The sequence below is a fragment of the Sphaerodactylus townsendi genome, linkage group LG01, assembly GCF_021028975.2.
Source record: "Sphaerodactylus townsendi isolate TG3544 linkage group LG01, MPM_Stown_v2.3, whole genome shotgun sequence".
Lineage (NCBI taxonomy): Eukaryota > Metazoa > Chordata > Lepidosauria > Squamata > Sphaerodactylidae > Sphaerodactylus > Sphaerodactylus townsendi.
In genome coordinates this window covers 38,148,671-38,400,203 of record NC_059425.1, presented here as the reverse complement: position 1 = coordinate 38,400,203, position 251,533 = coordinate 38,148,671, and the positions used below count along the sequence as shown (strand labels likewise).

The window sequence follows — 251,533 nt, the reverse complement described above, 5'->3', positions numbered from 1 at the left end:
TCAAAAAGGGCCATGACACTTTAAATCACGCGGCCCTACTCTGTGCCTGGTTGCTCAGAAAGAAGTGTAGTAGTGGGGCTTACTTCTTAGTATAAATAGGATCGAAGCTGTACCTTCATTTTAAAGAGATGACAGACAATCTGAGCGTAGCCTGCTCGTGTGTCTTGCACACAGCAATCAGACATGCGGAGCTTTTCATAGTATAGAAATAATAATAAACATTGGACCTTTGGGAGGTCATTGATGCATAAGGTGGACATGGGTCAGAAGAGACTTGACAGCACTCACTACTCACTTCATGCGAGGTGGGCAGGAGCATTGGTGTGGCATTTAGGAAAGCTGACTAAAGGTCTATATGGCTTCTTAAATACATATCTATATCTGAAGCAGGTCTGATCCGATTAATCTTGGGCAGTGGAATTCGGAGCACTGGAGAAATTTCAAGGCGACTGTAATGATTCAAAGTGTTAAGTGTGTGTTCCTTTAACTGAGAGGGAAGTCACAGAAGAAAGGGTGGTGAAAGGGGGGGATGAGAGAGTGATGTATCTTGCAAGGAATTTTTGTAAAGAGGAAGAAGATTGGCCGTTGGGGAAAAAAAGGACTGAAAGAAATAGACAGCAGTATGATATTAACAACTTAGACAAAACAGATTTCTGACTAGAGTCCTTCCTAGGGTTGTAAACAGTCCAAAGTTATAAACAGTCCGAAGAAATAAGTAGAATGCACTTAGAAAACATTGGAAGACCAAAAAGGTCATCAAATTCCAATATGACCACACAGTTATAAGAGTTAAATGAGTGAAAGAGACCAGTACCTTAGAAATTAGACACAGTAGCTACCTGAAGGGAAAATGAAGTAGAGAGTTATGTGATGTGAAAGTGTGGGTCATCTCAGCCAGAAGTTATTGTAACCATTATTGTAACCGTTAAGCAGAAAGAAAATTATAAAGTTTTAATTTGTTTAACTTAACCAGGACTCCTACTCTAGTAATGTATGAGGATTTCTTCCTCAGACCCACATAGACCTTTGAAATGGCTTTAGAGCTAGGACACAATATGTTTGGGAGAAATAAAAAAGGGCTTTGAAATTAAATTCTTGGTAGCAGCAATATATACCTTGGAAAGAAAGGAAGAAAGAAATTTGCACATATGTTTATCCTCAAAACAAGAAGAGAGTGGATGGCACAGGGACTTTTACTAATAGCCTTATAATGAGGACAGGGAATTGTGGGAATGTTTGTGCTGCACATGGGGAACTGCTATGGCTCTGTGAGGGGGTTACGGTAGCAGACTTCTCAGTATTTTGTCCGTAGTCAGACAGTGGTGGCTATGATTCTTTGTGGAACGGCATAATGGACTGTGTTGTGACCTCATAGCAAACCTCTGAGATGGGCTTAGTCGTTGTGTTGTTTGCTGTGCTTCTTCCTTTCAAAGCTTCCAGTCCTGCAAGTCTTCAGTTGAATTACAAGTTGTTGACATGTTGAGGTGTCTGTATTTCAGCTAGTCTCCTTCCCGCAAAATACTCTTTTATGGTAAAGAAATAAATTCTAGTTTGCCCTAGAATAGATAGATGCTTCTTAAACTAGGAAGCTTTCCTTCACATTCCGCAAGTAAAGGGAAGGTGTGGACAGGAGGGAATATGTGTGCACAGCAAAGAAGTTGTGTTTGTGTCCATCAAATCACCAGGGTTATTGTGATATCTGAATACAGCCTTAGTTGAAGTGATATAAAAACTATATACTATATAGATATGCCCATTGCTCTTTTTCAGTGGCCTGTCAAAAACAAGGATGGACATCAGCTGCATCCCTCTCAAAGAATGCAATTTCCCACACCTTCAGGCAGGAATTATAAATGATCTTTTGTGTGTATGTGTGTGTTTGTCCCTAGAGACCCTCCACAATACCATAATTTCTGACTGTACAGCTTCAGGGTGCAGTAGAATCAATAAACTACATTCTGAGATCATATTCTGGGGCAGTACTTTCGAATCCAAGCCTGTGAGTATCTACCACACCCTGTGTAAGAAACATTTGATGATCAATAACTCACATTTTGTTGATAGAGAAGCGGCTTTAATTGCTCACTGGTTTATGGAAGATCAATGAGGGTACATCAGTCTCATCTATGGTATGTGTGTGTTTAATTAGATTTAACCTATAGGGCAAATCCCTATACCAGTGGTTGCGAACCTATGGCACGGGAGCTAGAGGTGGCACTCAGAGCCCTCTCTGTGGGCAAGCGCAAACAGAGTCGCGCCCCCCCCCCATCCCCCACACATCTAGGCTGGCCTGGGCCTCTGGGATCAATTATTAGCATTAAACCTAAGACCTAGTTTTGGGGAAGCAGTGTAGGTAACCCTGTTAAGCGCTGTTAAACACCACTGATTTTCATGTGAAGAACTAAAGCACGATCCTTTACCTGGGAGTAAGCTCTGTTGCTGTCAATGGGGCTTGCTTCTGAGTAAACCCTCCTAGGGTCGTGATTCACCCATTGGAAGAGTTGCCACCGACTACCACCAAGCTTACTCCTGAGTAATACACGCTTCGGAGCCAACCGTTTTTTCTAAACTAAAACCTCAGTATTCAGGTTAAATTGCCGTGTTGGCACTTTGCAATAAATAAGTGGGTTTTTGGTTGCAATTTGGGCACTCGGTCTCGAAAAGGTTTGCCATCACTGTCCTATACATAGCTAATATGTCTGTTTATAACATTCATTCTAACATCTTAATTGCTAGTTGTGATTTCAGAAAGATTGTCTCACCATGGTAGGGCCAGGTTAGCTGATTAAAGTTAATTCCAGACAAAACCAAGGTTTAGTAGCTTGCAGATCTTGTAACTTGTGAAGGTTAGTGTTAGAGCCCTTTGGGGGTGGGCGGTTCCTAAATCCAATTAATAATAATAATAATAATAATAATAATAATAATAATAATAATAATAATAATAATAATAATAATAATAATAATAATAATAATAATGTATTCACTATGTAAATATTTTGTTTATGTTTTATTTCAAGATTTGAATACGGAGTTTCATGTGGAGTTTCAAACACATGTTGATGAGATATAAAATGCAGGCCTGTAGAGTAAGAAAGAGGGGAGCTAGATGGGTGATTGAAGTGCAAAACAGGAAGCTGTACCCTGTGGGGCTGAATTAACCAGTTTGTTTTGAGAGGCTTCGTATGAGGGACATTTTAGAAGAGTGTGTGTGGATTCAAGAAATTGAGTGGGGTGCTGTAGAGTGTAAGAGAAATCTGTGTTCTGTCTGGAAGTTATGAACCTAAATGGCCAGTGAGAAAATAAGTCTTTGTGGCTAGGTTTATTTAAGGAACTTTAGGGAAAGAAAGGGAACTGTACATACATGAAACCATTATGCTTATGTACCTATCTGAAACCATTAAACTTATTAACTGTTCTGTTCCCCAAGTAAAACAGTCTTAGGTGCCCTGTACTCGGCCAGAGTGGGAGACTCACAAGCAAGGTGTAACAGTTAAAAAAAAGATTTATTGCTAGAAGAATTGAGACCCTAACTCCTCCCAGGGTGTGACTAAAATAAAGTACTTGCTTAACTGGAACAACTTGAAGCTTGAGACTTTTATCCTTTCCAGACTCCTTCCAGGAAAGTTCACTTTGTCTGGGCTTCCTCTTGGTTCCTTCAGTGTCCTTTATCTGGATTCTCCTTTCTGTTAACACCTTAACTTTTTTCATACTCCTTAGACTATACACCATAGATGTAAGAGATATTGCAGCTTTCCAACTCCACTGGCACCTTAGACTAAATTAAACAAACAGAAATACTGCTGGGTAATGAAAAGAAGACTGCCTCTAGGGGATTCTTAAAGGGGCAGGGTCTAACTATAGTTCCCTCCCTTAGAACACCATACAAAGGAACTAAATCCATACTAGCTATAGGGAGAACTGAAACTTAATAAATAGTAAGAGCTTCTCTGGGGGCATGACATTAACCACACAGAAACCATTATGCTGGTATATATATATATATATAAACTCTATTTATGTTCAAGTGAAACCACTGTTTTATTTAGAGTAAAGGATCCCCTTTTACTTCACAGCTACCTTCCACCTTCAATTCACTGACCATTCTGTCATTCTGCCAGTCATAACTAAGCCATCCTCTTCATTAGGTCCAACTAAGAATTCTAAGGTGAGAACCTTTGGGGGCACTGAAAATAAGTAGGTACCACTGAAGAAGGCAAGGAAGTAGCACAACAGGCATCACCTCAGAACACTACAGAGAGGTGCCATTACAGAGGTTACATATAAGAGGTCTCACAGAAAAGTAAATTTTTGCAAGTAAGAATACCTCTAACAGATATAGCTGTCAGCTTCCCCAAAATGTGAACTTTCACCAAGTCTAGTTCAGGGAATGAGGAATGTCAGATGGAGAATTTAGCCTCCATGCAACCACCCAGCTCTAGGGAAGCCATGTTTTTGGTGCATCAATAGGCCGAGTGCAGGCCATTAGCTAAGGTGGTTCAAAAGGGGTCTGAGCCACATCCATCATTTGTCATGCCACTCCAGTCAGTGCTAGGGTTGGTGTGAAACATCAAAACTCTTTCAAATGTAAATTCTCTATGGAAGGAATTGAGGTTAAAAGGTGTGACTCCTCTCATAAATCTTCGAAATGTGAATTCTCTATGCAATTGGCTAACACAAAATTAGTAGTTTGACAACTCTGCCCCTTGAGTGTCAGTCACAAGACCACGCGATCCAGTTGCAAAAAGGCAAATGGTTAAAAAATCAGTGAAAGTTTATTACCAGAGCTCTTACAACTAGATCTAGTTGGGTCCAGGACGAATTTTGCTAGCAATACATTCATTTTTATAATGATACGTCAACAAGCAGCATTGAATTAATGATTGGCTAATTAGTATTTCACCTCCTCTTTCTTCCTGTCTATGTCTTGTCTAAATTTGGATGCGTTCCGGTATACGTGGTTGGCGACCAGTTTGTTGTCTCTAGCTATAGTGAGAGTTACATGTCACAGATAACCCATGAAGCAAAGTTCTCTGGGGAGGGGGTCAGGAGGAGAAGAGAGCAGGTGGCTTTTCTGAGAATCACAAGAACACAACATCAAAGAGTATTTCTAAGAGAAACTTCGGTGGTTTTAACACCTCTAATACAGGATATAGATAAGCTTGGTCTCTGCAAGGCAAGAAGTTTGCGGTCAGGGCATCTTAGCATGTTTGCAAAAAGAATGCTTTTCAGAAAATAAAATGCTTTTCAAAGTTTTTCTCTGTAGGTGTTTAAGCTTCAGCAGAGAGGCCTCTAAAATTATCTTTTGGGGTTCACCTTACAAGTTGGCCAGGTTGAAATGTCCTAATTTAAAAAAACCTGGATGGAATGATATAGGATGTCTGAGGCATTTTCCCCATGGCCAATATATCCTGGGATAAGGAGGTGAAACATCCCAGTTTGGTCATGATTTCCGCATGGCTTCCGGGTCTAACTCGGGCCCACCTGGAAGATTTCCCTTATTCTGCACCTTTCAAAAAATGATAAAATTGGAGGTTCTTTTACAAAAACTGCACTGATCCTGTTCCCTTCAAACACCATGGGAGACGAACCGGTTTATTTTTCCCACCAGAACGGCAGAAAAATGGGACCGTTCGCACATGCACAGTAGCGTCGGCAAGGAAAATGAAACTAAACCGGAACCGTGCATAATCACCTGGAGTTCTTCCTCCCTGCCTGAGCGTGCTGACGGGTTGCCGTGCAGAAGGAGAAACCACGATAGAAACATCCCGTTATATATGATCCCAGTTTTCCCCTGGAATATTTTGGCCATGGGGAAAACGCCTAAAACTATTTTTTGCACTTTTCCAATTTTTGTAATCCTAGATAGATTACATTGCTTATTAGACCCCCATGCTATTCGATTACATTGCTTGATACTATGTATGCACCTTGAATCTCAAGTACAAAATAAATAACAAAGCACAAATAAATAAATAGTAAAGAAAATAAATAATGATGGGCTGACCACCACTGAACTCATTGCCTCCCTCATGAAAGTTTTCCGGCTACTGGCCTGGTCAAGTGGTACTCCCAAATAAAGAACTAAGGATCAGGCTTGTGTGAGTGAGCGGTAAAGAGACCTTTCTACCTTTGGCATGTCTTTTCCGTGACCTTCACTTCATGGGAACCAAGTCAGGCTTGGGCTGCTTCTAAATTTACAGGTGTGCCTTTCATAACATGGGGCATTTGTAGCCCTTTGTATTTATTTAGATATTTTTACCCTGTGTTTCTTGCTAAAAGCAGCTTATAATATGGTTCTCTCTTCTTCCATTTTTATCTTCACAGAAGCTGGGCTATGTTCTGCTGCTCAGACCTTCTCTTAGGTACATTCCGAAGTACCACACCAGCAATGCCAGTCAGTATCAGAGGTTTACAGTTGCCTTTTTCTGCCAGCAGGAGGTGTGAGTTAGCCAGTTAAACTGTGTGCTTACCAATTATTTTCCTTTTAATGCCAATGATGCTATTTGTTTTCATGAAAATAGTACTGCTGGGAGGGACATAACTTGAGATTGCTGATCTGACATTTCTGGAGATTAGTGAAAATTTGCAAAACATTCTTATTTAGCAGGCATAGCTTTAATGTAAGAGGCATACTTCAAAACCAATATGATGTGCTTATGTCCCATTGAAATCACTGTATCGCTTTGCATAGTGGACAGAGTATTGGACTAGGATCCTGAGATATCTATTTTGAGATCCTAATTTTTGCCAGGGCGCACAACAAGCTGTCATCCTGCCATACCTTGCAGGGTGGTTGTTGCAAGAACAGAGGAAGGGAGAATAAAGTTCTAAGCTGCTTAGAGTGCCAACTGGGGATAAAAAACAAAATACAAATAAATACAAATTGCATGCTGAATAACTCAAGGCTTATTGAACTCTGGTTTTGAACTGAATTTTATTTTCTGATGACCAATGCCTAGTGAGCAGGACTTGCAGCACAGAAATGTAGGAATAAAATACACCCTCTTATCTGTGCCCTAACCTTAACTGGGCCTGCCTGTCATGGCATAGACCAGGGGTAGGGAACCTGCAGCTCGAGAGCCGCCCTGCAGGCAGCAGGGCGGGCGCATCCATGCGCTTCTCAGAATGAGCGGAGTAAAAGGTAAAAAAACCCCCAATATATATATAGTGTTATCTTTATTTTAAATGTCAAACATTATTTGCAGCTCCAAGTGTTTTCTTTTCCCGTGGAAAACCGGTCCAAATGGCTCTTTGAGTGTTAAAGGTTCCCTACCCCAGGCATAGACCATGGTACCAACTCAGAACTCTGTCACCTCATTGTACCACCTCAGTATGAGAAGTCAGGCAGAGGGTAGAACTGTGCCATGTCAGCTTGCTTTCTAATATTTTGCATTTTAACCCCCCCTGAAGGACTACTTTGCAAACCCCACACTCCAAATACAGATAGGTAATATCAATACCAGTATATTATTATTTATAACCAGAACAGCAAAAACAAAACAAGGCCAGCTGTTAACAATTCATGAATACCTGGGGGTGGGGGGGAAACAGGACATTTTTGCTTGGCATATAAATCTTAACAAGCTGGGAGCTGGACAAAATGCAGGAATGGAGATCTGGAGGAAATCACCACAGCAGGGAAGATACCATCTGATAGTTGCCCATTTTACTGCTGGAAGTTGGGTGAAACAGAATCAGGCCTTTGCGGATGATCTTAACTGATGGGCAGGGTGCCCGTCCTTTGCATACTGGTGCAAACAAAAGTTCGAGAATCTACAGCTCGTTGCTGAAGGTAGGTCTGATTTGAGGCTCTTTAAATGGAGGCTCTTTATATGCAAAGCATGTGCTGTTATGGGACAAAATGTTATGAAATTGAAACTAGATTATGAGATCCAGAAGGTATACTGAAGGTGTCCCTAATTTAAGAGTACAATTACATTTGTACACTATGTGTACGAATTGTTCACAATTCATTGGCTACTTTAAACAAATTCAAATTTCCATCTGTTAGGGGTGCTTTGATTATGTGTTCCTTCATTGCAGGGGGTTGGACTTGATGGTCCTTGGGGTCTCCTCCAACTCTATGATTCTATGATTCTACATCAGAAATTTCACACAAGACAAATTTCATACTTGGTATTCATAATTCTGTGGGAAAATTACAAGTATTCCTATCCTGCTGGGTGTGTTTTTGTTTGGAAGTTATTGCATTGTATGACACAGAATATTCAAGCAAAGAACTCAGCTGTACAATCATTTAGGTTAAATAATTGTAAGTGAATGTGTCCCTCTTCTAGAATTCACAAATAAGGGATCTTCCAGGACTTGTGATGAACACCTCAGTTTCCCAAGTACCCCTTTCTCTATTCTATTTCCTCTTTTTTCATACCCCCTATATCCTCATTTCCCCCTATTTTTCTTCCTGCTCACCAACCAAACTACATTTTATCTGCTCTGCTTCTTCAGTTCTATTTAATAATTATTTACAAGTTTATAACTCACATTTCTCCACAATGTGGACCCAATGCTACTTTCATTAGTCTCTTCTGTTTTATCTTCCCAACAACCCTATGAGGAAGGTTATGCTGAGAGTGTGTGACTGGCTAAGAGTCACACAGTTAGATTTGATGGCAAAGCTTGGATTTAAACCTGGGTCTCCAGATTCTTTTTTTTTTTAATTGCTTTATTATATTTACAGTTTACAGTTCTAAGTGTATATAATATTCACAGTTTGCAATTTACAAGTTATAAGCGTGCATAGTTACACTCAAGATAATCTTATAAACTATTTACAACCTATTAAATACATTATATCATAACTACATTATACATTTCAACATTACATGCAATTTTTGAGTTTCCGCAATTACATACCAAACTAAACCGAAATACTTACTGTTTATATCTATTCATTATTTTCATTATATTACCTATTATAATTATTAAAGTATATCTAAGATTACATATTTTTGATTTAACTTCTCTTCAATATATTTAATCCACAATGTCCATAAGTTTTTAAATTTTCCATTCGTTTCCAACGTTTCATATCCTACTAGTCTTGCTGTTTTTACTAGGTCCATTACTTTGTGTCGCCATTCTGATATCAATGGGATTATCTGTTGACGCCAATATTTGGCGAGCAAAATCCTAGCCGCCGTTGACAAGTATTGGAATAATGTTCTGTTTTCAGTTATTTGCCTATTATCGCACATTCCTAATAAATACAATTCAGGAGTACATTTCATATTTACTTTTAAGATTTTTTGAATTTCCTTGTGTATACTACACCAAAACTCCTTAACTTTCTTACATTCCCATAACATATGGTACAGACTTCCTATTTCCGACTTGCACTTCCAACATTTATCAGACGAACCAGAGAATTTAGCCAATTGTTTTGGCGCAATATACCACCTAAACCAAATCTTATATTGATTTTCTTTAAGATCATTGCTAATAATATTTTTAAGTCCTGAATTCCATACTTTTTCCCATCTCTCCAGTGGGATTGTGTGACCGATATCTCTAGCCCAATTTATCATGTATTCCTTTACCACCTCGTCTTCCACATCAAGGTCTAAACATAACTTATACATCCGTTTGATCAGATGGTCATTTTTAGTCAATAAATTCAAATAAAGTATGTCCTCAAAACCTTGAGTCCACAGTGGGGTCGGTTCTTTCTTTATGATACTGTGCAATTGTTGATATAGCCACCAGTTCACTTTCCATCCGGCCAATTCTAATTCTTCCATCGTTCTAACTTCTACTTGTGGTCCTTTTTCCGTCTGCACCAATTTTAGTAAATCATAACATTTTAACCAGCCTTTCTCCATCACATTCTTATTTAGAAGGGCTTCATGGGGAGATATCCACCATGGCACATTCCTGTACAGTCTATTTTTATATTTATCCCAAATCTTATACAGAGCAAACCTAAAGGGATGTTGAAAAAATTGTTTATTCACCTTTTCTTTGTGGAACCACAAATAGGCATGTATTCCATATCGGAGGTCTGCCCCTTCCAATGCTAATAGTTTCTTGTTCTTAATTAAAAACCAATCTTTCAGCCAGACCAGGCAGCATGCTTCATAATATAGTTTTAAATTTGGGGCCGCCAAGCCTCCTCTCTCCTTGTTGTCTGTCAGAACTTTGAATTTAACCTGGGGTTCCCCCCCCCCCCAGGAGGAATTTTAAAATGTCTGTTTGCCAGAAACTGAAAAATTTTTCAGATTTTAATATTGGTAAATTATTAAACAAAAAAAGCATTCTTGGCAACGTATTCATTTTTAATACCCCTATTTTACCTAATATAGATAAGTTTAATTTTTCCCAGATTTTGAGATCTTTTTTCATCCTGTTCCACATTACTGAATAATTATTTTCAAATAATCTTAAATTTGATGCAGTTAAATTGATGCCTAAATACTTCACTTTTTTCGTAATTTGTCCCTCCCATAAGGCTTCTAGGAGTATTTTATCACTGTTCCTCATATTTTTAACCAAAATTTGTGTCTTATCCCTATTTACTTTTAAACCGGATATTATCTCAAATTCTTCTAATATTTTTTTCAGTTCTACAATAGATCCTAGTGGGTCTTCCTAAAATGTGATTACTAAATGCGCCTGCATATAAGCTTGGACCTTGAATTGTTCACCTCCCTTTAATTTTTTTTGTCCCTTTTTATACTCATCTGTCTCTTTTTGATTTTATCTATCAAAAAATTTCTAACACTAAAAATAAACAATAACGGGGACAAGGGACAGCCTTGACGACTTCCACATCCTATTCCTCAATTTTCTTTTTTCCCCCATTTATTATTATAATTCTGGCATTGTTGCACCAAATACATTTGTTTTAATCCACTTGTCTGAATTTATCTCCAAAGAGTTTTTCTCTATGTAAAACTTCAAGTTTATCAGATTCCAGCTAAGGCTGTCAAAAGCTTTTATGCATGTCTAAAAAAAAAATAAAAGCCATTTGTTTATCTGGGTGATTTTCATAAGTATCTATAATATTTACTACTGTTCGAATATTGTCTTTCATGTATCTTGTTGGAAGAAAACCAGTTTGATCCGGGGAGATTATTTTTAAAAGAACTTCTTTTAATCTATTTGTCAAGATTGAGGTGAAAATCTTATAATCGGAATTTAAAAGAGATATTGGCCTGTAATTAATTGTTTCTGATCTATCTTTTCCTTCCTTTGGTATCAGTGTGATGTTCGCCATTCTCCACGATTCGGGTACCCCGTTTTGCATAATGTTGTTATATACTATTACTAATATTTCTATGATGTCATCTATGAATTTTTTATAAAATAAATGGAATCATTCCGTCATTGTGGGGCCTGGCAGGTTTTATTTACTTTTAATTTCTTAATTGCTATCATAATTTCTTCTTTAGTGATATCTTTGTTTAATAAGTTTGTTGACTCTTCATCTATTTTTTTTCCCATTCATAATTTTTTTAATTTCAACATTGTTTCATTATATCTGATTTCCACTAATACTTTCTTTTCCTTTTCTTATATAACTCTTTGTGTAAAAGTTTAAGAATTCCCTTTGTTTTATCCCTTTCTTTTTATCATTTGTTTTTTTTTGATCCATTAATTTTTTATTTCCATGAATGAAATTTTCCGCTTTTTTCTTTGTTTTAATTTCCAGGCTAACCACTCTATTTGTGGTTTTGTTCGAGTGTTTAAAACCAGAACCTTTTAGTTCTTGAAGATACCTTTATTTACTTTCTTCTTGACAGTGCTACTTCATATTGATGTCTAATAAAATGTATTTCTTTCCTTGTAATTTTTTTTTTATTTTTACTGTTTTTCAAGAATTCCTTCTCTTTATCATTTAGCACTTTCTCCAATTCCTCTAATCCTATTTTCCTTTTTCTTATTTTTTTTCTTTCTCGTTTTTATTTCCAACAAAAGGTACCCCTCACATGGGCTTCTTCTAAAGGTAATCCCATATCACATTCCATTTCTCATAGTTTTTCTTGTTAATTTCAAAAAATTCTTTCCATTTTTTTCTACAATCTCGAATTACACCATCGTCTAGTAATAGATAATTATCTAATCTCCAATTTCTTTCTTTCGTTTTATGTCTCTGATCCAATTCTAAAAATCATTGGATTATGATCAGATATTGTATTAATTTTAGGATTTCTTGAATTGTTGCTCACACCACATTAATACATTAGTCGAGCAAGCCCACATCATGTCTATTATTCTCACTCAGGTTTTATATATTTTGGGGAGTAATAGAGTGAACTCCTTTTCTTTCTGATTTTTTTTAAAACACCATACAATCCACCAAATTATAGTATTTTTGCCTCCTTCAAAAAAAACTTTCCGGGTAGTTTCCCCTTATCCTTACTTCAATCTTCTTTTCTCCGTTATTTTTTTGTCTAAGTCCTGATTAACAAAACCATTCAGGGATCTCCCATGATCATTACATCTTCATGCGATTGTCTGTGAAATCTGTAATTTTTTCCTAAATACTTTTGTCAAGTAAAAAACTTATTTTACCGGTATTGGGCGATAAATCCCAACTAAAAAATAATTTTTTCCCATTTTAAAGTTACCTCTATTATAATAAAGAAGCCCTTCTGTATCTTTTTATAACATAAGAATTAGGTCCCAAATTTCTATCTATATACAAAACTATTCCCCGATTTTTTTTTTCTCTTTTTCTCCTAGCGGCCACAAAATTTATACCTAGTCTGTTATTCTTTAACAGGTTGCTATCTTTCTCAATTACATGTGTCTCTTGCACACATACCAATCTGTGCTTTTTTTGCCTTTCTAAAAAAAATTGTACACTTTTCTTCTTTTAATGGGATTATTCATCCCATTAACATCTCCATCGATTATACACTTCTGTATCTTATTCATTTTTTTTTAATAATTAAAATAGAGTTGATATTTATAATAATACGTCACAATAAGATACACAGTATTATATCGGGTGGGATGCAACTGTTTCACAAAACAAGGATGTTCACGCTTCACATCTCAACAAGCCAAAGTTGGAAAATCTTTATACCGGGCTTCAGGGAACAACAAAAAATTAGAATATTAATTATCTTTATATCTCTTAATTACCTTTACTAATTTGCTTGTTCTGTATACCAAACCTCCTTTTTTTGAATCTCCAGGACCAACTTATGAAAGGAGAAAAGAAAAAACCTCTAATTGTCATCTCACTTACACACATTTAAATTACTTCAAATCTCTTTTCTGAATTTTTTTTTCAAAGAATTACAAATGCTTCTATCTTATTATTCAGATAGTTCTCCTGGCACCTTTAAATTGAAAGGAGACTCCTATTGGGATCTCCCATTTGTAATATATATATATTTTTATTTCTTAAACTTGAAGTTAAGTCTACAAAAGTCTTTCCTCATAATCAAAAAATTTTACTTTGGTACCTCCTTCCATGATAATAATTTCTTTCCCTTCTATCTTTAGAGCTTTTTTTTCATGAGTGTCTACATGTAGGATTTCATTTCTGAATGATTTTCCTGGTGAAACCTACCTAGTATGTCCCTAGGTAAGTTTCTTTTCCCTACGCAATTCTTAGGAATTAATTCTAAATGCCTCTATCCAGTTCAAATTCTACATCTTGGGATGATTTTCCTACAAAAATCTTGCCAATATTTCTGTCATTTTGTTCATCAAGTTTTCATCTTTCTTGTTCCTTTGTAGGAATTTTCCTGAACTTCAAAAACCTTTCTTTGATTTTGCATTCCCATTTCAGATTGTCCATTTCCGATATTTCTCTTTCAGCATCTATAGTCCCCATTTTCCCCTCTACTTGCTCCAATCTTTTATCTACTTGCTTCAAATCTTCTTTAATCTGAATCATCCCTTGTTCAAGCAAGCCAATCTTTTTCATTTCTTGCTTTATATTCATCAGCTCTTCTTCCAGCCTTTTCACATGATTATTTGTCTCTGAAGTTGTTTCTGCTATTTGTTCCAGTTTTGACCAGACATCATTCATGTTAACTTTGTCCAGTGTGTTTGATTGGCTACCTTGGCTTGCATGGTGCATTACTTGTGCACGATTTTGTTTCCTTGGTGTCATCTTTGTTGATAGTTCCACTTAGTTTCCCAAGCCTCAAACGCACGCACAAAGAAAAAAAAAACAAGACCACAAGCAAGATTCAGAAGCCTGTTGTTAAAGATTTTAAAGGGCACTGCAGGATTTATATTTGTTTCTTTACCACTGTGGTTTTATATTCTCAATAATTCCTTGGTATGTGTTGGCTTGTAAATGTCAAAAAACATCCATTTAGACTACATTGTGTAGTTACAAAATGCGCTCCGGAAAAGAGCTCTGCCTACTGGTTCTGTAGCTCAGCTGGGCTGTCTCCGCCTTCCCGCCTCCGCTGAGAATGCTGCCCCGCGCCCTGCTCCGCTGCCTCTGCACTCGGACCTGGCTCCCGTCGAACTGCCTCAACGACCACAGCCCTCGTCACGGTCCTCCCGCGCTGGCACTCGGTGACCCCCTGTTACCTTCCACCTCTTGGGGGCCCGTTTCGCCGCGTTTCGCCGCGGGGGTCTGTTTCGCCACTTTGGCCGAGAAGCCGGCGAGGCGTCTCGTTGTTCGCCCGACCGGGCTGCTCCCAGGCCGCTTGCGTCCGCCGCTTTGCCTGACGCTCCTGCCGTTTTCACGGAGCGTGAAATCTGCCGGAGGTCCTCTGCCGGGGTTCTTTTTTACTCTGAACCCCGTGAACAGTAGATGCAAAAAAAACCTTTCTGTTTTTTGCTGTTAACAGCTGAGCTCCCTCGAGACGCCGCTCGTAGCTAGGCGCCCTGCCCTCCTGGAAGTCGCACCGGAACGGGTCTCCAGATTCTAACCACTACATCTCACTGCCTTTCGTGGGGCAGCTGCAGTTGAACAGTAGCCAGCAGGTGCGCCTGGCTAAGTCATGAAAGTTGCATAGTAGAAAATTACAAGGTGGTTGCTGCCAGGCCTTGGTCCAATGAATTCTCCCTCAAAGGTCAAAACAGCCCTTGAAAGGGCCCTGCCTTTTTACTGACATCAATCAAGATTTCAACTGGCAACACTGTTGCCATTGAGTCACAGAGGGCATTTTTTTCTTAAAGCTACAGATGTTGCTTCTATAATAGGTGGGAGGGGGGAAGGGTTAATCTCTGAATTATTTTTTAAAAAGAATTGAGATTTTTCTGCAAATTGCAGAAATATCTGTCTTGTCTGCTCATGGCTCTAGAGTACAGATTTAAGTATCCACAGATTTGGCCAAAATTAGCTATATTGATTCTAAGAGCAGAATTTTGATTTTCTGGTAACAGTATTTTGGACTGTACTGTTAGTGAATAGAACTCTGACTTGACTTATGTAAACCAAATGATAACAAATGAAAACATTAAGAATGCTCTCATGATCTTATTTTGTTTCATCAGATCTGGAACAGATACATGGGAAAAGGGTGAGCTTTTCGGTTCCAATATAAACTGATCAAAAGGCCCCACTTTCAGTAACTTGCCAAATGCCAATGCCATTAGTCGACCTGCATGGAGTCCATAAATCCTACCTGCCATGCAAAAATCCACATATTCTGTTCCTCTCCCCTGTATTAAATCAAATGGAAAATATTTTTCTTTTTGAAGCAAAAGTAGTCAAAAGAAAGTTTTGAAGTTGAAAAGTAGTTGAAAGAAAAGTAGTGAGTGCTGCCTACACCTTTTTAGGTGGGTTCACAGTGCAGATGTAGTTTTAACTACTATGTATTGAGGAGTATGATTTGAGTAATATCTTATGAAACTGTGAAAAGTGATTTGTTTCTTGTGCACGTGGAGGAAGATATGCACTGGTGGAAAGTAGGTTGGAGCATCTTCACTGGGAGGAACGATTAAAGCGTTTGGGTTGGGATTTTTAGACAAAAGATGACTAAGGGGGTTAGAGTGCAATCCAGTTGGGCAGCTTCACCGCAACCAACCAGGCTTTGGGCAGTGCAGAAGGGAGGAAAACTCAAATTCCTTTCCAACACCTGAATTGTGCCATTGGCACCAATTGGCCAAAGGGCCGGGGGTCAGCGTTCCCAGGGTGGAATGCCAGTGGAAGCCAACTGATGCTGACTCCACTCCTGGGAATGCCCTGGATTGCCCCACCCCTCATGCCAACATCTGAGTGGACACTGGCGTTGCTCCACCACAGCCCAGGCCTCTGGATTTTGCTGCTGTGGAGCTGAGGGGTGGCGGCTTGTTGCTGGCTCCTCTGTCCCCTCTGCCAGCAGGGGTGCCCTTTGCACCAGTGGAGGGGGCAAACGCATTGGTTTATCCCCTATGGCTATTCCCCTCAATCTGGTTTGGGCTGTGAAGAGTAGGGAAAGGGCTGTGACTCAGTGGCAGAGCATGTGTTTGCCATTGAGAAGGTCCCATAGTCAATATCTGCCCTGTCCAGTTAAAAGGATCAGGTAATAAGTGATGTGAAAGACGTAAGCCTGAGGCCCTGGACAGTTATTGTCAGTCTGCACAGACAGTGTGGACCTTGATGGATTTGTTTGGTATAAGGCAGCTTTACGGGTCAGTTTTTTTGGGAAGAAACAGCATGAGTGGAGTCTCTGTACTATTTATTTACAAATGTATAAACACAGCATTGTGGAAGCAAGTAGGTTCCTGAAAACAGGCAGCATATTCCTAATGGGTATAGTTGTCACTTCCAAGGCTGAACTTGGGAACACAATTCCCCAGAGAGAAGGGATAACTGTTAAACTAAATTAAATTAGTAGTGCAGATATGCCCCAATTTTTGTGATCAAGTGGTATTGGGGTCAGTGGCTGTTCTTGATGGACCCAGTGCTGCTTTAAAGGCAATTGATGTTTATTGAGATTTCTACAATACTACTGATGTCTGCACAAGTTGTATATTAGTAAGTAAACAGATAATACAAGCACTTCACAAGTCTCAGAAGAAAACCTGCCCTTTAAAAGACTGCCTCCCCACAGAACTTCCTGACTGATGACTCTGGCCTTAGCTCTTTCCAATCATCTATTGCTGGGGGTGGTTAATTCTGTTATACCTCTAGATCTGATATGATTGAAGCATTCAATTGATCCTAAAGCAGAGACTCAGCAGAATTGTCTGCCCCGAAGAGGTTGCATGTTGCATCTCTCCTTGAGTTACTATACTAAGTGTGCCTTGTCATGGCTAGCCATTTTTGTTCTTTAAAATCTTAAATGGTTGAAGGACCACTTCTGGAATACTTGAAGGACTACTTCCAATCACACAAGCCTGCTATAATGTAAGACCACTTCTCTGCTCTGTGTACCTACATTAAGGAAGGCTTTTTTCAACCATGACCCCTAGTCTATCTTTTATTTCAGCACTGGACAACAAGAGTTCTAATATCTGGTGTCTTGAATACTGTAACTTCCGCTTCTGTGGTGCTGACATTTTGAAAGGGAACTTGAGCTATGGATTATTTTCTAAAATGCTACTAAATGAAGGCAATTCAAAGAGTGATATCCTGTTACAGCCAAAGTTGCTGTATGAGTGTTTTTACCATATGTACGCATTACATCATGTGAGTCTACAACAGGCACCTCTGTGTAAGCTGATGGAAAAATCAGAAAGTCATTTTATATCACATAATATCCAAAGGCTGGGTGGTCCTTTGGAGGCTGAAAATTTGTCACTATCAAGAGCATTTAGGAGAAGCTTACACTTTGTAAATCTGAGCTGCTATCTGAAAAATCTTTTTGGTGTGTGTATGTGTATGTGTGTGTGTGTGTGTGTGTGGGGGGGAGTTATTCCTGTTGCGGGTACATAATTGGGCTACTTGAGACAGCAACATTAACCAGGCCTGAAAATCTGCCCAATTTTGGTTTTAGATTGAGCTTCACATTATTTCCTTGCAAGTATAAATTCAAATGTTTTTCTAAATCCTAAAAAGGAATACAAATAAATTTGAATTAATGGAGGGGGAAGACAGCCACCATTTTAAGTGCTCTGTTTTCCAGTTAGAAGGTAGTTCTATGCAGAATTTCTAATGGAAACTTTTATCACTGCTGTCAAAACAGCTAGAGTAATAACTGTGCTGGAAACTCGCACAGTGTAGATGCTACATATCAAATGTATCTATTTGTGGTGTTAATGGCCTTAATTATTGCTATCATGCATGTTTGTTGTGAGTTGGAACAGATTATTGGGGTGAGTTCTGAATAAACTTGCAAAGGATGAGGCTGAGTCAGATGGAGCAAGGCAGGCCCAGTATTCCCGCTGCCCTGAACTCATTAGGTGATCTTGAGAAATATAGTCCCTCAGCCATACCTTTTCTTCTCCAACATAGGGACCACAAGACTTAACTACTGCTCAGAATCATTATAAGAATCATTGTTCAATTAAGAATCACATTAATGTCTCTATCTCTAACAGAGGCGTCTCTATTCTTCAACGGATACCCATTTCCAGAACTCTTTGGGAGAAGCTTTAAGGAGTAATCTGGCATAAAACCATTACAAGTTTGTAGTTCAGATACGGGCTTTTGATATATATGTGCGTGTGCTTTCCTGTTGCTTTTTTTGTTCCCACCAGATAATCCAAGAGGCCTATTCATTTGAGCACCTCTTACTAAGTTTTTCTGTTCAACCCTGACTGCCCCTTTTTAGAAGATACTTGACCTTCACAAAAGATGCTTGTTTCTGTGCCTTGAGATATGATTTTAGCTATGTGCCTGGAGACCAATGTATATAAAATCAATATTGGTGAAATGCAATTCTGCATTCTAAGGCCACATGTAATTTAAACAGCTGCCAGTCAAATGTATTTAAATCATATTGGTGCCAATGTGTACAGGCAAAAAGTCTCTTCTAAGAATCGTTGGTCAGGCAGTTTTACTTCTCTTTCTTCCATACCAAGTCCCTCTTTAACTATCTCTCAGTTAAATGGTATGATTATATAAGAATCAAACTTCTGAACATGTATAGAGAACGTTCCCCTCATTCCTGAGCAATTCTAGCCTTTCTTTGCACATTTAGAATGAATCTGTGGGGCTACCTTTCTGATGGCAGCCATAATCCATACACCTTGCTTTTAGAAAGTTAGCAGCTCCTCAGCCCTCATTGCTCTGTGTGTAGGCATTTGCCATGGCTGTTCCATGGTGAAGAAGAGGCATGTCGCCCATTTTATTGTTGTTTGGAAGGCTTATATCCCACTCTCTTCACCAAATTTGGTACCTGAGGCAGCCTACAGTTTAAAAACTGTTAAAATGTATCAATGGGAATGTGTTTTGGCTCAGTGGTAGGGTATTTGCTTTGCACGCAAAAAAATCCCAGGTGAAATCTCCAGTATCTGAAGTTACAAGGATCAAGTAGTTGGTGATATGAGAAACTTCCATGCAAAACCCCAGAGAGCCCTTGCTGGTCAGAATAGACATTCAGATCTTATCGGAGGTGAGTCATTTCCTTACAGGTTATTTGCCCCGCCGTTCAGTGTTGTTGGGAAGCAGTTTTCTTTCATGCTTTCACAGTGTCATGGTGTATTTGTATACCTCCCAGGGTTTCCCTGGTTTTTCTCCAATCTTTCTGCATAATTTGCATTTTATGACTTAATATAAATTGCATTTTATCTATATTGTTAGCTGTTCTGAGCCTTCTTCAGCAGGAAGAGCAGGATATTACATTGAATAATCTCTACCACCAGCACCAGCACCACCTGGTTTTCTCTGAAGATTTTGGAAAGCATGCAGTAAAACCTGAATGGCTGCTATATGAAACTGAAATTTGGTATTTTTCCTGGTTCTCATCAACAAGGCAACCATTACCCCTCACCCCTATCTTCTTCATGCCATTTCCTCTCCTTGTCAGTGTGGAAGCTTTAGAAAAACATTATAACAACGTGGTTCTGGTGGGTTTTCCGGGCTGTGTGGCCGTGGTCTGGTGGATCTTGTTCCTAACATTTCGCCTGCATCTGTGGTTGGCATCTTCAGAGGTGTATCACAGAGGGAAGTCTGTTACATACTGTGTCCAGTCCCTTCTCACTGAACACAGTGTGTAAGGTCTCTTCTTATCTTAAATGGAAAGGCATATCTCTGCCAGGAAAGGTGCTAGTGACTTACTTTTTAAAAAGGAAAAATCAAGGAAACTGATTCATAGATTGTATTTTTTTTTATTTAAAAAGGAGATATGTAGGTGCTGTACTAATCATTCTTGTACCACTTGGTGCTGCCATGATAAGGGTTATATTTTAGTGCCACCACCCCAAGTGGATGCAGCATAAGTAACAAAAAGAATCCTAGGATACTTTTAAATGGTGTAGGAGAAGTAATTGGCGAAATGTCAGAGAAACATCTTAACCTGATGCTGGGAACTCAAAAAGCTAGGCACCAGAGGAGTCAGTGTGGAAAAGGAACTCCAGAATCAAAGTGCTATGACAAAGAAAGCCCTGTGTCAGTTCAAAATATTGGAGCAAGTGGAGGAGGACTTCTAACAGTGACCTCTGGCAGTTGCAAGGCTTATATGCTCAAAGATAGTCTCTTCTTTATTAGGCGTTCATATGTCCAGGCTGCAGGCTCAACATAACCCCTTCCCAAATTAGCACAGGGCTTAATGACAGGCAATTCAGATCTAATCCTGAAACAAGAAAAGGGTGCACTGCACATCAGTTTAACTTAATGGGAAATTTCTCATTGACCTTTAATGGGTTGTGGACAGCATCACTATTGTTAGGGTTGAATTCCAATGTTGTTGCTAGCAACAAGTGCAGAATACCCAGGCAGGGTTGGCTGAAGTTTTTATTCTGCATGCACCAATCCCCTCGCCTACAGCTGATTGTACTTTAAGTAGCATCACCATAGCAGCTGGAAGGATCCAGAATGGTCTGGGATGTTTATTTGCTCATTTTCCTGTTTAATGGCCTTTCCCACACAAGTTATTTACTACACATCTTGCCTCAAAATGCCATTTTTCTTCTTTTTTTTCTTCGTTTGATTCCAGAAATGTTTTTCTTCATTTTTCCTCCATAGTTTTTATGGAGCATTTTTACTGTGACTCTTTTTCTATGGGCTTCTGAGTCAGCTTCCCTTAAGTGTGCTATCATGTTGAAATGGTCTTTATTTCCATCCCACCAAACACCTGGCCTCCATGTAGTTGCCCAACCCCACATTTACCCATGTTCTCCTCCCGCACGCCTCCATTTTTGAAAGTATTTTTTTGTATAGAACTAGAGATGTAACATTCAGACAGAGACACACACAAGCAAGGTCAATTGGATCAGCTTTGTCAATTTCATATAAAATTTGCAGAGGAACATTGAGGCAGAGATACAGATGGGCGGGTTATGATGTAACATTAGGGCACAGACACAAGCCAGGTTGATAATATCAGCTTCGTCAGTTTAATCTCAAATTAGCCATGTAATATAAAGGCAAAGATACACCGTGTCTACAGTTAGGAGTGAGTGAAAGTACAAGGGAAGTTGCTTTTACAGGAGGAAATTGACAAGGGACTGCTGTAATAATAATGGCATGTTACTGCAACTCTAAGTTAGCCAAACAAGGTGGTTCTTCATATGTGAGGAATGGGTGAGTGGGCTCAAACTTCTGTTCCTCAGATATTTGTGTCTTCTTCAGTAGTTTTTTTGCTTCCATTTTGTAAAACATCTGGCTCTTCCACCCACTGGCGTAATGCCCATTGGGCAAGGTGGGCAGCTGCCCAGGGCATCACCTTGTGGGGGGCATCAAAATGCTGGCTTCGCTTTTGGGTATTTTAGTGGTTTTTCCATTTTTGGCCTGCAGGGGGCGCAGTTTTTAGGCTAGCGGCACCAAAATCTCAGCGTATCATCAGGGAGACTCCTGTCCTTATGCTATCACTGCCCAGGTTTGGTGGGAGGGTTTTGGTTCTAGGGGAGTCCCAAAGTTATGGACTCCCAAAGGGGGTGCCCCTATCCCCAATTGTTTCCAATGGGAGCTGGCTAATAGGAGATGGGGGCCTACAGTTCTTGAGGGATCCATAACTTTGGCCCCCTGAGACCAAACTACATTAATTCAAACTTGGGGGGTGTATCATTAATAGGGAAGTCTCCTTATGAGAAAACCCTGAAAGCTCTTTGAGACTGTGCCTCTCTCAGAAATGTGCCCCCTACAACCCCCATTGACAGGCAATGCAGAAAACTCAATGCCAAGAACAAGGAATTCTTGGGCAAATTTCTAGGATAAGTTCCTGCAGGGGTGCATTTTTTTGGATATGTACCGGCACCAAAATTCCCTCAGGGGTATCATCTGGAGATTATGGCACCCCCCAAGTTTGGTGCAGTTTGGTTCAGGGGGGCCAAAGTTATGGACCCTCAAAACTGTAGCCCCCATCTCCTATTAGCTCCCAATGGAAACAATGGGGGATGGGGCACCCCCTTTGGGAGTCCATACCTTTGGACTCCTTGAACCAAACCTCACCAAACTTGGGGAGTAGCATAAGGACAGTCTCCTGATGATATGCTGAAATATTGATGCTGATATGTCTAAAAATGCACCCCCTGCAGGCACCAATTTCCTGGTGCAAAAAAAATTTGGTCATGGTGGAGTGGCCGCCCATTGGGGGGGGGGGGGCATCCAACTCAGGTTTTGCCCAGGGCTACAGTTTGCCCAGGACTGCCTCGTTACGCCCCTGCTTCCGCCATTTTCTTCTCTTCTCTTCCATTTTCAAAAGGAATTTTAATTTTTTTCACTTTGTCATATTGAACTAGCAATGAAGCATTGAGATGGAGACACCCACAAGCAGGGGTGATTGGATCAGCTTTGTCAGTTTCTCACAGAACTTGTTATCTTAACATTTAGGCAGAGATGTAAACCAGCATAGTTGATCCAATCAGTGTTGTCAATTTCGTATTGAACTATCCATGTAACATTAGGACAGTGAGCTATTTTGAAGATGGGGTGATTGAAAAGAGTACTAGAAGTAACTGCTGCATGTAATCGGGGGCTGCTGCAGTAACAATTGTGTGTTACTTCAGATCACACTTGGCAAAAAATGTGGTTCTTTGTGTTGGGGAAGGATGGGCTATGTTTTTCTGTTCTTTCAGGTTATGTTGTCTGCTCCAGGAGTAGTTTTGGTTTTCATTTTGAGTTGGTAGTTCTCAATAGTAGAAATGGAGACAGACTTTTTTGAATTGTCATTTCAATATGCAGATGACAACTAGCTAGTGTTCAAGATGGAACCCCTGAAGCTGGAGCTCCTGGAACTGGGCCCCTGGAGCTCTCCAGCATTGTTTAGAGGCTGTTGCTGGTTGGTTGGGAGCGAGTCGACTGAAGCTGAGTCCAGCAAAGACGGAGGTCCTGTGGTTGGGTCAAGGGGAGAGGCCAGTGGACTTTTGCCTGCCTATGCTGGATGGCGAGGCCTTACATCTAGCCTTGACTGTCTGAAGCCTGGGAGTGATCCTGGACCCAGTGTTATCGCTGGAGGTCCAGGACACCTGGACGGCCCAAACAGTTTTTTACCATCTGTGACAGGCATGGCAACTGGCCCCATACCTCTCCCATTCTGATTTGGCCACAGTGATCCACTCAACAGTCCCCTCCAGGCTGGATTATAGTAACTCGCTCTATGCTGGCCTGCCTTTGGCTGTGATCCAGAAACTTAAACTCGTCTAACACGCAGCAGCCAGGCTCCTTACTGGAGCATCCAGCCGGGACAGGATTACACCGGTCCTGTACCACTTTCATTGGCTGCCGATTGAGTTCTGGATCATGTTCAAAGTGTTGGTTTTAACCTTTAAGGCCATGAGCAGTCTTGGACCTGTGTCGCCACATATTGTCCCTCATCTCCGCATATTGTTCCGCATATTGCCCCGCATTTCCACATATTGCCCCTCATCTCCAGGGACCGCATCTCCACATATTGCTCCCTAACAGGAGTACCTGTTAGAGGTCCCTGGCCCTAAAAACTGGCCTGCACGAGGGCCAGGGCTTTTACGGCCTTTGCCCCCATTTGGTGGAACAGGCTTCCTAGGGAAGTTAGGGCCCTGCGAGACTTACAGGATTTTCGCACGGCCTGCAAAACAGCTCTGTTCACCCAGGCATTTCCACCTGGACAGCTGGGGTGATTGTATGTATTTCATCTATTGCCTCGGCCTCTCATGCGTTCAGTGGGAGGGGGTGGGTCTGTCGCCATCTGTTTTATCTGAATTATTTGGAATTGTTTTACTGAGTTGTATTGTGTATTGTGAATTTGTATGATATTTTGTTGGTGTTGTGGTATGCTGCCCTGAGCCCTTCGAGGGAGAGCGGGTTACAAATGTAAATAAATAAATAAAATGTAACTACGTTGTAACGTTAACGTGACCGCCCAAAAAAGAAAAGGGGGAGGGTTGTTCTGTGATATGGATGGTGTGTTGCAGGCAGGTGTCAGCTGTACAGGTGTGGGCAGACAGTCCTAGGTTCAAAGCACAGGAATCCAAGCAGGCAGGCAGGCAGACTGAGAGCTATAGCAAGCACTGGAAGTCAAGCAGGAAGTGCACTCATTTCACCCAGGCAGAGCCAAGCTCAAAGCAGGGCTTGATTGCGGCTACCAGTCAGACAGGGATGTGTGTTGGCCCCCATTCTTTTTAATCTTTATCTGTGTGATCTCTCTGCACTTCTGATAGGTTCCAGTTTTCAAGCTGTCTTCACATTACTTACCAATTTTGCTTTATGCTGATTACTCTGTCCTGCTTTCATGCTCCAGGGTGGGTCAGAGGCGGGCTCATGAAACAATTTTCCGAGTACTGCGACTCTAACAAATTATCAATTAATTATCAGAAAACCAAAATTATGGTATTTGCTAGATCTTTGAAAAAATATTACTGGAAACTAAACAACGTTCGCCTAGAGCAGGTTTCTCGTTTCAAATACCTCGGCATCATTTTCTCGTATAACCTTTCCTGGACCTGTCATCAAAAGGCAGCTCTCAATCTTTCCTCCCCCAGCATCTCTGGAATCCTTCGTTTCTTTTATAGTAGAGGGTATTAGTTTATCCTTGCTGCACTGAGGATCTTTAATGCAAAGATTGAATCCCAACTACTTAATGGGGTCCCTATCTGGATTCAAGCTGTGAACCATGTTTTGAACGTCCCTCAATCAATTTTTTTTTCATCAAATAATGGGAGTTCTAAACTGTGTTCCTTATGCAGCCTTGTGCTTGGAATTGGGGCAAAATACCCTAGAACTCAAAGCATGGCTCAGAGCCTTTAGATTTTGGCTCCATCTGCACTATCTTCCATCTGAACACTCAACACCCTGATACTCCAGGACACACAGGCTAACCCCTGGTTTTCTTTGATGGAGAGGAAGATCATATCTATCGGTGTGCCCCTTGAATCTCTCTATTGAGATCATATCTATCGCTGTGCCCCTTGAATCTCTCTATTGAGATCATATCTATCGGTGTGCCCCTTGAATCTCTCTATTGATAGAGAGGAAGATCATATCTATCGGTGTGCCCCTTGAATCTCTCTATTGATAGAGAGGAAGATCATATCTATCGGTGTGCCCCTTGAATCTCTCTATTTAATGTTCTGCTCAGAAGTGTTCAATATGTTTAAAGACTTGCTTCGGGAATTTGCAGATTTACATCTAGCAGCCAAACAAACTTGCTCCCCTACACAATTTTTATTTCTATTTGAGCAGAGTCATATAAATCTTTATGTTTTAACGAACCCCTGCTCAAGGAGAGGTCTCACTATTGTGCAGTTCAACGTTATGCCCTCTGCCCTACTAAATGGTAGGTTTAGCAACCTAGAAAAATCTTATGTTCTTATGTTCTTATCTGCAAGGTTATGCAGCTGCAAATCCAACGTGGTCGAAACATTGGCCCACCAGCTTCTGCACTGCAGCAGATTGGCTAAAATCAGATCCAAATATACCAATTTGTACCCTCTTTTTCAATCGGAGTTACCAGATCTGGTTAGATTATCCCTACTGTTGAACAACTCTGACTCTAGTTTTTCTGAAGAGGTTGCTAAATTTTATTATGGAGATAGTTGAGAGTATGTAATAGCATGTATGTATTATGGTTCTTCCTTGGTCTTCACTCCTATTACTGTCGTATTTTATATTTGTTGTTTGATTATGCCAATAAAGGCTAATGATGATTTCAGCAGTAGAGTGTGAAATACATGCAGCTGAAGAGACAAGGGGGAAAACCCCCCAAAGCAACAGGATGTCAGGAAGTTTGCTGAATGATTTCACAGAAAATGTTTCCGAGGCACAAGGTTTGACTACTGGAAATATGTGTTAATATGCTGTGCATAAGGAAAAGGCCATTGTCTCTTCTTTCCTCCTTTTGGCAACTTTGTGCTCTGGCCAGAGGGTGGCAAGCAGAACTCTTGTCATCAGCTACTTATAAACGCATCTCAGATATACCAAGGCCTGGCAGAGAAATGAGAGGGGCCTTGGAGAGGCAGGTTCAGAAGACTCTCACTCCTATTCCCACCCCCTGGAATGAAGGGATTGCCTTTCAGTCAACAAGCATCTAAAATGACTCTATACCTTCTCCTCCCAAAGGCACTGGCATCATCATAGCTGAGACTGGTTCCTATGGAATTTTGGCAGACAAAACAGTTGCCCAGTTTGCCTTCGCTGTCAAACCGGCCTTGCATGCTGGCTGGCAGAACAGTGTCATCCTTGCTGTATTTTGATTCAAAGGGAAATGCTAAGACCTTTGTGGGTGGCATTATAAAATAACTGGCATGGAATTCCACCTCTGTGATATACTTTCTTGAATTCCATGAAATGTTAGTGCTTGATTAAAGAATAGAAAGGTATAATTTAGGGCTTCCCCCTTTTTAAACTTACCAGAGCTAAGTCAGAACTCTTCCTTTCTCATTAAGGTTTCAAGTTACTGTTTTTGGATCCTCAAGTTCATTTTTCAGTATAAAACAGTCTGCACCTCCCAGTGAGTGCTTAGCATGTTGCTTCATGTTTTCCCACTCACTTTGTCCCTTTGCCAGATTTTTTAATTTTTTAAAAGATCCTGGGAGACAAAATAGCCTCATTAAACATTAGGATTAAAAGGATAAGGGCCTCAAGACACAAAACATGGGTTTGGGAGGAGGGAACTGCCTGGTTTCAGTTGTTTATGGAAACTGTTTGAAGTCATGTCTAAGGGGGAAAAAGTAGGTGCTAAATTTTGGTGGATTAAAACCCAAACAAAAACCACCGGCAATAACCTTGGTCCCAGAAGCTGTGCCCAGGCAAGCCTGAACTCTGGGCTAATTGGTCCTGGTTTTGTGGCAAATTAGATGATTTGGCCTCCTGAAACGTTTAATTAGAGCATATGGGCCTTATCTTGTGATGTTTGTCCATGGGATTTCTGCAAGCTGTGGACTGTGCAAGCAGGCAGGCCTTTCTGCTATCCTGCATCTACCAGCAGGTACTAATCACGTGTATAAAGTAAATTAGGGTCATCCGCCAATATGGCTGCTATCTTTGTGGGGACAACAGTTTATTTGGGTGCTGTGTGGTTTCCGGGCTGTATGGCCGTGTTCTAGCAGCATTCTCTCCTGACGTTTCGCCTGCATCTGTGGCTGGCATCTTCAGAGGATCATGTTTCCGAGGCACAAGATCCTCTGAAGATGCCAGCCACAGATGCAGGCGAAACGTCAGGAGAGAATGCTGCTAGAACACGGCCATACAGCCCGGAAACCACACAGCACCCAAGTGATTCCGGCTGTGAAAGCCTTCGACAATACATTGAACAGTTTATTTGCTTTTCTCTTCAAAATAGTGGCTTGCAAAAACACCTGAATGTAATTTAAACTATAGTCAGCTATCTTATGTAGATAGAGAGAGTTTACGATTTGGTGTCTTCTTTGATCATGTCTACGAAGACACCTAAGTTCATATACTACATTAGGAGTGTGCCCTGAGGGGGAAAAATGTTATAATTATATAATTTTGGATCTGGAATTGGGGGGTTACTCCAATTGCTGATTTTTGGTGGAACATTACCAGTTCAGGATTCAAATCTTTATATTTTTGGGAGAGAGTTTTGAGATTGGAGCCATTATTGTCTATGGGGAAAGTATGCAAGGATCTGAGACAGCTGTTTATAAAGATAATATGACCAATTTTGCACAGCACACAGGCCTCCCTCTAATCTAAAGACCTCCTACATTTCAAGCAGATTATTAATGAGGTTTTACAGACTCACAAAATAGGTGCCTCTTGGTGCTGTTGCATTTCTCTCTACTGATTCCTGTGGGAGTGGGTGGGAAATGGCTGCAGCCCATCAAAGGAACACTGGCTGGCCACCAGCATTTTTAAAGATGTGCCCTTTCAGCCAAATGACACCAAAATCCCAGAGGAGCCTAGTGCTGCCTTTCCACTAAAGAGTCCTCCCCATTTCAAGCAAATTGGACCAAGGGGTTCAATTCTGTGGGCTCATGAACAATGTGTCCCCAGCGATCCTACTTGTTCCCATTGACCCCTAGGGTCAAAGAAGCCCATAGCCACACACAATAGCAACAAGCCTCCAAAGGCAAATGGAACCAACAAGCCCAACACAAGCACTGATCAGACAATTCCAGCAGAACCAACTTAAGCAAGAGACACCTGGTTCAACCCCAATGCAGCCAATGCCAAGCTGGAGAATTGCAGCAGAGCCTGGGACCAGTGTGGCAAAACCATCAACCCTTCATTGCTTTTGCTCCTGTTTCCTTCCCCTACTTTAAAGAAGGATCACCTGTACAGCGTGCCTGAGCTTCGTGTTAGGTGCTTTTATGGTGTCTGCTTCTGCTTGTTTTAAATTGAGATACTTGCCTACTTCCTTGGATCTCAAAATATTTATGGAGGTTTTTTGTTTGGGAGAGTGGCAGGAACAACATTTTTGGGCAGCATATTTATTCTCTGCACAGAAGTGTTCCCCTGAACATCTAATCCCTCTACTTGGCAGAGCTGTCTCCCCCACCCCCTTCTTCCTGATGCCTGCAAAATTTGTAACATTGAACACAAATAGGTCTGGAAGCTTTAAAATGTTAGCCCGGAATATTTTCAGATATTCCCAAATATTCCTGGCTTTTTTGGGGAAATCATTATCTAGTATTCTTGAGAATTTTACTCAGATACTTTAGTACAGTCCCAAAATACAGTGAAATTACTTTTTGGGTAGATGTTTGGACTGGAACTATCTAAAGATCTCTATTGGTTACACCTTGGAGTCTGTGTCCCCCCTCCCCCCATTGGATTATTAGGTTGCCCAATGCAGCAGGCAATTTCTCCCATCCCAGAGCTCTGGCTCTCACTTACTGGGGCAGCTGGAGCAAAATAGAAGTGGATGGTATCATGGGCACTTTCCCCACTTTCCTTAAGCCCCGCGCTACTCTCCTCAAGTAGCGCGGGGTTCAGCTGCCCTCCCCACTTCAGGGGCGGCGAGAACGCAGCCGCCCCGACACTGCTTCTCTCGCGCCCCCTCGACGCGCAGAATTTCTGGCGTCTTTTCAAATGGCGCCTTTCGACGACCCCGTGCAGAGCACGGGGTCGTGGGGAAGCCGGGGCGCGCGCCAGGAATTGCCCGCAGCAACCCTCGGGCAAAGGTGAGTGGGGAAAGGGCCATGGTGTCAATGATGCTCTAGGAATTCCCCAAATCTCCACGTTGTTGTTTTATTACCGTACCATAGAGATTTGGAGAATGCCTAGATTGTTGCTTATGACATCATTTCCAGATACACTCTCTGAGATAATGTCATGGCATCATATGCTGTTGTTTTTCAGTCTCTGCCCTCCAAATGCTTCTGCCCTTCCCAGTCTCCACCCTTCAGAAGCTCTCACTCTTCAAATACTCCCTGCTAGCAGCCTGTTGGGAAGTGGGAAATATTCCTAAATCTCCTGTGCTTTTCTGCAACCCAGGGGAAAAGGTCTATCTGAATTAGAATGTGGTGGCAGTAAATTATAATTGCAAGGTGATTGGATAGGATTTGTTTACATAGATTTCAAAGGAGACTACATACATTCTTGACTAGCTCTGCCACCCGGTGCATGTATAATTTTTGTCAAGTTGTATCCAGCTTATGACGACCCCATGGGTTTTTCAAGGCCAGAGACTAGCATAAGTGGTTTGCCTTGTTCTGCATAGCAACTCTGGAATTCATTGGTGATCTCCCATTCAAATACTAGACAGGGCCCACCCTGCTTAGTTTCCAAGATCTGACAAGATCAGCCTAGCGTGGGCCATCCAGGTCAAGACTTACCCTATTCCCAGAGAACTGATTGGGTTTCCAGCTTACAATCTAGTGAAACTACCTTTACTCTATGGTCCTTTCTGCATGGGCCTGGCGAGCGAGGGTGCACCGGCATACTTGCAGCCGGTGCACCGCCTGGGGCTGTTCGCATAGTGCCCTCTGAATGGCCCAGGGGCCTCAGTGGCCCACAGGGCCGCGTTCGCACAGGAACCGGCACAGGAGGGCCCCTCTTACCTCTTGTCGGTTTCCGTTTGCTCTGCAGAGCGACGCTTCCTAGGTCGTTGGCCAGGGGGCAAGAGGTAAGAGGAGACATACTGCGGTGTGGGAAAAATGCTGCCCTCCACAGGTGGAGGGTGGCGTTTTCAAAAAGACTTGCTCAACGAATGAGTCAACAAAATGCCGTTGTGGGGGGTATTTGCTGCCGCTGCTGTGTTCCAGCAGCGGTGCGAATGCCTCCCCCACAATGGCATTTTTACTGGCCCTGCAGTGCTCTAAATGGCCTGTGCAGAAAGGGCCTACTACAAGTGCAGAGCCAGAAATATAAAATTCCTCACAACAGAGATATGACATTTTCCCTTTTTTAAAACAGAAATCAGGATGCAACTTGACACCAAAGGCATCCATGCATATCTATTTGTCGGCTAGCATTGAACACGTGAGAAAAGGCCTTAAATTTATGGCCTGAACCATCCGTATTTTGAACCATCAGTCCTGGTGAATTCCTGGAGAACTCAAAAGTTTGTGCAATATTTTGTCAATTTGATTGTTCCTAATAAAAGTGGATTGTGCTGTGTTTTTAGAGCTAGAAGTGTTGATGTCATGAGAAAAAAAATCTATGCCTACAAGGCCTTTTCCATACAAGTTGTTTGCAATTAATCTTGCCAAGTGCTATCTTTTTTTGTTTGAAATCTGCATTTTCCCTTCCCTTTGGTTTCAGAAATGTTTTCCCTTCATTTTTCCTGTTATTTTTCTGAAAATTTTATTGTGATGCTTTTTAAATCTGTTTCTGAGCCAACTTCTATTAAACATGTGATCATATTGAAATGGTCTTTATTTCTTTGCCTCACCAAATGTCTGGCTCTTATCTATGCCCCTGTATCTATCACCCAACCTCCCCTTCAGCCATCTTTTTCTCTCCCCCATCCTCCATTTTTGAAAATATTTTTTTAAAATCTCTGTGTCATATAGAACTAGCAATATAATGTTGAAGCAGAGATTGGAAGCAGGCTCAGCTCTGTCAGTTTCACCTAAGCTTGCTATGTTAACATTCAAGCACAGAACCAAAAAAGCAGGGGCGATTGGATCAGCTTTGTTAATTTCATATTAAATTAACAATGTAATGTTAAGGCGAAGTTAGGAGTCTGCAGTTAGGAGCAGTGAAATTGACAAGGGACTGCCATAGTAATGATTGTGCATTATTGCAATTCTAATTTGGTCAAAATATGTGTTTTTTAGGGGCTGGGGCTGGGCTATGTGTTTCTGTTCCTTCAGGTAATGCTGCCTGCTCCAGTAGTTTTTTTTTTTTAAATCACTAGGAAAATCTGTAGTAAGCTGTGCATGCAGAAAAAACCCCAAGTCTGGCCATATTGCAACCTGGAAACTGTCTAGTTCCCTATAAATGTTCATTCTATGTGTGAAGAAGAGTTGCTGTTCTAAGTAGAGTTATACCTTCTAAGTCCATTTGACTTAGAAGGGTATATCTGTAACCAGGATTGTAGTGATAGAAGCCTCAATACCCTGGTATTTGAATTTTAAAACTGATACAGAACTGATACATGTTTGCAATGATATAGACACTTCCTCAGCAGACCAGAGCCAAACTCCCCATTTTATTTTAAACTTGAACTTTTGAATAGAAGGAAATCCCCTGCCCCCCAGAATTCATAAAACCGTAACAACAAAATATAAAATATACTGACAACAAAATAAAGATGTCCCAATCAGGTAATACAAAGAGAAATTGAAATAAGAAAAAGATGAAGCATAATTAATGAAAAGAACTGTATCTGTATTTTTCAGAAGCAAAGACTTGAACTGAAGTGCAATCCTAGAAATTGGAGCAGTGCCCAAAAAGATTTCCCTGTGGTCAGTAATGTATTGGTGGTGCCCTGTTATTTGGTAGAATGACTGGTGGACATGCAGGGCTGGGTTTATCAGCTTTGGTGTTCAGTTTTTGCTAATGTGTAGTCAAAGAATCCTCTCTGGTTCCCTGTCCCATGACCTTCCAGCACATTTTGAAGACCTTTAGCATTCTGAAGTGTGTTTGGTATGATTGCCTGAAACTTTATTTGCTGCCTTACTGTTGATTATAGTGCTGGTACATGTTCTTAATAGCTTTTCTTTTATTTGGTTGAGATTATTTTATTTGTCATTTGAAAAATGTAATTCTCCTTGAGAGCTTCGCTGGGTATAAATATCATAACTAAATAAAATAAATGTGCATTTGACCATCAACAAAACATTGAACAGAAGGTCCTTATTGGGTACAGATTAAAGTCAGGCAAGTTAAGGAACAATAAGATTTTGAAGTGATAAGTTTTGTATCTTTTTCAGTTGCACAACAGAGGATACAGCCACAATAATAATTATTTTATTTACAAAATGTATATTCTACCTTTTTGCACTTACAAATTGGAAGACAGTGTGGATGGGTCAATACTGGAGTGATGTGGTCCCTACTACTCACTCCAGCCAACATCCTAGTTGCTGTATTCTATGCCAGTTGAAATTTCTGAACACTTTTCAAAGGCAACCTCACATAGGGTACATTGAAGTAATTGAATCTTGATGTAACAAGGGCTAATACCACAGTGGCCAAATCTTTTGTGTCCAGGACAGGCCATAGGTGGCTAAACAGTTGTAGCTAGTAAAAGACACTCTGGGCCACAACTGCCACTTTCTTATCCAGCAGTAGGCGAGAGTCCAAGAGCACCCCCAGACTACAGACTTTTTCCTCCAAGGGGAGTGCAGCTTCATCCAGAATGGGTGATACCTTAAATCCCAAGTCAGACTTTCAGACTATCAGTAGCATTACCATCTTCAAAACTGCCTGCAGACACTGGTTCAGAGCTTCTGCAACGTTCCTGGGACCAAGAGAGAGATCAGTTCATCTGCATATTGGTGACCACCCAGCCCAAATCTCCAGACCTTACCCAACAGTTTCATGTTGATATTAAAGAGCCTAGAGGACAAGATGGATCGTTGTGGGACCCTATGTTCCAAAGGGCTGAACAGTCATCTCCCAGCACCACCTTTTGATACCTATCCACCAGATAGGACCACAACCACTGCAGAATGATGCTTCCTAATCCTAGTACAGATACGTGGTTCAGAAGGATACCATGAGGGTTGGTACTAAAGCTGCTAAGAGGTTCAGGAGAATCAACAGTGTGGCACTCAGTCCATCTCCCAGCACAAATCATCCCCCAGAGTGACCAGGCTGTTTCAGCCCTATAATGAGGCCTGAAACCAGATTGGAAGGGATCTGAACAATTTACCTCATCTGGGAAGGCTTAGAGTTGTACAGCCACCCCTTGTTCTGTCACCATACTCAAGAATTGAACCTTTGAGACTGATTAATAGTTATTGCTATCTCCTTGGTTAAGGGTAGACTTCTTTAGAAATGGACACACCACAGCCTGCTTCAAGGTGGGGTGATCATCCCATCTCCTAAATAAGCACTAACTATTTCTCATCTCCAACCTGAGTCAAGCAGCCCCCCCCCCCCCGAGAAGATTTAAGTAACTAGGAAGGGTCAAACAAGCAGGCAGTAGGCCTCAGACTTCCACAGACCCTGTCCTATCCTCAGTGTGAATCAACTTTAAAACATCCCAAACAATTGGACAAATTGGCACTCTGACTCCTGTGCTCCCCCAAAAGAGATGACAGAACCCCTCTTTTCTCTCTCTCCTTCTCTCCCCCCTTCACTTTCCTGCTGGCTGGCTGGGCCCACCATTCAGTCTGCTGTCTCCGAAGTTCAGATGGGATTGGAGACAGCAAGTGGCACACGGCTCATTGCTGGGTTTGGCCTAGCCCAGTGTTCAACTTTCCGTCACTGCTTCCAAAGTCCATGTGAGCTTGGAGGTACTAGCTCTGTACCTTCTACTACCTCTGAGGCCCAAATGAACTTCAGAGGCAACTTGTAATTTTTTGGATCTAAGTTTAATAGACCTGAAAATTATTGAATGGTTGAAAAAGACAAGAGAAAAACCCATTCTGCTTCAGCTTTTTGAAAAATTCTGGGTCTATTAAACCCATACTGTAAAAATATCAGAAAAAATGGTGCACACTCCTACTGTGTTTCCCCGAATATAAGACAGTGTCTTGTATTAATTTTTGCTCCCAAAGATGCTCTATGTCTTATTTTCAGGGGATGTCTTATTTTTCTGTGTTCTGTTTGTTGGGCATGCTTCCAAACAAAAACTTTGCTATGTCTTACTTTCGGGGGATGCCTTATATTTCGCACTTCAGCAAAACCTCTACTATGTCTTATTTTTAGCAGATGTCTTATATTCGGCAAAACAGGGTAAATGTGTCAACTGCCTGGGTCATTTCCTCAGGCCAGAGGTCAGATGGGGCATCAACAGGAGCATTAACCATGTCAATAGGCAAATCCTGAGCTGTTCCTGACAAGATAGCATCTGCAGGAATGCTGAAGTCCACCAGGAAAACCAGCCTGAAGTTCTCAACACCAACCCTGAGCCCAGTTCTGTCAGTTCATGTAGGTCAGCATTGCAAACCTTGGCACCTCAAAAGTTTACAGTATAAGGCAGTTCTGCTACAGGTGATAAAAAGGTCTTAGCTGACCACAGCCTTTCTAGTACAAAGAGCCATAATGGTTATGAATCAAAGGCAACTGCACAAGAGTTGTGGAACAAATGTTTGAAACTTCTTCTCCTTATTCATCATACAGATAGATGTCTTAGAATCTGTGACCCCAGCATTTTGCCTATCTTTTAAAAAAAGTTTCTCTCTTAGCTTTTAGGTTGCCAAATGGCTAGGGGAAAAAAAAAGTCCTGTCCATTTAGTTGAGACTTAATATGCAGAAATCTGTAACTAAAGCATGGGGCTAAATAACATCACCTGATAACTGGTGCAGATCAAACTGATATTAAAGGGGCAACTAGAAGGACCAACTTAAAAGGTGGAAACCCTACTCAGATTCAGTTCCCAAGTTCATGGGCAAGCTGGGATGTCATTCATATTCAGAGAGAGTTTTTCTAGTAAAAATACAATATTTCTTTCCCCTGAACCCACTGTAGTGAAAATGAAGAATGTTTAAAAACTGTAAAAGATGTGGACACTAAAAACAGGAGATAAGAGTAAGAATGAAATCAAACTAATTCTACTGAGTACCTTTAAAAATAGTTTCATTAAGGTTTGTTGTTTTTCTCCGTAAAATATAATATGCCTGATTGGTAGAGAACAGAAGGTAGGATGCCAACGATGCTATTGGTGAAAACCCAGCAACTAGTTTTTTTCCCTCCAGGAATCCCAAATGTTTAAGGTAATGTGCCTCATTTATTTATTTATTTATTTATTGTTTCGATTTATAAACCGCCCCATCCCCTGGGGGCTCTGGGTGGTCCTTAGCAGTTTTCAGTCTCTCTTTAAATATAATAAAAACAAAGTGTATGTGGCCTGGTCATCCCTTGTAATTTGTATCCACAGGCTGCAGTAATTGCATTGTATCATATTTTAATGGGGCAGCCACATAATATCATTCTAAGCTAGGGATAGTTGTTGGAAATCCCATTTTATTAAAAGGCCCTGTCTCTTGGTAATGTATACACAAAATACGTAAAGATAAACAGCCTGTTTAACATCTGCTTTTGGCTAAATATAAAACCAGTTGACTTTTTACCCCCTTTTTCTCCTCACTAATTTATTCCGCTGACCAGAAGAAATAAGATTGGTTCTCTTCCCCCCCACCCCCCTAGACCAGATGCAGAGTGCTTTAGGTTTGTGTCATGCAGGTGTTCCCCCAGCTGGGAAGTATGGAAATTTGCCATCCAGCAGAGATGATGGTTTGTGATAGAAATGTGAGGACGTTAAAAATAATTCAGCTAAGTAGGCTTTTGTCCCTGGTGGGCCCCCATATGCACAGCATATGATCAGAGAAGCAGCTGTGCTGCATTTTAACTGAAGAGTTATAAAGTTAGAAACGTGGTTGAGCTTTTCAAAACATAAGCAACTGCTTGCTGTCAAGGAAACCAATTTCAACAGTAAACTCCTGTTTTTTAAAGACTTCCAAGCATAATAATCCCGTTGGACTCATGTGCAGGTGGTCTTGAAGAAGTGAATTAACTTGGTTACTATGTCCACAACACCCTTGTTTACTCAAGGGTTCTATATTTACTGACAGTGTTCACGTTTCTGGGAAGATACTGCATTTTACAATTTAGGTCCTATTTTAAGCCTACAGATTTGAAAATGGGACAACAGAACAGGGACAGATTAAAGGATACTATGGCCCTGTGTTGACCAATATCTAACATTTTTATGCGTAATAGGGCCCCAAAGGCCCACAACCTAACATAACTTCAGTATTAAAACAAAATGCCAACAATGAATACATAAATATCCCAAAAATAAGGTGGCTGCCATCCAATCTGACTTTTTAAATGGTCCCTCCTGCCCAATTGTATGCCATATCCCAACATTCAACTTCCTCCCCTCCCAGTTTGCTGTGGGGCTACATTAACATCCTGCTGCTCCATGCCAAGAGGGATTGAGATTCTGAGTTCAATTTGATTGTGCAAAGGACTCTGTGATATTCCCTGCCAGTCTGTCGCAGTGATTAAGAACAGTAGACTCTAATCTGGAGAACCAGGTTTGATTTCCTACTCCTGCTGAGTGACCTTGGGTCAGTCACAGTTCTCTCTAAACTCTTTCAGCCCCACCTACCTCAAAAGGTGCCTGTTCAGGGTAAACAGCCTGCATAGGTTCGAAACAGTACAGGTTGTCTCTGGCTTAGTTGAGGTAAAGTGAAAGTTGGTAGTACTAATGTTAAGGTGGGCCTCTTAGAAGGTCTCACCCTGGTGCATGTCTAATCCTCCTAACTGTTGGCCATGTATCTTTGACATTTAGATGCTAGGGATTAGAAACATTTGATGGTTATCCATATCAAGCCCTGACAGTAAATTTTCTTTTGGCAACTGACTAACTGCTGGTGGTAGGTGGATCACTGAACTTAAATGATGTAAGCAACCCTTAACCTGGATAACCCAGGCCAGCCCAATCTTGTCAGATCTCAGAAGCTAAGAAGGTTCACCCTGGTTAGTAATTGAAAGGGAGACCACCAAAGAATACCAGGGTCATGATGCAAGGCAGCAAATGGCAAATCAACTCTGAACATCTCTCATTTTGAAACCCCCACAGGGTGGTCATAAGTCAGTCAGCTGATCCGCCTTCAGAGAAATTCCACTTTACAATCAGATTTTCAGTTATCAGCTAAGTCTAGAGTCATATAAAAAGAGGCTTTCCACAATATACGTTAATAAGTGCATGGAATAGAGTTAATACATCCTTGAGGCAGGAACTGCTTGCACCAAAAGTAAAATCTAAAAGGAAAACTATTTCCTGGGCTGTGGATTATACTCCATTAGCACACCAAATTAAAGGGATAGTGTATAAACATTGGCATATCATTAAAGAAATGCCTGGTTGCGCTGTGCCACCTTTTGTAGGTTTTATACGCACCAGGAATATTAAACAACAATTAGTAAAGTCAGATTTTCATGTGTCCAACAGAATCATCTTCTGTACCCTTGTGGACACTGTAAGGCATGCCAGTTATCCCTGAACACTAAACAAATCGAATATACTCCCACCAATATTAAGTGGAAACTGAACCAATTCACCAACTGTTCCACAAAATGGTCTGTATATGTGATTTTCTGCCCTTGTAATTTGCCTTATGTTGGAATGGCATGTCGTGCCTTAAGGACATTTTGGAGCATAGTAGTAAAATTAAACATGCATGCGTGTCTGAACCCATGGTGAAACATTTTCTGGACTTTAATCATGGTCCCAGGGATCTTAACTTCTGCATCATCTATGCATTTGATGGTATTAAGAATTCTCAAGTAGATGGATCTCAGAACCCATGGAACGGACATCGAAGACAGCTGTCTTGAAGGGCGTTTAAAGAGCAGAAGATTTTGCTGGAATATTGGTAGATGGGAGAGCTTTCTCCTACAATGTGACCTTCCTGGAAGCTGTGTTGCTCCACGTCTTTGGCTTGAATTGTTGACATGCCTTACATGAGGCAATGAGATGTTCCTCACCCAAACGCAAAAAATAGCATTCATGCTCATTGGTATGGGTCATTTTGGTGCAACAACAGGCACATTTCTTCAAGATAACTTTCTGAGATTTCTCAATAGGCATGAAATAGGGGAGGCTATGGGAGGACCAGATGAATGTGGCAAACTCTTAATGCCCAATTAGCTCTCTTTTTTCCTTTATCTTATTTTTTGGTTAGCAATCAAAAAGACCATGGTCTGAGAGGAAAACAACTTAGAAACAGCAACTTTAAATGCTTTTGAACTAAAGAGAATTACAGAAAACAAACTGCCAGACAAACCAATTCTGACAGGGGCAAAGACGGAACCATTTAAGTTTTTTCAATTTTACATTTTTTTGGTGATCTTGTTTTAAATGAGAAGGGCCGTGCCGTAAAAACAATACAGAAAATTCTGCAAGCAAGCATAAAATAACTTGCAAGATGAAACAAGTTCATTAAAAGGTAGGTCTCTTTATTTATTTAAAAATTTGTACATCAAAGAGTTCTATATTATGTGTAAGACAAAAAATTGGAAGGCTTTACACATTACAAAAGGATGTCCTTTGTTCCTCCAAGTTCTACTACGAATTTTATGAACACTGTACATAAGAATTGCAAATCTGAGTTATAAACCATACATAGGATGAATAAGTCAGTTGTATAGAGGTTAAAAAATGGAAGCCAGCTCTCTGATCTCATATTCTGAAAATACTCCAGCCTAAGCCAAATGAATTTTTTAAAAGAACAACTTACAAGCAGCTGTTTTTTAGATTGTGGCATCTTAGTATACAAACATATATTTTTTCCTTGTCCTCAGGAACTAGGAAGATTGTTTGCTGAAACAAGCATCAATACTCATACAGAAATATTTCTCAGAATGATATTTTCCACTGGGAACTTCACTCAGTGCTGGCAAAGCTTTTCTCCTTATGTCCGATTTTCTTGGAAAAGATAAAATGTTAATGAGTGGTATGTTTAAACATAAAATATCTGTCCAGTATTTAGAGCTCAGGAAAAGCTTAGTGCAAACCATTATCTCTTTATGTTGTTCATTAATTCTAAATTACATTGAAAATACCAGAGCAAATAGGTGTCTAAGGTCCTGATTTTTTAAGCAGACCACCATTCTTCCTCCTGAGATCAGCTAGATTCAAGTCCCTCGGCATCTGAGAGACCAATAGATTTTCAAGGTACAAGCTTTTGGGAAGCTCTTAAAAGCTCATACCCTAAAAATCTTGTTGGTCTCTAAGGTGCTTCTGGACTTGAATCTAGCTGTTCTAGTGCGGGCCAACATGGCTACGCTCTGAAACTACCTTCCGTACAAGGCAGTTAAAAAGAAAAAAAAATCACACAAAAATATATACTAGCAAAATGCCCTTCAGTGTGACAAGTGGCTGGAGTGGACAGATATGTAAGGAGGGCTTATATATTGCAAGGTTCCTGGAGTGGACTACTGCCCTGAGAATTCCCCTTCCCCTAGTGTCAGGATCAGATCATGCCTTCCCCATCCCCATGTCCTCATGTGCAGTGGTTGGCTCCTTCCAGTCCAAGAATGAATGGTAAATGTTTGTGTCCATGGGAAAAAGAATGACTTAACCCATACATGAAAATGTTTATTTGTCTTACTGATCAGAGAGCCAGTGTGGTTAAGAGTGGAAGACTCTAACCTGGAGAACTGGCTTTGTTTCCCTGCTCCTTCACATGAAGTCTGGGCCAGTCACAATTCCCTCACAACTCTCTCTGCTCATGCGGTGGCAGGCAGTGGCAAACCGCCACAGAATGACTCTTGCCTTGAAAACCCTATGGGGTCACCAAAAGTCAGCTGTGACTTTATGACACTTTCTACCACCACCATACCGATCAGACCACTGATCCACCTAACCTAGTGTAATGGCAGAGTTCTTCTCAATCCTGCTATCTGAGATCTCCTTTAAAACTAGACTACAGCTGGGATACTGTGCTTCTAAAGTATTACACTGAATGATGGAAGTAATATTCAAGTCCAGAAGAACCTTAAAGACCAGCAAGAATTCCAGGCTATAAACGTCGAAGAGTCAAACTCCCTAATGAAGGGAGCTTTAACTCTCGGAAGCTTATATCCTGGATCTCTTGTTGGTCTTTAAGGTGCTACTGAACTTGACTCTTATCCTTCTACTGGCTACCCACCTGACACTGAAGGATGGGGGTTCTCTTTGAAAGAACAATGTGGTGTAGGCTGAAATTATTTCTGGTAACTCCCAGAGATATCAGCCACTAAAACTCAGCTTGGGAGGAAGGGAATCTAGAAACCTGATGCAGCCAATAATAAAGCACATTTAAGTCCCTTTGATTTCCATCTCAGGAGGACTTGTTCATGTCCCTTAAACCTCAGGGCATTTCAGTGTACATGAGAGTGCCTTGTACGCATTGTACATGTTGGTTCCATGGTTCAGCCAAAGAATGGACACCGACTGGCTTCCTCTTTTAAAATAAAGGAAGCTACTCTTTACAGGCAGGAAAGGATTATGGGCACCAGGCTCCTGTGTTCATTTGAAAGGGCAGTGCTGTATTTAAAAGAAACCCAAACACTCAGACTCTTACAATGGAAAAGTATTAGATTTTAAAATTATTTTTAAATCACAGAAGTTCATCTTTGACAGTAATAGTCTACTATGCTAGGAAAAGGGTCACATATTATAAGATCATGTAACCAAACATATTGTTACTGGTAGGTGCCTGATAATAGGTATTGTTATACAGGAAGAAGGAAATGCAGACTTTATACAAAAAAAGTGGCAATGCCCAGATTATATTATGAAACACATATACTACTTTTGAACTACATGAGCAAAAGCATGATTACAAGTACTGATTTCCTTAATAAAGTTGTTTTTTCCTTAAAAAACAAAACAAAAACAAATGTAAAATCTATAAATAAAGTCATAAGTGCTTCATTTAAGAAGATATTTCTTTGGCTGCTCTGGGTTTTGGTAAAGGGCTAAGTTACAGTGCCTAAAATGAATACGGTCCTACAATTAGTGTTAACCTCAGGATTGAACTTGACCGGTAATTCATATTGTTGACGGTCAGCATCTCCAGGTCAATGATATGTTCTCGCGGTCCCGATAATGGCTTCACCAATACAAGCATTGCACTCACGGAGCTTGTTTGCTAAAAGAGAAAAAAATTAAAAACTTTTCATTTAGAAATGGACAACCGTTATTTTCTGAGCAGTTTTCAAAGTTTAGTAGCATGCCCATGTTCTGCTATCATTGACGATGACAAAGACGAGTTTTGAAGATTTTTGTCAAATTGGTAGTCTATTGGAAAGTTCCATGCATAAAACTTTGCCATAAAATCTGTAGCACAGCCTTCCCGATATACTGGTTTTCTTAATGTAGGGAAGGAAACTTCAAGCATGTGATCTTGCTCCAGCATTCTAAAATAGCACAACTTCAGTGGGGACGTCATGTGTCTTTTTTGAACATGTAGATCAAATCTAAGAAAAATGCTGACATGTGGAATTAACTGTGGTCAGGGTGGAAGAGGATGATGAGGTTAACAATAAGTACCAAAGACTTACTTGGGATACAAAGTGTAGAAAGGAGCCGTTGCACGGGAATGTGCCATCAGATACTATCAAAATCTGACCTAATCACAGCCATTCTTTAATATAATTAAACTAATCCAACTGTAACCATTTTGACATTCAGTAATGATCAGAAGCTAGTTATTCTGGTACTTTGCTGTCTGCATTCAGTGCTTGGTGCAGCAGGAGAGGCAGCAGATATGTGCTTGACATGGATGTCATCCAAACACATATGCCACCAAATTGATTTTTTTTACATTTAAGCACACAGTAGTTTTACTTTCTGCCAATCACTGCAATGTTCTGATTTTATGCAAGCAGGATCCAGTTTACATATAACTTATTTCATTGTATGGGGATGCACTTGCTTGGCAGGTTAAAGCTTTGCCTGTATCTGTTGACAGACAGATACAACTGAGGAGACTGGGTGGAGGATAGAAGGCAGAGGCCCTGATTTTGCTCCCCCGCATCAATAAGTAGCGCACCTTTCCTGCAGATAACAAACTAAAGGTTTTACTTGTGCTCGCTGGAAGAAAAGCAGTGCTACACAGAGGATAAGTGTAAAGGCTATGCCTTTCTGTGATAGGAGCTCACCTACCTTATAGGCTGGAACAGGATAAAAACAGAACTCATATTGGGAGGCACATAGAGATTTCAAACCAGATGAAATGTAAAAGATCAATATTGAACTCTTAGGTATGTTAGCTGAGAATCTGAGTTCTGTATCTGCCCTTTGTTTTATTTTAAATCAGCCATGGCTTCAAGAAGTGGGGGGGGGGGGCTGATTAGGGAAAAAATACACGCAATCTTTTTTTAGGTTTAGGGTCCATGGGGCTGATGGGAATTGTAGTCCATGAACATCTGGAGCACCATAGGTTGACCACCCATAGTGGAGAAAAGTGGGGTATAAATGAAGAAAATAAATGTTAAAAATGATCCAAATACAGCATATACAAATTTTATGTCCTAATCTTTACTGAGCAAAATATATCCCAAAGAATAGCATATGATGCAAGACTACTGTTGAAACTTAGTTGCTGTGAGTCTGTTAACTGGCCAGATCAGAGAGGGCTTCAGAACCTTTAGTAAGAACCATCTTTGCCACTGTGGCAGATTGCCAGATGCAGGAGCTGCCAGTCTGATCTCTGGGCTCTGCTATGCCACTAGTCCACTTGGCTAGCTAGGTGATACTGCAGCTACCAGTTCAGCAGAAACCAGGTGATACAAGGGACCAATAGAGTTCCCTAAATCCACGAAACTGCTGACATTAGCCTTGCATTTCAGCCTTTTGCAGCCCATCTACTCATAAGTGAAATTATAAGAACAAGCCAGCTGGATCAGACCAGAGTCCATCTAGTCCAGCTCTCTGCTACTCGCAGTGGCCCACCAGGTGCCATTGGGAGCTCACATGCAGGATGTGAAAGCAATGGCCTTCTGTGGCTGTTGCTCCCGAGCACCTGGACTGTTAAGGCATTTGCAATCTCAGATCAAAGAGGATCAAGATTGGTAGCCATAAGCCTACTTCTCCTCCATAAATCTGTCCAAGCCCCTTTTAAAGCTATCCAGGTTAGTGGCCATCACCACCTCCTGTGGCAGCATATTCCAAACACCAATCACATGTTGCGTGAAGAATCCATCCAATGGGATGGATTCTTGCTTGCAGATGAGCCAGCCCACCACTCCCAGGGAGGCTTCCTGGTGGTGTGGGGACACTTAAAATGCAAAAAAGCCTCCCAGCTGTGGGGAAGCCCCCATTGGGCTTAATGGACTAGTGGTCTAAGTCCAAACCCCCAGCTGCCAGCGCAATGAAGACAATGGCCGAGAGGAAGCCAACTAATGTTGGCTCCTCCCTTGGCCATGCCCCACAACTACCCCTGCTACACTGGCCCCTTGCCTCCAGAGCACCAAGCATAAACTGAAAAGTGATTTTAGAAGCACACTCAAAATACTCACTCTCAGAAAGAAGTCTCCATTTTCATTTCCAGACTTAATCCGAAATGTATTAATAGTATTGGGGAAAATGGTGGTTGCCTGGATTTGGAAGATATCAGACGGCACAGATCTGTCTGAGCGGATGCTCATATATTTGTGTACAATAGAATATGGCAGGTCTCGACAAAGGGGATTGGACACTGGACAGACACAGCGACTGTAAAAGAAACCACAATGACTGAAAAACGAACTTTACCCATGTGCAACCTGTTCAGTTTTTAATTTTGAAAACGATGCTCATTCAGGACTTGTTAGAGTAGTTTCCCTTACTTTTCTGATGTAAGGATGTAAGGTTCTTGGCAAGGATTCCTTGGATAACAGCGATACCCGCCATAGTAATTCCAACACATTTCATCTTCCCGGCACTCATTACCCATCTCACATTCGTTTATATCTAAATTAGGAAAGAAGGGAACAAAACCAAGTTTCCAAACACAGTGAGAACAAACATTTGATCTAACAGGACTCCATTACATGAACTACTGAAGCACTCATTAAGGGCTCATTTGCACATGCATATTTCTGCCTGGACAACTGGCATGTGTGAATAGAACGTCAAAGAACTATCACTGCCGATAGCTCCACATGTCACTTCAAAACATAATAATATTCAATGTAGTCAGTTTACATTTTCAGAAAAGAACAACACTTTCCCACCCTCATTTTACCTATTAATAGAAGGGCTAGATTATAAAAGAAGAAGAGTTAGGATTTTTACACCGCCTTCGTCTCCTGTAAGGAGACTCAAGGCAGCTTACAAACTCCCTTCCCTTCCTCTCCCCACAACAGACACCTTGTGAGGCAGGTGGGGCTGAGGGAGTTCTGAAGAAACTGTGGCTAGCCCAAGACCACCCAGCAGGAATGAAGGTATGGAGAAACAAATCCCATTCACTAGATAACAGTCTGCCACTCATGTGGAGGAGTGGAGAATCAAACACAGTTCTCCAGATTAGAGTCCACCTGCTCCTAACCACTACACCATGGTGGCTCTCAGACACTTGCAGAATAAACTGACAGGCAGGATGGGAATTCTTAACATTTCCCCCAACTGCTGATTATCACTTGCAACCCTTCCCCTTGGCCTTTTCAGTGCAGCTGGCTCTGAGCTTGGAAATAAGCCAAGTTAGAAGAGAAGTTATCGGGGAGAACTGGTAAAGAGAAGAAAAATTAAATCAGTCCTCTCTCACCTGCCAATTCTCTTGCTTAAGACCACTGAAATCTTTCTACATAAATGAGATTTGTACCATACGGAGATGCTCTTGTGACAACTGAGCACTTCCATTATTTATGTATTTAATGGTTTACATATTGCTATTATTTCTGAAGACATAAAACTCTTAAGAGAAGTGTGCTCACCTTGACAATTTACCCCTCTGACTAACTGGTATCCATCTGGACATACACAGGAGTACCTCCCTGGTTCATTGACACATTGATATTGGCATCTAAAGGAGGATGTTCTACATTCATCAACATCTGCAAAAGAGTGACACAGTTTGGACCAGCAGCAAAACAAACAAAAACAAACAAAAACAAAGCAGTTCAGTGGTACAATAAATCACATTCAGCCTCAGGGGCTACAGCAAAAAGTCTTTTCTAGTTGTGACACTGGAGATTCTTTAAGTGGAGATGCTAACAACTCAATCTTGTTCATGCAAAAGCTGCTGTTATTGAGCTAAGGGCCCTCCACATATTGTCCTCGATTCACTGCAAAGTGCAAAATTTATTGCTTTCAAATGGGAATAACTTGAGTTATCTCCTTAAAACATTTTTACTCCACACACTCAGCTAAATACCAATGAGAAGCTTCTGCAAGTTGAAACAATTAAAAAACAGCACTAAAATAGCAATAAATAATAAACCTCGCCACACTGAAACAAAAAAGTACAATAGGAAATAAAAATGTAAAATTAGTGATAGAAGCTGCGCAGAAACTGACAGCATGTAGCTCATAATACAGAAAAACTACCAATAGTCAACACCATTACATTTGCTAACATAAGAATGGAAAAACAAATAACAATAATAAAAAACACCCATTAAAACCATCAAACTGCTATCAACTATTTTCAAACCAGTCCAGATAGCTGGGAGCTTTCGGTGCCAGGCTGACAACTGCAGGGAGGGAGCATGTGCTTAATTCTTCAATAAAATCAAGAGGACGTCAGAGTCCTTTGGCTTTGAACTTTGGCTGGAACAGAAGGCAGTGAATATAGCTGCTAGGAACCTCGCTAATAAAAGTTCCCTTTAAAACCTCGGCTTCGGATGAAAGATCAAGAACAACTTAAGAGTGTCTTTGGCCATGTATCACCAGCACTGTGCAAGCTCAGCTGAAATGACTCCCTGTTCCTCCTCCCCACCAGTCACGCGCCCTTTGGGAATCACTGATTTAGGAGACAGAAGCTCACCGTCACAGTTGATTCTGTCAGGACTTAACTCAAAGCCCTGATTGCACTGGCAGAGGAAGGAGCCGACGATATTGTAGCACAGTTGGGCACATGGGTTACTGGTGTCGCATTCGTTTATGTCTAAAAAGGAAAAGAAGCAGAAATCTTTACACACAGCTGGATCTTCTCTTGGGTGGTGCTAAGGCTCATTCAGCAGATGGTTTAGATACATTTGAAAAACAGCCTTATATTGAGTCAAGACAATTTATATAGAGTAGCATCCAGCTCTCTAAGTCTCTGGCAGAGTTTTTGCGGCCCTGCTTCCCCAGAGCTCTTACAACTGGAAATTATTTTTCAGAACATGCGCATCAAAACGGCAGGCTTTATTTATGTATTTAAAACTTTTATATGCCATCCCTTGGTAGAGGATAGAATCATTGAAAACATAAACAGCATTAAAATTAACAACCATGAAAAGCCAGCCAACAAAACTACACAAAAATCAAGAAATGCACATTAAAATCCAGAGTACTGACAATTTTACAATTAATATAAGTAGGTGAAACACACTAATAAGGCACTCGGTGGAAAAACGGAACCCTGGCATTCAGGGGTATATGTGGATTTTTGCCAAGATGTACGCCCACCAGGCCTGATTTTCCTATGAAACTGACTTCAGTCCAAGCTACACATGATACTGGTAGATTCATGTAATTTTTAAAGGGGAAAAGCACAGTTGGGGGACTATTAAACTGGATCAGGATCATGACACTTTTTCTATGTGACATAAACTGGGGAAGATGAATGAGAGAAAGAATAAAACCAACATTGTGGCAGCAGCTGCTGCCAAAGGAACATTATTTTAATCTGCACAGCTAATCATATTTTCAATGGTCTTTCAGGACACGTGTTGGGCAAGAACTCCACCTGGCTTCCCCCACTTTTGGAAAACACTTGGTAGGCTCCAGGGCCCATAGGGGGACACCTGTCTTAGGACATTGCAAAAGATTCAATCCAGAAAAACATTCATTCTGCATAGCAAAATGAGTTTCCTAGAATCTTGCCGACATATTTCCTAATGAAAACGGAAAACTGTTTTTGTATTCTGACAGCCTTGAAATGTTCAAACTCACAAAAGAAAACTAGGGTCTGAAAAGTGAGTTACTTCATTTGAAGTTGCAATCTTGAACAAGGTGATTGAAACTGGAGGCAGTTTTGAAATAAATGAAGGCTAACAATCTGAAACGGAACAAAATGGCAGAGCTACTGGTGGAGGAAGATCTGACTCTAGTTATCTCCTGTTCTAGATGTGGTTGTACCCCCCTAAAGGAGCAAGTTCATAGCTTGGGGAGCTCCTGGATCCAGCCCTCCTTGAGGCCAACATACCTTAGGGCCAACAAATGTAGGATTCCCCCAACCCCCCCGAATCTACCTGTTCACTCGGGTCATTTTTGGATGACTGATTTTGGTTTCCCTCTCCATCTGAGGTTACACAGGTGGCAACCTGAGACCTAGCTTTCTTAGTTTTGGCGACAAAACTTTGGAATTCCCTCCCCAGGGAATGGGTGTGGACTTTTCCCATTAGGAACATCAACAATTATTGTTGTTGGCCCTCCTCCCTGGTTTTACTGTCGTGAAGTATTTTATAATTTTCAATACTGTTTTCAATGTCCAAGGGTTTTAACGTTTTCATGTTTGCCACCATGGAGACTGAGTGGAAATATTTTAAATAAATAAAATAAAAATAATACAATGTATAAACCATATATTTTGTGCAGATAAGCTGAATTTGTATAGTCTGGTCTGAGCTTCCCATCTGCCTCCTGGAATCTGCCTTGAGTCTCGCAGAGAAAAGGAAACTACAAATGAGTTAAATAATTAAATACATTTTGGCAAAGATCAGGGCAGTGGGTGTAGAAAGGGTATGCATGGGGACAAGGAGGGGGCGTGCTATCTCGCAAGGCATTTCAACTGGTTCCGTTACTACTACATTATTTGCAAACCCAGCAGTTTCTGAGTATGTCTCTCCAACCACAAGGGTTAGTAACTTGCTTTTCAAATAGTAACAGAATTGGAATCCGCAATATTCTACACCTATTATTTCTAACATTCACAAAGTGATGATTATTTTTTAAAGTGATCATTTTGAAGTTTCTTTTAAAGTGATCTTCACGTAAAAAGTGGTAAAGGGTGGTGGTGTTCAATCAGCCTTTGCTCTAAAGATTGCATTTTGCAACTAAATGCTATGTGTTTTAATGCCAATGACAAAGGCTATAATATTTATTTGGTAGGAATTGCTGGGTTTACACGCGATAGCTTCAGTTTTGGTGTTATAGTTATATGTTGGGTTGCCAAGAGCATTTTCTTGATTAAAATGGGAGAAATTTAATAAAAACTAGACACCTGCTCTGCTCATTCTGTGAGCTCAGATGGATGGCTAAATGAAGGATCCCCAGCCAGAAAAACAGATATAATCCAGTCAGTCAGAAAGACCCACAGGACTATCTACTTTGGCATTACAATAAGCATTCTATCCCACCAGAACCAGTCAGCAGACTAGTGGGGGCTCAGGAAGCTGCAGCCCATTAGGCCCTGGCCTGAGCCAATTAACAACTGGTCTGAATATCCCAGCACCACCTGGGTCACTCAGGATGCGTAGCAGTTTTCTCTAGATAGGCAGGGAAGCTTTTAAAACAGCAGCTTTTCTTTTCTTTTTGGCTGACACAGGAGTATGTAACTGGTCAGTAGTTATTTGTAGGCCACACCTTTTGTGGACTAGTCTGGTTTAGTAACCAGAAGAAGAGTTTGGATCTACACCCCGCTTTGCTCAACCATAAGGAGTCTCAAAGCGGCTTACAACTCCTACCCTACCTCTCCCCATAACAGACACCTTGTGTGGCATGTAGGACTGAGTTCTGTAGAACTGTGAGTAGGTCAAGGTCACCCAGCAGGCTTCATGTGTAGGAGCAGAAAAACAAATCCTGTTCACCAGATTAGATTCTGCCACTCTTATGGAGGAGGGGGGAATCAAGCCCAGTTGTCCAAAAGTATCCACTGTTCTTAACCACTAGCCCAGAAGAGAACCAATTACTTCTGCAGAGCCTTTAATGCCACTGTTTTTGAGACAGGCAGGGTAGCTCACACTTAGAGGTGGCCTGGTGATGAAACACCAGAGCCTAGGAACACTTCTCAGTCTCAAGGACATGACATCCTTCAGCCCCTAATGGCTCACCAAATGAGACAGAGGCACATAGAACCTGATATTAGCCCTGACAATCAGGGTGAAATTAAAATATTTGTGAAGGAAACGTCAGTGTATAATTTAGTCTCAAAAAAGAAAAAAGAAAAAAGGGAAAAGAAAACCCTACAGAGAACCGAATATGAATGAGGTAAAAGGTATGTGGGTATCCCATGTGTTCTCTTCTTAATTGAAACTGACCAGCCCCTCCCCCCAATGGTTTTAAACACAGGAACATTTCAGGTATCTTTTGGCCATCTTTCACTGTATTATTTTCTGTTCAAGAATGTCAGAAATGTCCCTTTGGCTGAGCCATAGCATAGAGCAACGAGGCACAACGTGGGCCAAAATGACTAGGAAATGACTTTTCCCCTGCCCTTTACATTTGGATGGAAGAACATACGTCTTCCCCCACCCCGTACCACCACCTACACTTGTTTATGCCCATGAGGATCGTCCATTACTTCTAGGAAAAGAATTCCCACCGGCAAAAAGGGTGTTTCAGGGAAAAAAAGGCTTCTTAGCTCTCCACCAGTAAAAAATTATCTGAAGCTATTTATTACTCTGGAGGTCTTTTTAAAATTTCACCACACTTATGACACAAGTCTTAGAGCCTACTAGATCGGTTTGCAGTGCCCAAGAGCATTAGCACATTACAAAACGGTCACATTTATTTTTTCCTATATGCAGTTTCTTCCTCTTCCCATTTTATTTTTCCCATCTTCGGAGCATATATGATGGCAAAGCAATAGGAAAGCGAACAAGAATTTCAAAAGTAAATTTTAGGTATGTGAACCCCTGCAGTGAACTCCATTTTTGCATGCTTCACTTTTATTGTCCACCTTCTACTGAGATACTTTCAACAGATCCAGATTTAGCCCTGAACTTCTCCCCGATCACATGACCTCCAACATTTGGATGGCGTACCTGGTTTGGTTTATGAAATCAAAGGGCTTGTTACTATCATTAATAATTGTTATTAGCACAATGTCCATCAACTGATAGCGACATTTATGCAAATGTGGTCATAGCTAATCTGCAGCTGAGCAAGTCACTTGTCTGATTCATCTGTATCACACAGAGAAACAAAAAGGGGCCTCCCATTGGACCAGAAGGTGACATCTAGGAGTGTCTTTCAGTTGGTGAGCCAGCTGTGGACATTCTTGGGCAAAAAAGGATCTTGCTATTGTGGTGCATGTCCTGATAAACATGTAGATTAGATTACTGCAAATAAGCTCTATGTAGGATGACCCTAAAAGAGTGTCTAGAAGCTGCAACTGGTACAGAATGTTGCAGCCAGAATGCTGACTGGAACGGGTCATTCCAGCCTAGTTCTACTAACACTGGCTCCCATTCTGGGCCCAATTCAGTAGGCTGGCACTGACTTTTAAAACCCTATATGGCTTGGGAGCAGTATACCTTAAGGACTGCCTACTCAATGAATCTCTCTGACCACCATGGTCATCTTTGGAGGCCCTTTTCCCCATAAACCTATTATCTGAGGCAAGCTGGAGGACAACCAGAGTAAGGGCCTTCTTGGTCATGGGACCAAAACTGCTCCATCTATCACTGTCTTTTGCTAGCCCATCAAGACTTTCATAGTTGGTTTGACTTTTTCGCTGCGTTTCCTTCCTGTCACATAGTCCTGTGCTTTTCACATTAGTGTGGTGGGCCTTGCATGCTACTGGAGTAGCATGAATATTGAACAATGTCTAAGCTTTATTCAAGTCAGTTCTTGGGAAGGGACTTGAAAGAGAAAATCATGGTAGCCTGATGCAGAGTGTATGTATATGGGAAGCTTATGGGGTAGTAAGGCAAAAGCTGTAAAAATGGGAACAAGCAGAAGGAGAAAAAGGAGGTTGATTGGATTTGTGCAGAAACTATCTGAAACCAATATGAAGCGTGATAAGAAATCTTAGACGAGATGGAATGGAGGTGGGCTTATCTGACACGCAGCCCACTTTGTGGACAGAAACACCCCTGTGCCTGTAAGACACAGGTATGCAAAATAATTCATTCCAGCCAACACCAAGGCTATGAAATCAAAAAGCTTGTTACTATCATTAATAATAATAATTATTAGCACATTAATAATAATAATTAGAATTGATTAACACCAGCTCAGACACCTGGCAGTGCATATGTGCTCTTTGGGACTGTGCTGATGGCTTGTTATTCTGCTTTCTGTGAAGAGCAATTAGTCTTTATTCCATAGTTCTTTCCTTGAGTACAGCTGGGTGATAGCTTTCAGGAACAGTTTTTCCCACTTAAATCTTCCTCTGTGCTTATGTTACAAGTTATCTAATCATGTTGATGCTAATTGGTTGCATTCAAGTTTTTCCTGCATGTCCACCTTTTTTTTACTGACTTGATTTTTGGTGTTATTATACACCTGTACATCTACAAAGCCAGTGTCCTATGGAGACTATGTTCTATTGTCCCTTTAATTTTTTTGTATTCCTTTTAATGCTACTTCTATTTCTCAGCTTACTTAATAAAGTTCTTGTTCTTTAGCAGCAGAATCCCAGAACGATCCTTGAACAGTTCTTGTTTGGAGAGGAGGCCGCTGCTTCTTCTCTTTGCTGCCAAACTAATTGTTTATTGTTTTATTTTTATTTTCAATTAGGAAAAGGGAAAAAAAGCAATCATTTTTGCTACAAAGAGAACAAGTTGGCCTCAGCCACTGCCACTTAATAAGAAACAATTAATTAAGCAGGGAAACAAGCACCAGTAAAGAGGGAAGGAAAATAATTTGAAGGGACAGTTTCAAGGGAAAGCAGGACTTCTGCTAAACGGGACTTTCATCCAAATAAACATATAACAGGCAAAATGCCTGTAAACATAGCCTTACGAAAATTTTATGGGGAATATAGTACAGTATTAAACGCTGTGTGGAATAACTGTTTTAATTCTGCTTCTGACTGATGGTAGAAAAGGAATGACTGAACAGTGCAAATGTGTCCAGCATCATCCCAAACAGAGGTATACCCTTCTAAGCCTATTGAGGGCAATGGGCTTAAAAGGGTATAACCTTTTAGGATGGCACTACTAGTGTGAAAGCTGTTGGGTGGTTTACATTGGCTGGCTTTAATTTTCAAAGAGTTTGTTTTTAGTTTACACTTCAAACTATTTTTAATTTAGCATTAGTAGGAGCAAGAGTTGCCAGGAAAGAAACCGTTGTTTCTGGATTATGGACAGGTTTTAAAAGCTCCCTTAACATAAATGCTAAGTCAAATGTCTTGTTTCTTACAGAATCTTTTGTTGCTAAAAGCTACTTAGAAGACTGTCTCCACAGATGCCTGGCTATTTCCAGTGGTGCTGTTTTCTTTAGACTGTTATTAAAAATACTTACCTATACAAGTATGATTGTCAGTTGTTAACAGAAAACCGCTGTTACACTGGCAGTAATAGGAGCCAGGAATGTTCACACACCGTTGGTGGCAAAAGGGAGGGAGTACACATTCATCTATGTCTGGGTTATCACAAAAAGGACAAAAGTAAAACAAATTATCATTACATAAATGCAATAAAATAAATTTATCCTGGAAGGTGCTAAAATAAATGATTAACGCCCCTCCCCCCCGCCCCAAACATCTCTTTGTAGTCACTCTGAAGGTAATGAAGAAAATGATAAATAAAAAGTAAGTCAGGGAGGAGCCTGAAGATCTTATAGTCTCCATGCTTGCACCTATATAACAAAATCAGAAAATAAGGGTCAAGCTATACACAATGCAGGAGGCTAATAATCAGCTTCTTCCACTTCTTTTCAGTTAGCTGCTCTGCATGGGTACTTGGAAGATTAGGGAACTATTGCAGGGGGAGGGGATGTTGGGCCTTTGCTTCCGATGCTATTTCGCTGAATAGCAGTGTTTGCAGTGGTTAGAGTGCTGGAGGAGGCATGGGGAGACTCGGGCACAAAGCTCTACTTGCCATAAAACTCTCTAGGTGATCTTGGAGCCATTAATTCTTTTAGTCCAGGGGTAGGGAACCTGCGGCTCTCCAGATGTTCAGGAACTACAATTCCCATCAGCCTCTGTCAGCATGGCCAATTGGCCATGCTGGTAGGGGCTGATGGGAATTGTAGTTCCTGAACATCTGGAGAGCCGCAGGTTCCCTACCCCTGTTTTAGTCAAACCTACTTTACAGAGATGTTGCACAGACAAACTGGAGGGACTTCTCAGAAGAAAGGCAGGATAAAAATGTAATAATAAATATATTTAAATTGCTCCTTCAGCCAACCAAAGGTGCAAGTCCAAGGAGGGAAGTTGACAGGGACAACTATGTTGTCTAAGGGTAGACTTCTAATCAAAGTAAGCCATAAAGCCGGGTCTTGGTATGCTTAGTCTCTTGATATGTGACCCATGAAGCTGTTCCATACTAATCAGATCACTGGTCTATCAAGATCAGTATTGTCTCCAGGCAGAGGTCTTTCACTACCTGATCCTCTTAACTGGAGATGTCAGGGACTGAAATTGGGGCCTTCTGCATACCAGGCAAATGCTTTGCCACTGAGCCACAGCCTCTCCCTTCCCATTTCTGCCCCTATTATATACTTTGTCCTAGCACTAGCTTGTCTTAATTGACATTCTCTCTCTCCCAGGCTGAATAAAGTGGTGAGAAAGGACAGCCATAAATTTATGCCCACAGCTGGTTACATAGAAGAGAAGAAGAAGAGTTTGGATTTATATCCCCCTTTCTCTCCTGTAGGAGACTCAAAGGGGCTTACAATCTCCTTGCCCTTCTGCCCTCACAACAAACACCCTGTGAGGTAGGTGGGGCTGAGAGAGCTATGAAAAGCTGTGACTAGCCCAAGGTCACCCAGCTGGCGTGTGTGGGAGTGCATATAGATTGGCTTGCAGCTCAAACATGTGGCTGACATGAACACAGACAGTTATATCGTTCTACTCCTATGTTTTTGAGATACAAGGCCTATTTACCTTGTACCAGGACAATATCCTTTACCTTAATACTAAAGTGTTCCTGCACAAAACTGCAGTGGGTTCCATGTCATAATTAGACAGTGTGTTGGACCATTTTAAGGAGGCAGCGGGTAAGTGGTAGCACTGCCCCCCACACCTTCTGGTTATATCTAGTCATGCTGCTTCCACGTGGGGAGTATGAACCCAGAACTTCCATTTATTCCGCTTTAAAGCACTAGAGGAGAATATATAGATTGTGACATGAGACATGAATTTTTTCTTTCTTTCTAAAAATGCAGTAATGGAAACACAAGTAACCTGCTCTAAGGACAGAAAGGACTGAAATGCAAGCAAATAAAGAAACAAAAGGATATGATGTGATGCCAAAAGGTTTGCAAATTAAACTTGTCAGCCATGGTCTATCTTGTTTTGCCATACAAGACTTACCAATACACTGGTCCCCTCGCTTCTGGTACCCAGCGGGACACTGGCAGGCAAACGATCCCCTTAAGTTGAGGCATAATTGATCTGACCGGCAGTTATGAGTGCCTGTTGAACACTCATCGATATCTTTTTAAAAACAAAGAAAAAGGACAGCATAATTACAGATTTTGGAAAGAGCCAGAACCTTTCTACTCTTTGCCTTACGTTCACAGTAAAAGAACACGGCAGAGTTAAAGATTCTAAATTTCCTTTTTATGTTAACTAAGAGGGTTTCCTATGACTAGATCCCACAAACATCAGCTTTCCTAGGCTAGTAGAGATGATTTGACTAATTCCAATGAGATGCAGCAACTTTTTCTTATTTTGATCCAATATGAAACCCAGCCATAAGGAAATAGCCCTCCAGTAATTAATGACGCAGGCCTTAGACAGCTCCTGTTCTTTTTCAGCCCACTTCCATGATAAATGACAGCTGCGATCCATGGGAATTCAGTGTTCCCCTGCAGAAGAAAAAAAGTGTTGGAAAAGGATCCTTGTGTACACCACTGATGGAATGTGCATAGATTTCTCCAACACAAAAGTGATCGGGATATTGTCCCTTTTGTGTTAAGCTGTACAACAGAATTCCTGCATTGATGCTGCTGGATTGGAGTGGTTGCATTTTATTTAATTTACAGAGTATTGAGGATAAATTTAAACATTTATACTCCATTTATACAGTCCACATTGCCAAACAAACAAAGGCTGAGGGGCAATTAATACAAATATTTTTTTAATGAAAACAAAAACATTATAGTGGACAGCAATGACCTTAGGGAGATCATTCTTTTAAATAATCTGCCATAGTTTTTTTGACAACACAGATTGGCTCTGTCCAGAACTACTATTTTGCACCTCTCAGAATTTATGCACAAAAACATGTATGTTTGGACATTCAAATGTCCAGTTTCTTTTGAAACTGGATTTGCTTGGATCCTGCAGCATGTCTTCTTGTCCTGCATGGCTGTGATAGCTTTGCTCACCAGCCTTAGGAAGTCAGCCCAGATGGTCAATCCAGCATAAGCATAAGCATAAGCATTTTATTGTCATTGTGCACGCACAACGAAATTTACAGCAGCATTCCTCGATGCACACAATTTCAGACTCATACATCATCCTCACTTCCCCTTCCTCCACCCATCCCTACACAGCCCCAAATGCATCAATATGAAGCAGCGGAGTTTAGCATAGCCACAGCTCTAGAGTAGAAGCTGTCTCTAAGCCTCTTTGTCCTAGTTCTGAGAGCCCTGTATCGTCTGCCAGATGGTAACAGTTTGAAAAGAGAGTGTGCTGGATGAGACGGGTCCCTCAGAATATTTTGGGCTTTATTTAGGCTTCGGGAATTATAGATTTCTTCCAAGGAGGGAAGAGGGCAGCCGATAATCCTTTGTGCAGTAGTGATCACCCTTTGGAGCGCCTTCCTATTCGCCACTGTGCAACTGGAGAACCATACACAGATGCAGTAGGTTAAGACACTCTCTATAGCACAGCGGTAAAAGGACACCAGAAGTTTTCCATCTAGTTGTTGCTTCCTTAAAAGTCTCAGAAAGTACAGTCTTTGCTGGGCTTTCTTAACCACCGCGGCAGTCTGTACGCCCCAGGTCAAGTCCTCTTTAATCATAACGCCCAGAAATTTAAAACTAGCCACCCGCTCCACTTGATCTCCATTTATAGTCAAGGGCTGAATTTCTGAGCTATTCCTTCTATAGTCCACTATGAGCTCCTTTGTCTTGTTAGTGTTAAGAACCAGGTTATTTTCCCTGCACCATGAGAGCAGTCGGTCCACTTCATTCCGATAGGCAGATGAGCCCCACCACCGTTGTGTCATCAGCAAATTTGATAATGGTGTTACTATGATAGACAGGAGTACAGTCATATATATAAAGGGTGAACAGTAAAGGACTCAACACACAGCCCTGTGGCGTTCCCATATTTAGAGTAAGAACTGAGGAAACCCGATTTCCCAGTCTAACCCTCTGGGAACGTCCAGACAAGAAGTCCCTAATCCACAAACAGATTGAATGTGAGAGTCCAAGATCCACGAGTTTCGTCACCAGTCTTTGTGGCGAGATTGTATTAAATGCGGAACTAAAGTCCGCGAAAAGCATTCGCACATAATTCCCCTGATGTTCCAGATGCGTCAAAGCAGTGTGGAGGCTAATGGCAATGGCGTCCTCCGTAGATCTATTAGTCCGATATGCGAACTGATGTTTATCAAATGTATCTGGAAGGCAAGAACTAATATGCCTATGGACCAGTTTTTCAAAACACTTCATGATGATGGGGGTGAGTGCCACTGGTCTATAATCCTGAAGATTGTCAGCAGGAAATCTCTTTGGTAGTGGAACAATGGTGGAAGCTTTCAAACAAGATGGGATGGTGGACTGGGATAGAGATCGATTAAAGATCCCAGTAAAAACACCAGCCAGTTGGTTAGCGCATTCCTTTAACACCCGACCGGGAATACCATCCGGTCCAGCAGCCTTCCTTGGATTCACAGCCCTCAAAAAAAAAAAACTGCTGCCTAGAAGCTTTGTGCCCTGGTAGAGTGCTGGCTGGAGAATTCCATGCATCAGGGACCCAGAAGAAAGTGCTAGAACTCCACATGCAATATATGACTTTAGAGATTCTAGATCAGGGGTGGGCAATTATTTTTTCCATGGGACCGCAGAAGAAACAGAAAATATTGTGGAGGGCCGGCCCAAAAGGCAGGGGGGCGAGGCACTTTTGAAAGCCCCGCAGAAGCCGGCAGCCAAGGCAACTAGCTTCTGCGGGGCTTTCAAAGATGCCTCGCTCCCCAGCACGGCAGGGGGGCCAGTCAGGGTCATCTGGTGGGCCAGATGTGGCCCGCGGGCCGTATAATGCCTAGGTCTGTTCCAGATGCTCCTGCCCAATCAAACCATTCCTCTGATTATCTCCTCACTCTAAGTGCATGCCACAGCAACCCTGCATAAATATTATTTTCTTCAATGCTTGTAAACAGATGCTCCATTGATGATCTATGGTGACCCAGAAATCTCCTCCAGGCCATCAAGCAAGTAAGCTTTTTTTTTTAAGAGAGAGCCAGTTTATTGTTTTTAGGTCACCAAATGTGCCACAAGTCACTATCAGGTCAATTTTTACTGAAGACTCTTGTAGGCTAGTAATTTATCTGGGATTATTTATTACAGGCTGATTTATATACTTATTTGGACTTGTAACACACACCTATCCCCTCTATAAGAGGGAGGCTAAAACTAAAGACAGTCCAATCTTTAAAACTCTACTTAGAAAAAATAATGAAAAGCCTGCTCCCCTCCCCATGTGTTTATTTTGGGAGCAACAAAAAGCTATCCCTTCAAAATAACAGTGATTTTTTGATGGATTAAACAGTTTAGTGATCTATGATTTAGACTTGGAAAATGGTACTATAAGTTTTTCCCTTTTCTCGTTAAAAGATTTCACACAGTCCCCCAGTTTTATTCCTGTTATAATCCAGTGCAGTGACAAGATTTTCTTTTGGCACATGACAACAACTGCAAGTCTCTAAGCTGAATAAACAAATTCCTTAAAACTAGTTTACAAATCCCAGTTGAACTTTCCATATGTGTTCAGTAACTGGGACCAGTGGCAAATTCCGGGTGGGGCCTTGGGAAAAAAAAGGGGGGGGGATATAGATTCTTTCTCATTAAAAAATGAAAACAAAATTGACCAAAAGATTCAAATCACAAATAGAACTATTTGACTTTATTCTTTGTGATTGTTCTCTGCCCCCTGCCACACACACACTTTACATATCTAAATATTTTCCAACAAGCTTCCTTCCTATCTCAGAGCTCAAAAGAACCTTTCCTTCCTTTGGCCTTTGTACAGATGACTGATACCAATTCTTTAACGTTGACTCACTATGATAAAAGTATGCAGAAAACAATGTAAGGTGGAATTAAACATTATTATTAAGGTACACATGTGTGTCAGGTATATGTATGTGCAAGAGGGCTCTATAACATGTATGTACAATTCATTGCAGGATTCTAGCTTGCCCATCTGAGGGGTGGGAGAGGAGGGAGGGCTGGTTTTGCTCTCACTGCAATGTTGTCACATCCAGGGCAATGCTTTGTTTGTCCCCATTTGAGTATACTGGCTGTTCCCAGTGGCCTCATCCATTAATATATGAATTTCTTCCTATGGAGATAGCCCTGTCTTAGGTTTGGTTCTTTGGTCAAACCAGCATGTGACAGAATGGTGGGCAAATGGAATTTATTTGCAGAGGGGCTAATAATTGTAAATAAATAATGCCCTTAATAATGCCCAGAGCCAAATCTTGCTCCACAGTGACAAAACTGTCCTCCAGATTCCTCTTTCAGGCACGTGTATCTGTGTGAAAGTGATGTTGGCGTGAGAAAGAGACGAAAGGGAGGATGAGAGGAGGGCTTTCTCATTTTGTCATCTTCACTCTCTCCTACACATATTTCTCTTTCCACACCCCATCCCTCTGAATCATCTGTTTTTGTAAGTGGAAGGAGGGAACATTTTTGATAAGGCATTTGTTCCTAAGCAAAACCTATACATGTCACCTTCATCTGCTTCCTCATCAAAAGCAGAAGGCATATGAAGAGTAGAAGATAAAGAGGTTTTGTTGCCCCCCAGTCTCCCCACTGAGAGTTGTTTCTTAACCCCAAAATCCTCTACCCAAGCAAAATCGGAAGCTTGAGTGAACCTGTCTTTCTGATAACAAATAAGAGTATCTCAATTAAGGCATGTATCCTCTCAGGCACCTTCGAGAGAAATAACTTGATTGCCATGACAACTCAGCCTTTAATAATCAAGGGACAGATTAAGCAAGGCTCCTCACACCCTGGTAATTACCCCCCAGCCTTGCAGTGAAATGCTCTGCCACTGACCTATACAGCCATTACCCCCCTGATAATTACCCCCCACCCATGTTTGCAGGACAATAATTTTTCTTCCCAGAACCTTCCTTTCAGTAAAGACCTTACTAGAAAGTCAACCCATCTTCTTGACTATTGTCAACAGGCACAAGTCATACTGACCACCCAGCCATTTTCAATCACGCACATTTCCCACCCCCCATTACATCATTAGGATAATTGCTCAACGCCCCTCACAAAAGAAATTTTACACTGTTATGCAGCAGTTTTGGTTCTGACATCTTCATCAAAGGGGATTAAGATCCTAAAAATTCATAAATTACAGTACAAACCCTCCTCTCTCCCACGAACAATTGGATCCTGAATTCTGGCTTGGGGGCAATGAGGATTCTAATTCTAAACCAATTTTTGCCAATATCACTGCATCCCCTATCTAAGCCCAAATAAATCCCAGTGCCTAAAAAAGGTTTGCCAAGTCATACTTGGCTAGTCAGTTCTGGTCCCAAGCCTTCTTCCATCACTAATGACACAAAATTGCTGGATTTCCCCATCAAGACAGGCAGAGTCTGGTTTTCCCCTCTCTCATTCTGGTTCCCTTCTTGACATTTACCTTTCATGTTCTTCTATCTGTTCTCATCTTTTAGCTTTACCACTCCCAGCTCTTGGCCAGCCAGAACTGCAGCCAACTGGTCTTCTTGCAAAATATCCCCACCTGACTAGATACTTTTGTCCTTCTTCTCCTGAAAATATTCTGGGCCTTTTTTGGGGTACACTACACCTCTGTTCCCTCAGTTAGTTTTTCTCTGGACTAGCCACTCTGAGAAACATGAAGAAACTTAAGGCATAATTCAAAAGCACAACTGTTCTAGGATTATACAAAAATGAATGAACTGAATTAAAAATAAATTGCCATTGTGCTTTTGCCAACAGTTCAGTCTTGCTCTCTTGTACTGCTGTCATTTTACTATTCTGGACATTCTGTATCTTGGTTATATCAATAAAGCTAGTTTTCTGCTTAAGCATATTGTTCCCTTTTCTACCTTGAGAGACTTTTTCTGGCTAAAACCCAAAACTGTGTATACAACACAGCTTGACTCTGTTCCCCCAATGCCACTTTGAAGGGGTCTAGCAACTAGTGTTTCTACGAATCAGACATTTTTCTTAAATCGCATTCATCCTTAGTACACTCTTATTTCATCTATTGGTATTTAGCTCATCACTCAACCACAAGGTCTCTGGAAAGTTAACATATTAGTAAGTTAAAAACCTATTACTATTACTTTGAATGAGCTGATGAAAAGGCTGGAGCCTCTTCTTTAAGTCTTTGGGCCTGCCTTCCTGTAAGACCTGAGCAGCTCAGTCAATGGCTGGTCCTGCCCGGCTGGTCCTGTCCTTTATGTAACATTTATCACTCCCATGACATTTCACAGTGCATAGTCTTGAGGGCTAGTATAAAAACTAATGGTGCAAACCTAAGTTACACACATCTAAGTACATTGAGAGTGTAGCTGCTTAGAACTGCCCTGTAAACACAAAACACAAGCCAGTGGCGTGTGGCGTAGGAGGTTAAGAGCTCGTGTATCTAATCTGGAGGAACCGGGTTTGATTCCCAGCTCTGCCGCCTGAGCTGTGGAGGCTTATCTGGGGAATTCAGATTAGCCTGTACACTCCCACACACGCCAGCTAGGTGACCTTGGGCTAGTCACAGCTTCTTGGAGCTCTCTCAGCCCCACCTACCTCACAGGGTGTTTGTTGTGAGGGGGAAAGGGCAAGGAGATTGTAAGCCCCTTTGTGTCTCCTACAGGAGAGAAAGGGGGGATATAAATCCAAACTCCTCCTCCTCCTCCTCCTCCTCCTCCTCTTCCTCTTCTTCTTCTTCTTCGTCTTCTTCGTCTTCTAACTTTGAAACAGTTCTGAAAAGCTGACTATGAAAATGCTCTCCACTTTGCCTTGCTGCACTTCCATGTTTATGGAAGAGGGAAAAAACAGTAATGAGAACTTTTGCAGGAGGAAAGAAACTCCCTCCCCCAACCTCTTGCGTTACTGCAGAATACAGATCAGTTTGGCTTTCATAGTACTCATCCACTATCTTCACTAATAGTTACACACCATTGATTTCCCTTCCTTTGCACAATGCTCTTTCGTGAAGTGATTTATACTGTTTTGTCCCTTCCACTGCTGACTTTGGCAGCACGTTCTCTGTCCAGAGCCGAAATTCTGGGTGAGCTGCTCTGAGCTATCGCAAGACCCTCGTCCAAAGCCAGCTGTTCTTTTAAGTCTTGCTGGTTGGTCATTATCCTTGCTGGAACCTCAACTCTAAAAACACATTTACTTGTAATGGGATTTCACTGGAACTTGCTTCCAAATAAGTGTGCTTAGGATCTCAGTCCCTCTGTTCTACACTTTACATGCCTGGCTCAGATCCCTCTGGCTGTGACTCATTCTTCCCAAAACCCCTGACTCATGCTGCTTGCTCCCTTATGTAACATTTTAATCTCTGCAGTTCGCTTCCTACAACCAGATAATCACAACAGTGCTTGGTATTTCAGTGCGGTTCCCACCAGCCGTTTACACTTCAGTGCAATTATTCCTTCAGCACAGCTCTTTTTATGTAAGAAGCCACAGGTTGTCTGGTTGCCCTTTTCAACCCGTGTCAATCTGGAGTCCATGGTTACACAGCAATACATTCAACCTATCCAAACATGTGCCGCATCTCATTACTCTTGATCACTGCCTGCAGGGCTGGAAAAATCCAAGCCCTTCTTGCCCTAGTACCCAATAACCTGATGCTGGGGCTAAAATCCTGTGCAACTGCAATGGGGGCATGCAGCTGGTGCTAAAGGACAACTGGAATTTCAAGCAGAGAGATGCAGTTCCTTAGACATCCAGAAGTTGTCCACACCCACTATGTGATGCATGCGGAAGAAATTAGCCATGAGCTTCAGGATTTCCTAATTTGCTGTGCACTTGGTGCCCAATTCACTTTGAGAACTTGGTGAACAGTAGGGAGAATCAGCTTCCCCTCTGTGCAGTGGGGTGGGGTGGGGTGTAGAACCAAGCACAAGGGAAACGGGGACAGTCCGTAACTCACATCTGATTGTTACACACAGTGGGGACCCAAGACCCAACCTGTATACTTTATAATGTGTTCATCGACTCACACTACTGATTTACACACTCTTCCATTTGCTGGTTTAATTTGAGAATTCATATTTTCTTTTTAAAGAAAGAAATCCCACATGTTGGAATAGTACTGGAAAATAAATATGATGTTGAAAATGTATCAATATCATGAGGGAAAATAAGTTGTTCTGTGGAAAAAGAAATGAAGTCTTTCAGTCACATCACTGGAAGGGGTCTTATTGTTTGACCCGCTGTTCAGTGCAAGAAATGCAAACTAAGGAATTCCCAAATGATTATCCAGCCTTCGCTTTCAAACATCCACCCCACATATAATACGTGCTCTGAGTCCTCTTCGACAATTAATTTTGCACATTATGAAGCTGTCTAAGAGCCCCACTCAAAGGGAGAGGGGAATGTGCTTGTGGGAGTGGCACGCTGCCATACTTACCCCAGTGGAGGGGCAATTCTGCCAGTGTATGACAGCCGTGGCCCCTGGTGTAGGAAAGTGGTGTGAGATGCTGCACCAGCGTCCCAGGGCCTCTGCCACCGACATAGTGAGGGTGGGCTGGGGCGTGGTCATGGGAAGAATTGACTTTAGCTGGCTCCTTCCCAGCCTTTGCTGGGAGCCTGTACTGTGTATTTAAGTCAATTGGGTCCCATAGAGGCTCCTCTGCAGCAGAGAGGCTTTTTGACTTTTTGAGCCTCCCCATGCCTCTGGAAAGCCTCTTTGGGGGCAATGGCCATGAATGGCTGGGCGTCTAGCTCTTGGTTGGGGCTGCCCACCAACTCAGACCAATGGGCCCATCCAGTATGTGCTACTAGATATCCTTTAAATGGAGATGCCAAAGACTGAGGCAAAGACCTTCCATATGCAAAACTGTTGATCTGTCATTGAACTATGAGGCTTCCCATATATTTGCAGGAGGTGGAATTTCCTTTATGTACCTCATACAAAAAGGTATACAACCCAAAGGGACTGGCAAAGATTGTTACCTCAGGTGTCTTTTGCCATACTGATACCTATTCAGCAGTCAGTCTTTGGCCAAAGCTGGAAGTTAGATCTGAAAGAACAGTCTGATGTGAAGCCTGCAGCACGTGTTTTTATCTTTAGAAGTCAGGCTATACAACATATTTAAGTCTATGTATGTAAAAGAGAAGTGCCAGGCAGAATGGACTTAGAATGGTGAAACTCTGTTCACAGTTACACTGTAAATGTAGGTTCTCTTACATACAAAGCCTTTCCTTGAAGGATTACACTTTGAAGAGTTCTGATAAATTGCACCCGTTTTTATACTGTGGCAGGAAAGATTTTTGAAGTACCAAAGAAAATGAATCACGCTGTATCTACTCCTTCCATCTTTTGTATTTTAGGCAATACCAGGACGTATCTCTTATTTCTACTTCGTCAATATGGCAAAAGTCCAATCCTGAACTCCTGCCAGATCCTCCCTTGAGCCTTTCTTACACTTTAGAGCAACATTAGTAACCTTGCAAATCCTTTGGCTTAACAGGCTATCAGCAATCTCTATCAAAACCTTCTTTTAAAAAATTCCCTTGCTACTTCCTTCAGTGTTTGGAATGTTGTGCATCTGGACCTGGTGCCCAGGCAACTTAACTCCTTGCTTTTGGAAGGAAGTTTTCAGTCAGAAAAAATGCTACCTGTCTTCGAGTCAGGGAGTATGACAGGCGTATCTGCTCTCCCTGTGCCAATGTTTGTACAGGCTTCTGTCATACTGCTCCCTAACTTTGCAGCAGCCTCTCTCCTTACTAAGTACTCTTCCCTATTTTCATTCTTGCCATAAAATCTCAATTCTTCAGCAAACCTATTCTGGAATCACAACAGCTTTGTACTGTATCACCTACCAGGGGATCTATGGCTTCAATTAGGAACCTCTAATGCAAAGCTGGCTTCTAATCATAGTAAGCGACACAGAATATTCCAACCCCAGAGCACTCTTCTGACACATATGGGACTAGATGTGTGTTAAACATTCTCCATGATTGGCTTGCAGTACGAGGTTTCTCAATTGGCCAGGCACTAATACTGGCTCACCAACCATTACAGGCAATCCTTGCAGCAGTATCTATCTGTTCAGTCCCAACCTGGTTTGAGGACACAGTTCTAACCTGCAAGAATCTTGCACTAGAGAACACCCTCTCTGGATCTGCTTCTGGCTGCCACATCCATGGCTCAAGTCTAGCCCTGTCACTGCTACAGTCATCATGTTGTCTGCATCAATGGTTAGTGCCCATGGGGCGGGGGGGGGTAACACCCCAGGCGGAGCCATGGTCAGACCGTGGAGGGGGCATGACAGGGGCGTTCCAGGGCAGGGGCTGCCGTGGCAGGGGTGCAGGGCGTGCGTGCCCCCTGGGCGCAGTTTCCCCTTACTCTGCCTCTGGTCTGTATCTTCATTCAACCACCATTTCGATCTCCTCTACTTCATCTTCTCTACTTTTTATCAGCCCCATATTCTTCTTGCCTTTCCAACTGGCAGCTTGAAGCCTCCTTTGACAGCCTCCTGCCAGTTCCCAGAAATAAATCAGATTTAAGGGTCTTCCAGATTATTCCTGGGGCTTAAACAATCTGATACTCTCATGCATGTTTAGGTTCATAACAAACTTTGCATTGCCTAGCAGTAAGAACTGCAAAGATATGGAGCACATAAATTTGCAAATTAGGTCATCAAAGGTGGGCACCAGGAAGAACAAACATGTTTCCTGACATCCTGTCAGTGAAACATACACACCAGTTCATTGCTGCTTCACATAAGAAATGGCACAAACATGATAGGGCCATTGGGAACAGGAAACATTTTCTCGGGGGGGGGGGGGGGCCCACTGTCTGGCCCAAACATCATTAGTTGACTATTTATAATTTATTTCAAAAATTTATAAGCTGCTTCTCTAATGATGTGCTTGAGGCACCTCACCAAGTAAAACCAGCAACCGAACCATAAAAATTACAGTATAAAAATGATCAAATGTAACTACTAATGATCCACAAATGTTCAAAACAAGCCACTAAATGCCACAGGCATAAGACAGCATTCAGCAGCTGAAAGTGATTTTCACAAAACCGTCACAACCAGAGAGCAGTTCTTAATTTGTTACACAGGACCTGGATGCCTTCCTGCCTAACAGGAACACTAGCAGTTTGGCATTCTGTCCAAAATATTTACATATTAGTACCACTAGCACCTTCTAGCTAGTCCCTGTGGTATCACTGATGACATATAGCATAGCTCCTTCCTCCAGGACTGTGTCACGTCGTAACCGTAGTAACCTGACCTAGGCAGCCAACCTTTTTCACAAGTTTGTCACAAATGAGATCAAAATAAGAGACAAGAAGGTTTAGTCTAACCTATTATTGCAGTTACCCACATATAAATATACTTGGTGTGGCTTTGTCTCTAGACTTCAAAACAGAGTAGACGGCAGCAGTGTAGTGACACCGGCAGGAACACAGGCGAAACCAGTCTACTGATCTTCTGCTTCTGCCACAAATGCCACAGCCTCTTGCAGGTCGTACCACTTTTGACATTTGCACTGCAGATTGGCTGTCCATGTGCAAACATTACTGCTCAGCTTCTGGATAGGAGAAAAGTTCTGGAGCTAAATCTGACTACTCTCATGGATACTCTATATTTTACAGGGTCATCCTTGGCAATGAGCCTTCAAACTTGACCTAAAGGCTTAAGTTTAGGGATCAGCAGCCAAAGTCTCAGGGTGTAAACTTATAGCACACTCAGTTATTTCCAGCTGTAAACCTAGAGGCAAGAGAAGTATGTGACAGGAAGCTGTGGTGACAGAAATTCCTAGCAGTCTACTGATGTACAGATGGGTGGTAAACCAAGGCCTATTAATCTCAAAGTGTCACTCCTGTACAAGTACTTACTGACCAAGGTTTTAGCTGGTAGTGCTCTTGTCCGATTCATTTCATATTCCCAACTCGAGCTGGTTCACCACCTACGGCCCCATGTGGACAGACACGATCTGGCTACAGTAATCCATGCTCTAGTAACCTCCATTGGGCTATTGTAATGCACTTTATGTGGGGCTGCCCTTGAAGACGGATTGGAAGCTGCAATTAGTGCAGAACGTGGCTGCATAAAACTGCTAATGTGATGCACATCACACCAGTCTTAGAACTGCACTGGCTGCTAATTTGCTACCAAGACCAATTCAAGGTGTTATCTTTGCCTTATCAAGCCCTAAACAGCTTGTGCTCCAGGTATCTAAAGGAATGCCTTCTCCCATATCGACCTGCCCATACCCTAAGATCATCAGATAAAGACCTTCTAGTGGTACCACTGCTTCAGTGGTAAAATAGGTGGAGACCCAAGATAGGGTTTTCTTGGTAGTAGTTCCAAGGTTGTGGAATGCTCTCCCCCTTAGGAACATCAAGCATCTTAATAATAATAAAGCGCTAAGGGATGGAACTTCCAACGAAGAACCTTCCACCAATAAGGAAGCAGGATTCACAAAGTGAGTCCTGCTCCCTAATAGGTGGACGGTTTTTCTGCACAAATTTCCTACCTTTTCCTCTGACCCGCAACAAGCCCTCCTTTCTCTTTCTCTCCTCTATAATGCACCCATTTCTCCATTATCCTTCTGGCTCTTATTCTAAAATAATATTAATTTGTTTTTTAAAAATAGAAAGAGCATGTTGAAGAATATGGTCAAGATCCCATTCCAGTCAAAGTTCAGCTCCTTTATCTCACTTGATCTCAATGAAAGGATTAAGCACCTGCTTAAAAATTCCTCATTGGATTGAGGTGTAGGAAAATTAACTAATATATTTTTGTCAAAAGACGTTATTTTTCCATCAAGTCACAGATGATTTATGGCAATGCTGTAGAGCCTTCCTAATGCCGCGACCCTTTAATACAGTTCCTCATGTTGTGGTGACCCCCCAACCCTAACATTTATCCATTTTACAGATGGAGAACACCGATGCAGAGAGTCTTAGGCGACCCTTGTGAAAGGGTCATTTGACCCCAAAAGGGGTCCCGACCCCCAGGTTGAGAACCACTGCTGTAGGGCTTTCAAGGTAAGCGATGGCTTGTTATTGCCTTCCTCCACACTATGACCCTAGTATTCCTTGGAGATTGCTCATCTAAATTCCACTCAGGGCAAGGGGTGAGTGTGTGTGACTGGCCCAAGGTCACCCAGCAAGTTTCCATGGAGCGAAAGGGGACTTGGTCCTACACCTTAACCACAATATCATACTGTCTGTTGACAAAAGTATTGCACTCCATAAAATGTAATCTGAATTGATTTCAACAGAGGATCTTAAGGAATGTATTTTAGCTCTATTGTTGAAAAACAAGCTTGTAAATGTAGCTGTTTTTTTTTCTTTTACAAAAGAACAATTTGAACTATTTAATGCAATTCATCATGAAGACTCAGAAGGATGCTTTGGGCAGCTATCAAGACAGATACAAACTGTATAGACTCCTTTGGAGTTGTTTCTTTAAATCTTTTCTTCTCATAGATTTAGCAAGAATGAAATCAACCCAGTATGAGTACAGCTCTAACCCACCCACGATGACCAATAAACGTTGGAGGCTATTCAAAAAATGATTGTAGATAAAAGAGATTTTTCCCCTGTGGTATATCATCTTCAGAACTAATATGGAACATTTCCATGTATTCTGTTCAGAATCATTTTCTGCAGTGTTTCAAAAAACACATTCTTGAACATGAAGAGCCTGCATGACAGTTAAATTAAATTAACGTAACCGAATTAACCTCCTAGTTCATCACTGCAACTTTAAAAAAGAAAACCCTGAATCGAGTCATTGTGAACGCTTTCTTTGTTTATTTAAGCTAATGGAAAAACTATTCCATGTTTAGATATGAACCTGCCATCCTTCCTTGGAAGGAAGCCAAAAGCATGATTATTATGACAAATGGTATCCAGAATTATCCAAATTTTTAAAAATGATGTTAAATTTTTAGTTTCCATTTTGGTATTTATTTTTATTTTGTTTACTTTCTTCCCTGGAAACCAAGCAAGTCAGGCCTGAAGTGACCCATTAGGCTGAACAAAACCTGCTAAGTATGCTTTATGGCTCCCAGGAGCATCACAACACTCCTGTTTTTGTGGGTCCAGTAGAAGCACAAAGCTTTCTGAGCTTTTAGCAGGCCACACTTCATGGCTATTGGACTGCATTTAGCCATCAGTTGTAAGTCCTATAATAATAATTCCTTTATCCTGTGTATTTCCCTTTCATAAATACTAGTGGCTCTCAAACTGCAGCGACCCAGGGATTATTATTTTGATTTTTTTCACAAGCCCTCCCCTCCTCCCTCAGTGGTGACTGCCGTATTCAAGACAACCACCTTTCAAAGTGTGTGATAACTGTCCCGTCATGTCTTCAAACAACAGAATTTATCAGCCATACTTTAAAACCATGCTATGTTTTTGTTCTCTGCAGTAGTTCTCTGCACAATATCAGGTATCAGAGGGTAACTGACTCTATAGAGCCATAACTCAAAAAGGCCCTAATCCAAGTTCTAATCAATTTCACCTTCTTACTGGAATGGACTTTATGCCAGAGAAAGTTTGAAATATCCTCTTTTTTTATGCTGTCAAGTTACAGATGAATTATGGTGACCCCATAGGGTTTTCAAGGCAAGAGATGTTTTGAGGTGGTTTGCCATTGGCTGCCTCAGCATCATGATTTATAATGAGAGTACTTGCTAGCCAAAAGCTTAGTTGATTATAAATAAATATTACAACTTCTATTCTGACCATTATCACCTGTCATGGCAGTCCATTTCATGGACGGAAGGGTGGGATACAAGTTTAATGAACAAACTAAAGATTTCAAGCCATCTCATTCTTATTTGGACCAGGCTAATATCAGGACAGTTGGTAAACTTGCATTCAGTTGCCTTGGAGGTTGCCAAATATATATTTTTGTGCTGTGCTTTTCCCATTCCTTCTACCTGAACATCAGGGAAGTTAGCTAAACTGCATAACATTTTTTGTGTTCAGGATATGTGGTCTAAAGATCCCAGAGGTGTAGTCTTTCCTTGAGGAGAGTCAGTCAGTTTCTTTATTTACAGTCCACTTTTCTTGCTGAATATAAAGGTAGATGGTAGACACAAGTTTGGCAGTCATACATTGTCCTGATTCTTCCTAATAGCTGCAACCTTCTGGGGAAAGGGAAGAAGGCAGAAGTTCCCTTCTTCCAAGAGCTAGTATTTTAGGCCTCTTTACACTCACAACAGAATGAGGTGCTAGAGTGGTCTATATCATTTCTGACTGAGGTAGGGCTATCGTACCTAAAAGTATCTCTGCAAGTAAACAACAAACAAATGCTAGCCTATCAGGGAGAAATTTGCTGTTCTAGCCTATTACCTATTATGATGGTTTTAAACTCAGAAGGCACTGTTTATGTAACTGAATGTTCCTAAATGTGATCTATCAACTGCAGTCCAGTCAGTATAATTCAGTTCACCACTTCTGAACTCTGCACAAGTTGGTCTGGTTTCATTCCTCAGAAATGGCCATGGCAGGACCCATGGAAATGTTCTGCTTGGGCAGAATGAAATTCTATCTCTTTTCTGCCCCAACTTATAACACAGTTAGGATTTGCTTCTTGAAATGAATGATATTGATACTATTTATTTAATTTATATCCAGCACAGGTGACTCAGGGCAGCTTACAATGTTGAAAGATACGTTTGAAGTACAACAAATACAAATGAAATGAAACATTAAAACAATAAACAATAAAGCCAATTAAAATATCAGCTATAACATTGGGATTTATTAAACTTTAAATAGCAGAACAAATTTCAACTGAACATATACGATGCCAAGAATAAGAAAAGTGTAACACTAAGTGTAACTGCTGTCCCTGTACAGTCTCTGTTCAGAAACAGTGATAATTTCCGCTATCTTCATATCCACCCTATACATTTTCTTTGGCTGATCTCTTGATGAAGCCTTCTAAGGTCCTACACCTGTAATAGCAACTTGACACACCCAGAAGCTCCTGGCCTGAAGCTCCAGGTTGGGAAATACCAGATTTTGGGAGTCAAGCCTGAGGAGGGGAGGTTTTGGGGAGGGGAGGGAATTCAACTGGGTATAAAGCCTGAGGAGGGGAGGGACTTCGATTGGTAGTCTACCTTCCATAGTAGCCATTTTCTCCAGATGAACTGATCTCTGTTCCACCTGGATGGTGGCAACCAGTGGTAGGATTCAGCAGGCTTGCATCACTTCGGTAGAACCGGTTGTTGAAATGGTGCTTGTAAACAACCAGTTGTTAAATTATTTGAATCCCACCACTGGTGGCAACCCTAGTTTTATTCAACTTTATCATGGCTTCTCTTCACTTCCCAAATACGTAGAACTGGATAGTGATGGTGAGAGGACAGGAAACTCTTCATTAGTGGTCCTACTTATTTATTTACTTATTTACTTTACATTGCAACCTTAAGCAGAGTTACACCTTTCTAAGTGCATTGAAGTCAATGGGCTTAGAAGAATGTACCTCTTCAGAGTTTATAGTTGGCAATCTGATTTTTCTATGACGAGGCCCAGAGCAGCTCACAAAAACACTCAAATTAAATAAACAATATAAAGAAGCAAAATACAATTAATAAAGAAACAAAGACATTGAAACCAAAACTTGGGTAGGTTTTCCTAGTATTCTCCCTCTAAAATGCTCAGCACTCCAAAACAGGGAGACCTCTTTACACCAGTTTAATTTGCAATCTGGATATGCCACAAATGTTGGAACGCCCTGAAAAATGCTTCAGATGTGCAGACTTTGAGGGTAACAGCAGAGCTGGGCATTTGCTGCTTTCTGAATAACCTGGTATAAACTACTGTAATCTTGTTAATGGTCTCTTAGTAAAACCAAATGACATAAAGCAAATAAACAACTGAGCAAACAAGCAACTCTCTCCCTCCAAGAACATTTGTAGAGCTTTTTTTGGGTTCAGTGTTTGCCAAGCCATGAGTGCAATTTTCTGTTCAAACTGAGGTCAATGATAGCTATCAAAAGCAGAATCCTTATCTCAATGCAGATATTGTTTTCCAGCTGCAGTCATGCTATCTGTTGGCAGCAGGTACTTTTTGAAATCTCTACAACTCCCTGAGTAAATAAGTAGATTCCTGATGCTGTTCCAGCTTCAAAATATGCTTTTGAAGGGCTCAGCCAGCAAGATGCAACAACTTCCCCCAACCAAAATACTTGTAGAATTCTCTATCACAATCTTCTCAATAGGCAGGTATGACGGACACGAGGTTGTCCTGCCCCTGAAGAGAAAATCAGCCACTAAGGCATTTTCCCCATGGCCAATATATCCTGGGATAAGGAAGTGAACCATTCCGGTTTGGGCATTAATTCCACAAGGCTTCCATGTCTAAATTGGGCTTGCCCTGTGAGATTTGCCTTATCCCGTGGCTTTCAAAAAACAATAAAATTGGTGGTTCTTTTGAAAAAACGTGGGAGACGAGCCGGTTTATTTTTCTGGCGTCTCCGCCTGCTCTCCCTGCCCCTTAGCTACAGCCAATCAGAATGTCGGGAAAACAGACTCTATGTAAACTACATAAATGTATGCAAACTACCTAATGTTGGTGCCCATCATTATAGACTCGCTGAAGTCATAACCAGTTTAAATTTTTGTGCCTCAGTCAGGTTTCTACTTTACCTGGGCACCTGTGCTGCTGGTTGTTCCTTTAAAACCAATCTGTAAATAAATAAATAAATCTTCTTAGGTATTTAATCCAGGCTCAGTGATCAGAATAATCTCTTTATGCACCACAACATTTACAGTAAACCCAAAGCCTATACACTCACTATATGTAGAGTACCTGGAAACTGAGGGGGCAGTTTATAGTTCAAAATGAACCTAGCTAGACTTCCTTTTAAAACAATGACCATCAGCTAGGGACTTGAGGGAATTAAATCTCCTTGTACAGACCACTATCTATCCCTGCTTCTTTATAAATAAGGATTCCTGTTCTGTACTATAGCATTTCCTCACATGATTACATGAAGCTGTCTTAAACCGAGACAGACTTTTGGTCTATCAGGAACAGTCATCTATTCTGACTGGCAATGGCTCTCCAGGTTCTCAGTTACAGATCTTTTACATCACTTACTACCTGATCGTTTTAAATGATGATGATGATGGGAACTGAACCTGGCAAAACAGATGCTCTACCATTGAGCTATGGTACCTTTGGTAAATGGACCATACACATACTCATTTACAACTTGAATTGTGAACTGGCCTCTGATATTGGAGTCTAATTTCTTCTCAGCACTCTCTCGAGGGCAACATTTCTAGGCAAAGTGTACTTCATGTTAATAAGACTTCATGAGGTATACTTCTTTGTGCCTATATTTCCCAAGGTGCAATCTAACAGAGGCTACTATACATATTTTTCATTGATAAAAGAGCCAGAATTAGATTTGGAAAATCCAATGGCAATCTATGGCAAGCATGAACATTATGCAACAGTTATTTAAAAACTGGAACATTCTTGTGGTCCTGGTGCAGAGCATATGTTAGATTCCAAGTGTTCATGAATGGAATCAACATCTTATAGGCACCTATAAATAAATGAAACCCAGCAGAGCTCTGGAATAGGCAGCAATCAGGAACATGCTGGGGAAAGAACTGGCCCTCATCAATATTCTAGTTTGCCTCTAGTGCCAGTACAACTTTATACCAGAAAAAATGGTAAGCATAAACAATGTCTTAATGGGACTGAAAAACAAAAATTTGCACACACTGCCACAGTGCAGCTTAGGACAGTCATCAATGCCATCTTAAGGACATTTTCTTGGATCTTAAGCACAATTGAATATAATTCTGAGTAGATCTGCTTGGGGTTACTGTCAGTGTCTGCAGAAAATCATAGCACACCTAAGCTCTCTATAAACCCTAGTCAGGATACTCATGCTTCATCAGACAAGGTAATAGGGTAATTTGGAAATAGGGACTCTAGAGAAAGGGCACTTTTCAATAAAAGGGAGCACTTCATGTAGACTTCAGATAAATTCTAAAATGGAGAACCTGCAAAGGGAAGGGGGAAAGGTATAGGATCTGGAGGAATACCTAGGTGGTGCCACTCTCTAATATTTAGCTCAAAACATGTGCAGAGGGCTTGAGCCCATAAGCTGTTTACTGTTATAGCTGAACATTACCAATTATTGCCCATGTGTCTCTTTTGACTTTTTGTAGGCAGTCCTTCAATAGGGCAAAGGTCAGAATGGTCCCCATTCAGAATTTAGTGCCAAACAACTGCTTAACTGCCCATTCCAGAATTGGCTTGGGGAGGTGGCATGAACATGCGCTAGCGAATTTGCCCTCCCAAGGGGCACTTTTCTGGGTGGAGAGGCAATCATATCAGTGTGTAGCTGCCATGGCCCCCTGCCCCATGTCAGAACTCCCATGCTGCTGCCAGCAATGTTGGTGCAGTGGGGGTGTGGCAGAGGCATTCCCAGGGGTGGAGTGATCTTAGCTGGCTTCCACCCTTGGTTTGTGGCAGTTTGCTGTGGCCCTGGCCTGTTGGGGTGGGATAAGTCAATTAAGCCCTATAGAGAGTTTTCCAGGAGCAAGGGTTTGGGTTTTTTTTTTTTTTGCATTTTTCACTTTCACCGCATTGCTGAAAAGCCCTATGGAAGTGGCAGGGCACTACTACAGTGGTGCTGTCTCTGGCTGCCCAGGTATCAGGAGCCAGCCCCTGGGTACTTACCAGGATACAGAGGACTCTGATGCAGAATCTGACAACATGGTGCAGCCAGAGTTGGCTGCACCTGAGGAAGGCCAGGCAGCAGACCCAATTCCCAGCCTTTCCCTGCCTGGTGATGTGCAGGTGGAAATCCTCCTAGGAAACCCAGTAATGAGTCAGCTGAGCACAGGAGGCAGAGGCAGCTGCTACAGAAGCAAAGGAGGAGTGCTTTTATTGCAGCAAGATATGAAAAGATAGAAGTATCTGCACCGGATGAGGATTAACTCCTTGCAGAATCCCAACCCCTTGGACAAGGCTCTCTATATAAGCCTTGCTGTGAGCTTGCTTCTGCCTGGGTGCAACAAGTGTGTTACCATGTACCTGGTTCATCGCTGATCCCCAGCCTGTTTATTGGTTCTCCTGTACCATGACCTGCAGACCGCCATCTGACTATGCTTTGCCTGCCGCCTGTTTGGTCCCACAAGGCTGGACCCGACCACGCCCTGCCTGCTGACAGCACACTGGGGCTCTGGATTGGGCTGCCCAGCTACAATGCAACCGAGATCTGGAGTGACCACTGTCTCACTACCTTGGTTGAGAACTGGAATAGTTCTCAAATAACACGTATGAATTGCCTCTGCAATGACCAGGACTAAGTATAAGGGTCAAACCTTAATAGGAATAAAGAATTTATTTGATAATTTGCTTTGAGCCTTTCAAATGGGTCACTTACAAGTTTAATTCATTTTTCTTTTGGTTTTTTTAACATGCTGAATGGACAACAACTGGGTCTGAAATGTTCTTTGTTAGTAGCCTTAGTTTTTTTTAATGATCCAAACTGAACAACTTACCCCTGTAGTGGCAGGTGCTCACATGAAATACACTAATGAGCTATAAATTTCACCATTGTAGAAAGCTGAGTAATTTCTTCTGACAGATAAGGAATGCTGAGAATTCAATCTTTCCTTGTGTATGAACAAAATGCTTTCTTGTCCATTTATGCACAAATATATGGAGGAATGGGATTCAACTACTAACAACATTTGAAAAGAAGTCCACAGTCTAGAACGAACAATACAGATGCACATGTATTAATGCAACTTGGGGCAACTTAAATCTGACACAGGAGACCCCAGCCCAATCTGCTGACTTCTGTTTAGAATGGAAGTGCAGCCATAATTGGAGGCGGGGGGGCGGGAGGGAGTGGCAGTGGTTTGGGGTGGTCCTGCAAACATGATGTGTGCAGAAGAAGAGGGTGTACTTCACTCAAATCAAAACTGCACCACTGAACTGTTTTTCCATATGGGCAGTGTGAATGTGTGACTTTATATGTAAACACAGAGCCACAGCCACACAGACTTCGTCACACAGCCCAGAAAACCCACAACAGCCAGTTGTATCTTCTCCCCTGTGAAAAGTGATTGGAAAAATAATCCATGGGAGAAGTACGCCCTACCCACCTCAATAATTTACAACACCTACAGCTAAATTTGAGTTTCAAATAAGCACGCACGCACACACACACAAAACTAACAAACCTAAGAGAGCAATCGCATGTCTCTTGTGCCCAGTTTGGCCCCTTCGTAGTATTAAGTCCTAAGACTAACTCCAAGGTGCCACAAGACCCCTGTTCATTTTATTTTTTGCTACATGGGATTTGTCCAAGCAAGGGATTTGTCCAGAAACTAATACAACTGTTTTAATAGTTGGGCAAGCACTAGCAACCATATACGGCACATAGGATGGGCTAAAGCCAATGGAATACGAAGATTATTTAATAGCCACATAAAGCTACTCTAAACAATTTGGTAATATACCAGAGAATCATTGCAAACTTGACACAGCACCGTAAGGTCCAAAGCAAATTCTTGCATTTCTCTGCTGGCAGAGGTGGAACTTGCTCATACACCTGAAGGTTAGAAGGGAAATATGTATTTTCCCTTTGGATATTACAGCAGAATTGCAAAAGCGGATTGGCAAGAACATCCTCACTCATTTGGCTGCTCATAGAAAGACATCTGGAAAGATCAGGGGATGGTTCAGGAAACCTCAAAGTAACTTTTTTCAGAACCATGAATTTGGTATAATCCCAAAGTAGGAGCTCCTGACACAGGAGGACCGAAGTTCCTGATACACACTCTTTCAGCCTAATCTTGACTTTGAGCATTTACACTACCAATTTGTTTATGGCCAACATCACTGTTGTGGCTTCCCAACTCAAAGAAATACTCTTCCAAAGTTTCCCTAGACAGAGGGAACAATGATGAAACTATTCTAATTTGTTAGAGTAGGTATGCCCTAACTTGTTAAACACTAAAACAACAAACATATCCTTAAGAGTACTTTGCTTTGAATTATGGGTAGAAAAACCTTGCAAGCCCTTTGGAATATACTATCCTGTTAGCACTATATAATTTACGAAAATAGGTATCTAACACATGTTGGTTTCCCAAGTGTCTTTTTTGAGCTTCAAAGCTAAGCACTTTGCTGTCTAATTATACATAACAAAAATCGGATATCTCCCCACTATACTTACAACAAGTGAACCCACTTTTGAAGGTTTGAGATCAACAACATGGCAGCAAATAAAACACAAAAATGTTAATTAGCATAGAAGCTATTTTATAATCACCACATGGAGGCAAAACTACCCAATCACTCTATAATTTGCAAATCCCTTTTGTATTTTTAGTTCAGTCAAAACATACACTGAATAAGGTAGAGTGAAACTTTTATGTGCTCAACCTACCTATTCTGAATAGCTGCAGCATAGCAAATACAAGTCTTTGGGGAGGGCAGTGCTGCAGAGTTAGAACATACAGTTTGCATATAGATCATTTCTTAGCATTTGCTATCAGAGGATCAGTTGTATTGGGAAAGACATATCTCTCCTCAAGATCCTAAAAAACCACTGCTACTAACAGCAAGAAACGCTGAGGATCTGACAGCGTAAAACAGCCTCATATAGTCACACAGACCATTTCCCCCATTGCTTGCAACGAATTTCCTGCTTACCTATTAAATTGCTAAAACAGTTTCCAGATAAAAGTCTTCTCCAAAGAACAGGGCCACAATGCTCTCCATACACACATATACACACCATAGACTAACTGTCTGTACCCTATTATTTGTGAGCTTTCCTAGCAATTGGTTTAGCTGCCATGCTCTTGTGGAATATAAAACATTACAAGTACTCATGGTGAATGCATCAGGAATAGAATGTTGACAAACATACAACGCAAGGGAACAGAAAAGTCAGTTTGGATAGGAAAAAAATGTTCATAAGATCCAAAGACAGAAAAGTGAAAAGTGACAGTGAACAGTAAATTGTCTGGGGACTGCATGTTATGCTTTGTGTCCAGTGAAGTTTCTGAACAAGCACTAAGGGTTGTTCAACACAGAGCATACTGCAGTAGTCTAACCTAGGTCAATTTTTTACTCTCTCTCTCCCTCTCTCCATTCACTTCAATGAAGAGAGCACTGCCAGGTGCATGAGATACTGTACTTTCATGTGAGGTAATCTAGGAATCCACTGTGGGAGCCTGGAATCATACAAAATATGAGAATAAGTCTCATTGTTCCTGTTTTCCCCTGAGTATGTCTATATATCTTCACCCTGTAGAATGCACTGTGTCAAAAGAAAGAGATTCAGCATTATTATTAGAACTGCAACTCCTTTGCAATTCAACAGGATCTCTCTTAGAGGTACTCTGAGCACAAAATTGTTTTAATGGGAAAATATTATAACCCCACAAAACAGTTAAAGAGGGAAAACAGAATATAGCTTTCTCAGGATTTAGAATGAAAATATCACATCTGTAGGCAATCAAAAGAAGCTGGATGACATGTTCAATTAAAAGAATAAGAAAATATGCTCACATGTGATTACATGTATATATTGAATATTCCCTGGATAGCCTGTTGCCGTTTATCCTATAAACTATGTTCTTTTAACAGCAATTAAGTCAATACACAGTGGAGTTGTAAAGTATGACTATTGTTCATAAACTGTTTTCGCCACTGCAATACACTCAGTACAGCAATTCTGTACTTCTTGTTTCAGGTCAAAATGGCTTGGAACCAGGATATTTGGAGAAACATCTTCGTCAGTAGGAATGTGTTCAATCAGACATCAGGTTGGTGTCAACTGGAAAGAATTTCTTAAAATGTGTTTTATTCTGTTTATAGAATTTCCTCAAACACATTAGGAAGGTACATACATTATACTTTTTCAACATCAGAAAATTATTTTCCATGACTGATTTTAATCGATATTTTACTGCACTGCTTGGGTTTTACTGCTTTTTTAAAAAAAATTCTTGTGATCTGTACTTTAACGCTGCATTTCCACAAAAAGAAACAGTGTAAGCAGTCAGAGCCTTGCTGGGCAAAAGTGATACCTGACCCAGTTCACTTCCAAAAAATACTTGGTAAGTGCCAGAAAAGGTGTAGGCACCCACCATGGCACCCACAGACCCACTTAAAATACTACCCCACTTTGGCTCTTGTATACTATTTATAAGCAGCTGATGTAAAACCAGGCATCACGGATAACTTTAATAGTTTTAATGAATTTTGTTAGCATGTTTAGGGGAAAAAGACAATTGCAGTTATGTTTACCACTTCTGGGTTTTGGGGGTGGAGCCTGAGGAGGGTGGGGCTTGGGAAGAGGAGAGACATCAATTGAATATAATGCCACATTCACCTCCTAAAATGGCCATTTTCTCCAGGTGAACTGATCTCTGTCTCCTAGAGATCAATTGTAATAGCAGGACATGTCTAGCTACCACCTGGAGACTGGCAGCCCGAACTGTGACCTTAGTGGGAAGAATCTATGACAGAAACTGGGATTTTGTAAATCTAAGTAGCATGTTCAAAAAAGCATTGTACATACTGTAGAGACATAGCTTTCACAAACAATGACTGATCCAACTGAACGTGTGATCATTGGTTGTCTAGAACTGGATGTAGAAGGCAGGCATTTGTAATGTGAATGAGTGTCTGTAAATACAGGCTTTTAATTTGTATTACAAGGTGGCTTTAGTATAATGTAGCAGTTATTCCCTTTATCCTGGGAATGATTGCAGAGTTAAGAAGGGATCAAGTCAGCGGTTTTTAACAAAATTCTAATCACGTTTACCAAATTACAACTCCCAGGATTCTTTAGGGAAAAACACAAGACTCTCAGACTTGTGAAGGGCAACAAGAAAAAAGACCGTCTAATCTTTTTGCTTGGGTTGAACATATTCTCTGATTCTCTGCACTTTATAAAATCAATATAACCTGACTTATACTGTCAAATCTTTTCTAGTTTAGAATGGTCTACCCTACTAGCTTGCAAACCTGAAGGGTTCTGGAGTTGAGGTCTTTCCCAATCTTGCCAGAGATCCCTTTAACTGAAGATTTCAAGGCCTGTCTCTTAGATGTTCTCTGTGCAAAGCATGTGCTCTCTCACTGAGCTATGGGACTCTCTCTGGTTCTTTGGATCTGACCCCACAAGATCAAGTTTGACATTGTTTCAAAGAAAGCTAGTTTAACGAACAACATTCATATGAGTATATATCCACCACCCCAGGCCAAAATTCCCAAGATATTAGCAATGTTTTTTTTAATTTGCACAATCAGGAAAAGGGCTTGCAACACTGCTGTAAACTCTTGAGGCTGTTTCCCATTTTATTGTTTGTATAAACAGTTTACTTTAACATCTGTTCTCTTAGAGTATATAGTTTTTGTGAAAGAAAAGACTTCAAGCCAAATTCCTCTTTTGATTCATAAACACTTGTCAAAGGCCTTTTTGAATACAGCTTTTCCCAGTGGTCAAACCTTGTATCTTGGAAACGTCTTCTTTCCCCCATCCTTTTGGATTCTCTCCCCTCCTTGCCTTTTCAGTTGCATTTATGCCACATACTATGGCTGAAAATGTATTATTCCAATGGTGGTGGGATGTCATCCATTACAAAGAAGAACAATGCTCTTTTGCACAGGTGCAGAAGGGGCAGCATTACTGTGCAGTTACAATTTGAAGCAAAAATTTGAAAATGTCTCAGCCTCCATTTTTTCTGTGGAGAACTAGCAACTCAAAATGGAAGCCAAAACAACTCCTGCAGCAGGCGCCATTGCCCGAAGGAACAGAAACAGCTTACCCCCCCCTCATTTTCTAACCAAATTTGGTCTGCAATAACACATAATCATTACTGCAGCAATCCCTGATCACATGCAGTGATTACTCCTAGTACTCGTTTCTACTGCCCCAGTGTGTCCGCATTCCATCACTGCTACCATCACCTCCATTCCAAAATTACTCTCTATTCTAACATTACATTGCTAGTTCTATATAAAATTGACAAAGCTGGTCCAATTGAACAAGCTTGTTTATATTTCTGCCTCAACATTACACTGCTAGTTCAATATGACAAAGAGGATTTTTTTACATTTTAATTTTTTAAAAAAATTAAAAACAGAGGAGGCGGGGAAGAGACAATGGTTAAAGGGGAGGTTGGGCAACTATACAGGACCTGTGTAAGGGCCAGTTGTTTGCACAAAATGGAATCCCAAAGACATTACTGGAGCAGGCACCATTACCTGAAGAAATAGAAACACATAGCCTTCCCCTGCACACAAAGAACCTTTTCCCCCCACCAAATTATAGCTAAAGTACGGTGACCATCCGTCCCGATTTTCGTGGGACACTCATGCTTTTGCGTAGAGTGTTCCACGTCCTGCCGGGCTTATGCCATTGTCCTGATTAGGGACAATGGCCCGCAGCAGCACACTGCCTTTTGCAGCGGCGCTCCCCAGTCAGGAAACAGGGAAGCGCCCCAGAAGGCACCGCGGCAGCCGCAGTGCCTTCTGGGGCGCTTTCCTCCTGACTGGGGAGCGCCGCCGCAAAAGGCAGTGTGCTGCTGCGGGTACGCGTGCGTGCGCGCCCCCCACTTTTTAATAGGAAAAATCTGGTCACTTTAAGCTAAAGTAATACGTGATTGTTACTGTGGCAATCCCTTGTCAATTTTCTTGTGCAAAAGCAGCTTTCTTTAGCAATTTCACTTGCTCCTAACTGGGGACACAGTGTATCTTTACCTTAACATTATATTGATAATTCAAGATGAAATTGACAAAGCTGATACAATTGACCTGCCTTGGGTCTGTGCCCAAACATTACATTGCTAATACAATTAGAGAAAGTATTTTTTAAAATCCTTTTGAAAATGGAGGAGAGGGAAAATGGCTGAAGGGGAGATTGGGACTATACAGGGATGTAGATAAGGGCAAAGTGTTTGGTGGGGCAGAGAAATAAAGGCCGTTTCAACATGATTGCGCGCTTAAAGAAAGCTGGCTCAGAAAGGATAGGAAAAAACTGCAGTAAAAGTGCTTGGGAAAAACAATGGAGGAAAAATGAATGGAAAACATTTCCAAAAAACCCCTCATTTGGCAGCAATATAAGTTGTAAACAACTTGTGCAGGAAAAGCCTGAGACAAGCCAATGGGGGATCCAAGCACACGTCATCAAATCAATCTTCCAAAACTTGGGCTATTCGTTATTTTCATTCTCTGGCTTCAAGCAAAAACCCCTCTCCATTTAATTATATTAAATAGTGGTTAAGTGGCTATAATTAAGACAAGCTGTATTAAAGCTGTATTAAACAGCTGTAGTTCCTTTCCCAATACTGACTGAGGCAGTGCCAATCTCCTGTACCGACAAACAAATCCTTCTCTCAAATTAAGTTACCATCAATAGATGCTCTTGTGACTCTGTTTCCGCAATCAAAATTGACACATATTGCACAAAATCTTTATCTGAGAAACCAACTGCCAAAACACCCCGATTCCCATTAAACTCGAACATTTGCCTTAAAGACTTGATTAATTAATGTAGAATGGAGTGCATGTCACATAACACATTTGATAATAAATGATGATAATTATATAGGGTAGGCATCAAGACAAACACAAGAAGAAGAAGAAGAGGAAGAAGAGGAGGAAGAAGAGGAAGAAGAGGAAGAAGAGGAGGAGGAGGAGGAGGGAATCAAACCCGGTTCTTCAGAGTGCATCTGCTGTTAACCACTACACCACACTGGCTCTCAAGGAGCACAAGGATTCCTTTTTTTGAGAGCAATCCTAAGCAGTTCTACTCAGGAGTAAGTCCCATGTTATTCAGTGGAGTTTATTCTCAGAAAAGTGTCTTTAGGATTACAACTTTTATTTGCAAAACAGCAATTACAGATGTCCTTTAACTGCTGCTGGGGATGGAACTGTCTCACAGCAGAGAAGCAGAATGAAATAGTAGCAGCCTATTGCTGGCAATCGGCTGCAGGGCATCTAATTCCTCCACAGAATGAGGATCGAGATGCAGCAGCAATGGAGCAGCAGCCAGTGCCTGTAACTTGACAGCACATATTTTGCAACTGGTGCAGCTGCACAAGAGCTAAAAAAAAGTCTGATGCATATTTTCACAGAACAATGGCACTCGGTTATATAATCTCTGGTATGCAAACTAAATATTTGCTCATGAAAATGTAATACTGAAGTTAGTTTAAACATACATGACAATACTATTTCACATGACAATACTATTGCACATTTCAGCTCACATTCATTTCAGCTCACAGCTCAATGCTGGTCATTCTACAGCAGTGGTCTTCAATCTCTGTGGACTCAGGTTCCACCTTTCATTCTGTCTGCAGCATGGGATCTATTTGTGATGTTTTATTGTATGTCAATTTTTATCTTTCTGTCTGATGTCATTAGAAGAACCTAGTTGAAAGAACTTTGCAAAGCAATATCCTGCTTCCATTAATGGCCAACCAGATGCTTGTGGGGCTTCCTAGAAGCACCAAATTGGCCACTGTGTGAACAGAATGCTGGACCTGATGAGCCTTGGTGAGATCCAGCATAACTTTTCTTATGCCTTCAGGAAGTTCACAAAAAAGGCATGAATCCAACAGCTTTTCTCTGCTGTTGCCCTCATACAGTACTGAGAGGCATTTTGCCTATGAACATGGATTTTCCATTTAACTTTTATGTCTAATTGTCACTGACAGATCTATCCTCCATGAATTAGAACAGTGGTGGCGAACCTTTGGCACTCCAGATGTTATGGACTACAATTCCCATCAGCCCCTGCCAGCATGGCCAATTGGCCATGCTGGCAGGGGCTGATGGGAATTGTAGTCTATAACATCTGGAGTGCCAAAGGTTCGCCACCACGAAATTAGAATAATCTTCTTTTGAAGTCATCTAAGTCAGTGGTCATCTCAACATCCTGCAGCATCAAATTCCATAACTTGGTTATAAACTGCCTCAGTAAGTACTCGTTTATGGTCTATCTTTAGTCTCCTGCCAAATGATTTCATAGGCCGTTTCCGCACGAATGCGGAAGCAGCCGGGTCGGCGTACTCGACACCGACCCGACGACGCTGGGACCATCCGCACGGACGGTCCCAGAAAGAACTGGGGAGATGGCGCCGCTGGCCGGTCGCCTTACCTGCTCGGTCGCCTTACCTGCTCTCCGGCCCTCCGGCGCGTCGCTGGGGCCTGGGGACACGCCTCCCCTGCCCTGTGCGCCTGCTTCCGGGTCGCAGAGCAGGGGGGCGTGTCCCCAGGCCCCGGCGATGCGCCGGAGGGCCGGAGAGCAGGTAAGGGAAGCGAGGGGGGGGGGAAGCGCCGGGAAGCCGCTGCCGTTCGCACGGCAGCAGCTTCCAGCCGGCATTTCCCCAACAAGAGCGCTTCCCAGCGCTCTGGGAAAATGCCGGCATGGGGACGAGCGGGCGGCACGAGGGCGGCGCGGCTGCGATGCAGCTGCGCCCCCTGTGCGAATGGCGGCCTGGGGACGGCGTTTTTGCCGTCCCCAGGCCGCCATATTCTGCCCGTGCAGAAACGGCCATAGTGATATTTTTGAAGTTTTAAACTATTTAATAGATAAGAATTAACAGGACAGAAAAAACAGAATCAAACCATAATTATAATAAGTTCTAAAGAAGTGGTGATGTTCTACGATAACTGTAACAGACGCCACCCATTGAAGGCTGCCTTCGTGGAATTAATTTGATAATGAATAAGATACATTGGCTGCACTGCCATGCAACCTAATCACCTTTACTCAAAACTATCACTTCATTATCTGTCACTTATGCTACTTTGTGTTCCCTAAACCAACTGATGTCATAGCCAAAAGCACATTTTCAGTAATTTTACAGAAAGATTCAAAATTCAGCATAGGATGACTTCCTTACCTTGGCAAACATTATGATCACTTGCTTGATACCCTGCTGCACACTGTATATTAGAAGCTGGCCGAGCATCTGCAGGAGTCCGCCGACTGATGGGATTACCATTTCGGTTGCTGGTAGATTCTGGGGCAGCTTCTTGTTGACCATTATTTACAATGATCTGAGCGGTTCTAGGCAGGCAGAGGTACCCTCCATAGTGGTTAACACACTTCATCCCACCTTTACATGCATCAGGCACAATTTCACATTCATCGATATCTGTGGTTAGCAACAACATGAAGATGGGCATCAGAAACGGATCACTCTAGGCATGCTGTGCATATCCGTGATCTTGCTGTGATCTTTTTTGAAAACTGCATTTTTGTTGTGGCAAGCATGCTGGGTAGTTCTGCGAATCTTATTGTCAGATCTATTTTAAAAAGAAGTGACTGGTATACACGGCAGATCTAATGGATGTGCTCTGGAACTGCCCATCGTTTATTCTTTCTTGGAAAAATAATGTGGAGTTGACAGACAATATTATGGCATATAAATGATAAAAAGGGGTAAATGATAAATAAGAGGTTATAGCTGCACAAAATTTTAGTTTTTAAACATTATATATCATTATAACTATTCAATTCTAAATTTATATTATTGTTAAAGCAAGCTGAGATTCTCAGTACTTCAAGCTAACATGAATATCTCAATGAGCAACTTGCAATTGTTGGCATTACCTTTGCATCTCTGCATGATGGGATCCCATTCATAACCATCTGTACATTGCTGCACATAAAACAGAAAAATGATAAAACAGCAAACAAACTAATTAATAAATACATTTTCAAATACTACATCAGTCTCATTGCTACTATGTAGGGCCATCTTCCAGGTTTTGGAGGGCCCTGGGTAAGAGATCTGCTTCTCCCTCCAGTGAGAATGCATCCCGATTGTTAATTTACTCCTGCTGCTTTATCTTCTGAGTGCTAACCAAATCTGGATCTTGGTTGGTGAGCCTATCAATCATCCTTGATTATTGGGATTCTGTCCAACCTTGCTGGTCACGCTGCTCTAAACCTTCCGTCATGTTTCCTGGAGACCATGCCTAAGATAGTTCAGTGATTTTTTTCAAAGCTGATCTTTTTCATGAAATAGCATCCAGCATAATTTTAGTAATTCATAAAATTCCTCCTGCCTCCCACACTCTCCAACTAAGATCACTGATGATGGCAATTACTGAGTGAGGCCAAATGAAGTTTAAACCAGTTCCAGGCTGGAGGAACTGTCATGGTTTCACAACAATTACATCTTTGAAGTTGTATTTCTATGAAGTCCTTTGGAATTTTATGGTGGACAGCTACTCAATACAAATGTTTGGGTATAGATTCCTAGACTAGTTTTTGGCTGGTCATACTAACATTCAATGTGAAGGGATTTTTTTCTTTTTAAACAAGAGGGAGAATGCAAGAATTCTATTTCAGCGGTTTGTACAGTTAAGCAACAGACAAAGTGCCGGAGCAGCAGTAGCCTCAGGCAGAAAATCCAAGTGGCATCTCCTTGTCTCTAACACAATGTTTAGTTAAATAACTGTTAAACTGCTGCCTATTTACGGTGCCCAAAACCAGAAGCAATCTACAAGGTAGGGCCAGCTCTTGCAATCTGCTTATCAAGTGGATATTCAAATTTTGGCAGGTTTGCAATTCCCCCCCTCCCTGCCCAGTGTGGATCTCAATGATAAGCTAGTTGTTCACTTTGCCAGGGAACAGCATTTGGTACCCATTTAAAGCTTTGGTGGATTGAACTGACCCTACGATACAGGCATGTGTGAGTGAGCTGTGCTAAATGCAAAGTTCTCACAGCACTATGGAAAGAAAGGCTCAAGTCAATAAATCAGGTTGTCATCGTGAGTCAAGTTCACCCCTGCTGTAACCTGGTAGGCATCTGAGCAGCTTGCACCAACTATAGATCTGCCCCAGCCTGCTGACAGTTGTTGCTCAATCAATTGGGGTTGTGGTTGTTTTTAAACAGCCTTGTTACTCATGAAGCTTAAATCATGAGTAGAAACTAAAAACTCCCCCTCTCCCATTTATTCACAGGTGATGCTCACAATCTGCCAAATCCAGAAACAAGCTGGAGGCAAACAGGCCTCAAGTGTAACAAGGGGGCAAGAGGACAGCTAATTACATTATAATTCCAGGTCTCCGAAGGAATGACAGCATTCTGAGTTAACACAACTGGAGTTACTGTAGTTATGAAAAGAAACCCCCAAGCCCAAAGGAACACAGCAAACATACTAAATCTCCCCAATGCCTGCTTAATGCACAACAGAAGTCATGCACAATTAATGACACCAGAGGGGAGCAGGTCTTAGTTCACAGATGACTTATGCTGGAGAAATCCCATTAACTTCAATGGGACTGCACGGCTGTGGATGACCAGCAAAATGCCTTTCAATGAACCAGATCTTTCTTTTGTTACAAAACTCCGGAGGAGGGGAACGGGGCATTCTTTGCAGTTTTTAATAGAACTTGAACTGAACCCTGAAGAATAGCTACTTATTTATTCTGTTATCCCTATCACCAAATGTGACAATTTATAGGGTAACATATGCAAGAGGAAAGTTCCCTGACCCAAGGTAATTACAACCCACATGGAAATAATGGGGGATATAAATAGCTGGAGGAGAAGAGGTGGAAGACGAGACAAGGCTAATAGGCAAAACAAAAAAAAGTACATGTACTTGTGTGGGTGTTAACTGCATTAAGTTGCTTTTAACTCATGGCAAACCTAAAAATCAATATCCTCCAAAATGTTCTATTAACAGCCTTGCTCAGATGTTGCAAACTGAGTGCTATGGCTTCCTTTACAGAGTCAATCCATATTGGGTCTTTCCTTTTTCCTGCTGTCTTCAAACTTTCCTAGCATTATTGTCTTTTCCAGTGACTTCTGTCTTCTCATAATGTCACCACAGATTTAAGAATTTTTTCTAGCTCCTTCATGGCTGCCCTTTCTAATCTCAGGGCCTTTCCCCACTCCCTTCCATCCCCCCTATGCAGCGCGCGGCATCCCAGGCGCGCGCCCAGGCGTCCCCATGACCCTGCGCTCTGTGCGGGGTCGTCAAAAGGCGCCGTTCGGAAGAGTGCCTGGGATGCCGCGCGCTAAGGGGGCGCGACAGTGGCAGCGTCGGGGCGGCTGCGCTGTGGCCACCCCTGCCGTGGGGAGGGAGGAGGAACCCCGCGCTACTCTCCTCAAGTAGCGCGGGGCTTACGGTAAGTGGGGAAAGGCCCTCAATCTCCTTAATGTCTTGGTTGCAGCCAGTCTCCTTTTGTTTGATGATGGAACAAAAGAATAGCAAGTCTTGAACAATTTTAATTTCCTCATTGTCCACCGTAAAATTGAGTTTTTCTCCAGTAGTTATTCTTTGTGACTTCTTGATGTTCAGCTGTAGTCCTGCTTTGGCACTTTCTACTTTAACTTTCAGCATTGGTCATTTCAAGTCTTTGCTATTTTCTGCCAGTAATGTGATATCACTGGTACCTCTCAAATAGTTAATCTTCCTCCCCACACTTTTCATTCTACCTTCATCTAAATCCAATCCAGTTTTCTCTATATATTTGGCATAGAGATTAAAAAGATAGGAAGATAAAATACATCTTTGTTTCATATCTTTACCAATTGGAAACCATTCAGTTTCTCCACCTTCTGTCCTAACTGTAGCTTCTTATCATAGTATAGGTTGTACATCAAAACAATCAGATGCTGTGGCACACTCATTTCCTTTAAAAACTAGTAATAGGTTTTCATGATCCACATAGTCAAAAGCTTTGCTGTAATTTGCTGTATAAAACACCAGTTGGTTTTCTTCTGAAATTATTTTTTATGCTCCAGTAACCAACGTAAATTTGCAATGCAATCTCTAGTGCCTCTTCCAAATCCATCTTGAATACCAGGCATTTCTCATTTTACTTTTTGTTGTAAGATTTTGAGAATCACTTTACTCACTTGAGAACTTAGTGGCCCGATAGTTGCTGCAGTCTTTGATGTCTCCTTTTTTGGGAACTGGAATGTTTCCAATCTGTGGGCCATTGTTCTGTTTCCCATATTTGTTGGCAAATTCTTATGAAGCTTCTGATGGACTCCATTTCTGTGACTTAGAATAGCTCTATTAATATTCCTTCTGCCCCGATAATGTGTTTCTCACAATTGCTCTCAGTATCTCTCTCACTTCACTTTCTAAAAATGTAGGTTCTTCTTCAAATAATTCCTCTTGGAAGGAATTTGTCAAATCTGTGCATAGATCTCATTAAACCAGGGATGAAAATTAAGGGGTTGTGCTGAAGGCATTACAGAAAGGGGTGGGTGTGTCTTGGAAGGAATCTGAAGTCAGGAGTAGGTAGCACCACGAGAGGCTTCCTAGTGAGAGGTCTAGGTAAACTCTTTTATGCTGCTGTTCTCCCTGACCCTGGCTTTAGCCAGGAAGGGCAGGATAAAAATATAATAATAAGCAAAATAAATATGTAATGGGAGGGATCTAAGCAGAATAAGAATTAATTTAAGGCATATACCTTGTTATCCCACCCAATAAAGGCATCTACATTTTTTTAAAGAAGACTGGAAGGAACAAAGCCTTTTAAACAACCCTTCTAAGACCTGGTGAAGTAGAGGAGTTCAGAACTGTGCCACTTTCGGTAGCAGATGTGGCCACATTTAAAGGATCCAAAGTAGCCTCCCACAGGGTGTGGGTAGTTTTCTATGTATAAGGAAGCATTTTGTTTAAAAACTGAAAAATAGAATTCCTCCCCTGTAGATCCCAGTGTATTTTTTATTATGTTTTGTATTTAGACTGTTAATCACCCCAAGCTCTGATTACCAGGAAAGGAGTGGGATAAAAATGGAATTAAATAAACAAATAATCTGAAGTGGTACAATCTATTCTTTCACCTTAATACTCTCCCACCATATTTGGCTGCATGTCTAGACCAGGCCTAAGAACTGTGAGGGGGTGATTGTGGCAGCCTCTTCTGGGAGGGAGTTTCACAGTCCTGATGCTACCCTTTCAAGGCTCTGCTAAACTCCGTCAAAGGAGCCACTAATCGCTTTTGGCTACTGTACTGGATTCCAATTTTTTAAACAAACTGTCTCACATACAATATTGATCTCTCTTTAATATTAAACTTTACCGTGTATGTGATTGTTTCTTCTGTTTCTTGTGAGTGTACTGTAGTAACCATCAAAGCAGAAAGAAGGAACGTGAACACCAGCATCATGAATCTTAAAAGGAAGGAGAAAAACATACTTTTTAAACAAAAGTTCTTACATGCGTTAAACAAAACAGCTGTCTCAGCAGAAGCCACTTTCTATTCTTTTATCTGTCACACAGACAAGCTCCCCTAACTTTGCAAACAGACTCTCATTTCTCAGATCCCGCCCCCCACACAGAGAAGCACAGCATGGGGGGAGGAGGGGAGTATGGCTTCCTACAAGGGCTGCTGGGAAGTGTAGTTTTTGCCCCTCCAGAAGGAACTGGAATCTGTGGACCCTCCTGGATGGCCAAGGACTACACTTCCCAACAGCCCTCGCCTTTTCTGGTTCGTTGTTGGGAACATGCTGCTCAGTCATATAGTAAGATAGTGGACCCCTATGCCAATAGTGGACCCCTAAGATAGGTGACCCCTAAGCCAATAAACAGACTCTGAATTGGTAGTTGTGGGTTTTCCAGGCTGTGTGACCGTGGTCTGGTAGATCTTGTTCCTAACGTTTCACCTGCATCTGTGGCTGGCATCTTCAGAAGTGTATCACAGAGAGAAGTCTGCTATACACTGTGTCCAGACTTCTATCTGCGATACACCTCTGAAGATACCAGCCACAGATGCAGGCAAAATGTTAGGAACAAGATCTACCAGACCACGGCCTCATAGCCCGGAAAACCCACAACAACCAGTTGAATCTGGCCGTGAAAGGCTTGGACTCTGAATTATTGATCAGTAGCAATTATTGAGTAGGCACCACACTGATAAAGCACCACACTGGTAAAGCCAGTTCTGACGAAGCTGGTATTCACAGTCCCCTTTATGCCTCGAGCAAGCCCCCCTTCCATTTTCCCCAAAATTTGGGGAAATTTGGAGCTAAGGCAGCCTAAGGTCACCAGCAGTTAGCATAAAGAAAGCCACCTGGCTTCCTGTCCCATGAGATAATGAATGCAACATTGTTCCCATGGGTCAAGAGGGCCAGGGGATGCCTAGTTGTCTACAAGCATGTGAAGCCATAAAGCAAAGATCAAGGAAAGAATGCACAGACGGCAGTGGATACATATAGCAGGCTGGTTACATGTATCTTAAAGCAGCAGCAATTTGTCATTTTAAGCAATTACATGGCTCTAGGAATGCATCTCAATCACTAGATAGCATCCCCCTGACAGATAACCATTGGGAGTGCCTGTTAAAAGTCCATGTTGTATAAAATCAATTCAAAACACTGCATGTTTTTAAGTTAATGAAACTGCATGCTATAATGTAATGGTAAGAATGCTGGGCTAGGATCTGGAATAGCCAGATTCAAATCCTGACTCTGCCATCAAGCTTTTTTTTTTTTAATGCCGCTTCCCAGAATTCATCCTCCCATTTTAACCTATGTTAATTATATTTTCAACCTAGCCTTCTGCAAAGGAACTCAGGTAGCATGGCATAGTTCTTCTCTTCTGTATATTATGGCCACAACCCTATTAAGGTTAAGATAGAGTAACTAGCTTAAGGGAAGTAGTGACCTTCACAGCCAAGGGGAAATTTGAACCTGGTCTTTTCAGCCCTACTCTTACATTCTGATACTACCTCTGTATCTAGATTAGTCTCTCCCCAAAGCTTTTTGTATTATGTGTACTTTATAACCCTGGTCTATAAGCACTACTAAGCTAGTACCTGGTACTCAAAGCAGATGTGGGCAGAACGTTCCTATCAGCTGAAGAAGATTGAGTGGCTTGCACCTGGCTCTAGCATGAAGCCCGGAGCTTTCCTTTTGTTATCTAACCAAGTGAAAGTTGGTTAGTCCTTGTGATCCTCATAGCTATGTATGTTTCCATATAGGCCTGTGGTGGCGAACCTTTGGCACTCCAGATGTTATGGACTACAATTCCCATCAGCCCCTGCCAATTGGAAATGCTGGCAGGGGCTGATGGGAATTGTAGTCCATAACATCTGGAGTGCCAAAGGTTCACCACCACTGATATAGGCAATTGTCCTGAGTTTGATGCTGTTGCAAAGTGGATATTTTTCCTGCTTCCCTGCAACATAATGGTGTATTCATGCACCTCCTGGTCTCCCCCCTCCCTTTTATCCAATCCTTCTCAAACATGCTTTACTCCTAGGTTTTGGAAAGATCACAGCAACACTTAGGTGGCTGCCATGTAAATGGACAATTCTGGATTTTTTGGGGGGTCCTGCTTATAAAGCAGACATGTTTCTCTCTCTACCACAGATGCTTGTGCTGACAAACTGAAACTTTTACGCCTATTATTGAATATTCATGGATACTCCCTGCTGGTTCCATTTTTTAACCCTCTGGAATTTGTCTCTTTGTCACAAGTTTACTCAATAACCTTAACCAAGGAGTTCTATTAATTAGGGACCCAAATCCCAGCTTTTTTTTATTCTATCAATTAGAGACCCAAATTTCAGCTCTCTGATTCTACGTCAGAACCTAGATTCCCTGCTTGCAAATATATGGCCAAACGAAACAAACATGAGCACCGTCATCAAAAATACCTATTGAGCTTCATTACAATATTCTGTGGTTCTCTTTAGGAAAATTTAAAGCAATAAGAGGCTTCAAAGTATTGAGCGAAGACAGTGGGGAAGTGGATGAGTGGACATACAATGAACGGCTGGGCCTCTTTTACCTCCCTTTTAAAAATGAAACTACTGCTTGTCTATATGGGTGTCATACTAGTTTGGTCTCTGGAGAAAGAAGGGGGGGGGAAGTGAAATATTTTCAAGGAACACTTATAAGCAAACTTTGGGAGAAATCCCCCTCCCCCAATTCATGGGGGCTTCAAAGTGTTTGACTTCATCTGAATTAAAGCTTGAGCCTCAGAATCTCTATGGAATTGGAGGGAAAAACAGATGATCTCATCTGATCTCTGTACCAACCATCAAATGCAAAATGAAAACTGGAACCAACATTAAGGATTTTCAAACAAGTCAGATGGATAAAAAAAATGGGACCCACCCTCAAACTTCTTTTCCATCTGCATATCACCACTGATTATCTATACATCTTGGCACAGCCAAAAGGCACAAAGATCTCTCCAAGTAACATAAAAATAAAGTTTTCTATGTACAGATGTTTCGCTCATACTATGGTAATAGGCCATTAGTAGCCTGGGCAAGGCCATGCATTGTTCTCCAGTACAGTGCCTTATTCTGAAAATCCCATTGTACACCTCTACCTTTTTCTACCACAAAAGCTGAGACACAGACAAAGGACTCTGTTAAGCTCCTCCCTTGCAAAAGTGAATAGAAACAGAGCCTCTGGGCAGATTTCTTCTTTTTTATTTGATTTGCTTCCATGAACTTCCATGTTTAAAAATAAAGGAATCTGGAACAGCTGAAAACTCTACCAAAGACTCTGTTCACACTGGTGAGGAGGGGAATCAAAAGTGTTTTTGTCCTGCGTCCTGCAGGAGTCAGTAAATGGAGTCAACGGGTACAGGCAATGTGGTTGGCCCTTCAGCTCAATTCAAAATATGACCCCAGTCAAAAATTAATTGTATAAAAGGATGTATAAAAATTAATTGCAACAAACAATTGATCATCCTTATTTTCAGGATAAATATTTTGGCCATCAAAATGCTCCCTGAAATAGAAACTGTGCCTTCTCCATCCCTGACAGTCTGGTAATATGCTGCTCAAGGTTTTCAATCACAGTCCTGAGGTTGGAAGTTAAGAAGGAGGAGAGGAAGAAGGAATTACTTCTGCATTCTCTGCCCAGGGCTGCCAACCACAGATGAAAAGTATACGAAGTGCAAGAAAACACCCTATAATCACATCCAAATTGTCATCATAGGATTTTGCATCAACTAAGAAAGGAAATCCTGGGTGTGAGTCAACTACAGTAGATTCCAAGTGGACTGGTTTCAGGCAACCAAACAGATAAGAACATAAGAAAAGTGTTCTAGCAGCATTCTCTCCTGACGTTTCGCTTGCATCTGTGGCTGGCATCTTCAGAGGATCTGATGTAGGGAAGGAAAGCAAGTGGAGTATATATACTGTGAGGTCAATAGGTGAGGCCATCTGAAAAGAAGTAGCTTGGCATGGGAGTAACAATGAAGTCTGTAGCATGTGAGTCACAATGAAGATAGCAAGGTCAACAGGTGAATGCATCTGAATAGAAGTAACCTGGCCTTTGTTCCCTTAGATTGCTATTATCTATAGTTGTCCTGTGTTTGCGTAGAGCTGATTAGTCACTGTCTTGATTCTAGTGTTTTTCAACACTGGCAGCCAAATTCTGTTCATTTTCATGGTTTCTTCCTTCGTGTTGAAATTATCCTGGTTTCTTCCTTCCTGTTGAAATTGTCCATGTGCTTGTGGATTGTTGCTTTCCTTTCCTATATCAGATCCTCTGAAGATGCCAGCCACAGATGCAGGCGAAACGTCAGGAGAGAATGCTGCTAGAACATGGCCATACAGCCCGGAAACCACACAGCACTCCAGTGATTCCAGCCGTGAAAGCCTTCGACAATACATTGAACATAAGAAAAGTCAGGCTGGATCAGACCAAGGCCCACCAAATCTAGCAGTCTGTTCACAAAGCAAATACTCAGGAGTTTCAAGGAAGCTAGCAAGCAAGATGATTGTATATGCAAATATCATTGGATGACCAATTCAGAAATCAAATAGATAATTTAACCAGAAGAAGATGGAACAACTCTGTTCTCTCTGCTACAAGACTAGGAGCTGACTGTGGTACCAAAAACACATATTGGCATTACTAAGTTCAAGGGAGCAGAAACTGGAACAATTATGGGTTGAAACCAGAAATATTATCAAGGAAGAATGCAAAAAGACTATTCCTATAGCCAAAAGAAATGAAAAGCCTTGATGAATGACTGATGAAACTCTGAAAATTGCTAAGGATAGACAAGAAACAAAAGTAAAAGGTGCAGAAATAGAATCGAAAGTCTAAATGCAGCATTCTAGTGACTGATAAATACAGAAAAAGGGAACTATTATAATAACTAGCATAAAGAAATAGAAGAGAACAATAAAAAAGGAAAACAAGAGATCTGTTCCACTTGATCTAAGAAATTAAAGGGAAATTAAAGCACGCTGAAATTTAAAGCATGCTGAAAGACCAACAAAGAAGAGCATTAACTGAACAAGACAAAATAAAGATGGGAACAATACACTGAAGAGCTATACAGAAGATTTTTCCAAGAAAAATCTTTTGAAAACAACTTGCATTTTTAGAAAGTGAAGTGAAAGCTGCACTGACAGCAATTGAGAAAAATGAATCACCAGAGTAGATGGGATATCAGTTGAACTACTGACACAAGGAAATGAAAAAGACTGCAGCAAGTATTAGATAATCACTTTGATTTCTCACTTGAGTAAAGTGATGCTCAAAATCTTACACCAAAGACTGTAACAATATATGGTCAAGAAATACCAGATATTCAAGCTGCATTCAGAAAAGCAAGAGGCACTAGAGATCATATTGAAAATGTACAGTGGTTGCTGGAACACACGAGAGAATCTCAGTAGAAAACCAGCTTGCGTTTCATATATTACAGCAAAGCTTTTGACTGTGAGGATCATGGAAAACTATGGTTGGTTTTAAAGGAAATGGATGTGCCAACATCTGATTGTTTTGATGTGCAACATTTTAACTATGGACAAGAGGCTACTGTTTTGACAGAAGATGGAGAAACAGAATGGTTTCCAATTGGCAATGGTGTCAGACAAGAATGCATTTTCTCTCCCTAGCTCTTCAATCCATATGCAGAACACATCATATGGAAAGCAAGATTAAATTTAGATGAAGGTGGGGTGAAAATTAGGGGGAGGAATATTAACAATTTGAAGTATGTCAATGATATCACATTATTGGCAGAAAATAGTGAAGACATGAAAAGACAATTGCTGAAAGTTAAAGGAGAAAGTGTCAAAACAGGACTACAGCTAAACATCAAGAAGTCAAAAGTAATGACTACTGGAGAATTGCTCAACTTTAAGGAGAACAATGAGGAAACTGAAATTGTTCAAGACTTTCTATTCCTTGGCTCAATCATCAACAAAAAGGGAGACTGCAACCAAGAAATCAGAAGGCGACTGAGACTAGGAAGGGCAGCTACAAAGGAGCTAGAATAGATCCTTAGGTGTAAGGATGTGTTGCTCATGATCAAAACCAAGATAACTCATACTATAGTATTCACCATTACTATAGCATGGTGTAGAAAGCCAGCGTGGTGTAGGAGAACTAGTCAGGTGTAGAGTAGGTGGACTCTAATCTGGAGAACCAGGTTTGATTCCCCACTCCTCCAGATGAGCAGAAGGCTCTGATCTGATGAAGCAGATTTGTTTCCCTACTCCTACATTCCTGCTGGGTGACCTTGGACTAGTCACAGTTCATTCAGAACTCTCTCAGTCCCACCTACCTCACAAGGTGTCTGCTGTGGGGAGAGAAAGGGAAAATGAGTTTTAAGCCACCTTGAGTCTCTTTACAGGGGAGAAAGGTGGGGTATAAATCCAAACTCTTCTTCTTCTACTACTATAAATGGGTGCCAAAGTTGGACAATGACAAAAGCCAAAAGGAAGACAGCTGATTTATTGGGGAGAGTATTACAGATATGATGGACTGCAAGAAAGACAAGTAAGTGGGTTCTAGATCAAATCAAGCCTGAGCCCTCACTAGAAGTTAAAATGACCAAACTGAGCCGATCATCCTTTGGTCACATTATAAGAAAAAACAAGACACTGGAAAATACAGTAATGCTAGGAAAAGTTGAAAGAAGAGGGAAAAGAGAAAGACTCAACATAAAATGAACTGACTCAATAAAACAAGCTAAAGCCACACCCCAGAACGCCCCATCAACCATGCATTGACACATGCCCGGGACGTCAACCCCCCCAGTCTCATTGGTGCTACGCCACTGCAAAGCCCTTAATGACCTGAGTGATCATGTTAACAATAGTACATTTTGAAGGTAGTTCATAGGGGCGCCAAAAATCCAAAACAACTAGAGAGAATTTAACACATACACAGGAAAGAGAAGAAAAGTGATTCAGGCTTGCAGATACTTGACATAGGACCTGGAACGGATTCCAGTCCTACATTACGTTAGTAAAAATACGTACAGTTAGAATTTGTTTTGTACATGAAACAACGTCATTGAAATGCAGCAAAAACATACAGTTATGACTGACCTTTGTTCCATATTGAGTGTATATTAAATGGCATACTGATATTTCCTGAAGTATAATGTGTGGAATGGTCCCAGCCATGATTACAAAAATTTCAGACCCACAACCACAACTGAACTCCAATTCAACTCCTCACTTCTTGAAGATAGCTGTAATCTTCAGTGCAAGCATTTTCATGTTCATAATGACCTTTGAATAAACTAGACCATCTGGCTTCAGCTGTGATAGCTCACCATGGGCTGATTCATACAATCAGGAATGCAATCACTCTGTATCTCACTACCTGAGGGTGTGTTGTGGAGTGGAAGAGCTAGCCTCTGAAGGGAAATACATTACGTCAGTGAAGGTGACACAAAAGATCTGGTCTATCACTTCTGATACCTCATATTTCTTTCACACATGCACATCACCAGTTGGTCCTGCAATGACTATGTGTATGTGAACTCGAAGCAGTTTCCAACATGATTCTCCACTGTCCATTTTATCATCACACCAAGAACCCTGTGAGGCAGTGTTCGCTGACAGAGAGTGACAGGCTCACCCAGCACGCTTCTGTGGCAGAGTGGGGATTCAAACCTGGATCTCCTAGATTCCAGGCTAACACTCTGATCGCTACACCCTGCTGGCTACTATATGAAGATTTCCTGAAGTTCCTCGTTGCAGATTCCTTATTTTTGAATTACATAGTTCCAAAAACCCAAGCATATGAGAATTGCTTCACTGGACAAGCTCAAGGTCCATCAGAAGAACAAGGAGTAGTAGTTTGGATTTATACCCCATTTTTCTCTCCTGTAAGGAGACTCAAAGTGTCTTACGAGCTCCTTTCCCTTCCTCTCCCCACAACAGACACCTGGGCTCATTCCGCACATACAGAATAATGCACTTTCAAACTGCTTTCAGTGCTCTTTGAAGCTGTGCGGAATGGCAAAATCCACTTGCAAACAGTTGTGAAAGTGGTTTGAAAACGCATTATTTTGCGTGTGCGGAAGGGGCCCTTGTGAGGTAGGTGGGGCTGAGAGAGTTCTGAAGAACTGTGACTAGCCCAAGGTCACCCAGCAGGAATGTAGGAGTGCGGACACACATCTGATTCACCAGATAAGCCTCTGCCACTCAGGTGGAGGAATGGAAAATCTTATTCTTTCCAACTTCATACTTTCCAACTTAGGTAGCTCCTTGTTCCGCTATGATGTGCACTGTTCCATAGCAATACACATGAAAGATGGTCACTTCCCACAATATTGCAAGGAGCAGTCAGCTGTGTGTCTGTGTTCATTGTTTTTGGCCATGGAATATGAAGATGAGTGTTGAAAAGTTGTTAGCCTACAAGAATTCCAGGTAGCTGACCTGGCCCTACATACCAATGTAAGCATGTGAGCAGTTTGAAAGCATCCAATTAATAGAAACTTCCCAGCTTGGTTAATTGGTGAAAATTCTTACCACTGGTAAGCAAATGCATGACCTTTTATAAGCTTAATGCTGGATGTGGGTGCCCAGAAGAATCAAGCAGGTGACTGGGGCTTGGCCTTGCAGGATTATTTCAGGAGGATGCGTCACAACACAGTTTTTAGACGTTATGGTCCCCAACATTACAAAAAGTAATATTTCATTGGCCCAATTCAGACTGCCAAAGATACTGCTTAGCAATTTGTTTACAAAAGGACTACACTGAGCAGCAAGTGCAAAATGTCACTTGGTCCCTATCTCTCAATGTGTTCTGGAAGCAATCCCATAGCTATAGCAAGCACTTCCTTTACTCTTTCCCACTACCACCTCTGGGTTTGTAACTAAAATGGTGGAGGAGTGGCATTCAATTATGGGGGTGGTAGAGGAAAGTGCCACTGAGTGGCAGCAGACTTATGGTGACCCCACAGGGGACAAGAAATGAACAAAAGTGGTTTGTCCTTGCCTGCCTCCATATAGCAACCCTGGACTTTCTTGGAGATCTCCCATCCAAGTACTAACCAGCACAGACTTTGCTTGGCTTCTGAGAAGGTCAGGTTAGCCTGGACATTGCATGTCAGGCCACACTTGAATTATGTCATCTCAATAACTGGCCTGAGGAAGAGTTCTGTGACACCTGGACACTTGCCTTCCAGCAGAGGGTCCAAGATTCAATTCAGTTCATTCCCTGGGATCTCAGGAAGCAGTGCTAGAAAAGCCTTTTTTTTTTGTCTGAGACCTTGGAGGGACTCTGCCCTGGGTTGGAGGGACTCAGTCTGATTCAGCTCTTTAGCACCAGGCTCCTGCAGCAAGCCAAGGTATCGCTTTACCTACTTTGTTAAGAGTTTGAAGAAATGTGAGGGCACTGAAACGGGCTGAATCATGCCTGGCACTGCCAGAACGCCCCTTTATTTGAAAAGGAATGTCCTTTCATGTCGAATGTAGGAGTGAACACAGTGCCTCTTGTTTAACGCACTCATGATATACATTAAAAAAGAGGGAAAACTGCCCCTTTATCCAAATTTCCGGTTGCATTTCAAGGTTCTCCCGCCCTTCAGGAAACATTATGTGCAGAATTCCCCAACCCCGGTTTAAAAAAAACAAAAACAAACAAGAGCCCGCACAAAATACTATTCATTCAAATAGTTCCAAGCACCCGCCTCGCTGTTCCTTTTGACTTAGCTGCAGATTGCTCCATCCAACGGCATCTACCTTTGCGCATAGAGGAGGGCGAGTTCTTTCGCACACCAAAATCTTGTGGCTGTGGTACATCAAAATCATCCTCTTGCAAGAAAGTGCACGCGTAGCCTGAGGAGAGCGGGCGCCCGCTTGCCTTGCCCGGGGCTGAGAAAAAACAGAGGAACGGCTTACCTGCAGGGCTGTAAAACTGCGACGCCGCTCTTAGGAGCGCAGCTGGAAACGAAGGGCTCCCTTTCACTACAAATGAGGCGGAGAGGAGAGCGCGAATGCAAGTTCTCGCTTCCCCGGTGCGTCTCAGCCGCAGGTTCACCCTCTGCGCCTTCGCCTCGCTCCGCTCCCGGAATAAGGATTCACCCCCGCCCTAACCCTTCGCCAGGTCTTGGACAAACTTGACAAGTCCCAGCTACTGTTTGCATCAATTGAACGCCCCCTACCGACCTCCCGCTTTCTTAACCCCTTCTACCCCAATCCCATGTTGAGATATGCGTTGGGTAAGGACTGCTGAGCCAGTTTAAAAGACTCCTGCAAGTGTTTCGTTTTCTTGCGTGTGCGTTTTAAAGGCACAATTTTCAGGACAGCATTTCCAGAGCAACAAATGTGGCTTTGATTTTAATGCATCTATTACATTCCATTTTTTTACAAGAGAAAAGAAGGCGGAACCAGTCCTTCAACTACAGTGGGGAGGCGAATTTAAAAGTGCGCGGCGTGGTGGTGGTGATGGAATGTTTTCTGTGTCTGAACTAAGCCGATTTCTAGTACTATATTGAAAGATTTGAGTTACACTTCATTCTTCCTAAGAAACTGATTGGTTTCAGAAGTGCCCTAGACCACAGGTGTCAAACTCGCGGCCCTCCAGATGTTATGGACTACAGTTCCCATCATCCCTGCCAGCACCATGCTGGCAGGGGATGATGGGAACTGTAGTCCATAACGTCAGAAGGGCCACAAGTTTAACACCTATGACATAGACCAGTGATGGTGAACCTATGCTGCCAGGGGCTGTTGGGAATTGTAGTCCATGAACATCTAAAGGGCCATAGGTTCACCACCATGGCCCTCCTAGACATTGTGAGAGTGAGTTAGTGCTGTGGCTAACAGTGCAATCCTAAACACAGTTTCACCTTTCTAAGGCAACCCCAGTTTATAGTAGAGTAACTACTCCTCTGCAGTATGGGGCTAATAATACTAATCAGTTCATAAGATTGTTAGAACGGAAAGTGATGTACAACTGAAACTGCTGTAGAAATACTTAGACAAACTGTAGAAGTTCCAGCAACAAATTTTGTATGAGAACTGTGTAATGCCATAGAGTCCAATCATTTGTGTAATGCCATAGAGTCCAGTCATTTGTGTAATGCTGTGGAGGAAGGCGCTTATATATTCTGCTTTTCTGCGCTGCCACCAAAATATGCTTTTCGCTGCCACCAAAAATATATTAAAGCCCACAAAAACTGATTTTTTTTTTCACGGTCACCACCCTGACTGGGGAACACAGACACCCAGACAAAAATAATAATGACTGGAACGGTTTTAAAAGATGAACAAAAACTGAAAACTTTATTTGCTGGCTTTACAGAGGCTTCTCAGGTGATTTGAGAGGAAATAAGCGTATTGGTTGCAGAGAGTTCGCTTAAGCTTAACGGTTACTGAATAAAGACTGTTTCTTAAAGCTTAGTGGTTACAGATAAAGTTTGTTTGTACGCTTCACGGTTGCTGAGTGAGTTTGTTCTTAAGCTTAATGGTTTCAGGCACTTTACTTCAGTTACACAATTGACACTCGCAGGTGTCACTTCACTGAAGGTTTTACACTTTAGAACAAGATGTTTCTTAAAGATGTTATTTTGGAGGTTTCACACTCCCTCTTAAAAATAAAAACTCAGTCCGCTGTTCCTCCTCCCAAAAATACAACACTCAGTCTACGCCCAATGAGAGTCAGGCATACAGCCTCCCTCTCCCACACTCCCAAAGACTGGCTTCTCTGCCACAGGAGCTGGGCCTCCCAAGACTGATGTTCACTTTGAGGACAGACTCACAGACTGTTAAGAGGTTTCCCTCAAGACAAAACCAAAACACCTGAGGGTGGACACTTGCCTCCAAACTCAGGGCTTTAGGTGACACAATAGCTTTCTCAGCTATTCCTAACAACAGCCACACAGCAGTGAGAGAACTTGGTGGATTCACCTCACTCTGTCGCAAAAGTACCCGAGGGCACAAAAGCTCAGTCAGAGCCAAAAAGTCAAAGGACTCCAAAAGCAAGAACCCCTCAGCACTAGCGCTGACAGAATTTATAGTCTGTGCGTTTTTCTCTCTGGCCAATCAGGGCTGGCCAGGGCTTAACTCTTTCAGGGGCGGTTCCACCCTGGAACATGAATGCAGGATAAGTGCATTTGTCACAAATGCCATAGAGTCCAGTTATCAGGGGAACTGATAACTGTAGATAATACCAGGAGATCTCCAGGCCCCTCCTGGAGGTTGACAACCTGACTACCAAATCTATTGCTGATTAGATAAACTGGGGCCCAACAGGAGTCAAAGTAGGCAGGATAAATTGTTTAGAAACGCCCCATCTCTCCTGCCAGGGTTCTGAAAGGTCTCAGAGGCTTAGAAGGACTATGTTCTTATTCCCTCTCTTAACTTTTTAAAAAACCCAAAACCTCAGCTGCGTTTAACATGCTTCTTCCAGCCATTTGGGGAACTTTTAAATCTCCCCTCGCATATCTTAAGTCTCTCTCTCCCCCACAGTATACAGAAATCCAGATTTGTCTGCAGCTGATCCCATTTTGTTGCTTTCCTAATTAGCCATAATGTATCAGAAGAAGTTACGTAGGAAAAGCAGTGAATGAATTTTTTGGGGGAGGGAGGGGAGATCAGTTTAAAAATCAAAATGAAATATGTGCTGAAACAGCTTATTAGGAGATGTGAAAGATGTGGAGCATGATGCAGCCAAAATTTAGCACTTCTATCAGTCATGCTAATCAGTGATAGGTTATTCTTAAATTCTACCATTACCATATCAACAAGACTTTTAAAATTCTTCAGCTCAGTTGTGCCCAAGTTCTCAACCCTGATTGGATTAAAAGAAAAAACAGATTTGCACTGTTTAGATACAATAGCTTAGAAAACCATTTTGCTGTCAGATTGGTAGATCAATATGGGACTGAAGCCTGGGGGAAGTCAGTATTCTTCAAAATCTATAGATATCCCCTCAGGAGGAGAAATTTGTCAGAATATAGTCTCTAGATTCCCCCAAAATAAGACCTACCTCGAAAATAAGCCCTAGCATGATTTTTTTGGGATTTTTGGAGGATGCTTGAAATATAAGCCCTAATCCAAAAATAAGCCCTAGTTACAGATTCCCCGGTGCAGCTGATCTAATCACATGCAAAATCATGGGGAAAAAAATAAGCAAAAATTAATATAAGACCCTGTCTTATTTTCGGGGAAACCCGGCAGCACTACAATGCCATTTTCATCTAAAATTGATATAAGTAAAAACTTCTTCCCAGAAAAAACAAATGACTGGACATGACTAAAGTGCACATTTAAGGTTGCGTCCCTCAAGCTAGAATCATAGAGCTGGAAAGGGCCATGCAGGCCTTCTAGTCTAGCCCCTTGCTCAATGAAGGATCAGCCACCGTAGAGCATCTCTGACAAGTGTTTGTCCAGTGGCTGCTTGAAAACTGCCAATGATGTGGAGCTTCCTCTTGAACAACTCTTACTGTAATTCCCCCCCCCATATCCAGCTGGTACCTTTCTGCTTGTTATTAAAATCCATTAGTCCTACCTACTGCTGCCAACAGAAACAGCTCCCAGCCCTCCTCTAAGGTGTCCAGTATATTCTGAACATATTTTTTTTGCTGAATACATTGCAACTTAAGATCCACGGAGAGAGTTGGTATCAACTTTAAGGCCATATCCTATTGCTTTGGCAAAATAAGACAACCTAGTTCCTTGTTTCATTCATTCCTGAGAATCTACAGGACATATTTATTAATCAACATCAAAAAATTATAGACCAATATAGTAGGTTTTGTTTTCTACAGTGATTCAATTAGTTATAGGAGCAAAGGGATTCTGAGACAATGCCGCAGGGCCATATTTAAATACCAACAGATCTTGTAACTATAAATATGGCCATTCAACAGAGCCTGATATCTCGACCTCTGTGAAAAAGTTGACAAAAACATATCCTTACAATCTATCGGTTGATCTAATGGACAAATCCTCCAATCTGTCCAAGCCTTCCATTTTAAAAAAGGCTTCTACCCAGTTTTTTGTTCAGGATTGATCCGAATTGGTAATTTAGCATGTGAAAATAGATCAAATTGAGATTGTTGTGGCGTTATGAACTATTGTACTCTAGCTGCCAAATTTTCAACTGGAGATGCCACAGTCAGGTCACTGACTTGGGTACCCCAACCTGGAATAGGTTTCAGTCTGTTCAGCGAGCTGTCAAACTTTAAAACAATTTTGGAAGGCAGCACTGCTGCTGCACCTGCCAAAATAATAATAATAATAAGCCTTTATTTGGCATAACAATAATCATAACACAATAAAAAACCTGAGATAAAAGGTATACAAATACAAAGGTTTAAGATAGAATATAAATTATTGATTGTGCATCACCAGTAAAAATCGTGCTACCAATTCACAAGTTTCATTGTCAGAATTGTCCAGAAAGAAAGGAAGTCTACCTGATTCTCCCATTTCACTAGGTATCTTAGAAAGAATATTGGAATATTTTGATCTGATATTAGCAGATTTAGGGCAGCAAAGCAGTTGATGTGCCAATGTTTCAATTTGTTGTTCACCACAAGAGCATACCCTTTCGCTCATTTCCAAGTTGTTAAATCTACCACGCAATAAAGTGGAGGGGAAAACATTGAAGCGAGCAAGTGTGAGGGCTCTTCTCTGCATTGGATTAGTCAAAAAATACAAATAGGGAGCCATCCTGTTTTGATATAGGGGTATTGAAAGATGTAAGGGTGAACAAGTTTTCACAGCAGCCCTAAATAAATTAATCCATTCGCTTTCCAACAATTTTTGTTTTAACAAGTTGTAAGATTCTGAACTAGATAGCGGGAAAAGCGAGTCGAGAGATATACCAAGTGATTCAATCTTTCTTTCGATCAGAGAGAACCATGGATTAGCCTGAGTATCAGACAAAAGTAGGTGAATCAGCGAGTGCTCATCATGCGAGAAATGCAGGCGAAGCCAAAATTTAAAAGCTTTCAACCAAGCCCTATAAACTAATGAATTTTGGCCCAGTTCTAAACAGAGGGCCGCATACGGTACACAATTTGGCAGGCCCATAATTTTACGGAAAAATTTGGATTGGACAGTATTCAAGGAGTCATCAACTGCTTAATTTAGGGGCATGGTTGTTAATTTCCAATAAGGCTGATGGAAGGTCACTCAAAAATAAATTGAAAAGGGTTGGTGCTAACACACAGCCTTGCCTCACACCTTTAAAGGTAGAAATAGAATCAGTCATGAGACCTTCACGTGAGCACTTAACTCTGCAGTTTGTGTTGGTATAAAGTTGCCTGATTAGAAAAAGAAGTTTATTGTCTATTCCTTGTATAGCCAATTTATTCCAAAGACGTTCTCTAGAGACTGTGTCAAAAGCTGCCTTCAAATCAATGAAGGCAGCATAAAGTTTGCTTCTTGGACTTTTGGAGTATTTATTAACCAAATGCGTAAGAAGCATAGCATGGTCTAACGTGGATTTCCTCCTCGTGAAGCCTATTTGCTCTGGGCCAATGATGTTCTGATGAATCGTCCAGGCCTGTAGTTTGGGTAGAAGTGTCTTAGCATATATTTTCCCAATGACTGATGTCAAACTAATTGGGCGGAAGTTGGCAGGATCCAATGGGTCACCTTTTTTATAAATAGGTACAATGACTGCAGATAGCCAAGGCTTAGGAATGAGGCCTGAGTCATTGATTTGGTGAATAGATTGGCCAAAAGGGGTGCCCACCACTCTATATGCGACTTCAGTATCTCTGGGGAAATTATATCTGGGCCAGAGGCTTTACAGGGTTTCAATTCAGTTATTAGATCCATGATTTCCTGAGTTGTAACAGGAGGCCATTTGGAATCGTCTAATGATGGAGATGGATGATAAATGTTACTGGTCTCTTCCTTTTGGAACAGCTTCGCAAAATGATCTATCCAAACCTCAGGGAGAATAGAAGAAAACGCCCTCATTTTATTGGAGTCAAGTCTGTTTGTCAAGTCCCAAAACTGTCTTGAGTCATTGGAGATTACAGCTTGATATAAGCGATCCCACTGATTCTGCGCATACTGGACCTGTTTCTCTTTCATTAAAGAATGAAGAGTAGTTTTATATTGAACTAGCTGATTGCGCGACACAGGATTTCTAAATCTCTTGAATTGTTGGTAAGATGCACGAATTAGTTTGTTTAATTCATGGCACTCTTTGTCAAACCAGGGGGCACCTCTAGTGCTGTATGGAGGTTTCTGTTTAACGGACTTTACGAGATAGTCTGTGATATACTTGATTAATGTTTCAAAATTGCCAATTGCCACACAAGGCGAATCTGCCTTATAAAAAGCACTTAAGAGATTACCTAGATGCTGAGAATTAATTAGCTCATTGGCGGTAAGGGCCAAATGGGATGTCCAGAAAAGCGTAGGTAAATACTCTTTAGATGTATTCATAGGAACGTCCACCCCCTCTTCCTGATGGAGAACAAGGTTAAGTGAGAGGTGATCTCCTAGTAGAAGGTCTCCTATCTTAAAAGACTGGACTGAAATTCTTAATTTTGGTGACATAAAACAATAATCTATAACACTGTTCCCCAGCGTACTAACAAATGTGAAATTATTAGAACAGTCGTAGCATTTTAGACCATTGAGCCATAACATGTTATGTTTGATAGCAAATTCGATCAGATTCCTAGCAGTGCAATTGGTCTGGGTATCCTCAGAATGACGCTCTGATGGAAGTAAGAGTGAATAGACATAATCGTTATCATCATAACCTTCACGTTCCAAATATGAGGTTAGATTATTACCCACTCTCGCATTGAAATCCCCCAATATAGTAATTTCAGTTGAAGGATATTTTAGTTCTAGCTCCTCAACAAACGAGGATAAATTCTGCCACGGGTCATCACAAACGTTATTATTCGCACCAGGGCGCATATACGTATTAATGAATATCAGTGATGATTTGCCCCAATTAATCAGCAATGCTTGAATTAAGTGGGAGGGGGTTGATAGAATTTTTGCTGGCAGAGAGACAGAAATTAAAATGCAGAGACCACCAGAAGGACGGCCGGGCCCATTGCATTTAATTGCTGGGGAGACCTGCCAAAATGCCCTCTTCTACTGAATTCCTTCTCTTTCATCTTTTTCATCTAGTTGCCTTAAGATTGGTTTGTGGAATTGCTACCGCTAGGACTACTGGCCTTGACCATAGGTTTGACAAGGGGAGGTTTGGGTTGGCATGGAGAGAAGTGGCAGGAATGCCTCTGCCGACCTAATATCTCCATGCTAATCTGCAGTAAAGGCAGAGGACCGGAATTCACACACACAAACTGGCAACCCCATTTTCTTTAAAATTGCATTGTACATAAATATCTTTTCCTCTTCAGCATTCTGCCTGCTACTTCTCCAACGGCATCTGTTTTTATCTGCATTGCTTGGCAGGACTCTGAACCAGTGAGAATTATTCTGGCAAGAATTCCAGAGGTAGAAGCAACTCTCCCAGCCTCTGAATTTGAGGCCTTGGCCTTCTGAGTTCCTGTTTATCAATTTTAGCTTTATGTTATATCTGCAGAGTGGGTGGGCAGTCACTGGACTCACCTTAAAATCCATTTTCTGTGAAGGAATGCCAGCAGATCAACTTTTTTTTGAAACTGCTGTGGGATATAAAACTATAATCCAGTTCCAAATGTTGCCAGCTAGTTGCATCTTCATTATTAATGATCTGAGAGGAAATTCTGATGTTCTGAGGAAGGAATTTAATGCACAGATCACTGAGAAGTCATTATTCAAACATTGTATGGGAGTTAACTAAGTTATATGCAATCACAAAGAGCAATTTATCTTATGCTTAGTGAAATAAAACATATTGAAGTCAATTGAAAAATGACAGCAAAACATAACAAGAGATCCAGAAAGATCCATGTAGTATTGAATGATCCATATTGGAAGAACAGCAGGTTTTGAATTCAAACGCTGATGGCAGATCCTACTTGGAGATTTGTTCTGTGTAGTCCCAAAGCTTGCAGACACAATTGACCTAAGGATAAAAGTAGTGTGTGACTCTTTTCAGAGTTTTTATTTCTGATTATTGAGATTTGAAAAGCTGTCTAGCTTGAACTCTGGCATTCTGTCCATTTTTAGCCCTTGAAGGATCTTAGTGCAGTGTTCCTGGTCTCTTCTTGTCTACTTTATTCTGACAGTGAGGTGACTAAAATAAAGTAACTAGCCCAATATCACCCAGTAGTGTGATTCTTGGCAGAGCAAGTACTATAACCTAGGGTCCTTAGATCCTAGTCCAGTATCCTAACCACTATACTATACTGTCTCCAGTGTTATGAGCAAAAATTTGGTGTCTGTCATGGGAAGGGGAAAGGAGTTTAACCTCCTTACAAGAGAGAAAGGGGGGGGTTTATAAATCTAAGGCTTGCTAGAAATAGAAAAAGACAGTTTCTATAGCTTAGTGTTTTAACACAAACCCTTTGTTCTTCAAGTCCTGGGATTGCTTCCTGGCATTTCCAGATAAAGAGGTTCAGATGGCAAGTAGAGATGACTTTTCTCTGCTTCAGGATTTGGAGAGTTGCAGTCTGTCAGAACAGGCAATACTGAACTAGTTAATTAGATCATTGGTGGGGTATAAGGTAGTTTCTTATGAGTTTTCAACCTCAAATAAACAAGAAAAAATTAAAGTGTATGCTTGGCTTATTGATCAATGAATTATTATAATTTTTGTGTAATTAATGAAAGAAAGGGGGGGAGCTGATTTGGTGGCCAACTCTGTGGTCACCAGCAGTGACTAGTCCAAATTGCTTAAGCTGATAGTTTCCCTAAATCTGTCACAAATCAGCATTCATTAAGTTTTGCAATACCCAGAGATTCTCTTAGGAATAACCATGGGATTTGTTTATTATGCAGATGATATTTTCTTGAACGGGCCTTTGAATATGCAAACTGTTGTTCATTGTGTTGTATGTGTTTTCTTTGCCAGGGAAACTGTAGAAAAATAAAGGGAATCAACCCATTCTTATCCCCTTCTAGAGGAAGAGTCATTTGAATATCATTGGAAGTGAACTTCGTGATTATTAAAAAAGACTTCTATGTAGAGGGAGCTTTTTCAGTTTTTCATTGACAAACATCCAGGTTAAGGAATTAACATTCTTTCTTGCAGGGGAGTCTTTGTGTAATGGGGAATGTGTGGAATTAGAAACCAGCTAAGATTTCTAAAAGGGTTCTTATTAAATAAGTTCTTCTTATTAAAAAAAGTTCTTGTTTAGGATTCAGAAGAAGAGTTCAGAACGTAAAGGTATCACAAAAACTAACACTAATGGTTCATTTCATCCAGCATCCAATTGTCCTGGAGGGCCAAAAAAGAGGACCCAGAGGCCTTCTCTAGAGGTTGTCTGTCCTGAATCTATTGCCCATCAACTTTATTGGATGCCCCTGAGTCTATGGAAGAGTGAGAAAAACACCACCTATCCATTTTCTTCACTCATTGCAATGTTTTATAAATCTCTTTCCTCCCTTAGTGGCCTTTTCTTTCTTACCTGAAAAGTCCCAGACTTTTTAGTCTTTTCTCAAAGGAAAGGAGCCCCTTGGTTGCTCTTTTCTACATTGTGTTCTGCCCTAGGTATTCTCACACAGTCAGGTAGAAAGCCTCAGGCACTGTAGGGGAACATATATAGGTAAAGCAAGTATCCACGGATTCAGGGACATAGGTATAGATTTTTTATGGGGGGGTTCAGGGGTGGGGCCACGCCCCCACCCACCCCTGGGGCATGGCCACACCTCCACAAGCCCCACCCCCTGGCCTCAGTGCTTATAAAAGCAGCTCTCCAAGGCCAGGGGCGGCAGACTCCCCTGCCCCCCCAGCAGGGCTCCCAGCTGGCAGTCCCTTCTGCCCTCCCCTCCAGGCTAGGGAAAGCTAGGGAAAATAGAGCTAGGGAAAATGGAGCCTGGTGCAAAATCTGAGTTTTGCGCACCCCCTCCCCCCCCGCCATGGGCGGCCGCTGTGATGCTGGAATCCATTCCCAAACAGCATCATTTTCAATGGTGTTTAAACTAGGGAGCCCAGATTCTCCTTTTAAATCTACCTTAAAGGGAGAATCTGGGGTCCCCAGTTTAAACAACTTTGAAAGTGATGCTGTTTTGGTGTGGATTATCCCCCACCCTTAAACAGCATCTGGGGACCTCAGATTCTTCCTTTAAATCCATGCCGAAGGGGGTGGATTTAAAAGGAGAATCTGGGGAAATTTGGGGGTTGCCTGCTGTCGGGGGTGCAATTGTTAAGGTAGCAGCACCAAACTTTCAAGGTATCTTTAGGAGACCCTCCTGATGACACCACCAGGTGATACCATCCAGGTGAAATTTGGTTCATGGGGGCCAAAGTTATGGACCCTCAAATGTGTAGCCCCCACCTCCCATTAGCTCCCATTGGAAACAATGGGGGATGGGGGCACCCCCTTTGGGAGTCCATAACTTTGGAACCCCCCCCCCGACCAAACTTTACAAAGCCTGGGTAGTATCAGTAGGAGGCTCTCCTGATGATACCACCCAGGTTTGGTAAAGTTTGGGTGGGTGGGGGGCAAAATTATAGACCCATTTAAAGTTATAGACCCATCTTTAGAAGACCCTCCTGATGACACCACCAGGTGATACCATCCAGGTGAAATTTGGTTCATGGGGGCCAAAGTTATGGACCCTCAAATGTGTAGACCCATCTCCTATTAGCTCCCATTGGAAACAATGGGGGATGGGACACTCCCTTTGGGAGCCCATAACTTTGAACTCCCTGAACCAAACCTCACCAAACCTGGTTGGTATCATCAGGAGAGTCTCCCAACAACTCCCTGAAATTTTGGTGCTGCTAGCCTAAAAACTGTGCTCCCTGCAGGCCAAAAACCAAAAACACTTTAAAAATACAAAAAACCCACAAACGGGGGGGGGGGCGGAGCTTTGGACATGTAATGGGGGGGGTTGAACCAGAGAACCCCTCCCCTTACCTATGTCCTTGCATGGATTCCATGGTTCTCTGTGTTCTTTGATGAAAAACTGTTCTTTCACAACAACTTGAAGTTTGAGAAACCATATTTAAGGAAATATCTTCAGTTCATAGGAAATTCACGGATATGGTCATGTAGATTATCATCTTTGACCCACAAAACAATCACTTTCTATTAAGTGGTCTGCAAAAAGCATGACAGAATTTACTTAACCAGATGACACAGAAGGATAATTTTCATCTACATTAAAAAAAATGCCGTGCCATAATGCTGTCCCTCCCCACTCAATGCGTTTGTTCTAGAAAGAACATGAATGATGTCATTGGACCTGAACTCCACAAGCATGCATGTGTGTGGTGTGGGGGAACTGTTTCAAGTTGACTGATACCCATCACATCATTGACTCAGCTGGAGAATAACTTGAAGAAGAAAGTAAGCAAACAAACAATGCTTACTGGGTCCAAGACTACAGAAATAATTGCTCAGAACTGTAGGGGTCTTAGATACTACAAGGGAATAGCAAAATCCTTGCAGTGATCTGTAAGCAGGAAGTTCATTTCTGGTGGATATTGGCTAAAATAGATCTGTGGTTTGCAAAGGGAAGTGCATTGGAATGTTGACCTTTAAAAACCCAAGATGGGGGTTGTTCTTTTGGAAAATTTGTCATAGGAGGGTGGAAGGAGTTTCTTGCCTCCAGCCCCCAAAGAACTCCGGCACGGTTCACGAGACCTAAGCTATCCCCCCGACAGATGTTTATCATCAGTGTAGTTTTAGAGATCTGGCCTCAATGAAGAATATAGCATAGGAATGTGGGAACAGCCACAGTGGATCAAACCCATCAGTAACTTCATTCCATCTGGAGTTCTTTCTCCAGATGTGCACCACTGTGCGAGCTTCAGAGAAAGGTGCAACGCCTCCCCCCCCCCAACTCATGCATTAGATGTAAGGTGTTCTGCTTCTCACAGACCTGTCTTAAGAACAATTCAAGCATTCAAACAACAAACCATTTCTAGCTTTAGGCTATTGTATATTTAAATGTTCTCTCATAAAAAAGCAATATGTTTGCAGAAAATCAGTATGAGAGGCAGAAAGGTTCAGGCTGACCTTCTCCTTAACAGACTGATTTCTATGTATAGAAAGCGCATACGTCTCCTGCCTACTTAAGGGGCACATATATTTATTCTGTATTATGGAAACTTTTTTTATCCCACCATTCTTTGTGGTACAAAGTGGCTTAATGAACCAGGCCTCCATAATTTGTTCAGATCTGCAGGCTGACCAGAACAGAGCAGATGAGGTGGTTCTGGTGCTTTAACACCTGCTTTTTATTTACAACACGAGATCTCCGTTCTTATTCGGTAATGTCTAATGTCTGAATACCTGCCTGCTGTTAGGTGAACAGTTGGCAACCCAGGTTGTGACTCAGCAACCTAAATTTGGTATGCTGACTACGTATTGTGGCCAACATGAGATGGATGACATCCTCCCCACAAGAAAAATAATAATAATTGAACCATTGGCAAATCATAATATGATTTTATGAATAAAACCAGCATGCATTGGAAAAGGGAGCAACCTAGATTTCTTCCTGTCCTGTTATTTTTCAGCTTGCAGGGAGTTCTTCAACATGGGAAAGCATTTAAACATACAACATACTTCCAGACCTGCGGAATATAAACGTTATGCTATGCCACTGATATATTCCAAGCGGGTGCTGACAACCTGTGGGAGACAGGGGGAGGGGAGGGTGGAATTGCAACTAATTGAGTCACATCACTGGTGGTGTGATATCAACCCACCCCCCCCCCCCCCAAGATTGCTGCTGCTACTCTACTGAGCAGCAGGAACAGTGAGGCCCAGGGTGGGAGAGGTCCCTCCAAAGTGAGAGACCTAGCAACCCTGACCCAAACCCTTCCTACCAGTCACATACTCTGGCCTGCTGTGTACTTGGATACCCCCCCTGCCCCCTCCACTCTGTTTTTAACAGTAAGCAGGTAGCAAAACCAGAAAAATCCTTTGAGCCCTTAGCAAGCTGAAATAAGTGGCTGTATTTGGGTTGGTGGGAAAAATTGAGCACCCCTGAAGAAATAAACTATGTATCTTGCCTTTCTCCCCAGTAGGACCCAAAGATTCTGACTTCTTCTTCTTCTTCTTCCTCTTCCTCTTCCTCTTCCTCTTCCTCTTCCTCTTCCTCTTCTTCTTCTCCAGTTTAACCTTACAACACAGTTCTATGAGGTGGTTAGGCTGCAAGATCACCAGTGAGCTTCCATAGCACAGAAGGGATTCAGATCCAGGTCTCCCAGATCCTAATCAGCCACTCTGACCACTATCCATGTTGTCTCTCCAAAGAAAATGCCTCAGTTGCCGTGGATTCTCCACAATCTCTTTCTTCAGCCTCAGGAGCAGGAAAGCAATATTCGAGTCCAGTAGCACCTTAAAGGCCAACAAGAGTTTCAAGGTATAAGCTTTTGAGAATCAAAGCCAGGGGCATTGCTCACTAAACCAGTGCCTGCGGTTCACCCTGAGTGCTATGTGGTCCTCCAGTTGCACCCATACGGCGCAGCTGGCCCACAGGGCCCGCCTGACTGACACTCCCGGTGCAGGGTCATCTCCACATGGTGTTTGGAGATGTGTTTGCTGCTGGAGACGTGTTTGCTGCTGGCCTCATCTGGCCATGTCCAGATTTAAACTGCAGGTGAAAAGTCTGCAGTTTAAAGTTGCTCCCAAGCCTCACTGGGGTCAGCAGCAAACTTGAGCCCTGAAGGCTGTCCAGCTCTAGTTTAATACTATTAGCATCGCCCACAAGTGAAGTTTGTGGGGAGGGGGGGGGGGCAGGCGGACACAACAGTATAAATCTAGACATGGATCAACCTTCAGGGCTCAGTTTGCTGCTGGCCTCAGCAAGGCTTGGGGCCAGCTGAGGGCAGCAGCAAACGGGCTGCTCCACTCCAAACTCCATGTGGAGTTCAGGAGCGGTGCCAGCCCTGTGGTGTTTAACTGTGGCACAGCCCTGAGGGGTGGAGGTGGGGGGCTCAGTGCACCTTCAGAAAGTTTCATCTATGGCTCTAGCCCCTTTGTGCCCCCTTGTACAAGAAAATTTGCAACAATCTCAGTAAATGTTGACTCAGAATTGTTTAAAAGGTATGGAATAGCAGCCGAGTCTGTGAGGGTCATAATAAGGGAGCAGGCCTGTTCAGTGGCTTTAGGCAGCAGCCTCATCTTAGCTAGCTGCACCTGAAACTTGGACCAACTTAAAAAGCAACAGGGACAAGGTAATTCTGGTATTTATTACTATTTATTACATGGGCAATCAATATATACTTTTTGGGAATTGATGCATACTGGGAATTGATACTCCCCAGTGGGAATTCAAAGCAGATTACAGATCATTCTCACCATGCGTTTTGCCCCTCACAACAACTCTGAGTGAGGTTAAATTGATTAGGAGGAAATGCGACTGCCCCAAGATCACCCAGTGGACTTCCACAGCAGGACTGGAACTTGGGTCTCCCTGAGGAGAGAAGGCACATAAAGAAGACAAAATGCACTTCCTGCGGTAGGAGTGGGGAGAATTCTGCAGTGTGGAGGCAGCAGCCGAGAAGGCCATTCTGTGAGCACCTACCAACCTAACCTCACATAGGTTCCCATAACAAGCTTGCCCTCCCTGAGGAGGATTACAGGAACCAGTCTGGTTTGCAGGAGTGGAGGCTTAAAAAGTGAAGGCTTAAAAAGTCAAGACTCCATATTGGGCTGGGGAACTCACTGGGTTGCAGCTGGTACAACTCTCCCAGCTGCCTTGTTTTCTACCATTTGAATTTTCTGGACTGTTTTCAGAGGAGCAGCTCTACATAGAATGCATTACAGTAGTCTAAATCTGGCATTTTAGCAACTAGGAATGGCGATAGCTTATGTGTCAGTGGCATCCCATCCAGTTTTGTTGTGAAGCTTACAAGACGCTAAAACCCAGAACCGTATATCAGGGGTTCCTTGCAGATCAGCAATGTTAGCTGAGGGTTGGGGGAGTGGGGGAGCATGGTGAATGCCCCCATGTGGAGACAAAGGGGTATTACCTCTAACTTTGCCAATGTTTTTCAAATCTTCTATTCAGAGAACTCCCTTCAGATTATTTTTTTTAAAAGTCCCTAAGATCTTCAGTGCCCTGACCTGGATAGCCCAGGGTAGCTTGATCTTGTCAAATCTGGAAAGCTAAGCAGATCAGCCCTGATTAGTATTTGGATGGGAGACTACCAAAGAAGACCAGGGTCTCTATGCAGAGAAAGGCAATCAGCCAGGAGAACCCAACTTCAAATCTCACAAATTTATAAACCAGCATCTCTCGCCATTTTAGCCCCACTGTCTGCAAAATCTATGGTAGCTCTATAAACACATGAACATGCAAGGCTGCCTTATATTGAATCAGACCATTGGTTAATCAGCCAGTATTTTCTAAGAATACTGGCCTGCTTTAAAGGACAAGTGTAAAGATGACAAATGTGGATTTATCATTCAAATTAAATAGCTGATGGGAACAGGTGCAGGGAAAATATGTTAGACTAAAGCCCAAATGGGCTATGGCTTAGTGGTAGGGCATCTGTTTTGCATGCAGAAGGTCCTGGGTTCAATCCCTGGCATCTCTAGTTAAAAGCCTCAGGTTTTGCCAGTATGAAAGACGTTCACTTGAAACCTGAGAGAGCCACTGCCAGACAGAGTGGACAATGCTAACCTCAACATACCAAAGGTCTGATTCGCTACGAGGCAGCTTCATGTATTCACTGAACACATTGAGCTGGGATTCCCAAAATATTTGCACCTTTATTCCCTTTCATTGTAGTGGGTAGGTTTGTCTGGAGGGGACTTGCAGAAATTCTTGGTGTTTCCAGGAAGGAAATGTAGCTTGTTATTCTTTCCATAAATATACTCATTGTACCCTTGGTCACTGGAAAGGGAGAATCATGAGTGGATTTCTCCCTCATAGCTGTGTTGCTTCCCAGCAATAATGCTTGAAAGAGCAGCCATTCACACGTATGGGAGAAAATAAATGGGTGCCCATAAGGACAATGGCTATTCCTTACCTTGTAAAGCTGGTGACTCCAATGACTGGGAGAATGATCAGGTTTTGTCCATTTACATCGACCCATCTTATTCAGTGGGGACCAGGAAGATCTACAGGCAGCCTTCATCTGTGTAGACCCACTCCTTCATCTGGATATTCTTGTTCTCAGTTTTACTTCTTTGTGCAATACCAGAATCTTGGGAAATAGTTTCTATGTAAATGGATTTCTAAGTCGTATTTTATTGGTTTTATTTGAGTTATAAAATGTTGGAAACTCATCCCCTGCCGTTGGAAGAGGAGAGGAAAGTAGAAACTGAAATAAACTTTTTTTTAAAAAGTGTGAACCTTTTGTAAATGGGACCTGAATAAAAGTTTACATTTTATATAAAGTTTTAAGACCAGGAGTAGTTTGCTTGGAACTCGGTTATGTGTCAACCTGATGTTTTCTGAAGCTGTTCTGAGGCATGTTCCTTTTGACCAAGTTGTAATTTTTTTTCATTGCTGAGTTTGTTTAAGCAGGAAGTTTGTTATGATAAGTGATTCAAGAAAAAGAGAGAGAGAATCTGGATTCTCCCCAACTTGGCAAACTTTGAGTTCAGCAGTTTGTCTTAAATTTCAGGTTCTGGGAATAACAAAATATTTCAGGATCACTCAGAACAAATCAAGAGGGAATTTGGGAGTGGTAGAATATGCTCACTGAGCTTTGCTGTGGCTTGGGAGCTGATATTGATGGAGATCAGCACCAGAGATATGACATTTCTTCTGCTTCCTTCACGCACGCACGCACGCACGCACGCACGCACACGCACGGGCACAGGCACATTAAGGAGGTCAGCCATGAACACCAAAACAAGGAAATAAATTAGTAATGTAGAAAAGTGAGAACATTTCATCGATGTGAAAATCTAAGATATCTGGCTTGTTCGAAGATTAAAGAGGTTTTGATCACAGTACCAAAGGTTTTGATCACAATACCAACCTGGAATTAAGTTCCACTGAAATCAGTAGTAAAGCAACTTAAAGGCTAAGGTTGCGATCCAACCCTTTCTGCATTCAGAGAACACAGATTGGAAGGTCATCACATGGAACATACTGAATCCCGCCCCTTTCCCCATGCTGTGCAGCTCTGTACTGGGTGCACTGTTACAGTTCTGACTTTATCTCAACACAGCGGGCTGCTAGAGACCAGATAGAGGTCATCTAGCCCAGCATCCCAAGAACCCTGTGCTAGCACAAAGTGCACAATCTTGTGAGCACTTCCCAAATTTGTTCTTACTGAAAAAAAGAATATTGTGAAAGCGGGAAGGAGAAACAAGAATGATTAGAGAAATCAAGAGAGAGACTGACAGAAAGGAGGAGAAGAGTGGAAAAATAGGAGAAACAATTTATTCCATCAATGGATGTTGAGAACAGGGACTCCCTGTAAAAGTGCGAACACATTTCCTAGATTATTATTGCGAGTTTTATATGGTGTACTAGGGACAGCAATTCTAAATTGGTCACAAAATATAAAGTCCTCAAAATTTTGTCCTTGTTTATTTTATCTGAATATCTACTGTAAGGGCCTGAGAGGAATAGGTTCAAGCAGATCTATAGCCCAGGATTTGCATCTTTATTCCCTTTCATTGAACTTTATGGGCTTCCGCTACCCAAAAGGGTGCTGTAAGCCAAAACCACCGGCACCAATGCACTGGTGGGAAAAGGCCAAGGGGAAGCTGATTGGGGGTCTGGTGAACTATGGGACATTAGATACATATAAGTGAGTGGAGACAGCCGATGGCAAACCACCTCTGAATATCTCTTGCCTTTAAAACTGTACATCTGTGCCTTGACGACACATTCACACACAAGTGGGTATTGGTACTCTGCTGTACACCCAGTTTGAGACTAGAATGGGGAGACAGAGCTCCTCTTCTCTTTGCAATGAGAAGATTTATGCCCAGTTAAATATATTGGGGCAATTCACAGAAGCCTAGTTTGCATGTGCTTATCTGCTAATATAATTTATTATTTATTTATTTATTTATTTATTAGATTTTTATACCGCCCTATCCCCGAGGGGCTCCAGGAGGTGTACAACAATAAACATAAAATAACATAAAATATAGGGCCACCATGATGTCCTGTTTAGAATGTCAGACTAGGAATAGGGAGATTTGAAGCCCTATTCTTCTGTGGAAGTTCACTGGGTGATCTTGGATCAGTCACTTCAGGCCTAGCATACCTCCCTGGGTTGTATAAGGACAGAATGGAGGCAAGAGAAGACTGATGTAACCCACTTTGGGCTCCCATCAGGTAAAACCCGGTATAAATAGCTAAATGAGGAATAATAAAGTCATTAAGGAGCAATGCAGAGCATTAAAGTCTCATCCATTAATTGCTCCCCTGGTTAATGCATGGCTACCTGCAACAATAATAAAATTCATTTAGGAAAATATCTTGGAGGCAACGGTATGGGCTGGCAACAGCTGCAAATGCTCTGAAATGTATTGTTACGGTCTCTGGGTGTTGAGAATATTGTTCATATAGTATCAAATCTACCACACAGCTCATAGGGGCCAGAAACTGGTGTGCATTTTAAATAAAAGCTTGGAATCTCCCGATGCTTAACTCTGTACCAAGTCACCGTTCCATGCTTGGACAGACTTCATGTAGCCCTGCTCTTAATCTTTGCTTTTTTCTTCCTAGTCAAAAAGATTGCAAAAAAAGATGCATTGCTACATTCTGCAAACATCGAGTATTTATTTATCACCAGTCACTTCCTTGCTTTTACATTAGATTAAGCCAACTGAACGTCAGATGTCTAAATGCGTCTTCTGGAATAAAGCTCTGTGGAGTGTATGGGCAATCTTCGCCTCTTGGGTGGCTCTCCTTGCTCATATTTTTCCCATTAACTTAGTAGTAAAGTCAATTGGCAGTGATGAATCTTCCTCATTAATTCCTTTGTTGGCAAACCTTCTCTTTCTTTCATAATTAGTGACTGGGCGGAATTTGCTGGAAGGAGGAGGAAGGCTGGCCTCCTGTGGCTTGAAAACTGGAACTGATGTGAATGACGTTAAAAGTTAATTTTGACATCGTTAGTGATGAATAAGATTTTCCTTATGTTTTTACTTCTTAAAAAACATAGAAAGTTAATTCCTACTTGCTTGTTTTGCGTATTTATTTTTGAGAGAGGGCTGCATGTTTTAACCAGCCAGTGGATCTCCCAAACCTTTAACTGAATCAATGGGGTTTTTGCCCGATGGCGTTCGTAAGAGCAGATTCTATTTCAGTCATTTGCCTGTTCAAATATGTACATCCCGCCTGTCATTAAAACCCCAATGTAGCCTGCATATATTTCAAAAACCAGCAGAAAGGTAATTTTAGAACAATTTTGTAAACTCACAGACCACTATTGAAATATCATGAAAATTTCAAATTTTACAAATCAAGAAAAGAGCCAAGTAAAATTACAGAATCAGAATCTTGACGGACATTGTGTGCCGAACGCTCTCTGTTGATTGGAGCTTATTTGTGAAGTGGCTGCTTGTTTGGGGAAGTAGTTTCACATTTTTGGTGCCACTGCTGATGAGGCCCCGACTCATGCCACTGATCATCAGTGATTGGTACCTGGAAACCAGCCTTTAAGAAATATCTATGAACTTCTGGGCAGGTTCACATTGGGGAAAGTGTGATGTGATGAAATTCCACTTGTGTGCATATCATCCTATCTGTATGAGGACCAGTGTTTGCCTGTTCAAATATGTACATCCCGCCTGTCATTAAAACCCCAATGTAGCCTGCATATATTTCAAAAACCAGCAGAAAGGTAATTTTAGAACAATTTTGTAAACTCACAGACCACTATTGACCAGTGTGATGTTATAGGTACAGTGTTGGGTTTGGATCCAGATTAAAATTTCCAGTTGCAGAATGAAAGTGTCATGTCTCCCGCCCCCCACTGCAGCTCACTAATTTCCACAAAATGATTCTCCTGGGGATCAGGGGATGCTGAGGAATGACACAGGGGAGTCTATTATAGGAAAGAGGAATTGGAAGAAATTGCCAGTTTCGTCTGGATCCAGCCTTTGAGTTGGGCTGGTTAGGCAAAGATTCAAATCCTGCCCCTTGTCCCAAGCAGAGCTGCATAAGGTAACTTAATGTGTGCTCATATGCTCTGCTGGGTGCTTTAGCTTTGAGTTCAGCAGTTTGTCTTAAATCCCCATTTGCAAACACTGGAAACCAGATTTTGCTGGCCAATTGCTTTTGAAATTTTAGCAAGTGTTTCCCATACGTTCTGAAGTATGCTTTTGCAAAGATAAGATTTAGGGACTTGTTTTTTAAACAGAAAGTATTATTCTATAGGGGTTAAATTCTATGCCTGGAGCCATGTTCTGAGTCTCTTCCCCTGCACCTCCACAGAATCATAGCATGCACACACAATCCTGCCTTTAATTTTATGTAAGAAGTCTGTAAGAGTTCTGGTGGATCAGATGAGACCCATCTAAGTCTAGCTTCTCATAGCCAGCAGTAGCCAACTGAATATCTTTGGGAAGCCAATGCTGTGAGCAAGACAACGATGGCAGTCTGCTCACACAGCATTCAGTATTCAGAGGTAAACTGTGCAGGTTTCATTTGGCTATCTTGTGGGCCTGTTAAACTAGAAAAATATTCACTGACTTGCAGGATAGTGGATGAGGATTTTGCTTTGACAGCCATATGAGAAACATTACGTGGTGCAAAGCCCTTGAGTGACAGCACACTCAGAGTACGCTCTGTGAGTCATCATTGAGCTATGCATTGTAAGTAGATCAACCCCGGTTTAGGCAATAAGTTGTAGGCCCTGGGGGAAAGACGCAAGAATGCTGTGTATCTGCTCAGCTTTGAGTCACCCTAGACCAAATGGGATAGAGCTATACGCAGAACCAGGGAGGTCTCTGTTATTCATCCACAACCACTCTGATGGGGCATCCCACGAGCAAATGTCTTGGGTGTAACTTTATTTCATACTCTTACTGGAATATGTTGTGTGCATGCAAACTCGATCATCAGATGGGCAGTTGGGAGGGAGGCTAACTGTGAGGTAATAGGGCATCTTCCAGCTTGTCCTCAAATCTGGGGCTGATAAACTGCAACAGCATGTTCTGAGGAGCACCCTTGAAAGAGGGAACACAAAATGGTTAAGAAGCATTGTCACTGTCCCACCCAGAATGCTGTCCCACCCAGAACTCCCTCCCTCTTTTTAAACAGCTGTAAAGGCTGAGGTAAGCAGAAAACAGAGGGTGGAAACAGAAAACATTAAGAGCTAAAGAATGAAAGGGCTTTAAGCAGAAGATTTCTTCAAGATAGGCAAAGAAGAAGGCGTTAAAATTGGTCCCCATAACTATCTTTTTAAAAACTGTTTGACCAGCAAGCAATTATGGGGTGAAATTATTTAGCTCCATGCCATGAAAAGCTTCAGCTGCCTGCTTCTGCATATTAAAGCCGGCCAATTGGCAACGTTAATGAGAGGAACCTGTTGACTTGGTGATGACATAGGGGAAGCCTCTACCATTGCTCACTCCCAATGCACAGGCTGTCCTGTTTATGTGCAGGGCTGCCTGCTGCCAAGTGCCTGGCCTCTCACTGTGCATTTAAGAGAGGCTTTCTGCATAACATTGGCAGGTGAAGCTCTCATGGCCTGCAGGGAAACATCCTCACCCACTAATTGCAGCAGATCAAATTTCCCTTAAAGGGACAGCTATTAAGGCCACTTCAAAAGTTAGCAACCCAAACTATGCATCAGTGCTGTGTGTAATGATGCCACCCTTGCTGCTGCTGCCTTCTTCAAACCGAGTGGAGAAACAGATATGGGAAGAGGAACCTCACACGTGATGGTATCCTATGTCAGATGCAACACAATTATATGTGAGCTGTGGGTTCTCCTCATTCCCTGTGCCTGGGGTGCCTGCTAAGAAGCTGGACTGTGGTGCACAAGGGGATCTCAGCTTGGACCTGGTAAGTGGCTGCGCAAGTTGACAATAATGGGTATAAACTATGCCCATTGTCTTCCCCATGTCACGAGTGCCAAGTCTCACTTTTTTTGCTTAGGTAGAAGGGAGTTCTGATTGCTGAGCAAAGTGGTTTGGGGTACACACACATTGGGATTTTCAAGCCTGCTTACTAGAGGGTGGATGATGTTGTCTCATATCTTGGACTTGTTTGAAGGTCCACTTACCCCCATGCTTGGCAATTCATGGACTCCATTCCCCATCCCCCACCAATGGCTGGGGGCAACCAGCAGCAAGCTACTCACAGTAAAGTTCTCAGTGGTTTCCACAGGGGCTTGGATCTGGCGACCAAGTCTTTTTGGGATGACTGAAACAATTGGAAAGTTATGAAAGAATACAATAAGCAAATGAAACTTTCATATTGGAACAAAGTTTCAGAGGGTAGCCATGTTGGTCTGCAGTACAATGGCTACATTTGAGTCCAGTAGCACCTTAGAGACCAACAGGGTGTTCACAGGGAGCTTTGACTCTGGAAAGCTTATACCCTGAAAGTCTAGTTTGTCTCTAAGGTGGATTCGAATCTAGCTGCCATACTGATGTTTCTTGAACTGAGATATTGTTTTGATTTGTAAATTTTGATTGACATGAAAAAAACACAACTAAACTTCTTGCTTGAAAACATACATATAGCTAATCAGAACACATTAGTTTCCACAGTGAGCCAAACAGCTGCTCCTTGGTGCCATTTCAAAGGCAAAACGCGTAAGCCCCCTCTTCCTGTTTGCAGCAGTCCCATCCACCCGAGAATCTAAATTCTCACTAGGATTACATATCTGCATGACAGGTCCAGGGATGGACCCAGGTATATAGACCTGAGAACAGTGTATTGTATAGTTATACCCTATTATTTAAGGACAGAAAAAGGTCTGGGGTGAAATGTATGAACCCACATATGATCCCAAAACAATGTAAGGGTATATACCAAAATGCAGATTTGGAAAGCAAAATGAATGCAACACTGTGCACACTACTTGCCATGCCTGACATGAGCACTGGACACCTGGCCTTCTGTTGTTGCATGGTCAACAGAGCTGTGTCTTTCAGTTTCCAGCTCACAATTCAGGTTCTAGTACAGATCATAGATAGGCATACTCCAAGACCTTTTTGTGCCCAGGATCCTTCAGAGCTGCTGCCAGTGAAGGGAGACAATAGTAGTCTCAATGGACCAATAGTCCATCTTGTTATAAAATGGGATCGTATCTGTGAGTCTGGATTGGTGTAAAGTCAGACTGTGGCTTCCATGTTTATTTGGCTTGCATGAACATTCCTTCATGTATGTGAATTTGCCTTCTCAACTGAAATAAACTTGGAATTCCCATGTACTTGCTGGCTAAGCATATGAAGTGGAACACAACTTGAATTTCTATAAAGTTACTTTATAATGACTCAGACCATTGAGGCATCTACTCAGTATTTTCTATGCTGAGTGAATGTAACTCTCCAAGCCAGCATGGTGTAGTGGTTAAGAGCTGTAGACCCTAATTTGGAGAACCGGTTTTGATTTCCCAATCCTCCACATAATTGCAGACCAGGTTTGTTTTTCCACTCTTACAAATGAAGCATGCTGGGTGACCTTGGGCTACTCACAGTTCTCTCAGAACTCTCTGAGCCCCACCTACCTCTCTGAGCCCCACCTACCTCAGAACTCTCTGAGCCCCATGAGCCCCACCTACCTCAAGAGTGTCTGTTGTGGGAAGAAGGAAAGGAGTTTGTAAGCCACTTTAAGACTCCTTACTGTTGAGGAAAGCAGGGTATAAATCCAAACTCCTCCTCCATCTCCTCTTCTTTATCTTCATCGTTTTCTTCTCAGACAGAGAATATCCTTTCCCAGTATCTGCTACCTGAGATTTTATAACTGAAGCTGTAAGGGACAGAACCAGAGACTATTCTACATACAATGCAATTTGCACTCTATCACTGAGCCATGACATCTTCCAAATCTGATCTATATTTTCCACAGGTTGAGAGAATCTCAAAGCTGTGTTAATAACTAAACAAGCTGCAACAGAACAAAGAAATGTCAGCATATCATAGAAGAAGAGCCATTAATAACACAAACTGATGAATAGTCAAGAAAGGTATATGAAATCTGAAATGAAAAAAATTAATATGAATGGTCTAAATGGGGAAGAGTAGGGGTGGAATCACACTTATCAAATTACTCATCATTTGATTCTATCATCTTACATGATACTTCACAATTTCCAGAAACTGAGGGAGAAAGTTATACAAGGCATGAATCAGATTTCACAGATTTAATAACAGTAAGGGAGTGGTGAATATCTTTTTTGAACTGAAGTATTCCAGAACAGTAATAAAGTGGTCAGAAAAAGTGGATGTCAGCCTTTTAAAACCTAGGACCTAACTTTGGACTCTTCCTTATTCTCATTTTCCTTGCTTGTGTGCCCCTATTCCTTTGGGTTTTTTCCTTTTCCCCATGAATTTGGCTCCTTTAAGTGGTTGATTTGACATTACATATCTTTACATAAAGCATATTTTCCTGCAGAAACTGCAGGAAACAAAGATATACAATATTCAATCTGTGTAAAGCAATGTAATATAGAATCGACCACTAGAGGCAGCAAAACACATGCAGACCCTCCCTGAAGCAATAGGGATACAGAAGCCACGAAAATGAGAATGCGGAAAAGCTTTTAACCTGCAGGTGGCAGTATGAGACCCACTAAGTTGTAAGCATGGGATAGAAAGTGGTATGATTTCACAGTCCCATGACATTGGTGTCATATGATAGGAAGAGGTGGAGCCAGTGGTGAGATTCAGCCAGTTTGCACCAGATCGGCAGAACCAGTTTTTACAATGGCGCTTGTAAACAACTGGTTGTTAAATTATTTGAGTCCCACCACCGGAACCGCTTGTTAAATTATTTGAATCCCACCATTGGGCAGAGCCCTGTCTTTGTTAAATGAGGACCATCACTACCAAGTGCCCTCGCTTCACAATCCTCCGGCTCTTCCACTGTGCATACAAAGACGGGCAGCAAATAGGATGGTTTAGCTCTCTATACATGACTTAGGGGAACCATAGTGGGAGACTTCTCGTTCTTAGTCTTTATCTGCATACGGCTGCCTGATGCAGCAGTAGGAGAAAATGGATGGAGTGGGGAGTGCCATCATGATGTCCTACTAGAAATTTGTGGCATTGCTGGAGCATTGTGGCAACACTGGAAGTGACATCATGGCATTGTGGGATGCCTAGCCTGACCCCAAAAGCTCCTTTACATGGCAGCCCTAACATGACTGCTAGCAGCAAAGTTTTCCAAAAAACGATAAAATGGTGGTTCTATAGGGGCCCATGACTAAGAATGTGGGGCTCTATGACCCACCCGAGGGTTCTGACCTTGAAGACCACTTGTCTCTAAATGGTCTTAAGGGACACAGGTGCTGTAGCTGACAGGGATGTCCTTATAAGCTTCTTGGAATCATGTATAAATGCTTCAGAGGGTGAAATATGGAATGCACACTGATGCGGAATGTCTTTAGTGAACTATTTGGAACATTGGAAGTCCTGCCTACAAATGCTGTGTGGAAAAAAGGTTTTCAAACAGGACACATTTCATACCACAAAATCTCCTCCCTTCAATCTCTCTCTTGGAAGAAAAAAAAAAGGCACCAGAAAGCAAGTCTCCCAATGGATTAGTTCCCAGCAGTAAAGTGATAAGAAGTACAGGGACTGTCTTGTTTCTGGTTTTTAAAAAAGAATCAACCACAGAGTGATAAAAACCTACTACAGCTACATATGTTAATGCAATTTTGCTGATGCTTGTTTAGATGCTGAAGGCAATGCATTAGGAACTGATGGTGCCTGATTATTATCCAATCAGTTCCTGATGCAGTATCTGCGACATCAAAAAGTCTGCAAGCTACATCTTTATGCATATGTGTGTATAAATAATGCAGTGCACTGTTTACTATTTTCAGACTCTTGTGCATTAATTCAAATGGGATGATTGCTTACTATTTGGAAAAGTCCAATAGCATCTAAACTGTAGGTTAAGAGTGGTGGACTCTTACCTGGAGAATTGGGTTTGATTCCCCACTACTTCCCCAGTCCTCCACATGAGCGGCAGACTCTTATTTGGTGATGTTAATTTGTTTCCCTCCACATGAAGCCTACTAGGTAACCTTGGGCCAGTCATAGTCTCAGAACTCTCACAGCCCCACCTACCTCATAAGGTGTCTGTTGTGGAGAGAGGAAGGGAAGGAGTTTGTATGCCGCTTTGAGTCTCCTTACAGGAGAGAAAGGCTGGGTATAAATTCAAACTTCTCCTCCCCCTCTTCTTCTTCTTTGCCTTTGTAGTTAAGACTTCAAGAACAATAATGTTTTAAACTCCATCCATTCATTCCATCCAATGCAGTGACTCCTGTTGAGCAATTTATCTCTGGACAACTTTGCACAACTTTCTTGACACACTTAAGTGCGTGGAGTGCACAGTAGCTCCTGGAGGGGAAAGACATTCTGTGTTTTGAAGGCAAAATTCTACAATCAAAATATATTTTGTTCATTAACATATTTGCATAAAATTTCTTAGCTGCCAGAATTTATTCCCAGTCATACAGTTTCAGATTGGTGGATTCCACATGGTAGAAATATAATGGGCTGATGGAGGGAAATATCCTAGTTTGGGGAAGTACTTTGCACAGGTGCCTCCCCAAAATGGTATTGGCCTGTTATATTTCTGTCAACCTGGGTTTTTTAAAAATGGCTAGACTCTTGATCTTTTTACCCTGATTGAAACTGGATTGAACCAACTCCCGAATGAACAGTACAGGCGCAAAATGCTTTATTTTTCCTGCTTGCCACCCACTTTCCCACCTTATTTCATTTTCATTTAGTTTCTGCTGAGCTGCCAGCTAGTGTGACTCACAGCCCACAGTTTCCCAAATGGCAGCAATTGTGAGTGCCATTTCACCCATATTTGTATTGGAACGCATTCACAACAAATGGGGTCATTGCAAATAATGGCCTCATTTCCCATCCACATTTCCTTTAAAAAATTTTTTTGGGTGCTCAAAACATGCAGCTACGCAGATGCACACACTTGAATATGGATGGGACATATTGCTTTGCTTCCTTTTTGGACAAATTTTATAATTTTGTATATTGCAGCGTTAAAGGGGGGGGGGGGTTGCATGCTTCATGTTTACATGTGTTGTGGTTTTAATAGCCTAAACCTTTTTTCCCCACTGAAGAAATGCGAGGAGGAGGTCCTGCTTGGGCTCCTGAGTTTGCTGTAGATTCTCCATCAATTGGAAGTGTTTCTTTAGCAGAGGGCGGGAACAGGCACAAGGGGGCCATGGTGATGGAATAACCAATCAGAGTGCAGGAAAAACAGGATGCTTGCACTTGCATAGCTACATATGCATTGAAAAAAAAATAGCAGGTTCGTGCAAAGGGGCAGAAAGAAAACAGATTATTTTCCCCGATCTTAAGTCAGTTCCTTCATGGAAAATGGTCACCTGTGCTAAATACAAAAATGGACCCAGATTCAAAAATAAGAGATGCAACCCATTATTATTATGCTGTGTAGAATCGACCATTGTTATTTCCCTTCCCCTTTTCAGCATTTGGAATATTTTCACTGCAGAACTGGGAAAAAGGCTTATGGCTCGGAGGTCAGTGCAGAACTGTGTGCATTGGGTGGCTGTTCCATCTTCTGCCAAGCTTCCAATGGTGGAACAAATAAGGTGCTTCCTCCTCAATCTGATTGACAGAGCACCTGGTTTGAGCAGTTGATGCCTAATCTCAGAATGATAAATAAGAGCCAGAGGGCAAGATCCTGCAGAAGGCTTTGGTGGTATTCTGTTGTTTTCAACCTGTGGAGATGGGTTATCAATTGTCCTGCTTGAGATCTGAGAGGCTGTACTTGATTACGACCTGCTTGTATATTTTCCAGCTTGGCCTTGGACCATTTTAAGGTTTGTTGGCCAATGTCAACATTTACCAAGTTTTTGACCTTTGCTGTGATCTATATCCTCATCATCTAAGCCTACTTCGTGCATCTAGTATGCTCGGCTGTTATCTATCAAAACCCATGCTGTAAAATATAAAACAGTGCAATACCTCATGTTCTTTTTTGCAGCAATATTTCAAGCAAAAGGCTCAGTCAGCTCTTGGTAAGCTTTTCCTGAGCATGTGTGTGTATGTGAGCAGAATAACTGAACCTGGATATTAGTCAGCAAATGTTCACCTTTTAAAAAATGTTACCGTAAGGCAGGGAAATATATATGATATTTGCAGTGTGCGTTTGCACATTCAAGAAATGCCTGAAATGCAACACTCCAGAAAAAAAGAGAGGCAGAAATGTTTATAGATGAAAGAAGAATGCCAGCACTCATTTCTTTAAAGATATAGAGCTGGTTTATGTGTTACCTTGTGCATTTATTTGCATTTAGAAATAAATATCTATTGGAGAACGGTCGAATCCCAAAAATGGCAATGAGGTAGATACCTCCTGATGCCAAATGACAGTGAGGATGCCCAAGAAACACCTGGAGGTGAACATTTGATCCAGACCTGAAGACATTGAATATTGAATGGGAAGAGGCTGAAACACTCACCCAAGGCTGGAAATGCTAGAGAACACTTGTTGCCCGATATGCTACTTAGCATGATGGATTTGATGATGATGATGCTCTATTGGATATAGCAATTTTGGTCAGAGATAGTAATCGTTTCACAGAGTAATTGTGGTTCAGTTGTACAGCACATATGTTACACACGGAAGGTTCTGGGTTCAGGGATTTCAAGAAGCAGTTGTTGGGAAAGACTTTTCACTGCCCGGGCCCCTGGAGAACTACTACCCCCCCAGCACAGACAAAACTGAAATCACACGAACCAATGAAAGCTGCTGCTTCATGTGCTCCTAAGGGAGTTGAAAGTGGTTTGTTTGGGCATCAGGGCCCAGACTGACTCGTTGTTTGTTACTGATCAAACAGGTTTTGGGACAGTACAAAATAAACTGTATGGGATGGGATTTTAGTGATACTGTGAACCAAGACAGTAGTGGGATGAATGTGTGCATTGTAGGCACATAAGCATCATTACCACACTCAAATTTCTGAAGTAATTATTTCAGTATGATAAGCCGATATATTGTGCAATCAGAAACTGCTTTAAAAGTGGATCAATATGTTTTTGTTACCAAAAAATGTAGCAAGAGTGCCAATATTGCTTAGACATCCCTAGCTCTTCTGATACTTACAAAGGATACCTGATTTCATGCCATGCTACCTATATTGCTAGAAATGAGTTTAAAATTGTGATGAAGATACGGCCATTGATCCCACATGGTATAGTGGTTAAATGTTGGGCAATGAAGTGGTAGACCCAAGTTTGAAGTCCCACTCGGCCATGGAAGCTTGCTGGGTAACCTTTGGCCAATCACACACATACTCAACAAAAAAATGGCCTCACAGGGTTGTGAAAATAAAATGGAGGAGAAGTTGGAAATGGAAGCCACTGGGGAGGCAGGGTATAAATGTTTACATAGTACATGTGTACATAAGCAGATGGGATTTTAGTGATACACCAGACCCTTTTTGTCTGTCAGTCTTGTGAATGGCATTCGGATCATGTTTCAACACCCTTCATTTGAAGATGTTTCTGGATATGTTTTGCCAGAGCTCAAGTTTTGCCTTTGCTCTAGAGCTCAAGTGCTGCAGAAAAAAATGCGCCAGTAAAGATGTTGGTGCTCCATCAAACCAACACTGGAGGTTGAGGAGATGAGGATTGTACTTGTCCAGACATGCTTGGGCAAGCTGAGCCCTAGTGGTGCTGTAAATATCTCAAAGACTCATCTTGGAGCAGGCTGGTAGCCATTTAAAACTGGGAGGAAATAACAGGCACAAGACATGTCCTTTGTGTTCCTCTGCACTGTGCCTTAGTTGTTTGGGTGGGGATCAAGTCCTGGGGGCCAAGAGAAATTAACTGGTGTGCTGCTGTTGCTATTCATGCTAGGGATTGCCTACTAGCGATGCCGGCCTCTAGATGGCATGTGGGGATCACCCAGAATTACAATGACAAGAGATCAGTTCTCCTGGAAAAAATGGCTCTGTGGTTCATGGCTACACAAATGCCTAGACTGAAAAATGTTAGTGGGAACAGAACAAAGGGATACAATGTTTTTAAATGATTCATAGCTTGGGTGCCAAGACCACATCCATGGCGGCCTCAACAGCTACTAGATACCAGGTAAATGCCTGTTTACAAGCCTGTACTGACTCATTCTCGTCTACAATAACAGAATAAACAGTGTGATCTGTTTATGTATCTACTGCAGATTAAAATACCCATGATGCTGTGCAGCTGTGAAAAATGGGCATATGCAAAAACATCAAGAATCCCTAAGGATGAGTGTTCATATGGGATAAGATAGAATGTGATGGGCCAGATAAATATTCCAGAAGGGTCTATGGTCTTTTCATGGTAGAATTCTACCAGAGGGATTTATCTATCGATACTTTTATCCTTTTAAGATTTTACAAGTTTTGTAAGCAAAATTCTCATAAGCATTTACTGAATTAAATGGCTCAGTGAACCAAATAACCACTTAGTCAAATAAGCAATATCAGAAATTTCACCCAATATTCTTTCACAGACAAAATACATCAAGGTGGATTCAAACAGCTTACATCAATTTTTTCAGCCCCAGGTGGTTAGAATCATGACATTTGGTTGCTATTTATTTTACCTGTTGACTTTTTAAACTTAACAATGGAGAATTTGTACAAAAACTACCCAGTCTTCAAAATCTATTAGGGCTGACTTTCTGTGAAGACAGGGAGAATTAGATCCTCCTCACAGGCTGCCTGTTGTCCATTCTTGCTCCACAGCATTGAATAAAAATCCTCAGGGTCTTTAAAGCCTTTGAAGACTGGGATATTATTCACAAACATACAAAAAAATCCAGGTTTGATCAGTTTCCACATTAATGACAAACAGCGATCCAACCATATGTCATGTTCTCAGAGGGATAGAAAAATGCATCATAAAACATCATAAAGCATATGTGTCAAAGGAGTTGACTAATGCAATTCCAGGATACTGTTAGAATGAGGGAGAGAATGAAGAGAGTTATTATCTGTGGCATCCGCTGAGTTCTGACAGGATGCTTCATGATGTGCACAAGTCAATAAGGTCAACTGCTAATCTTGTTCTCCTGCGAACAGCAGGTTTTATGCAAGGGATCCTCTCGGCACTGTAATTTTGGTAGCCGTACAGATACATCGATCCATGAGAGCAAAAGAAATTGCTGTGTTTAGCATAATCCCAGATACCACTGTGAGAGGATTTATGAACTGCTCACAGTTGCCAGCTGAGATTAAACCAATTCACAGCCAGGCGTGGAAGACCTGGCAGAGGAGTTGCGCAGTCTGAACCTGGCTATTGTAGGCCTTGTGCCCAGTTCCAGAAGTCTTGCACTTAAAATGTCATGATGAATATACTCTGGATGGGATGAGACTTCGTCAAATGGGACAGGGGGTGACCTGCTGTCAGGCAGGGACTCTGTATGGCAACAGTAACATGGGTGCTTGAGAGGTATGTCTCATCTGTCTATTGTAGGGAATTTTTTTTGCTTCTACCATCTTAACTCCCTACAAGCTTGTCTGAGGCCTGATCTATATTTGTAGCAATACAGGATAAGAAGGAGGTGGCAGAGCAGAAGGAAAGGCACTGAAGGAAAGGGGAATTGCTTTTTAAACATTCTGTGCATAAAAATATTTATTTCATAAAAAGGAAAAAACCCACTCAGAAACAAGTAGGTCTTTCCCCCTGAAGTAGTACCACCTGCAGTGATACAATCTACTACATCAGAGTGCTACTATCTCATTCTACAACATCTGTTGACCAGATTTGACCTGCGCTCATCAAATATTGATTTGTGACTAGATCAGTAATATATTCAAACCAAAGTGCTGCAGTCTCTATACTTGAATACCATCTACTGCAGGGGTCTGCAACCTGTGGCTCTCCAGATGTTCATGGACTACAATTCCCATCAGTCCCTGCCATGCTGGCAGGGGCTGATGGGAATTGTAGTCCACAAACATCTGGAGAGCCACAGGTTGCAGACCCCTGATCTACTGGTATTAATTCTTTCCATGAGGGTGGCTATAGTCATCCATCAGATGTGAATGTATGGAAGTATTAGGACTGTGAATTATGATTGAGAGAACTATCCTAAGCAGGTCTATTCAAAGGTAATCCCTGTGTCATTCAGTAGAGTACTTTCAAGAAAGCATCCTTAGGATTGTAACCTAAACTTCCTTCCTAGGTCCTTTTCCTAACCTCTCAGGAAGTCTTTGTTTGCCTGCTGTGGCATCTTATATGAACTCATCAGCATACATTAACTTTTCCCACCAGCAGCTCCCCAGGTCCGTTGCAGGTCAGGAAAACAGCAGGCACTGTTGTCCTGATCTGAATGGGCATGTTCTTGGGAATTTGGATCCCAGCTGTGAACTCCAGGCACATGTGTGACAGATAGTTCTTGTAGCAATACAAGGACTTTATAAAGTGTGAACTGGTCCTCACAATTCACTTGTCTTGAATTCATTACTTACCTCCTGAAGAGGTTTCTACTGCATGTAACTGGAGAACTAGAGTGATGGGATGCCTCTGGGTAAAAAGTAACATAGGCTGGGATACTCTCTGGGTAGCATGGGACTCTTTCTCAGCCTAGATGACCTCACAAGATTGTTTTGAGGCTACATTTATGAATTTTGATATTTTACCCCACTTTTCTCCTCAGTGGGAACCAAAAACAGCTTTAAACTATCATTCTTCCTTTTATCTGCCTAAGTACCCCACTATAAGGTAGATTAGTCACTTGGTAAGCTTCCTTGGCAGAAAGTGCAATCCTAAGAACACTATCCTGGGAATAAGCCCTACTGAATATACCTGAGTGTGATTCTAAGTAGACCTAATTAGGATTGCTCTCAAAGTTGAGATCTGAACTTCAGTCTCCCAAACCTTACTCTAGCACTTTTACACCATGCAGATCCAAATTATTTACTCGGTGAATGTTGTTATGGGCAAATCCCACACAGATGATTCATTATTCTCTTACACAAACAGACCCTAAAGCTCTATGTGAAGAAGAAGAGTTAGGATTTACACCCAGCTTTTCTCAACAGTAAGGAGTCTCAAAGCAGCTCACAAACTCCTTTCCTTCTTCTCCCCACAACAGACAGCTTGTGAGGAAGGTGGACTGAGAGAGTTCTGAGAGAACTGTGACTATCCCCAGGTCATCCAACCGGCTTAAGGTGGAGGAGTGGGGAAACAAACCTGGTTCACCGGGTTAGAGTCCACTGTTCATGTGGAGAAGTGGAGAATTAACCCTAGTTCTCCAGATCAGAGTCCACTGCTCTTAACCACTACACCATGCTGGCTCTCTAGAGCATGGCAGCAATCATTGTGTTGAGGACATCAGATATGAGCAATAAGAGCTCTCCACAAGAAACATCTGAGATTAGATTGATGCATCATTAAACTGTTCAAAAGGTCTTGTGATTCAAGCATCTTCCTTTGCAGTGTTAACATTGTCAGTGGCATTTCGTTTAAGCTGTTAAAAAGAATAATTTGTTCTCTTTAGTGCCTTGTTGAATTCATCTTGGGCAATCAGGAATGCAGAAAAATGTACCACCTAGGGAAATGCTGAACTGGTGCTCTTGGGAGAGATTTACACAGCAGACAAGAAACAACAGCTCTAGTGCCTATTATATTTTACTGTACATTGACAAAATATTACTTTTATTTTGCATTGCAGAAGGGGCTGGGAGGCCAGGGGGAAAGTAGAGATGAGGGGAAGAACCAAAGGCCAAAGCGGCCCGTCCCTCACAATACATACCATGCTCTACAATGCTCTAGCCCCTCACAATACACACAAATTATCCTTTAGTGTGCTCCCCGCACCAAAGATCCCAGGCATTGATCTTGGCCCTTTCCCCACTTTACTTAAGCCCCGCGCTATTCTCCTAAAGTAGGGGTTCAGCTGCTCTCCCCACTTCAGGGGCGGCGAGAACGCAGCCGCCCCGACGCTGCTTCTCTCGCGCCCCCTCGACGCATGGAATTTCTGGCGCCTTTTCAAATGGCGCCTTTCGACAACCCCGTGCAGAGCGCGGGGTCGTGGGGAAGCCGGGGCGCGTGCCAGGAATTGCGCGCGCCGGGAATTGCCGGCAGCAACCCTCGGGCAAAGGTGAGTGGGGAAAGGGCCTGTATTGGCCTGGTGTGGATGCTGAAGAGAGTTTGGTTATCTGGCTGGTCTACCAGCTGCTAATGCACCATCAGATACTCTGCCAAACATGATGGAGGCATTGACTAGCTGAGCCTTGGCATTCCCAAAGTCAACAGAGGAGAGAACAGTCATGACTTATAGCACAGTCCTCTGCTGCCACTGCTGTGGTATAGTGGTTAGGACCTGTGAGACCACTGCAATTTTCGCACCAAGGATATCCCCTATTTCATCCATGTGACTGGTGCTCTTTTCATGTTTCTCCCTGACGTCATACTCTATTTGTGCACAAACTCTTCTGGGTGCAACCCCCCCCCTGCTTTATTTTAAACCTGTAAAAAACTTTTGTTGAAGTGCTAGGAGTTACTCTAACAGTTAGCTGATGATTTCAAGGTGCAAGAAGCTGGCAACAATTAGCATAACTGAAGAGTATCACCTGTCTTTTAGATAGGACTGTCAGAAGCTCTGCAAAGGCAAGTAGGTTTTTTTTAAAAAAGATTCTTAAATGTACTGCACCATTCCTATCCACTTTAACTCACGAGACTCACCCACAGTGGACCTTGCCTTTAAGGTAGGAGACGGGGGTGAGGATATTAAGGTATTGTGTTATTTCTGTGTAATGCTGAATTATACATGTTCTCACAATTTAAAAAAAAGTTAAAACTTGAGAATTCTGAGGGTGCCATGATAACCCAGCATGGGTGTGTGTGGTCAACACACTCAGGTGTGAAAGGTAAACCACTGTTAAAAATTGAAAGAAAAAAGATTACTGAGATGACAAGACTGACGGTATTTATAAGAGACAAGAATATGGACAATTTTCTTAAAGATTTGAAACCCTTTTGCAAACTACCTAGTGTAACCATATACAAATAGAGAAATAATGACATTAGTTGGCTTCCAGCCAACTTTTACCTGCTGAAACACCAGCATGTAGGGCTTCGACTTATGCCACCCTTTTGAGGGGCAAAAGTCCATAGACCCCAATGGACTTTTTTTTGGCAGCCAGAGGCTTTTTGTTTGTTTGTTTCCCTGCACCTCCAAGAAGCCCTCTTGAAGGTGGAGGGGTGGCACCGCAGCAGCGCTGCATTCCACTGCCCAGGGCTCTGGTTTGGGTTGTCCAGCTCCATCTTCCTGCATGCTATTTGCAGTTTCCAAATTAGCACGCATGTGCGCACACGCACGCACACGCACACATTCTTGCAAATTTGCATTCCCAGCACAAAACTTTGTCTGACAACCGGTCCCCAGAACAGACCTGGGAAGAATGAAGCCCATAGTTAAGTCCTGCACATTCATTTAACTGGATATACTAGGTATCTTATTCTTTCAAAGATGTACTTGACTACTGAATCATTGCTCCTTTCCAACTTAAATCAGTTAAAACCAGAGATTGTTTTTATTCAGCATTAATACACATTTCAAATAAGTCAGCTTCTATTTATCATGTACTCCCCCCTCCCCTTTTGTCATGTCTAATTTTGGCAGCAAACAGTGAACACACTGTTTTTCTGTGAATCCATGTGTTCTGCACTTCATTTGATACCTCAGTCCTCTCTGTCTTGCCATAAAAAGTAGCTTAAATGATTTATTTGGCTTCACATAGAGTGGAATCAGCAACTGTGAGGATTTTGCAACCTGAATATCCAAGTAAATGGGAAAACATAAGCTTTGCGTCTCCTTAAAAAAATAGACCAGTGCCATAAATTTCCTTTATTTTATGCAGGGTTGTTTAAAAGGCATAACAAAAAAATTGGCAACAAAGTATGCTGATGTAGTAAAACTAAGGACATGGAACCAAAAAATAATCCTATTTTTATGTTACTTGCCCCTCGGTTAAACTTCAGGGTAGCTGCTAGAGAGATTCTTTCCAGCCAGCACTGGAGTTGGCATATAACTGTGGCTTATTTATAGTATTTAAAGTCTTTCCACAAAAAAACTGTAGCCTTTAATAACACATGATGTGATCTGGAGTTTGCTAGTGACCCTTTGAAAACCAATACAAACCCTTATTCTAATAACACACAAACCTAGGAAGCTACTTTAAACTGAATCAGACAACCATCATCAGAAAACCATCAAGCTCTGTTTGTGAGTGTACATTTTACAGGATGATTTTCCATAATAGTTTGGTTGCTGATGTATGTGTCTGTATGAAATCACACTTGCCACAGAGATTCCAAACAGCCCAGGGTAAACTTTTAAAAAAATCTTTTTTAAAAAATGGCAAAAAAGAACCAGAAGGGAAAGAAACTAAAAATCCAGCATCTAAGTTAAAAAAGGTATATAGAACAGAGAATAAAATATAACAACAGTAGTGGCAGATTTACATGTAGGTTTCCAAATATCTAAAAGTTAGTCCACATGCAATTGTCATCTGTATACCATGCACACTGATACCGGAGATGGGCATTTATTTTCCCAGTGTTGTAATACACGTAGCAGTAAGGGCATGGAGGGTCCACTTTTGAGAGAGAGAGAGAGAGAGAGGGGGGGGGAGAGGGGGAGAGGGGGAGAGAGGGAGAGGGAGAGGGAGAGGGAGAGGGGGGGGATAATTATTTGGGCTTGGATCCTCCTGCACCTTCTTTCTACTTCTTATTGTTCACTGAGACAGTCTTCTATTGTGGAACATGCATCCCTCTAGCACTAAGCACTTAGATTCATTGGTCTGGTGTGAGCTTTGCACCAGAGAAACGTATATTCTATAGCAGAAAAATGCCTCCCTCACTGATGAAGAGGACGATCTTAAGTAACAGGATACTCACACACAACTTCATTTATAATATTACACATAGCATTTCCTCACATGGCATGTTTCTCAAAGGAGAGAGTAGAAAATGGGAATATCCTATTATATCACAGTGCTCCTTGAGAGAACAGTTATATTTGTGAACATCATTTCACTATGGTTGCTAATTTTTTTTGGACAAGCAAACACCAAACTGAGGACCAGTATACAGCACTAGGTGCCAGAGGACCAGAGGACAGATTTCTCAAGCAAGTGAGTCAAGCCACACATGGCAATGGAATTTTACAGCACAATTCCATTCAGAATTACTTTAGCCAAAATCCATTGACATAATGGTTTAGGACTTGCACAACTCAGCATAAAATTGCATTGTTAGTGCAGAATAAATGGGAAATGAACTAACAGAGACGATGGCCGACAAGTTCAGTACCTAGTGTTTTCTAATAAAAGCATCATGTTGATGAATATATTAAAAAGAATTACATTGAATGACCACTGCACTCCATTAGCTACTCCCAAATAGCTACAGCACATTTGAAAGTATGTATCAAAGCTGGATTCCTTCCTGCCACAAAAGTTATACCATACCTGTGTTAGGGGAGAGGGAATTCAGGTATGTCAAACTTGGTACGTAATTAACATGGCAAAATTATTTTAATCCTGATCCACATAGCGTAAGCTCAGTGTGAGAGATGCAGTATGGTATGGTAACTGTGAAACAAACACTGTACTCCAGATTGTAGAACCTCTACTGGTAACTGTGAGATTTCTGTAGGGACATCACATTTGCCTGCAGAGATTTCCCAGTCTGTGTCTTGAATCCAGGCAGAGGTCATGACAATTATTCTTCAGTTTACCCATATTGCCTTGTGTGGATTTTATCATATCTTGCAGCCTGGTTGGCTACAATAGAAATGTAACTCCCATGAATAATGCAGAGAAAAACCCAGAGAACACATTACATTTACATTTTCCAAATGCATAAATACAAAATTAAATGTTATTCCAGTGTACAAGGAAGTGTATAAGAAGAAGAGGAAGAGTTGGATTTATATCCCCCTTTTTCTCCTGCAAGGAGACTCAAAGGGGCTTACAAACTCCTTTCCCTTCCCCCCTCACAACAAATACCCTGTGAGGTAGGTGGGGCTGAGAGAGCTCAGAACAACTGTGACTAACCCAAGGTCACCCAGCTGGCGTCTGTTGGGGTGTACAGGCTAATCTGAATTCCCCAGATAAGCCTCCACAGCTCAGGCGGCAGAGTGGGAAATCAAACCCGGTTCCTCCAGATTAGAGTGCACCTGCTCTTAACCACTACGCCACTGCTGGAAGGCACATGACTTAGAATCTTTGTCTGCATCTCACAAGCTAAACCACTGCTCTAGAATACCATAAAAATACACCTCAATAACAAGAATATACGAAGAGCTCTACTGGATAAGACCAGTGGTCCATGTAGTCCAGCATCATCTCACACAGTGGACAACCAGTTCCTTTGGAGGGACAACAACAGGATATAGAGGCTAAGGCCTTCCACTGATATTGCCTCACACTGGGATTCTGAGGTTGACTACTTCTGATTATGGGGGTTCTCTTTAGTCACTGTGTCTAGTAGCCACTGATAGATCCATCCTCCATGAATCTGTGTAATCCCCCTTTAGAGCTTTCTGTGCCTATGGCCATCACTATGTCCTCTGGCAGCGAATTCCACATTTTAATCATTCAATTTATTTTAAAAAAGGTATTTCGTTTTGTCCATTCTGAATCTACTGCCCATCAGTTTCATTGGATGTTCTTGAGTTCTAGTACAGTGGTAGCGAACCTTGGCACTCCAGATGTTCATGGACTACAATTCCCATCAGCCCCTACCAGCATGGCCAATCAGGCTACTTTGGGAGGATCCTGTAAAGTTATTTTAGCTTCCAAAAGAGATTATACTGGTATGGGGAGGAGCAAGAGTTCTGTTCCTCCAGCGTGGGCTAGCTCTTTCGATACTGCTGGAGTGGAGTTGGGAAAATCTACCGCTCCCACATAGATATGATATGTATCAGAAGGGTCCCTCAGACACAAACAGAAGACCAGTTAGCCTCTGAAGAACAGTTAGCCTCTGAAGATGCCAGCCACAGACGCAGGCGAAACGTCAGGAGAGAATGCTGTTAGAACACGGCCATACAGCCCGGAAACCACACAGCACCCAAGAAGACCAGTTAATTTCAAGGTGTCGATTCTATTAAATGGTTATTTAGGCCTCTCCATGACAGTGAATGAAAGGGTTATTTTCATGATGTTTCCTTGGGAAGGGCCCCTGTGCTGTGGAAAAAAAATTCTAAAAGCTTACAGGGACCGGCTTGTCCGGCTGACCATTATTTCACAATGATCTACAACAATGGCTATTCAGTAACAGCTGGCACATGTCTCCTTTAGACAAAGCCGCTGTGGGGCTGAAGACCTTCTATGGTGAGCCATAACTGTTGCCCTGGTAACGGTTAACCAGCACGTGCTTTATTGTTCCCAATTGTTTTTCTTGGGGTATTTGCAGGTGGTGAGAGATGCTAGTCTTGAAGAGGGGTCGCAACCTCATGAACTTTCAGATGTTGCAACAAATTGGGGGACAAAAACCATTTTTCCTATTTCAAACAGCTTAAGTAAATCTTATTATATATCATTTAGGGGACAGATGCAATCCACAGTTTGATTTGTTTTTTGAAAAAAGGACAGGAAAAATCTGGAAGATTCTCCCGCACTGGCTCCTTTGAAATGAACTGAGTTGTGGAAGAGTACACAGTTTGTTTCAAAAGAGCTGGCTCAGGAGAACTTGGTAAATGGTTTTCCTTCCCTCCACAGACACTGAGGCCCTTCTCACTTGAGTTATCTGCTCTGGGTTCAGTGCTGTTGTGAAGCCGGGGGAGGCACATTTATTCACTTTCTGGGGGTTCTGCGGCTTTTGTCAGATCTTTCTCAAATCTGCTTTGCTGCTAAGTGTTGGAAAGATCCCAGCAAAATCTGGATGGCTGCTCAGTGGATGGACTGCATTTCCCCACTCATATGGAAGGCATTTTCCATTCCCCTGTCCCAATGGTACCCAATTCCTTTTCTAAACACAGGTGGACTTCTATTTTTTAATTGGCAATTGAATACCATTATTGATAAAATGTCATAATTGAATGTTTAATACAACAATTTGTATAACATATAGATACGTAAAAACCAAGACTCGCGTCACACACTAACTAAATAAAGGAGTAAGGAGTGCATGACAGCTCTATGGAGAGATAAGTAAGATAGCCAAAATGGTTATTCATCATCATGATAAAAATGTAATGTGTAGTATTAAAGTTATATAATTTGTTAAAATGATGCAAAATTATTAAAAATGTTTAAAAATGTTAAAAACGTTTAAAAATGTTTAAAAATGTTCAAAATTGTTTAAAATTGTTTAAAAATGTTAATAAGTTTATGTTTATAAGTAAGTGTGTATAACAAAAAACTATGATTATTATTATCATTATTTTTTGTAGAAAATCCATATGGCAATTAAGAAATATGAAAAAGAGAATTTATGAATTTCTTCTCCTGAGGAAGATATCCACGAAAACGCTTTTTGAAACGCGTGAGGCGTTTGAGAGAGAGACTCTGAGAGAGAGACTCTAAAGGATTTATAAGACTGGAGATATTTACTTTGACGCTCTTTGAACCATTATTTTGGCCTTTTGCATATAATATTACACTGTATGATTTGTTATAAGAATTTGAATGAGAGACTCTAGATACTTACAGAGACTTAGATAATTATTTTGATGAATTTGAATTATGACTTTGCTCTATTTGTATGTTATACAACACTTTATGAATTATAGTAGTAACTTCAGAGATTTATTGGCTTTGCATTTATTTAGTTTCCGCCTTAGTGTGTGACGCGATTCTTGGTTTTTACATAATTGAATGTTTAACAAGTTTTCTGAATTCTTGGCTTTCATTTTTAAAAAGTCAGTTTTGTAACCCTTCTCTTGCCCTGACCTGGATGGCCCAGCCTAGCCTGACCTTCTCAGATCTCGCAACTAAGCATAGTCAGCCCTGGTTAGTACATGGATGAGAAACCACCAAGGAAGTCCCGGTTTGCTGTGCAGAGGCAGGCAGTGACAAACCACCTCTGTTCTTGTGCTCTGAAAATCCCAAAGGATTGCCAAATGTTGGCTGCAATGTGATGGCACTTTTCACCACCACCACCAGCCCCTTACATGGTAGAAGGGGGACCACATTTCTGCGAACAGAAAAGGCTAGAGCAGGGGTCAACATCTGGGCTAGAGTAAAAAAAATTAATTAAAGCTGAGAATTCAGAGGACCGTACATGTATTGTTGTAATGTTATATCAGTGTAATGATATTCAGCAGCTGATTTTTAAAAAAAATGCTCCACTGTCTTGGGAGATGGGAAATGGCTGCTGCTGAGGGACAGAGGAAGGGAGATTACAAGAGAGATTACAAGGGAAGCTGCCATCTAGAAGCCCATTGCTGCTGTCATCAGGTTGGATCCAGCACTCGGTGGAAGGCAATGATGATCATGGATCTTTATGGTTTTCCTCTTCCACCATCAGTCCTTTTGGGTTTCTAGGGTAGTAACTGATGGGGGAAGGGGATAGCCGAGAAGATCTGCAATCTGTGTGCTGGATTAGCTTTATGGCTATTGACTGCAACAGTGGGCTAAAATCACGCACTCTTCTTAATGATGACCCAGTGAGTTTTGACTGATAACATCCCTTTTTTTTGGTATCATTCTTCAGATATTACCCTTCAAGGAAATCTTGGGGCTGCAATCCTGTATGGCCTTCATGTGCACAGTGTGTGCACAGAGTCTTCCCTGCATAGATAAATGCAGTTACCCTGGCTGGGTTTTATAGTTGCTGGTTTTTAAAAGGGTTTATTGTATTATTTTAGTGCAGGTGGGGTTTTGTTGTGTTATTTTACCTTGGGTGGGGCAAAATCTGCATCTTCAAAATGGGTAAATAGGCATATTGTTGGCCATGAAAGTATATCAACCAGGCTCTTCATTTCAAGACCAACCTTGCTACAAAGATCGACAAGCTTCAAGCCCCAAGCCACCATGCATATTCATTTTTTTTTCTTTTATGTACACTGAGAGCATATGCACCGGAGACAAATTCCTTGTGTGTCCAATCACACTTGGCCAATAAAGATTCTATTCTATTCTATTCTATTCTATTTTCCTGGAATAAGCTGTGTTCTTGCAGAAGAAAATGAAACTTGTGGATGCTTGCAGGAAAGGCATGGTACAATCTGCCTTGAATGAATGGTTTAACTGTGCATTTCTGTACAGCTGGTGGCCTAGTTTGGGCCAGCACAGCATGGCAAGACTGCTTGCTGCTCACTAGGATGCAGGGGTGGTCTTACTGATTCTAGCACCCTATGCCAAAGTCCAGATGGTGTCTACGAATCACTGCCATTTAGGATTGCCAGCTCTGGGTTGGGAAATACCTGGAGATTTTGAGGGTGGAGCCTTTGGAGGTGGGGTTTGAAGAGGGGAGGGACCTCACCAGGTTGTAATGCCATAGAGTCCTTAGAACAGAACATTGGAAACTTATGGCAGTTTCTTCTGCTTTGAGATAAGGAGGGCATCTTGTAGCTAGGGTGTTTTCCACTGGCTGCTCAGGGAGGCAGGACTAAAACTTCCAATTTCTGTCTCCTAGGGAGGAACTCATGGCTCAGCTCAAGTATTTTCTAAGATAGTGAAAAGGACTAGAAGAAAAAAAAGAACATAGAACAGTTGTAGGAACAGGTAAAACAATGCTATCATAGCAAGAAGGCTATTAGAGTGACAGTAGCCAAAAATAACAATTGCTGAGGATGAAGACAAACCCAGAATTTTTCCTTTCCATGTTTTGTTTATGTCTAAGTGCTTCTGTAAAGTTTTATTGTCTTTCATCTCATTTCTCAGCAATTCGGAGTCTTATCACATCCCCCACTTCTTCACTCTTTGGGTGGCCAAGATGCCCTCCTTACCTCAGAGCAGAAGCAGCTTTCATAGCAACCAGGTTCTGTTCTTGCGCTGAGGAGGAGGGCATCTTGTAGACAGGGACTTCCAAAAGTGGAGTCCCTCAGCCTTTGGGAGGGAGTTATACATCATCTACCACATGCTGTAGAACTTGATGCCAAAGGTCAGGTCAGCTAAAAAAATAGTACCTGACAAACGTCAGTATGGAAGACTACCTTGCCACCTTGCACATCTCAACTGAGACTTGATGATTGAAGGCAGTGTTTGTGGCTGTACCTCTTACAGAATGAGCAGTGATACCTGCAGAGACAGGAAAATTACTAGATTTATAGGTCTGTAAATACACTATTGTATGTTATGGCTGACCTAGACATCTTCTTTCTGTTGTTTGTGGTTGTCAAGGAATTGAATAAAAAGTCTGTTCTCCTGTATGCCAGATATATATCCCAAGAGCTCTTCTCAAATGTAGCATGTGCCAGGCTTCCTCTTTTGCATGCTTTGGTTGTGGACAGAATGAAGGTAGATGAATCTCCTAAGTTCCATGGAACAGAGAGTTAATCTTGGGAAGAAATGTAGGATCTGATCAAAGTCAGAGGCATAGCTAAGGGGGTCGGGGGTGCACCATGAACTGGGCGCATTTTGGTGAGGGTGAAACATTGCCCCCCGCTCCCTTCCCCCCCCCCCACCCTGCCAGGGCCCACCCCATCAGCCTGGCCCATTTTTAGCCGGCAGAAAAAGGTAAATTGGGGGGTGGGGGTGGCGCGGTGGCATCTGAGCGCCATTTTGCCCTGGGTGCCATTTTCTCCCCCTACGTCCCTGGTCAAAGTACTACCTTGTTTTTGTGAAAGATGCAGAGATCTTTCCTGGCTGATAGGGCTCCTACTTCTGAGACCCTTTGAGCTGAAATTACTGCTGTGAAGAACAAGGTCTTCATGCAACGCCACTTAAAAGAAACCCTTTCTTAACAGTTCAAAAGGAGTCTTAGTGAGAGAAAAGAGAACCACATGTAATCTTCACATGAGGAACTGATGGATGACTGGAGGACCTATTTGGACCATTTCTTCGGGGAATGAGACAATTTAAGGATGCTTAGCCAAAGGAAGTTCTGCTACCTGTGGAACTATGGTTGCTATGACTGCCATCTGATGACATAGCATGGAAGCCTTCAGAAAGGCTAACAGCTCTGAGTGTAATGGATAAACTCTCTTGCATTGACACCATTTCTCAAAGGCCTTCTAGGAGGAGTTTTATATATGTTAGGCAAACAGTTTCCTGGAGGTCAGGATGATTTCAGCCACTTCTGGGGCGTACCCAAGTTTTAGCAACGCATTCCTTTCAAGAGCCTTGTGGTCAGATAATGCTACTCTGGATCCAGGTGCCAGACCAGACCTTGCTGTAATATGTCCTGGCTCACAGGAATATGCCAAGGCTCCTGCACTGAAGTGATGGAAACCAGGGTCTGCGAGGCCATTCTGGAGACACAAATATAATCAGGGTCTGTTCCTGGCATACTTTCTTCAGTGCCTTTGGGATAACTGGTTGAGGCAGAAATGCATACAGATGTCCCTGTGGCCACGGGGATTTTAGGGCATCCATTTGCTCTGCCTATGGATGATTGTTATCTGGAAAAGAGTCACGGTACCCAATGATTGGAGGTCAAGATGAAAAGATCCACCATCAGAACGCCTGCCCCTGTTATTCATTGGCTCCACATGCTATTTTGAATATGTGAACAGTGAATCATCTTTCTTATTTTTCTTTTAAATACATATATATGCATAGTAGCAGCCTTGCAATTCTTGCTAGTGGAAAACACACAAGTGTTTTTCTTTAAAGTATTTATTCTGATTTAGTTCTTAAATGCCAAATGCCAGATGTGTAGCTGTATTTATCTGGCACACCAAACAAAACAATAATCCTGTGGCAACTCAAGTCTTACAAAATATATTACAGCATAAATTGATTTTTACGCTGGAATAATTTTTGTTAATCTTTAAGGTACCACAGGATTCCCAGAAATGTTTTTTTTTCTTGAATGTTTCTGGGTGATTAAGGTAACTGATAGGTCAAATGTGAGTATAAAAAAAAACAGAAAGACAGTCTTATAAAATACTTCTAGGACAGAGAACATTGGATGAACTGAATAGTTCAATTGGATTAAGGTTGCTACATATTGAAATGTAATTTATGGACTTTTGTCAAATTGTAAACACTCCCTGTAGCAGTTTTAAACAATATTTGAACAAAAGACTTATAACACCAAATGCCTTACACCATGTTAGATCATGAAGTCTGATATTGTCTACCTGGATGGGCAGCAGTTACTTTCACCTCTGTCGCTTCAGCTCATTTGCAGAAGATAGCAGGGATTGAACTTTGGCCTTTTTAAATGTGTGAAAAAGCATGGATTCTATTATTAAGCTATAGCCCCTCCCTGTGTTTAATATAGGTAACAGCAGCTGATGTATTTTTACATGGAAAAATATAACCAAAGGGCAGTCATCTCTGAAACACTGCATTAAAGTTCAGTTCTTTCTCTCTGCTATGTTACCCTTATCTACCCTTAACTTCTGCCACTGTCAGCCCCAAATGAAAAGTCTCCTAAGGCTTCCAAAGACTGCTCTGGGGAAAGGAGCTTCATAATTTGGATTGGTACCCATGAAGAACATTTCTCTATGAGCAAAGAATGATCAGAGGACAACTAGACCTGTTACAGAGAATCGAGAGTGCTCCTACCAGACATTGAACACAAAGTCACTGCGGCTGCTGCAAAGTTTTCCCCTGAAGTTATAGCAACATATAATAATATGAGTAGATAAATGAGCCAAACAGCTAAATCCAGAGCTGGCAGGGATGGCGCTCTGCCCGCTCCACAGGGTTTCCCCGCAGCATGGGAAGCCTGAAAAAGTTTAACAAAAAAGAACAGATCTCCAACTCCCCCATAGGGGAGAACAGAGATATGCCAAGAAAATTGGCAGCTCCACCGGTGTTTGGGGGCCGAGGTGGATCTGGAAACTGACTAAGATTGGCACTAGCCCCAGAAGGCTGGTGTCGCTAGGGGTGGCATGCAAACATTTGTGAGGTCAGGTATCATGGCTGGGCATTGCAGGGCGCTACAGTGGCTGGGTGCCGGCAGATTTTTCTCTCTGCTGGCATAAATGCCCCAGAGAGGGCATCCAGAGGGGGATTTACACCCCTTCTGGATTGCGCTGCCAGTCTTGAGTTGTGCTATTAGGACTGTTTCTAACTTTATCAGTGTGATACTGCTCAAGGCCTTTGAGTCAAATGAGTGGTTTCACTTAAGTGTTTCTCTGAGAGCCCTAGCCATCTTGATCAGTAAATGGTGCTCTCTCAATGGCATTGAATGGTATTAGAAGCACTGGCAAGTAGATATGCAAGTGCTGATGATAAACTCCTGCAAAGGAAACAGTCAATATCTTTGTTTATCTTAGGCTGCATCTAGATGGCAATGATTTTCAATGTTCTTTCCATTGTGGCCGCAAATGCAGAGTATCCACATGGTTCTTTCCCTTGCATTTTCCTTGCCGCAGCCCCCTCCCCACCATTGATTTGAAAAGCACAACAGTTCTTTCCCCATTATATGTGGGTGTGGGTGTGTGTGTTGGGAGTAGCTGGAAGATCAAGAGAAGAAAAATAATGCTGTTGTGGCCGAAATATGTAAAAAAATGTGTACCTTCTCCTCCAAAGTATGCAAAGGTGCTTTCATTTTAACTTTTTGAAAAGATTGTACCAAACCAGGTTGGAGGAAGATCAGCAACAAAGTAGGGAAAACAGTAAAAGCAGATGATTTAGGGCAGGGGTAGGGAACCTGCGGCTCTCCAGATGTTCAGGAACTGCAATTCCCATCAGCCCCTACCAGCATGGCCAATTGGCCATGCTGACAGAGGCTGATGGGAATTGTAGTTCCTGAACATCTGGAGAGCCGCAGGTTCCCTACCCCTGATTTAGGGGATGACATTGCATGGGGATTTCAGGAAAATAGAAGCTTTTTACAAATTGTAAAATAACTCTACGAAAGGTAGATTAAAGGCTTCTAGCTATCTATCTGAACTAGGATGGAAGGAGATTGTTGAAATCATGTCCAAACATCATGGAGGGCATAGGAAGGGAGAGAAGTGACTGGAAGGAAGGAACCCCCTGAGAGTAGCATTCTGGGTAGCAAAGGAACAACAGCAAAAGTGGACAAAGGAAAAGTCAAAGAGCACCCTATCGACCCTATCTCTACTGCCTTCCCCTGAGACTCCAAAGTCTGAGCTAGCATTAAGTGACATTGCACAGGCCGTGCCTTCCAACCAGACATGAAACTGGATCACAGCCTTCTAATGAAAACAGCCTTTCCCTCTCTCCTGTGCTCAGGGCCAAACTAGTTCGCTTTTTAAAAAATGGCTGTGTCTAAGTTGCCTGGACCTGAGTTTCCAGCAGCCACCAACTCCTCCTATTCATAGTGGGAATAGCACATAGAATTTTGCATATCTCTGTGCTTAATAAGGAGTCACTGACTTTAAAAGATCCAGGGTAAAACACTGACTAGGTACAATTGACCACCAAAGCCTCATCTTATTTCTGCTTATCTTCTGCACCTAGCTCCTCCTGCATCCCTGAGGCAAAAAACAGCAACTGGTTTTTGCTGAAGACTGTGTGACATAGCTGCTGTGAAGCTCACAAAGTACACATTGAACACTGCACAAGACATGACCATAGATAAGAACTGGGGCAAAGGCAACAGTGTAATAAAAGTTGGTGTTTTGGCGCTGCAGATGGGGATAATCCACATAGCTGTTCTCCTTTCCTTCCACACAATGCCTCCATCACATCTAATTAAAAGGAAGTTCTCAGGGATCTCCTCTCCCCAAGCAAACCAAGGGACCTAATGGATCTGGGGTCAGACTCAGGGTTGGGCAGCTGCTGGGGCCCCAGGAGGGCTTTTCACAGCTGACCCCAGACTTGCTGCCACTTAGCAGCAAGCTGTAGATATCACCACCTGTCTTCTCTCTGGGTAGCAGCAACAGTGGCAGGACCCTGCAAAGAAACAGAGTCTCCCTCCCTCCTTGCTCCTCCTCCTTCCTCTGCCAAATGGTAGAGGAGGAACAGCAGAGTGCACTCCACAGAGAAGTCCTTCCCTGTCATTCCTGCTGGCCAGAGGGAGAGGATCAGGCAGGAAGAGGCACTGAATCACTGATCACTGAGTTGCCGGTCACTGTAGTGGGCAAGTAAATGATTGTATGGCAATGCCTTATTGTTTCCTTGCTTACTCTTGGCAATAGTGCTTCCTGGGGGAGGGTGTGTGGAGCCGCATGAGACTTTCTTCAAATGGGGCTGCTGTTGAGAAGCGCCCCATTCATCAGAAGTGGGAGATTGCCCAAGGCATAGGTAGAATAATACTGCAATATGAGGACAATGGTACAAGACTACTTTGCAGGGGGGGTTGTAAGGATGGATGAGATGTGAAATGCTTTGGACACCAAAAGTCCTATATAGATACTCAGTGTTAATATTTTTAAAGAAAGCATCACATGGAGTTTGAGTATTGAAACAAAGCACACAGACCTCTGAAGGCGAACAGAATCCATCCCTTCCCTCATGTGGCAAATCAGGTGCCAATGACAGATGATGTAGCCAAAGTGAAATGTATAGTGACTTTCACATGAATGAAATCCTAGGAACATACCAATACGTTTCCAATGTGGCACTAGTTTTAAACACAGAGGAAAAAATGCAAAGTTACAGCATCAGTGAATCAAATGGAGAGCTCCTCCTACTGTCCATTTTGGAGAACAAACTAACTTTCAAGACCTGAAGGCAGAAATATTCAATATAGGTTTATTTGTTTGTTTTGCAGTTTTTATACCATAATTTTCTGCTAAAAACAGTGCTGAAAGTAGCTTACACTATAAAATTAAAAACAGGATAAACATAATTATCCATTATTATTTCTTCAAGTCATGGCTGCCTCTCTCTCTCTCTCATATGAAAGAAAAGCAAGCGCTGTGCTCATGCTAAGCTCCCCCATCTGTCCTGCCCCACCATGAATAAAGAGAACTGCTATAAGCCAGTGCAACATTAAAATTCTGGTCTATTGGGGATCTCTGTGGATTTGTTGCTTGCGTTGAAAGAGAGATATAAGGCTCAGGAAGATACTTTGGAGTAGTAATGCATGCATTTCAGCACAACCAGAATAGATGGTGGTTTGTAGATAACATGAGGGAAGAAAGACAGATCCCTGCCTTGGGGGAATCATATACAAATAAATTTCAGCAGTGGGGGAGATAACAAAGGGGAGAGGGAGAAAAAGTGAAGCGAAGGTATCTAAGGATCACTGTGAGCGAATGCAATTACTTAAGTTTCATTTAAGCTTGGGTGAAGGTCTAGGACTTAAGGCAAAGTTATGAATTTAATGAAAAAGGTGGCACCATACAGGAGTTGTGCCAGGGAATCCTAGACTCATGAACAATTCATAAACCCAATACTTGCCCACCCCACCCCTAAAGTCACAGCCAACTTATGGCAACCAGAGAGGGTTTTCAGAGGTGGTTTGCCATTGCCTGCTTCCTTGGTGGTTCTTCCATCGAAATACTAACTGGGACTGACCCTGCTTAGCTTTTGAGATCTGACAAGGTTGGGCTATCCTGGGCTATCCAGGTCAGGGCAAACCCAATGCTACTCCAGCTCATGTATTAATTTTTGCTGATGTAGAAAGTGATAAGGTGGGGCATGGAGAGAGTGTAGAGTGCATAAGGCCTTAGCAGAACTGTAGGTCAGCAGTAAAGGATGTGCTTTGCACCGGAGGTGGGTCCCAGTTTCAATCACTGGTATTTCTGAGTAAAAAGAATCTCAGGTAGCCAGGGTTGGGACAGAGCTTTCTCTGCCTGAGCCCTTGGTTTACTGCTGGTTGTCAGTGGACAAAATACTGAGGTAGATTATCTGATTTGCTAAAAATGCTGCTTAATATGAAACTTATCTCTCTCTAATGCTAGTTTGAAAGAGGGCCATAGTGAGATGAGCTCACTTCACAGGTAAAACACTCATCTCTGCCTTACCACAAATGTCCAAAATGTGTATTTTTTTCAACACACGCCACCAAACCATTTCAATTTGTGTGCTGAACAACCATTATATGGAGAGGGTTCCATGTGTGAACTGTTTCTTGTAACTAACCAAACAGACGTAAATCTACAGAAGCTAATTAATTTGTAGGGATAAAAGGCCTTTTAGGCTTCTTTAACTTGACAACAATTGGTTTCAGGTAGCTGGTTTCAGGTAGCTGATTCAAAGTCATCATTCCGCGGTTGGTACAGTGAGTACCCAGCTTGCTGGGGGTAAAGTGTAAATGACTAGGAAAGCAATGGCAAACCACCCCTAAACATAGTGTGCCTAGTGTAGTGATGTCATTCCATGGGTCAGTATGTAATGACCCAGTGCTTGCGCAGGGGACCTTTTACCATACAGGTGCGGTTTATGATATCTCAGGGCTACTGTCCCTTTAAATTCTCTTGTTCAGTTTTAAAGCAGAATTCTTGAATGGATCTGTTGTATGGGAGAGGCTTTAATGACTGCCCCCACCCCTTTCACAACAAATTTGAGTGGTAATTACATTTTAATTTTTTTTAAAAGATCATAATTGTGCAATTACAATATTATGAAGAATAATGAGTACAGTTTCCAGCAAATAGAAATGCAGTAATTAAAGTCCTCCCCTCCCTGACCTCCCCCTTCTTTTGGAGGACATGTTCCTAATCAGTTTCTTCAGGTAGGTCAGAAGATAATAGTTACTTCCTGCTCTCTTATAATGGTCTCACTTACCTGAAGAAACTGATTAGGAAGACATTCTCCATGGTGGGGGAAACGAAGGTCAGAGCGGGAAAGGCTTTAATTACTGCATTCCTTTTGGCTGCAAAATGTGCTCATTAATTTTTTTTTAAAAGTCATGATAGTAATATTGTAATTGCACAATTATGATCATTTAATTTTTTTGTGAACAGTCACTTTTGCTGCGAAAAAAAAGGAGAAGCGAGAACCGACTACCTCCCCTCCTCACAAGGAATGCTGGGGCACGTTAACTGCAAGAATTCTAAGCAACTGGGAAGTAAATATTTTAAAAATTGTGGGGAGAAGTGGGAATGTGCCAACTGGAGTAAATATCATTGTAGGCTTTGAAACAGTTCCTGAGCCAATGCTGAAGCATTCAGACAGTTCAAAGCCTGAACACATCTGTACAACACCATCCCTCAATCCAACCACATGTCCACAAACGTATGAATATTGGACAAACAAGTTCTATCTTATTTTACTTGCCAGATTCTTCCAGCCAAAACACAAGCTCTTTTCCCAAGACAGTTCAGATTCTCCAATAACCCTAATGCAGGTACAGGAGGGGGAACTGTTGAGCAGAACATCTAACCAGCTGAACAACATCCTAGCTGCACTTTTCTCTTTCCTGTTACGATACCTATAATGCCTGGCTGTGGCCAGAGGCTGTTAGAGCATAGGAAGGGAAATTTGTTTGTTTTGCTTTTTTGTTGGATTATTCATCATCTACTTTTCTGCTGTTGCAAACTGTTTGGGGTCCTTCTAGGAAAGAAAGAGGGATACAAGTAAGTAACATATATAAAAAGATAACCATTCCAGATGTGTAATTAGATAGGGTTACTTTCAGAGCAGAATGAATCATGATATCAGCAAACATGAGCTTCTTAAATACAAATCTATCAGTCATCATATGCAGGGGCGACAGGCATTTGCAGCACAGGACTGATGAGCAGGGGGTGATGCACCACCCAGCACTTCTGTTTTGAACCCACCCCCCCCCCACCCCCCGCGCCCCAATGTCAGCCTGCAGCTAGGGATTTCTGGCTTTGGAGGAAGATCAGTGTTTAAAAACCCAGCTCTTGTTTCAGGAGGCCAATGGTGGATGGGGGAAGCTTTGAGCACCCCCTCCTATCCATTTATTATTCCCTTCAAAATTCCCCCCCCCCCTCACACACATTAATGTTACAAGAGTTGAAAGAAACATCCTTTCTTTGGTAATTTATCCTCATGCTTGGCATTTTTCTCTTGCATCTGTGAAAGAAGAGAATGTTGAATTTTTTAAAAAAATGTCCTCTCTAAAGTGCTTATTGGGTCCAAGATGTGAAGGGGGAAAGAGGGCTGGCACAGTGCCCTTGCAGTCACTGAAGCAAAAAAAGACTATAGGCACAGAAGGGCAGGTGCAACAGATGGACTGTTCAGAGATTTTGCTTCTTAGATCAAAAAACACCTGCCAAAGAGTTGTGCTTTCACTAATATGTAGACAGGGCTGGGTATAAGGGTGTGTGTTCATCTGGAGCAGGATAAAAATGAAGGGGTCAATGTCCTTCTGATCTTGTAAGAGAAAGAGCAGAGCTCCTCGATTTAGAGATCCTTCTCAAGCATGTGCTTTCCTCACAACACAAATGCAGGTGGACAGCAGGCAATTGAAGAAAAGAACTGGTGTGTAGGGATGGGTTCATAACCATTCCTCTATCCACTGAAAATTTCTCTCGCCCAGAGAATGTTAGATTAGACTATTGCAACTCGCTCTACGCAGGCCTACCCTTGAGGCTGATTCGGAAATTGAAACTGGTCCAGCATGCGGCGGCTCGTTTGCTCACGGGAGGTGCCTCCAGAGATCACATCACACCCGTGTTGCACCGTCTGTACTGGCTCCTGGTTGAATTCTGAATCGTCTTCAAGGTATTGGTGTTAACCTTTAAGGCCTTACGCGGTCTGGGACCTTTGTACCTCAGGGACCGTTTGGCCCCATATGTCCCACGTTGGTCTCTGCGTTCGGCAGAGGCCAATTTGCTGGAGGTCCCCGCCCCCTCTATGATGCGGCTGGCCTCCACTAGGGCCAGGGCTTTTACGGCCCTGGCCCCTGCCTGGTGGAATGCTCTTCCGTCAGCTGTCCGGGCCCTGCGGGACAAACGAATTCTGCAGGGCCTGTAAGACTGAGTTATTCTGCCGGGCTTTTGGGGAGGCCGGCTGCTGATAGGTGCCCGTTAACAACTGAGATCCGCTGTTCCCCTCTCAGAGTTAGAGGAGTCAAAGGTTGAACGCCATCTGTTTTAAATATTTATGAATCTGGAGCGCTGCATTTTAATCTGGTATAAATTTTAGCATTTTATTCTGTTTAGCCACTTATATGTATTCTATGTTGTAAACCGCCCTGAGCCCTTTGGGGGAGGGCGGTATAAAAGTGGAATAAATAATAATAATAATAATAATAATAATAATAATAATAATAATAATAATAATAATAATAATAATAATAATAATAATAATAATAATAATAATTTAGTGGACTGGATGTAGTGGAAGTCAGTTTAGATGATTTAGCAAATTTCTTTAAAATACAAATGATATTTCCCAGTGTAACTTGAGCAGTTATATTTGGAGTGTGTATCCTAATTCTGTTGCAAATTAAACCAGGCATTTAAAAATGCTTTCAGTTAGCAATATTGCTACAGAAGCCTCCCTGTGCTTCTGGGTCTGTCCTTGGTTCAGATAATATCAGAAGGTAACCGTGTCGATTTGCAGTAGAACAGTTAGATTGCAGTCCAGTAGCCCCTTAGAAATCAACATGATTTTCATCAGGTATCTGACGAAGGAGAGCTTTGACTCTCAAACGCTTATATCCCAAATATCTCTAAGGTGGTACTGAACTGATATCTGTCAATCAAATAACATCACAGACAGACCCAATGAAACCTTTCCAGTGTTGGTGTCCATCTCATCCCCTATTGTTACCACCAGGAAAATAAACAAAATATTTTCCTGAGTCAGGTTGCCTGATTACACAGGCTCCATGCTAGGACGCAGAGACTTGTGTGTCTCAGAAGCCTTCATAAGACTTGCAAAGATTGCAAATATATGAATTGTGCCAATGATATATGGTTTCCCTCTTGGTTATGCCATTCTAGGATGTAATAAAAGCCCCTTCAGAGTTGAATTTATGATGTGCCCGCTGTTTAGGATTTTAGTTTGACTAGGTTCTCCAGTTAGTTTAAGGTTCTGTTATTGTTAGGTTTAGGAAAGTCTTGCCTATAAGTATATGTGTTTATCCCTTAAGGTTTCCCTAATGTTTAAGTTTAGAAATGTTATTTTTGAAATTTGTGTCTGATAGCAGAAGCAGTAGCCTGTAAAGTCTGATATTAAGGGACAAGAAAGTTGGCTCTGGAATGCAGCTTAGACCAACACCCAGCCGACTCCTTAACAAAGACAAAGACCCTTTTTGGACTTGCAAATTGAATCTGTTGCCAGCACCCGGAGGTCCCCAGCCATTGGAAGACTGCGGGGACCACCATTGGACAGTTTGAACTTTTCTTTGTTGCGACGAAGTGAGGCGGGAGCCTCAGGGTATTACTAAAGGAAACAGCCATCTGATAAAGGAGATAGCTGGGTGCGGTAGCGAGCCCACCTGGATTTTCTGAATGGACCTTATCTGCTCTCCCTTCAGCACCATTGCGAGATCTTGCGGGAAGACGTTTGACAGCGGGATTTTGTAATCTCATTCAGAAGTTGTAACTGTATCTTGCTTTTGTGTTGTTTGTTTTCTTATTGGCGTTTGGTGAGGGACTTGCCCCCTCAACTCCCCTTTTCCCTGCCCCTTTGCCCCTTTGAAGTTTGGGAATAAAACTTCTTGCACTGGGTTGCAAGAGCGTGATTCTCCTGCCCGAGCTGTGACCATCACTTCCAAATAAAATCCTTTGCTTTGAAGAACGCCGGCTTCCTGCACCTCATTACGTTGCTGAGCTGAAATCACTTATTGTTACCTGAGCAGCAGCGGTAACACTATTACATACTGCTATCTTACAGTATGGTGCCAGCTGCACCATCCTTTCCCCTGCATGCATTATTCATTCTTGTTCATGTGGATTCTCTCTAGGACAGTTTAATGTTATTTGTTGTAAATTTGTAGCTTTGATTTTACTGTAAGTTTATCCCTGTTTACCCCTTTCAGTTTGATCACTTTTAGTTGGGAAAGTCACCCAAAAGATACACACATGAGTGCACGCAAACAAACACTTGGCCATCAAATATAGGATTACTTAAGAATGATTTGGTAACGGGTTAATGCTGTGGCTGTCCTTGAGTTGATCTTCTGTATAATTTTTATTTTAGGGTGACAAAAGTTGATTTTGCTCAGTAAAAATCCCCCGTGCTATATCGGGAGCGCAACTGCTGCAGCGCTTTTCACCCTGCTGTTGACTTTGCATTGCTCCCTGGCTCTCTCTCTTGCACCGCGAAGTCTTCGGCAATGTCTTCTACGCATATGCAGGCAACCTCTGTTTTCCACGTTCTGATTGGCTGAATCTCCCTCCCCGCTCCCCCCACTCACTTTCACCAATTTAGTTTTAAATGACTCTGCACAAAACGGATGCTGGGAATTGGTGCCCTCCCTCCCCCATCTAAAATCCCTGCATGTGCAAGGGAATCACAGTACTCCAACCCTCTCCCCAGTCAAAACTTCTTGCGTGTGCAAGGGAATCGCCACCCTTCCATTTGCAGTGCCTTCACATGCCGCTTTTCTGCAAGTTTTCTCAAGGTTTTTGGAAGTTTTCTCCCACCGTGCGTTTTATTTCACTGCAGGGGTGGGGGAGGCACCCAGTAGTGGGATTCAGCAGGTTTGCACCACTTCGGCAGAACTGTTTATTAAAATGGTGCTTGTAAACAACTAGTTGTTAAATTATTTGAATCTCACCACTGGAGGCGCCCATTCATTGGAAGGGCGGACCAGAGTGGAAAGGCAGGAAAAATGGCCTTGTTCTGCTCCCGAGGAGTTTTCATGGCAGCAGAAGCCACCAGAGCAACAGAGGGGCATTCCAAAAGGTCCTCAACCTTTGAGGTTCTGGGAAGTCCTGGAGCAAAGCCACTGCTGCGGGGCGGTGCCAGGGCAACAGCGTGGCAGACACACTGCAATGCCGGGAACTGTGGGGAACTCCCCATTGCACCGGGGCATTCCTGGGGTCCCAACAGGTCATTTTTAATGTGCAAAATCAGCCAAAAACAGTAATTTGTAGGGAACAGTTCCTTTGCTCTGATGCAACCTGCATTTCATTTCTATGAGCTCATGCAGGAGTAACTCCTGCTGAATCATTCCTACTGAATTAATGAGATTATGTGGGTGGCAGGCTGTAATCTTAAGAATGCTCTCCTTGGAGTAAGCTTAATTGAATACAATGGGACTTACTTCTGAGCAAACTTGCTTAAGATTGCTCTGATAGCATACATTTGGCATAGTATATACATGGTTTCATCTATCATATTTGGATTTATACTTCACCTTGCTCTCCAGTAAAGAGTCTCAAAGCGGCATACAAACTTCCCTTCCTCTCCCCACAACAGACATGTTGCGAAGTAGGTGGGACTGAGAGAGTTCTGAGAAAACTGTGACTAGCCGAAGGTTATGCAGTAGGCTTCATGTGGAGGAGCAGAGAAACCAGTTCACCAGATAAGAGTTCACCACTCAAGTGGAGGAGTGGGAAAACAAACCCAGTTCTCCAGATTAGAGTCCACCACTCTTAACCACTACACCTTGCTCGCTCTCTATGAAAATGCTAAACTTTGGACATATTAATATATTTATAGTCTGTCTTTCTCACTGAGACAAAGGGAAGATTTCAAAACAAGTAATGAGACAGTGTAAGACATCCAAAAAACTACGCAATAGTACTAGGCTTACAGAACTAGAAAACAATGCAAACAGACAACTAAGGCCTGACATACCACCAACAATGCAGAAAGTGGATTAGAAAGGTATAAGAGAGTACACTAAGAGCTAGATGACATGTACAATAAACAGGCATTAGATTATAGTCCTATTACAGTCCTATTCTCTTTTAAAAAGTGACCTCCAGGATTTTATCAGAATATAATTCTAATTTTTTTTAAAAAAAATGCCCCTGAACGTCTATGTTTCACACATTCTGCAGAATGATACAAGAATGGATTTCCTCAGGCTGGCCATTCTACAAAGCAGAGCTACAACAAAGAATGCACGTGTATGCACAGTTGCCAATCTTACCCATCTGGAGGGTGGCACGCTCAGAAGGCTTTGCTGAGAAGAACAAAGTCTCATATTGGAGCGTAGTGGGAAAGGTGGCCCCACAGGTATGTGATCATAGTGGCCAAAGAGGCTATGAAATCCTGAGCCGGCCCTAGTATTTTTGAATAACCACAGTAGTTTTTTAAAAGCTGCTGAATATGTAAAATGTAGTGCTTGCATACAAACTGATTCTCTAGATTTTGGCAATGTGTTTTCTGACCCATGGGTTCAACCCAACAATTCTATAAATCTTTATAAATTCTGAAACAAATGACAATGAATTTTTTATTTGCATTGATATGAATTTTGCATCCTTCTCCATTGGTTTTCGCATATCCAGAGTAGTACAAAGTCACTGTTTGCTGGCAACTGTATACAGCATAGTAAATATGCCAGTTGAACTACATTATGGAAAACACATACATCTTTGGGGGGGGGGGGGCGGTTGCCAGAAAGTCACAGGTGACTTAAGGCAATCCCATAGAGCTTTCAAGGCAAGAGGTATTTTGAAGTGGTTTGCCATTGCCTACCTGCCCATCACAACCCTGGTATCCTTGGAACTCTCCCATCTAAATGCTAGCCAGGGTCAGGGCTGAGTGTGTGCGACTGACCCAAGGTCACCCAGCAAACTTCCATGGAGCAAGTGGGGATTTGAACATCGGTTTCCCAGGTCCTATGCTGATGCCTGATCAGCTGTACCATGCTAGCTCATAGTAATACCACCTTGTAGCATTTTGTATATTGCATGTATAATATATTCTATATCACATAGCTGAACATATGCCACATCATACATTATACTCCCTTTCCCCATAATATACCGTATGTAGCTTAGTATATCCATGTAGTCTCATGAACAGCACAGAATTCATATGAATGTATGCAGCATGGCAGGACTTTCCCACAAACTAAAATTACTCTCTCTCCATGCTGAATGCTTAAAGCTTTTCATTTTAGATTTAATGTAAAATAATAAGTCTAAGGTCTAATAAGAAACACACAGCAAATTATACCTGAAAAAGAAATACTTATTTGCCACTCTGAGGTTTGAAATGCACGACATTCAATCAAGTATCAATGTGCCTTGAATAATTGCACCGAGGGTTTTATTCTGTACTGGACATTCCCGTTTGGAACAGGTCTATCTGGAAGTAAGTCACTGACTGCAGTGTACCCTTGACTTAATATTTCATGCCAAAAAGAGCTATGAATTAAAGAGGGTTGATCTAGCAACACTACTTAGCAGGGCACAATACTATACAATTATCTTTAAATTTTGAATTTTAAAAGCTAGTAACAGTTCTCTAGCAGGCTGCTGGGTGCCTAAACGAACAGTTACATTAGAGTGAAGCTCCAAAACTTAGTGACTGGATTAGTCACCATCCACATGGAACACTGACAATCCTGGATTCAAACAAGTACCCAAATACATATTTGCCCCGGAAACTGTTGACAAACACATTGATATAATTTGCAGCAACTGGGTATATCTGAAAATTAGGGAAAAATATTCCATCAATTTTGGGCAGTTCACACTCCGTGTCCTCATTTACATATCAATGTTGAAATCCACCAAATGTTGCATAACACATATTTGATGAACAGTTTGACAGTCTCAAAAAGACAAGTAACACCACCATAACAATTACAGCTAAAACAACTATCCACCCCATCAGACAGAAAGTTTTAGGCTTACCAGAAAATGTCTATTTGCAATGTTTTTGATTTCAATTGTGTGTCTTTTCAGCCAGCTGGGAGCATTTCTGGAGAGAGGAAAAAACAAAACAAATATTGCCAACAGGTTTGCAGCTGAGAAGTAACTAGCAACAATTGAGATAAATGGCATTTTATAGCCAGAGTCCTCTCTCTCTCTTTCTCAGTCTCTCTTCTTGGCACAAGTTCCTTCGGCAAAGCCATTCAAAAAAAAACTATACAACATCTATTGAACAGCTAGCTCTTCTCTTTGAGCTGGAATCCTCTTTGAAGTCATCCAAACTCACCATTGGCGCTTGCTGGAGACTCAAACTTTATTCTTTTCAGGCCTACCGCATTTCTTCCTGCCTCTTTGATTTCCATTTCTAAGTTATTTCTCAAGTAGCAAAGCATCTGCCTGCTGCACAGGGCAGCCTAAAGCTTTGTTGAAGTTTTTGAAGCTTCCCCCCACCACCCCAAAAGAAAGCTAAGAGTGACACGAACAACTCCCGTCTTTCTGTAGGAAACAGGCTGGCAGGCCACACTTTTGTTATTCACTTCATAGGCAAAAGTCTTTCTGACAGTCCAAAACCATAGGCCCTGCTGAGCTCAGCAGGAGCCCTACGCTGAGTACCATCTGTCAAAGCTTTAGGATTCCCCCTCACCCCTGTTCCTATTTTACAATCTGCTGAAACGAAGGGATAGAATGAAAGTTATTTTATTGCATTGTTAGCTAAAGTTAAGAGATTGACTTCAAGCTGAAGTGAGCATGTTACTCCCAAAACACTATAAAGAGACAAAGAGACATTATTCTCTGAACAGGGCCGGTCTTTTGACTCTGAGAGGCTGTGTGTGAGATGGGAAGTAAGGACAATTTCAATTTTCTCGTTCCTGTGGCTTTGACTTGAAAATCTCCATGTGGATTTTGCTCTTCTCTAGTGCAAAGTGAGCATAGGGTATTGGGGTGTGTGGTAATTTTCTGTAACCTTGTACTAACTTTTTGTATGTATTCACCAAACAGAAAAATAAAATAAAATAAAAACAAGTCTTGTGGCCCTTTACAGGACAAACAGGTTAATTATTTTTCAGAACTGTGGGGTCAACTTATGTGGGTCAGCTAACGAGCATATTGTACATATTTTATATATATATATATACACGCACACACACAAAACTGCATGTAAAAATTATTTAACATGTATTCACAATAGAAAGAAGTATACAGAACCAATAGAAAAAAGCAGAATACCAAAACTGTTAAAAATAGAAACAAATAGAAAAATTGCATGCTACCCCTCCAGGGAGAACTTGCTGCTGGGGGATGACTTACAACATAAAATATGATTAAACATTAAAATTGTTTAAAATGATCTAAAAAACCCCCCAAGGAATGTCCACTCATTTCTACTAATGAGTCTCCCAATAGCTTATGAAATAAAAGGATGCAACCTATTCAGTACAAATTTTGGTGAGAAACTGCTAGTTGAATGTTTTTATGTCAGTCATAAAACCTTTGGCTGAAAAAATCTGCAACTCATCATTTACAGCGTTTCAAGAAAGGCAAGATTCATCTTTTAGTACTTTAGCAGAAGATCGTTAATACATTTGAAATTTTAATTGTACATTCAGAAACTGAGTTTGAAATATTCTCCTTTCTCCTTTTTAACCTGGCGAAATGTGGCCTGTCAGGTTTTTTATTATATCATTTGGAAAAAATAGTTTGAGCTTAGGAATTCATCATCACCATACAACCAAGATATGGGAATTATTTTTGCTGTACACACCATGTATCGATGTACAGGCCAACATCTGTAGAGGAAAACTAAGACAGAGTAACCTGGCTCTGCCTTCCAGCTATGTGCATTCATCATATGTGGCAATGTCTAAGTACATAGAAGCTGCACATATGTGGGCTTAATTCTTTTATCATGGTGACAGAGCCTGTGTGTATACTATTTGTGCATATATAGGCACTATACCCATGTGTGGCGAACACTTATGTAAATGTTCCTGAATAACACCTCCTTGCATTTAAAGCAAGGACCAGGAACACACACCTGGCTTTTCTTTCGTTGCTGGGCCAAAGCATTTCTATTTACCCAGGTTTTTAATTAAAGAGTTGGTCTTTTAACTAGGAGTGGATAAAACAAATTATCGGTATTTTTGGGGTTTGAGCGTATTAGATTTGGATATTTTTGAACAATCCGAAAAAGTCCACACTACATATTGGCTTTTTTGTTTTTTCCCCAAATCTTTTTGAGTTATGAAACTTGAACTTGAAAAATATGCCTGCCTCCAGACTCCATGTGGATCTGGGAGGCAGCAGTCAGAGCAGAGCTGAACCCATGCTGTCTGCTGTCTCTGAGGCTCACATGGCAAGTGCAGAGCTGAATGCTGAGCCCAGCGTTCAACTGCGGGCTCAGCCTGTCAGAGTCCAGCAGTGAACTGGGTACGCTGCCTCCGAAGTCATGAAGGCATGCACAGTTTAATATTGGATCCAGCCAGACTGCAGTTAAGGTGTGGGAGGAAGAGGGTTTTTCTGCTCTTTTTTTTTTAAGGTGGCAGGTTGAATTGGCCCCAAAAATGCTAAAAAAATCAGCATATTTTTGGGATTTGACTTTTTAACTCTCTTTTATTGCCACCTTTTTTCGGGTGAAATAAACCCTCAAAAATACCAACAAGGTGGTTTGAGGGTTTTTTCCTGCTCTGGGTTTACCAAACACCAATTCCTACTTTTAACACCATTTTTATACTGTATTCTTGTGTGAAAACTGTTATTTGGTTTATATTGCTCAATATCTTATTTTTTATGGTCCGGTTGGATTTTAATATTATATCTTTTTATTGTGTTTTGTCTTGTAAGCTGCATCAGGCAGGTTCATTGGAGAAGTGGCATAAAATGTTCTAAACTGATGAATATACAGTAAGAGTACAGACAGAGTAGCAAGCAGAGGATAAGGCTGGAGTAGTAATTCTTGTTCTGCATCTATACATATTTGTCATGGATACTGATACGTTATTAGTGAAGGGATAACATTAGACAACACATCAGTAATATCTATCCTATCCTGTGCAGTTTTTCAGTTTCTGGAATGAGTATGGCAACGAAAAATAAAAACATTATTCACATTACATATCTACAGAATATTGTAACCCTGTTGATGATCTGTATTGCTTTAAAGTCTTCACAACATGAAGGGGCCAACTCTATTCTTAGTAAGTAACTTATGGACAGATCTCTTCAAAATATGCATGACTGATATAAATTATCAAAAGTTGACAACTTTATCCTCACCCATTCTTTGCTCATCCTTGGTTTTCTGAATAATATTGTAACAATATTGGCAAGTTAGAACTCCACAATATCTAGTAATCATGGGCCACAATATAGACTTCCATTTTCTTGCAACATTTCCCCAACACCCCACCACCACCACTGCAGATGCTCTCTCTTTCCCCTTTCTTTTCCAAACCCTTCTCTCCCTTTCCCCCTTTTTCTATTCCACATCTTTCTCTCTCTTTCTCCTTCTTTTCTCTCTAGATGGAGGATACACTATTGAGTAGTGTGTGAGAACAAGATCTTGGGGTACTGGTAGACATTAAGTTAAATAAGTGCAGACAGTGTGATGCAGTGACAAAAAAAAGTCTAATGCAATCTTGGGGCGTATCTAGATCACAAGAGGTTGAGGGTGAAGTTTGAGGCTTGCCCTGGTTTCCATTTCTGTATAAACACCCCTAAGAATGATCTTAGGTTTAGAATAGATGGTAGTTGTGTTGGTCTGCAGTAGAACAGCTAGTTTTGTGTTCAGTAGCACCTTAGAGACCAACAAGATTTCTGGGGGATGAGCTTTTGAGGGTCAAAGGTCCCTTCATCAGATTCATCTCTTAGGAATATGTTCTGAATATTAAAGACGGATGCTGGGTTGGTGAAACTAGTACTTGTATCTATTTCTTTCCAGAGGTAGGTTGTTTAAATTGCTCAAAAAGTTAATAGACTCCTTCCACAGTCAGCTTTCTCTGATCTTCCAAGTAGTTCTGAGAGGTTTCTAAATAAGTTGAAAAGTTTAATAGTAGATACCTTCAAACACATTTGGTTAGCTAGACCCTAGAAAGCCAGTTGCCTCGAGAGACCTTTATTGGCAAATCCAACATAGATTTCATGCTGTTTCAGTAACTGCATCACTGAAATGAAAGGTTTCCACTCTTGATATATTTGACTGTTAATGAGGTTGCAGATTAAATGCAAATCTCAGGGCCTCACTAGGTGCAATACCTCCTTGTAATTCTGTATTCATTTCATGAAAATATTTTGTAAGGAATAAACTACTGTGATGATTGTACACACTCTCTCTCCCCCTCCTTAAACATTTGCTTAAAAACTGTGCGCGCCTCTTTTCTTCCCTAATGGGGGATTCAGGATAGTTCAGAGTTCAAATTTAAAGCACTACTACAGCATCAGTCAAAGACCACAGGACAATTCATATAGAGTATTAGATACTAAATAAAGAAGGGAAAAAATCACCCATCAAAGCTTGAACAAACAAGATAGACTACACCCACCAGGTTGGATCCAGACTAGATTTTCTGCTAATGCCAGGTTCCTCTACCTGTTGCAGAATCCCAGTTTCCCATCCTGCCATTCCTGAGGGTCCTTTGTCTCTAAGAACAGTGTTTCGAGGAGATCAGTGTGCTACAGCTGGGAGTGAGGGAGATATGAAAGATCTAGTATGAAGATGGAAATGCCTATCATTAGCAGAAAATTGAGTTTGGATTAAGGTGTGGATAATGAAACTCCCAAGCTGAAAATATACCAAAAATAATTGTTTTGGGTCATTAGTTTGGGTTCCCAGAATGATATTAGGAATTCAGGATTCTTATTGAAACAAAAATACCTTTCCTGAAAATCCATGTTGTTGTTTCAAGTTCAGCTTCTACTGCTTACAAGTCGGCAGAACCATTTATTTATTAGATGTATTGACTGTTTTCCACCATCAAACGGGCTCAGAGTGGTTCAGACACATATGTTATACAATAAAACAACTGCATGCACATGAGCTCACTGTGTTGTTCTTTAACTCTGCTTGTTTTCTAAGGCAATAGCACTCTTCCAACCTGGATCATAGTGACATGGACTGCCTTGTTTTAGCATTGGAAAATGAGTCTCCTTTGAAGGAAGAGGACAACCTACCTGTCCGTGCCTTGGCAGACCTTTCCCTTGTGTTCAGGGTTTCAGGGTCTTCCCAAAGTGACCCAAAGACAGCATCAATACAGCCCCCCTGAGAAAGCAGGGTCCTCTAATCTGGAAGCTCTAGAATGAAACAGACTCACCACAGTTTCCTGAAGCACCCCAGGAGCTCAGGACACGATGCCATAGAGTCTAGTTTTCAGGAGAACTGATCTCTTAGTCTGGAGGAGATGAGTTGTAATTCTAGGAGAACTCCAGATTTTATATTGAGATTAGCAACCCTAGCTGGACCATAAGGAGGAGGCAGATCTTCAAATACGTATAACACAAAGGCACGTGGTATAGAAACCTTGCTGATGCTAAGCAAGGTTGGATTTGGTCAGTACTCGGATGGGAGCCAGATGTACACTGTCTTGGGTTCCATGATATTGGAAAAGGATATTGACTTTATGAGTTTTTACTTTTATTGAGACCAATATACTTTTTTTTTATCAAGACCAACATACTTGCTGGCTTTTGGGGGTTGCTGAAAAGAGATGCTTAGTAAATGCAGAAGTTGAGCCATAGTTTAAGGAGTTAAATACTGGCAGCAACCAGCCTTTTAAAATCTGAAAGATGCAAGAGAATCAAACAATTAAGCATCTTCAGGTAGGTGGCTTCATTCAGAAGCTTTCAGAAAACAGCAGTGGCCACTTATTCTCTTTATGCTGTGTGTGTCCCAGCTGTGGTAAGCCAGAGCACCTGTTCCTTCTACATTCCAGCTGCTCTGGAGCTGTTAGCAACTGCTGCCAGGGAGGCCCCAGGAGAGCTACAGAAGGTTCATAATGAATCAAGGAAAGCTTAGAGTGTACTGGTTGCTCAACTAATGGATAACTGTTCACTTTCACACCAGTTCTCTCCCCCACCCCTTTCTTATACTGGGCAACATTTTAGGGAAACAAAAAGGAACTTTGCTAGTCATGCTTAAGCAAATCAGTTGGAGTCAATTTTGGAAGTTTGGGATTTTCAGTTTAACAGAAAGATAAAACTGAAATAAGAGAGAGGCTTATAAAACTGTGTGCTTGATGTGAAGAAAATCACTAAAACTTTCCCCCATGATAATACCTTAACAATGGTAGATGACTAGATTGTCAGATTACTGTAACTCACTTGCTATTGGCCTGTTCTTGAAAGCAATTCAGAAGCTAATATAAAACACAGCTGGGGGAAAGGAAGGTTATTTGGCCTGGGCCTCAAGCTGAAAGGTGACCTTGAACTGAGAACATATTAATTTTTTGGGATTTGATACATTTCACAGTTTATTTTTATGTACATTACATGACGTCATTTAATTTTTTAAAATTATGGCTAGTGGCCTAAAAAATGGCTTGGACCCCTTTAGATTTTTGAGAGGGCTGGGATACAGCTGCATATTCATTAACAGGTACATTAACAGGTATTTGCTCATGTACACTATGAGCAAATTTCCCACCTTTGGAACACTCTCCTCTTGAGGCTTACCTGGTACCTACCTTATTCTACTTTAAGCACCGGGCAAAAGTATTTGCTTTTACTCAGGTTTTTAACCAAGTGTTTTCATTTTTTCAAGCTGTTTCGTCTGTTTCTAGTCTGAGAACTATTTTAGGCTGTTATGTCCTGGTTGATTTAACACTGATAAGTTACTGCTGTTTTTATTGTTTGATTATATTGGTTTACTTTGAGAGCTACCTCAAACAGCTTTCTAGAAAGACACCATTAAAAAAAATTACAACAGCTCCAGAACAACAACATTTGCTACTAATTTGCTTCTATGTTCCAGTCACAGTATTGGTCATACTACCTTTGAATATGTTCCCAGTCCGGGGCCCGTTACAGACCTGTATGCCTTCTACACACAGTTACCCCTTGATTCTTCCTTTCTCTGACCTCAGTTGTCTGGGCCTTTTCTTTTTGTTGCATCTGCCTTGTAGAATATCCTTCCTGAAGCTGAAGTGGTGACACTCTACTGTCCTTTAGAAGGGCATGCAAAACTACTCTTCCTGAGGGCTCTCTTTGATTTGTTTCCTGATAACATAGTATGGTGTGTTTAATCTCTCTTCAGGAAGTTTTTGTGATGGGTTGATAACCTGGAGGGAAAAAAAAGTGCTGCCTCTTTAACAGACGTTTAATGCGATTTTAGTTGCCTGGTGTGGTTATTTACCTCTGTACCATCAACTGCCTATTTGTACACATTAAGCCTCTGTTAAATAGGTAGGGTATTTTTTTCTCCAGGCTGATGATAACCTAGATGTGTCCAGCTGCTCGTAGTGCAAGCATGTTTTTATATGCTAGAATTGCAGATCATCAGTACAGGTCTCTGTGTGTCTGAGTGTTCAAGTTCCCAAGCATTCAGGACCTTAAATGTTGGACTTGATGGGGGGATAGGGCCAGTGGGCATAACTCCAAGACCCTTCCCCATTCAATACAACTAAAATATCTGTACAGGGCTTTTGCTAACAACTGATCGTGCAGAAAGAATGTTAATGACTGGCCTGCAGAACCTTTTTGAAAAATGCTGTCACAGTAAAGTACTGAGTTTGTGACATTTCTATAGCTTACAAAATGGATTCTCGTAAGTCAATATATACATCACTGTCTATATTTGATACCATAGGTTTTGCTTAATTTTGCTGTCCTTGAGAGAGTTTTTTCCTTGCAAACAGAATTCCAAAATGGCCTTAGACAATTCATACATCAAGTGTTCACAGAACACAAACGATACTGCCTTGTATTGAGGCAGACTGTTGGTCGTTTAAGGTCAGCATTGATTACTCTGGTGGGCAGTAGCTTGTCAGAGGTGCAGCTCAAGATCTTTCATAGCATTTTGTGGGGTTTCCAATTGCTTAGAAGCAGCCTATAAACACAAATACCCAGAGTGTCTGTTTTGACTTTGGGATGATGCTTACAAATCCGGAGCCTGGGGCAGCAGGTACAATCTACTCCCCCATTCACATGTTCATTCTTAGTTGACTTTTGTGTGTGTCTGGAATAGATTTGGTTTTGAAACACTGGCCACATTCTACCAAGAAAATGTCTTTTAAAATCCCCATTGAAATAACTGAGAATCCAAGCTGTATTGGATCCCCATTCATTTCCATGGGGTTTGAGAAAGAGAGGAAAAGGTTGCTGATGGAATCCACAGGAAGCCACCCACAAGGTATTTATATAACTCCCTTTCATTTCAATAGGGCTGATACTGGACTATCACTTAGGGTATCAAGCTTGGGGGATGTCATATATTCCTAAAACTTTCCCCTCAAACTACACACAAGCATGCCCAGCCTGGACAATCACTAGCTTATCATTAGTTGCTGTGGTGCTGACACATTGCCAGATGTTCTGCAATTAGATTTAGGCAAGTCCTCTACTCCATTTCTTTCTCTTAAGCCTCCACAATTAAACTGTATGAAACAATATTCCTAGCAATTAACTCATCATCTTACTTCTTTTGATCACTGTATCATAGAAGATCCAGATCTGCAAACAGAGGTTGGCTTGTTCTCTGTCATATAAGAGAGCTAAACATATAGGCTAATTAAAAACAGACTGAAGAGAGGCTCTGACCTTCCACTGGGTTCAAGCATGACTGAAGCCTTGATTTTTTTAATGGGTTTAAACTTTCAGAAACTTTCAGATGTATCTAAACATAGCCTTGGTATTAGGATTGTTTACAAAGTGATCCACAACACAGCCAAGCCAACTTACCTGCATTTACACAGCCTAATTCAAAGCCTAATTCAGCAGTTGAGCAATTTTCACACAAGGCAGCTAGTATACTGGCAGTGCCATCTTAAGTTGACACATGTCCTTCTGAGTCCATTAAAGTCACTCGGCTTGGAAAGACATGACTCGGGATGGACTGTAGATTATCATAACATTTAACATATGGATCACCTTGTTTTGCCTGCATTCATCTTTGTAATCCAGGTTCTGCATTATGGATCTGTCATGATTTGACAGTTTTTTATTTGCATTTTCAAAGATGTCATCCTAGTATTATTGTCTTGCCTATTGGATGTCTCATGCTGTTAGATTGATTTTTTAAAAATATATTTTATAATCCACCTAAAACGGATACATAAACTTAATAAAAATGAATATGTTGGCTTGTTCTAAAAAGACAATGCCTTCTTTTCATTGTGATCATCTTCTTGCACTGATACAGTATCAAAGAATACTCACAGAGGCACAATGCAAATACACACTTCCATTCAGATACTTTGAAGAACTTTGCCCATGCAAATACTGAGGAGATTGTAAGATGCAAGTTTGCAGCTTAGAGATGAAAGGGGCCATGCAAAAAGTACAGTTACCACCCAGAGGCAATGTTCTATGGTAGACATAATGATAGATTCCAGAAATGCCTGGGTTTAGACCCCACCAAACAATGACGCTCACTGAAACTCACTAAATTCCAACATAACTTGCTTTACATGTTTGTTGTAAGATTAACATGGAATAACAACATGAGTATTAGTGTGGGTTGAAGAGCACCATGTTATGTCAATTGCAATTGACTTGGATAGGCTTACCATGTCTGGCCCATCCCCGGCCTCCCGCTGGTTTCTGGTGCAACGTTAAGAGAAAATGGGCAGGAAGTGTGTGTCATGGTGATGCTACAATGTCACCCCCAGCTGCATAACAGGAAATGCCATCGGGCATCACTGCAATGCTCTAGCAACCCCACCAATTTTTATGGTAAAATTGTACCATAGTTTTATGTGACAGGAAGTGATCTCATGGCATCACACAGCACTGCATTCTGCCTAGCCCCATCCCCAAAGTTCCTGAGGGGAGGTGCCATAGCTCAATATGTCCTTTGCATGGAGAATGACCCTGCTCCAATTACTGGCATCTCTGGTTAAAAGTATAGTAGGCGATGTGAAAAACTTCTGCCTGAGATCTGGGAGAATGGCTGTCGAAGTAGATTATACTGACCTTGATAGATTAATGGTTTGATTTAGAATATGGCAGATTCAAGTGTTCAAAATTCAGTCTTAAAATCCTCTATAAATATTTGCATCCCCACCCAATAATTTTAACGGCTGAGCAGGTTATGATTGTTTTGCTTCTTGCCAGAACTTTATCAATTGTGTCTGAGCAGTGAAAACTCTTCCATTTAACTTTCATTTGCACAGTATTGATTTAGATGGCACACTGCACATCATGTAAAGGCACAATCTTGTTAAGGTGAAATCAACCTCATCCTCTCCAACGAGGGACACTTCTTGCACATTTGAAACTAGGGACCCTTTGCAAAACTAGGGACACTTCTTGCACATTTGAAACACTTCCCAGTTCTCACACTCTGATGCTTCCACCACCCCACTAACATTGTTGAATCCTCCTTTCTATCTTTTTCACATTATATTAATCTACATCGTTTCCCAGTTTCTGGGAAAGCTGGGAACAAACCACAGTAAAAAAAACCCCATAGCTATTTTCTTTGTCTTAAAGGACAGCAAGTGCACGCTTAGTAGAATGTTTAACATCACAGAACAGTTGCAACCCCAGGACATTTGCAGAAGTTAACAATTGACTGAATTACAGGGAGGTAGGAACAGCATGGCAGCATTTTATACATAAGTTTGCATTTAAATGCACATGCATATAACTATTCTAATGAATGAATAAATAAAATTCACACAAGTTACATCTCCCAACCTATTCTGAAATGTAAACGTCAACGTATTACCAAAGGGGCTGAAAACTCCAGCGCAAGCTCTGTGTCGTCTAACATTTTTTCGTAAAAGCATCATCAATATTTCTCTTGAAGACAAGATAAGAACTGTGATTTTCCTGGAATCAGTACCAGAAAACAGGTACTGTTGTTCCCAATTAACAGGGCCAACTGGTATGCATCAGATTTATAGTACAGGCTTTGGCCTAAGCAATTTTTTTTATGCAGAGCTGATAACGGGAAAGTCAATATTACTTATTTACATGGAAAACATCTTAAAATTGACAACTATTTCATAGTAATGTAGCAGCAAAGTATGATATGGTGATACAGCGATATATTTATTTTATATATCTGTCTATATATGCAGTTAAATGCATTCACACATATGTACACACAGTAAAGTATACATTGTAGCCAAATAACCCTTGAATATTTTAAGAGGTGTAATTTTCATCTGTAAGAATGAGTCCTATTGCTGAAATGCATACAAGTACAGAGATCTCCCATGTATCTAATAGAGAAACTCACAAGATGACTCATATTGCACCTAAAAATGCTAACTTGTCAGAAAGAGTAATTTTTCAATAGTTATGAAAGGCAAAAGCACCCAGCCCAAGTCAACTGCAAATCAAATCTTAAGGGAGACTTGGCTAACCTGTCTGTTAAGATAAATGGAGCACAGTTTGGTACTCACCTGCTTTTCCCACTACCATCTCAAAATTTCTTGGTCATTTCTCTAAATCCTCTCTGCTTGCATTTTTGCTTGCCTGTTAACACTGACTTACTGTTAAAACTGCCTGGCTACCTTCTGTGTCACATGATAAACTGGAGCAAAAATAATGTGAACAAGTTATTAACACTTCAAGGCTGACCCTTCCCTCTTTCCCAGAATGCTTTGTGCCTTCTTATTGATCGGTTGTATGTAGCTTTTTGTCACCTGGGAATTAACAATTTGATGTTTTATTTGACCATTTATCTCTTTAGCCAAACTGTTGCAATCTCTTTGACCTTTTAAAATGTTTATGACAAGGTGTTTGCTGTTAATTGCAAGACATAAAAAACCTGGAAACCCTAGGGTTAGGTCTAATGTGGATGGCACACTGAATAGCAACTCTTTTCCTAAATGAAACCTGGCTATTTCTGATATTTACAAGGAAATTTGGAAAGAGAAGTAAATTGGCTACTGGTATATTCAGAAGAAGGAACTGAATTTATTGCTATATACTATTTGTATATCTTTCTGTTATAATTGTATGCTGCTGCTCCTTGTTGAAATTCAAAACAGCATACATGTGTGTGTGTGTGTGGGGGGGATTATTCCATTTAATTTCACCTGGTCTGTACCACAAAACAAGGAGGAGGAGGAGGAGGCAGGAAGAAGAAGGAGGCAGCGGTGGCGGCAGAGGTGGCGGCGTTTGGATTTATATCCCACCTTTCTCTCCAGTAAGGAGACTCAAGGTGACTTACAAGCTCCTTTCCCTTCCTCTCCCCACAACAGACACGTCATGCTCCTAGAGATGCCATCACTATTTTCTTTGTTTAGGTCTCAGTTATACCCTTAAGTAAAATGGGCTTAATTGTTTTTGTATAGTATTCTTTGGGAGGGAACCTTAGTAAGACCTTTACTAATTAAGACTCTTTAAGAAGCCCTCTAGAGGTAAGAGCACAACGGTATCTTATATGCTAGCAGTCCCTTTGTTTAGTTTGTTTTAGTTTTCAGGTGTCTGTGGAAGGCTAAGGACAGCAATATCCCAGACGTATAAGGTGTTAGAGATCCATAGTATTTTGAGTAATCAAGTTTCAACACAATTGCAGGAAGTCCAGATAGAGGACACCGGTAGAGCTCAGAAGAAGCACAAGCAGATCATACTTTCTTAGAAGCAGTTAAGGAAGAATTTGTGCCTGCAAGCTCTTCAAATGATCTCCAATTGTTTCCAGCATTGCAAGTATTCTTTATTAGTTAGTCTTCATGGGAGGAGTCCTCCCAAACTTTCAATACTAGTAAATCATTTTTGAACTGTTACTCATTTGTCTGTGAGTCTTACATTCTGTTTTGGCTGAGTACAAGGCACCTGATATTAGTTCACTTGGGGAACAGAACAAGATACCTTGTGAGGTAGGTGGGGCTGAGAGAGTTCTGAAGAACTGTGACTGGCCCAGTGTCACCCAGCAGGAATGTAGGAGTATGGAAACACATCTGGCTCACCAGATAAGCCTCTGCCACCCTGGTGGAGGAGTGGGGAATCAATCCAGTTTTCCAGATTATAATTCACCTGCTCTTAACCACTACACCACTTTGGCTCTCCATTTTTTGTTAGCAGATGTTTTCCAAACATGCATCCCCAGTGATCAGGAATGCTGTAATGGGAGACCATAGGCAGGCCAGAGGGAGGTGCTTATCCTTTCCCACACCCACCAATTCTCTGTTGCATGACTTTTCCCAGCCATTCTCCTCTGTAGCATTTATAGAGGAGAAATAAGTAAGGAGGTGGTGCTTAACCCCCTTTGCAGTCTCCAGTTCTCTATTGTAACACCCCCTCCCAATAATGGTTTTTTCCCCAGCCAGACTCAGTTTCATATTTTGAGCCCCATTTGGGGGAAAAAGTAAACACAATCCCTAGTTGTGGGGATTCACAGAGAAGAATAGGCAGGTGGAAGAAAGTTGAAGCACCCCCACCCCTTTGTTGAGTCTCTGAACAGTGCCTCCCTGCTTTGTTAGCATTACCAGTTGGAAATCTTCTGTTTGGTTTAAGAATTTATTTTATTTTATTAAATTTTAATCCCACCCTCCTCGATTAAGAACAGAATATACGAATGGCCTCAACCAAAGGCCTGGTGGAACATCTCTGTCTTATAAGCCCTGCAGAACTGTTAAAGGTCCCGTGGACCCTGGTGTCTGCTGACAGATACTTCCTGCAGGCTGGAGCCAGGGCAGAAAAAGCTTTGGCTCTTGTTGAGGAAAATTGCATGTTTTTGGGGCCAGGGATCGCCAGGAGATTTTTATTGGAGGACTGAAGAGTCCTCTGTTGGCAATGTGGGGCTTGATGGTTAAAACGAGCACCTTGAACCTGATTCAGAATTCCACTGACAACCAGTGCAGCTATTGGAGCACAGGTGTTATGTGCTCTCTGGATTAGTGTTAGTTTCTGAATCAGTCTCAGGGGTTGGCCCACATACAGTGAGTTGTAGTAGTGTGCTTCTACTCTCCAAAATTTTAATCACTAGATTATTAATATAATTAATTTAATCACTAGACTATTAATATGAAGTTTCATCTGACTGATTGATTGATAGGGGTCAAATGGGCAAGCTGAAAATTTAATCACATGGCTGCAGATTAAAGGCACATTTTAATGACTAGTTTGTTTTCAGAGCATACCTATAAATTTTGAACAAAGGCTGAAGAAAGTCCTTTCTTCTACCAATCTGTGGGGTTTTTCACATATCAGCTTGAGTTGCTACATGGTCTGGTTCTGTCCCTTTAACAGAGGCTTAATGAGAAGTTATTTACTAGGTGATAATGTTTACCTCCATGCCATGAAACACGCCAACTGCCCATTTTCACAGGGACAGAACATTTTTAAATCAGGTCAGTTGGGAACCCTCCCATTAAACTATTTTTTTAAATAGTGGTTATGTGGCCCCCAGGATTTATTTACAAATAGGGTGGGGTGGGGTGGGGAGGAATTCAGAACTTTGAAGGAGGATAGGGAGGGCACTTGGGATTTTAGACATCCTCTCCTTTCTACTTGCAATGGCGCCTGACAAGAGAAGTATTGTTTTATACTGCTCATTCAGCCCCGTGGATAAAATGTTGGATCCCCCACAATTCTTTAAAAAGTAATATCCTGTGTATGCTGGTGGCTATCAGGCACAAGGTTCTTACTGGATGCAGGCCTGAGATCTTTTGTATAATATACAAATATCAAAGAGATATTCATTAAGTTGACTTGTCTGGGCTGTGTTTTGAAGGCCTAAATTTTACTAACTTTACTGAGAATAGGTTCAACATTTGTACATAATGGTTTTCTGCTAGTGAAAAAGAAAGGAGGGATCCCCTTTGACTGCCAAAAAAGACTGTGCTGTAGATCATAGGACCTGAAAGCTATGTGTAACTGGGTGTGTAGTAGGGAGGGGGAGACTGATTGGAAAAGCTGGCTGAATCCAACCCAATGTATAGCTTAGGTTTGAGAGTATCACTTATATAAACCTAACCAAGAGGTTAACACCTATTGACATTTACAGATTGACAAATGTAGCACATGTAAGTATGCACTGGCCTGTATCCTTCCACTCTACAGAGCAAAGGGTGAAGCCTTCCTCCAGTCTAAGGAGCTTTCATCCAGTTGAAGTGGTTCTTCTGTTGGACAAAGCCACTTTGGTTGGAGGAAACTTTCTTAAGCTAGAAGAACTTACTCTAGTTTAAGAGGGCATTCACATCACAATAGTTAATAAAGGGCATTCTACAAACATCCCTCATAGCCAAAATAGGGGAACCTTTTAAAAAGCGGGAGACTGTGGATTCCTCATATATCATCCCCTTTCACCCTGTTTGTTATGAAAAATTAAAGCAATCCCCCAGATAGGTGTATCAATGGCACAAACCTCTTTGTTTAAAAACAAGAGTTTGTTGATAACAGCTGAGACAAGGTTTCTAAAAAAAAAAAATCACAATAAACAATGTTTAAACACATTGGTTTTTAATGCAATTTAATCTGGAAAAGGTTCAAGAGAGGACCTTTGACCCTTGCTGAAAACACAGTACCTCTCTGCAATCTCTTCGACCCTCTTTACTGAGTGGAAAGGTTACAAAAGGAAGCACAAAATGTTACAAAAGCACCTGCAACAATGCAATCAAAACAAACATAACCAAAGGATCAAGTTAGGATGCATAAATGTTTCTTGTGACTTATCAAGAAGAGCTGCTCTTTTCGGCCTGCCCTGCTGTTTCTTTCCCACCGCTCACTGGCACATGCTCAGTATATTCTCCCTGGTTATTTTTCAAGGTCCAGCTTTGAGTGATTAGGCCAGAGGCGCTCTGCTTTAGTCACATCTGCTGCTTTTCTGGAGGTCAATCACACAGTTCCCCATTCAGTGCCAGAAGTCAGCAGGGACAGTTCTGATGGTGAATGACGATCCACTGTTGTTTGGGTGGCGCTATGGTCCATGGACGGCACGGCTGTTGGGAAGGGGGAGGGAGATCAATTCCAAGGACTGCTGAATCGGTAGAGAAGCCCAAACGCAAAGGTGCTGGGCCTGCAGTTGTGCAATTGCAGCTAGTAAAGGAGAGGGCTAGCCCCAAGCAAACATAGGATAAGCTCAGGAGATTATGTTCCTCGATTCTGTCTGAAGCGTATCAGAGTTCAAAAATCAATTTATTGGAAAGTTGGAAAGCTTCTTATGCATCATCCAGTCAGAGAAGAGTTTGATTTCTGAAATGAGAGGGGAAGGCTTCATGTATGCCAAAAAGTCATGTACTCTGGGCATTCTTTCCCTGAGAATTAGATGTATGGTTGCCTTTGACAGGTATTCACTCAGCAACCACTTGAATACTGTTTGGCTGGCTACAATTATTCTACAAAGTTTGAAATTATTCAGAGGCCAACACTGACTATTTAGCATCAAAATTGGCAGAGACTACTTTTAGGAGTTTCTGTTCTGGGACATACCCACAGGCACCTGTGTTCTCAGTCTGATATGGTAGAAAATACCCAGTGGTATTAGCAGGACCTGACTGGACATCCCAGTCTCATCAGATCATAGATCATCAAATCATAGAAGCTGGTCATAGAAGCTGAGCAGGGGCAGCTAATCTCCATGTGATGTTGCCAACCTCCAGGTAGGGCCTTGAGATCTGCTATTACAATTTATCTCCAGGCAATAGAGATCAGTTATTCTGGAGAAAATAGTTTCTTTGGAGAGTGGAGTTTATGGGATTATACTCTGCTGAAGTCCCTCACCTCCACAAAGCCTGCAATCCCCAGGCACCCCCCCCCCTCCTAAATTCTCTTGGTATTTCTCCACTAAGAGCTGGCAACCCTACCTTTGGGGTTGCCATAAGTCAGTTGTGACTTTGTGACTTTCCATCACTATTGGCAGGAAAGCATCCCCCCCCCAGAATGGAGACCTCCAATGACCCTTCAAGTGTTCATTACACTGTGAAAGGGTGGGAAACCAGTGAGACTCCTGAAAAATGTAAATAATGGGTTTTAGTGACCTACACAAAGACTTTGCCCCTTGAAATGTTCCCATGTGAATGTACCTGGTGGCAAGAACAGATGAGATGTGTATCATGGATCAAATGTTATCACTGTAAAATGTTCCATGTACATCCTGTCATATACAAATGTACTACCATGTGTATAGGTCCATTTATATGCAAGGCATGGTACCACACCAAATGTATTGGCCAATATATGTGAATTCCATGTGCACATGCAATATTTGCATGGGTAAACATTTTACTCATGGCCATGTTCCATCAGTTTTATCCCTAAGTGTGCTCTACTCACAGTAGCTGCGATCCTGAGCCTTCATTATAAGTTTGGATAAACAAATGGCTGAACCACAGAAAAGTGGATCTCCTAAGCTGTTGTCTTGCCCCTCTGTCCTTACCCAAGTAAAAAGCTGGTGTATGCTTAGGTTGTCTAAATCCAGTTCCCAACATTGTGTCACATTCTAGCGAGACCATGAACCATATGAAGCTATACTGATACTAATGGGACTGTGCATGAATGATAGACACTGGGATGACTGGGAACAAAGAATAGGTTTTGCATGTACCCAGACTGAACCCCCAACTGAACCCCTTAAAGTTCACTATTAGGGGAAAAATTAAAGTATTATTCTTGGAGACAAGATGTTGATGAAGTCACGGCAAGACCTGACCAACTGCCAGCGTTGGGGACCTTGCAGGGCATTGGTGTATTTTATGGGGGACAGAGGGGACTCAGATGCAATGTGAGGGGGTGCAAGGCAGCCCAGAGCCTCCACCCCATGTCCCACCCCAGTATCTCTGGCTGGGCACAAAATGGTTGGGCTGCAGCAGAGAAAGTGAAGGAAAGATCACCTCCCTCCCTCCCAGAAACGGTGCACACCACTGGTGGCCCAGCCCTCATGAAGCTCCTTTTGTGCGCCCAGATCCCAGAGCCTGGAGGAGGAGTGTGTTGAAGGTGCCTTTATCCTCTGCCCCTCCCCTGCTCTCTCCCAGCTGGATAGGGGCTGAGTGGCTGGCTTGGGATGGAGAGGTGTGGGAATGGGCCAGTCACCAGGTGGGCTGTGGTGTGGAGCCTGAGGCAAGTGCCCAGTGACACACCAGCCCACCAGCATGGGCCTCCACCTACTGATCCTGGCTGACCTCGTGGCCCTCCTGGGAGGGTGCCAAGGTGATCTTGAAGGGGGGAATAGGAGGGGATAGGGAATCCTGCTTTCTTGTAACTCCCCCAGCCCTGCAGCTCTAATTCATTGTGCACTGGCCCCTGCCACCTTCCAGAGCTTCAAGGGTCCTTGCAGTTTACAAGCCTGCCCTTCACCTGCCATGACAACCATTTCATCAGTCAGGTGAGTAACCAGGAAAGTAAAACTCTCTAAGTCATAGGATACTGCATGAAACATCATTTAGATAATGGACCATTGCACTATTGCCAACTAGAAAAAAAAGTATGAAAATCAGACATGGTACAGGCATAGAAATAAGAAATCAAGATGTTGGTAATCAGACAGTGAAATAAATAGAAATCTGTGAGGAGATGGGTATTAGGATGATGTCTTGACTCAGGCCTTAGTTAGCCATTTTGATACAGATTCCCTCTATTGAAGAGGATTAGAGGGATCCTCCTCCAAACCCTATGACAACAGATTCCCAATGGGAAACACTTTGAAAATTCCATCAAAGAAGGGGACTCTGTACCCACTTCAGTAGCTGAAACCAGCAATCTCAAGTCTGAAACCAGCAAGTCTCATGGAGAGTTTTGGGCTAGAAACAGACAATGGAGAGTTGAAAGTGGTACAATAGCAGCATTGTTATGTACACACAGTCTTTTGTCTCACTCTTGTTTATAGTCAAGCAGGCTTTTCAGGAGTTTTGAAGAATTAAACCCCTCCCCTCACAAAAAAACCCTGTTTGGCCAGAGAGAACAGAAGGATGATCTTCAAATCTCATCCTCAGCCTTAATAATTCATTAATGTTCAAGAGTCAGACACCCCATTTCCCCCTGTGAACTCATCTCAGATAGGAACAGACTGCCAAGGACAAGAAATGAACCTGGACCTGAAGAGCTTCAGCTGGAAGCCAGAAAGTGTAACAAGTAAAAGATAAACTTGGTTCACCACACAGACTGTTGGACTTTTAATATTTATAACATGTGCTGGCCAGTCCAGAGACTTCATGCCACTTGCCAGTCATATGGATTGATGATGAATAGTGCTAGTTTCCCTGACGAGCAGAGTCATAGGGGCATGGCACTTTAAGCATGGCAGTGAAGAGTGCCATCAAGTTGCAGCTGACTTATAGTGACACTGTCGCATTTTCAAGTCAAGAGGCCATTTATGCATGCACTACTGTATGCTTCACAGTGGGGTTTTCCCCCAGTTTTTTGTTCCGGCAGAGATTCCCATCCTGCGAAGCATCCCTAGCTGAGCTGATCCACCATTTTGCTTGCTCACTGCTTCCTTGTTGTTTCTGTGCAACCTTCATTTGAGGAGGTTGTCTGCTGCCTTGGGGTGGGGGGGTCATCTATAGCCTAGTGTTACTTTGCTAGACCATGTCAGTTTCACAGGGTTTCACAGGATCCATCCCGCCAGTGATAGAACGTCAGCATAAAAAAAAGAGAGAAAGCCCTTCTAATAATTCTGAAATGGTGGTCCAAAGAACGGGAGGAACTGCTATGGTGTAACCAGGGGAAGGTTATAAGATGCTAGAAAACACAAATAAAGCCTAACACGTGATGATCTCAATTCCCTTTGGCATAAAAACAAATCACATTTCAAGAGCTTTCAGAAAGCTCTTCATGAGGATTCTCTGATCTGACGGCAAGGTGGCTGTTGAAGAGGGCATGTACATGTACGTAACCAAGAATCAAATCTAAAGGGAATGTACTCCAGAGGTGGAGCTACCAGGGGACCTGGGGGTGCGTGTTGCACTGGGCGCACACCTGGGGGTGGTGGAAAATCACTGCCCCGTGGCGCCTCCTCCCTCCCTGCCTGCCTCCTGCGGCACCCCCCACACACTTACCTTCATCAAACAGGGCAGGCTGGAGAAGTGGCCTGATCCCTTCAGGCTGAAAATGGCCTGGTGGGAACTATACTTCCCAGGAGACCTTGTAAACCCCAGAGTCTCATGGAAAGTGTAGTTCCCACAAGGCCGTTTTCAGTCTGAAGGGAACAGACCACTTCTCCAGCCTGCACTAAGGTAAGGGGTGGGGGCGGGGGGGGACACAGAGTGTGCACCAGGCACACTCTGGCCTAGCTACGCCTCTGTTGTACCCTCAAAGCAAAGGAGACTACCTGTGTAAAAGTCTGTACAGTGGTTGTCTGTTTCTGTTTAGCAACCCTGGACTTCCACTCATATACTAACCAGAGCCAATTGTGCTCTGAGATTTGACAAGATAGGGCCAACCTGAGCCATAGTAAGGGTTAATTTGTTGATCTTGACATACTGTTTGTTTCAACAGACTAGCACAGCTACTCCTCTGGAATATGTAGACAATAATATATATTTGAGGACAAGATATATTCCCCACCACCCTTATGCAGAACATAGCTAAATACATCCAGGGCCACAACATTGCATGGATATGAAGTTGATAAAATTGTCTGTCCTTGTACACAAGATATTTCTAAACATTCTGATTAAATCTTTTCTGAATAAATGCAGAAGGCTGGTTCAGTGATCCATTTTGGATTAGCCTTATTTTTGAAAATTAGATCAGCAAGAAAAAAGACAGCTATTTGCTCTATTTTATAAATCAATGACAACATTCCACACGAACTGAACTTTTAAAAAGGAAATATCCTTGCAAACATTAATATACATTTATTAATTTATAGATTCTGTGAAATTGCTAATTTTTGCTGGGTATCACAGTTTTCAAAAGATGAAGATGCAGCATGTAGTCCTGTGATTATTTTATTCTAGTGACAGAATGATGCACATCTTAAGGGGGTTTTATGATACAAACTTGAAACAATAAGCTGGCAGCGACAGAAAAGCATCAGTTTGTGAAGAAAAGAGACATCCTACATTTGGAGGCTCAGATACAAGGAAAGAGAGAGTCATTTGTCCCAAAGGAAGTTCAACCGTCTAGGTCTCTCATTGCATAGTGCACCTCAAATGGTTGTGGTATACCTGCATGGACATGTTCATATGTGAATTAGTACATTTTTATTTTGTATGGCATCAGTGTGTATGTTTGTGTACAGTGCTGTAGCGATCAAAATGCCACAAGGTATGGCTTTCGATAAACCACATGATGAAATTCCTTCTGAGCCACTATTAAAGATGCAATATTCCTGTTTGGGTTTTTTATCCTGTGACCAGACAAGGCTAGGAATCTTGAATGTGATGCTAAGAGCATGTTAATCCCGCCCACATCTAATAGCAACTCTGGGTAATTTTCTATCTGGGAAAGAGTATCGGAAGATTAATCTTTTTCCTTCAGTGCTGGAGATCTGATCCAAATAATATCCTCTCTCATTCCGACCCCCGCCTCCTAGTTCCATGCCTGTTTCTTAATGTTAATGACAATGTATGGAAGTCTAATTACCAGTTTCCCACATACTCTGTAGTGTGGTTCCAAGTCAGGCCTGTCCCTTCTTAAACACTTCCTGTAGGGAGGCTAGAACAATGTGATGGGAGTGGGGAGAAGGAAGGAGAAGATCAAGAGTCAGATATGCCAGTAAGGACATAATCTCTCATCAGAGATACATTGAGCTGTTTGTATTTTCTGTTTCCAAACACATTCTCAGGAAATTGGTTAGCTGCTAAGTTTTGCAAAGCAGTGCACTCTTTGGGACAAAATATTACCACAAAGGATGAGTGAGAGTGAGCGCCAAATTGTCTATGATGGAAGGATCCTTTAATTCACGTCTGCGCCTCTTCATATACGGGGGCTGAATTAGACAACAGAGCATGCAGGTGAGGGGAGCCAAACCCTGCCCTATCTTCAGCTTCATTACATGGTGCTTCATTTCAATAAAGAATTTCTGCAGTCTGGGAGAAAAACACTTCAGACAATAGTGTGCGGTAGGATAAAAAAAGGGAGGGAGCAAGTTTTCTTCCCCTCATCAAATATTACCTCTTCTGTTAAAAAAAAAAGATGTCTGACTTTCTAGGGGAAGGATGGATAAATAAATACAGGGCCTGTGTACTTTGGCTTTTAGATGGGTTCCAGGTCCTCTGTCTCTATGTATGTGTATAGTGCAGGGCATCATTTTAACATACTACCTTGGACACCAGAGTGCTGAAGGCCGACCCTGCTTTGAAGATAAAAGTTTCTAAGTAGTCACTGGCAGGCTGTCAACAGGATGTGTATATAGCAGATGGTTTAACAGAGAGACAAGGCCAAAAAGCTGATAATTCTGTTCTGCACATGGCCCTTTGCCCACCACCTTTCCTGATGGGGAAAATGGCAGAGAGGTTACTCAATAATTTACATGCAACACTCTATATATCCCAGTATATAATTGATACATTATTCTTCCATCCAGAGCAAGTGAAATTGATTGTATACTACATCTTCCTCTTGCTGCCTTTATCAGTATTTATAACTTCTGCTGAGTCCAAGGATCTGTTGAACCGAGCAGCCCATCTGTCAGGGTGCTGAATTGTGGTTTTCTGGTATGTAAAAACTACTTCAGCAGCCATCATTTGACCTTTACATCACCTGCACTCTTTGGCCAACCCCAGGGTTGTAAATATGAATTAGGAGCTTAAACCACAGCACAGTCGTCATAGACAATCCATTGGGTCTCTAGGTGGCTCACCATCTGAATCATCATGTGTATTACATATAAAAATATGTGTGGAGAGGATTCAGCTAGTTGCTGTGGGTTTTCCGGGCTGTGTGGCCGTGGTCTGGTAGATCTTGTGCCTAACATTTTGCCTGCATCTGTGATACACCTCTGAAGATGCCAGCCACAGATGCAGGCGAAATGTTAGGCACAAGATCTACCAGACCATGGCCACATAGTCCAGAAAACCCACAGCAATCAGTTGAATCTGGCCATGAAAGCCTTTGACGATTCAGCTAATGTTTGATTGCAGTATTTGAAAATCAGTGCCTGTATCTGTCAGGGACTTCAGGTCTTCAATCAGGAACCATATTCAGAGACCATACACTTGGCTGGACTTGTGGCAATGACTACCCCAGTCTTTGGATTTAAGAATTGGCAACTGTGGCCACATTCAGAATTTGCTACAACAAGCAGAGAGCCTATGAGACTTTCCTAGCAGATTCAAGGTTCTCTCCCTCCTTTGCTGACCTAGGGAAACCAACCTCCAGGTGGGATCTGGGAATCTCCTTGAATTTCAACTCATTTCCAGACTACATAAATCCATTCCCCTGGAGGAAAAGGATGCTTTGGAGTGTAGACTCTATGGAACTGTATCCCACTGAAGTCCTTGTCATCTCCAGAGTTCACCCAAAATCTCCAGGAGTTTCCCAGCCTGGATCTGCCAACCCTAGTAGGTTCCATTTCCAGCCAATGGCTGGGGGGGACCTGGCAGCCCTAGACTGACCCAACTTCTTGCAGCCAGAGTATCCACTTGTGTTCTGCCACCATTGGCTGCCCACCATTGGAGGGAGGGGAATGGTGACTCCAGTGGCTCCAGCTCTCCTCCTTCACCTCTCCCCACCCATCAGCCTGCCTACTTAGGGCATGAGGTGGTGGCTCTGGCTCCCTTCTTCCCCCTGCCTTGTCCACCTGCCTGCCTGGTGGGAGCATTTGACCTGGCTCTCTTCACTCATGAGGCAGTGGCTCCAGTACCTCCTTCTACCCCCTCTGCCCTCTTGCCCAACTCAGGCGGTGACAGCAGCTCCAACTCCCTTCAACCACTTTTGCCGCATAGAGATGCTCCTTCAGGTTGCCTGTGCAAGCTGTCTTGCAGGGGATTTTAAAAAAACTTTTTAAAAAAACTTTCATATTTTTCTGCAGTTCTGTGTGGCCCCTCAAACCTGCAGAAAAATACCTCCTATCTGAACTTGGCCCCTTTCGTTGGCTTTTTCTACCTGCACAAGGGCCAGGTTTAGATAGGAGGTATTCTTTTGCAGCCTTAAGGGACCATCCCACCCCCACTTGCCTACTGAACCCAGATGCAATCCCTTCGTTCTCCCCACCCAGTGTAGCTCCAGGCCTCCACAGCTACCTCTGGGCCTGGCTGCTCCAGAGCTGCTCCCAGACTCTGCCACTAGGCCTGAAGCAGCTCCCAGATTCTGCTGTGGCTTAGCCCAGAGTGGCTCCTGTGACATTTCTGGAAGACAGGAGGTAAGTCCATTGTATGTGCAAGTGCAGATTAGCCAGCTTTACTGGGAGGGGGGATGCAAACCTCTTAATGCAATTTTTAAGGTTTTCAGATTTTTCTGCAAACCTGGGAGGTCCCCCAACTTTGCAGAAGTATCTATTTGATGCTAGTGTTGCCCTGATCCAAGAATGTAAGTATCTGCAAATTAGGCCACACTTGACTATTAGATATTTAATTTGACATTTGTTGATATAATTTTAATTGGACTGTTTAGGATATTTTAAAGTATCCTTTGACGTACAAAATTTTGGGAACTTGTGTTGAGAGGCACTTATAAATATTTCATTTAATTATTTATATTTTATTTACATTACGTATTTTTTTATTTATGTTATTTATACGCCTTTCTTATAGAGACACAAGGCGGATTACACAAAGTGAGTCAGTACAGCCAACAAAATGGGACATTCAATAAACCATGCATTAGGAGATTTAAAAGTCTGGAACTCCCCAGAAACACGTGAAGCATAGCTTAAGTATTAACATGACACATTAAGTAGTACAAAAATTACATAATGGGATTCCACTTACATTAAAAACTATACACAGCAGTAAGGGCCACTGTTCCTAATAATTTATCCACATAAATTGGTGGATCATTTTGTACAGTATGACCCTGTCACCTGTGCAGAAAAACCCTCTTGAATAATTCAGTTTTGCATGGTTTGTGGAAAGTCAGGAGAGAGGGAAGTTTCCTGACTTCTTCAGGCAGGCCATTTCATAAGGCCACAAAGAAGAAAGCACTTGTGTGGACTGTTGCTTGCAGGTTAGCATCCACAGAAGCTCCTACTGAGCAAAGTTGTGGGAGAATATAAGGGGAGAAGAAGTCCCACTAATAAGTGGAGCGAAGGCCATGGAGAGCTTTGTATGTGATAGCCAATACCAACTGAGCCTGGTAACAAATAATTAAATGCAAAAACAAAACAAAAACCAGCGGAGAGATGATCACCTATGAAATCACTGCACGCCAACAGCGTGTCAGAAAAAAAGAGACTGTGTCTCCTTTGGAGAGACCTTTCTGATTCTGTCCTTGAAACTTCTATTCTTAAAGCTGCTCATGCTAGGAAAAAAAACTTCAGCTTTGGGAGATCCATGGCAGATTAACATATATTGAAAAACTGCTCATTGTTGCCAGCGTGAGCCAGCCTGTGGAATACTCAGTCTATAATGTTTAATATTGTTTTGGAGGGAAGAGAACAAGACTTAGTTTGTGATTCAGATATACTGACAAACTATGGTTCGCTGTGGATGCAGAAATGTTTAATTATCGAGCTGCTTTTGTGGGGATCAGGAACTGGGTTAAAGTCCATGTAAGCTCACGGCTTCTCTAGATTCATTCATATAACAACGAATCATGGTGTGCCATTATATATGAAGTCTGTGACTACCAGATGAATGATATAAATAAGCAAGAGAAGAATTCAATTGAAAAATTCCCAAACTAGCTTTCCTCCCTGTATTTAATTGCACTTCAACCTTTTCCAGCTAGGGTTCACCCGATTGATTTTTTTTTTTTGTAGATTAGGTTAAGAGATGATTGCATATTGAAAAAGCGCACCGCATCTGATTTACCTTGCATATAGATCGCCAAGCTCTTTATCCCTTCCAGCACGCTTATTGCTATTTGCTCTGCTTAAAAGAAAAGAAGACTGAACGTAAAAAAAATAAATAAAAGAAAAGCTGAAGGTCATCCATACAGTTGTCCCAATCGCAATCTGGGCGGCTTTAACCCTGCAGAGGAAAGTAATTACCCTTTGGCTTCTGGTGACCTCAACTAACCTTTGTTGAAGTACCAGGGAAAATAAAAGGCTGACCAATTGCCTGCCCTTTGCTGCCCCACAGTTAACCCTCTCCCAGAGTGAAACCCCCCACAACAATAGAATGTGGAAATGTTGCCATGGAAATATTGTTCAAATAAGAAACAAAAATCCATTACAATTAATACTGGTTTATTGGGTGACGCCTGTACAACCGTTTAATCCATAAAAGTTGCTTTATCTTTCATATCAGGAGAGGGAAGAAAGGAGGAGAAAAATAATAGTAAGGAGGGATGAAAAGGAAATGGGGCCCTCTTAAAAAAAACTGGACTGTTGTGTTGACAGAGGTGGAATGGTCTGCCTCTGATAAATGGCCTAGGAGCACTTTGCGAGCCTCTAACAAAATGAACAATGACAGAACTATCTGCAATTTCAGTAGATGTAATTGATCACTATTAACAGCTTTTTATGATTTATGAAATAAAAGTGGGTTGAAATGGTTCGTTTGGAAGAACACAGCAAAGGTAATCAGGGAGCCTCCCTCTTTTCCTCCTTACACATGTTATTCCACATTTAAGTGGATAAATGAATCCTAATCTGGAAGAAGTAAAAAGGAGAACACAGAACTTTAGCTGGACCCAAAGAAGCTCAGATGGATTATGGATTCTGCTTGGGCTGTAAGCTCACTTGTTATGGCACGCTGCGGTTATGTCAGTTCAGAAGTGAAACAGAAACTACTTTTTCATGAGGGGTATAGCATGTTTAATAGGCCCAGGGAAATAATAAGCCCAGGGAAATTTTGCCTCAGAGCTTGTCAATGAACAATTCATATTAGCTATCAGGGGAAAAAATGTATCTTAAGGTTTTTCTTTTTTTAAATCCAGAATTAAAAAAGCATAACAATGTGGTGTGTTAGATTAAAAACCTTCATCCTTCATCTGCTATAAAGTCTCTGGGTGACCTCTGGCTAGTAGTCATTCTCTCTTGGTCTAAACTACCTCACAAGGCTTTAACTAATCATGTTCTCTTGGTCTAAACTACTTTACAAGGCCTATAGTCATTCTCTCTTGGCCTAAACCACTTCACAAGGTTGTTGTGATATTAACAGGCAGGAGGAGGAAAACTTGTATGCTTGAGTGAGATATGTTGAGGAAGGGCAGAATAAAAGTCTAATACATAATAGTATCAACCATTAACTTTTCTTTCCCATGGAGTCTGGTTTCATATTTTGGCTTAGCGTAATGCCTAACTTGCCCCTTAAAGTTAAAAGCACGTTATATATAGTTCAATATGCCTCTAACATGGGTTCAGACTGTAGATAACAGAGATCAGCTCCCCCAGAAGGAAATGGCAGCTGAGGATGGTAGAATCTATGGATTATTTCCTCATGGAACTTCCCTCTTTCCTCAGTCTCAGTCTCCAGGCACTGTTCCTTCAGTCATTTCCCAAGTTAAAGTTGGCAACCATGGTCAATAGCATATTCTTTAATAAGAGAATTTCTAAAAAAATATCCTGAGCTACTCCCTCCCCCCCCCCCCAAGTTTTGTTATATCCTAGAAGCATGGACTAAGAAGACCACCGACCACACATAAAACTGTGAGCAAAAAACCCAGAACACACAGAAAAAAATCCTCTAAGAGAAAACAAAACAAAACCCCAGAGCAGATCTTTTTGCTATCTTTTCCTGGGCCTTCTAGGGGATGCACACTTTGCTCTGTTTCAGCCAACAAACTACTGATAGCTCACAAGATACTTTCTGGAGATCCAAATTACAGCCACCAATGCTGAACAAAGAAATGCATTAGGTATTAGTAAACTCACTGTATTTATGTTAATCTTTTGAAATGCAAATTATGATAATGATTCTGAAGTCTCCACAAAACAAAACAAAAACCTAGGCCTTCCAGGAACAGAACACCTTTCTCCTTCTAGAGCAGGCAGCAGCCTGGAGGAGGTGTGGCGCCAGCAGCTGGTGTTGGTGGCGTGGTTGGGCAAGTAGGGTCCTGATTCTCTAGTGGGCTAGTGAAGCAGGAGCACCAGTGAGATGGACAAGTAAGTGAGGAGGGAGGAGCTGAAGCACTGCGTGAGGCTGCCTGGAGGAAGAGCAGCTCTGGATGCCGCTCCTCCTCCTCCAGGCAGCCTCACGTGGCACTTCAGCTCTGGATGCCATTTTTCGCATGCCGGCAAGCAGGAAGGCAACAGAGAGGGGAAGATGCAGGGGCCAAAATACACCCCCACATGACCCCCTGTACCCCAAATCTCCAGGAATTTCCCAATCTGGAGAAGACAACTCTACATAACTTACCTGTATTGGTGATGTGTTCCAGGATGGTTTCACTTACTGAGGAGCAGCCTTGTTTTCACACTTGGTTTCTGGACTGGACTGTGGTTCTCAAATTTCTCGTGTTTAACTGCTACATATATATCCATGGACAAATAGATGTATGTTTGGAGCTTGAAACCGAAGACTGTAGGAGTATAGTTAATGGAGGAAAAAATTATTAGTAGTGAAGTTTTTGCATTTGTAACAGTAACACCAATTTGGCCTTTGCAGAAATATTACAAATAACAAGAGCTAGATTGGAGTCCAGTAGCCCTTCAGAGGCCATCAAGATTTTTTGGAGTATGAGCTTGTGAGAGTTAAAACTTCCTTTGTCATATACCTTTGACTCTTGAAAGCTCATATCCCAAAAATGTTGCTGGTCTCTAAGATGCTACTGGACTAGATTTAGCTCTTCTGCTGCAGACCAAAAAGAAGAAGAGTTTGGATTTTAACCCCGCTTTTCTCTTCTGTGTGGAGACTCAAGGTGGCTTACGAGCTCCTTTTCCCTTCCTCTCCCCACAACAGACACCTTGTAGGTGGGGCTGAGAAAGTTCCAAAGAACTGTGACTAGTCCAAGGTCACCCAACATGACTATCCTCTGGTATTAATAACAAGAAATCAGGAAATACCTTTGTGAGTGTGGAGTAACGTGCATAGCAATTTTATAATTTAAATATTTATTTTCTTCTCAAAGTGTCAGCCGGAGAATATGTGCAAGAAGTTTTAACACAAATTACAAATACAAATTTGCAATATCTATATATCTAATTTGCAACTGTGGATTCTTAAATCCGCAGATAGTGAGCACATTTTTTTCAGATGTCTCTTCAAACTTTGCAGAAAAATTTGAAAACTAAAGAAAGGATTTTTCAAAATTCCCCCAAATAAAAAGGTGCAATCCCCACCCAGTTGGGTACAAGATGTGCAGCTGCGTGGTATGGCAGCAGAGTCCAGGAGCCACTCCAGGCTTGTCTGCAGCTGCAGCTGGGAGCTACTCTGAGCTTGTCCGTGGTGGTGACAAAGTTCATGAACTGCTCTGGGCCATCCACAGTGGTAGTAGAACTTGGGAGCCACTGGCAAGTTCATCCTCCTTGGCGAAGCCCTACTGCAGCTAGGCCAGAAGGTAAGCAGGGAGGAGGGAGGGGAGAAATGGGATTCCCCCCTACAAGTTTTGCGCCCCTCCACTTGTAACTATCCTAATTTAGAAGTTCATAAAAGCATCTGTACCCATGGATGTCTTCTCCATTATGCTTCCCCTTTAATAGAGACTGGTATTATCAGCACTATTTGGTGCAGTTGAATTGTGATGATATATAAATGCTTTGTGTTATATATATCAGGCATGTTTCCTTATGCAGTAGGATTCCCAACCTCAGTCTGGCAACCAGTGGGAGACTGGGAGGAACATTTGGGTGGGGTGGGGCGGGGCGGGGAGGGGCGGGGGGGGGGGAACCATCAGTGATGGTTTTCCCTGAAAGTGATACCAGTCCTTTCTACAAATCCCCCCAAATCAGCTGATGGCTGTTAATTTTTTTTCTCTTGGCGCCACTTGGAGCAGTGGTGAAAAACAAGAGGCAGGGGATTCCCACCTCCACCAGATGACTGGCAGCCCTAAGTATCATGAAAACTAGCTTTTCCACTCAATCTCGCCCAATTCCCCTCCTCACACTTAAGCCCCCATCACACATGGCTTTTGACCATGCAGGTCCTATAATTCCTAGAAAAGTCAATTTCTCCAGTCAAAGGGCACTCCTTGTTTCCTTTTCATTAGCAGAAAATCTGATTGGATCCAATCCATTGATACATGAAGGAAGGTGAGAAGTTGAAAGCATGTGGTATTTAACGAAGATCAGTGTGACATGAAAGACAATGTCTAAACTGGGCCTTTTTCTAAAAAAAAAACCCCACAACCCCAGCAGCTTTTTGCTGTGTTTGCAAGATCCCAATTGGGGGAAATGAGAGAAAAGCTACCCTGACAAGGTGGGTTGGCATACCAAGGACAGCAGCCCCTTGTTTGTGCAGTGATGAGTATCCAGTACAGAAACGGTTTTCAAACATGTATTGCTGCTTGCCTGATCAAGCCGTTATTTACTTCAGTAGCTTGTAGCCAAATGGTAATAAAGCACAGAGAGAGGGAAAGTGAGGAGGTTTGTGGTTCATATAAATGTATAAAGTTGTCTTATGTCAAGTCAGACAAGTGATCTGCTAATTCCATATTTGTCTGCTCTAACTGACAGCTGCTCTCCAGGATCTCCTGCTGGGAAGGATCTTTGCCTTTAACTGGAGATGCTGAGCACTGAACCTGTGGGTGTCCTATCACTGAGCCATAGCCCTCCAGGACAAATGTTACTTCCCAATATCAACTAAGCTCAGTGTGCCATTGTTTCTGAAGAGTACATCATTAACTTTTAGTTTTTTTAAAAAATGAAATATTTATTTCACAAGCTGGGAATTCTCGAGATCATATATCACTCAGCAAAGGTGGATGTAAGCAAGCCACTGTTCCTCTCCAGTGTTAGCAACCCCCCTCCCGGCGCACACACATTTGTTATGAATGTTATTAACATCTCTGGTACAGGAGAATACTGGGGTAATTTAATACGGGCTATTAATGTGGAGAAGACTTAGGAAAACTTGAAATGTAGTATATAAACAGTAAGCTTTATGTATCACAAACATATTGGCTTATGTAATATCACCAAACATAGTTTCATGAAGAAAGCAAGAGGGCACAAAGCATTGTTTACAATGCATAGACTCATAGCTTTAAGTTTCAAAGGTACACAGTCATTCTTCAATAGACTATGGGTGTAGTTATTTGCATAGAGCATAGTCATTGACTGTTGAGAAATTTTATGGGCATACGTTTTTAGAAAACAACAGACAAAACAATTCAACACGTGGACTTGAGCAGGACTGATTGACTTGATGTGTAGCAATGCAGCTGTGATTTATGGAGTACTATATGTTAATTTGTTTCCCAATGTTGGAAAGTAAATGGAATATATTATGACCCAAAAGAAAATGAACTAAGAAGTGCAAAAGAGCAAAAGAGCAAAAGAGAATAATCCAATTCAGCACTGATACTCCATCATAAAACAATATTGCTCAAATGGCATTTTCCTCTTTAAATCGTATTTCCTCTTTAAATCGTATTTTAAATCGTATTCCCATTTGGATATGAAGATGAGTAATTATTAACATCACTCTTATAGCATGATAGAATTTCATAGCTGAAATTCACCATTTTGTTACTGTGTCGTTGTGTCAGTTTTAGTCACAATCTTAAAAGAGATGCACAATACAAACAAGACACAGTTGTGGCCTTTCCCATTGTTCTGTGGTATCTTTCTCAGCAGTCCCAATTGATTGTGGCCGTTAAAAGAATTATAGACAATACCTGTCTTTTTAATATTATAGCAAGGTATTTCTGGGAATATTTGTCTGCAAATGCATGAATGCCACTCTAGACTTCACTCTGTGGCAAACAATATGAAAATATTTCTTGCATATTCAAATTTCAACACTGTTTATATGAATAAGGCATTGCTGAAAAATAGGGTTTTGTTTACTAAATTGTGAGTAATGACAGAACAACAAATCATTGCATACCAAATATAATTATATAGTATTATCATATGAAGTGAGTTACTGCCCCAGTACAAAGTCTTGGGCACTGATAGTAAGTAGACTTCCTTGGAAGTAAGTACTATTGCTACCAACATGACTTACTTCCAAGCAAACGTGCTCTCTCACTTTTAGTGTCAAAGACAAGCAGATTAACTACATAACTACATCTTAACTAATCTTTCCCTCTTTCCCCCATAAAATTGAATATAACATCCCCTTGCTTCAAAGTTACTGTAGTCCTTAAATAATACTTCGAGATTGTTGCCTTCCCCGCTAATCCAGTTCATAGAACTATCTTTGTAGCAGGAAACTCCTCTTTGCATGCAATAGTTTTTCACTCCTAAGCCTCTTTCCTGCTTTTTCATGTAATGTTGAACTGATACATCTTTTAAAAAAATTGGTTGATAATTTGAGCTTCTTTAATCTTAGTCATGCAGAACCTGCCGGGCAGGGGCAGACGTTACGGCAGACATACCTGGGAGGCCAAAAGGACTCTGGAGCACATCACTGTCTTCTTTTCTGAACTGTACCTGTAGTCTGAGACATATCGTCATCCAGTGTCCAGGCAAGAAAAGCTGATCCCAGCTACATTCCACACGTTGCTGATCTTTTGCCTACGTCCCGCAGTGCTAGAGAAGAGGGGTTATTGCTGCAGGAAAAAAACCAAGCTGGCCATACAGTAGGAATAATCACTGCAGTCCGGTTCACCCCCACCCCTCTCTCTCTGCTCTCTCTTTGCTCTCTCGCTCTCGCTCTCTCTCTCTCTGTACAAGGCCCCAGATGATTCTGACTGCATCCTTCCATCCATAAATCATTCCCCTTATTCTATTGGTTACATGCTACATGGCAAGTATTGATTTTTTCCGTTGCCTCATCACTGGAGAACCCATGGCTTTTGTGAGCTTGTGTGTGTTTGTTTGTGTCTGTGTATATATGTGTGTGTGTGTGTGGGTGGGTGGGTGTATTTGTGTGGGTGTATGTATAAATAAAAATACACACACATATATTTATTATCACACACACACATATTGTGTGAAAGTGCATTCCTGCATGTATGCAATGTGCTTACATGCACAAATCTTGTGTGTGTGTGTATATTACTAAAATCTTTTCAGTTAAAAATAAGATAATGTAAAAGTGCAATCTGTGTCAAACACATTTCTGAATGGCAAGATGCAAAGAAATTGTGAAGTTTATACACAGCATGATTGAAAGAAGTGGCAAGGACTGATTCAGATGCCATGACAAGTATGTCTGGGCTCCCTCTGATGGGAACAGCAAAGGAGGGATTCTGTAGTAGAGCTTTTGCTTTGGGTGGAACTAGATGTGAGGCTGCCAGTGAAAATGGCAGAACTATGGCTAGATTTCCCTGTCTTCTATAGCATTTCAAGCAACTCATCACATCCTGTGAAGTTATCATTTTGTGAGTCCTGGCAGCCATTGCCAGTGATGTGTGGTTTGGGCAGAGAACTCCACTGTTTGGACATGCAGTTAGTTTCTTTAGACATCACGGGGGATGAGTAAGAGTAAACACAAGGATGCCATTTCCCCCCAACATTCTTTAGTGCTGCTCCTGATGTGTCTAAGATCTTGGACTTTTCCAGCTGAGACCACAGCTAGCAAAGGAAGACCCCTGCCTGTGATTTTGGATACCTTATGCCAGTTGAAATAGATTGTATAGGGCTGGATGGGCAAGTGATTTGGTTTCTTCATACTGATTTCATATCAACTGAAATACAATTTCAGATGATTGCTGAAATATTTCTGATTTTCACATTTTCACATGGTCAAGCATTCACTCATAGATAGGATTATATAGACTGGCGATTTTATTTGACACTTGTGGTACCAAATTTTAATTGTCATAGAATAAAAATTTGGGCCCATCAAAGTTGGTTGAATAGGGTCAGGGTGCTAACAGATTCCAAATTAAAATAATTTCAGATGAATTTAAAAATAGTTGCAACAGGTTGCTGATTTTTTTTGTTTTTTTAAACTCATGTTATTACTTCAAATTATTTGTTTGCTTTATTCATTATATAGGCTGCCCTTACCCTTACAGCCTCAGATCAGCATACAATTGTTGAAAATAATGAAAACAATAAAATCTACAACTTTGTTCTGACATCACAATCTTCACTAAAGGATAATAGTTAAATTAAAACTGTTCCCCTTAAACCACCATTCATGCCAGTATTAAGGAAACCAATGTGAGGAAGAAAAGGACAGGCAAAGGGGGTTGGGAGAAGAGAAGAGAGAAGGCCAACAGATGGAATCCTGTTGCTGTTCCCAACAGTAATAATTTTTGTAATCATTTATTAGAAATCAAAATTACTAAAATATAGTTACTGTCCACACAGCCAGTTAAGATTCTCTTCCCAAGCTCTGCTTTCTGTGCCTCTAACAGCAGATACAAGGTGGGAGGTGACTAAAGACAGTTTTTTTCAATAGTAGCACCTTGACTTTGGAATGTCCCCTTAAAGCTAACTCAGCTCCTATGTTATTGTCTTCTACATGCCAGGCCTAAACATTTATTTTTACTTAGACTTTTAATGGAGGGGGTTCCATCTCTTTTTATGGTCTGCTTCTAGTTTCAGAACTGTTTTATGAATGGCATTATAAGTTTATGAATGTAGTTTTATGTTGTTTTTCATAGCTCTTATACTTTTGTTTCTATGACTTTACTGAATTTTAACTTTCTGAGCTGCACTAAGTGCCATAGATGTTTTCTAAATAAATAAAACAATAAAGTTAACTGACACTTTTGCCCATAAAGAAAAGAAGAAAAACTCGTAGAATCTGAGACAAGGATCTGTCCTGCACTTTAACATTACGTTTCCCTTTATTTTTATATGTAGCATCTCCCACATTTAAATGTGCATGCCTGCATGCAATGCTGTGCATGAGTCTGTTTGCTCTGTCTGACTAGATGGAGTTTGATCAATCACAAGGACTCAATTTGTGCAGCAAAATACTCCTCGGGGCTGAAGGAGTAGTGTTTGGAGACCCAGGAGGTCCTCGTGGAGACAAAAGTTGACTCTTCTTGTCTTGCATCATGTTGACTGACTTCTGTCTCACCTCTGAGCAGAAATACAAAAAGGAAAGGGCTTTGCCACCTCTGCTAAGGCAGGATCCAGAATTTTAAATATATATTGTGTGGATAAGGTGGAATGGCTGAAGGAGAGAGTTCATAGCTGTGGCAGTGTGACCTCTGAAAAGCTGCCAAGATTGGAAAGAGCTTAATAAGCAGTTATCACCAAAGGCATCTGGGGCATCTCTAAGTTTTGATTTTTTTCTAGGCTTGAACATTAGAGCAGGAACAAACCTTGCAAATAAAATGAGTGATTCTGCTTGCTTCATCATACTCCCCAGGTTGATTCCATTTCCCCTCTATTCTGGTGCCTACCACAGATGAACTTCTCTATTTATGAAGAATTCTTGTTCTGCACTGAGTGGTTGAAACTTTTCATGCTATGGAGGTAAATAACATCACCTGGTATTTGCTGCAGGTCAAACTGATATTAAAGGGATGGCTGAAGGGATGGGTTTAAAAGGTGGCAACCCTTGTTGTTTTAGATGCTAAGTTGCATGTTGCTTAGAGAGTTCCTAAACGAGTGACAGATGCAGCTCAAGACAACCAAACAGCAAACCAAAACTTAAGTCCATGGGTAGGAGCCCTCAAGTTGTTGTGGAACCCCACCTCCCAGGCCATGATCCTGTCTAGAGCTGACATTTTTAGAAAGACTCACTCATGTGTAAATTCCTAGGGCTATTTGCTTCCTGAACCCATGCCTCATTGAACACATGCTGAGAGAAGCAACTGGATGGCAAAGTTGCTCAATATTTTTTCCCTTTTTTCAGCACAGTCAGGCTAAGAATCTCTGCCTCCTCTTCTTCCTGTCATATGACTATGATTTTTAGCCAGATGGTTCCTGCTTTGTGGATCTCATACTGCCACATGGCTTTAGAAAGATTGAAGCCACTGATCTGGAGACCCAAAGGTCTAAATATCTGACTCTTGTGCATAGCAAACACTGCTTCAGAGCACATAGGGCGATTTCCTCACTGGCGATTAATCCTGGGATAGTCACCGGAAATATCCAGGTTTCCTCACGATCTCCCCACTGCTAAACTGCGGAACACAGATCAGTCCCGTTTCTGGCGCTCCCTCCCCCTTATCGCGGGATTTTCCTGGACCTGCTTGTATATGCACCTTTTTGAAAAAACACTCCAATGGGAGCTAATAGGAGATGGGGGCTACACATTTGAGGGTCCACAACTTTGGCCCCCATAAACAAAACTTCACTCTGAAATTTTGGTGCTGCTGGTTAACAATTGCACCCCTGACAGCAGGCACCCCCCCAAGGGGCAGGGCTAGATGTCTTCATTAGAAACATGCTGCAGTGAAGATGTTGGAACCTGGATGAAAAGGTGCCGATTCTTTTGAAACTTGGTTGTATCTAGATTAAATTCTCAGTGGGAATTCGGCCATAGTTAGAGCAAGTTTGGAGCAAATGAGTTTAAGGGTAGTCTTTTCTGCACAGCACAAATAAAATGTCTTGAGGACTTGAAAAGAAGCAATCTTTTTTCTGAAGTTGGCTTGAAGTCATCTCCTGCTTGCTGTGCAGTGCTCAGGAGGTGACATTTCTTTTGTCCAATCACACAGCTCTCCCTTTTGGTTTCTCTCTTCCTTGTGCCTGCCAGAGGTTAACTTCTCTGTGCCATTGGCCATTTTCTAAGCCACGCAACATTTGCTCTGCAGGCATCTCAGCAGGCTGCCTTTTTAGCTTATAAAATATGTGATTTAAGTCAGCGTTTCCTACTGGTTCCAGCAATATATAGTTTTCATGTTTTTTAAATTTTTTAGATGAGGTATCTCCAAAGACACAAACACATGCGATGATTATTGCATCCGATTCTCATATCATGTGTTCATGTCTTCAAATACACCTCATCGGAAAAAAAAAACTGGAAAAACTATGGCCAATTCCCCATGGGGAAAATCATCCTAGGATTGAACTGGGATCATATAGTACAGTACCTTTTGACCCAGGTCTGTCACTCCCCACGGCAGCTGAGGTCTGGAGTTGAAGGTGGGATCAGAGCCCGGGATAAGCTCCATGGCTCTTTTGCTCCTCGTTCCTGATTGGCTGCTGCTTTAGGGCAGGAACATGAATGGGAATTCCCCCTTTTTTGTTTTTTTCTGTTACGGCTATATAGCTACGTCATCACAAAGGATAGAGCTTCATGGCCAAGAACAGCACACAAACGTGCGCCTACTAGTTGTGTGGCTGTGGCTTTGTATGCAAGAAGATTTTTTTAAAAGGCGCACGTTCCTGTCTGCCCTGAGTCTCCTGTTCTGCGCATGCCCAGGCCACTGTGCTGTGATTGTCTGCCAATGAACGGAGACTCAGGGCAGGAAAACGACTCCCCACAATACCGGGTTCATCCCAGGATCGCCAGAAAAGATGTATCTTCCTGCCAGTTTCTGAAAATCTCTGGATGAGGGGGGCATCGCAGGGCAAGGCCGGGACTAAGTCGAATTTGACCCTGGAGCCGTGGGGAGTTCTCCATTGTTCCAGGACATCTGCCGGGCCTATCCCAGGATGATTTTGCCCATGGGGAACCGTCCTATATATTGCTGGAATTGGCAGAAAATGCTGAGTTGCATCATGTACTTTATAAGCTGAAAAGGCAGTCAGCAGTAATGTCTGCAGAGCAAACATCCTGGGTCTACTTGCTGATGGGTGGAACAGAGTTGTCAAGCAGCAGAAAATGGCAGGTGTGAGGAAGAGAGAAACTGAAAGTGGGCGGGGACCTCCCCCGTCTCCTCTGATGCTTTTTTTTTTGGTCCATGGTGTTTGGACAAAATATGAGATGGGTTTTTTAAGACATCTCCAGGACATCTTATTTTGTTTATATAGAAAGGACCAATGATTCTCACTCTTGTGTTTATTTACATTAATATTTTTATATATTTATAATCCCCAGAGCTCCCCAAAGCAGCTCTCAGCATTGTTTTCCCCTTTTCCATTTTATTCTCACAACAACCCTATGAATGTCAGGCTGAGAGAGAGAGAGAAACTAGCCCAGTGGTGGCGAACCTATGGCACTCCAGATGTTCATGGACTACAATTCTCATTAGCCCCTGCCAGCATGGCATGCTGGCAGGGGGCTGATGGGAATTGTAGTCCATGAACATCTGGAGTGCCATAGATTCGCCACCACTGAACTAGCCCAAGGTCACTTAGTCAGCTTTTGTTGCAGAGTGGGGATTCAAACCTGGGCCTCTCAGATCCTATTCTGACCAATACCCATCATGCAAAGCAGCAACAGCAGAACAGAATTACAGGGAAGAAGCAGGAGGCTGGTGGGGTGCTTGAACATTTCTCTCCTCCATTGTCATGTTTTCCCTGCTGCCTTTTCTTCGCAACATCTTCCTGTCTGGGTTGAAAAAACATCCCCCCAAAACCTGGCTGCCAGAAGGGGAGGGTTGCAGGACAGACACATTAGGTGGGGAAAAGGCTTGAGAACATACCTTGTCTCTTCTCATGACTGCCTCAGCAGCAAACATGGAATTGGTTGATTATTCCATAGGTAGTCTTGCCAGAGGGTAGCAAAGATCTCACAAAGTTGTTTACACTGTTTCTTAAAATTCTTCCTGAGTATCGGAAAGAAATATCCTAGAGCCATACTACTGGATTCAATACTTGCATTGAGATTGAGAAGGCTCTTTTACCTGAATTTATCACTTAGCAACCAAGATTTCTTCCTCTGAAGGATGACTGGTCTCTAAGTTACCAAGGAACGGTGACAATTACTAAACACCTGCCCCTCTAATCTACATAGCCTTTAACCCCAGTCAGCCAAAGGATGGGCCCGTGACAGTCAACAAACAATAGAAACACACCCTAATATTTTATTTAAGAGCTCTGGCAAGCTGCAGCTGCAAGGATGATCCAACCAGCCGGATTGAACTGTTTCCACTCAAGCCTCTTTGCTTTCAAGAAGAAAACTGGTCCCTAGTACAGCTGGAGACAATTGTGATAAATCATTGCAGAGTTCCTGAATCCTGATATTTTTCAGCCCATTGAAAGACGATGCAGCACATGGCTGCCTTTTAAAACTGGGATGCAAAATATCTCTCCGAGAGAGCAGATGTATAAAAAAGCGTGATGTGGAAAATGTGCAATTTGCTCTCTTAATTTCCAGGACGTTGGAGCCCTTTCCCTCTGATTCCAATCTCTTTGTTTCAGAGAAATGATTGAAATGGCAAAGTGGTCAGGAGGAGGCAGGAATTAACCCTAACAATAAAATGGGATGATAAATGGAAAAAAATAGGGAAAGGAGCAGAGCAGAGCAAAAAAGAAGCATTGTAATACTTTCAAAGAAAAATAAGTTTGAATTTATATTCCATTTTTCTCTCCTGTAAGGAGTCTCAAAGTGGCTTACAACGGTCTTCCCTTCATCTCTCCACAACAGACACTTTGTGAGATAGGTGGTGCTGAGAGAGTTCAAAGAGAACTGTGACTAGTCCAAGGTCACTCAACAGCCTACTTGTGGAGGAGTGGGGAAACAAATCCATTTCACCAGTTAAGAGTCTGCTGCTCATGTGAGGGTGGGAATCAAAGAAATCTTGTTCTCCAAATAGAGTCCACCTGCTCTTAAACACTACACCATCCTAGCTGTCTTATACCACCCCTCCTTCTATCCTGTAAAGACATTCGAAAGGATTTACAATCTCCTTTCCATTCCTCTCCCAACGACAGACACTTTATGAATAGGTGGGGCTGATAGAGTTCAGAGGAACTATGATTATCCCAAGGTCATCCAGCAGGAATGTAGGAATAGGGAAAAAACCCTGGTTCACCAGATAAGACTCTGCCGCTTGCTCATGTGGAGTGGGGTGTCAAACCTAGTTCTCCAGATTAAAGTCTTCTTGCTCTTAACCATTATATCACTCATTGTAGGATGTATGTGGTTGGGGTCTGGCAACATCTTATGCCCAGCAGCAGCCGCCTTCACTGGGAGCAGAGATGTTGCAAAGTAACAAAACTTTGTATTGTCGAAGGCTTTCACGGCCGGAATCACTTGGGTGCTGTGTGGTTTCCGGGCTGTATGGCCGTGTTCTAGCAGCATTCTCTCCTGACGTTTCGCCTGCATCTGAAGATGCCAGCCACAGATGCAGGCGAAACGTCAGGAGAGAATGCTGCTAGAACACGGCCATACAGCCCGGAAACCACACAGCACCTAACAAAACTTTGTCGACAAAAGGCCTTAGCACGGACTGGAAACTTATGCAAATCCTGAGCTTTCATCCATTTTGTTTGTGGAGATGACATGCTGAACATGATCCTGTTGGTATTCATGATCACCATCTGGTGGGAAATGTACATGTTTTCCAGCCATGCTTTTATCTACCTGAAACCAGGATTTTGAGGGGTAAGAATTTGGACTCATCAAAGCTACAAAATAGGCATATTTGCCCTTTTCCCACAACATGGCAATAGAGTGTGCCAAAAGGATCACACATATCACATCCTCCCAGTATGCGCAATAGTGATGCATGAAAGAAGCTTTAGAAGAAGCAAAATATATGCATAAAATATATGCACCCTGGCAATTCTAAAACCTGTTTAGCAGTGAACCAAATCTCAAGTCCATCCTTGGAGACTTTCAAGAAGACCGAAGAGCAGCTGTGCTGGATCAGACCATTGGCTGACAAACAGTGAACAAGTCCCAGTGTGAGAGGGCTATAGGCAGTCTATTTTGTTCTTTCCTGTGTTATCCATACCCCATTAATGACCTCCAGCCATCCGTGAGGAAGGCTGACAAGACTAATGGGGATGGGGGTCAAATAGGGCTGAAAGGGGGTCTCTACCATTACTTGTTAGAGAGCTTTGATCTGAGGTCAGAAATGCCTGTCTGTCCCTCCACTTACTGCGCCCCAATCTGCAAAATACTCTCAATATTAGCTCTGTTTGCAAGGTAACTCCGCTTGGCTCAGGTGAGTATGCAGGTACTGTGAAGTTTGGCATGTGAGGGCATCTGGGTGCCTGCCACCCACTTTTTACCTTATCCAAAAAAACTCCTATGGTCCTTTCTATCTAAAAGGGATTTCTAAGCAGGAAGTGTTTCGCATCTTTATTTTGTACAGGTCCTAGCACGCTTTTGATGCTATATGAATATTAATGAAGAGGGAAATAAGGGGACACTATTATAAAAGCCAACATTACAGCATTACAACATTAACATTTCTGCTCTTGGATCCCATATTTTTCATGGTGTAATACAATCATGTAACACACTCCTCACCCCACCCCAAATTCATTGGTATAATCAAATGAGTCATAAAAGCAAAAAAATAAATAAAAAGAAAGAAACCTATGTTGTTTCTGAAATAGAAGGTGCCATGATAATAGGCTTGGGCTAGGCCTTTGACCTGTAGGCCCTGCAGAGCTGCTCAGTGTTCCCAGACAAAGGCCTTTTCCACACAGGAAAATTGTATCTACATTGTATCTTGCTGCAAAATGCTATGTTTTTAAAATTCTGCATGTTTTTTCCCTCCAGTTCCAGAAATATTTTTCCTTCAGTTTTCCTCCATCATTTTTCCAAGCATTGTTACTGTGATTTTTTCATAGGATTTCAAGTCAACTTCCCTTGAGAGTGCCTGTTGAAATGGTGTTTGTTTCTCCACCCCACAAAACACTTGGCCCTTATCTATACCCCTATGTACTAGCTCATCCTCCCTTTCAGCTATTTTCTCCTCTCCCTCATCTTCTGTTTTCAAAAGGAATTGATTTTTTTTCTTTTGTCACATCACATTAGCTATGTAATGTCAGGGCACAGACACAAGCCTGGCAAATTGTATCAGCTCTGTCAATTTCATCTCAAACTAGAGATGTAACATTAAGGCAAAGATGCATTGGCCCTTTCTGCACAAATCCCTGAAAATGTTTGTAAAACGTTTTCAATCTCCCCCTGCCCCTTTACCACACTATTTGTCTGCACTCACCCCCTCCAAATGATTCCTGGCCACCATTTTGTGATTTCTATCCCCTCCCCCCCACATCCTTTTTGATTGAGAATATTGCTTCTATGCTTCACAGCGGAGTGCTGCAATTCTCTGTACCTTCTTCAATGCTTCAATGCAGTCCATCCTTGAATGACCCCCCCCCCCCCACGAAACCTGCAGGAAAAACAGGCAAGGGGCTAGGAGTGAGCTGAGAAAATGGTGACAGTGAGAAAGTACAGGGAAGGCAGGAAGGCTTGGAAAATGTCTTAAAGGGACTGCACAGGCAAATGATGCCATTTTGAAAACATTTCAACTAAAGAATCGTTTAAAAAGGGCATTCATTTAAAATGCTTTGAGGCGGCAAATAAAATGTTTTGAGGTAAAAACAAGGTGGAACTCCACAGAAGAAACCTTTTATTTCCTGCCTCAAAACGTTTTAAAGTGTCTGTGCAGAAAGGGTCATTGTGTGAGAGAGAGTGAAATGATGGTGCATTACTTCCGTGTTTTCCCCCAAAATAAGGCAGGATCTTATATTAATTTTTGCTCCAAAAGATGCATTAGGGCTTATTTTCAGGGGATATATATTTTTTTACAAGATTTTGCGCCCCCTCCTTCTGCAATTGTCCCTTGCTGTTTTTGTGAGCAACAGAGCTGGGTATCAAAGCAAAGCAACCGAGGTCTTTCCTAGCACTTGCATGTGATGGCCAGGTTAGGTTAGCCCTTCATGGAAACACAAGTGCCTCTTATTTAACTTCTACTTAGTTTCACATCTAACTGCCTTACAGCAATCCTGTAAGGTAGGTCAGTATTATGATACCGGTACTACACAGTAGGGATTGCGAGACTCTGGTTTGCTTGAAGCTACTGAATGAATTCACTTTGAACCAAAGAGTTCTTGGCTTAGATCTTGCACTCTGAGCCTGGATGTTATACCTGCTGTCATCACACTGAGAGAACTATTGAACAATGCTGAACTTAGTCATTTGAGGAGAATGTAAATTTTGGCAGAAATCATGAGAGTTAAGACCTTGGCAATCTGTCAGCAGGTGCTCAGGCAGCAAAGTTTGGGCTGCAAATGGGTGTAGATTTCTTTTCTGTTTTGTTTGAAAAAGCTTTCAAGGATTCAGCTGTCATTCAGGCAGTGACATTTATTTGAGTCTCAAGGTGATAACTGCAGAAGCACCCTATATAGATTCTCTGAAGATGACCTTATATTCTCTAGGTCCTATGTTTGTTATTGCTAGAATTCTTAAAGCTGCTCTGGTACCTGGTGGAGAAAGGAAAAATAAATAAATGAATAAACAAAAGCATTCTGCCAAGTGGGGGCTCTGCTTTTAATATTCAGTTCTTCTTTGCTCTACCATATCAAGAAAACAGAATATTCTGCAAGAATTTGGCAGTATTTTTATTGTACATAACATGTCTAATTGTATGTTTTTGTTGTACATAATACGCCCTAGTTTCTCTACTTAAATTATGAAACCATAGATCAAATGTAAGATATTTATTACAGCTGATATTCAATCTGTAAATAGAGGGACATATATTTATGACATATTCCATCCATGGTAAACCTTTCTGCAACTTAACCTTTCTCCCCATTTCTGCAACCCACCTTTCTCCCCATTTGGGACCCAAAAAAACAGCTTATAATATCACTCTCCCCTTCTCAGGTTTATTCTCTGTGAAGAAGGTGAGACTGTGTTGCAGAGTACCTGGTCAGGACAGCCCCGTTGCTTCCATTATAGAATGGGATTTCTCAGATCCTAGTCTGACATTCTAACCACTACACCATACCAGCTCTCTCTATAAGGTTGCTGACTCTGGGTTAGGAAATTCCTGAAAATTTGAGGGGTGGTGCCTGGGAAGGGTGAGAAATGGAGAGACCACAGTGATACGTAATACCAAAAAGTATGCCCCTGAAGCTGCCATTTCCAGGAGAACTGATTTGTGTAGTCTGGAGATCGCACATCTGCAAGCTCCACTTAGAGGCTGGCAACCATTTTACAACATCCACGAATTGCATGGTGTAGTGATTACGAGAAGTGGACTCTAATCTGGACAACTGGCTTTGAAGCCTGTTCTGGGTGACTGTGGGCCAGTCACAGTCCTCTCAGAACTCCTTCAGCCTAGGGTTACCAGGTCTCCCCTGGCCATTGGCAGGGGAGGGTCGTGGTGGTTGGGATGTTACCAGGCTTAAAATGAAGCCTAGTCCTCAACGTTTGCTGTGTGATGACTTCTGAAAATGAAATCATCAGGTTGATGATGATGAGGGAGATGGTCTGGTATTTGGGTAATGTTATATTTCCCCTTTCCAACAAAATCATTCAGAGGCGAAGGATCTTTCATATTTTATTTGCAAATAAAGGGGAACTTCACCTCACCCAGCAACAAGTTGGGAGGGTTCCGAAGTAACAATAACATTCTTTTCACTTTATACCCTTTACCTGTCCGCATAATCCCGCTCTCTTCCCTCATAGGCTGAAGGTACTTGAGGGGTACAGCCTTCCACTCCATCTAATTTTAAACACTCTTTAATATGTTCCCCCCCTCCCAACTACACATATATGTTCATTATCGACACCCCTTATTCAAGAAGGGGCATAGCAGTCAATACTAATGTACTCATTGGTCAGCTGCTTTTGCGGGCTGAGTTCAAAAGTTTAAGTTGACCAAGCATGTCAACAGCTGAAGCTGGCCAAGCATGCTTGAATGCGTTCCAACAAACAAGGTCCTTCTCTTTTGTGTACTACAACTCCTTATATGGATAAGACCAAATTCCATCTTAGAAAACATCATTTAATCCTTTCAGGTAAAAAGTCTATGGTAGAAGCTTTTTTTACCATAAAGTTTTGGCCAAATACCAGAGCATTTCCCCTGTCATCTTCTGTGTGATGACATCACTTCTAGAAGTGATGTCATCACACAGGCAATTTCAAGAACTAGGCCTCATTTTAAGTCTGGTAAGTCCCCAGCCCATCTTGTCAAAGAGGGAGATCCCTCATCGGAGGGCAGGCGGGCGAGCAGGTGTCTGGCAGCCCTATCTCAACCCCACTTATTTCACAAGGTACCTGTTGGGTGAGGAAGGTAAGGCAATTGTAAGTTGCTTTGAGACTCCTTATGGTATTGAAAAATTGCGGTATTAACAACCAACTCTTCTTCATCTTTTAAATACATAAAATAAACATATTTTTAACATCACTGTTTGTGTGTGAATATTCTCATTATACAGATTGTGAACCAAGGCTGGTTTTGCTCAAGTCCACCAACATTTGTTTACATACCACATTCATTAGATTTCCATTTTCTTGGGCCATGCTGTTAACAATAGTGGCAGTTGTCTCAAACCTGGCCTGGGGGGAGGGGGGAGGGGAGAGGAGAGAGGAGAAGCAGGCAGGAGAAATAACTCAAAAAAGGAATAAAAACAAATCCCCATGGTAATAAAACCAATGCAAATGAAAAATATTTAAAAATTAGAAACAAATTAAAAATGAAGATGATTTTCTCTTGTGTTGAGGAGGGGCTGGGTCTATAATGAGGAGAAGATTGAGAGAGGCTGGCAGATTTCTGCCTTCTGTCATCTTACTCTCATCACTGTCTCCTTTGCCCCCCCTTTCAAGGAACTACAGCTGCCAAAGCTCTTTCCCTTCTCATTCTCCAGGAGTTTTTAAATGTAGTGCAGCAAGTCATGTATGGCCAACAGGGCTTTGGGACCTATTGGGAAGCCTTTTTGAGCAACACAAGCGACCTTGGCTCCCCTGGCACTTATGGGTGAGTGAGGTGGGTGGCAGATGAGAGTGGCAGCCTCAGGTAGCACCCCCTTTTTAGTTGCTACTGTTCAGTTGCTACTTTGCTTTCAAGTTTTGATACCCTTTGGTTTCTCTACAGACAGTTGCTCTTGCTGAAACTGCCATTTCATTTGTTCTGGGAAATGAAATGGCACCATAAAAATGGCTGTTTCAGAGCATGGTGAAGAAGCCAAAAGGAGTAGCCATGGACGGAGGTACCCGAGGATCTACTATGAAGAGAAATTGCCTTGGCCAAGCTGGTAGAGGACCCCTTTGCATGCATTTCTTTGCATACACATTTTCCTAGTATACTTCTTTGGGTACCCCACAATAGCCATAGCATGGCTATTACATTTCATAGTATACAAGAAGCATTTATCTGATTTTAAAAAATATTATCCCTGTCAGAAATTCAGAAAGACCACTTCATATTAAGTTTTCCGGCCTTGTTAATTAAAATATCATTACTTTGTGCTATAGCTGTGTATATTTGTTCATCATCCCAGATAAATGAAACAGCCTTTGATAAGAGGCTTGATTTCTGCATCCTATTCAAATCTGCACTTAATAACATTGATCTAGAGCTCTCCTCTTTATGAAATGATAAACATCTTCCATAAGATCATGCTGAGTTTACACTGACAAATTCAGAATTTACAGACCTTAACAAAGAAAGCAGACAAGAAATAACTAACTGGAGAGAAATGCATAGGAACTACTGTGTTTTTTTTATAAAAGAGAAACTTCGCTGAACATGGGCAAAACAAACACATACAAAAAAACTCCATGTCACATTTTTGGTAACTGGAGATGAGGTGACCAATTAACTGAACTATCTGTAGTGGCTGAATATATAAACGTATTTTAAACTGATTGCCCTACATTCATAAATTTACATTGGATAAGTTGAATGTAATTGTTAATATTTGGTTCCAACCAAATTTCAACAGCAGCCGTGGAGTCAGCAATAAGGAAAAAAAACTGTAGAAAGCAACACAGTAACCTCACCATCTGCTCTCCAGCCTTGGGTTTTGTTCCTGGAGTTCAACTTGAAATGAATTACTGGAAAATAAAGGACTAAGTCCTGAAATTAGTGAGAACCCCTGCCGTCTTAATCCATAGGAACAGGCCGATGCTTTCTGGGCTTCCCAATTTTGATTAGTCATAGCGTAATTAAAGAAATTACTGAGGAAGTCTTCTGCTTTAACCTGATTAACCCAGCCTGGATTCATACCTACCATCTCCTCAGAATAGAGTCCCATAACATTGCCAGGCTCAGTTTGCATTGATTAATAAAGGAGACCAACTGAGAATGTGAAGAAGGTTCACAAGTGCAGGTGTGATTCATGACCAACAGCCGGTATTCTGTCTTTTGCTCTGCCAGGGAGTGTGCTGAGCCTAATCATTTATAACAAAGTCTGCTTTTAATTAAACACAACAAATGGGGTTTAGGTAAACCAAGGATTACCTTTTAGGAAACAAATGAAACCAAGAGAAAGGAATCGCAGCAATGCTTACTATTTGTGCACTGCTTTTGCAAACAATACTGAAAACTTTTTCTATGAGTTATTTGTTGGTCAGAATTGTAACCTGCCCTTTGTCCACGGATCTTTGGGTGCACGTATGCATGTTTGGTTTCATCCTCGTAGCAACCCTGTGAAGTAGGCTAGGCTGAGAGATAGTGACAGATGGACTGAGGTCATATTCAGTAAGCATTATGCTTCTTTGAGTACAGGGGAAATTTTAGACTCTGGACTTAATGATCTTATTTCTCCTCTATTTTCTTCAAATGAACATTCAACAAGTTTGCCTCAGCCCATTTCACCATCTCAGTTGGCAAGCATATGTTCTATAACCTGATTTGGTATATATTTACTCAGACTCAGTGCTAGCTAAAGCTTGTATTTGAAGCCCTCCCTGTTGAGCCTGTGATGTAAGGCCCTAGACATCTGCCCCAAATCCAGGCCTAATGACACCACTGAGTAGGGATGCCAGTTGCCAGACAGGGCATGGGATCCCCCAGAATTACAGTTCATCTCCAGATAATAGAGAACAGTTCCCTTAGACAAAATTGATTCTTTGGCAGGTGGGTATTACACCTGACTGGGGTCTTCCACATGTTCTACCTCCAAATCACTAGTTGTTTCCCTACCTAGATCTAGCAACCCTGTCCCCCATCCTCTGCTGAAGGGGACCTGGTAGGGGGGACCTGGTAACCCCAGAGGCGTAGCAAGGGGGAAACGTGCCCGGCGCACTGGTGCATCCTCCACCCCCGCCCCGGAACACCCCTGGAATGCCCTTAGAATGCCCCCACCACACCCCCATAGGGGAGCGTGCCCTGTGCATTATGCCCCCCCTTGGAGCTACACCTCTGGGTAACCCTACTACTGAGAAAGGGTTAAAAACCAATCCCATGTGGCACACTGGTGCTTACTAACCTTTGCAATAGCTCGGTAAGGTGGCCAGTATTATTTCCCTTGTTTTTACAGATGAAGGGAACAGGAACTTCAATTTACCAATGGCCACTATGCAACAACTTCAGCAGTTAATTGATTAGTGGCTCCCTTTGGACATGGAAGCAAAGTTTCTTCCTATGTGATTAACTTTTTCCCTTGTCCCTTGATACAGGGCTAACAACTCAGTTGAGGTCTACATACCAGAATTGATGAATTTCCCTCCTGCAACTTTGGATTCCTGTATTTTTCTAAAGTGAAATTAGAACCAAAGATGTCAGAGTGGACAGCTCGTTCAGTTACAGGTATAGAGGGTAGAGTGGTAAGCTGCAATATGGGAGCCATGACCTAAGCTCGATCTCAACAGAAGTTGGTTTCAGGTAGCCAGCTCAAGATTGACTTAGGTTTTCATCCTTCTGAGGTTGGTAAACTGAGTACCTAGCTGCTGGGGGTAAAGTGTAGAGGAAGGCAAGGGCAAACTACCCTGTAAACATAGTCTGCCTAGTAAACTTCATGATGTGACATCACCCCATGGGTCAATAATGATCTGGTGCCTGCACAGGGGATTATCTTTAACTTTAGGAAGCAATGAGAGGTAAGGGAATTCTTTGTAATTATTGAAGGAAGCAAGGAACGAACTGACAAGTGTTGCCATACCGCCCTGGCATAGAGGAGGGAGTGCTTATTCACTGGTATCCCTGCCCACATGCCAGCCTAAAAAGTGGTGGTGGTGTTGCAGAGAAGGGGAGTCTGTTTCTGTTCCATGGCCCAGAGGTTGCTCCTGCTTGCCTCGCAGCTGCACTTCGCAGGCAGGCAGGGGAGGACAGGAAAGGCAGCCGGGGAGGGAGAAAGGGACACGCCTTATTCACATGACTGGCTGTCCATGGGTCGGCCAACCATGCAAATGGTTCAGGAGTGGGGACAGGTTCATATAACCCACTTCTCACCCAGGTCTTTGGCCCATGCAGAAGAGGCCAAGGATTAGTACAAACAAAAATTTGTGGGGTGTAAAAAACAACAACAGAAGATTTGCCACAGGGTCATATAGTTATTTTGTTTAGAATTTGCTCTCCAGAAAATTGCCCAAAATGACTTACAAAGTAAGAATAATAAATACATAATATTATATATATTAATTAAAATCCACCATTAAAATCCCAGCTCATGGCCAGTTTAAAATAACAGTTTCCAACTAAAATACAGGTAAAAGATCAACACCATAATGAAAAGTTTCAGCAAACAGTGAACAGACATGCTTTGACCTGACACTGAAAGGAAAGCAACCAAGTGAACCTCAAAGGGAAGTACATTTCATAAACAAAGAACCACCACTGAAAAAGTCCTGTGTCTGGTTGTCACCCGCCTCACCAAAGAAGGCAGGGGCATAGAAAGCAGGAGTCATAAGGCAGATCTGAGCTGATGAACCAGACAACAGGGGATGAGGGGGTCCTTCAAGTACCCTGCGCCCAAGCCATTTGGTGTTTTAAAGCTAATAACCAGTACTTGTGAGTTGTGTCTGACAATAAATGAGATCTTTCAGCAATGGAGTGATAGGAACCCTGTATCCCACCCCTGACAATGGTCTAGATGCTGCCTGTTGGATGAACTGATGTTCCTGGACTGTTTTCAAAGGCAGCCCCTCACAAAGTGTATTGCAATAATTACAATAATTGAGGCCAGTGTCCAGGGTTACCTCCAGCAGTTCCTTTGGGGGGAGTATAACAGCATGCAGGACAAGGTGACTCACAGTCCTTCAGCAGCTTTGTCATTAACCCCCAGCACCCCTGTCTTGTGTGGACTGAGCTCATCCATCCCTTTACCATCTCTAGGCCCTGTTCTAGGCTACCCTCTGGAGAGTGAGGAGTCCTCAGGGGAAGAGCAGGACTAGGAAAGCTCAGGCCAGTTAGAAAACAAGAGGGGCTGAGCCCAGAGCAGCCAGAGCCCCTGCAGGACAGCAGGCTAGCCAGGACTCAGATCCCAAAGTGCCTGTAGGAGCAAGTTGTTCACTCAACCCTGCCCACCTGAGACAGCACTGTAGAGAACTGCTACAAGCTGAAAGGCAAAATACACTGGCTGGCTTAGAGAAGGCACCTCCTTCAGTAGGAGGAATCATATTCCTCTCAGCATGAATTCTAGGCTCCTGGGGGGTCCTTTATCAGGGAGGTTTGCAGACCACTCTGGTGTGGACACAATGAAGCAAGCTGACTACTATATTACATCCTCTTACCATGCTGACTCTGTGGACTCTGACCCCCAGACCGAACTCCTTTGGATCTGAATCTGACTGATGGACTCTTGGCTTGGTGTACTGATACTCCCTTGGAACTCTTGACTTGGCTTTCTTGGACTATGGACTTTTGTTGCTAGCTCTTGGCTCCCTGCTTCTCTCCTGGCACAGTTCTGTGCTGTAACTTGAAACATCTGGCCAGTGGTCTTAATTCAGGACAGACGCCTCTTTAGTTAGGACTTCCATAGACTCACCTAACTTGGCTGTTAAGGGGAACAGCTGGCTGCATTATTGGAATGCTTTCATAATTAAGAGGTTTCTCTTAATGTTCAATATACATTTTCCAGCCTCTAATTTAACTCCATTAGACCAACTCTTCTCCTTTGTAGCAGCAATTTTTGCTCTCCTGTATGCAGCAGCCCTTCGTGTATTTGACAAACCGGGTTATGTTTTCTCTTAGTCCTCTCCAAGCTCAGCAAACCCAGTTGCTTTCTTCATATGATCTGTTTTCCATATCTCCAACCATTCCCTTGCCTGATGGCTATGCATCTCTGATATATGTATTCAACAGGATGTCTGCGGAGAGTCTCTTAAGCATAAAAAGGTATGCACTTAGATTGTGTGTGCATGTGATTGGAATCCTGATTTGGTGCTGCCAGTCTTATGGAAAAACTCCTTCTTCACATGAATGTTTACCCATATGAAGCTGCCTTACACAAAATCCAACCATTGGTTGATTAAGATACTATCTTCTCCGCCTGGCAGCAGCTCTTTGGGATCTCAGACAGAGGTCTTTCACATCACTTCCCACCTTTTCCTTTTGTAATTTAAGTGCTAGGGAGTGAATGTGGTCATTTCTGAATGCTAAGTAGATGCTCCACCTCTGAACCGTGGCCCAGCCCCAGAATGAGCTTTCTGACTGAGCAAGCATTTGAACCCAGTCCTCTCCAATCCAAATTCACTGCTCTAGTCGTTCTTTACACCATACTGCAGCTACTTAAAAACCTGGTGCAATCATTAATGAACACATGAGGACACACATAATAATATGCAGGCTGCATATGTTTATTTTTGTATATTTATTATAAAATTAAAATATTAAAAAAGAACATAAAGGAAGCTGCCTTTTGCTGAATCAGGCTATCTGTCCGTCAATGTCAATATGGTCTATTCAGACTGGCAAAGCCTCCCAAGGGCCTCAGCAAAAGGTCTTTCACATCACCTGCTGCCAAAGGTTGAATCTGGAACCCTCTGCATGCAAAGGAGAGACTCTTCCACCAAGCCACTGCCAGTCCCCAAGGCTTTATCTTTTAAAAGTCACAACTAGAGGTGGGATCCAACTAGTTCTCACCACTTCTCTAGGGCCCCTTCTGCACACGCAAAATAATGCATTTTCAAACCACTTTCACAACTGTTTGCAAGTGGATTTTGCTATTCCACACAGCTTCAAAGAGCACTGAAAGCAGTTTGAAAGTGCATTATTCTGCATGTGCGGAATGAGTCTAGAAGTGGTTACTAATTTTTTCTGAGTGCCGAGAAGGGGTTACTAAAGCAACCTCCCTGCCCAATAGGGACTGGAGGTGCGTGTGTGCGGTGGCGCCACTGTTTGAATCCCACCACCATCAGAACCTGTTATTAAAATTTTTGGATCCCACCACTGGTCACATCTGACTTATGGTAACCCCTGGTTGGGTTTTCAGGGCAAGGAACATTCAGGGATGACTTGTCATTGCCTGCCTGCACATTACAACCCTGGTATTCCTTGGAGGTCTCCTATCCAAATACCTGCCGGGGTCAACCCTACATAGCTTCTGATGAGATTAGACTAGCCTGAACTATCCAGGTCAGGCTGGCTTTATATGAAGCAACTATATACAGTAAATTCTTTCAACATTGACTCTTGGTTTTCTATAATGACCTTATAAAAACAGAAAACAATTAGTGGTTACTAATTAATTGCACTGAGACCTGACAGTGATCCTTGAGGCAAAAATTATTTTGAAAAGAGATTTCACATCCATATGGAGGAACAAAACAATAACTCCTTAGTATAACAGCTAATGCCATGATTCCAAAGTTTGGTAAAGGATATTAAACCCTCTGTTGGGAGATTAAGCTAATCTCTACATATCAGAGATTAAGATGAAAGAAATGTGGAGGTTGATGATCCCACATCTGTCCCTTGTAGAATTTCTGAGTCTTCTTCCAAGGCACTGGATGGTAGCCACAGTCAAAGGAAGAATATGTGATTTGATCTGACAGATGATGGTAATATTTAAGATAACTGAGCAGATAGAATCATAGAATTCTATAGCTGGAAAGTATCAGGAATCAACCCAGTCTACTACAGTCTGTGTCTGGTATACCAACCCATTCAATCACATTAAAGCAATTTTTTGTAATTCTCCCAGAATCTCTGTAATAAAGGCAGAATGTAAATGAATTAAGAAAATAAATTAATCCAGAAAAGAGTGAAGACAGCCATGAAATGCAGAAACTCTGGATGGTGGTCTGAAAGAGCATACCTAGGACTACTATAATGTGTGTAAAGCAGCCTAACATCAACCAGTAGGGTTGGCAACTCTGGGTTGGGAAATACCTAAAGATTTTGGGGATGCAGGCTGAGGAGGGCAGGGTTTGGGGAGGGGAGGGGCTTCAACGGGATATAATGCCATAGAGATCACCTAATGAAACAGCCATTTTGGGAAGAGGGGTGAACTGATCTCTGTTGCCTGAAGATCAAATGTAATAGTGAGAGATGTCTGGCTGCCACCTGGAGGTTGGCAACCCTGTCAACCAGTGATGTAGGACTATTCCTTCAGTGTCCAAGAAAGAAATAAAACAGTTGGTTTTTATACCCCACTTTTCTCTTCCGTAAGGAGTCTTAAAACAGTTTACAATCACCTTCCCTTCTCCCACACCACAAGGGGCTCCTTGTAGATGAGGCTGAGAGAGTTCTGAGAAGAAGAAGAAGAAGAAGAAGAAGAAGAAGAAGAAGAAGAAGAAGAAGAAGAAGAAGAAGAGTTGGATTATATCCCTCCTTTTTCTCCTGTAAGGTGACTCAAAGGGGCTGACAATCTCCCCCCCCCCCAACAAACACACTGTGAGGTAGGTGGGGCAGAGAGAGCTCAGAAGAACTGTGAATAGCCCAAGGTCACCCAGTTGGTGTGTGTTGGAGTGCACAGGCTAATCTGAATTCCCAAGATAAACCTTCACAGCTCAAGCAGCAGAGTGGGGAATCAAACCTGGTTCCTTCAGATTGGAGTACACCTGCTTTTAACTACTATGCCACTGCTGCGCCAGTATATGTATATCTGTTGCCTTCTGAAAAGACTTCATTGTTATTATTTTCCTTGGAAGATGGGAAAAGCAGTGTACAAATATCTTTAAAAGAATTATGGATTGGTGGTATTCTATTACTATACCATTAGTGGACAAGATGCTTTACAAATACCTAGGGTTATCAACCTATAGAGATCAATTCATCTGGAGAAAATGACAGCTTAAGAGGGCATACTCCATAGCATCAAATCCTTGGTGAGCCTCCTGCCCATGCACCACCCTCAAAACTCCATGAATTTTACAAGCTGAGTTGGTAACCCCACAAATAGCACTTGGGTGAAGAAAAGTTATCTGCCTCAATGGTGCTTATAATTTAAATTTGGACAGCAGTGAGAGGAAGGGAAAAATGGACAAAGGGGGAGGGGAGGGAAAGGCAAAAGCAACACAGGAACAAATGTTGTTAGGTTTCATTTTAGTCAGAGACAAGGAATTAAGCAAAGGCTGTACAGAATAGGTATTCTTTGAGGGTGAGTTTGAAGGAAGTGAAAGAGAAGTGACAGCATGCCAGTGTTGTAGGAAAGAGTTTCAGCCATAAAGGACCTCGAGCCTAATGAACTCCAGTTACTCTCAGCTCAGCGTCCTTCAAGCTTGATGAAATACCCAGGTCAAAGGCCAAGAGAGGTCAAAGGGCAATGGAAATGAAACGTATGCATAGAAACTATCAGCTCTCCTTCTGGGTGTCACAAAGACAAATGGCATTTTAAAAAAACCTCCCTCCCCCAAATGAAGCCACATTAATTTTTTTCAGATCTCCTGGCTTGCTGTTTCTTAATGAGTTGAAGGCCTCATTGCCTCTAAGCCTGATAGTTTGAAACTAGCCCTGATCATCAGTACAAGGGGGTGCGAAAATAGATTAACTTCCAAAGTGAATGGACATGAGGAAATGGAGGGGGCCCTTTTTAATACCACTAGGGATTGCCTTGGTGGAACAGGGGAGTTCAGCTAGAAAATACAGCAAAAAGGGACACTGTACCAAAAAAATGGAAATTACTTGGAAAAGACTGAAAAGTAACCAAAGGCTCTTAAAAACAGGAATGATGATCTGCTTTCTATTTTTATAATTATTGATGCCTCTTTGTATTAAAAACTATGAAGATTCTTGCAGGACCAGAAAATGTATGATGGCACAAACCTTCATAGACCTACTTGACACAGAGGGTAAAGATGCTGGAAATTCTCTCTCTGTCTCTCTGTCTCTCTGTCTCTCTCTCTCCAGCTGTCTACTTCAACAAAGGAGGTTTTTTCTATAAGCCTTGTAACCTTAGCTTGTGGGTTCTGTGGGGCCAAACTTGGAATGAATCTCGCAGAACAATTTAAAACAATTTTTCTTTTTTACTTAACATAACATCAACATAGAACTTAGTAATACCACAAAACCATCATCTTACTCAAATTTAACAATTAATTTTCCCCCTTTTCATAGCTTGCCAATCCCATGTCAATTTCTTTCCTCTTACAGGTGGCCCAAGAAGTCCAGGTGAACTCTTGGTGCACTGGCTTCAGAAGATGAAGGTCCCAAGAGAACTCCCACCAAATAACCACAGCCCTGAAACAATCAATTCTAAAATTTACAATTCAGAACAAAAGTCTCCCTCCTTTACTAGTTCCCATGCAAACATCACAGGTGTTAAGAGCTTACTATTAAATTTCAAGCTCTGAGCTAGGTAGCCTTGCTTCCCTCTTCTGCTTTCCATACATTTGGCACTCTTTTGCCTCTAAAAGTTCTCCCTTACTGGCTCATTTCATTCGTTTGTAGGGGTTACACTTGCGCTGCAATAGATGTCATCTTTGGTGCAGTTTGAATCATACCTCTGCCATGAGTTCACTAACTGCATGAACCAGGTTTGTTGATTATCAGTTTTGACTCTTTGGAAATGACAGGATGACTTAGAACATACTTAGCCTTCTTCTTCAGTTCACTACTAAGATGAGATCCCTTGAGGCAGATGTGCTGCCATTTTTGGGAAGCTTTATTTTCATTATAGATCTTCTCATTGAGTGGCCCTTGTTTACATTTCCAAAAAACCCTTTGATTTCCTCTAGTACAATTTGGATACCCCTAGCACAGAAGAAGAACTTAGGGTTGCCAACTCCAGGTTGGGAAATTCCTGGAAATTTTAGGAGGTGGAGCATGGGAGGTTTGGAGAAGGGGAAGGATCTCACCAGGATACAATGCCATAGAAAGCCATAGAAACCATCCTGCAAAGCAGCCATTTTCACCGGAAGAACTGATCTATATCACCTGGAGATAAGTTGTAATTCCAGGGAATCTCTTCGCCCCACCTGGAGCTTGGAAATCCTGAGAGAACTTGATGTGGTGGTGGTGGTGGTGGTGGTGGTGGTGGTGGTGGTGGTGGTGATGATGATGATGATGATGATGATGATGATGATGATGATGATGATGATGATGATTATTGTAGATCTCACAGCTGCCAGATCTTTAACTGGTTGTTGGCCTTCATTACAATTCGAGCCTCACCCAGAGGTCTAGGAAGTTGTAATGTATCGGCATAGTGTTCGTGCGGATCCCAGCAGGGCTGCCTACTGAATTTGACAGATGTTAATTTTGTCAATTTGAAGATGTTTCAAGTGCTGTCCTAGTGTTTTTGGGATGGTGCCCTATTATTGTTATTGTTATTGTTATTGTTATTGTTATTGTGGTAGTGGTAGTGGTAGTGGTAGTGGTGTTTGTTTGTTTGTTTTGTATACCACCCCCCCGAAGGGCTCTGGGCGGTGCACAACATATTAATATATATAAGTAGAGCACAGTTTAAAACATACAACTATAATAACATATATAGCTCTATTAGGATTAAACAATTAAAACCCCTATTAAAATACAGCACAGTTCCAGTATACAATATCTCATTCGACAGCTAAAACCCTCCCAAGAGGCGGTGGTAGGTCCCTCAGATGTTATGGGACCACCAAAAAGGGGAGGGGTGCATAAGCGGCCGGTCGCACCAAAAACCCAGTGGAATAATTCAGTCTTACAGGCTCTGTGGAACTCACCAAGGTCCCGCAGGGCCCGGACAGCTGGAGGAAGAGTGGAGGCCAGCAGCATCATTAGTGTTTGTGTGGGAGGCAAGTAGAAGTACTTTTATTGTCAGGCCAGGATATACTGATACAGAGCATCCGAATTTGATGCCCCACTGTTGATATCAGGAAATCCATGGGTCTTAAAAATAATATTAGAGAAGGAGCAGTGTGAGTGGGTTGGATTGCTAGTGGCAGCTGAGTCAGAAGGACATTGGGCAGGCCTATCAATACTTCTAGGCACAAATGTCACTTTCTCTAAGATTAATGGTAGGTGGGGCTGAGAGCTCAGAAGAACTGTGACTAGCCCAAGGTCACCTAGCTGGCATGTGTTGGAGTCCACAGGCTAATCTGAATTCCCCAGATAAACCTCAACAGCTCAAGCGGCAGAGCGGGGAATCAAACCCAGTTCCTCCAGATTAGAGTACACTTGCTCTTAACCACTACGCCACTGCTGCTCCTTTGCTATTTCTCCTTTGCTACTTAAGACCCAGTTTGTCAACCCTGCATTCTAAGGTATTCTAAGATACTGGGTGGTAAAAGCAGACAATGGCAAATCATCTCTGAACATCTCTTTGATTGAAAACCCCCAAGGGGAGGGGTTGTCATAAGTCAGATGTAACCTGATGGTATGAATACACATGCACACGATGAAATATTTTTAGTTGGGGGTGGGAGTCTTTTCTGAATCTATTGTATATAAATTTCATTGACGGAGGGAAAAAAGAAACTGCCTTGATTTATTCTCTTTTTTGAGTTTGCTATCATTTACCCTGTGGTTATGTTAAGTGGGGAATACAGTGTGGTGGATTCTCTTTCTTTGTACCTTTTTAAACAGAGGATGGATGGCCATAAGAACATAAGAAAGAGCCTGCTCGATCAGACCAGAGTCCATCTAGTCCAGCACTCTGCTACTCGCAGTGGCCCACCAGATACCTTTGGGAGCCATCTGTCAGGAGTGCTTTAATTATGTGTTCCTGCATTGCAGAGAGTTGGACTTGATGACCCTTGGAGTCTCTTCCAACTCCATGATTCTATTAAAAGCTCTGATACATGGCCTCGCAACATATTGCAAGCTACTTGTGTGTCTTGCTGTAAGGGGAATGATTTTGATGTGAATATACAAATACATGAATACATATATGTGAATATATGTAGGTAATTGCTAGGAAAAAGTCCCTTGTGTAAGTGTGTGTGCTGTCAAATCACAGCTAATTTACAGCAACCCCGTAAGGTTTTCAGAGGTGGTTTGTCATTGCCCTCCTCCCAGTAGGCTTCATGTGGAGGAGTGGGGAATCAAACCTGGCTGTCCAGATTAGAGTCCATTGCTCTTAACCACTACATCACACTTATTTTTAAATCCATTTAAAGATGCTTATTTCCAGATATGATATCCAAGCTTATTTAAAAACAGTTGCAAAGTACTTGTGCCAAATCTTCTCTGGATTTTGTTTTTCTGTGTCAATTGTGTTATTTTGGGAAGAACAATGTTTTTCCCAAAAGAGTATTATCCTTTGCTAGTTTAGATTTTCATTGTAAATTAGCTTTTCATGTTTGTTTGTTTTGCTTTAGACATTTTTTACATTGTTTAGAACCACATGTCTAGATGGTTCCCCTTCAGATGGGGGTGAGGATCTGCTTACTTTTCCACTAAAACCATCCCTGCACCAAAACTGGGGTGCAGCTATGTACTAGGTATCAGGTGTTCAGACTCCAGCAACTCAGTTGGACAAGTCAAAGATCCTAAATTCATCCATAGGAATAGAGGTACATAAGCTTTGTAAGTAAACATTAATTAGCAATTACCTTTTCTGTTTAGTATTCTGCCTTAAGTCAACCTGCTTGTAGATTGTGCTCAATTATCTGTGCATTCTAGAATACATGCATAGTTAATAAAACTCCGATCTCTGCGAGTTTGAGACTGGACCTAGAAAGTCATGCACAAGCTGGTTCTGTAACACGCTTGCCAGGGAACCAGTGCTGAATCGGACAGCTCCAGCATAGGGAAAGGGAGCAAAGGTAAAGGGTGAACCTTCCTCACTCTTATATTCCTCACACATTTGCAACAAAAGGTTATAAGGTGACCAGAGGGAACCTGGGAAAGGGATAGTTCTGACAGGCAGTGACCAGGTCCAAAAATCCCTCTAGTGGGGAAAGACCTACCTAAAAAAGAAGGAGAGCTGTTTTTAAAACAGAACTTGCTCCTCACTGCCTTGATATACAGAGCTGAGATCCCACGATGGGGGATTGGGGTGGTGGTGGTGGGGATTTAGCTGCTGAAAAAGTCAAGGGCCAGAGTCTGTTATGGTGAACACTCTTCGTGTTTTTCAGTTATTATTTTCTGTGACCACTGCAGAAGACTGCCACACTCATTTCATGCAGTGATTCAACAATTGCTTTCCATTTACTTCCATACTTTGAGGCTTGCCTAGTGCTTCACATATGGGCTCTTTGGTGCCAGGCCAAACCAGTTCTTTTTACCCAGCTTTTAATGAAGGAATTTCATCTTTTTAGCTGTTTTGTGGTCAGCTTCTGATCTGAGATCTGCTTTGTGAATGTTTCTGATTTCTCAATGTTCATTGTTTTCAGTGTGTTGCATTATTTTTTGTACTGATAATTTTGATATTACGTAATTGGATGGCATTGTTTTTTATTTGTCAACTGCCTCAAGCAGGACTTTGTAAAGGTGGCGTATAAATTTTCTAAACACTCAATCACTTAGGTACCCGTACCTTGAAATGAAGGATTGTTCATGCTTTTATACCAATTTGTTTCATAGGAAGAAATGGGTAGAGAGGAAGTGGATCAAGCAACAATTCATTTCCAAAAGGAGGAAAAAGGATCATCATTCTGACTGAAAAGAAACTCATTGGGTTGGAAGAAGCTTCACATTCATTCATGTAAAATTGTGCTAGGGAGCCATCTGCTGGCTCGGTGCAGCCACTGATGTGCAGAAAGTTTGTCCTTAGAAACTATCTTTTTATGGAGCAGACTGGTCATTGAACTTATTGGGAAATTGCCCAGTGGGCCACTGTGTTAGAGGGCTGCTGGTGGCTAGGGGAAGCATAGCCAAGCTCCAGTGACTCTGCATAAGGTTGCTTGGCTCAGATCCCTCATCAGAAATTACTGTTGGCTCCCGCTCTACAAGAGTCTTCTTCCACACAGCTTCCAGTTTGAGAGATGATGCAATGAGTGCGCTAATGCTTATTTTCAGCCCTGCTGAGGTGAATGATTTTGCAGTACTTGCTTGTAGCATCCCAGGAGCCACTTAGCTTGGCTTGTGCCAGGGCTGTTTTCTCTCCCCAGTCCGTTCCTGGCCATAACATGTGTGAGAACCATATGTGTTAACTCAAAATATAAGCTACCATGGACTCCTGAGGGGAGATAACTGCTCTCACCAGCTGAACCACAGCACTTGGTGCTGATGTGCACAAAGCACTATTTAGAAGGACTGTGTCAGAACAGCAGAAAAATGACTGGAACAATGCTGTAAAAGTAGCTCAAACCCTACCGTCATTTTAGTAACTATTGTAGATTATGTTTGGCTGTTACTGAAAGAACAGATAACAATGGCCCCAATTCAACAGGATGCAATACATATGCAAATGGATACAAATTATGCATCTCCCCTGCACTGAAATGTCTGAATTGGAAGCTAAGGCTGCACAGTTCTTCAATAGTACTAATGATGTTTTGAAAGGAGGGAGGGGAGAAAAAAAGGGTTTCCATGTATTGTTAAAGACTATTATGACTGGAATCAACTGGCTATTGTGGGTTTTCTGGGTGGCTTTGTGGCCATGGTCTGGTAGTTTTAGCACATTGATACATGGATGCCAGCTGTAGATGAGGGCAAAATGTTAGGAGCTAAAACTACTTGAACACAGCCACCCAGAAAACCCACAACAGCCAGATTTATGTTTCCCTTTGAATACATGAGTCAGAACCCCTGTTCACATGTTACAGTGAATGCAAATACACGAATACATCTTTTTGTAAAAAAGAACCAATGAAACCTGCGACCAGGACCTGGATTAACAGGGGCGTTTGCCCCACACGTTCAACTGTGCATGCATTGACAATAATATGAGAATCACTCAACAAACATACAAAGAACAACTAAGTGTATACTGTACAAAGGTTTGTAAATGTGTTCACTGTAATTAGTGCTGGATTGGGGATGGAAAGACCATACTTGGGTGTGAAGCTCACTGGGTGATCTTGAGATGGTCACTTATATAGTGTGGTAAGGATTAAATAGAGAAAGGGAAAGCCACTTTTGTTGGCTAGAGCTACCTGAAGGAGGGTCAGCATAGAAATGTTGAAGGCAATTTTACTAGGGCTACGTGAGCAGCTCTTGACCTCATACTTTTCAGCCTAGGGAAGTGTCTCGATAGTATCAGTTTGTTATGATTTCTCCTGCTAGACTAGGACAAATGTGAGTATCTTTTGAAATCATGTGAACCCTTACCTGTAGTGTTTGGATCCTGAAGTCATAATTTGACATGTTTTTGGTAAATTTAATCTCAAATGTAGCATCATTCCAGATAGATTTTGACCTGCACTATGGCTGCTCAGTCTTTGCATGTTGCAGCTACTTTTGCCCAGGACCAAGAATGAAATCGTTTCATTTTTCCAGAGAAGAGGCAGAATTCTCTTCTTTAGCAGTATACTCCCTCAATAATCATTATTTGAATCATCGTATTGACCAGCTTGCGAAAAGCTTGGAACTGCCTGCAGTTTTCTGCACATTCAATTTCATGACCAACACTGGGTGGATTTGCACCTGTTCACTGAGTGGCATCTATTTGAGAACTGGTCACAAGAACTGATTACATGGGCAAACACGAAAGGCACACAGAGATACTAAGTAGTAAATCTCAGCTCAAAAATCTCAGATTAATTCCTTCACCATTTCACTATGCACCTTTAAAATTTTTAGTGACAGTGGCACAATGGTGTCAACAAAAAGTCTGTGTAAGAAAGCACTTAGTTGCACAAATTGGAGGTATCCAAATTTGTTCAAATGCATCCAAACAATTGACTCCCTTCTCACACCTGGTGAGTGGGAGATGACCTGAACAGGTAGATGATCAGGCATGAGTATTTGTTATGTCAGTGGTCAAGCAACCAACAGTAAATATCCATGTGTTAACTCATTCTCAGAACTGGCATTTACATATGCAGTGTTAAATACAAAAAGTATAAGAAGCCATACAATGAAAGTGGCATAAGAAAGGAAAAAGCAAATTAAATGATGCAGAGAAATGTTTGCTGCCTCCGTCATTGTCTGGAGGTCCCTTGTTGAACACTTGTTCTCATCTCAAGCAAACTATCAAGGAGCAAAGGAAAAAAAGTTCTTACAAGATGTTCATGCAGGATTGTTGACATCTGCTCATAGTGGAGGACAAGGAAAAGCTGGGACATAAAGTCCCAGCCCATAAATATGCAGGAGAAAATCCATTGTACTCTGCATAATTCTTCTCAGACAGGTGTGCCCAGCAGAAGGAGGAGGGCCATACGCAACTCCCAGCAGGCTCAGCATATGTAAATAAAACAAATAGTCAACTGGGAAGAAAAGTGGAAGGCTCAAAAATGGTGAGCCAGATGTTTTGTACTAGCAAATAATAAAAGATATGTTCAATGTATGGTTACACTGGCTGTTGTGGGTTTTCCAGGCTGTGTGGCCATGGCCGGGTAGGTTTTTCTCGTAATGTTTTGCCAGCATCTATGGTTGGCATCTTTATTGGGGCTCCCATCCCAACTGGCAAATGACATAATTGACCAAGGATAAAGGGACTATCAGGAGAGACTGAAATTTGATATACATTTTAATTGCAACAAAATGATTGGAAGGAGCTTAAGCAAAAGCTGTAGATAGAAAAAGAGGCTAGTTGAGTCACCAATTCTAATCATATGCTGAGTTCATGCCCTGATTTTTTAAGCTCCTTCTCTCTATTAATTAGTTAATTCCCATAAAGAGCTTTGAGGATAGAATGCTAAGTCCTCACGGCACTATCATTATCCACTGGGTTTAATTAGTCCTCTTTTAGTGTAATTGGATTAGGAAGATGTGATCTGAGAGAGAGCAGGGATGGACCAAATGTTATCCTCCAAAGTGCAGTGAAATGAAGAGGCTCAGCATCCATGGCCAACAAAAGGAGGAGTTAGTGCACAGATAGTTTACAGAATCTGCTCGGGACAGAGTCAACTCTGCTTGCAATGAGCTCTGCTTGCAATAAGAAATATGCCCTTACCTTTTCATGCAAATGTAAGGGCTGGATATATCTTATGCTGAGGCATCCTATTAGTCCTATTAATTACGAAGGGGTAGTTGTGTGCTAGTCTATAGTAGCAAAATAAAACAGAAGTCCTGTGACACCTTAACCTCTGACAACATTTATTTCAGTGCGAACTTTTATGCATACAGTTTGCCCTGTATTATCTACCCCAACTAGCAGCTTTCCAAGTTTCCAAGCAGGGGTCTTTCTGATATTGAAAAACCTGTAGCAAACATTGTTTCACTGCCATGATCCAAGATTGAACTAGAAACCTTCTATATGCAAAGTAGTCTCTGTCTGAAAGAGCTGTCAAGCTTTGGACCTAGAGTTTTTGAGAATATTATTCAAGAATTGCAGACTGGAAGGCTTCTGAAGGTCATATATAACATCTTCTCTCCCATCTTCAGAGTTCCCAGAAGTGCCCAGATGTACTCAGCTGAGGGGCTTTCAACACAAATACTGAGGGTGATTCTTCATTCTTAGCACATGACTTCATTGGCCTTTTCAACAACTGACTCCATATTGATTATAAGTCAGGATTTTTTGTGTCAGTCTGGAATCAGAACATTCAGTTATTAGTGTCAAGGTCCAATGTTCTGATTTCTGAAGGCAATGGTCCCATCATCCTCTGTTTTAACTGGGGTGTGGGTCTGTTAGGTTGGTTTAGTCCCCAACAGGTTTCCAGAATTTTTGGAGTGGTGGTGATGGTTCGGTAATCTAACTAGCTACTCTACTGATGACCATCTAATGTGTGGAACAAAAGGCCAATATTCATTGACTTATTTATTCCCTAGTGTGCTCTCCTGTCATGTCACCAGCACAGATTTTGCAGGTTTTCAGAGGACTTGGGGCAGATGAAGCAGGAAGAGAAACTACTGGAAAAAGACCACAGGGCTCTGCAAAACTCATGGGGGAGGGACCTCATCACCCTCTTGTTGAGCTGGCATGAGTCCAGGCTTAACCACTCATCTTGTAGCCTGGTGGCAGTGGTATCTAACAGCTACTCCAAGCTGTGGCTGATTCCCAAGCAGCTCCCAGCATATACTGCTGAGGCTGGGCCCCAGTGGCTCAAAGTATGCACTTCTGCAAAGTGGCTCCTGGGGTCAGCAGCAGTTGCACCTGGACTCCAGGGCTTGTCTGCAGCACCCAGTTACCACCACAGAAGCAAGTAAGTGTGTTTCTTGTGCATGTACAGACAGCATTTTTTTTAAAAAAATTACTTTTAACTTGGTAGAAATTTAAACATTTCAGATTTTTCTGCAAACCTGGAGAGTCCCCCAAGTTTGCAGAAAAGTCTGTTAAGCATCCGTGTGGCCACAGTCTGTGGATTTCAGTATCTGCTGATGGGAGCCACACATTGCTATTAGCATGCCAATATATTGTCGAAGGCTTTAACTGGTTGTTGTGGGTTTTCCAGGCTGTGTGGCCGTTGTCTGGTAGATCTTGATCCTAATGTTTTGCCTGCATTTGTGGTTGGCATCTTCAGAGGTGTATCACAGAGAGAAGTGTGTTACACAGAGAGAAGTGTGTTACACAAAGTGTGTAACACACTCCTCTTTGTGATACACCTCTGAAGTGCCAGCCACAGATGCAGGTGAAATGTTACGAACAAGGTCAACCAGACCATGGCCACACAGCCCAGAAAAGCCATAACAACCAGAAGAAGAAGACTTGGCCAGGAAGAGCAGAGTGACCTGCTGGTGTTCATTTTGGAGGGCTTTTCTCAAAGCCACAGCTTTTAAAACAGTGTATTTTAACAGGGGTTATCTCTTTTTCTCCTTGTAAGGCTCCTGTGAGCTAAGGCTGCTGAATCTGGAAGGTGGGGCTTAACAGGGGTTAACAGAGTTCATCTCTTGTTCCTCTTTGTCCTGAGAGGTGGGGCTTTTGTCCTGAGAGGTGGGGCTTTAGTTCAGTTTTTGTTTTTTAAATTAATAAGGACATATTTGACAGATAGTATGTGCACATAGCTCCAGGGGGGCAGTGACTAAAAGCTTAATATTTAAATATCTAACAAATCAGATATGAAGGCAGAAAGCCAGCAGGGGGATGCGGGCTTTCCAGTGTTTTGCACTGAGTGTCACATGTATGACTATCTGCCACTAGGACAGAAGTCGTGGGTGTGCCCTCGCTGCAATGAGCTCCTGGCACTTAAGGAACGTGTGCGTTCTCTTGAAGCCAAGGTGGCAGACCTGGAGAAGCTGAAAGAGGCAGAGAGGGTGACAGACAAGGCTTTCAGGGACCTAACAGCCGGGTCCCACTCCCAAGGTGACATCTCTTCAGATGTCATGGAGAATGAAGGTCTTGGGGACGGAAGGTGCCAGAGGTGGGGGAAGATGCTCCCTTAGATGGGATCCCTTCCTTAACTGGTGATCAGCTATCCCTCTACGCGACTGAGGATACCCCACCTCGGGGAGGAGTGTGGGGGCTCCTTGTAGTGGGTGATTCGATCATTAGAAATGTAGAGAAAGTTGGGTTCTGTGAGAGGCGTTGGATGACCGCATGGTGACTCTGGCCTGCCTGAGTGCGATGGGTTGGCGGGATATCCTATCTGCTTCCCACTGGTTCTCCTCATTCCACTATGTCTCTGTAATGCCCACTATATCAAAGTCCTCCTTCAAAACTCTGTACTCTAGCTCCCCCATTTTAGGTCGAAGGCTTCTACTATTAGCATAGAGACACCTGTATACCCTGTCTCTGTCCTTAACCTGGGATTTATGTCTAGATAGGCTTTTAGACAGTGCTGGGGTGGAGTCAGCAGTTGTGGTCCACATTGGCACCAACAACATTGGGAAATGTAGCCGGGAGGTTCTAAAAGCTAAATTTAGGCTGCTAGGAAACAGGTTGAAGTCCAGGACCTCCAAGGTGGCATTCTCAGAAATGCTACCCGTTCCAGCAGCTGCTAGGGCTTGAAGCCAGGGCAAGCTGGAGATACAGGGATGCTCAATGCGTGGATGAGAAGGTGGTGTAAGAGGCAGAGGGTTTCAGGGATTTGTCAGGAACTGGGGAACCTTTTGGGACAAGGCAGGCCTGTACAAACGGGACGGGCTTCATCTTAACCAAAGAGGAACCAGGCTGCTGGCGCTCAACATTAAAAAGGTGGCAGAACAGCTTTTAAACTGATCACTGGGGGAAAGCCGACAGGAGCTGAGGTGACTTCAGTTCGGAATACAGTATCTAAGTGGGGATGCAGACAGAGAGGGGAGGTTTTTCTAAATCAACCACATACAAGCGAGGGAAACATAGCAATGTGCATGTGACAAGGGATAGTATCTTACAAAAGACTTTGAGGGTAAAGCACATAAATCCCAGGTTAAGGGACAGAGACAGGGTATACAAGGTGTCTCTCATGCTAATAGTAGAAGCCTTTCGACCTAAAATGGGGGAGCTTAGAGTACAGAAGAGTTTTGAAGGAGGACTTTGATATAGTGGGCATTACAGAGACATGTGGTGGAATGAGGGAGAACCAGTGGGGTGCTGTTATACCAGGCTAAGCAGGCCTTCTATAGGAAGGATAGGACATGGGCGATTGGGGGTGGATGCTGCCCTTTACATCAAAGAGAGCATAGTATCACATAAAATAGACAATGATACAAGGGGAGTTGGTTCCCCTACAGAATCACTGTGGATATCAATATCAGGTGTGTGTGAAGGACAGCTTCTAATATTAGGGAATATATTATCGCCCCCCTGACCAAAGTGCACAAAGAGGATTCTGAGATGGAAAAAAAGAAATTAGAGAGGCCAACAAAAACAACAAAATGTAGTGGCATTAATGGGTGATTTTAACTATCCCCATATAAACTGGAAAAATGCAATGTTCAGTGGGGTCATTAGTAAGGGAGAGAGAGCATTCCTGGATATGCTACTTAAATGGACTGTGGCTTAGAGCGAAGATGTGGTTGTGGGAACCAACCAGGGGAGAGGTGGATCCTAGATCTAATTCTATGTGGGACCCAGGACCTGGTGCAGGAAGTCAGTGTTGTTGGAGCCGATAGGGAACAGCGACCACAATGCTGTCAGATTCCAGTATCTCAGCATGCTTGAACAAGTTGGCAACTACTGAGTGTAGTTACATTAGCCTTCTGTAGAAAGGGAAATTTCTCTCAAAGATGCGAGGGGGATAGTAGCGCCCAGGAAGCTGAAAAGGAGGAAAATCAAAGAGAGTCAAAACTGTCCAGGATGCTTTGGAGGTTATTTAAAAAACACAGTAATAAAAAAGCTCAGCTGGAATGTGTTCCACAGGGTTAGAAAAAAGGCAGCACCCAGTCCAAAAGAAAGCCACCATGGTTAACAAGAGAGGTTGAGGAAATTATCAGAAAAAAAAGAAAATGTCTTTTTATAAAATGGAAGTCCAGTTTGGCTGATGAAGAATATGAGAGGGGAAACACAAATGGTGGGCAAAAAGAGAAGCAAGTTAGCTGTAAGGGAGGCAAAAAAGGATTATGAGGAACGCATGGCCTTGAACACTCAAGCGACCAGCAAGACAAACAGTTCCTTCAAGCACATCAAAAGCAGGGAAGCCAGCAAGGGAAGCGGTAGGCCCAAGTTCAAGGATGACAAAAGGAACAAAGGGGTGTGCTAAAAGATGGCAGGGAGATTGCAGAGAAGCTGAATGAATTCTTTTGCATCTGTCTTCACCACCCTGGAGAGGAGGTGAGGAACATTCCTGCACCTGAACCAAGCTTCTTAGGAGGCCGAGATCTGAGGAACTAGGCGAAGATAGTGGTAGTGAACAAGGAAGAAGTTCTGGCAGCCATTGATAAACTAAATGTTACCAAATCCCTCTAGCCCAGGGATTGCATTCACCCAAGAGTTCTTAAAAGAGCTCTCAACCATGAAATTGTTGATCTTTCTCACCTTTAATAATATGCAGCTTATCCCCTGAAATCAGGGCTCCATCCCTGAAGACTGGAGGAAGATTGGCCAATGTCACACCAATCTTTAAGAAAGGATCTAGGGGGGACGAAATTACAGGCCAGTCAGTTTGACATCTGTTCCTGGTAAATTAGTAGAATCTATCATTAAAGATAAAATTATAAAACATGTAGAAAAGCAAGACCTGCTGAGAAAGAGTCAGCATGGTGGCTTTTGCAGAGAGGCAAATCACCATCTTGTCTTACAAACTGACTAGAGTTCTTTGAGTGGGTGTAAACAGGCATGTGGACAGGGGTGAACCGGGTGGACATTGTCTACTTGGATTTCCAAAAGGCTTTTTGACAAAAGTTCCTCACCAGAGACTGTTGAGAAAACTCAGCAATGAAGGAATAAGAGGGGAAGTCCCTCCTATGGATTAAAAAACTGGTTGAGAAACAGGAAACAAAGAGTGGTGTGTAAATGGGAAGTTCTCACAATGGAGAGATGTTGGGAGTGGTGTCCCCCAAGGATCCGCTTTGGGACCAGTGCTCTTTAACCTATTCATAAATGACCTGGAAGTAGGGGTGGGTAGCGTGGTGGCCAAGTTTGCAGATGATACCAAATTATGTAGGGTGGTGAGAACCACAAAGGATTGCGAAGAGCTCCAAGTGGACCTTGATAAATTAAGTGAGTGGGCTCAGAAAGGGATTTAGGCGTCTTAGTTGATAGTTCCATGGGAATGTCAACTCCAATGCGTAATGGCAGCTGTAAAAAAAAGGCAAACTCTCTATGCTGGGGATCATTAGAAAAGGAATTGAGAATAAAACTGCAAAGATTGTCCTCTTCGCCCCCGTATTCGGCAGGCTCTCTGGTATACCGAGGAGCTGCGCCATATGAAACGGGCGCTTAGACGACTAGAGCGAGTGTGGAGGAAATCTCGTGATCGACGCGCCGGGCGCGAACATCCATAGGGACGTTTATGAAGGCCTATGAGATGGGTTAAACGAAGGAGGCAAAGAGAGCTTTCTTTTCCTCCTCTCTTATATGCGTCTGCTAGCTCCCTCCATGCACAATTATTTTCAGTATAATTCGGTCTTTGACCTCCCTTATCAGAAGAGGTCCACAAATCATCGATTGGCTGTTGGCTGTAGAGGCTTCTTTATGAGCTTTTTTGCAGATAAAGTCGCGTCGCCCGCCAGGACCTTCCTTGCCACGTTGTCTACAATTAGTGAACTGGAGGCTCCCTTGCCGTCTTCACCCAAAGTTTGAAGCCCAGTTCTCCCTGCTCTCCGATGCCAGCTTGTTGACAGTGGGCCTTGGCTGCTGTTAGACCTACTACACTCGTCCTTCTGGATCCGGTGCCTCCTCCTGAAAGCTTATAAAAGCTTGCCGTATGGAGACTACTTCAATCCCCCATCTGTTGAATATCATCAATGGCTCCCCTTTGGAGCAAGGAGTCTTCCGGATGATGGAGTTGAAGGGAGGCAGTGAAGTCCGCCACACTCTTAAAAGTTAAAAGACCATCGTTAGATCCGAGTGATCTATTGGCTACCATTACCCGCCCGTCTCGAATCTTTTCGCTTCTGGGGAAGGTAATTGAGAGAGTGGTGCTGGAGCAGCTTCAGGAGGTTTTCTGGAGGACACATCGGTTTTCTGAACTCCCTTCCAGTCCGGCTTCCGTGGCTGGGCATGTGGAATGGAGACTGCTCTCGCCGCCATCAGTTCGGATGCGCCTCCGTATACAGCTTGATTCGAGGCGGATCGGCGCTGCTGGTTTTGCTAGATCTTACCGCGAAAGGCTTGATATGGTCGATCACGCACCTTTGACCCACCGCCTGGTCGCCTTTGGGGTCAAAAGCGGGGCACTGTCCTTCAAAGTGGATTGCCTCCGCTTCTCCGGGGCCGGAGCCAGCAAGTGAGGGTGCGGGGATGAAGCCTCCCGGTGGTGCCTTCGCCTATCATTCTTGGGCGGAGTACCCTCAGGGGGGCACTGTTATCCCCGGCTGTTATTTTAACTTATCTATATCGCGTACCACTTCTGCTCAGCTGAGTGAAATGGAGACTTTGGGCTGATTTGTCATCAGTATGCTGATGACACTCAGCTCATTCTGTTGGATGGAGGGGGGGAGCTGATCGCCGCCCCTGTGGCTCTCCAGCATTGTTTGGAGGCGGTAGCTGGCTTTTCTGTTGAAACAGAGCAGGCTGCAACTGAATCCATCGAAGAGCCGGAGGTCCTCTGGCTGGGCCACGGTAGGGAGAGGCTGGGGATTTCCAGTCAGCCCGGTAAATGGGAGGGGGTCTCATTAGGCGCCCGACCTCGCATCCGTCCGCCAAGAGTCTGGGGGTCCAGCACCTGGATTCATCTCACTTTCTATGGGAAGACCCAGGTGGCCCTTACAACCCGGATCATGGCGTTTTTTCATCTTCGCCAGGCCTAGCGGCTGGTCCCCTACCTATCCCAGACAGACCTGGCCATGGTGATCCATGCAACAGTCACCTCCAGGCTAGACTATTGTAACTCTCAACTTTCACGCAGCGGGCCTTCCCTTGCGTTTGATTCGAAGTTAAAGAAGCTGGTCCAGCATACGCGGCGCGCGGCTCGTCTGCTCAAGCAGGAGGCTTTCTAGAGACCATATTCAGCTCTTCCGGCAATAAGTTGCGCCAGCTGCCACTGCTTCAGCTCCACCCGAATCATCTTCAAGGTGTGGGTTTTGGACCTTTAAGGCCTTATGCGGCCTGGGACCCTCGTATCTTCGGGACCGGCATCACCCCATATATCCCTCATTCGGCCTCTGCGATCAGCAGAGGCCAATTCTGCTGGTGATCCCTGGCTCCTCTTATGATGCGGCTGGCCTCCCACTGCTGGGCCAGGACTTTTACAGCATCTGGCCCCTGGCCTGGTGGGAACACCAACTTCCTCCAGCTGGTAATCGGGTTCCCTGCGGAACCTGGGTGAGTTCCGCAGGGCCTGTGTAAGACTGTGTTGTCTCCACCGGGCCTTTGGAGTGTCTGGTCAGCTGGATATGGTGCCCCCTACTGCTCCTTATTGCAGTTCCCTCTGGTTTTCAGGGCTGTTACATCAGGGTCCCCTCATATTGAGGGGCCTCCACCGAATCCCCCCCCCCCCCCCCTTTTCTGGGGTAGGTTTTAAATTTGAGGTTGGACGCCTGCTTTTATGCTTCTTATGTATTAATTTGTTTCCGCTTGGTTTTAGGTTATTTTAGTGCTGACATGAGCTGGAGCCCAATCTTTATATTCTATATGTGTTTTGCTATCCTGTTGTTCTCTGAATCCTTAGCAGTGTTCACCGCCCGGAGACTCCTTCGGGGATCGGGCGGTATAAAAGTTTCTAATAAATAAATAAATAAATAAATAAAAATAAATAAATATAAAGCAGTGAGATGCTGACGCGCGACTTGGTAGTACTGTGTCCAGTCTCTTGAGTCAGCGCATCTCCAAAAAAAGGATATTGAGGGGAGATAGAAAAGTGCAGAGAAGGGCAAACAAGGATGATTGAGGGACTGGAGCACCTTCCCTATGAGGAGAGGCTGCAGCCGCTTTGGGACTCCTTTAGTTTGGAGAGGAGGCTGGGCTGAGGGGGGGATATTATTGCACAGTCCTACAAAATTATGCATGGGGTAGAAAATGTTGACAGAGAGACATTTTTCTCTCTTTCTCACAATACTAGAACCAGGGGGCATTCATTGAAAATGCTGGGGGGAAGAATTAGGACTAATAAAAGGAAACACTTCTTCACGCAACGTGTGATTGGTGTTTGGAATATGCTGCCACAGGAGGTGGTGATGGCCACTAATCTGGATAGCTTTAAAAGGGGCTTGGACAGATTTATGGAGGAGAAGTCGATTTATGGCTACCAATCTTGATCCTCCTTGATCTGAGATTGCAAATGCCTTAACAGACCAGGTGATCGGGAGCAACAGCCGCAGAAGGCCATTGCGTTCACATCCTGCATGTGAGCTCCCAAAGGCACCTGGTGGGCCACTGCGAGTAGCAGAGAGCTGGACTAGATGGACTTTGGTCTGATCCAGCTGGCTTGTTCCTATGTTCTTATGTTCTTAACCAGAATGCTAATAGTTTATGATCTTGATGATATTTAAAAGATTAAGAGACTGTCTTCCACAAGAAGTCACTGAAGACCATTTTAATTACTTTTCAGACTGACTTTTATCAGTCTTAAATATGCTGGTTTTGGTACAATTGTTCAAAAATACTGCACAGAATCAAAAGTCTTTCGGGAATAATCTGTTTTTATTGTATTTTTTTAAACTGTTGCCAAAAAGCTAGGACCTTGGGAGGAGGTGGGAGAGAAATTGAAATAAACATGATGTGCACAGAATACAAGGGTTACAACAGATTCCAGGTTGAATAGGATTAGAATTCATGTAGGCATATAAAATGTTCCTAGTGAATAAATAATATTCCATGTATTGTTGAAGGCTTTCACGGCTGGAATCACTGGGGTGCTGTGTGGTTTCTGGGCTGTATGGCTGTGTTCTAGCAGCATTCTCTCCTGATGTTTCACCTGCATGGCGAAACGTCAGGAGAGAATGCTGCTAGAACACGGCCATACAGCCCGGAAACCACACAGCACCCCAAATAATATTCCCTTTAGATCGATGTGGTCTTAATTAGAATGTGGCATTATTGTAGATGAGCCCTACATCATCCTTATGGTACATGAAATGTATGAAGTAATAATACAGGTGAAAGTCCCCATGAACACGAGTAGAGTGCACCTCTCCTAAATATTCATAAACTACGTCCACTCTTCCAGTATTAGAAAATGAGGCTTCCAAGTTACCTCTGTGGTTTCTTAGGCATAAGTCCCATAATCTCTCTTTGCAGAAATTAACAACTGAGAAACAAACACAACCTACATATCCTATTCTTCTGCTGGGTGGATGAACAATACGCTATTGGCTATTTCACAAACTGCAGAGTACTAAATTGTGCCTCCACAGGATACAAAGCCTCTGAGTCACTGTAGCAGATACCAGTTCTGACAGCTGTCATAGCCACCTACAGAGAGACACTTTCCAATACACTTTCAGTGTCCTCACCTGCTCACTTAGTTTTTTTATTGTTGTAAAATAAAGGAAAAAAATGGAAGTTACAATACCAACTTTCTTGTTTTTCTGTGAAGGAGGATCAATGGTAGGGTAGAGAGCCACATTGAGAAGGTACTCGGGGGCGGGGCGGGGCAGCTGTCAGAATCAGTAGCTGCTATAACGACTGGGAGGCTTCTGTCTACATGGAAATTCTAATTGAGGCTTCTGTGCAAACCAGATCTAAGATTCAAGTAGGATAAATATGATAAAGGATGCCAAGAACTGGTATGGGTTAAATGTTCCATTTTCTATTGATATTAAGGGCATGCTTCTACTCAATTTCCTAAACCTCTGAGGAATGACCCCTAACCATCTTGGGTTGCAGATAACTTGAAGGTCAAAACTCTGCAGTTGCAATGTCAGCTTAGAAAACCAGGCTTCTGGATGGGATCCACTTTTTATTTTCCATAGTGCTGCTGTGGCAAGAATCCCCAATCTGGAGGTCGTGCTTCGTGTGCATTATTTATGATTGTCTGCTACAAATGCAGCAAATATCAGTCCCCCTTAAAGCTTATTTTTCTTTGCTTTTAGATGTTTTCTTGAGCGGAACAATTGTACTGTACAGGCTTCATTACTCTCTCCTCAAACAGCCAGCCATTGGCGATCCTGTTCAAGATGTGGACAGAACAGAATGTAACACAATTGTAAAGGTTTACAAGTCCCACTTCCCTATTATCAGAGAAGGACAAGAGGGATATTTGCAAAGTGCTCCAGAAGCATGAGACAGATGCTGTCGAGGCAGTTTGGGTTAGGGGGATTTATCCTTAGGATGTTATATAACTCTATAGATACACAGTATATAGCTTTTGCTGGCCCATGTTGAGAAGGATATTCTAGAGCAGGAACAGGTACAGAAGAGGGTGCAAAGATAATAAAAGCAAATGAGCTATATGTGTGAATACGTGGATATGTGTCATTTATGTATTCTTATAAGTAAGGACACAAACCTTCTCTGTGCAAGGATACAACAATAATGCACAGAAGGATCTGCATGTTGTGATAAAGCAAGAGGTCATTCTTGGTGTATGTCTCACCATCCCAATCCAGCCTTCCCTTCCAACCTATTCATTTCCTTTGAGCTCCTTAAGTTGCATAGATAGAGGGGATGGGGTTTGGATGGGGGTATGAAAGGAATGCAGAACCCTCAGATTATCTGAGAATGCATCTTGTGTGTCAGTCCATGTGCACAGATCGAGTAGGAGAGGAGAAGCAGTTCTATTTTGAGTGTGCCCATGCATTGTAGAAGAATTGTATCAAATTATTTTTTTTACTAATTTCCATTTATAAATAATTTATTACAACCCAATTCAGAGTAATAAACATATAATAAAATTGGAAATGGACAGGGAGTATGTAAATAAAAAAGTAATGTGTCGCAGTCTCACTGTTAAGTGCATTATTTGCTCTGGTGTAAAACCCCAAATCTCCATGTTAGGAAGAAGTTGCTTGCATTAGCAAAGCCTATTTGGTCTTTTAGAACAGTGGTTCTCAACCTTCCTAATGCTGCGACCCTTTAATACAGTTCCTCGTGTTGTGGTGACCCCCAACCCTAACATTTATCCATTTTACAGATGGAGAACACTGATGCAGAGAGTCTTAGGCGACCCCTGTGAAAGGGTCGTTCGACCCCCAAAGAGGTCGCAATCCACAGGTTGAGAACTGCTGTTTTAGAACATTGTGGAAGGTAGAGTGGTGCACATGGAGATGAAGAACAGGAGTGCACCCCAATCTATGGGTAGTTAGTAAAAAATGCTTCTGTGTATCTATGCCTCTAGGCCATAGTGAAAACTCCATTCAGAGATGTAATTGAATGTGTGCAGATCAGGGGATGGAGTCAGTGCAATGGAATAGCATGTTCTCCAGGCCTTTGCTGAGCTGTCCACCCCCGCCCCCCAAACCAGGCCTTTTAGCATTGCTGTGCATGCACTGTTCCTTTTTATATTGCTGCTGCTGCTGTTCTATTATTGCTGCAGAAAAATGGCCAATTAAGCATTTGTTACTTCTTTTTATATCAGTAGCTTTCAATAGTAATTAATCACATTAATTAATAACATGAATTAAGTACATATAATCACATTGCTACCATTTAATAAACAAAGATCTCGTGGAAACCTGACTATCCCTTGTGTGGATGAAGAAAGCAACAAAACTAGGCTTCCCACATAGCAGCAAGGGGTCCATTATACTTAGGGGAGATGTAGAAAGAGATTATTTTATAAATTGACCGCAAGGAAATAATCCTGAAGAACCAGTCTGATGATGATAACTGTCACAAAGACATTCAGTCAGCGTCCATCCCTGGCAGAATGTGTATTTTGAACCTGGGTCTCCCATATCTTAGTCTGAAATTCTAGCTGTTCTACTATGCCGGCCTTTTCAAATCTCTGAGATCTTAGAGAAGCCTGGCAAGGAAGATTTTGATAGATAGGATGGGAATTCCAAATGGTGACTTTCCCATGATTTCTTCTGGACCTCTACATTGTATTTCATTATTTTTTTAAAAAAACATTTTTTCTACTTTTGAGCTTATCTATATATTTCCAACACATGCCCCCTATCCGTGAATATCTAAATCTATGGATTTGGACCACACTTGACCAAAACAGGTTTGTCTACAAAACTGGAGAATCTCCTGGGTTTGCAGAAAAATCTAAAATGTTACAAAAATGCATTGGGGGGAGGGGTTAAACCAATTCCAAATTAAAGAATTGTCTGCAGACACGCAAACAACACACCTACCTTTGAGAGTCGAGGTGGTGGTAGCTGCTGCTGCTGTTGCTGTGACACTTGGGAGCTCAATGGTGATAAGGTGGGGTTGGGAGCCTTGCTGGGCCTACCTGGAGCTGCTCTGGGTGAGCCGTTGAGAGCAGCAATGTGTGTGGGGGGGGAACCTTGGTGGGCCTGTTTGGAGAGCTACGATGAGGTATGGGGGCAGAAAGAGACAGAAAGACACAATGATGAGGAGGGGGGTGGGGCTAAAAAGAGCATGGTGAATTGGGAGCAGAAAGAGAGAAAAAAGGGTGCTGGGGTAGGGAGGAATAAAGACAGAGAGAGTGATGACGTGTGGAGGATGAAAAGGGGAGTTGTGGAGGTAGGGTCAGAACAACAAACCTGAAAAGTGTGCCAACCCAGAACAATTTAAATAAATAAATACCCCCTCCACCCTCCACACACATTCACTCTTCACATCCCATTGCCTGGTATAACGGAACACTGCCACCAAATTTAACAGACCAGCATCCCCCCACTCTCCACACAAGCCGCTGAAGGAGTAAACAACAGAGCCTCTTTAAAAATGGAGGGAAACTCTTTGTGGGGGCTTGGAGGTAACATAGGCAGGCACTACCCCGTTCAGACTATCCAAAGACACGCTGGAAGATGTGGTAACGTGAAAACATACCATACCTGGTAATTGGGTGTGCCAGCTACACTGGAATCCTCACACTTTCAAACACAAACAGAATTTTAAACTAGTTGTGCATCATTGAAAACTATGTTATTTTTATTGACCTTGTCCATGAGTCCACAATGGAGTTCATAGACTCTAAAATGAGGGTAACTGGGATAGTTTAGAAGGTTTCAGTGATGATTGGCACAGAGCTGTGTGACACTTCCTAACATGGCATGCTGAAGAGGCTATTGTGCCAATGATTCTTCATTTCATTTCATTGCTTTTCTCCCCAGTTGGGACTCAAAGCAGCTTAGAATATCAGCATCCCCTCCTTTCTTTTCTCTTCAAGAATCCTGTGAAGTTGGCCAGGCTGAGGGACAGTGACTGGCCCAAGGTCAACCAGTGAGCATCCAAGGTAGAAGTGGGTATTCGAACCCAGCTCTCCCAGGATCCTAGTCTGCTGCTCTATTTACTACTCCATGCCAGCTCCCAAGTGCCATTTGTGCAACTGCAGTTACACTGCGCAGAATGGCCATTTGATACCATTTGAAATCTTGAAACCCCTTACCTGCAGTTATTGAACCTGCTAGTTTTATGCTATTTATGTCTTTGATCTTTTGGGACCCATCCAGGAACTTCAGCTTTGTGCTCCATTTTTTTGAAAGCTATAGATCTCAACCCGCCCCCTTTATCTTAATCCCTGCGAGGCCATATTTTTCACTCTCAACAATGCCCTTGTTATTTAAGACAGCACACTTGTTTTCCTCAGTCATTTAACATCGCTAAAGCTCCCCATGAATCCTCTGATCTCCAGCATGAGTTCCTTTTAAATGCCATCAACATGTTCCTTATTATCTCAGCAGCAGCTGGAAGGCCCAGCAGCCACCACAGTCCCTGCTGCTTCCTGATCGCCTCCCATATCTGCAGTGGCAGGGGGAGGTGGACTGATTTCTAAAAACAGGGGCCTGCTGAAGTTTTTTCTCTTTCAGGTAATTGGGAAACCTGTAACCCTTATAAAATAAAGATGCTGCTGAAATTGGCCTTAGCCAATTTTCTCCCGGGGTTTTTGGAGTTCCTAATGTGCTGGACTGATTTCAGGACTGAGAGTGATCTATTAGCAATGGCAACCCTACAGTTCATTTATATTTCCACATGTTCCATGGAACTGCAGCCATGTGCTCTTTGTTCCTTCACTGAATCTCTTTCTCTGTCTCTCACATGCATGCATACACACATGTTCCTCAGTTGAGCTCCGGTCAGCATACATAAATCTCCCCTTCTCTCTTTCATCCTCACAGCAACCCTGTAAGGTGAGTTAGGCTGAGTGAGAGTCACCCAAGAAGCTTCCATGGCAGAGTGAAGATTTGAATCCAGGTTTCCCAAGTTTGTCTGATGCTACAGTGGCTGGAATCAAACTGGTTTGGGGGTTAATGACATGCATGCATTCATTAATAAAGCATTGCAAAATGGCGATGCAAAGATTCTTTGCTGTGTGATCTGGCCTTGATGGGATTCACAATTACAACAAGAATCTTTGTGTGCACATGTGTCAGTAAATCAATGCTCAAAAACAACCATGACACAATCAGGAGTCAAGGACCTCCCTTTCTGTAGTGTTTTACCATCAAAACTGCACATATTGCAGCTCTCTTGGTGGAAAGTAGGTTCAAGATGAGCAGAAGACAGGTGGACTAGCATCTGCTGGAACAGAGGAGGGAATATTCTTCCTATGATGGGGTGCACATGTTTCTCCTTCCTCTTTCAGATGTCTCATATATCCATGGCTACTGTCCCCATATCAAATTCTCCTGGTTTTGAGAAGTTATTAAAAAGTAGGATACACAGCATCTATTTAAGTTGCTGCTCTGGGACTGGCTCAAAGTGGGAGTGGAATAGTAGTTCTCTTAAAGGCAGGTTCATGCCAACTGTTACCAGAATTCCTTTTCAAATGTGAGGCACTGGGGACTGAATTTAGGATTTCTCCTTGGTACTGTTGAGTTACAGCTTATCTCCAAAACTCATCTGTTCTTCTCTTCTGTTGATTGACAGGGAGTGCAAGACCATAGAATCTGAGAACCCATGTGGCTCTCGAAGATTCTCCAGGGAGCCAGTCTTGTCTGTGTCATTTCCTGGCTACAGCTTCCTGTTCTGAGTGGAGCACTTAGCTTAGCTTGCACCTTGCGTCTGCACAACTTCCTATGGAGCAAATCAATGCTCAGTCTAAATCGGAAGAGAACTTCTCTCTCTCTCTTGTCTGTGTGCCTCTCAAATACCCTCCAAAGTGGATGATTTGAGGGACCTGTTGCCAAGGGATCTTCCCAGGAGGCTGAACTCGGAACTGACGATAGCTTTGGCTGCACAAAACTGCCTGTTAAGTGATGCCCTTCGGGTGAACTTCTCCTTCAGTCATCTGCTTATTGCAGTTTGGGAGATGATGATAAACAAGGACATTAGCATTTCTGGTTGACATTTATAGGAAGGCACAGTTTACTTACACAAACTCTCTGAGGAAATATGACTTGGCGTCAGCTGAGAAGACATAGAGCTTGATGTTTCTTAGCTGAGTGGTAATGCAGACTATTTTGTTTCAGCCGTCCATCTAGTGACAGCTCTCTCAAACCCTGTTACAAACACCATCCTTGCCATTTTCATTTCCTCATCTGTCTGTGCATATCTCTGTGCCATAAGGCATAACTGCATCACAAGAGAAAAATCACAGGTTATTGACAGGCAGCAACAGTTAAGGACTAAATATATTTATTTATTAAATTCATTTGTACCCCAATTTTCTCCCCAGTGGGGACTGAAAGTAGTTTACTGCATCCTCCATTATATCCTCACAACTACCCGGTGTCATGATCGGTTCTCCCTCTGTATCAGACAGCGAAGATGAAAGCTGCCTACCACACACCCCTGTTAATCTCCCCACTGACAGTGAAGGAATGTTTCAGGAGTGGAGGCGTGAGAGCAGCTGTTCATCAGAAGAGGATGAACCAGCTGTTGATCCAGAGTCCTCTGCATGGCCCTCGAAGGTAGGACTTTCTCAGTCCACCCTCAGCACCCCAAGCAAACAGTCCTCCTGGTTCACCAACCCCTTTAGAGCAGCGTCGCCAATGGTTACACCTTGAATTCAGTGGCGTAGCTAGGGAAAATGGAGCCCAGGACAAAATCTGAGTTTTGCGCTCCCCCCCAATATGGGCAGTGTCCCACCCCCACCACGACCAAACAACATTTTTTTGCACCAGGTCATCTCAAAGTCACCATCACATTATAGAACATGCCCCAACACACAAATCTGAACACACCCAGGGCTCCCTAGTTTAAACAACATTGAAAGTGATGCTATTTTTTGAAGGGGGGGAATCCACCCTGAAACAGCATCACTTTTAATGTTGTTTAAACTAGTGAGCCCAGATTCTCCTTTTAAATCCACCTTAAAGAGAAACTCGGGGCTCTCTAGTTTAAACAACATTGAAAGTGATGCTGTTTCAGGGTAGATTTCCCACCCATCCACCCCAAACAGCATCATTGTCAATGTTGGTTGTTGTGGGTTTTCTGGGCTGTGTGGCTGTGGTCTGGTAGATCTTGTTCCTAATGTTTCACCTGCATCTGTGGCTGGTATCTTCAGAGGTATATCACAGAGAGAAGTCTGTTATACACTGTGTGATACACAGGGAGTGATACACATGAAGAAAGGAACATTCTGGGATCATTTTCCTAATGCACCAGATTAATATGCCTGTAGAAAGGTAGGTTACTGCAGAGTAAATGAATACAGTGTACGGCCTTCAACAATATATAACAATGTGCATAGCAGGGGCTCCAGCTTGAGGTTTGGTGATTTGGGGGTGATGTCAATGCAGGGTGGGTGTCAGGATGTGAAGGACCTCAGCAGCATATAATGCCACCGAGTCCACCACCCAAAGCAGCGATTTTCTCCAGGAGGTTGGTAACTGTAGTTATAGAGGGAGAATGCTAGAAGTGGGATTATTGGTGTGAGGCTGGGGGTGTCAGAAATGCTCACAGGGCCTCCTTTTCAGACGTGAAACAGGTAGTATAAGAATTGTTGATGAGATGCAGGAAGAACTCTTTCAAGTCTGAGTAAGCATTTTAAAATCTTTTTAAGCAGGATGACAAATTGAGATCTTGACAGTCATAAAAAGGAAGATCTAGTCATTACTTGTAGCCCAATAAAACTTTTATGCTCCCCTGTTTAATGCAGCCTGGCAAAAAGGAGAATAAAATAAATATTTGCTTATCCACAAAAATAAATTGTGCAGAAGTTATGAGATTTTAAAAAAACTTGTTCCCACCCTCCCCTTCCACAAATCTGTTTCTTTTACTGGAATAAATTTTTATTTTTCTAGATGAGACTGCATCTATACTTTCTTTTACTGGAATATATTTTTGGTTTTCTAAAGGGGATTGCAGTTCAAGAAACACGAAGTCAGTTTTCCCTTGGAGGGCCACAGGAGGAGCCTGTATACCACCTTATAATTCAGTAGATTCTTCTTTCTTTTATTTATCTGCCTAGTATAATTTTTCTCTCATCCTTTCTCTAAGGAGCTCATAGTGGAATATGCAGCTCTCCATTTCTCAATTTATCCTTGCAGCAACTCCGTGAAGTAGGTTAGACTGAGAAAGAATGACAGCCTAGGATCATCCACTAGGCTTCATGGCAGAATGAGAATTTGAACTCATGTCTCCAAGAGTCACGTTTGACACTCAAGCTACTATAACACAGATCTAGAGTCCATGAATGCCTCAGCTGTGTAACTTAGATCTCAACTTGAAACATACTAGCTGAAAGATGATAGAAATCTGGCCATATTCATTTATTTAGAAGAAGAGTTTACATACTACTTTTCTCTACCTTTAAGGAATCTCAAAGCGGCTTATAATTGCCTTCCCTTCCTCTCCCCACAACAGACACCTTGCAAGGTAGTCTAGCTGACAGAGTTCTGAGAGAACTGTGACTAGCCCAAAGTCACTCAGCAGGCTTCATATGGAGGAGTGGGGAAAACAAAACCTGGTTCACCAGATTAGAGTCAGCCACTCATGTGGAGGAGTGGGGAATCAAACCCAATTGTCCAGATTAGAGTCTGCTGCTCTTGACCACTATACCACGCTACTTATATCCCAGTGGGAACCCCAAGGAGCTTACATTGTTCTCCTTTCTTCCATTTTCTCCTTACAATGGGATTGGATTAGGCTGAGAGTGTGTGACTAGCCAAAGTCATCCAGCAAGCTTCCATTGCAGGGTGGAGATTCAAACCTCTCATTCAAATCTCTAAGATCTTAGGTGATCACAAGTTACACAGACGTGTATTTATTTATTTATTTATTTATTTGTTTGTTTATTAATTAAATTTATAGGCCGCCTCATCCCCGAAGGGCTCGAGGCGGCTCACAACATGACTGTTTCCAGAACAGTAAATCAATATAACATAAAATCTAACTCATTAAAATTCAGCAGCAATTAAAACAATAAATACAGATTAAACAACAAGGTTGTGTAAAAACACACACACAGGCGCCCAGTCTAAAGGCCAAAGGAGAAGGGAGGAGAGGCAGGGCCCAGGATGGAATCAGGGCCCTACCAGGATGGAAAAGGCAGCTTAGTTCCGGTTTCAGTGGGAAGCAATAGAACCGCTGCTGCCTTCCAAAAGCTCCAGTGGAATAGGCTCCGTCTTACAGGCCCCATGGAATTAAATTAAGGTCCCGGGTGAGGCCTAGACAGCTGGAGGTAGAGCATTCCATCAGGCAGGGGCCAGAGTCAGAAGGCCCCAAGGGTCTGGTCGAGGCTAGCCACATAGTCGCAGGGCCAGGGATCTCCAGCAGTTCTGCCAAGCAGTTGACTGCAGAAAGGCCTATGTGGGACATATAAGGGTGATGCGGTCCCTGTAGGTATGAGGGCCCCATGCTGCGTAAGGCCTTAAAGGTCACTACCAACACCTTGTCAATCCGGAACTCCCCTGGGAGCCGGTGCAGGCACCAAAGCACAGGGGTGTGATATGCGATCTGGATGAATAATCACCTGTCAACAGGCCAGGTCAGCCAGATTCTGGACCAGCTTCAGCTTCCGGATCAGTGTCAAGCCTGGAAGGCCCAAGTAGAGCGAAGCTGTAATCCAACCTGAGAGGTGACCATCGCATGGATCACAGTGGCTGTGTCGGGACTGGGAGAGATAGGGAGCCAACGCCCGTGCGTCTGGCCCGAAGATGAAAAAAATGCATCCTGGGTCGCGTGGAGCCCACCTGGGCTCTCCATTGATAATGAAGAGTCCAGGACGGACCCCCAGGCTGCAAGCCAGGGACGCATCGGGGACCCACGCAACCCCCTCCAAGAGCAGGTGACTGGGAATTCCCTCGGTCTCTCCCCCCGGCCCAGCCAGAGGACCTCTGTCTTCGTTGGATTAAGTTTTAACCTACTGTGCCTCAACCAACCAGCGACCGACTCCAAACAGTGCTGCAGAGCTGCAGGGGCAGAGGCCACCCCCCTCTCCATCAACAGAATGAGCTGAGTGTCATCCGCATATTGGTGACAAACCAGCCCAAAACTCTGCACCAGCTGAACAAGGGGTCGCATATAGATGTTAAATAAAAGCGGGGAAAGCAAGGCCCCCTGAGGGACCCCACAACTAAGTGGGGCCCTCTGGGAAGCCTCATCCCCGCACCACACTTGCTGACCCCGACCCTGGAGAAACGAGGCAATCCACTGAAGGACAATGCCCCGTATCCCAGAGGCAGCCAGGCGGTTAGCGGATCAAAAGATTAGAGTGGATCAACCATATCAAAGCGCTGCTGTGAGATCAAGCAACACCAGCAGCGCTGATCCGCCTCAGTCTAGCTGCATGCGGAGTGTATCTGTGTTGGCAACGAGGGCGGTCTCCGTCCCATGTCCAGCACGGAAGCCGGACTGGAAGGGATCGAGCACTGATGCGTCCTCCAGGAAGCCCTGAAGCTGCTCCAGCACCACTCTCTCAATTACCTTCCCCAGAAATGACAAATTCGAAACGGGATGGTAATTGTCCAGATCACCAGGATCTAAAGATGGTCTTTTCAAGAGTGGGTGGACCACTGCCTCCTTCAACCCACCCGGAAACACTCCTTGCTCAAGGGAGCAGTTAACTATATTCAACAGGTGGGGTTGTAACTCCTCCCAGCAAGCTTTTATCAGCCAGGAGGGGCACGGATCCAGAGGACAGGTAGTAGGCCTAACAGCAGCTAGGACCCTGTCAACATCAGGCTCGCAGAGTAGGGAAAACCAGTCCAAGCTTGGACCCGAAGACCGCGATGGAGTCTCGAGTTCCCTTATTGTGGCTGGAAGGTCCCGAAGCGAGGTAGTAGCGACTTAACTTTTGTGAAATCATTCCGTACATCTCCATTCCCTTATCATTTTTGCCCTTGACTCTTCAGTTGCATTTATTACACACACTGCTGAAAACGTATTATTCCAAATGGTGGTGGGATGTCATCCATCATGCAGAAGAACAGCCCTTCCCCTTCCGCCATTTTCTCCTCCCCCTTGTCCTCTGTTTTCAAAAGCATTTTTAAAATTTCTCTGCTGCATTAGTGATGCAATGTAAGAGCCAAACACAAGCCAGGTTGATTGTATGAGCTTTGTCAATTTCATCTAAAATGAGTGATTTCACATTAAGGCAAAGATACAATGTGTCAGGGGATGGAAGGGAGGGGAGGGGTGGCATGCAAGAGAAGAGGAGGAAGTGAGGGGTGGCATGCAAGGGAGGGAAGGGGAGGGGACCGGCATCTGGATATGGCCCACCCACCCTAGCAGAGGGAGGGGGAGGGATGGCATGCAAGGGAAGGAGAGGGAGTGAGGGGTGGCATGCAGGGGAGTATTAAGATATATCAAAAGCTATAGGACCGAGCTTTGTAATTGTAACACTCGAGCAACTATTCTCACAACTTTCTGAAATCAGTCCGTCAAAAAGAATAGAATTTCAAGTTTGTAATTTTGCTCTGCTTGATTTGGGACTTTGCAGTTTGTGATTTAGCAAGTTTAGTTTAAATATCCAGATCCATAGTATACTGTAAATTATATATACTACTTACAGTATTATCTACTTTGCTGACAGTATAATCAACTGAGATGTGCAAAGTCACATTTCATTTAATGCAAATCAAGGCCAAAATAAACATATCTGAGGCAATCAAAAGACAGACAGGTCAAATAATAATAATAATAAAAATTGAGCATTTTATCCAACAGAGCCTTTTGATGTGCAAATTTTTAAAATATGACTACTTCTGGCTCTGATCTTTTCTACATCATCACAACCCCATCGTACTAAGAACTGCCAACTGCCGACAGATTACTGAGTGCCAGTAAAAAAAAAAAGTTGTAAACATTTCCTTGCCAGTAAATTCTTCCTTTCCTGGCCCTGTTGATGCTCTTTCTAACTATTTAATAGCTGTTGCTGTTTACTATTTTATTTGCTCTGTATATTTCTAAAGAGTTATCTAAAACACAGAGAATCATCAGTAATTTCTTTCCCTTTTACAAGCTATCATTCCTCATCACATTTCTACATAGAGCACTCCAGGCTAAGAGCTTCACAGTGAAAATGCTCCCCAGGCAAATGTACCGAGTCCCTTGATTGCACAAAAGGAAAGTTCATGACTGCACTGCCTCAGTGTGTCCTGGCGAAGTTCATCTTGAGCACAGCACCGTGCCAGGCAGCTTTGTGCCTCTGTAGTAGCCACTTGGCTATTGTTGCTTCAGGCTGTTTCTGACTAGTCCAAGACCTAAATCTCATTTAGGAAGAACAGCATCCTCCAGGGTCATGGTAGATCACTAAATGGAATGACTGGTATAGAACATGGAGTCACTTCCAGCTTGTTCCTTCTTTGTACTTGCGTATAGAACAGTCACTTCCAGCTTGTTCCTTCTTTGTACTTATGTAGCTTGATCCTTTTAATGAAAGACATAAGGTAGGATTCCTGGCTCACATTTTGTATCCATAATCAGTAGCATCTAATTAAGTTGTGACTTCCAGAATTGATTTATGATCAACTGGGTTCAGGTGTGAACACTGTAGGCACACTGAGATATTTAAGTAGTAATTCTGTACACGAAGTCTCAAACTCTATTTTTCCTTTTTGCTATATGCCTTTAAAAATTGTAGGCAGAAGTAACACACAAATGGTCGGGGCAGTTACTGTGAAATAACCATCTAACTGTGTGAAAGGCATGCAAACAGAAACACTGACATTTTCTTGAATGCATCTGAACAGCTTGCCAAATGATTGGCTCCCTGCTCGCAACCAGCCAGAGGACAGGAGACAAACCAGCAGGTATTCAAACATAATTATAAATGGCACAATAAGCCATCCTGCCCACCACCACAATAGGGATATGCAAACTTTCCTTTAATTTATTGAACATTCTGGAGGTTCTCTCTATGCTGAATTCCGCTCTTCCTTTCTCGGGACAGGCAAGTCTTTAAAATTACTGGGAAAATTCCCAGTGGACCTCTGACCTGAAGGAGTGTCTGAACATCCTCTGCTCAGAGCTCCCCCACCCCTCCTCATTATGCATACTGTGTTGGTCCTTGCTGTTTTTTACTCCGTCCTCTAATTTTGTCATCCAGCTTTATTATTCTGTTCTTATGTAATTATAAAAAGAACCTTGTGTCACAGAGTGGTAAGTTGCAGTATTATAGCCAAAACTCTGGTCATGAGCAGAAGTTGGTTTCAGGTAGCCAGCACAAGGTTGACTCAGTCTTCCATCCTTCCAAGCCAGCACAAGGTTGACTCAGTCTTCCATCCTTCCAAGGTCAGTAAAATGAGTACCCAGCTTGCTGGCAGGAAAGTGTAAACGACTGGGGAAGGCAATGGCAAATCACCCTATAAACATACTCTGCCTAGTAAATGTTGTAATATGACATCACTCCATGGATCAGTAATAACCTGGTGCACAGGGGACTACCTTTACCTTTTTTAAATATAATGTTTCATTACATAGCTCTTCAATCATGTAATGCTGCCATAATGTCTGTATTATGGTGTGTTTTAGTGCACTGTTCTCTACTGTTGTTGATCGAATGTATGATATCATTCTGACCAAGTTGTGCTTGTCTCAGTGAAAAAGGTAGATTCTGAATGTATACATAGATTCTTCTTCTGCAGTGTTTTACTGATGTGTGCATGTGCACCTTTCCCTGAGAAAATGATACACATTTGTATGTTCATATCAACAAATTCTGTGGGATTTTATTAATGTGTATCTATGCATTTGCAATATTGAAAAGGCAGAAAAATATGAAGGCATTAAAAGTAGCTGCAAACCACTCAGGCCTTGTTCAAAATTCAGAAATCCAAGGTTATAGAATTCTAAAATCAGGGGTGGAAATGTGAGGAAAATTTCAGAAGCATCCCAAATCCTAGGCCACTGCTGACCAATTTGCAGCAAAATTAAAACTCTGTGGCCCAAAATAAGGCCTGCCCTTCTTTCTGCCTCTGCTGTGTTGCTTTGTTGCCTGCTCCTTGCCTCAGCCTGCAAAAGGAAAACCACTCAGGGAACCATTTCTTTGTGTTACATGCATGCTGTATTATGCACTAAAGAGGCATTACCCCATTCTCTTGACTCCTGGCACACTTGCTAAAACTGTTTGGCCACCACAGGTTAGTATGTGAATGCATGTTCATTTGTAAATGTCAACTCTATTCAAAAATTTCTGTTATTTGGAAAGCAGTTCCATGAACAGAGAAAGCCACCTGTCAGGAAAACGAATTCTAGCCTAGCAAAAAGGGTGCCATGCTAATTTTCTATCTACAGGATTTTATTTTATTTTTGCACAGAGGAGGATTTAATTATGTGCCTCACCAACGTGCAGTTGGAAACCATCTAGCCTAGACCCAGGCGTACCATGACAAATTACCCATAGTGTTGGGAATCTGCAATCAACTCCCACAACAGTTATTTAATTTAATGGCAAAAGAGAGGGAGGGGGTTGGGGTCACAATGAACAAGGACAATCTTAATCCTTTCTATTATATCATATCCATGATTGAAATTGCCCCCCAGTGTTGTCAGGGCCAGGAGGGTGGAGGGAGAAAGAGACAGGTATCCAAGTTGTGCTTTGTTCCTCTATCTTGACATAATTCTGCCATTGGGGATGTTTTTGATTGGGGAACTGGCCTTGGGCAGTCCTGGCTTTTCCCCAGGGTAGCAACTTTCATCCAAATTTCCATACCAGCACCACCCACAGCTGCTTTTTGGATCCAAATTATGCATCAAGGAATCTGGCTGAAGATCTCCTGATATTACATGTAGTTTGTCCTTAGGCCTGGACCAATGAAATATGTCTGTGTGCTGCCTTGTTTTTTTCCAGTGATTATCTGAAATGGATCTTCATACAGGCTATTATACTGCTGTCCATCTAGAGACATCCTTTCTGTCATATGGGTGTGTATTTCTCCAGGTACTATATGAAAGGTCCTAGCAGTTAATCAGTTTTGGTTGCCAGGCTGAAGGTGTTGACACATTCAGATTAGACTCTAAGCAGGTATAAGGAATGATGTACAACCACGGAGCCCTGCATTCCATCTCTAGTTCCACTTGAACATAAGAAGAACATAAGAACACTTGCTATGCAACTCTGCTCTCAGGCTGATCGCAGGGCTTCTGGTGGCTTAGGCTGTTTCAGAAAGCAAATACCGATGGTGAGCAAGCGGAAGCTGTTTTATGAATGATTCCGAAGTGTAATGTCACTCAGCACAAGGAATTTGATGTGTCTTCAGATATCCCGCCTGCAGAAGCAGAAGGATTGACCCTGTTAGGTGGCTAAACGGCCACATACACAACAAGTAAAAACCACACCATCCACCTCTACCACATTTTGAGTCTGTTCACATACAAAATGTGATCTCACACTCAAACAATGGGTAAGATATTATTTCTGGGCCTTGGAAAGAAATAAGAGTCTCCATTGGACCACATTCAAAACAAAAGAGTCAATGTTATGGTAAACAGTGTTGCCCTAAGACAGTGGTGGCGAACCTATGGCACGGGTGCCAGAGGTGGCACTCAGAGCTCTCTCTGTGGGCATGTGCAAACAGAGTGCACCCCCCCCCCCACATCTAGGCTGGCCTGGGCCGATGGGCTCGATTATTAGTATTAAACCTAAGACCTAGATTTGGGGAAGCAGTGTAGGTAACCCTGTTAAGCACTGTAAACCCCACTGATTTTCATGCGAAGAATTAAACTGCGATCCTTTACCTGGGAATAAGCTTGGTTGCTAATATGGGGCTTGCTTCTGAGTAAATCCCCCTCGGGTCATGATTCACCCGTTGGAAGAATTGCACGGTTGTTTCAAAACAAAGCCACCAACTACCACCAAACTTACTCCTGAGTAACGCACGCCTCCGAGCCAACCGTTTTTTCTAAACTAAAACCTCAGTATTCAGGTTAAATTGCCGCGTTGGCACTTTGCAATAAATAAGTGAGTTTTGGGTTGCAATTTGGGCACGGTCTTGAAAAGATTCGCTATCATTATCCTATGGTCTTGATCATTCCAAGTCTGGATTTGATGTAAAATTGTGTTCAAATGCTGATCATGCTATTGCTAAAATGTAGAAGCTTTTGTTGAAATGTGAAACAAAATAATAATGAGTAAAAAGACTGGTGAAATGGGCTAAGAATTTTGGGTACAGTATACAAATGGAACAATGGGAGAATATGTGGTTGAAAGGTCTCAAATTTACTTTGAATACTAGGCTTAAAAAGAACTATGCAAAATGATGTATTGGTAATATTTGTCCCCAGAGAAATTGGCAAAAAATGTATAAAAATCTCTTGAATGTATGTATGTTGGAAATGTAAACAGCATGCAGGGTTTTTTAAATCATTTATGGTTGACCTGTAATAAAACTAAAAAGAATTACCCTCAACAATTCAGAAGATTTACTTATATTCAAATGAAACCGTAGGATTTTCTTTTGGATCTTATGGGTAGACAGCCTGGGGAAAAAACTGAACTTTGATATTATATATGAAATCAGTGGCGAGAATATTATACAGACAAAAATGGAAAACTGTATCTACAATAACAATCTATAACAACAGAAGACTGGCTTGTGAAGTTGTTGGAATTGGAAGACTGTGGGTGGAGCTGTAGCACAGCCCTAATGCTTTTTGGATAAGTCTGAATAAAATGAATTGATGATTTGTAGTTTTGAGGAATAAAAGTACAACAAAATAGAGGAAAGTGTGACTCTTATTAGTAAGAAAAAGAAAGATTTAATTTAATAATTAGAGAGCAAGTAATAACTTTTAAAGTATGTTTATATTTTGTGCAGATGAAATTGGGAGCCTTCCCTTTTTTGTAATGCGCTTTTTAGGTACCTTTTGTGTACTTTCTGTTTTATTTTTAATTTGTTCGGTTTTTTAATGTATGGACATCTTCAAAATCTTAATAAAAATTATTCCAAGGGGGAAAAAAGATAAACCAACATTTCTTTAAATATATCTGGAGGAGGAAACCTGCCAGAGAAGCAGTTGGATCTTTGGATGACTGAGGAATAAAGAATTTGCTAAAGTAAGATGGCAGAGAAGCATAATTAATTTTTTGTTTCTATGTTCACAGTGGAAAGTGTGGGGTGTGTACCCATGCCACAGCCACTTTCAGGAAGGATATCTGAAGAACCTGAGTCAAAATGAAGTGGCAGAAATGAAGTTCTAGGCCAACTGGGGAAATTGAAAACCAATAAGTCTCCAGGAATTGATGGCATACACCCAAAAATTGTTAGGGAATTTACAAGCCAGTCAGCCTAATGTCTACCCAGACAAAATTAGTAGAAACTGTAATCAAAGACAGAACTATTAGGCACATAGGGAAACCAAGGCTGCAAAGGGAAAATCAGCATGGCTTCCGCAAATTGAAGTCTTGCCTCACCAACCATCTTAGAGGACAGATGTAAAGAAAGAAGACTGTGAGTTGAGCTGTAGCGCAACCCTAGCGCTTTGTCTGTACAACTTCAACTTGCCTAACTCTCTATCACGGTGGCATGATTGGTGACAATTCTGAAATGTCCTCAACAACTTCCTCTCCTCTTTATGCCTGAAACAAGTTGCAATTTAAAAATGAACTTTTTTTGGGGGGGGGAGGGGATGACATTAGGCTCACATGGTAAATGTGAAGTGCTGCTGGAAAGTGCCCACAAGTCACAGGTGACTTATGGTTACCCTGCAGAAGGGTTTTCAAGGCAAGAGATGAATAGAGGTGGTTTTTCCATTTCCTGCCTCTGTATACACTCTGGTACCCTTCAGTGATCTCCCATCCAATACTAATTAGGGCCAATCCTGCATACCTTCTAAGATCTGACAAGATCAGGCTAGCCAGTCCTGTGGTGGCCAATTTAAAACCTTTTAAAAAACAGCCAGCCCACCTGAAGAGGGGACGGTCAAGACTAACAGCATGTATCTACTACTATATTCAGAAAAAATAAACAGGAACACTGTGGCACCTTACAGACCACTATGTTTCTACTGTGGCATAAATTTTTCAAGAACTAGAGTCTATCAGACATATCCAATAGGTTCATACTCGCCCAAAATTTATACATGAGATTATAAAGGTTTTTTTAAAAGCAGGGTTGAAGGTCTCAGAAATGTAGTAAATACAAGTAGTAAATACAACTTCAGGGGGGACATTTTTGGAGATTTGGCGGTGGGGGCTGCAGAGGGAAGGATTTAGAAAGGGGAGTGACCTCAGTAGTGTATAAAATGTACAATCATACTCACAGCAGTGGATAAAATAGAATATAGGCCACCCTCCAAAGCCACCATTTTCTCCAGGGGAAGTGATCTCTGTACTCTGGAAATCAGCTGTAATTCTGGGTGATCTCCTGGCACTGCCTGGAGGGTGACAACAACCCTATTTAGAAGAGCAGTAACAGCTGCCATTGAAATAGCAAAAGAAGAGGACCCTAATCTTGCCCTGTGGCAGGCTTTGTCTCGAAAAAGAATGAATGAGGGTTAGATGGCAAGGCTGACGGCAATTATTCGAGACAAGAATGCAGACAATTTTCTGAAAGACTGGAAATGCTTTGTGGACTAATTACTGAAAACATATTCAAACAGAGAAACAGCAGCAGGACTCGAGGCTTAAACGAAAGCAGTGTGTTGGATTAAGACAACTTTATAAGAAGGACCAAAATGAAAAAAAATGTAGACATTAATTATAAGCATGGAATTAGAATTATGCTTGGATCCTTAGTGAGGTAGCTGGAAGTCACCATATATGTGTGTAGGTGTTTATGTATGGTTTTTTTTTCTCATTTAGCATTGCTATTGTGCAGGGGGCGGGGGACTGGATTGAGTTTTTTCTTTTCTTTTTATGTATGTATTATTCAGTTGTGTAAAATAAATAAAAATTCTTAACAGCAAAAAAGAATGCGAGTTCATGAAACAGTAACAGTGAATACAATAATAAAACTTTCATTTCTCTAAGGAGAAAAATATTCTGCACTAGCAGAAACTAGAGACACAATAATTTCTAACAGAGCTGAAAGATGGCTGACAGTGTGGTCCTATGCAGACTTAGCACAGTCTGAGACCACTGAATGCAATGGTCTTAGACTGGGGTAATTCTGCATAGGATTGCACTGTGAGAGAGGCACTGCTTTCCCCACAGTACACAGACATCATTCTTTTAGTTCAATATGGATAAAACAGACTTGATAGGTTTTTCAGACCATTCAGATCTGACTAGACTGTTCACCACAGGCAAAAGAGACACGAAGCAACATACTCTGAGCACCTATCCATTCAAGCTGCTTCATTTCTCTGC

General features: G+C 42.1%; 1 protein-coding gene and 1 long non-coding RNA gene across 3 annotated transcripts; both read right to left on the bottom strand.

Annotated features, from left to right (window-relative positions):
* Positions 1-38,909: 38,909 nt before the first annotated feature.
* EFEMP1 (EGF containing fibulin extracellular matrix protein 1) lies at positions 38,910-100,355 on the bottom strand. Its single transcript, XM_048518228.1, has 11 exons — positions 100,173-100,355; positions 90,129-90,219; positions 85,686-85,734; positions 84,973-85,227; positions 55,010-55,132; positions 52,996-53,115; positions 46,427-46,546; positions 45,375-45,494; positions 44,289-44,412; positions 43,980-44,175; positions 38,910-41,608 (listed from the first exon to the last, which is right to left on the bottom strand). Exons 2-11 carry the CDS (start codon positions 90,213-90,215, stop codon positions 41,450-41,452), a joined length of 1,353 nt encoding a protein of 450 aa, XP_048374185.1. The 5' UTR covers positions 90,216-90,219; positions 100,173-100,355; the 3' UTR covers positions 38,910-41,449.
* An 18,655-nt stretch (positions 100,356-119,010) lies between these two features.
* Positions 119,011-191,945, bottom strand: LOC125445254. 2 transcript variants are annotated; one of them, XR_007246281.1, is made up of 5 exons: positions 191,682-191,945; positions 187,559-187,721; positions 159,096-159,162; positions 121,281-122,621; positions 119,011-119,325 (listed from the first exon to the last, which is right to left on the bottom strand). It is a non-coding gene; the product is annotated as an uncharacterized LOC125445254 (long non-coding RNA). The 2 variants fall into 2 exon arrangements; XR_007246282.1 differs by lacking the exons at positions 187,559-187,721; positions 191,682-191,945 and adding an exon at positions 159,400-159,625.
* Positions 191,946-251,533: the final 59,588 nt, after the last annotated feature.

What these genes read in the sequence shown, in the direction of transcription:
- EFEMP1 (XM_048518228.1), bottom strand. Translation starts at nt 90,215, where the DNA reads ATGATGCTGGTGTTCACGTTCCTTCTTTCTGCTTTGATGGTTACTACA. An exon ending in TGACAATCATACTTGTATAG is followed by an intron (nt 46,547 to 52,995) that starts GTAAGTATTTTT and finishes TTTCCTTTTTAG; the next exon opens with ACATAAACGAATGCGACACC. An exon ending in ATGGAGACTTCTTTCTGAGA is followed by an intron (nt 41,609 to 43,979) that starts GTGAGTATTTTG and finishes TTTCTCTTTTAG; the next exon opens with CAAACAAGCTCCGTGAGTGC.